This window comes from Acanthopagrus latus, chromosome 12 (assembly GCF_904848185.1).
Source record: "Acanthopagrus latus isolate v.2019 chromosome 12, fAcaLat1.1, whole genome shotgun sequence".
Classification (NCBI taxonomy): Eukaryota; Metazoa; Chordata; class Actinopteri; order Spariformes; family Sparidae; genus Acanthopagrus; species Acanthopagrus latus.
The window spans coordinates 7941296-8229653 of record NC_051050.1 but is presented as its reverse complement, the minus strand read 5'-3'; the positions used below and the strand labels follow the sequence as shown (position 1 = coordinate 8229653).

Sequence of the window (288358 nt, the reverse complement as noted above, 5' to 3'; positions counted from 1 at the left end):
TGATCCATCTGGTAGGTCTCAAAACATTTGAATAATAACTAAGAATCTTAAAGGTTGTGATAGAGGTCAGTCGTTCACTAAAGTCAATCAAATGCTCAAAGTATTTTCCTATCAAACTCTCTTTCCATGGCACAGTCCTGATATGAGGTGTCCTTGAGCGGGACAATGGATCCCTATCTGTTGACAGTTCTTGCCGCTCTGTAGCTGACCTCCAACCTCAATGCTGGAGAGACGGGCGAAGAGAAAAAGCATTACATTCTCCATCAATAAAGTATCAAGAAAGCTCATAACCCAGGTATTAACCCACTTATTGCTTTTCTATCTTTAGGTGTGTACTTTTCAAAGGATTTTTCAAAGTCTTAACTATGTCGTTATTTGTTAAGAGTTGGAGGAAAACGTAACAAACAAACCCTATAGATGCTCTTGCGGATCACAGAGAGTCGAATGGCCGCATCATAGCTTATATAACTTCTGCAGCCGGCAAATGCTTGAAAGGTACGTGTTGCAGTGATGACATTTGGAAATATTCAGCCCTTACAGGCAAATAGGAATGACATCATACTATCACCTTAAATGGGTAAAGATGAACAAACAATCGTCTCAGCTAAGCCCTATAAACAGTGACTTGACATACAGTTTGTGCTCGATGCATGGGCTCTCTACCCAACACCAGCGCTCTGTTCAGAGAATACTTTCCCTGCTGACGGGTGCATGTGTATCACCTGCAGACTGCTTCTTTCTTCCGAGGTCTGAGGTCTATTTCTGTCTCGAGAAAATTTCCGCCCTGCTCTTAAATTGCTCTGCCTCCTCATGAGTTGTGATAAGCTGGCACTGTGCATTTAAGTAGTCCATTTTGGGCATTTACTGTGGGAGGATAACTAGCAGAGTGTCTCATTTAAATTCACACTTTTGTAATATTTCATAACTCGACTCCTGACCCTTTGTCAACAGTTTCGCCGCTCTTGATTGCCGAGACTACAATTGCGGAGAGACTGCAAGCTTTTATGGATGCCGGGTATAAATACAAAATTAGTGATGCAGCTCAAGAACAGTTTGGGAAATAGGACTGACAAGGAGTGTTGACACATCATCAAACTGAGACTGATTGCTTGAATAATTGGTTTGTACCTAATTATATTAGAGTGCCCTCTTGGGTGTGCGCATGATGAGGTGTGCAGCGCCTTCTGTGTTCCTTTGCTGCCCGTTCACTGGGATAGGGGGGTTGCATGGGGGGGAGGCGAATTTGCTCCGAGGAAACGGGCGGATTTGCTATTTCTAGCGGGGGCTTCGATCAAATTCGCGGAGCCATTCTCCAGAACCACAATTACATTTTAAAAGTTTACAATCACGTTAGGGAGCTGTAGAGAAGGAGGGAAGCGCTGAAAGGGGCGACCTGGTGTTTTTGCTCTGAGCCTGTGATAAGAAGGCGGCCTCTAAGTGAGTTAAATGAGAAATAGCGTCGGCACAGCTGTTGTTCCATTAAACGCCCCCTGAGGAGGCTTTAGAGGGGGTCCGAGAGGACCCGGCACAGGCAGTGTGCCAGCAGGCCTCTGCTGCTGGCATCTGTTACTGATTCTTCCTTTGGTGACGGACTGACTCATTCGCTGTGTGACCGCGACCTACACATCCCGAGGTCATTCACGTTTATATGATCATTGTTGACTCCTGAATAAAAAAAAAGTGTTCATTCATTTGATTGACTGCCCTGGTTTCTCGTTTCGACACCTTTGTCAATGCCCCACCACACATAATACCTGCATAAGTAAGCAAGCAAAGCAGTGGAGCTTGTGGAGGAGGGAAAGTGAAGAAGTCTCTGTGAGATTTCTGTCTGGCATTTGATGCATTAGAGCGCAGGTGGATCCTAGCCTGCATGGAACTGTTGATCCTATATAAGAGGAGAAGATCCTGCAGGAAAATGGGGAGCCTCGCATTGCTTAGATGAGTGAGACTGAACTGCAGAATGTGACCTGAATGAAAGTCACGGCCATTTCTAATGTTGAATACTTAACTGGTGATAATCAATGTTATTTACAGCCCTGCATCAAATTACTATACGTACTGCGAAAGAAATTGCTCAGATTAGTCAAATGAAGATAATTATCACCATCACCTTTGCTCCCCTCAGTGCTACAGAGCAGTTTTCCCACTCATTTTTATGGCTTTTATTGCAAAAGCATACAACTGTTTTCAGGGGAAAGTGAATCAAATTTCGATCTCGTGTTAGTCATACAAATTTTCTCTGCTGGGCAGTTTGTGTTCACTCACCCCAGTTTTGGAACCCTGCTGGCTCTCGTGTGACGATGCTTAATGAGCAACAGCAGCCGGGTATATTGGTGAAACAGGTGTTCAGGCTTGGAGACCGAACTTGAGATGTAAGACTGGGAGTTTATAAGGATCAGAGGGTGGGAATCAAAGAGGAACTCACGATGCGATACAATCACAGTACGTCACCCACGATAGCTATATTGTATCAGGACACAGGGATTCTGCAACAATCCAAACACTACACAACAATTGTCAATTACACACATGTCTGTCTACCTGAAGAACACAAGATACCCATAAACAGGCAGAAAGTAGGAATTATATTCTAATTCACAGTGGTGTCTTACTTAAGCTAAATTGACATCAAACCACAAAAGTTTACCATTCTCAAACCCAGTCGTCAATACTACACAGATTACAAATTAACTTAAAACAGAGAGCAGAAACGCTTCCAATACACAAAATCTTGCCCCTTGAGTCCGCATTCATATACATCTGTTTGTATTGGTGACTTGACTGAGATCTTACCAGAAACTCTGGCTCTGTAGTTCCCTCCGGTCACTCTCTCTCTCTCCAGAGAGAATCCTATCTGTTTATTTATAAAACCGGTCCAGGAAGCCCCAGGATATGTGCAAATTTGTTGAATTTGTGTTTAACTTCCACACTGGTGATGCTGCGTCCGGGGAATTCAGATGTTATCACATCAGTCCACTGCCTCCGTTTGCTAGCACATCTGAAAAACGAAATTCTTTTCTTTTTGAGCATCCAGTGAGCTTACCTACCCAGCACCAATCAGTGGACCAATTACGATAGTGATCATTTAGCAGCTGAAGAGCCATGTACTCTCCTTGGAAGTTAGCAACACAGTAGAAACAGGGCTAAGTGGAGAGTTGTTATTTGACATTCATCAAGAGGCCATGAACATGGCTTAAAATAAATGATAATTTTGCTCGTCATCCAAATCGGGTGAGGCAGCTTTAAAATGGCAACTTTCACTATTCTAAAATCCCCCAACAGTGACTGCTATTTCGAAAATCAATTTCTCGAATTTCAAGCTCCAAATAAAGTCTGTGAGAGGGAACATGTCTTTAAAAATATAGGGTACTGAAGAGAAAAATGAACGCGATTTTGTTAATAATGAGCCCCGTGAATAGTCTGAAGCTTCTCGGTGCTGAACAGAGAGCAAATGTTTTTGAGAAGTTACTACGTCTACTTCAGTGCTGCGTTCAGGCACGGCATCCTCCCCTGGGGTCAACTGCACAGAGAAAAAGCCTTAAATCCAGCTCTTAGTCAGACTGCTAAAGATATCTATGTCAGAAGACACATTTATTTTTCCCATCTCGAGCCCCTGTGACCATAAAACTGTTCCGGCATGTAACAGGAGTCTCTCCATATGAGTAATATCTTCGTGGGCTACTTATCTTGATTTCCTCTCATGTCTGAATAAAACATGGAAGCCTAGTGTATCCTAATTGTAGAAATTACGTCTGACTCTTCTGCCTGAACTCCACTCCCTCTCTTTATCCCGGAGCCCATTTCTCAAAGTGATAAAAATAAAGTTCGGCTCTCTCACCCCCATTTGCGGTTCGCTTTCATTATTGCAATTGTTTTATTGGATCCAACAGCGTTGCCTCGTTGTGCCAAGCGAGACAGTTCGCAGCCTAAAACTGCAGTTTATTTGCCCATCTTGTTTTGCAATGGTAATTTGTTTATCCGCTTTGGCATTGCTTTTGACAACTCCATAGCATTCTTTGCAAAAAAAATAAATAAATCCATCCTTCCGTCTGCAGACTTGTTTTCAGCCTCAACAAGTCATTTCATTTGTGTGTTTTTGGTTACTTTAACGTCATGCATATTGTATTTCTTCCTTATTTTTCTATTACACCGAGGGAAGATCCAGTTGGACATATCTGGCAGAAATTAGCTTGGCCATCCCCAACGGTACTTTCTACCATCATTCACCCTTTTTTTTTCACTCAGCTGAAGACAGAATCACTTTCTCCGCCGCAAGAATATCATGTTCTCATTACAGTGTTTGTTCCCCGCCGCCGTCACTCCTGCTCAGAATAGCACATGGCGCCACGTGTAGCATCCTGCTGCTCCATAAAGCCCAGGAAAACAAGCAGAACAAGCTTGTCTGTGACGGGAACGGTAATTTGAGGCTACATGCGAGATCAAAAAAAAAAGAAGAAACGGAGAACGACGACAAAATGTGCGATTGGAAAATGTTTTGACACGAGGAATATTTGCATAGGTTCAGCGGAAATGAAATTACTCAGACTAACCATAATGCATCCCGGAGCGGAGACGGCGCGGAGTGTGCGTGGCTGGGGATTAGCGTCTGTAATGGGGTATTGAGGATAGTCGGGATTGCAGATCTGGAGCGATATGGTGCCAGGGGTAAACACCAGGCAGCAGACGAGAGGATTTAGCCGGCGAAGGCTTCCCCGTCCACGTGGACCGCGTATCACTGTGTTCTAAAGTACACCCATTTCCCACGGTCATTTACTCAAGCGTCTCCAGTGGGGATTTGGTTATCCTCTCTGAAAGGGCACTGTAGTCTTATAATACTGCCCCTGCACAGGCTGGGGAGAGAGGCAGGGAGATAGATAATGATTCATTGGGAGAGAGACATGAACTGAGAGTCAGCGAGAGAGAGCCAAATAGAAAGGGAAATAAAAAAAAAAAAAACAGAAAGAAAGAGATTGAGTCCTCACGTGGCTATCGTGTCGAGACCTTTTAAAACCAGAGGGTACGTCTACACGACTTCGATTTGAGGTAGTTGCTAATTTTATTCTAGTTTATCCTTGTGCTCCATTACAATTTGTGGGGCAGAGGGAAGTATTGTGCACGTTTTTTTTGTGATTTATTGTGGCACTTCCATAAACCTGAGAGCCTCACAAGAGACAGACTGTAAATTCAGCCAAAATCAATCGGGCAGAGGCCCAGATGTCTCGACTGTCCGGGTCAAGCTTCAAACACGCAGGACCCTACATTTCCAATGTGCCTCCTAAACGCCCACTTTTTGTTTAAAACTCAACAACTTTAGTGTGTGAAACAGGTCAAGTGTTAACATTTAGTCTAATGCTGCTCCTCAGATGGTGCAACATGGATGTTTTGCATTTTGTCACTCAGAGCTGTTGAATAACACATTGACAGCTGTTTATGGCATTTGAGTGACAAGGAAGAGCAGCGGAATCGGATCGTGTAATAACTACATTTCACAAAACGCAATGTTTTCCTCAAATTTTCTCAGATTTTCAGGGTTGTTGCTCTGACTTGAGGAGACATTCACATTCATTTAGGTAGGAAACACGTTCGCCCAATCAGTCCATGAACACACACTAAAGCCTGAGCCAAGATAACCTTGATGACATCACTTGGGCCTATAGAAACCTTACTGCAAAGCAACAGAGGACATTTGACTTGCTACTTTTTCTTTCACAGGCAGCTAAACTTCATCTTAGAAATCAGTGGAATGCTCCTTTACTTACCCTTCTTGCTGTTTTGCTTATAGGATGAATAGGATAGGATGCATTGCTACAGATTAAACAGTAATTTGACCAAGTGCAGCATCAAAATACACCTAATACTGTTGTTAATAAATGGATAACAACATTGTAGTGTCATCTACAATTTATAACACTGGCATACTTCATGTACAGCCTAATACTTCTGAATTTTTACTTGTAACTTGGATTTAATGTATAACTTTTACACCGGGGGCTACTACTTCAGATGCTCCTTAATATCTCCCACTATGATGCGCAACATTATTTCTGACTGCTGTTTCTTGGTAGTTTTTGTTATTTTACCAGTATTTGTTCATGCGATTGTGGCTTATGGTAATGCATAGCTGTGGGTGTGCATACATTTTGTCTATATATTCATGAACATACTCTTCCCACGTAGCAGCGGTGGTCCGGTCCAGTGATGGGTAACACAGCCGTGTACACTTGGCCCACATGCAGCAATGGTTCAGCAAACTGTACCACTGTAGCTGGCCCTATTGTGACCCACAACCAGGCCTTTGTCATGGGCTTAGCTGTATGTGGGCCGAGTGGATGGGGCTGGGTGGTCTGTCCTTGGAGACATTGTTATGTGCCCTATGCTATATAACATTTCAACAACATGCTTTATTTCATGTTCAATACCTGTTTACGACCTGTGGTATGGTGCAAAGTGCATTTATTCAACTACACTTACTAATGTTTAAGGCAGTTGCTAATTTCATTCTACTGTATTCTCTACTCCATTCCAATTCAGGGGGTTTCCCATGAGGCCTCCTAAATTGCCAACTTTCTTCAGACTCCACAACTGTAGTCTAATGCTGCATTCACATGCTCCTCGGATGGTACCACTTCCCAAGTTCGGAAGTCTTTCTTCCAGCTGAGGTGTGTTCACAATGTGGGATCAACATGGATGTTTTGCAGTTTTACCATTCATCCACACGGCACATTGGCAGCTCTTTCCTGCATTTGAGTAACAAGGAGGAGCAAAGGGATTGGATCATGTGAGCCATAGATGTGGACTTCCATATCAGCGTGATGGTAGAGGAGTCACATGCAAGAAGGCGGCCAGGCCAGCGAGCTAAGTTCGAGTCTACGTTTCAACATTTGTAAGAGTGACGCCACTGGGTATTTTCAACACAGCAACACAGCAACACAGCTATTTTCAGCCAGAACAAAATGTTTTCCTAACGCTAACCCAGTAGTTTCTGTGCCTGAACCTAACCAGAGCACAAACACAGTCATGTGATTATATAAAACTGAAGACTGAACAAAATGAAATGTGAAGTCTGAACATACAGTATATGTCTATCTATCTAACACGTAGTCACATCAATGCCTTTTTTATGGCTGATGGTCTATCTAAATTTTACAAACTAATATGAGACAGTTACATGGTCATACACACAGATTGTTTGACTCGACATATTTTTTATACTGTGTGACCATTTGTACACGAAATAAACTGAGTTTGTGTCTTCTTCTGATTTCGTCTTAGCTCAGCACATCCACTCCACTTCTTTCTAAGCCTGGAGTTGACTGCAAACCCTTCCACATTGTTTACTTTAACTTAAGAGCCCCGAGTACTTCCTCCACCGCTTGTTCAGCCCAACTCTTACAACACTGATCACTTTAGTTTCCTCAGCAGGGGGCACCCACCCACCACATGCCCCCCCCCCGGAGGTGCGCAGATTCTGCTGTGTTTTATCCTCTGATTGGCTCAAGCTCGCCAGGAAGCACTCGCTCCCGCACTACAGCGGCTCACCAAGCAGACATGTTTGGAGACAGATGGAGTCAGAGAGCGTGTCGGGAGCGCCTGAGATGAGCCGCACATCTGCCGCTCACAAGGAAATCGGGCCACAGACGGTCGGGAGATTACACGGTGGAAAAGAGGGAGTCAGTAAGAATCTGAGTTCAACTTTAACCCCGCCGACCCCGAGGTAAAAAACGAGAGCCGAGCGGCAGGCCAGAAAAGCCGGAGAGACAGGTCGGGGTTTGAAGCGAATGAACGTACCCATGCAAGAGGGGCGGGATGGAGCTTGTGCAGTCCGACCTAGATGCAGAGCGCGCGGTTTGGTTAACCCGAGCGCTGTAAATGACACATCTACTGTAATTACATTTAATGAACACACTTCACTTGATTAACCGGAGAGTGTGGGGGTTTCGTAAAGCATTGCTCACTGTTCATCAGCATAACAGAGGCAAAACAACACACTCTTTCAATGTCTCAGACTTTGAAGCAGCATAAATGTGTCACCCACACACGGCCGCGACACGTGGGACGAGTTCGGCGAGCAGCAGCTATTTTTGTCACTCATATCGATGGCGCAGTAAATAATACAGCTGATAAGCTGTCACTTCAAGTCAGACATCACCATAGACGGAGCACCTACATAATCAGAGCGTGAATATTCATATTCATTGATGTGATTCCGGAGGTTTTTTTTTAGGGACCAAAGTGTGTTTAAGCAGCAAACGGGAGCACTTGCCTCTTGAATGCGGGAGCCCAGGGGAGGAAGTCTGATGGCTGTTGAAGTTTCTTCAGTGGAGCAGAGACAAAGAGTGTCAGATGTCCTTTAGGTGATGTGGTTATGATCACTGCAGCTTTGCCTTTCTTTTTTCCCCCAGCTAAAGTAACAGCCACTCACTGTCTGGATGTTGCTTCTTATTGTTTACAGTATGGTACATAATGACTCTTTCGACTGAAGACCAGCAAAAACACGGCATTTTTCTTTTTTTTTCGTCGGTCAAAACAATCAGCGTGAAAACATTTTATTCTCTTTTTACAGAGGGGTAAAGAAAGCAAAGTGCGTGTACGTTGTGTTCATTTCATGATTTTTTTATTTGAAAAACTTTAAGTTTTACTCAAGTTTTAGTGGTCCTCAGCAGACACAGATGCAGACACAGTGAGGCATGGAAGAAAAGTGAGCTTTCTTTACAGAAAAGCACAGCACATAAATGGCGGCCGACAATAAGGCAGGGCGAAAAAGAGGCCAAGAAAAAAAGGTAAGAATGCAAAAACTAAGAACAAATCAGTAAACAATGCTAAACAAGAACCTGGAGCATTGAGGACGTGCAGCCACCAGGAGGGAAACAGAATGCCTGACTGACGGGGAGTGAAAGGGGTAAACAGGGGCTGATTAACAAATGAAACACAGGTAAACAGGAAAAAAGACGGGGAAAGGGACAAAGACAGGAAGAGTTGACCAAAACATGACACGTGAGGAGAGTACAATAAGACAGGAAACTAACTATAACAAGGAACCAAACCGTAACATGTACTGTGTTAAGAAGCAAAACAGTGCAATAAGAGGCAAGTTAGAAACAAACTAATTCTGGCGTTCCATTCTCAGAATCTTAATCTAAATTACGGAGGGCCGAATTCGATCCGCGGGCCCCACTTTAGGCTGCTCTGGTCCATTTACTCGATCTCGCAGCACATCTGTCGACTGCTGTTCAACAAATTGTGAGCAACGGTCGCGTCGCATACTTGTTTAGATGTCAGACGACAGAAAACAGATGGCAAAAGAAAACGTGAATCACACGGATGTTACCACATGACCACTGTCTTTGGTGAAAATAACATGCGATGGAATTTTTACTTTCCAAATGGTAGATTCACATGGGATCACAGATGTCTTCAGTAATTATTACAAATTACCAGAGGTCCCCAGGTAATAGGGCTTCAGACATATAACAGAGAAAGACAGATAGTATATAGTCAAAAATGTGTATTTATATTCACTTTCGACAAAGAGTTCATACGATCCTCTGTTTCACTGTGCAGTGCTGAAATGTTGGCGCATGAATGTAAAGCTGAGTTATGGAGTCATATTTGGGGCACCTGTGATCACAAAATGAAAAACAATGAATCTTTCTCCTCCGCTTTTGTGAAAGGCGCCGCTCTCCCGGCGTTCAGCAGAACACGACTCATTTCACTTTGAATTTGAAATTGTGCCACATGCAGAGCTTCTTCCTCAAAGCTATTTATGGTAAACAACTGAAGCGGGGTGGCAAAAGTAGTTGTTTGAAGAAGGAACACAACGCCACCCCGCAGACATCCATACAGAATCGCACACCTGGTCAGTCGCTGCTGAGGGAAGAAAGAAATGTTCAGACGCATCCAACCTCAGACGGCAGAAATTTGTGTTGCTTCCCAACGCGCAGCTGTTCGATCTATCGCTCTAATCTGATGAGCTAGTGGTCGGGGCTTGTGCGGCGGTGTGATGTGCTCCCACTGTGCATTTAAGTGATAGATGGTGACAGCATTGCATCGCAGGAGAAAAACGATGGCGACACAGAAACACAGATCGAGGAGACAAGACGGAGCAGTTTCAGGTCGAGCGTGGGCACCCAATGAAGACACCCACCCTGACATCAGGATGGTATGATCAGATCTCAGAAGTCAAATCGAAATGACACACCACTCCACGGTCCACTGTAGAGCTCAAGGCTGAAATGCAGCCTTCATGCTATAGTGAACGTTTGAATGGAAGCATGAATCTGAATTTGTTTTTTTATTTTTCATTCATCTCTCATGCTGTCCACCCACTCACTGTGGTTTGACTGTATGTTTGAATAATTAGATTCTTTTTTTTTTCACCTCTAATTCTTTAAATTTTAATGCTTCTAAGCTTTGGAACATCAATCCTTTTTCCTGGTAATATTATATGTGCAGAAGCCCTGAAAGGTCAAAATGAAAACAAAACAACACACACAAAAAAAATGAAAATGTGGTTTTAGGTTTGAAGGTTTTTTTTCTTTCTTTTTAATGTAATGACTACTCCGCACTGCGACGTGCTCCTAACCTTTTGGAAATGAATCAGATTTCCTTGTAATATTATATGTACTGAAGCCCTGAGAGGACTCAAAGGCAGGTTAAATAATAGTTGGAAATAAAAACAGGATCAACTTACTTTGTGTCATCCTTGAAAATAAGTCAAAATAGTCAGCAGCTGAATTTCTGTTCTTTGTCAAAATCATTTTTTTAAAAGATTTATTTTATTTTCAAACATTTTTTTCATCCATTAAGACATTAAGTATTTGCTCTTGAGTCATGAACACAGACAAGACACAGACAAACACAAACAATTTAGATAAAACTCAGAAACTGTTTTAAAGGATTTCTTTTTGCCTCCCGGGGCTTACACATACACTGAAATCAACCTCCTCCAGTTCAGTTTGTTGGTTTGCAGTGGTTGGCTATCACATCGAAACTCAAAGTCCAGGTGCTTACAGTACAACACATTAGAATTACCATGATCCAGATAACTGAGAACCTTCATCAGCGCCACCACATTCCTTTCAAAAGGACCTGGCACAGAAATGACTTTCATTCATCATATGTTTCATTTGTATATATTTTTCTTCCTGGCCACATTCACACAAAGTCAAAGGCAGTACATTTGCTCCAGCCTCCCTCAGGTTTCACATTTTGAGGAGCTAAACATTTTCTTGGTATCTTATTTTTTTTTTCAGTCTGTATGCTTGGAGTTGGAAAAAAAAAAAAAGGTAATTCAGACTGTGTATCTCTTGAGAAGACTGAACTCCATTAAGCCTTTAAACAGATCTTGGTCTGAAGGGAGTTTAATACATGGCCAAGCAGACTGAAGGTCACCTCTGAATATCCCACCAGTGGCAGAAATAAGCAGAATTAGCAGCCAGTGCAGCCAGCCGCGGAACACGTCCTAGCTCCCTATCCATATATCTTAACCCTTGGACAAACACCCTCATTACCGGATTTGAGAGATCCTGATGGTTCATTAACAACAGCATTAATAAGTAGTCTGTAGGTCAAGCGTTTGATGCACTTCATCCTCTTAGAACGGACCTTTGATTTGCCGCGTCACGCCCATGCTTTTTTGCGCCCGGCGCGACTCGTGTGGATTGGTTCGCCGCCAGAAGAGCAAGCTCGGGACAATGAGCTACACTGTGACCCCTCACCCCCCGAGCTCTCAGACCAGAGCTCCCTAATTGGCTGCTCCCTCCGCCCCCCCCAACTCAGACTGTGTTACCCATTCCAATTACAGCCCCAGTGTTTGCATGCTGCTGAGCACAGTGGAGAGCTGCAGACAAGATCAGGCAGAAAGGGGAAGGGGGGGCAGATCAGACACTGGAGCAAAGACATGAGTGCGGAGCGAATTTACTCAAGAGGTCTACTTAACTATCATACTTTTTTAATGCCGCCTCAAACTCCCACTGCATCGAGTGTTAACCCTTGATTGCCAACATGTTCTCACTTCAAACATGACAATTTAGGCAGCTTAGGATTCAGACTATGATGCTCTACCTGGCCCTCTGGAGTCAGCATTACTCAAGAAGGACTCCGCGGTCATATTAACACGAAAAACATTTTGTGCAGCGTCTGGTCGAGCTTTCAATATAAAGGCCTGGTGGTCAAGCTAGCAACAATATGTAATATGCAACATGTGGTTAGACTTCAACAGTTCACATGGTATGTTATAGTAAGACTTTAGGGCTGTTATTAACATTACAAGCTGTTGTTGGTTTGGTTAGGTTTAGGCAAACACACTGCTAGACTAAGGGCAGGCTAACTGAACTGTTCAGTTGCTTGTTCTCATTGCAGTTTGCACTGTGCGTGCACCGATTTAGTGTCTGCTACCTGTGAAAACAATAAGAATGTCAGACCATGTCAGTAGACTACTTTTGGTTAGCCTTGCTAGCTTGTCCTCTTGCTATTTTCTTTTAAACTGACTACGAGGAACTTTTAAGTGTTTATGAAACAGTCGTATGACTCTGCTTATGATTGTAAGTCTGTATGTTGTTCTGATCTGTGATGTGAATGCAAAAAAAATGTTAGAAAGTAAAACTAATTGTAGATGGAACTGATGCCACTCTTGCACCAACAATAACGGAAGTGGCTAAGGAGTGAGACATCAGGCTTGTTTTCCATCTCTGTTGGGAGTTTCAAATGCGCAGCACCAATCAGGCAGCCAGCAAGACTTAGTGCAGTGGAATCCACAAATTAGAGTTATTTTTTTAATGTCTTTTACTTTAGTCTCTCTTTGTTTGTTTCTATTATCTCCACATATAAGAGTGTGAAGCGGAATAGGCAAAAATCTCTCCAGGGGTTTGAAAAGTGGCTTCCTCCAGGCAGCGATTACAAGAAATACTTTAACAATAATATGTATCAATTAAGCTTAGAGCACGGTGAAAGACTTGACAACAGTTCTTCCCATAAGCACCTGCCACTCACACCAGCGTAATGAATCAGACGAGGTCACACTCGCAGACATCGATCTGTTAATGGAGTGCACACAAAAGCTATTGTCAACAGTCTAAGAACATACTGATGTGGTATGATTTGAAGATTACCTGATATAAGAAAGATAAAAGAGAGAAAAAAACACTCAAATCATTACACAAAAGGAAACAAACCATTTTCATAAATCTTTCAAACAACAGACTAAGAGATGTTTGAGTGCTTCGATGACTAAGTATGAACAATCCAGTGTCCTTAGCTTCAATGTCCGTAACTGCATCCCACCTGACAACCAGGTGTTTTTTTTTTTTTTGTTTTTTTTTTCCATCGCAGCTGGTCACAGCTGGAGCTGAAATACATACGGGACCACTGCAGAGTCATTTGATGCATGAGTGAGATTGTACCTATTCACACTGGGTTTAGTGGGTTTTTGTCTAGTGTGAAAGGGGTACAGCAAGGACAATACATCCTTCTACAAAATATATCCTCGTGAATGTTCGGGAAGAACAACTGAGCCTTTCAAGGAGGCCCCTTTCTCACGCAATCATGATACTATCACGCGTAAAAGAAACTTTTTCACCTGCGGAATGTTCCAAACAGGCGTTTTTTGTAAATATGCCACACATTTTCCAGTCTTTTGTTGCCCCTATCCAAACTGGTTTCAAGCACGTTTCTGCTAATGTTTATTTAACACAGCGTCCCAACCAGCATTGTCAAACCCACAGCAAAGTGAGCGGCTTTTCTTACTTACTTATTTAAGTTATTTTCATTTTGATTTACAGTTAACAAAAATAGTACCTTAATAGTTCTTAAAAATGTCAGATACAAGCACAGCTTGTGCAGCTCTTAAGGGGAGAAGGGGGCCATGGACCCCCCCGATCCCCCCTTGGGAGAGCGCCACTGCGAGATTAAACACACATTTACACCTTTTTAAACACTTAGCCATCATTTTTCTTTACATCTGATCTACGTGAAGTCGCTCAATATGTATGAGTTTTACTTTTGTCAGTACATCTTACTCATATACTTTATTTCTCTTTCCTTTTTAAGCAGGACTTGTGTTTTGCGATGCCGTGCATGTTTCTGTTTTTACTGTGGCAAAAGATCTGGTACCTCTCACACCGCTGGGAGAGGGAGATAGGCGACGCATGAGGGAATGAAATGAAACAGAGAAAAACCAGCGGGGTCCAAAAGCCATTCAGGAGCTGGGCAACATCTGTACCCCCCTAAAAAAAAAAATGTGAAAAAAAAAAATTGGACTAAGAGAGAAATGAAGGACAAAGGTGGTCAGGAGGGAAACAGACAGAGAGAGAGAGAGAGACAGAGAGACAGAGAGATGGGGGAGGGAGGGGGGAGAGCACAAATAAGAAATCTTAACACGGAAACTGGAAGATGGAAGTGGAAATGAATAAGTGCGGGCAGTCAGTGAGTCGTCTGATCAGCAGGACGGGCCCCTATCACACACATGCTGTCAGTGCGGTGAGCGGACAGGCCTGATGGATTTGTATGATAGATGTGTGGATGCATGGAGCCACGGCCCCAGCTGCTGGGCTTAATGAAATGTGTCCCACTACAAGATAGAGCGCCCTGATTTAAACACATCCTGCCACGCTATTCCTCTTCTCCCTAATACAGCCAGAAAAAAAAGGAGCCTGCGCCGCCATCAGGCCCCCGCGCTCTGTTTGTCCTCCGATTTGAAAGTCAGCTTTTTCATTTGGAAGCAGGTCTGCTGTCTCTCATCTCGGGTCCCCCGAAATGAATCATGCTTCTTATTCTGTGCACCTGTAGATCATTGGCGAGTCAAACTTAATCTGAAATGTGCTTTGTTTGTTTTTTTTTTTTTTTTGTTTGTTTAAAGGCTGAGGCTCATCTTCTGCTCCGGTGCACCCTCAGCATGTGTTACTCTAAATCAACGTTTAACATAAATGTGGGGGGAAAAAAACTGTATGAAATAGAATACTGCACTAGTGTTGGATTCATTTTGCAAAATGGAGTTGTTGAGAAAAAAAAAAAAAAAGAAAAGCCGAGAGGATTTTCTTCTACATTTATCTTTGGCTCTCATTTCTTTTCCCCTGTGGCATCCATCTTTTCCCCATTGCCTCCTCTCCCTCCCTGCTCATGTCCCTTTTTGTCACTTCGCCCTCAACTCCTCCTGCCTCTCTTTCTCTCAGTGTATCTTGTCCCCGGGGGCTGAGCAGTCCTGTTTTTCTGCAGGAGTTCAGGGCGCAAGGCCAAGGAGAGTCCTCGTCAGCCAAGTGTTTATAAAGCTTTCTGCCATGTCAACAAGGACAAACCGCTCCTCTCTCTTACCTCCCTCATCCCAAATTCCAGCGTCGCCGTGCACCCTGTTTCACTTGATGGCCGGCCCTGCGTCCCTGCGATCGCCTCATCTGTGTGCACACGTCTGCGTGCGTGCGAGTGTGCGTGTCTGCGTGGACCGGCTCGCCTGAAGCCCTGCTTCTTCCCCCGGAATAATTGATTTAACAAATTGCCGGCCATGTTTCATTCTGAGGAAGTGACAGGAGCAAAGCGGGGAGACGGAGCCAGGAGATTAATTAGGAAACAAAGTCATCTTTATGGAAATTAAATGCATCCTCTGATGATAGCCTTCCTTTTCCCATCAGTCCCTTGTGCATGATAAAGGACTGGGAGGCCTCCAAAACATCACAGAGATGACTGTCGGCGCCAGAGCCCAGCGCCTACACAGCACCCTTTAGCAATGCCAACTCCAGCTCCCACTTTCATGGGTGATGTGTTTCGGGCTACATCATTGGAAAGCAGTGAACCCAGAGAAAGCAGCTGCTCCTGAAAACGATGCAGTATCCTCTTCCGGGAGGAGAAAAAAAAAAAAAATAACAAACAAAACACAGAAGCGTGCATACAAAATCAAGCTCATATCTTGCAGAGCCAGTCCCCTGCATATGTGCCCGGCTCTCCACACAGCGTTTGATATAACAAGCTCCCGAGAGACGGCGCATCAACTGCATGAGCGCACATGGTAAAACTAGTATCCATTAAGTTTAGTGCATATTTTCATGTGACACGGTGCCCTTTTGATTGTAGGTGTGGGATTAGCTCCGCTCGGCTCTTCAACAACCAGTCCTCCCGCTCGCTGGCTCGCAGCTGCACATGTGCTCGGCTGAGAGGACCCCGACTGTGCATAACAATCCCGACGGCACCGGCTGATCACAGTGTCAGTTCTGGGGCACATTTAATTAATTCATCAGACTGATGCCACAACAGCACCAAGAGAGAGCCCCAGAGCAGCAGTATGGATCCATCTGAATTGATCCGCGGTATCTCCTGTTTTTTCCTTTTTCTTCAGTTTGATAACAGCAGTCATCCACCTCCTCTCAGATTTCAAAATAGATGACTCGCGGAAGGCCATTACCAGAGACAAAATCAATAGACAATAGGGTGCATTCAGGCTTGCCTGCAAGTGTGTCATCAAGCTATATTTGATAGGTGGACCAGTGGGCACCGTGGAGCGAATGCAAGGCACACAGCATCCCGAATTGAGCAGGAGATTACAGTTACAGGGACGCCTCATCCTGATACTCTGAGTCATAATCAGGGCTGACAAATCAAACATTATTTTAATTGGTTGGAAGCGTTTGTCAGAAGCTGCATGGAGCATTCAACAGCGTGTCCGTGGCAAAGAATTTGGCAAATCAAATGTTCTCTGAATGAATATCACTACAGTTGGGTAAGATGACTCTGGGAAACTGGTTGTGATTTTTTTCCAATTCATCTATTCATCCATCCATCCATCCATCATCTGTCACTGCTCACCCTTTTCGGGGTGGGGGGGGTGGCTGCCATTGGGTGACAGAGGGGTACACCATGGATAAGTCGCCAGTTCATCGCAGGGTTGACATGTATCCGATTAACCTGACTTTTTTGCATGTCTTTGGATTGTGAGAGTACTTCAGAGAGAACCCACACAGACACAGGGAGAGCTGCTGCTCCTTATCTATTCCATTTGATCGAGTTAAATTGGGATTCTGATGCAGTTAATGCAATATATATATAGGCTATGTACACAATATCGTAGCACAGTACTGTGCTGTACAGTACTGCAGCAGTCTTTACACCATGTCTTAAAATAAAACTGCAACATGTTTTGGGACAAAAATGTTAATAAGTAAATGTTAGACTAAAAAAAGGAGACAGATGAAACAATTTCTGCACAGTTTTCTCCATAAGTACAACCAGTTTTTAATAATCATGTTTTAAATGTATCACACCGGTGTTTAAAAGTTGACAAAACGGTTAACTGCTTCAGTTTTGTTGTCTCAGAAACTGAGAAAGCTGCACCTTCAGTAAATGCGTTTGAATAGTTGGAAAAACAAGAAAAAAACAACCTGTGAAACATTAAACCTTAAATTAATGTAATCACCAGCATAAAGGCGATAACACAAATTTGTTATGGTCTGCTCCCATAACGTATGCAAATTTGCAACATGGATATATCATCACATTAAGAATGGTACCTACCACAGGCCAGGCAGGACAGGGACTGGCAGAAAAATGGCGGCAGCTTGCAGAGCTCTGAGAGGCCCCCCGGGGGTCTCTGGGGTCGAACTGCAGCACTGACCGACTCGCTGACATGAAGAAGAGAGAGGTCGCGCTCACCGGGTTCATCTCAGCTGCCTGACTGGATCAATCTGTTAAGACACACTGAAAGACAGAAATTACAAAGAAACTAACTGATCAGTAAAATGTATGTTTTATCACTCATTTTCAGGTTCATTTATTTTGGGTTACAGTTCGTTACTATTAGTGAATTTTCTGGTTCTGTTTTAACTCCTGTCTCTTTGTGTATACCCAGTGTCCTCTGATTGGTCAGCTCACACATGCCTGAGCAAGCACAGCTAAAAACAACAGATTTGCTAAATTCTTACGCGCAAACTAGCCGCTAGCCATCACAATATTAAAGCAGGCATGACGAGGCAGTGAAAAAGCAACACAGGTCTTCTTTAATTAGAATAGATTTCAAGAGAGCACAGATGGATCTAACCGCTTCAGTTCCTGGTGAATGCCATAGATACTGTGTAGCAGTCTGTACAGAGAACAAGCAAGTTTACTCATCCCAAATTACCTTTGTCACATCTTCTTTATAATTTCTATGTCCTTTGTCATATAATACAAGGTGAGTAAACAATCCACAGGTCCACCATTGTCATGAACTGTGGCTTGACGTCCGGTTTGCACAAAACATTATCATTTAATGCCCTCATTCGTGGTGCTCACGACAAAAACTCACGACCAGAGCGACAGACATATCATCATATCATGAAATCGCACAACAACGTAAAAAAACAGAAACAAAAACGCATCATTTCCAAGCATGAAATGATGTTCATGGTGAGAAACTGATCTTTTCCTAACCCTGACCAAGTGTTGTGGCTAAACCTAGCCAGATCACAAGCACGGCACTGTCAGGGTTTGTAACTGAAAACCTGAACTCAAAGAAAAGTAAAGTTGAAAAAAGAAATGAAAGAGAAATACTTTGCCGACATTTATTCTGGTGAATGGCTTGAAAATGCTTTTTGGTCTGAAGCGCTTCAGACACATTTTCACAGTCAGGTAGTGATTTGGGATATTTTGCCTAGCTAGGAGGAGGAAAAAAAAATCTCCGGCATGATTGCTCTGACCTGGTAGAAGTTTTTTTTTGTAGGACAGAAAATAACTATAATACTTGCAATTACTAGAACTCCAAGCCATGTTGCTTATTAAAAGTTTTCTTAAAATGTTCCATGACCCTTGCTTCCTCTGAGTGGTTTTCACAGACGCTGAATCTTTTTTTTCTACTATTTCCAGCAAAGAAAAAATCCCAGATTGCCGCGACAAACATTTTCCTGTCAACGAATACAATATGTGACATCTTGACCTAGACGGAATATGTGTTTGCCTGAGGATTATTCTGGCAAAGCGCACTTTTGTGGGGTGCATGTGAACGTTCTTGGCGCCTCACGTGATCATGCGAAACAGGCGGAAGCAAAGGGCCAATTAGTATAACCATCATTACGCCCTAATCATCTGGGGTTGCACACCGAGAAATGAAAATTAGGATGGTGCCGAGTTTGCCCATCCCTTGGGGTCCTGGAGCATCTCCGCTGCACTGCCTCCCAAGCTGTTTTTGTGTCTCGCTGTGCCATTTCTACTCCTGCCTACTCCTCCTCCACCCCCCTCCTGCCCCTTCTCTCTCTCTTTATTCCATTTTTTCCTCCTCCTTTTCATTGTCCCCGGCCACCCATGAGCTCTTTCGTGGTTTAGTTTTTTTTTTTTGTTTTTTTTTAAAGATATCTTTCAGGTGCAATTTCTCCCTGGGAAGTAAGTGTTGTGACAGGAGACAGGTTGGAGAGACGCTGGAGCCCGATTATAGGAGAGAAACACCTTGGAATTCCTCCTGTAGCAGCGGCGGTGTCCCAAGGCTTCTATTCCTCTGTGCCTCAGTCCGTCTGCCTCTCTGTGTATATCACTGTGTGTGTGAGTGTGTGTGTGTGTGTGTGTGTGTGTGTGTGTGTGTGTGTGTGTGTGTGTGTGTTTCATTGTTTGTTTAACACACAAGTAGCAGAGTGCAGAAAATTAATTTAACGGGAAATAATTAAACAAATCTAATAGACAGCGGTTGTGGTTATAACTCTCACATTGTGAGATAGTGGCAGCAGGGAGCACAGGTCAGAGGAGGATTTTAAGCCCTCGCACAATGGACACAAGGACAAATCCATACATACAGAAATCGGTTTTAGGTACAATTGCTCTTGCTGCTCTTACGTCCACTTTCCACAGACACAAAGAACAGCTCAAATCATGGATTCATGTTTGTAGCAGTTCAGCTCAGACACAACCACAGACACACGTACTTCACATGGTCATAGCACATAGGACATATTGAATTGAATTTGACAAATACTGAATTTCACTTAAACGTAAATAAACTTGGTATGCTTCCACAAGCATGCTGTTTGTCGTCTGACATGCTTAATATATTCAGAATATAATTGAATTATGTAAAAACACTCAATTTCAAAAACAACAATTGTGGTCCGATTTTAAAACACATTTTAATTAAATATATTTAATTCAAACTCAGTGGTTAGAATAGCATAATCAAGTGCACTAAGTTAGTAGTGTACACTACCACTACCCACTTAAGTGCACTTGTAGTGGGTTAGTACTCTATCTTGCATTGTGTAGTTGAAATAATAGCACACACACAGCCACTGTCCAAGCTCGACCCACATTTAATGCTGTTGAGAAACACAGAAAATGACAGTTCTTCACAGCCAGCTCTCAGCAACACTGAAATAAAATGACATGAAATAAATTCATCTTGCTGCTCAAAACACCATCAGGATTAGCTACGACGACATTAAGCCAACAAAGTTATCAACAACGTCAAGCTAACAGAGTTACCAACATGCACAGCAACTTGAACTACATACATGTCACTCATCCAACATCATCACAAACACCAGGTGATGTCCTCGGGAACTTATCTCTACATGTATAGCTAATGAAACACACTTTTGTCTGTAAAATTAATAGTATTTTGGTGGTGGCTCTGTTCAACACAATCTACCACAGGGTCCGGTAACAGCAGACTGTTGACTAATTACCTCCTGTGAAGTGTGCAAGGGCCCGTCTGAGTTTGGCATTCAAATATTGTAGTAAATCTCAGTGGCAAGATACCAAATAATTAAAACAGTAATGGAGACAGCAAGACAGGTAGTAATGGCAAGAGAGATCATTAACTAGACTAACTCCATTACACACTTGATTAGTATCTTCTCGATTAATATATTCATCCAAGTCACCAGAATAAATGTTGGCAGTGTGTGTTTCTGCAGACACAGATATGTTGAAACCTGCATCTCTTTATGCAGCAACAATTCTTTAGGTTCAATTTTCTATTTGATGTTGAGACAGTGCTGTTGTTATGCTCTGGTTAGGTTTAGGCACATGACAACACTTGGTTAGGGTTAGGAAGACATCATGGTTTGGCTCAGAATATACATATACATACATATATATTCTTGAAATATCCAGCGGTTTCACACTTCACAAAATGTTGGAACTCTAGCTTGGGCCAGCGTTATATGTCAAAAGTACACTTAAAATACATTTGGCATAAACTAACACTAGATTTTAATTAAACACCTGAAAATGAGTTTTATAAACTTTATTTCCTGTTTATTTTATGTGCAACAAGGTTTATTCAAAAACACACAATAACAACTTGATTGTGTGTAGACCTAGAACAGCATTCCTTTGAATACACTGAAGATGTATACTGTGCCAGTCTGAAAATGTAACCTGTATGGATTTATGGTCAACTCAAGGCATTAACGTATATATAGTCACATAATGTTGCTCTTCTTGTCAAATAATAGAACCAAATTAAACTTTTTCATCAACAACAGATAGAAGTCAGAATGGATTATTTTACTATGTTCAAAATTTGTTTAAGGCAAAACCAGTGTGTGTTCTATAAAGAGTTGTGTTGTATAGTGGCGGAGTCTGCCAGTCCAGTGCTGGATTCAAACCCCCATGACACACATGAGGTCAAATTCAAACTTTATTATATTGTTATTTTTCAGCTTGACATTAAAAGTCTAAATGTGATACAGTGAAGTCAACCATGTACACTGATGTGAATTAAGACACAGACAAACTGACATTTGAATTTCCCTGAATCCATCTTTCACCTCATGACTGAAACGAGCTCTTCAGGTACCACCGCTTCATCAGTGGTGCTGCTGACCGAAGTCCTCGGTCAGCACCTCTCAGTCCCTTTCGCTGACAGTGAGTAAGCCAACACCCTCTCCAATAACAGCCTCTAAAACACGTGATAACGCTGCTTCTTTTTCTTCTTTTTTGTCTTTTGAGACCCAGTTACTGACCTAGATTCTCATGTTTCTGCCGTTGCAGGTACTGACCAACGGCTGATGGATGATCTGATACCATCACATCAATCTCTGTGTTGACTAAGTAGTCTGACATTTTCCGGCTCTGTTAAAAAGAAAAAAGAAAAAAAAAAGAAAAAAAAAAGGACACTGCTGCCAGCGTCTTCCATTGCAGGCTTAAATATTTTTTTTATATGTATTCTTTTTAATATATGACTCAAGCTCAGCCCTCTTTGCAAGTTAGGTTGAGAAATCCTCGCTGGAACGACCAAAACTTTGGAGTCAGACAGGAGGGTCTCGCCAGGGAGAGAGAGAGAGAGAGAGAGACGAGCATGTGAACAACAGTGAGTTTCCAGAACAAGACAGCCATAAAATCCAAAAATAAAAAAAAGGACACTAAATGAAAGAGTGAATAAAAACTGGCAGGCACACCCGAGGAGAGGGATGGAGAAGACGGGGGAGACGGGCAGATGCTGAACCAGAAACCAGCTCAATAGGTGATGAAATGGTCTGCTCTCAGAGAAGAGATGAAATGAAAATGTGTACAGCAGCATCAGTAGAGTCTGGACTACACACAGTGTACAAAAACAATGTCCCGGTCAATAATGTCCCTTTTCATCTACAGCCAAATGTCAATGCAAGCTAATGCAGTCCTCCGCTGGTTAGCATCTGCACACAGTGTGCATACTGTCTGTTACTCAATGGCCGACAAATGATCTTAATATCAGGTGTTTTTTCCTTTACGTCAAGAGTTACGATCACATGAACTTCAGCGCTCTTCGAAAACTCTGCAAAGATCAACACACGTTTTCAGCTCTAAGTGATTGAGTTGCTTGTGTTATTTAACGACGGCCACAAAGATGAAACGGCGGCTAAATGTCAGCCTTCTGTCAATGGAGAGCATCTTACACTAATGCCCCGTGAATTGTGTGTTTTTTTTTTTTTTGGCTCACGCTGACAGCAATTAGCCTGAAATGCCCCTCGCGGTATCAAACAGCATCAGTGGCGCCCGCTCGCTCACACGGCGAGTTGCGAAGACTCTCTCGGCGGCGTTACGCAGAAACACACGGCGTATGAAATGTCAATGCACTTGGTCAAATTGAAGAGAGCGGAGAAAATACTAACACTGGCTAAAGGTCACGATAATTACCGCACAGTACTTTTGAGCTTCATTCGTCAACCATGTTTGCCAGAGATTATGTTTAAATACCACTAATGTGCCAATTAAGTTTGTCGGTAAAGATAATTGCTGACTGGATAATGGTCTCTGATAACCTTTTCTCTCACGGGGGAAGCACCACGCTTATGTACCACATACAAGATATGGGTGTACAAAGCACACGACTTTGAGCCCTGTGTGCCGTTACATAAGGTCACACTGAGATTTGTGATATAAACTGTATGATATGAGCCACGTTATGCATATTTTATTTTGGGTTACTATGAGAATAGGTTTAAAATCGCCCCCCCCCCCCCCAATCTGTGCGAAACACTTCCGTCTCTTTAAGGACCCCCCTCCTGAAAACCTGTCCTTCTCTGATTGGTTAGCTCACACACGCCCGACTCAGCTCCACTCCACTAACAACAACAACAACAACAACAAGAACAAAGGATCAGCTGTCTGAAAGCTATTCTCACCTGCCAAAGTAGCTGCGAGGCATAAACTATGCAAAGGTGTGACTCTGTGACGCAGTGTGATGTCACATAAGCACAGAAATAAAAGGCAGGACAACTGAGGAGGCGTTTCAGGAGCAGTGTTTTCTGTGGGAAAGAGGAGCTTCTGTTGAGTTTGACCTTTGTAACTTTCAAGGTCTTTTACATGTACAAGAACTTCTATAAAAAACTGAAGGAAAGAAAAAAAAGATGAAAAAAAAAAAAAGCATCACAGGTCTCCTCGAACTTTTTCAATATTATAACCAAGACCACGATCTTTGCCAAACCTTAGAGTTCAAATCTTTTTTAGACTTTAATGAAATCAACCCACGTTTTGACATTTTGAATTAGTTTTTACTTTTCATTGGCGCAGTCTGTCAGTCCTGCACTGGATTCAAAACAGCCCTGAACAGCAACCTCACATCATCATTAACCACCTGGCGACCCCTGGAAATTAACTTGAGTGCCCCCTTTAGGGGCTCCCGACCCCCAAATCATTGCGAACCCATGACCTACACCTGTTGGTTTATTATAATTTACTAATAATGCAAACTGAATGTGTTCAGCAGTCTCAGGGAGCACATTTTGTTTGTCACAAAGGTTGGTGCTGACAGCTGCTGCACATCGAAAATGTGTCTGCTAAAAATAAGATAGCAGTCATTTTTCACATTTCTTTCATCCGCTGATTATTTAACAATTTCTGAAAGGGAGCAACGGAACAATGAGAAGCAGCCACAGTGAAATTTTAGATGAAGAGCTGCATGCAGAGGGGCCGCACGCCTCCAACTTCTCATCAAGGTAACCAGCTTCCCCGGGCCGTGCACTGCTGGTGCTGTGTGCAGCGTGAAAACAGATCGCTGGCTGCAATTACTGCCGGCTGACTTCTTTGTTAAAGTGCAAAGAGTTTGTTTGGCCTGTTGCTCCTCTCTGTGCTTTTGACAAAGAAGCTGCCTAAGGAGTTTGCTGTAGTTATATACAGTTACTGTGGTAACCATACGTGCCGCCAAGTCGGCCTGACTGAAAACTTGAGTGCACGCCATGAAATCAACAATGATACACTTGCTGTAAGAAGGTATTGAATTCTAGGCTGAAAACAAATTAAATCAAAACCGCGAGGGAAAACTTGAGGCCATGAGGTGTGAAAAAAAAACAATGTATTCGTGATTAAAAGAAGCCAACCTGAACTGGTGAATCCCTGTTACTTGTTCTCAGATCTTGACATCCTTCCATCCTTCAGCCTTTTCTGTTTAGATGTGATTCTTTCCTTTTTTTTTTTTGGCGATGGCAGCCTCAATGCTTAGCTAGAAATCTGTTCCACTCAGGTTTTTAATAAACTGAACGGCACAAATCCACAATCACCGAGTCACAAATGTAAGCTAGTCCTTAGAGTCCTAGACCTTAGATGACATGGCTCACTATCCCCTAACCATGTAAATATCATGCAACAGTGAGAGTCAGGTAAAGCAACTGCAAGATTCAGAAGAACATCCACAAAAAATAAACTAGAATGACTCCCATTACGGTGAAAAAACACCTTTTTTTTCCCTCACCCTGTCCTCTGCTAATGAAAACTCTCTCGGACGTATCTGGTAGAGAGAATCTCCTCTATTAATTTCATCCCGCTCCCTCTTTATTGGTCCACCCACGGAACCCCAGTGAAATAACCCTGTCAGATCTAATTCTAGGAAGACATTGCTCTCCGCGCTCAAAGGACACATGCACCTGTGTGTCACAGAGGTGCACCTCACCAAAAAAAAAGGAAAAAAAAAAACACACCCAGGATTTGTGCCAGAATCCATAACCTCTATGACCATAATCTCTTTGAAAAAAACATTCAATCTAAACATATAAGAGGTAGGTATTTCTGTATGTATGTATGTACGCCCAGAGAGTTCAGGCTGCCCTGTGATCTGTTTCTGAATGCATCCGCTGTAGGCCTCATGTGCACTTGTTATTCCGTTTACCGCATATACTTGTTTACCTCAGTCCATAAACGCAACATGTGGTATTATTGATGCTTGCTTTGCTGTGGTGTTTAGGGTTCCCGCGGGGGCCTGTATGTGAGCATCTGTAGAATTTGATTCAGTTGCTTTCAACAGGCTTTACCGGCCTGACGTTTCGTACGCGCTGCTGAAGCTCAGTTAGGTTATGTAAAAAAATAAGGAAGGAAATTACTTACGTAATGTTAACAATAGCATGGGTTTGCAGAATAAAATAGTCAAATCAACAGTGGTAAGAGACGATGATGATTCTCAGAGGACTCTCCTGTTCTACTCTGCATCCAGCCCAGCCGCCAGGATAAAATGTTGACAGCTCATGTTTTCTGCAGACCACCGACGTGTCAACATTCGTACGTGTCAATGGACGTGTCATATCATATTCACTTTACATGTTTATGGCCTGACTTTCGTATCATGATGATGGAGGTGTCACGCTTTGGGTTCTTGGTTTCATTATGTCCTGTTTTATCTTGTAGTTCTCTCCTCCATGTGTCGTGTTTTGCTTTTCCCCTCCCTGTCTCTGGCCTTTCCTGCCTTTTTTTCGTGTGCACCTGTATTTCATTTGTCAAAGGGGCAATGTGTAGTTTTGGAGAAGAAATTTAAATTTTTACATTACATACATTGATGAGGGAATGATACAAACCCAGATTTTTATTTTTATTTTCTACAACTGAATAAACAAGTTGTTCTCAGAGGAAAATAAGGTACCCAGAACACCGTTGGAAGCTGGAGAGGTGGCAGGGCATTAGCACGTGTCATAAACATAAAAACAGAAAATGAAACCTTAAACGTAACTTAAAGTCCTAATGTGATCAAATGTAAAGTTCCAACATGTCTGTGGTTTGCAGGAACACTGCCCAACTGGCGAATGGATTTCTACACCCGTCTGTTTCCTCGTGTGTGCAGACATGCAGTGATCCTCCGCTCTCACGTGGCGCTCCCTGTGCATCCATAGTGTGGAGGTGTGCAGGTGACTGGTGGGCTTCACTGTAGTACCGTGGTGCGATTAGCGTCACAATTACCAGATGATTGTAGCAGGCAATATCCTCTTCCATTTCGCCTCCTGAGTGTGGAGACTGGAATGAGGGCAATCCTTGTTATTGTGAGGAGAGGGGCCACCTCCTTTCGTTAAAGCCCAGGGGTGGGTGCAAATCTCCTTTAGGCAGCTCTCGTGTGCCAGTGTGGCAGGACAGGCAGGAAGGTAAGTAGTTAGAGAAACTGGGTCAGATTGCTGACAGGAAACGTTTCTCTTTCAGCGGGTTGGTATCAGTGGTAGGCCATTAGCGGCCTTCCTGAGTAAGGTTTTATGCTTCCGATTTTCTGTAAATAAGGAACCGATTTCCTTTATTTTTATATTTACAAATGTGTAAATTAAAAGAGTCACCCCCAGTGTGAACCCACAGGGAGTCAACACCCAGCTCTGCAGCTCTTTGCTGTTTTTAGCTCATTGTTTCGCTTCACCGGTCTGTGTTGACTGTGCGGCTGCCTCCCAGAGGCTCCAGCCTACCTCCTCATATAAACTCTCAACAGATGTCTTCTTTCCAAATCTCAAGTTCAGACAAACTGACACCGAGTGTCCCGCTGCACTACCTGCTCCCCATGAAATGGCAGAGAACATCCGTAAACACGCGGCTGGTGGAGTTAACCGCTTATGGCGAGGTGATGAGCTAGGAGAGCCAATAAAAGAGTGCTTGTTGGATAATCCTTTCTCAGATGAGTGGAGAGAGAGCGCCACTTGGATCTAACGTATTTATTTTGTCATTACAGATGCCAGTCACCTTTCTTGCCCAGTACTTTACACTGTGTTGAGGTATGGATGCAGTGTTTTCAGTGCTTCACTCCCTTATTTGTTGTGGTGATTTTCTTTTTTCTGGCATAAGGATGATGCAACAACACCATTTTATGCAAGTGAAAAGAGAAGAGAGAAAAAACACACACACACACACACACACACACACACACACACACACACACATATATATATATGAAATAAAAAGGGCTTTCCTGTTATAGTTTCAACACCTTTATTGATTTCAGGACAATGCATTTCTCTATGTTGTGGTGTGGATGCAATGTTTCCGGGCTTTTCAATGCTCCCCAGGCAGTTCAAGACAACAATTTAGGAAAGAGAAAAGGGAAGGAAAAAAATACAAAAGGGCAGTACAACAACCAAAAATACCTAAAAATAAGATAAACACACACGCTAAAAAGGGCTTTACACTGCTGTGCTGCCCTTTTTTTCTTATTATAATAGGTGGAAGGGATTTATCCAAGAGACAAGAGACAAAATACAAGGACAAAACAAAACAAAACAAAATAAAAAATGGCAAAACCAAAAAAACGACAAATTAAAAAAAAAAGTTTCTTAATTTTCAGACAATGCTTTACTTTGTGTTGTGGTACCGCTGCAATGTTTCTGGGCTTTTCAGTTCAGTAATCCTTAATTTGTACTGTTAATGTTTTTTAAGCACTTTAATCATTATTACATGAGGTGAAAGGGGCACATCCTGGTACATCTACAGACACCGAAGACATAACAAGACAACACATTTGGGAACAAGAGAAGAACAAAAACAGAGACAAAACAACCACAACGAAATACGAATAAAATAAGAATAAGATATACAAACACAGTAAAAAGAGTTTCTTCCTGTTGGGGTTTAGACACCTTTGTTGTGCAGAGTACAGAGGATCTTTGGACAATGCTTCACACTATGCTGTGGTATGGATGCAATGTTCCTGAGCCTCTCCATGCAGTACCCTTTCTTTTTTTCCCCCCTGGTGTTTGTCATTCTCCTCTTCTTTCACTGTCTGCTGGTCTTCTTTGCATGTTCAGACTCTCTGTTTGAGCTGGGAGCTCCCTGGAGGGAGTGGCTGTGTTTGCACAGCAGCCAGGAGCTGGCTGCCCTTGGAGTGCCTTCCCCAGAGTCTTGTGTTTCTGGGGGATTCAACTTGTGTTTTTTTTTTCCCGCATTGCATTACTTATGAACTCTGCTGCTTGCCGCTGTGAGATTGGGAGCTGCGACTTATGAGCACAGAGCACTCGAGTGGTTACTTTGTGGCCGCCCAAAGGAACAGTGAGGGCCGGCAGAAGCTGTTCCGGGCTCTAACACTTGCGAGTGGGGGTGAAATGACATGAAATATAACCTCTGACTTTCTTTTAAAGACGCTTAGTACAGACACCGTTAAATGGCAAAACCAGAGTCAACGCAAAAACGTCTCGATGTCCCAATTCGGCAGCTGGATCCTGCACACGCCCTCGAAGACCAAGCTAAAATCTGCACTTCCCCCCAAGCCTGGAAGCAGAGAGGTTGAACCAATGTTGCTGTAGGACACTCTGTGTCAACTCATGAAAGATTTACAAGTCGATGACCTCAAATGGCCTCGAACTGATTTTAGTCTGGAATGACAAGAGACATCCGCCAATCACTGTAACTGCAGTCGTGGAAACCCGACATGTTCCATATCGAGGTTATAAAAAAAGATAAGAAGTTTTATTTTGAAATGCCCTTTTCAAATGTACTTTTATTTTCTCCCAATGACCGGAATTTTATCGTATCATTTATAATGCCACTTTTTACAATGACACATTCTATTTTCATAATGTCACGTTTCACGACGGAAGTGTAGTCACTGCCCTCTCACTTTTCAGCCAATCGCATGCTCCCCTGCCTCTCTGATGCCCCAATCACACTGGACAGAAAAAAAAAAAAAAAAAAAACACCCTATCACATCTGGCTTTTGTCTTTAATGTGAATGGGTACACTCGGCATTCACTCCTACGTCAAATGACTCACAACACAACACACAAATTTCCCTTTTCAGACAACATGATATGTTGTGTATTTTTTAACTCAGCTGGTGAACCCGTGCATGACGTAGAGCAAGACCAAGTTTTTTTTTTTTTTTTTTGTTGCTGCTGTTTATTAATTAAGTGTACTTATTGTTACACTGCATATGTCATTCATCCATATAACTTGAAGATATCGAGCCTGTTAACACGGCACCTCCTCCATTAAACAGTTGATTGGCATCTAACGGATTACTATGGAATACTGTTGGCTCCAAAGAAAACACACCCGCGGTATCCTCCTGAACAAGAGAACTCCAACAACAGAAGGCTGGATTTCCCAGGCGCATGTGAAGTGGCCTTTGAAATGGGACAGACCACACTTTTTACGACACATTTGGTCTAGAAAAGCCGACTTCCGAGAAATCCAGCAAATGAATAGGGAGAGAGCGTCTCTCTGTGGTCTTGAAACATTCAGACACAGTCTGTCTATCTCTCTCTCTCCAGTGTGCTAAATTAGTCAAGCCAATGCTGTGTCCCATTTCCATACCGCACAAGAATCTTGTTAATTTACAGGAAATTAACATATGCAACTAACAGGAAATTACATAACATTTCGCCTTTGTTTGATTGCAACTTCATAGCTCCACTGTCGCTGAAACATTGAGCTTCAACAACATGTTTCTGCTCATTTAAATCGGTTAACAGTCGTTTTCACCGAGACCATTCGCCAAATCCGTTTGAATTAATGTGCATTGACAGCGCAGTGAAAAATAAAGAGCTTTTTAAAAACCTCAAACCCGGCTTTGAATCAGTGTGTATTATGGGTCCTCCCTTTATACCTCTCTCCATGGTGCTGAAACATTTAAGCTCAGCCCTGCTGTGTCGACCCAGCAGCTCGTTCTGTCTCTGTCCGTGGTGCTGAAATGATCAAAACCTGCCCCTTTCTGTCTCATTCTGTATCTTCCTTTGGCTGTTTGTCTCTGAGCGCTTAATATTTCAGCTGGAGAGACGTGCAGTAACACGCATGCTGTGCACATCAGATCACCATCGTTTCACTTTGGCAACTTTCTATGGTTTAAAAGGGCAACATGCAAGAATTGGACTCGAATTCATTCTCCAAATAAATACAGGGCAGCCTATCATCAGAGTTAGAACTAGCTGCTGCTAATGCAGCTACCGTTAGCTTGTAGTTAGCTGGTAGTGCAGCTAGCGGTCGTATTATTTGACGGGGAGTGTTGGTGTTGTTGTTTTTTATCAGTTTACTTTGGATCACCCTATAAAGAGGCTCGGCGCTAGCTGGTTAGCATGACACATCTCTTGATATCTCTGACTTAATGTCCAAACTATTATTTCTTCACTCTCTGTTGACAGTTTTAGTACATTTATTTCAATGTTGCACTTTTGATGAATCATAATACAACACGCATTGTAAAAAAAAAAAAAAAGAACACCTTTATCTGCTGCAAAACATCCAAACAAAACTTAAATCTCTAAAATAAAAACACCATGATGAAGTAAAATTCCTTCGTGAGCGTACCATTATAACTCATAAAGTCTTTCAGTTGTTGAATTTGCGTAAACTTTTAATGCCACAGCAGCTTGGCATGATTAACAACGTCTTACAGACTCTTTCCTTGTCTCCAACCCCCCGCGCCCCCGATGTTTCATTAGCCGGACCCGACGGAACCAGAATGCAAACCATCTAGCAAGACCACCTTTTCCACACACTTCTGAATAAATTCACCTTGAGTGGAGCTATTAAAATTGGTCCTGTGTTTGAAAGAGATAGCTTTTGAACTTCTTTGACTGAAAAAAAAAAAACAAAAAAAGGCCCGCAATGCTCGTCTCGCTTTTAAGATGCGCTTTTAGCTGAATGAAAATGCGGATAATTGTCTGATGACTGGGAGTTGTTTCAGTTGCTTGGTGTTGCTGTGCCGTGCCATTGCACAAGCAAGATGAAGTGTATCTTTTAATGAGGACAGCCACACGATTAGCCCTCTGGGGTTTCGCTGCTCTGTGAAATGCTCGCACTGGATACATTAAACGCTTTAAACATACCACTCGTCGCTGTGGTGAGCTCAGACGACAGGACTGTTGATGGTGGCAGACCTGTTGCCTTGTTAAATGCGCAGAGCATCAACTTCAAGAATATTTAAATTTGCACACTCAGTTGAGGTTTAGCTGGTTGCTAACATTAGCTGCTGTTCTGATTCATAACATTAGCTGCTGTTCTGAGTCATAGGGCAAAAGCAAGCTCAGTGAGGTTATTACTGATTGATGAATGAATACACATTTTTTTATGCATAATATGTTTTCTCAGAGAGTATTTTGCTACAAAGTGCACGGTTAACTTTGAAAAAATACTTAAATGTACAACCTTCAGGTTATGCTTTGTAAATCTGGAGATACACTTTTTTCCCCTTACTGTAAAGAAAGAGAAGAAATTGCCCATGGCACAAACACCAAATCTGCCTGTCATGTAGGCCTGATCTGTCACGCTGTAAATAGATTCCCCCCCACTGCGTATCGCCATCCTGGGTTGAAACCATCGGATGCCGTGAACCCGGAGGAGTCCCTTTCTCATTCCGCTCATGTGCGATGCCCCACTGAACTGCCACTCGCAACTTGATAAATCACTCAGCAGTCATTCAGCGCAGACGCCAGTGAAACTGCCCGGCCTGCTACTTTGAGCACCAGGCTGAAAATTACTTGCAGTGAGTCAGTTCTGCTAAAAAGCATCCTGGTATGGATTTGCTCCCCGGCCGGCCGCGAGTGATGCCACTTTTTTTCAATCTGAACTCTGCTTCAGCTTAAAACTTCTTCCAACAGCTTACTGGAATTTTCAGTCCGGTGGCTCGTCTTTCAGCCTCAGCACAATGGAGACAAATGCGCAACTTGATGTGTACCTGTGCTATTACCATCCTGGGGAAGTCATTTGAGACCCAAGCCAAACAATGTCATTTATCAGAGTTGACTCCATTCTGATGACCCCCCCCATAAAAAAAAAAAAAAAAAAAGTCCCAGTCTGACTGCTAGCTGCACGGCTAACGTGGCTGACTTGCTAAAAGCAGCTACACTTAGCAGGAGATAGCGGGTACTCTGGTAATATGCTGCAACCTCTGTCTGTCTCTCTTTTTTTTGTTTGTTTTGTTCTAATTTTGGAGCATGAATTCAACAGGTTGCTCATTGTTCCATATCCCTTCCCCTTTAACAAACAATGACATGCTTAATATTTACAACTTATTGAGCTATTGTAAAGATTTATAAACATCAGTTGCAACTATATACAGCAATGACCGTCCAAATGTTTATGGAGTTTAACTGACTATAAATTGTCCATTGGCCATTTATTATACAATACAATTGTTATAACATGAGAGCTTCATACGGGGGAGGTGGAGTATCATTTAGTATTCTCCACCAGATCCAAGGGTGATTTCATCCATTTCTACCACTGTTGTTTCAATTTGATAACAGAAGCCTGTTGAAACCTTTTCACTCACCCATTTTATAGCCACATACACACTTACCCTGGGTTTTGACAGATTGTGGCATGTGGTCGTTTTGCTTGAGAGGCCACTGTTTGAACAGCTGTTCTTATGTTTTATCGCGGATATTTCGCGTTTGTTATAAATGTTACACTGTGAGCTCGTATGGCAGTTACCTCCCTTTTTTCTTTTCTTTTTTTTTTTTACTTTCACTTTTCCCAGGCATCAGGCGAAGGGAGTTTGAGGTACGGGGGAGTCGGGAGAATGTTGATTAAGTTCCTCCACTGGAATAACTGAATTGAAGTTCTTTTAAGAAACACTGAAGAGTGTGTAATCGCGTGGAATTTGGGGTTTCAGGATAGAGTTTTTTCAGCTCAATACTCACATCTCTACTGTATGTATGTATTGATAATGTTACTGGTCCTGCTCCCCATACAGGGGCCCTGAAGACATTAATTCCTATCGTGACTCCAGTATAAGAGATGGGGTACATTGTTTTTCTCTGCAAAAATGTATCTCAAATGTTCATCTATAGCTCATGTGAGGCTACAGCAGGCTGAGTTAGACAAATAAAAGTGGTTATCTTCCCAAACCCAGGGCTTTTTTGATCATGAATTGACTTCTTCATGTCGCCTCGCGGGGCCACAGTGAAAGGATGGCAGCACAAAGAGTGAGCGTTGTGATGTGGGTTTTGTCCCCAATCTTTTCCGCTGGAGTTACACTGGGAATGTATTCTCGCTGTAGATCTGCTTCGTTCTACGAGCAAAGGACACTACATGTTCTGGCTTTTTTGCTTTTCTTACTGGCTTGAAGTGGGCGGACGGGGTGGAAGAAATGGAATGTGATGTATGCCAATGCGTTGTTGTTGCGTTAAACCAAGCTGTTTCGGAGTCCAGGGGTCATTCGCCAGTGCCGCCGTCGGTCAAATCGGACAAGGCCACACTTCCCTATCGAACAGAACAGCTGAGGCTTTAATTGTAAAAGAAAAAGAAAAAAAAAATCATTCTTAGAAATACAAAGGCTGTATCTTTGACTGGATTCATTTCAGTTTAGTCTTTGTCATGACAAGGACATAAGTTCATGAGTCAGGTTAAGAGGTGACTTGCTTCACGACATTGTAAAACTGAGGTTCCCGGTGCTTTCTGAACAAAACAAAACAAAACAGGCACGCGAGAGACTTCACCCAGGTTAAGAGTCTGAATATGGCCTTCTTTCACACACAGTGGCCCGCTGTTGTTTAGCAAGGAGAAATTGTGGTCAAACTCCTACACAGCCTATTTTCTCTGTTGTTAAATGCCATTTTGAAAGCTGAAAAATACTCAAAACTCAAAAGGAGAAAAGTCACAAGTTTCACAGTTTGCTGTGTATTGGCTTTGATTGGGAGCCGACGTGATGAATGTCCTGCATATTGTCATCTTGATAGCAGTAAAGTGGCATATTAATGCTAATGTGAAAACAGGTTGGAGCACTTAGGACTCAGAGGGATTACAAGAGCCATTTGAAGTGGATAATACAAGTGTTTTTTCTTTGCTTATAAATCGGCCTATAATGAGTGACACTTGGCAGCACGCAGGTCGACCGGCGCTCCCCCTGCCAACACAAGACGACACAGAAGACAAAAGAGTTTGTAATGGACTTAGCGGGAAAACGGACCTCTGTCGCCCTCGCTTACGTCAAATTCAATATTGACCCCAAAGTGGCAACTACATAAAAGATGACTGTGAAATATGAAAACAACTGAGGGCGAGACTTCGGATGAGGAGCTTTGTTTTATACTGAAATCGGAACGAGATGAAACAGACTCCAGCTGAGCTTCGTCTGGATTGTGAAAGTTGCAGTCTGTCTCCCGTTTTCTGCGATCCCCCTGTGAATAGCTTGAATCCTGACCCTGGCAGCCTTTGCAAATGCAGAGAAAAAAAAAAAAAAAAAGTTTGTTTCATGTTCAACTTGTTTTCCTGTCACAGTGTGAATTGCTCTCACTGTCAATAAAAACCCTGAGCTGAGACAATCAGATGCCCTTATGCAGGAAAAAAAAAGTGCACATCGATGTCTTTCGCGCACCCTATAGCTGCCGCAATGTATGCCGCGTGCTAATTAGCATCTGTCCTGATAAGTGTAATTCAATTCATTACCCTTTTGATTGTCTGATTAAGATCTTAATGACTACAAAGCCACATTTTGATGTAGTTAAGTGTTTTACTCTGTTGGCTCCAACGATCTTCGATAGTTTCAATACTAATTATCCGCTTCTAACGGTGACCTGAATTAAAGTTATGGCGGTTTTGAAATGTCGTTAAATACTTTATTATACTCTTTACTAACTGCACAGCGAAATGCACTTTTCACAAGTCACTTGTGTGCTTTATTTTCCCTTCTGAGAAAAAAAAAGAACTGGCTTGCAATGCTCTCTTTTGATTGCCCCCTCAGTTTTGGTCAAGAGGTTGTATTGAAATTATTCTACATGCATAGAAACACCACATCCAGTTCAGTGAGTTACCATGTTGAACTTTACTTATGCTGGAGAACTTTTGCTGAAGAAGAAGAAGAAGAAGAAGAAGAAGAAGAAGAAGAAGAAGAAGAGCCTTCAAAACACCAAACAAGCCCAAAGCAACAATCCTCGCATGCACATACAAATGTTTGATAATTGTAAATATAGATGCGTAAGTAAAACCATCAGATCCGTCAGATGGAGTTCACTCGACTCTATATTGTTGATTTAACTCTGTAAGTGGCCAATTTATGATTAAAGAATATTATAGACACGGCTTCTATATTGCAATAGCCCGCCATTAGATGATGGATTGTGATCGTTAAACACTTGACGCAAATTCGCCGAGCTCTGGCAGCATGCAAACTGCAGCTACAGTTAAAAGAAGCTGTGACAGGATTACTGTGAAGATGACAGCTTCCCCGCCATAAAACATTTAAAGTTTTGCTTTAGTGCGCCAACAAGGAAGATGGTTTGATTGCTTTTTTTTTTTTTTTTGACTTCTTTTCTTCTCGGTTGGGGAGATGTGTAGTGTTTATGTGAAGTCTTGCATGTAGAAAGAGAGAAATTTTGGTGTAAAAAATGGCCAGTGTTAAATATTTCTGTTTCTTGAAGCCCATGTGAGTTTAATTAAGAATACTGCTCATAAGGTCAAAATAACGATAATTTTATTTGTGCATTTATGTGGAAGGTTTACCTCCTGTTTGTTCATTTTGCCCATTAGCCGTCTGTTTTGTTGATTGGGCTGTTGGTTTGTGGTCATTTAAAAAAAACACTTTATAACAATCATCATCAGTAAACTAAATTATGTTTAATCAATCTCACAACTTTTACAATGTAGGAATCTAGAAACCATTTAACAAGCAATTGTTATTTTTAAAGCTGCCAATGAACTTTCAAGAGTTACCTCAAAATCCCTTCACCTAATGCCTCAAAAAAGTGAAAGTGAGAAAATATCTGTCAGCGACGCTGATGAATCAACAATTTAATTAAAATTATATTTTAGAGAGCACTCACAAGATTTCCCCCACAGGAGAGATCTGTCTTAACTTAATAACTGTGTAACATTTAAAATATGATCAGTACAAATAAACATAAGAACAGCTGTTCAAACACAGTAGCTTCTAAAGAAAAAAACAACTGCATGCCACGATCTGTCAAAAACCCCAGGTAAACATGTAAATAGGAGTGACATGGTTGATTTAAGAGTCTTCTGCAGCCTCCTGTTTCCCGTTGAGACAAGAGTGGTAGATACAGCTGAAGTTGATCAGTTTACATCGGTCAAACAATGAAATGCTTTACAAGCTATTTGAGGTAACTGTTTAGTTTAAAGTTGCAGCTGTTGTTGATTATACTTTGTAAATAAGGCTGTTAAGATCATCTATAAATAATATTTAGCCGGCCATTTTTGATGTTTACCAGTCTTTACAATTGCATTAAAATTGGTATTCCATTGTTTCTTTACAAACGTATGATAACTAAGGACTAAAGTTTAATTAACTATACATTTACCATTTAATGATGGTTAGTATTTACTCTCTATTTTATGAAAAAATAATGTATGTGAAAAAATACTACTACTAGTACTACTACTACTACTAATGATAATGATAATAGAAAATATATGACACAATTTTCCAATAAAGTCAATAAAGTCCTGCTTGCATAGGCACTTTTGGTTTGGTTGCCTGGTATGACACAGATGCTCCCTGGATGTGACCTCACTCAGCTGGAAATCATGAAAAACATTTTTGAATGACTTTTTGGATGGTTCACCCTCTCGCTGTAATAGCCTTTGCCAGCCCCGAGGTTATCACGAGAATAAGGAGACAGGTTGTGAAAGCGGTTCGCAGGCTATGAATGTGATAACATGAGGCGACAGGTCCCGGGGTTTATCTGCACACGTTAACGCTGTCAGCCTTGTTGGTGCAAGTGAGGGAAAAGAAAACATCCTCCACGGACCTCAGACTGTTTGGAATATCCCTGCACTGATCAGATTTACAGAAAATGTCTTCTCTTTGGAATGTTGTGGCGATTTCTTTTGTTTACACAGCGCGTCCACAGAATTCCCATCACTGCAATCATGTATAGGAAAATAACAGCTCCTAATCTGGAGGGTTAGAATGAATTAATTAAAGATAGAATAATTAGTCCGGGACTGCTCTGCAGAAACAGAAAAATCATTGATTAAAGTGGAGGGATTTTCTACTCTAATTGCTTTAAATGACAGGAGACATTGTTTGCCTTTCATTACCATAATGACACAAACAATTTTAATCTTTCAACATAGCATTCAAATCTCTGTCCGTGTGGCAGGGGCTTCAAAGTGTGCGTTTGTGTGTGGTGGGATTGTGTGTGTGTGTGTGTGTGTTTGTGTGTCTGTTGGTGGCGCATGGTGTGGGTGGTAAAATAGCATCAGTATACATAGCGGAACAGCCGTGCACTGTATTTACACGAAAACGCTGCAGATTATGAAAATCCTCGTGGCTTCGGATCTCAAATCACACACATGCTAAACATCAGTTCTGAGTTGTTAAATACCGTTAACATGCATCTCTTTCCATAATCTGGCTGATGTTTCAATGGATGTCTTTCTGACAAAAAAAAAAAAAAAAGAAAGAAAAACTTAAGCTCATCAGCAGAAGATTACTCGGTGTTACAAGGAAAAATGCAATTAACCAGCTTGAATGCCCCTGACGACTGAACTAAGTTTCAAAATGATGCATATGCACAGCTTCCCACTCTTTAGATCTCTGGTAGAAAGTCTGACAACGCAACTGGCAGGCGCCGGAAAGATGAGATTTTTTTTTTTTTAATGTTTCTGACGCACGTCTCAATTTTTAGAAGCAAACAGCGGCACATCTGGATGCGAGCGACTTCATCACGCAATCTTTCATCCCGGGGAAAAATGGCGTGAGCTATGTTTGCAAAAATCCTAAGCGCCAGGGATGAAAGAGACGCAGAGGAGTTTTCGGGGGGGAGTGTCGGTGCAAGTGAGAGGAAGTGAGAGCCTCCCCCATTCTGAGCTGTAGAGTGTCAGACACTAATGCCTCTGGATAGAAGCTCTACTCTAGGGTATTAACTCAAACATGGACGACTAATGCCACGGGATAAAGCGTTCAGCCTCACTTACAGGGGCACAGGCACTCCCGCAGGATCATAGGGCCTGGGCGGCAAGCATTAAATTACCGCAGACTTGCTTGTGCCTGTGCCAAGGGATAGACTGGAGGCAGAGGTGCACGGCTTGAACCGGTATCCACAGCCTGGAGACTTTTGATTTTCAGATATGTGATGTGGGCACGGTGCCAAAACAAATACATCACAGAAGGAGGGAGAATATATTGAGTGTGTGTGCTCTGCAGATCTGAGGAGTGAGCAAGAAAATCACAAACTTAACATTTGCACAAATAGCCATTGCTGGCCACAATGATCAGCGTCACTTTGAGCCTTCACAGCACAATCCTTGCGTGATTCACAAGATTTAGCCGATTTAATTAGAAAAGTCAAAACTCTGGGTGACCCAGCACACATTCACTGTCTAGGGAGGCGACTGGGGAAGCGATCATGGGCAATACTTCCTGTGCTCATTAGAATAAGCTTAAGAAACAAAACATCTTGATAACTGATGCACCGGCGGCACTTAAAGGCTTCATAAGGAATACCTAATGTGAACGAATGATACACTGTAGTTCTGCAAGGCATCGAGTGGGCTAGGAATAAGGTGGATATGGTATGAATTCAAAGACTGTTAAATCATCATTGCTTGATAATGCATTTCCAATTCCTGAAAAGATTATCCTAAAGCGCCTATCACAGTCCGCTCCAAAGCACACTCAAAGCTGCTGTTGAACATATTGGAGTACAGGCAAGATTTTGGGTTCTTTTGAAAGTCTGCAAGTGCTTCTGGAATTGACCCATAGCAGTTTGAACACACAAAAGATAAGCCTAACAATATCACTGAGAATGAACACTTAACTCATGTTAAGGGTGAAACACCCTGTACAAAAAGCAAAGTGCATAACAGCAATCTAAACTTAAGCACAATTTTAAAGTTTAAGCCTGAGAAAATCCAATAAATAAATGCTATATTGCTGGATTTGAAATTTGGTGATTGGCTACATGATGCATCAGTCATCTGGTGGCTGGAGTGTAAATAGCTCAGGAAAGAGGAAAAAAAAAAAAAGAGAGAGAGTGGGTCTCCTCTTTAAGGAATCACTCGTTAGCTGTTGTAGGCTCCAGGATGGGCATAGAAGCTTCAGTCTGGTCCAATGTGGTGTCAATCAAAAGGTTGCCATCTCAGAAACTAAATCAGTTTTTTGACAATTAAAAGCATGTAAAAGCAACTGTGATTGCAGTTTGCTGCTCCATTTATTCATGAAATCCTGTGTTTTGGATGAAATATTTTACTAAAAGTTCATTTTATACTTGCTGTCAGAACATTGCATCACAAAACCAACAATTTCTTCCTCCATCACCCAATACTTTGCAATATCTGTTACCAGTCTGGAGCACTCAGCAGATACACACATCACCGATACTGTACATGGTTTCATGGTTGATAAACGCCCAGCTATTTCCTACAACAGATGGAAAACTGAACCATTTTGACATAATGGTACTGAAAGTGGGGTGAAAAGGAAATTTGTTGGGGACTATGTTCAACAGCGAGTTAATACACATCTGGTGCACAACAGTGAGTCTAACTGGAAAAAAAACAAGCTACATGATGTCACTCAGAAGAATGATGTGGAGTTTTTGAACAACACTGGACGTAAATGCTTGGAAACCAGTGGCCGTCTGGAGCAGCAGGCAAGTACACAGCTTTAAAGGTCTGCAGTATGAAAAATGGTTGGCTTCAGAGTTAAGACATGTACACGATTTGAGACAGACGAGCCAGTGACTGCAGTCTGAGTTTGAACTTTTGAAGCATGAAAACGCTGGCTATTTTTGGGGAACACAGCATTAACATTTTCACATGTGAAACTGAGTTTGTGTGGAAGCTGAGACTAAAACTGGGTGTTTTTAACAAGTCCCTGGGAACACTTTAGCTGTATCGCAGAAAATCTGATATTTTTTGACAGAAATACGGGACATCAGTGTAATCTTTTCCTTACCCTAATTAAGTGTTTTTCCGTGCCTTGTGTAAACCTAACCAGACTATGAGCAAAACTGAAACATATACCCTAAAAATACTACAAATACAACAGAAGGTGACATAAAGTTTCTGCAGGACATTTCCAGAGTGTATTCTGTAGATTGGGTTGATCATGGAGGTCCAAACAGAGCTGGATTTGAACACACGATCACATAATTGCGACATTTTTTTTTCGTCACAGTATAAATCTTTTCCCTCTCAGTAAAACTGACTGATCAAACCCTCGACTTTAAACATTTGAAAATCATTTGCACCAACCACATTTTGCAACTTCATGGCAGTGGAGTAGCAGCCATCAGTGAGACTAATTTAAGACGTTTCCCCAAATATTTTCATAAGTACTCTTGATTCGAGTCACCGGGTGTCCTTATTAATGGGAAAATACATCTGCTGGGTATCTTAGTAGATAAACCCCCACTGATACATCATGAAATCATTCATGATTTGTCTGAACTTCTGGCTTTGATTACGCCAAAATCTGATAATATTTTAATAGTGGGGGAATTTAACATCAGTCCCTGCAGCCTGGCTAATGGTGGTGCCGCTGATTTCAAAACCTTATTGAGCGTCTTTATTTATCATTATCTGTAGTAAGTAATATTCACAAACGACTCAGCATTGTCTGCTTTTGCTCTCCCCTTCAGTCTATCTGTCTGCCACTTCTTTTACGTTGTCCAACAATTTCCTAATCTACTCAACTCCTTCCTCGTAGTGCCAAGGAGTTACTTGTTTATATAATGCTGATTGTTTCTGATCCTCCGCTTTGGAGTCTAAAACAATTATAATAAATCAGGAACTGTACCCTCTTCCAATAGCCAGATAATAACACTGGGGCTGTAAAGAGAGAATGTTGAAAAGCTTCACATAAATGCAACGCTGATAAACTCCAAGTGTCATCCAGCATTATGAATTACTTATTGCAGAAATGTCAGAAAGAGATTAAGGATGTGAGAGCGGCTTATTTCTCTGGCTTATTTCTAACAACCATCGTCTGCTGTCTTTCTATCTTTTTTTTTTTTTAAGTGCTCGTTGCACTTCAGCATCTTAAATGGGCACTTCAGAGTTTTCTTTTTTCTTTTTTGTTAAACTTACCTCGGTGTCTCAAATGCCGAGAGTCAGGCCGGCTGCCCTGGCGCTGCAGACGGCGTTTGACAGCAACCTTTCTCCACACTCTGGGACGATGCAGTCAAAGTTTGCTCGTTAACAACAAAGTAATGCTGCTGGTGAGGCTGTTTTTTTTATTATTATTATTTTTTCCATGCACCCATCAATCTGTCCTCTCCTGAAAAGTACACAATAAACTAAACCTGATAAAAAAAAAAAAAAAAAAAAAAGTGACGAGAAATGCTTCCAGGTGGCGTATTGTAAAAAAAGCACCCAGTCACAGCATTAATTTGGATTTGGGCCCAAACAATCGACTGAGCAAGCACATTGGCATCTAATTGAAAAAATAAAAGGTCTTTTGGGTAAAGGTCAGGCTGTGGAAGCAGTCTTCTCAGATTTACAAAGGCTTTTGATACCAAAATGTGCTGATGTACAAACTTGCTAAATTCCGGTTTTCTTATCACGCCTCACAATAGTTGGACTCGCACCTCGGGGGAAGAGTACGACATGAGAGGCAATAGGGAAAGGTCCACTCTCTGTGCCAATATCATGGGTATATCCCAGGGGTTGCTTCTAGGTCCATTGCTATTTAGCATGAATATCAATGCCCTCCCTGAGAGATGCCCGGAGGTTGGCTGCCAAGTGCATGACAATGACAGGATCACTATCTGCCAGATGTATAGTACAAGGCTGCTGACCAGTTTACTGAGTGACCCGTATCACCAGGGTAAATGTTAGAGCAGTGCGTCTCTGCAAACCACAGATAAGTAAAAGCTGAACGGTTGTTCAGGTTGAATTTTCGATTTATCTCCTGCCACTGGGCTGCGTTTGTGTTCCGATTAGGTTTAGGAACAAAAGCAGTCTAAAGTCTAAAACGGTTAACTGAGCTTATAATTCCAGTCAGTAGGAGGATCATTTTATCATAAGCTTACACACAATCAGACTTTGTTTTGAAACCAGTGGAGTCACCCATGCATGGCTTTTCGAAAGAATGCAGATTCAAAGCACTTCCACATCGGTTTCACCTGCAAAAGGTTACAAACATCAAGTACGGGGACTCATCAGACTCACATCTACGATTTGATAAACACGTGTAATTTTTCCAAAAAAAAGTGCAATCTCAACTGCTTCAGACTCCTGAGAACAGATCTGCCATTTAGGAGAGCCAAACCTTCCATTCATGCGACGGTAATCTCACACTCATCATACTGCATCGCTCAAGCCTCACAATCAACCATAAATCCCAGCACATCACCATATAACCAGGCAATAAAAATCATGAACGAAAAACCAATGAGGTGGCAACACCGCCACATTTTTGAGAAAAAGGCAACATGTTCAGCCTCATAAGCTATTCCAACCTAAGGCTTATTTTTAAATGCCTGCATGGTCATGCTCCCTCCCCGCTAAATGAATTTGTTGCGAGACACGAGCACTCTGGCATTGAGAGTCAGCACACGGGCCTCAATAAATGGTAACTGCATTGCAATGTGCAAAACCTCATTTGGACCATCAGTCTTCACAGTTAAAGGAGTGAAACTTTGGAACTCTCCACCTGCTGAGTTGAAAAGTGAAACACAGGTTTAATGTTTTCTACAGAGGCGTTAAATCATGGCTTGAAAAGAAGCGGCATTATTCTCTCAGCGACTCACCCCGCACTTTTTTTTTTTTGTATTGTGCATTCATTGCAAGCACTGAGGTGGTGGTCAAACTGCATTTTTTACAGCTTGGTGTCTTTCCTTCCGAATCAGAAGCAACCCACATTACATTGTTCACACTTGCTCTCCTTCAGATTTCCGTTTTTACCGGCAAAAAGATCAAATGAACTATTTCTGGATGAAAGATTTCTTCACCTTTCTTGGAGCCAGTTAGACGTGTTCCGAAGTTTGTTTTTAGGGAAACGGTGGCAAACACGGAGACCTTGGAGGAAGTGGTAATTAATACGCCCCGCACTGTTCTGTTTCCGCACACCCCATCTTCAAAGGGCTGCAAAAAACAAAGATAAAACACGGAAAAACCTGGTGCAACGTAGGTGTGATTGTTAGTTTTTCAGGTCATTGTTTTATTAACTCGGTAAGTCGTCTTTTGTCTACAAAGGAGAACTGCTATTAGTGAAGCCCTCATTTTTCTGATGAATCTCACGTCTTTTTCTTCCATTGTTTCCTACCAGGCTGTTTTTCTGTTTGCAGTTGCACTACAAAGCACTGACTGCTCCGATTTCAAAGTTGGGTTTTCATTGGTTTCTCAGTTTTATATCACCCCCCCAACAAAAAAAAATGCCTTGGTTCAGTCATTTCATATGACATTGCACTACATCTTGGGTCCTGAAAGGTTCAGTCTCTTATTCTTACTCTCATTGTACGTGGCTCCACTTGGACTTTCACCAACTTACGATAAATTTTCATTATTATGCTGACAACAGGGTTATGTGTGCCTATAAAACCTCAAGGCTCCAGCCGGCTCACGACTCTGGGAAAACTGCGCCTCAGATAAAAAAGTAATGGATGTCACAGAGTTTCCTGCAAAGACACGACTCCAAATCAAAAAATAGTTTCTTTTTGAAGCACCTCGGCTCCGTTTAATTGATTCAGCACAAGTGTCTGTCTGCCAAAGCTTAAGCCAGCAGCAATTAATGTAGGTGTAATTTTTGGACAGCGATTTGAGCTTTGATGTTTTGGTGTTTTGGGCCGCACCATGCTGTTTCTTTCAACTGCGGAATATTCTGGGACCGTTTTCCCCATCCAAAATAATCTGGCAAAGGTCACTGAGGCTTTGATTTCCTCTCTGTCACAGGTGATTACAACTCCTGCCTCTGACTCAATCAGAAGTCTCGCAGAATACGGCAGGAAGAGAACAAGACAGAGTGTTTTGTTTCATCTTTGTCATTTCAGAAAGTTTCCTTCGTTTCTGTTTTGGTCTTTTATAGGTGGGATTTTTCTTTTGTTTGACAGTTCAAAGTAGGGATGGACTGAAAAACCCTGGGTAAGAAGCAAGGAGAGTTACATGCAAATGAGTCCCCTATTACCAGAACGAACGGTTTTGCAAATCGTAATCACTAGCAAAACCCCAGAATCTCAGTGGAAATTATTTTCCTCAATCATTGTATATTCAAGGGAACGTCAATCAAGTTACTGTTGGTGGTTTATTGTAAGAATGACTTTCATCTCTGCAAATTAACGGTTTGCATCTAGGTTATAGGTACGGCCACAAGTTCATGGAGGGGTGTATTTTTAAGCCGCTATCAGTGTGATTTTAAAGGGGAACTCCACCAATTTCCACTTAGTGAACCCATAAAGATGACTTTTCTGGTCCTGGGTAGTCCAACTCAGCCTGCAAAAACTATAGGCCTAATTCAAAGCCGATCCCTACACTGGCAGGCTTTAGCACTCTCTCCAACAGCAACAGGAACTTAGACATATAATGCACATTTACTGCCAGATTTCTATGTATCTTTCTCTCTAAATCTGAAGATCAAGTGTAACATGACCCAATTTCTCTCAGTGGATCAATCAAGCAGCCTATTTCTCATTCTAACGTCATGCTGTAAATAATTTCCCAGTCTGGGATCAATAAAGTAATTCTATTCTGTTTCAGATGGAAATTATTAATAGAATGAATAAAAATTCACTCTTTCTTTGTGTTAGACATTTCTTTGTTCCATTTTTAATCTGATTATGTTCTTGTTTTTCTTTCCACAATCACTGAAATTCCACAGTCAATCAGATCAAATCAAAACGTGTAATGTTTTTTTTAAAAATTTTTTTTTTTACATTCATACAATGGTAACTTTAATACCATCATGTGCGCATGAAAATCCAGTTAATTGGATGTCTGTTTGAAGTAAGACGCCATATTAGTTATCCTTGGGAAATAACAGCACGGAACTCAGCATGTGGCGCTTCCACCTGAGCTGAGAGGAGTGTGGTGTACAAGCCTGCAGACGGCACTGATTTGGACTGACACTCGGTGTAGCAGTCCCTCTCCAAGAACGCGCAAACTGAATGAAAGTGGGTCGGGGGGTGTATAGGGGCTGGTATGAAATTGGGCCATAGTGCCTTCTGTGGTTCTGGAGGAGCTCTGTCAAAAGAAAATAACCCCTGACGATTTTTGTCAGAATTATCTTGGCCTGGGCTCAAAGACTTCTATGAAGTTCAAAAAAAAAAAACAAAAAAGAGTATTTACCAGGCATGGAGGATCTAAAGTAAGGTATTATTGAGTTGCTTTATGATAAATGCGGGAGCCAGCATTTTTGGAGCTTCCTATATGGAAGGAACTCTGCTGCTTCAATTTAACCAGAAACCTTTTAAAGGTCCCATAGTTTAGAAAGTGAGATCCCCCCCCCCCTTTTTTTTCTTCTTATGAAGCGGCTCTGAGTGCTATATGAATACGGTGAAAGTATGAAAACACTCAGCTCTCTGTGAAAGGCACACAGTCTGTGTTCAGAAACTGCACTCAAAGGAGCCACCAGGACTTCTGGAAGGCTGTGATGTCACAACCGTACATTCACCTCCCCGACGCCCTGCACATGGTCACTAAAACACCGGCAGAGTTGATTCGGAAACACGGTGGGCGTTGCCTGCTCAGGCCTGTGAGAGTGGACCAATCAGAGCAGACTAGGAATTGTCAGGAGGCTGGCCTCAAAGAGACAGCCACTAAAACAGAGTGTTCAGACAGAGGATTAATATCAAAGTAAAAGCATGAACCTGCAAGTAAGCATGAGCACGGGCCCTTTAAAAGTGCATTTTTCAAAACACCCTCACTAAATTTTTTCTGTTTAAGACCAAATAACTTAGGCGCTGCAGTGTAGTATGGGAGGCATCAGTGCTTCATGGAGAGCAATATGGTGCCTTCCATCATAAGTTCGGGTGGTTTTTCTCCGTATTTCCCTCCCTCAGTGATGACAGTAACAATAACAATTTCATGATTAATAATGAAACCCATTTCATTGCAAAACAAAACTTTTATAGCCACACAAACAAGAGGAGGCAGGCATCCCTCTCTCTCTCTCTCTACCCCTTCCTGTTCAAGAGGCCGAAATACAAAGAACACAGCAGCCGACAATCTGCTCTGTTAATGTAATTTGGAAGCAGATCCTGCGCAGCCGAGACGGGGTGAGGCAGGGTGATGTGATGTTGCAGCCGAGTGCTCTACATACCCCTTCAACTTTTGACAACCTCCTTTTGCCTCTGCGGCGCCATCGGATGACTAATAAAAGCTAAATAATACAATCACTGCGAAGCGGACTGAATAAATGAAACCACTCGAGGCAAAAAGTACTAGCGGGACTGTACATTTTGGGTGCACTGCTGGAGAGCAGTGATTTCGTCCATCTTTAAATACAGCCTGGTGTGTTCGGGTCGGCTGTTGCCACGCTACAAAGATGTTAATGAGAAGGGAACTCAGCCTAGATTTAAAGATGGCCTTTTTTCTCAATTCAAAATTCAAACTACAAGAGTCTGGCAGAGTTTTTTTTTTCTCCTGCTTTGCTGTCCGATTGTTGCATTTTTGATATTTGGTTAACAGGATCTTCAGAATTTGGATACCAAAGTAATCATACTCCAAGCTGTATTTGTAAAATTCATAGTTTCCATCACCAAACAGCATATCTGAATTTATTTAATCTCCTCTTGGAACTAAATCAGATGAAATTGCTTTCATTGACTCATTTTTACACCTAATCAAACGATATAAACAAACTCTGTTCAGTTTTGCGACTGAATAAACTGAATAAACAAACAGACCTTGAAGGACAACCTTTCTATCTCCACACAGTGTTCTGGGGACCTTCTTTTCCACTGAGACCAACGTATTTATTCAGTTATGGAATAATACAAAAAAAAAAATCAGTTTGTACCCCTAACTCATTAATACTGTAAATATAAAAAAATATGCATATGAATTGCTTCTCCAAACTACACAGAGCCCCTTTGAATTATTGAGTTATAATATTTTCTGTCACTGTTCCTGTTATATTTGTATTATCTTCAGAAAAAAACACGTTTTAATCAGTGCCACTACTGAAGGGCGAAATATGCCAATATTTTAGTAGGAAAATATCTGGATATGTGATAAAATTATCATCAGAATGAGGAAAACTGTGTCAGTTTTGACAGTGTGATGTATGTGTTTTATGCCTCAGTGACTCTACCGTTGCATGCCAGCTTGGCCCGTCTCGGCCTCACACTTTTGCGCTAGTTGAGTAAACTCTGATACTCTCCTGGTCCCCAATGTCCCAGTTCAAAACTGATAGCTGCACGGCTAACTGAGCTAACTGGTGAAAGGCAGCTACAGTTTACAGCAGTTAGCGCCCCCTGTTTGTTTCTCAGTATGACTTTTGAAGGAAGGATGTCATTGAGTGAGGTTCATTAGAGAAGACTTTAACTGCATCCTGGGCATATAGCACATGACAATCACGACCAAACTCATAGTGGCAGCTGTGGTGTTGAACCGTCCGGGCTGTAACCATCTTGACGTGTCCTCTTGAAGCCCCTCAGTGCCTTGATGATGACTGGCATCCTGGAAGGGACACTTGAGAAACATATTGTATGACACCCTCATCATTATCGTTCCACGTCGCTGCTGACTGATGTCTGCAGCAGCTCTCGTCGAGTTCACTTCGCACAAGAAATTGAACTGTTTCGTATCAGCAGGGGGGCATCTTCTGTTTTATTTGAAATTTCCTTTTTGATGAAGCGCCTTTGGTTGGACAGGATGGTTCGCTCCGACAAAATAACCTGTTTGCTGTTGGAATCTTGAGCCGAGGAGAGATTCAGTTAGCTTATTTTCCTGACATCGCGTCCATCGCGACCCCTTCAGTGATGTGGCCATTCACAGTCTGGAAGTGACACTTTAATGCCACTTGACAAGCCCTTCCATTTGCTGTCTCATTATTATTCAACCCCTCCGTCTCACCCCGTGGCTGAGATGGCCATCATCGCTGGCCCGAGGTGTCTACTGTTCCTGCAGAGTGTCACAAAGCACCTGTGCAGACTAATAACAGAGAGCTGTGAAGGGAGACACGTCCTGTAATAACACCAAGGTATTCCGGGAGGGTGGAGGATCATAAAACATCACTTAATCAAGCCTGGTATTTCAATGATCAGGAAGCAAGTGTAGGTGCTCTATGAATACTGTGAAAGTATGAAAACACTCATTTCATGACGAATGCATTCAGTCATATTCGGAAACTCTGCCTCTGAACAAGCTGTGAGGACTTCTGTAAGGTTGTGATGTCGAGACTTCATGAGCGATATCAGCTATATTCACCCATCTAAATGAGTCAGAGTAGCATTGAGAATTGAAAGTTCTACATTTCCCTCATGCTGCACAAACACTGAACATATATACAGTTATTTATATACACAAACAAGTAGGGAACGATTCTGTAAAGATGTTCTGAGCGTACACAATACTAACACTAACAGAAGTATCTACGGACGTTAAACAGTCACTTAAAAAAAGAAAACATTTATGTTTTAGAACAGCATACAGAAACTCCTCAACACAATGCATGATGGGAAAACTGAGCCATCTTTGTCTCCAGCACTCTCTCAGCCCCGTCTTAGACGTCACAATCAAGTGGTGTCTTCACAGTAAAGCCCCTAACTGGTTCGTGAAGTACATTGTTATGAAGTATTTTATGTAATGTGATGTCATGTAATTTACTGATTAGATTTTTCCTGTAATTTTACACTGGACATAGAAAATTCACTGTTTATAACTGTAATGATATTTTGTGTATTTCAAAATGACAGAAAACTGAAAAATTCCATAAAATATATCTACCTTTTTTTTTTTTTTTTTTTACAGTGTGTCCACTCGGGCACCAAGCATCAATGATGTAACACAGTGTCCACCTACCTTTGACACACTGCACTCCATCAGCTTAAAAAAAAAAAAAAAACTGTCCATGAAGTGCAGCAGCCTGATCCGGCATGCTGTGGTGGAGTCAGGTCCCTGTGAAGGTGCGGGCACGACAGCCCCCGATCCTTCATTCCAGCCTCAGTCCAATTCCATCCACTTCACCTTCGTGCGAACAGCTATTGGTCATGTTTCCAGAGATAAAACTGACAAAAATAAGCATTTTCCAAACACAAAAATATAGCAAAATGAAGACGCTACCAGCTGCTGCACGTGAATCTGCTGCTGTTGCCATGGGAGCAATGGGAATTGTTGACAAAAGCTGAACGTGTGGAAAATAGTCCCCCTTTGAGCAGGTTTGCATGGCAATGACAAGCCTAATATATCAGTACTCTTTGACATCGCTGATCTTATGTCTTCTGCATTAAAGTGTGATCACAGAGGGAAAACGGCAATAATGCGCCGTGTTCTCATTTTGCTCCAGTGTTGTTGGGGAAATGAGGAAGAAGGAGGTGATTGAATTTTGCGATGATTGTGTGCGATGTAACAAGCCCGTCTGCTTGTGTGGAGCTATTTACCACGGAGCTTCTCTCTCTCCAGATTTGCCTTTAATTTCTTTGTGTTTATACTTTCCCGCTGCTTCCTTTGTTACACAGATATTTCAAAATTATTAATTGTACACCAAAATCCTTTGTCTCTGAGCAAACGTTCCACATTACAACAAGTCATTAGCAACAAGCTTAAAAAACAACAGACAGCAACCTTTACACGCTTCACTTTATGGAGGATATTGAATGATACGATAATTGGCATAATGAATCCTGTGGTAATAATGAACATTCTGCACCCACTCAGCTCTCTTGACGTGATAAGGAGAAACCCATCTTTCTGGGAGGCAGTAGGGTCAAGGTGCAAATGCATATAGCTATCAGGTTGGACCTGCGGAAACATACAAATACAAGAAATGAGCCGCGGTGCCGGATCATTTTAGCTCAGCTGATAAAGCATACGTTTTTCCACACCAGAGGCCCCTCAGCTCTAATTCCGAGTGAGTCAATTTAACACCACGATTTTTCATGCTCGCTGGATTCCCCCTCAAAACATGTAGCCTCACGCTCCCTTAAACAGCTGCAGGCTAGCTCGGCAATGTGCACGGCAGCGGCGGAGCTGGACAGGAAACAGACACAACAGTTTGTAAATTAATCACCTACGGAAGGACACAATCATTATAGAAATTAATACATGTGAAGGAAGACTTAATAAACCGAATTTCGATCCGTCTGTTTCTCTGTCTGCCATGTCTACAAGCCTACAAACACTTGTCAGCTCATGGGTGCGCGCCCTTCAGGAAGAATATAATGTCCTTCAGCCATAACAAACCCTGGCCATAGCACAGTTACTGCTGGAGCTGCTGTTGTGCATGGCATTGTTAACTTGCTTGGTGGACATAAAAAAAAAAAAAAAAAAAAAAATACACCATTGTGCCTCTTTCTGTAGATCTTATAAAAGCCTTTCTCATTGTCGGTTACATCTTTTCGTTGAATGAGCTGCTTTCAATGGGGTATGGTGATTTTGTTTGCAGTTGTCTCAAATCATATATTCCTGTCAGAATTTGTGCTATTGTTGCCTTTTACAACACTTTCCCCCCAAAAATGATGTTTATTTATTTTTCACGGCGAAGCGGCCTGCATTAGGTTCGGTGTTCTTTTTTTTTTCTACATGGACCATGGTCAGGGTCGATAGTGGGACCTGACAATGGCTTACATCCTGAAATTTATTAAAATTTGGAAACAGTAAACTTTTGTCAAGAAGAAGAAGTAGATATTGTGGGTTTTAGTTAAGTGCTAATAAAGAAAACACGTGTCACCTGCTTCAAGTTATTGATGACTATTTCCCTATTAAACCAACCAAACCCATTTCCATTTTAAACCCCTAGTCGTTGTTTCAAGTAGAACAGTTCAGAACAGAGCTACAATGGCTCGTGACTGGAATCCCCCCATGTCATGGTGTATATTGTCAGGGTTTGGCAAAAAGTTAAGGGCTCAAGCGCAGGCATAAATAAAATATAAACAAAAGGTGAGCTTTATTTACAAAGCTGGAATCCCAAAAAGCTAACTCTAGTGTTAAAAAAGCAGGCAACAAAAAAGGCAAAGAAAAGAGAATCCAGGAGGAAAACAGATGAACTTACAGAGAGGGAAAAAGACAGATCTAAATACGTAAGTGCTTATGAACAAATCGGACCCATGACCCATTTACCTATCAATCTATCTGACATTATCTTTCCCACAGAAATATGTATTGACTAAAATGACAGGGGATGAAAATTACATTTCTGCCTCATTGTTTTGAGACATGGCGTTTACATTACAAACGTGTCCGCTGAGACATACCGTAGGCTCTGATCCTTTTTATAGAATGGTACGCTGAAGCGGAACTGTTCTAAACAGCCATGTTGGATATATAGCTCAACTGGTTTTGACATTAGAGATTGATCTTTTTTTTCCCTCTCGAGCCATCAGCGAGAGAGGGTCGTCTCTAACCGGATGACATAAGGGGGTGTGTGCGCACTGGAAACACCCAGTGGAGCGCAGTCCCGGGCAATCTGATACAAGGCGGCACCCCACCTTATCAGGCCGAGCGTAACCACACTGAGTCATGACACAGAGACAGGTTTTTCTCGCGGAAGTCCCGGGCCTTTCTTCTCTTCCTCGCACAGCCATTTGGGTTACTGCATAAATCACCTCTAAGTCGCCTTAAGTCCAAATCCTCATGAGCTTTGAATGGCGTCTAGCAGTAGGACTGTGGGATTGCTGAAAATTGAATTTTAGTTCTGCGGATTTACTTATTGTTGGGGGTAATCATTCATGGATTTGGGTTTGGTCTCAGTTGCTTTTTTATTTGCTGTAGAGATAGAGGGATTTCATATATGCATGCCATTAGAGAGTTATAATGGGCCACTGAAGGCAGGTCTCGCAAATTGGATGTGACTTGTATTGTGCTTCAGAAGCATTTAAATTCATGCTATAAACAGCGAGGATGATCGCCTGTGGTAGCGATTGGATTTGAATAATTCCAAGGGTCATTTGTTTGTTTCATAAATTAAAGGGCAAACCTTGAAGAATCACAGATATTAGCGGTAATATGTCCTGAAATGTGATCAAATATAGCATCGGAAAAGTGCTTAAAGTCACCTGATGATCTATTTATATGATAAAACGACAATTTCTTATATCATCGTGCACCTACACAGCAAAGCGGCCAACAATGGCATGCCTTTCTCTGCACTACAGCACACTGTCAGGGAAACAAATCGCTATTAGCATAATAATTCAGTGAACTGTCATACAGGAGACATGGGGTGTGTGTTGGCAGATCTTTGTCCACTGGCTGCTGTGTGCCCATTGGCGAGGCCTTTAAACTGACTGGGGCAGGGCGGCCATCAATAATTCAGTGGGCGTGCCAGCACAAAGGTAAACAATGGCTGTAATTAGGGGAGGTCTGCACTGTGGACAGGGAGATTAATGAAAGGGCAGTCATTTCCACTGGTGCCCAGAGACAGAGGTCTTTCACAGTGACGGAGGCACTGCCAAACTAAGCACATCTATACTGAGTGTGCGTGCGCGCTAGGTGTGTGTGTGTGTATGTGTATGTAAATATTTGCACCTGTGTGTGTGTGTGTGTGTGTGTGTGTGTATGCACGCGCATGTTTGCTTGGATACAGAAAAAAAGAGACAAAGAGAAACACAGAGTGTCAGACACTGAGACATGCTGTAGCTGGAACATGCAGATATGAAGCAACACTGATAAATATTTCCATCCGTGTTTTTGCGAGGCGTGCCCTCAAAGGTCAGGCATTGATTTCCATGAGTTCCAAGTAGAGAGACAGAAAATACCAAACTTTGATGGTAAATGTATTGTTAATCCAATTTAAAGCAACATTATGTAGAACCGGGCGTGTTGTGTGATCTCGCGCCCTCCGCAGTTTCCACTGTTTTTTAATACAAATCCCAGGTCTGTAACAGTTTGTCAGGCGTAATGTAGAACTCACAGAACTCATCATGTCATAATAATGTTACATGTTGAAGTAAGCATGTACGTAACGCTGTGATCCTACTCTCTCACTGCAGTGTGTGTGTGTGTATGTGGGGGGGGGACACCATTCATCACATGATGTTGCTTTAAGTTAACAGTTAAAAGTTATGTTAAACAAGTTATTCGACTGTTAATAAATGAAATGCCTCATGAGCCATTTATTAAGTAATTGTAAAGGTTTACGAACATTTGATGGCCGTTCAAATAATTATAGGTGAACTACACAGTATTTGTTAACCACTTAAAAATTATAAGGACTGTAAACAATTGCTTCAGAGATGGTTTATAACATGTCATTGTCTACTCCCTCAAGGGAGCAATCCATAGTTCTACATTTACGTATTAGCATAAGATGTAAATATCCCTCTGATACAATATAGAGATATGTATTTTGTTATAAGCACAGCATGATGTCTCATTCGTCTGATGTTTACGCTCTCTGTTTGTGAGACTCACTGCAACATGGGGCAAGACAAAGGACACTCTCACACTGAGAAGCCTCCACCTCAGTCTCTTTCAGCACAGTTAAACGAAGGCCTCCTCAATCTGGGTTATAATGTTTCCCTCGCGTTTTTCATAAACTATTCCCCTCCACGCCAAGATGTGTTGTGTGAAATCACAGACTGAGTTTTTAACATCCTTTACTGTTATGTTATTCAATCTTTCGGGGGCAAACTTTGCGACAAACACTTTCCAGAGAACAGATGTAAACACACGCTTTATTAGCAGAGCGTAATATACGTCTAAGGGGGGTATGTCATTAACTGGTGCCTTAGCGGCGCAGACGTTTTCGTACAGCACGTTACATAATTTAATGGGAGAACAACAGCTATGTAAGCCGAGGTAATGAGATTGTATCATTCTTGATTTGTTTATATCTTCATGTAATATGGGGAAAATCACAACGCTGCATAATTACTTCACTCCACATGTAAACACGCAGAACAGATGTGTTGGTCCCAAACAGAATACTGTCCTTGATTTTTGAGGCATGATGAGTAAGAGAATACATGTAACAGGGTGACGTGGTTAAGATTTAATTATTATTATTATTCTTTTTAAAAGATAACAGTTTTCCATTACAGTTACAAAAGACGTAATTAGATTACAGATACATTCAGTTAAAAGAGGATAGCGCACAGGAGTCAAATGAAGATCGATGTATTAGTCTGCTGCACGTTAAAAGGCAATTAACACAATTCAGTCGCACACGTTTGGTGTTCAGGTAATCTAAAAGTGGAGGAAATAAATCGAGTTAAAAATACTGAGGTAGAAGAGAAACGGTAGGTGGAACATAAGGTGCGAGAGTTTACCAAAACACCTGAAAAATAAAGGTAAGTATATAAAGATTGAATGAGATTAGTTTTACTTACTGCCATTGTTGCTTGTTTTGTGTTGCAAAGCTGACCGCAACAGGTTAGCAATTAAGTTTGTGTGCAATATGTTTGAGATGTGTTTGGTTTATTCGGGGAGGTTCTGTCTTGAGGGCTTTGAGCATCTCTGGTGTTCACATTTTACAGATTTTACGTATTGCGTGGGTGCATCTCAGATCAGCATTCAGTCTCGATTTCACTAAATCATGCAGTTTTTTTACATTTTTTTTTAACTTTTATTAAATCCCACATTCCCACGCTTAACCATTAAACGATCTTCAGCACCGAGAGACGGAGAAAAGATACACGGAATGAAGAGGTAATTCTACCTTTGTGGATCTGCAGACACCTCAGTATTAAGAGCACTTTGCCCCTCATTTTTTTTCCCCTTTTTTTTTCAGATGATGTTTAATTCAAACAGCAGCTCGTTCTTGTTTGCCCTGCTGATTCAGTTGGCAAGAACATCTTTCACATGACCTTGTCTTCTCTTCACTAAGACTTTCATCAAACTGAAAACATGGCTGACCAAGCAACCCGCTTCAAGCTCAGTTCACTCCAGCAGCAATGTGTGCCTGCTGGGAGATTAAGCGATAGAGCAGCAATGGGGGAGAAAAAATCCCTCAAAACATTTAACGATATCATTGATGAAAAATGGCGTTAATCATGCAGTCAACGGCCGCATTAAAGATATTTAGAGATGAGTACCTGCTAAGAAAATGTATTATAAGAGTACAGACTAAAATAATGTGGAAAGTGTGGGTCGCGTTTGGGAGCATCATGGTCCTCCATTGATCAGTATCTGTGAGTCCTGGTGCGGAAAAGCTTTATATCTCAGCGGGTTAGGAAGTAGGTTAGGCAGCCACGGAGAAGGTGACGAACCTCAACGCTGGCTTCCAACGAAAGTAAAACTCCTCCTTTGGTCATTTTGCAGCATTGTGTTTGCTGTAACGCAATGCTCCTCTCTGAAATAGCAGTTTGCATCTGTGTAGGCCCTGCTCGACACCATCCCGGGCCCCTAAAACACAGTCTTTTCTGCCTTAAATGATCAATAATCTCCTTTTTCTTCTTTAGCAAATGATTGTAGAAGTCAATCAAGTGGAAGTTTATGGTGAAGAAGTAGAGGCTAGCTAATAGTCACTTCACTGTGAACAAACAATGAAATGCTTCATCAACTATTTATTAAAGCATTTTTTTGAATTGCAGTGTTGCAGCTGATGTTATGCTATAAATGGTCAATAACACTGTGTAGTTCATCATAAACATTATTTGGTCAGCCATTATAAAGTAGCAGCTGATGTTCACAAGCATTTACAATTGCTTGATAAATGTGTGCTTTGGTTATGATAAACGTCACATCTGTAAACAAACATCAGCTAGCCAGTATCTCTGACCGTGAATGACTTTTGCACCATGATTGCTCTCTGTTGCATTTGCACTTCATAAATTTCACGTCATGGACAACAAACAGTTAAATCATCACCGCCTTAAATGCAAGCACATGCTCCGCAGTGTTTTAAGAAACAAATGACAAACGCTGAGAGCACTGGTACACATCCCGATCAGCCAGATGAGCCGTTCTGTTCTGTTGTCGATCAGGACGTGTTTACCAGAGCACAGCCAGTGAGCGTTCCACTTAAATCCCCACCTGGGCATTTCAGCATTGAGACGTGATGGACCCACTTTTTTAGCATGCAGCAGCAACGGAGGCTGCCTCTTGAATGAAAATTGTGACTGAGAAAAAAAACAAAACAAAACAAAACGTAATAGCATTATGTCGAGATTTGTTTCTCAGCCCAAACCCACTTGACTCAATGTTTTTTTGTACCAGTCTGGGTTCTAATTGCATTTTATTATTCTGCCATTTATGTATGCGTAACACAGCTGTGTATTCATAAGTGCACATCTAAGTGCTCATCTTCTGAGTGTGTGTGTGTGTGTGTGTGTGTTTGAACATGGGCACGTGCGCATTTGGATTTTCCCGCGTGCGGTCTGGGAATAAATTATTTTGCGAGACACACTGACCTTCACATGAGAGATTAGGGTTTCTCTCTCCGTGTGGTTTCTGCTAAAGTTTCACCAGAGTCGATGCTAATCCCGTCACACTCGGCTAAGTCACTGAGAGCCATGTGTTATACGGCTCTTTGTGCGCGCATGTGTCTAGAAAAGTCCAATGCCGCTGGTTTAAGCAGGGATTTAAAACGTCAAATCTTTCGCCTCGGAAAAAAAAAAAAAAAAAAAAAAACAATGCGCTGTGAGCCGCCACCTGTCAAACGTCACACTGGAGGGAGGCCCCTCAAATCTGCAGCTTTTTTTTTTTTTTTCCTCTCCCAGAGACCTTGTGTTTGAGCTCCGAGCCGCAGGGATGGAGGGACAAAAATGGAAAGAGACCAGTGCGCAAAGCCGGTGCATGTATATTCCACGGTTTGGCTCATGTCAGACCTGCCCTGGCTGCGTGTCCTCTGCTCCCCCCTCGGCGATCATTCATCATGCCGTCACACACACACACACACGGAGCGAGGGAAGAAGCGCAGCTCATGTATCTCTGCTGTGCGGCGAGCTTCTCGGGGAAAGAAGGCGACTGGGGCCACTGCATAATCAGCTGGTTCCTTTATGCCCAAAATACCTCATCTGCATTAACTTCATCGCCGCTTGCTTTATCTTATCTGCACTGAATTGATTCACTGTGAATCACCAGGATTGCACCGCCGATATAATCGGGTTCATGTTTACAAAATAAGCCACGGGACACAATGCCTGGAGTGAAGCGGTCGGCGGATTGCAGGAGTAATTCGGTGGATTGTTTTAATGGGAGGAGAGACGAGCCTGCCCACTGGAAGCAATTGTTTACCGAGTCTCGCTTTGCATATTTCATTATCTGATATTTAGGTCTCCTGCATCGAGAGCATTTGTGGATTTTTGTGCAACCGCTTACAATGCGCGGAGCAATGTAAATACACATAATCCCTTCTTCTTAATTGCGTAGGAGTATACATTTTACATTTAGATTTGAGTCTTGCAGCGGTATATGTAAATCCTCTTTCCAAAGAATAACTTTCGAATACCATTTTCTTTGAAACAGCACATCACACCAAGGCCGAGCTCGATATGTTTGTGGCGCCGGCTCGAGACGGTTTCATGTTGGACAGGGAGTGTTTGTATTGTTAGAAGCCATGTGGTTATTTCCAGCAGGACTGATCTTCCGTGCGCCCCCTGCGAGAAAAGATACACCGTTGACACCTCTTTGTATTTTTTTTCTCTCTTTTTTTTTTTTTTTTTTTTTATTGCTCCTCGGCTGCTGCATATTTTCGGTGCCATCACGCCCGTGTGCTGCTTTAAACGTAACTTTCAGATTCATCTGTATTATCAGTCTGATCCTGTGCCGCTTTGCTGTGGTATTTTTAAGCTGCATCCCCTGTCTCGAGCTGTAGCCGCTAAAGCGATGTGTCAGGACTTATTCCCACACCCGGCAGGTTGTTGTTCTTCTTGATAGCTCACCAACAGGCATATTACCGGCCCCGGTTGTTATTGTCACTGATGTGCAGCCCCAAGACATCGCCTTCCTCTGTTCACAGTTCCTCAGAGTGTTATGTGTCATGTAATAAGAGTGTACACCTTTTGTCCAAGCTGGGTCTGCAGGGACCCTGGAGGTAAGGAGGAGGAGGGGTGGGGGTGACGTGAGATTGAGGCGGCACGTCTGGTCCCTGTCCCTGGGAGACGAATGGGCTGTGGTCACCCCCTGACGTCCCCAGACATCCCCAGATGTTCCCGGACCTCATGCGGCCAGAGTAGTTGACAGGCCCGAGAGACGCGGAGTCACAGCGTGATTAATCACCACACACACGCTGTAGCATGCAGCTCTACTCCCGCTGGCCCCCTGCCGAATAACTGGCCACTGTAGCTGCTGCAAAATGTCCGCCTGTACAAAGGGAAATATCGACTAATGTGGAGATATTCACAAGGAGTGGGAACAAAAGAATGCGCCGGTGAGGAAGGCAAAGATTTAATGGAGCTTTAATCGGACCTTTAGACACTGGCGGTGTTAAAATAAGCCAATCTCAAAGCATAAAAATGGTGTTGAAAACTAGATATTGATCTTTAAAATTAGATAATTGTAGGAGTTGCAGTAAAACTTTGAATAATACATGATCTGTTCCTCTGAAAACATAATGGCCATGGGTTTTCGTCCCCAACGAATGCAGCTAGGAATTACACCCAGCCTTGTCGAGGTACATCAACCTGACACCCGACATTTACATATTCACATCTAAGGTCTAATATAAACATGATCCCTCCTGCATAAATGCAGGCATACTGTCTTTTGTATTCATTTATGGTCAGTGTTGGAAAAGACACTTTGAATGCAACTGTGCAAGTATAACTTAGAGGTTGAACTACAGCAAAGCTACCCTTGAGAGAAACATAGTTTGGTTGGTTTGTGAAAACAACAACCACAAAACAAGCAAACGAACAAATAAATAAAAAATAAATTAAAAACAAAGAAAGGAAAAAAAAGGATGAAATCATCAATGTTCATGTGAATAAAAAAAAAAAAAAAAAAAAAAAAAAAAAACAACGCAAAGAAGTCACAAGCCAGCAAAAATGCCTATTAATTGACTTTACTCCAAAAAGTACCCACTTGTTCACAGGTTCAAATCTAATAAAATGCCACACAGTAAAGTGCATACCTCTGCCAAGGCCAAAAAGTCTTTAACTTAGTCAAACCTAATCCAGTATCGAATTTCATATCCCTGTATCACGCTACATTTGAAACCATCCATGACTGCTCAGCCATCATTTCATCACACCTGATCTAGGATCTAAAACAAATGTTACTCACTCGTAGATACCAGCCATTTCAATAGGCACCAAGATTCACACATTATTCCCTGAAAAATTAACCCGAACCTCTTTAGATCCGCACCAAAAGTTAATGGGATATATTTTGAGCCAGGACCCACCTTCTGTTCAAGTTTCGCTGACATCCATTGGGTAGTTTTTGTGCAGTCTGCTGACAAACCAACAAACTAATAAATGGATACTGGTGAACACATACCCTCCTCTGTGACTGTAATGAAATATTAATCCCTGCAAATCACGGTAAGTGCAAGGAGTGTCAGCTTTGTACAACAGGAGAAATGAAATATAAATTAAACATCATTACTCTTCTTTAATTGCTCACAATTAGTTGTAGTTTTCTGTGAGCAAAAACACTTCATGTACCTTTAAAAATGTGCCGAAAATACATTAAATTGCACTAGTTACAAAAATGTTGGCACCCTTTCTTGACGGGGTCTTAACTCTCATCAAATCAAAACACGCAACACACACATTGCTTCAATCAATGAGAAATCTGAGGAGCATCACGTTAGGGACTGCTTCTAAAGGTCATGCAAATGGACCAACCAAGTCAATTTGTCAGATTTCTGTCAAAAGCTTTCCTCAGCTGACGATCAAATTAACTTCATATTCACCTGGACCTCCTCCCGCTGTACGCACATATCACATTTTAAAATATGCTTGTAATCAAGCCGCATTAGCTGTTATGGCTCAGTTTCCGTGATCAAAAATAGTGTTTGGCGGCTAAACTTAGAGAGATATGGAAGAGGAGTAAAACTGGCTGGTAGAAAACAATTTTAAGCATGGCATGTGACTGAGCAAATAATTCTGAACGACATCCAGTATAAACCTTGTCCAATTCTTGAATTAATCCAGATCAATATATTTTTATGACATAAACTCATACTACAGATGCACTGAATAAAAAAGTAGGAGCGGTGTGTTACATCCACATCGTTTAGAAAAATCAAGCAAGACCAGCGGGGCTGGGACTGTGTCTTGGGTCTGGCTATGTAAGCTTTACGTAATTATTCATTAGATAGATGAGAAAAAAAAAAAAAAAAGATGAATAATTCTAAATTAAGAACTGAATAATCCTTTTTATTTTGTGAAAGCAGACCACAGAGCGCGTGGAGAGGGACCATGAAAGATCACCACCCACTCTTTCTGATGGAAACACTGCACTGTTTCAATCTTTATGTTTTTGAACTGCACGGATGCAGCAGTCGTACACTCAGCCCCGTGCATTTGATGATGGATACCGACAGTGTCACACAGAGCTCTCCACAGTATGCATTTTTATGCTCACTCGATGCTGCTTGCTTTCATACATCCCCTTCAAACACGTGTGGGCGGTGTAAGCTGTCATTCCATTCCGAGGGGCAGTTTGGGGTCACGGGAAAGTGAGTGGAATGGTATAGAAGCTTCAGAAAGTGTGAGTGCTCATGGATGGCCTGATAGCACTCCCCTACACTGTTGGACAGTAATTAGAGCTTGGTAAGCTAATGAGTTTCTTCTGGCTTACTGAACCTTACCCATCAGGACTGCTGGCGTTTACCAGGGTCCACTTACGGAGAGCAGTCTCGGACAAAATCTCAACAGATGTGAAAGCAATGTTTTTATTTGATATGTGCAGACTGTTAAAGTTGCTCTCCGGGCTCTGATTTATAGTTTGCAGAGCAGACCGGGGAGAATTACTGTTATGTGTGCACTTCATTCAGTCTGTGACCTCAGTGAAGCGATGCAGCTTTTGAAAGAAGAGATAAAACACAATCTTCATCTGAAACGTTTATTCATGAGCAATTGCACCTTTTTTCAACGATCAGACTTACACGTTTTGCCAGTGTAGCCTTATGCAACACATCCGCACCTGAATGACCGAAGTTGGTCGATTGAAGATGACTCCCAACATGACACTGTTGTTGAAGCTGACCAGTGACACGAGTATCAGATCTTTGTCATGTGGTTGTAGCTTGGTTAGGTTTGGGTAAAAAACTAAAACAAAACAAAAAAAAAACTTGGTTAGATTAATTATGAACACTTTTTCGGTTAGGTCTAAATAAGGAAACAAATTGGTCGGGTTTATGAAAAATATCATGTGTTGGGTTTAGATATGTATCTGCTTTTAACTGACTTACACATTTATGTTATGTATGTTACAATCTAACCAATACAACCCGTACTCTGTCCTATGCTAACTCCACAGCCGTTTATAAAACATTTTTGTTGCCGTATTTATTATTATGGCCACTAGGGGTCACCATCATTAACCACCTATATGGGTGTAATTAGTTGCTTGCAAAGTCGGTGGCTAATGTCACCAAACTTTATTGCTGCGTAAGTGCTGAGCCACTTCTCACTGACTTTGTGATTTCATTTCTCCTGTTCCCAGCCATGTTTGTGTGCTGTTATATTAGCTCCGAGTCAGATAAATGATGACATCTTCATTAACTCAAGAGAATCCTTTGGAAATGAAGCAAAAAATTAAATGTGTAATTTTTCTGTGTTTGCCACTTCCACAGAGTTCTAAATTTTAGTGTCACTACTCCACTTATTCTTCCTTGGTCCAATTTACAGACATTGCGCTCTGCTCTTAATCTTGGGAATTTATGCAAAATGATCCTAAAACACATATACCAGTCCAGCCCAGAGTAAAAAATCAAAGCCACTGCGTCAGAAGGTCTGTGAGTGCTTCTGGCATTATCTATAGGAGTACGAGCACACTGACTTATTTATAACACAAAAATTAGCCTGCAGATGACCTGTAGCTGCTGGTGGTAGTCATGGAACTTGACCTCAAAACAGCACTGCCTCAGAGTGCTAGGGGCAAAAACTCATGGTTCTTTACTTCCATATTTCCACTGACTTTGTGCATATGAAACGGTCAAATCATGTGCTTAGGTTGAAAAACAGCCTATTGAAAGAGCATAAAAACTATATAAACAACATTTGATTAGTCATCGGGATGCGGCGTGCAAGTGGCTCAGGAGACAGAAGAAGGACGAGACAATGGATCACTCGCCATCATGATCGCTACTTGGCTGTTGAAAGCTCTTGATATACCCAAATGAGCTGTCAACAAAACAGCTGATGAACAATCATGAACAATATTCCATATTGCAAGGTTCTTTTTGTTTTTGCCATTTTGTCATTATTTAATCACGGGATACTGTGAGCTGGACTCAAAGTGGACATTTGGGAATAACGGAGGCAGGTTTCTGTTGCACGACTGAAACACCCAGACACTTTATCGGTGAGCTGGCAGAACTTTGTACGTGCTAGTTTGATAGCTTGTTTGTTTGTTCATCATGCCATGCTGGTGTGGTTCAACAACAGATCCGGGGGTTTTTGTGACTCCATTTTAGATGGAAATTACATTAAAAGAGAACTGCGTGGGAGCTCGAGTATGAAACCCTTGTTTTTCTTTGTGTCTGCTGTAAACTAAGCACCATGACAATATAAAGTACCACTTTTCACAGCACTCCCCACACTCGTAATGTGGAAGCGTTTCTCTTTGCTCCAGTGAGAAAAGCTCTATAGGCAGTCGGGATAATTCACTCTGCTCAGTCATTACTAGCATAATCCCTATTGTTATCAGCCGTCCTATACATGCAGTACTCTCTGGAGGACGTTGAATACCTAAAGTATTGCCAGATGATGGCACATCATCCGACAAAACAAACAAGCCCCAGAGAACATTACTGTACCTGTAATTGACAGTTCAGTGATGGCTCATTATCCCTTTATTGGGTTACATAAATGACACTGAGGAGAGCAGTTGTGCAGTTAACTCGGAGGATTTCCATGCCCATTTGTTCCGCCGACTCAAACCGGAATCATTCAAATGCAAATGTTTCCCTAACACAAGCCGGTGCTTTCACTCCGACGTTACACTTTTCATCTTCGCAGGGTCATTCTGTAGCCCTGCTTTTGTGGAAGAGAAACCCGGACGACCGATTTAAATGAAAAATAGAGTGCTTTGCTTTTTTTTTTTTTTTTTTCATTAGGCATATGTTTAGCGTTTTGAGCATTTTACAGCGTTATCAGTCCGGGAACAAGACAAGGGAAGCATCAGCTGTCACCCTGTTACTCTATTATATATTGAGGAGTGTGCTCTTTGTTGTCGAGGCTGAAGTCAACCTCCTCAAGTCTCTATATTTGCAAGCTTCAGATCTAGCATCAAAGCCGGGCCTGAAATGAAAGGATGATGATGCTCACATCCGCAGCGACGGTGGCTTTTAGTTTGACTCCTTTCAACTGTTGCAGACGGTAAAATGATGAACGCAGAGCAAACGAAATTTAGCCCGTTTCAGAAGAGGGAAGTGGCAGTTCGACACGGAGCGTATGCCGTGTCCTGTCAGGTCGCTTCAGTTACGTGTTCTGACAGATAAAAGGTCAACCTGACCCAGTTCCCCGGCTCGGGATGAGTGAATGGAAGCAGCGCAGGTCACAGCCGGTGAAAAAGTGAACGTGTGAGTAGAAGAGAGATAGAGGAGGAGACAAGGACGTGAAGGGAGTCCCAGTGTCGGCCTTCAAACAATCCCGGAGCGAGCCCAGGGCCCGGCTCAAATCCGATTAACTCCTTTTCAGATGGAGGTGGCAGATTGTCTGTAAATACCTTTTACTTTCAATTTGAGCGATTTAGGAGGAGAATATCTTTGAGGAAGCTGAGAGCAGCTCTGACATAGTGGCAGGATATACCTCCCCCCCCCAAATGTTTCAAAGCAACCCGAGGGAAAGATCGCTATCATTTCAACTTTCTCCTAAGACAGATGCTATCTGCAGCCGGGGCCGACATCACTTAAAGAAAACCTTCAAATGGAGGGGAGAAAAAAAAGAAAAAAGAGAAATCATCCCTCTGGATATCCATTTTCTAATCGCAGTGGTTTGTTTTTTTTTCCTTTCAGCATTTTGTCTCATGCTGTCTCCTGTCAATTTGACCCCAAGTGGGTCAGAGAAGAGAATCAGAATAATAGCAACATAACTTCCTTTTTGTTTTTTTTCTTTCGCTCCGATGCAGAAACAAACGCTGATTTTTTAGCTTTTTTTTCGCACAGTAGCTCATTTAATGTGTGTTCATCATGCAGAAGCACAGATGTCAAGACTGGAGTTTTCACACACGATTGTCTTCATTTCCCTCAGTAGTGCATCTAGTGGGTTTCATCCAAGGTTATCTTGTCTTCTGAAATGTTTTGACAGAGAAGCAAATAGAAAATCAAAAAGTGTGGGTTTTAATTTGCAGGCTGGGGTTATATATTTTGTCAGCTGATCAGAAGCAATTGTACAGAGCACCCTTAAAGGTCACACTGAATATTCTTTTCCTCAGCTACTTTTGCACACACACACACACACACACACACACACACACACACACACACATATATATATATATATATATATATATATATATATATATATATATATATATGTGCATATACTGTAGGCACTGGCAGGTCACAGCTGGTGAACTCAGATACAAGTCATTCTCTACACAGTGAAGTGAGCAGCAGCCCTATCTGTACAGCTGAGGCAGTTACTGTGATTATGATAATAGCACAGCATTAGCTTTAAGTGCTGCTGCTATATGGCTATGCATACAACCAGTCCTGTAATGATTATCAAGGCTGTAGCACATGAGCCCCTAATGGATGTAGCAACAAACGACATGGTGTGTGTGTGTGTATGAGTGCGTGTGTGCCTACGTGTTTGTGTGTGCAGTGAACCGAGGAGATTGTCCTTCCAAGAGCAACAACAGACTTTCAGCAACTGCCCCCAAAAATGACATATGTTTGTTTATGTTGAAGTGACACAGCCGCTCGGCAGCCAGAGGAATTATGACAGGACAAAAGGAGGAAGTAAGGTGACATTATTATAGAGCAGGAAGACAAATGATGCCGTCCTGCCGACAGGAGTTTCATCGGAGTCCATGTTTTGTTTTTTTTCTTTTCTTTTAAACCGATATTGAGTAGATGAACAATTTTAAAATGCAATATTGTTCTAAGGCAGCAGGCAATCTTCAAAGTAAGTAATAACTGATGTCATCAAATAAATGTAGTGGAGAGCACAACATTTGTTTCTGACATAGATTGGAATGGAAGTATAAAGTAGCAGGAGTTGGAAACAAGCGAGTACACTACTTGAGTAGCTCAAAAGTACCTGCGTAAATGTGCCCACAAAGATTACAACCCTGATAAAACATTAATAAAAATGCAATAATGAGCTAATCCATTCTGTAAAACACTTGATTGGAAACACACACGCAAATATGTAGATGTATAATAAATGAATATGTTTGATGCCAGCGACACGTTTCAAGCAAGTTGGAAGAGGGGCATCACCTGTTTGGAACATTCCAGCTAAGCAGGTACATTGGGAACAGGTGACGGTGCGATGACACCATCACCCCCGTCCTCGAAAGGTTCAGTCGCTCACAAGGAGGGATGGATCGAGGTTCAACACACGGCCCAACACATGGTTGTCCGGAGGATATCACTGCATGGGGCCTGAAACACTTTATGAAATGAAAAAGTTCATCACCAGATGGTGGCACTCCATTCTTACATATCATCCTAACTTTTTGGGAATGGAGCGTTTTCTTTCCTTTAGTTTTTTTTTTTTTTTTTTTTCCCTGCCTTATTTGTGTGCAGTGACAGAAAATGTCAACCTTGCTCTGCCAGTGTTATGAGTGATGATATCTAAAGTTGACGACAATAGACTCGTAGATGGGTTTGTGTTGAATTAAAGCACACTTAGTATTTAGGGTAATATTTATGGTAGTATTTGGACATGTATGTATAGAAGAAGTGTAAAATTCAAGCTCAGTTAACCAAACTGGCCAAAAATGGATCTTTGGAATCCGCTGGGTGACACAACAGACAGCAACGTGGAGGTGTCTTCATATAGCAGTTATCCTCATTTGGCTCCTCTGACATGCCGCTCACACATACTGCGACATCTTTTCGGGGAGCTTGATCAATTTCACGGTAGTCTGCAGAGTTCCCAGCAAGGAAGTGAGTTTGAGAGGCTGTGATAGCATCGGGCGTCCCCTTCCTCACCCACGCCTGGGTTGTCTAATCGGCCCTCCAGCTGCATCCAGCCAGATGAAGGGAACCCTGTTGACTCCTAATCTGTGTCGCCCGTGATCCGTTCCCCACCTCGGCAGCGCACGCGCTACTGGGCGCAGGAGCGAGAGGCGGGGAGTATCCGTTTGTTTTCTTCTTGTCATCGCGGAGGTTAATGGAAGCGGAGGCATGAGGCGCTTGAGGAAACAGAAGACATAATGTTTGGTTTCACTTTGTTCGAGCTCTCTCTTCCTCTGTCATCTCCTCCGCCTTCCTCTTCCTACGACCTTTTTCCTTTGTTTGTCTTTTGTCTGCCCCTGTTTAATTTCTGGATTTACATTTTTTATGTCTCTCCCCCTTGTTTCTTTTCCCACACTGACGGAAGAAAAACACAGGAAAGAAGTAAACGATGAATTTTTGATTGTACGTAGACATATTTTTTCATTGTACAAAATACATGTTGGGATGATTCAAGAGCTACTTTTTTACAGAAGCTAGACTTTGATAGCTCCGTGCAATGAGCTCGTACAGCTGCAGAACGGGTGCTCATGGCGGGGGCGACGACAGTTGTTTAAGCAAATCACAATTTGATGAATATGTCATAATCAGTTCCAGTTAGCTGCACTAATTGACAAAGCATGTTTCCAGTGTTCCGGAGCTTCCAAATTTCCCAGCCTCGCTCGGCAGATTAATCACTTAATCATGAATTAAGCATAAGTGTGAAACATACGAGACATTAAAACATTTTTAAACATGCTTCATTTGCTCGATTCTTTTTCCGTCTGCGCTCGGTTTAACTCACCGGCTCCGTGTTCCCCCGTTTATTTTCCTCATTATTTGAATCATTCCTATTCAACACCTAACACGACGCGAATTTTAATCCCCCGTGTCATCATTTTCCACACTGCAGAACACCTCACAGAACTAAAACACTTTTCCCGCTGCATGGTCATTGTATCATTTATTGGTTGATAAAGTGTTGTACTATGACATGAACTCATGTGTAGCTATTAAAAGTTTGCAGGAGGGGAACTTTGCAGAGGAAGCTTGGCAAAATCCTCCGTGCCAGTGGAACGCGGAATAGAAAAATATAAAAATGGCACCTTAGGGGTGCACTCTGTAGTTTTAGAGAAGAAATTCAAACTCATAATTTTAATATCTACAGTGTTAATGAGGTAATAAAAGAAACTCCACAAGTTAATGAACAAGCTGTTCACAGGGGAAAATATGGGCCCTAGAAGCTACAAAGGTGGCAGGGTCCGCCAAATATATACAAAGTAAAACGGTATGAAATTGTATTGTCCTTTAAGGTCAGTTTGTTTTATTCAGTTTAATCAGCCAAGAAAAGAAGTTTATATATATAATTATGATAATAATATAATCAGTCAGTAAAGATCTTCCTTGTCCGATTACAATTCCATCCCAAAATCTACATGGTGCACCTCTTTTGATCAAATCTCAGGACAGCCTTGAAAAATGTAAAGAAAAAAAACATGTTTTAGTTGCACCACATCTGTTTTGCATTCCAAGCTTACCTTCAGAATACCCCATTTAGGGATCTGAAACACTTGAAAAAAAGTCGACTTCCTGATCAAAGCTTCCAGAGACGCACCTCTGTTAATTAATCCCTTATTTCTTTATGTGAGCGGCTGCTAATTAAATCCCAAATAATACAAAGCTCCTGCAGCCAGGACTGCAAACTTCCCTTCGTGGAAGCCTGAAATTTCCACTGCAGACAAATGTATCCACATCTCGGCTCATTAAATGTTAGAAAGAACTCAACCTCTCCTCCTCCCCATCTCTCTCCTCTATTTATCTTGGTTTCACTTCGTCCCCAACCTACAATATTCTTCTCTTCTTCTGTGCTCTTTAAGTTAGAGCTGATGGTAAAATGTCCCATTATGTCATGTTTAAGTGACCAGGGGGACAGACCCCAGTTAAGTACATCTTCAAACAATCTGAGGATAGAAATTTTACGAGACCAAAAAAAGAAAACAAAAAAAAAACAAAAAGCGGGGGAAAGTCTGAACCCATGCAGCTACATGCGCCATCAGAGGAAGCAGCAGCCCAGCAGGGCGGCTGGGTCTTTGGATGACAGCGCAGCAGCCGGTGGCTCAAAGGCCTCCTCTTCGTGTATTTGCAGACAGATTTCTGGGAATCTAAAAGATGAAACAGCCTAAAGAGAAGCCAGACACTGCGAAATCTTCATGGATGCAGACAACACTTTTCGTTTGATCACAGTTTTCTACGAAGAAATGAGAAAGCTGTTTTGGGCTCTGACACTGACTGCATTTATTGAATTGCCACATAAAAACCCTCAAATCAGCAGTGCGGTCTGCAGACTTTTCAGTCCTTGTGGACCTTCAGTGAAGCATGAGTTCTTTGTATTAATCAAAAGAGTCAGACTACAATGCAGACAAAATTTCACAGGAAGGTAATGTCGCAGCAGAAGGAACTGATTTAATGTGATGTAATCATTATTATCATAATAGCACTAAAGCCAGTTAGAGCAGGAGTTTGATTCACAAATGTTCTCACATTTTCATATTCCAAATTCAATAAAATACAAACATCTAAAGGTACAATATGTAAAAATGTGCTATGTGTCTGAATTCATGCTCCTAACGAATTAGGGCAGCATATCACCAGAGTGACCGCTAACTGCTGCTAAATGTATTCTGCTTATACTGTCATGAGTGTAACTACTTTTAGCTTGTTAGCTCAGTTAGCCGTGCAGCTAGCCTGTTAACCAACTGCTCGCATTATTGTCATTAGCACAGGTGCTATATACTGCTGGGAGAAAGAGCTTTTCAGGCCAGCGCCCAACTTGGTAGAATGCCAACTTTAGCATATACCTCTGCAACACAATACAAAGACGTAGTGCTTAACTTGTAAATCAAAAAAAATCTGTGGGACACATACAGGGTACTGTTCTGGCAGGTCATAGGGAGTCAAAAAGTGAGGGGACACACCAAAAACGTGCCTGGAGCACAGTGGACAGTGCCTGGGAGTTAAAACTAAAACTGACAACACAGAGTTATTTATTAACACTTTTCAATCAGAGCATTCACTATGATTGCTCAAAATCTGCAGGGAGGGGTGGTGTAGTAACAGCTGTTAGACATCACTGTTTGCACACGCTCTCTCCTTCCTTTTCTCTCTCTCTACTCGACTGTCCCTTCAGCCCCCTGTCGACTCGTCTCTAGCAGTTTCACAAAATTGATTAAGTTTCTCCTCATGATGCAACGGCTCCTAAAATTACTCGATTTGCAAGGGAGCCTGGGATATTGCCGTGACACTCATCCCTTCATTATGTGGTCCATTTCTATGACTTTAACATGCACACACACACACTTCCTGCAAAAACTGTGTAAAGTAGATCACGCCAGCAATTATGAAATGGTATGATGGCGCGCACCGCAGAGAGAGAGAGAGAGAGAGAGAGAGAGAGAGAGAGAGAGAGAGAGAGAGTCATTGTCACTGTCAGTCAAATCAAAATCAAATCAAATCAACTTTATTTATATCGCACCTTTCATACAACACATGCAGCCCAAAGCGCTTCACAAAGCAAGATAAAAAAAACAACACAGACAAAGAGTAAAGACCGCAATAGATGGCAGTAAATAGAAGCTAACAAGACTTAAGATTGCAACAACAAAGCAATAAAGCAATAAAAACAAAAACAACAGTGAAGCAATAAAGCAATACAAGGGTTACACTACAATGCAGTCACGGTATATTGTTATGCAAGACATTTGAGGAATTTGCTGCATTTAGGCTTGTATGGGGTTATTGAGGAACTTCACCCGGAGCTAATTACACATATCACTTAATTTAGGTGTTCAATAAAATCTTAAAGTCTACTCTGAAAAATATATGCAAACAACTGGGATTTTATGCGCTCCTCAGTGGATCCTGTGACGCATCTCGCCAGAACATTCTGTTTGTTGAAGTGGTATCAGCACAGAGTATTGATCTGAGAATTGTTGGCGTAAAAATGAAACAGGGCCGAGGAGTGATCCCTGTGGTACTGCCTATGTGAACTGAGTGCTGGAGGACTTTTCAAGTTTTACTGCCACACCAGACGTCTTTTTAAAGAGAGAGGATTCAAATCAGTATCAAAACCGTATCAAACATCCCTTCCCACCAAACTTTCTTCTTCTTCTTAGTCTACACAGAAAAGTTTTTGTTGTGCTGGGAGGAATCTGCAGCTGGCTGAATCATAATCCGGTATGAGAGGTGCATACAATGAAAGTAAGCACCAGCTCAGTTTCCATGTTGTCATTTAATGTACGAAAGCACAAAGTGTGTGGGTGGGAAGCTCCATTAAATGTCACGATAACAGGTGGAATACAGAGCATAACAAACCCTAATTTTTAGGCGGACTAATGTAAATCTGCCTCAAGTGTCTATAGATGAAGTCCCTCTAAATGATTTGTTTTCATAACTCCATTTCGGCCTGATGAGATCATTCGCTACCATTACATTTAGAAAAAAACTACAGACTGATAATGCACTGACGAGCATCCTGTTCTTCCATTAGTCAGAATGGCTAAATCAACAAAATGAAACAAAGAAGTGGGGCCACTCCCCATCGCATCGAAATTCTCGGACAAGGTGGAATAGTTATACACAGGGTTACACTGTTGTCGTGCGATCGCTACGCTGACTTGACGTCTGCAGTCTACACGCATATTGTAAGGTAATGTCCAGACAGACTCCTTTCAAGTTACCGCTAATCCCGCCATTTCAAATGTCCGCCTTTAAATGACCAAATTCACACATTCTCCTAAATGGTTCTGCAGCAGGACACTGTCAGTGATTGACAGCACCATGGAATTGCTGTGCCAGATTTCTGGCATGGGAAATTTAGTAAAGGAAGATTCACAGCTCAACAACACCCAGTGAAAAAAAAAAAGAGAGAGAGAGAGAGAGAGAGAGAGAGAGAGAGAGAGAGAGAGAGAGAGCACCATCCCTGACTACCCCTCACATTCTTCGCCTCTTGCGAGAAGCCATCAAAGGAGCAGTTTGTTGCGCTTCAGCACTGAAGTGTTTTTTGTCAGTGTTCGGCTGGGGGTACAGCTTTCCGTCAGTTTCTTAACTGTGCTGCCATCTGAGCTCGATAAAGGTTCATGTTTGATGACTCAGAATGTTTTATCTACAGGATATGCAGTCAAACGAGCCGTGCCCCTTTCAACTGTCTGAATATAAAGGATGATTTGCAACCATTAAAGAACACTTTGAATTCATGGAAAAGGATGAATGGAAATTTGGTTTGGTTTAGTTTATTTAGTTTGCACATTAAAAGAAAAATAATAATAAAAATAAGAATAATATAAAGGTCATAAAGAATGCCAAATTAAAGAGAATTAAAGATTTAGAGAATTAGAGATTTAAAGAATTCAAGATTTCATAAATATTTTGTGAGCTGTATTTGGTTTACTCTCCACAATATAGCTTTTTTGTCAGATTTCTTCTCTTTTCTAAATTGTTTAAAGCTTGCTGCTCGTGTTACATCTTATGGCATCTTTACTTTTTGACTTTAGATAAGATAGACTAAAAAATTCACTTGTTACAACAGCTAAAGTTGCAACAAGTATGGCTAAAAGTCAGACAAATACACATAAATAGGAAAACATGAAATGGAAAAATACAATATGTACAAAAAACAAAGTGAGTGGAAAGTGATTGTTTACATCATTTGTGGTAAATAAGAAAATTGGAAAGTGATCTGAAATTTCTCGGTGTAGTAATCCTGGATTTGACATGTTGTTACTCGATGGAGCAGTGAAATTGAACAGACAATGAAGGGAGATGATTGTGTCATCTGACAGGATATACTAACCGGATGTCATTTTGTTGTTTCGGTGCGTGACTTCCTGTCTGCTTGGTGCTAAATGCGGTTGAAGTGCTGCGTCGTGCTCCAGCATTCGAAATAAAAGTCCTGCGTATGTGTGCCGGTGGGCTTCGGACTGCTGGAGCTGGGAGGGAGCAGATGCACAGCACGCCAGACTTGGTGAAAGTTAACACATAGACTAAAGTGAAACCTATCAGCTCCGCTGGCGTGGCGGAGATGTAACGCAGTGGACCCCTATCTGGTGGAATCTAGGGGTGAGTCTATCTCTTTTTTTTTCCCATCAGAAATCACATTAATGCTGTCCATTTTTAACACTGAAGGTTAAAAAACAGGGTAATTACACATTACCAAAGGTAATTTGGCTTTCATCAATATAACAGAAAATGACAAAACAGACTAATTTAGCAACACATCCTCAAACTTAATTGACTGAATAGGTCGTTTGTCAGCGTCTCATTGTCCCGGAAACAACAGTAATAGTAACAGACCTTTATTGTATGGTCAAAGTTTCTTTAGGTTTTGCCAAGAAAATTACTTTGGTTAAGTTTGGGAGCGCTAAATTCTTGGCTAGGTTTCTGAAGTAAAATACCTGGTTTGGTTTAGGCAAAAAAATAAATATTTGGTTGGATTTAGGCCCTGAAAACATCACGGTTTGTGTTTGAATCACAATATTACTTTAGTAACTTCCATTAGAAACATTCCTATGTTACCTTTTCAACTTATGATGGTCTTCCAGGCCTTACGTTACGTTATATATAGGATTTTAGTACACTACGGTCATAAGTTTAAAGAACTCACTATCCTGCGTTTCTTTAATCCATCCACAATCCCTGACCACCTCACTATACAGAGTTGTTTATTCTGTATACTTCTTCTCCTCACATGCTCCTCTACAGCTGTAATAACCATTACAGCCGCTAACAATAAACAAAAATCAATTTTCATTTTGGTGATGGTATGTAACATTGTTTGTGAAACAAACACTTAAATATCCATACTCTGTGAGCGTTTAGTTAGATCTACTCAAATATAAAGACATGATAGCATAACATATGGTGCAAATGTGTAGTCACAGACTTCTTCTTGCTCCTGGCCTTTTTCTTATATAACTTAGTGAACTGTTGCTCCTTTAAAGCTTGATTACCGATTAACTCGGTAGACCATTTCAAGTCAGACAAATCACTGTAAACATGTGTAATGCTACGTATTGTCAGCAGTCGTTACAATTTTATGTCTAGGGCCTATTTTGTACAGTATGCAAATGACTCAATACGAGGAGATATCTTTCTTTTTTTCCAGCCTTTGTGATCTAAAAGTAAGTGTAGTGTTACCACACTCAGCAGCGTGCTACTCTGATTTGATGTGAGCTGGTAAAGCCTGCGCTGTAAATTCTCAAAATTAATTGAGAGAAGAATGCAATGTGTCATTCCGTCTTGTGGGACATGAGTGGGGGAAAAAAAAAAAAAAAAAAAAAAAAAAAAGAAAAGAAAAGAAGTGTTGGATATAAATAGGGATTACGTGACACACATGATGTGTGTGCAGGGTTTACGAGGCACACGGTGCGATGAGACAGTCCTTGCATACACATTCAGCCATATGGGCTAATCTGCAGGCTTTAACATATTATTTTAATGTTAGCTCAATGTGTTTAGATACAATGAGGCACAATCCTTTTAAATTGATTCTTTTTTTTCTGCCTCTCAGTGTTGGTATATTTCCTGCCTATATACCAGTTTTATATTTAGCAGTGATATAAGCGACTACTTCGCTTTTGGCAAAATGGTGCAGGGGACGTAAATGTCCAGAGTCTGTGGTGAGTTTTAATACTTTTATACTTTATGGCCGTTTATGGACTGTCAAGTTAAATGCAAGTGTCTGCAGAGGCCATTTGGATTGGTGGGTTATAGAGATTCTTATTCAGCATAATACTCGGCCCGGAGTAATTAATCACGGAAATAAATGGAACGACGAGATGATGGTCCACCGGGCCTCAGGCTTGTTTTTTTGTCTGGATGACTGTAATCAACATTTGCAGAGAGACAGGTGGACAGAAAATCAAACCATTCCCTGTTCAATTTATTGTCGATTTATTGTCAACCCGGATGGATGCATGATTAAAGTGGATGATACTAATTCTAATATAAATAAAACCCCACAAAGGCTCAAATGAGCAGTAATACTTAAATCTGTTTTTTGTTGCATGAGTGTTAAGGCTGTGTTTTTGTTTTTTTGTTTTTTTTGGTTTTGTTTGAAGGGTAGAATCTGCTTCTGGGGTGAAAGCACATTGAGATGCAGCTAATGGAGTTAGTGTGACTACAACATGATTTAATTATCTGGCTCATAAATTTTTTGCCAGTTACTGTTAAGTGTTTTCTTTTTTCATTCGAAAACAGCCGTCTCTCCACCAAAGCCCAGAACCATTTTCACCTTTATCCCCGGTTAAACTTTCATTTTTAAACTTTTGACTTCTGTATGAATATATGAATACAAAACATCAAAAAAAAAAAAAAGTATTCGGATGAACAGTCACACAATGAGGAAACTGTGTTTTTTTCCAGCTAAAATGTGAAAGTTGGCAGCACAGTCAAGACTCACAGTTTTTAATTAAGATGTGAGTGAGTGTGCAGTGATTGCCTTTGTGATATGGGCGTGCAGAAACATCATTTCCTTTGAGGAGCTCCTCAAAGACTGTGGTTACTGATGACTTGGTTTTTTGGCAAGGCTCTTTTTCAATTCCTCCCCATTTTTCAGATGTAGAGGGGTGGAACTGCAGCGACAGTCGCTCCTGTAGGCAAACTACAGGGTGACTTTTGAAGTGGGCCACTCTCTAAAAATGGTTATATTTGGTTTTAATTTGTGCTGGAGTTTAGCCTTGGGGACGAGCTATATGGAGTATAAAAAGGAAAGAAGAGGTCCTGAAAGTCTGTGTTAGATATTCTATCAAATACAGAAGCATGAGAAAAGATGTTGGGTGGGGAGAAGGACAGCAGGGGGACAAAATCCATTTGTGGAAAGAGAGCAGAGCAGGATATCTGAGCAGGGAATCAATAGGATAAGAGGTTATTAGCTGAGAAATGTCACTTGAAACATCGATCATCATCTCCATCGACTGCAGGGACATGTAGACACACAGGGTCAAAGCAGCTTATCAGTAAGCACTGATGGGAAACTATACAGTGAGGAACAGATGAAGAGGAGGTTTCCATAAACTCAGAAACACGAGACACACGCAAATGGCCTCATGTGCTCGACTCACAAGTTCCAAGATCAAAGTGTTTCCCATCGAAATAAACGCAGCTGATCAAAGCTGCATTGATGTGCACAGGGTGGAGGAGGTACTTTCACCTTTCACTTGAAGAAAGACAGACATTCCACATTGTAAAATGGATGGATGGATGGATGGAGATGGAGAAGTCGAGGGGCTGAAATATGGAGACAAACAACCACTCACACTCACATTCCCACCTACAGGGAAGCCGGAGCACCCAGAGGAAATGCCTGCAGGCACGTAGGCCAAAAGTATAAGTAGAAATACATCATTGTATATAAGCATTAAAGATGAAGGTACTGCTTGTGACAAACAGCCCCTTTCAAAGTGTCATATTCCACCAACTGAGTATGCTGTTTCAGAGCTAATTCCAACAACTTAACATACCATTTGGCAGAATTCCATTATAATGCATTATATTTTATACAAATATGTGTTGGAAGTGAAATCGCTTGATTAAATGTAGTTGAGTAGAACAGATTTCTCCTTTAACATTTTCTTAAAAAGACACTGCAATATTGTAGAAAAACAATATTTTCTGAACACTTTACCCGTTAACGATACTCACATAAAAGTACTAGTAGTACTAGTACTAGTACTTTTTCCATGTTACTTGATTTACACTTCCTGTCTTTGTCTTTTTCCTCCACCTTTTCTCCAGGTCATCTGAGTGTCATTGATCCACATGTGTTCCTTCACTTCACTAGTCCTTCATTTTTCACAGTTTTTGTACTTCCTCATGTTTCTTCTCACTTCCAGTTTGGCTACTTTTTCAACATGATGTTGCGTACATGATGTAAGCTGATTACAAACATTGTGAAACCGTCATAGTTTGGTTAGGTTTAGGCAACAAAACCTTTTGATTGGATTCAGGATTTAGATTTTAATATCATGGTATGGGTTAAATTGTATACTTTACATTTATCATGCAACGCAACAAAGTATGTTAAGCGTGTTCCATAAGGTAACTAAAGTTACTCCTTTTGTGTCTCACATCGGTTGATTTTAATTCTGTCCTGAGACATAAAGATAACAAGAAATTTAAAAAAAAAACGAAATGTCAAGACAACCTTTTGACCGCCATGTTGCATGAGAAGAACAAATAATTTTGGAAGGTGAAAAAGCGCTCATTCTTTTTATTTGGAAAAATAACTTTCACCTGCCCTAATGTCCAAAAAACCTGTTAAAAAGGAAAGATTATTTCAAATTGTTGTTTGCTGACGCTGATTAGTTCACATGAGCAGCGATGGCGTGCACAAAATGTGTAAAAAAAAAAAAAAAATCGATGGTATATCAGCTATTAACCATCAAGCGCACACGCCCCCACTCTTCTTCTCTCCACAGTCAGTCAGTGCTGGAATCCGTCTGCTGCCAATGTGACAGAGCTGACAACCAACGCTTTCATTAAATATTCCTTGGCCAAGCTGCAAGTGGCAGCCTGTAATCAAATCCCCAACTTAGGTATGTTGTTAGCAGTTTTCTCACATTCCTGCCTCCGCATGTGGTGAGGGGAAATCTATAACTCATCCCATAAATGGAACTGGCATGTACAATACGGTCCTGTGTAGGAGTTTAGCACCGTCCCCCGGGTGTTCGGCTCATCCATTCAATCCCAAGTAGTGGGGGGGAAATCAAGAGGAGGAGCGGAGAAAAGAAGGAGAACACGATGGGAAGAAAATGTCGCGGGCACATTTCATTTATAAGTTACTTAAATCAAAGTGTGCATTAGATAAATGAAAGGAGCATGGGAGATGGTGATAAGAGGGAGACAAGAGGGGGAGCGTTTCCTGAGGATCATTAGCGAGGAGGAAAGCGTGCGGGGATTCATTAGCATGAGGCATGGTGGGAGAGTCCCCGGTCTTGATAAATGTTCCTGCGGCGTTAAGAACAATGGGCTTCGCGAGTGATGGAGGGAGATACAGCCAACATAAAAAAAAAACAAAAAAACTCGTGTTCTACGGACAATTAGAAGTTGTTTAGTCAACACACTCGCATGCACACCCACAGAGAGAGAGAGAGAGAGAGAGAGAGAGAGAAAAGACACAAGGGGTCCTTCGCCAAGGCCCAGTCAATCCATCAGAGGCAGAAGTGTGCCATGGGACGGGGCAGTGCCAGTCACCTTGGACACGGGGTGTAGGCCGGTTTCACGGCACACTGGACATTAATGCTCCTCCCTGGCTAGAGGTCAATAACTCAGCACACTCAATCACATGCACGGGCATGTGTCCACACACACACACACACACACACACACACACACACACACACACACACATTCACTCCGCCTTCACCTTTACATTCGGAGTATGGTGTGATATGGATGGTCGGGTCGGGAAAATCGCCTTTTAATGTGCAACGGCGAAGTTTCTGCACGCGCTCCGCACTTCCGTCGCGCGGCGCGTAGCCACACCTCCGCTGTCATCTTCTCCGCCAGCGTTGTTTCGCCGCGCACTGCAGCGGCGTCGCCTTCACCGCTTGCTAAATATTGTGACCCACATTACTGCAGTGTAATCCATTCTTAGATTATGATGTGCAAAGCCAGCCAAGCGGGGTGCTTTAATCAAAGCAAGTGATCCATTTCCAGCACTATCCATCTGACACGCCAGCAAATCACGCTTCATCAATCCCCCCCCCCACACCAAAAAACATGCCAAGAAATGGTAAATGCAAGGCTGAAAAGGAGTAAACCGAGCATTCAAAGAGGATTCAAGTAAAAAAAAAACAAAAAAAAAACAAGCCAGTCAGGTCATTGTTAGTGATTTACAACTGGGAGTAAAAAAAAAAAAAAAAAAGAAGTTTGGCTGAAAAACACTTCAGTTGGAGTTAAAACTTTGTTTTTACCAAGAATGAGTCAGTGAGAATGACTGAAAAAAACAAAGCGATTTTCTCCGCGGTAGAAAATGACCCTCTTGAAAAATGAATTAACAACATGAAAATCAATTATTGAAACAAGAACATTCTACAAAATACGCTTCAAAAGAATTGGTGCTTGAGATCGCATCAGAGGGAGCTGTGCTCAACATGCAGCATTAGTGTTTTTTTCACATGTTGGTATTACTTTCTGAGGTGCTTTAGGGAACAATGTAGATTGCACCTTTGACAAAATGCACTTCAGATGTTCTATCCGTACAGGCATCAATGAAACATATTTAATGTGTCCTGTCTACCTACTGCAGGATGACAGGGTCAGAAATGATCAAATCACAAAGCGACGCCTTCGTATCCACAGTAGGGATGTAATGGCTACCGGTGTCATGGTAAACCAAGGTAAAATTCCCTGACGGTGAAGTTTTAACTACCAAGGTAACCACCGTGGCCGATAACCACGGTGTGGAAAACTCGCGAGAAACTTCATCCAAATGTCACTACACAGGTGCAGCTTGTTATGTAGTGAAGAAGACATGGCGGAGGGAGGACAAGATAGTAGCGGCACTCACAGCATTTTTCTACCTTTAAAGAGACCAAATCTGAAGTCTGGGTGTATTCAGGTTATTATAAGAATGCTCCAGGACAACTGGTTGAGGATGGCAGCCGTATCTGCAGGAGCTGCAAGAAGAAAGTTGTTGCGAGGAGCGGCAACACATCCAATTTACGCGACCATCCCCCTCAACTGTTCGAATGCAAGGTAAGCTAACCTTAAGTTTGGGTGCATGATGTGTGTGTATTCTCTGTTGTCACTAATGTAAACTGACAAGATGGTGGTATAACTGAAGGAAGTCGATCCGTGATTTGGCACCTAATCTGAACCGCTTATTAATTAATTTCACTTCACAAATGGTGAATATAACAAGTGTCTATATAGAGATAAGAGACAAAATAGAGTATTCATAATTAATTTGACAATGATCCTTTTTGTTTTGATCCAAAAACTGGTCCAACCTATTTCTCACAAAAGTGATGTGATCTAAATTGTTTTGTGTTTTGTGATCTGTTGGTTGCACCCTTAGCATTAAGTAACAGTGACAGTAATAAATAATAATGACATTCTCTGTTCATTTTCTTCACAGAGAGGGTCTGCTGCCACTACATCTCATTCTACCTCTGTAACGCAGACATTAAAGGACATGTTTCAAAAACATGCTGCCCAATCACAAAAAGCCACTGACCTATTTTGCACAGTTTTGATGCATTCTTTTATACTTGTTTAATGTTGATTTTGCTGTGTTTTGTTAAGGTTTTGGATGTGGACTATTTCAATATATAATAAATCTATTTACACATTAATCTTGGTGAAATTATTTCAGTTTATCAGTGTATCAGTGTTTTTTATCAACATTTTGAAGACATTTTAAAAATACCGTTACATCCCTAATCCACAGTGCTGTCTAACTATGCACACACACGTTTTATATGTGCTTAGCTTATCTCTCTGAAGTACCACGCAAGCATGGCTAATCAAATTTTATTTTGCTGCTTAAATCACTCAAAAAAATTCAACATTGTGGCAGATGCTTTTTTTTTTTTTTTTTTTTCCCAGTCGAAAACCATTTAAATGAGTCTCCACAGCTCTGGGTTCTCCACACTGTCGAGGACATTGCTTCAGGAGAGACAAGTTGCCGCTGAGCTTCTCCAATTTCTTTTCTTTCAGTGATCTGAGCACCACAGACCTAATTTATGGTGCTGGAATGGCAGCAGAAGCTTGAAAGGCAAGCTATCGCCGCAGCACTTTACACGCGCAGCTGTGAATGAATCAGCAAACAACCTGATTGTTGTTCGGATCGCTAATAAGTAGCTCTTGAAGAAATCCGGGATGCTTTGCGTCAGCGTGATTGCTGTTAGCAGAAATACTAAATGGTTAATTTGGCCACACTTCAAGCACCAGATGTTGGTGCATCCTTATCGTTGAGTTAACGGGCCCGTGTGACGGGAGAGGTTTACGACCAGGGTGAAATGAGCAGCTAGTTCTGTTGGCCGTGAGTAAAGGACAGCTCACATTTAACAATGGACGTGTGTTACTGGTGTAACGTCTTGCATGATAGCAAGCTGTAAGTACTGGTAACAACTCTGTAACCATAACATTTTAAATTAGTTTGATAATACACAATCTCCTTTAGTCTCATTGGTGTAAAACTGTCAGTTTTTTTTTTGTTTTGTTTTGTTTTGTTTTTGCAGACAGGCAGAAGTAGTTGCAAGTTTCATCTCGCCGTGTTGCAGATCTTTGGTGGGGAAAGGGCTTTAACTGTGCTGGACTAGAGTCACGTTCATGCATAAAAAACAGACTGCCTGTCGATTTCAGGTCGGGCTCGGTTAGCACTCAGTCTCGGTCAGGTTTGAACAGAAAACTGTGGCCCAGACAGCAAGCTGTTAAACAGTGGCAGTGACCTCTTATTTTTGATCTCATTTTTATTTATTTTGGATGGGAAATATAATGTAACGATAACATTACTGTGTAATATGCCTGACTGAGCCAAGAGACTAGTCATGGTCCTATGTTTACGTTCCTGTTTTACGTTGAACGTTTTCTGTGTACACCTGTGTCTTATTTAGCCACTGTGGAGTCAAGTCTGTGTTCTTGTTTTATACTTCATTAGTTTGTCTGTGCCTCCTGCATCTCCTATTTATTTTCCTGTTGTTTGCATTTTGAATTTTGGACTTCATCATTAAAGGTCATATTTAACATTTTCATGTGGACAAATAATTTTAATGATACAGCCACTGAGTTTGTTGGAAGGCATCTGCAGAGCTTGTTGGAATTAATAATAAAACTCACCATTGGTTCCACCTTCTGACATGGGTTATGAGCAAATAGTATAACAGCCTTGGTATCATGTGGTATCTGTGTTTTGTCAGCGATCAAGAGTCTTGGTAGTTGCCAGCTTGTAAAAAAGCGTAAATTATCTCTCTTCTACAGCACACTCTTCTGCCCTAACTTTAGTTAGCATTAGCATTAACAGTGTTGGCTAACATTTGCTGGTGAGCGTTAGCTAACGTTTGCTTGATCATATTAGCAGCGTTACCAGTGTCGGAAGGCAAATGTTAGCTAACGATGCCAACAATAGCAAACATTAGCAGCAATAGCTCATGCACAAGCTGGGCCACCACTTGAGCGGGCAGATGGCTTGAACAACAGCCGTGTTGTGACATGAATGCATTCGTGGCGGAATGTTATTAATAACACCCTTTAAAAGTTTTTTGCTTTTTGTTGTTCAGTCTGCCTGCCGCTGTCATCGTTCTGACATGTCGTCCCTGGCCACAGGTAAAATTGGCAGCCTAAAAATCAAGAAACAGATTTCAAACAACAATCTTGCTCTTGTCTGATATAAGGCAGGTCAGTCACAGCGAAAACCAAAACAAAAGACATGGGCAGTAAAAACAAAAGCAAAGCAAATTACAGTGCAAGAAAGCAAGGACAAACAAGAAAACAACCAGCAAGCACAAACAAGCCATAGCCTTGACATGTAAGTGGCAGAATAACACAAAACAGACATGAGCAGGGACAGATTAATAACCAAAGAAGCAGGTGCAAAAAAAAGAGTCAGTTTGTCTGTTCACATTGCATCTGCGAACCAATCACACAGTGATTCATGAATATAGCTATAACTCAACGTCATGTCATACATGGTCCTCAGACGGGTCCCAATCATACAGTAATTCATCAACAATCAGGTCATTCCTGCTCCTTTCATCACTCGTTCCTTGGTAACTGCTCACGAGGGCCACAGTATTATAACATGTGGTTCTCTCTCATAATGTGGCCGATCTCACCCACATGCACCCGTGGACCCCTCTCTCCCTGCACCCTCTCCGAGCGGCTGCTGAGCACTGGCGTACTTAACATGAGAAGCATATCCTCGGCGCGATGCTTTAGCCTGTTGAGTGTATCATCTACGGCAGCGAGGCACGCTCCTTATGGTTTTCCAATAGCGAATAAAAGCCTGTCCTTGTTCTGTTGTTCTCTCCAATAAAAGGCGGTAATCTATAAGCCCGGTAGGCTCGCTCTAGGAAAGGTGCCATCCTGAGACAGATTATATGGTGCTAACAGGATCAGGATATAGGTGGATGAGACCAGGGAGGAAAATAATAAAGGAAAGGGACTTGCTATTGATTGTCTTCCTTTCTGACCGGCTGTGTTTGTCACTGGGCTTCGTCAGGGCTTGTTAGTGGCACATTATTGGTAGGGTTGTTTATGCCTCCTTTAAAAGTGACACATGGGTTTATCTAAGCATCACTGTCTTTGATTTGCACCTTATGATAATGCGGGAAGATACTTACTGCAACATTAAAAATTCCATAAAAAGCAGAAGCTCCCCAGAACCAAGTGTATTAACTCTTACTAATACATTAAGCTTAAAGCATCGCTGTATAATGTCTTCATGAAAGCTGAAACAGGCTGCTTTCTAATACCCATACTTCTATATGACTTAGCATACCAGAGAAAGGTTTAGCATCCCTCAATACGTAGCATGTCAGGTGCAGAGAGCCAAAAACACCAGAATGTCAGACTGCATTTAGTTGCGTTTTGCAGTATGCATGCCAGCATACATCTCTGGCTGTTCCGACCCACAATCCTCTGCACAGTAGAAGATAAGTCAAAGTCGAGCTCAAACTGCATACTTTTTCAATGTAATTGATATTTTTTTTTATTTTTGGAGTTAAAGGTGCATCGTAGTAGTATGTCCTAAATGTATGCAAACTATTACAGCAATTTAAAAAAAAATAAAAAACTTTGTGATTTTGTTGAAGCTTTTTGCCTCACATTGAAAGTCACATTGAAACACACAAATCCTGGATTCAGTAGATTTAGTACCTTAAAAAAAAATGCATTTTTGTTAAAGTTCATGCTGGGAATTAGCTGCCCCCTTTTTATTTTCAATTTCTATGCTCCTCTATCTTGGAAAAAATCATTTGGCCTGCTGTCACGTCAGTACAACTTAAGATACTCAGTGCGGTCTCCAGCTTTATCTATTAAACATAGAGTTCCAAAAGGTCCTACAGAAATACAGCCAGTGTGAAACTACTCCATCCGATCTATGCACGATGGTGATCTCTTCAACCACAAACGAGCGAGTTTTTCTGTGCAGATCCACCTACCGCAGCTGGCATCCGGCCAGGGTTCACCGTGCCGCTTGTGCTGGACACTCAGCTCGCTTTCTAAGTCCACCCAGCAGGCAGGCAGGGTTTCAACTGAGATCAAAAGGCCACCCGGGGTGCCAATGGAAGTGCAATCCCACCTCTTTCGCTTTCCATCCATTGCAACATTTGAAGCTGATACTAGCGAAAGGTTTCACAAATTTCTGCTGTACGTCTGAAGCCCAGGGCACAGAAACTCATCAGCACTTGAGGGGAGGGAAGTGGATTTTGTTGATGAAGTCGGAGCATCTCATGATAGCTGTGGCCATCGCGCAGATACATACACATTTAGAAAAGAAAAGAAGTAATTTACTAGGTTGGATAATCTTCAAGCTTCCACATTTTCCTTATGGATTTTGTTCCTTTAGGCTCCCTTCAAGACCAAATGGAAATTTAGTTTTTTGATTATGCCAATCGATGTTGATTAAGTACTCTGGCAAACTCCTTTATTTGGATAATTTCATAAGCAATCAAGTTTGCTTTGACCACTAAGCCACTAAGAACAGGGACTTTGTTTCGTCCCCTCGGTTTTTGGCAAACATCACTCTCTTATTGACGCATTGCGTAAACAAGTTGTCACTCAAGTCAGCAGTCATTGCTAATTAGATTCCTCGCTGGCTTAATTTAATGTGTGGGACGCTTTATGGCCAGTTACATTTAAAGTCTCATCAGAGCCCTCTGAGGTGTTAAACCCAGAGAGGAGCACATTCCAGACTGTCAGTGTTTGAAGAGGTTTGTACTTTTTACTGATTGATTTAGCAAGATCTTGGATCTGAGGGGATTACTGCACACTCAGAGGATGACAATCAAGAGAATAAAAATGAGTCCCGGTTACAAAAGCTCCTTTTTTCATCTCTCTCAAAGCAGTCATACTGAGCTACTGTATGTCTGTGAGGGTTTTTCCGCAATGTGGAAAGATAAAAGTCAGCCTTCGAAATTTGCAGGAATTGCCAGCCAAAAAGATGAGCTGGATAATTGCTATGGAAACCAGGAGTGGATTTTAAAAACTGAAACCTTTTTTTTTTTTTTTTAACTTTCTTTTGCAGAGATGCTCCACCCCTCTCGTTTGAACTTCAAACTCCTCCACTTGTACCTGTAGGTCACGCAACAAGCTGCTTCTCCACCCACCTGGAACTAAGCTAAAGTGAGGATTCAGGCACGCTTTGTTGCTGCTGTTCACCTTTAGTGCAAGCTGCCGGACCGTCTCGGAAAACACATGTTAGAAAAAAAATAAAATGCATTAAGGAAGTATTCGGCGGGTAGAAATATCTGTAAACAGTAAATCACTCTAAGTATCCTCTGTCTCTACAGGGAACAGACGACAGAGCTCCTGTGTTTATTCCACTGAGCAACTCTTGGGAAAAAAAAAAAAAAAAAAAAAAAAAAAAGTACCCGTCAAGCAATTCAGTAAAAGCGATGTTTGATATGTTCAATTTTCCTCAGGCATCACCTAAGTTGGGGGGCCCCATTTTTACCAACAACTTTTTTATTTATTTTTGGCAGGGAGGGAAGTCAGGTCAAGGTGTTCCATTAAATGGTAGCAATTTAGAAAAGTGGATTGAGCCTGGCTTTTCTGATGGCCCGTGTGGCAGAAAGAGCTACAGGGAAAGTGGTTCAGCCCGAGATACTTGCTCCGCAGGGGTCACCTTCGCCTCCACCTCATTGTAAGGAAAGAATGCTGCCAAAAAATGTTTCTCTCAAGAGGACAGAGCTCCTTTATGCTATGGGCTGAGAATGCTACAGAGTAAACTATGATACAGAATGGCAAGCACGCAGTAGAAATGGGGGGGGATAGTAACGACTTAAAGATATATAAATATATATATCTTTTAAAGAAATAACCATCTTTGATTTTTTTTTCATTAAACTTTAGTATATTTTAATTAATCTATATTAAACCTTTGTTACAATTAGTCTGCTGGGGCAGCGGGCACAAGGATGTAAAGTGCCAACTGCCTCATTGAAAAACAAAAGCACCACCTGTCTTTTAACAGCGCTGTGATGATGGTGCAGAAAACCGAAAACACAAGAGACCACATCCAGCAACAATCTCTGGCCGCGTGTCAGTCGGTGGCCTCGATGCCTCGACAGTGCGTTATGACGCCGTCGGTACCCTCACAGGGTCACTGCCTGAAGCGTTCCGTGATTGCAGAAGTGCACACAGCAAGTAAAGTCTGAGTCGGGTAGTGGGTGGCATGGTTGGGTGTGTAATACCCTGGACTCGACCATAGTTTGCATCCTGTTGGTTCAAGCCATGTAACATCAGTAAGTTAACATACGTAGCTAAAGGACGTAACTTACATAACTTAGGTAACGTCACATCACGTGACCTGAGTTACTTGTGTTGTGTAAGTAAACTGACTGTAACTGAACATACTTATTTTAACTTAACATAGTAACAGTCCAAAGTCATTAGAAGTCCTGCTATGTGACTGTTTGTCGGCATGTTTTATCAAGATAGTGCAACCAAGGCGTAGCGTATTCCACATTACTGCTAACTTCCCCGAGGAGCCCTGCATGTGCAAAAGTGATGCTGGAAGGGATAGGTGGAGCATCAGCGTTTGAAGCTCAAGGCCTCAGGCCACTGACCATGCTGCCACATTTTGATGAGCTGGGAGAGAGAAAATGTTGGCGAGCACAGTGAAGTAGGTTGCAAGTGCTGTGGGTCAGCTGCAGTATAATCCACTCGCTCCAGTTAGCTTACTTCATTTTCTACGTTTTGTATTCACCTTTGATGTTGTAATGATCATCTTTGAGTCAGTTTTAATGGGAGTCATTGTGCTTTCGGTATAGATTTTCAGTACTCTACCCACCACTGCATTGAAGTTTTGCTTTTTATACCGACATTAATTAGGGATTCCCTCAGTACAGCACTGGTTTATCAGTCTCTGTCTAATCAGTTCACCTTGTGATAGACAAAGCAGCATCCACTCTGTTAGAGAATGAAAGAAATGCAACTCCTCAGGTTTATTTTACCGTATCAGACTTATTTCAGGTACAGAAGAATCCTTGAACTGAAGTGCCAAACTTCTGCTCCCTAGTCTTCAAGAACTGGAGCGGGGAGAAGGATTATCAGAGATCACACTCTTGACTTTTTGACGTGTTGACTTGTTTTGAACTATTCCTCCTTTCTCCACATAGTTGCCCCCTTTGAAGCACTCTTCATCGATTTTGTTTTTTATTTTATTCCTGCTTTTGCCTCTTCCTCCTGTCCCCCTTTTTCTTTCTTTTTTTTCAGTTTTTTTTTTTTTTTACACATGATTTTGCAAAATTCACCCGAGGGAAAAGAAAATACACTTTAATAGTTTATAACACGAAGACAGCAAAGACATCAAGGATGGAGGGCGTGGGGTGCTTTTGAAATGCGAATATGCTGTCGCTTTCCATTTTGTAAGAGTGGTATAAGCATGGAGAAAAAAAATAAAAAATAAAAAAAAAAATAAAACAGCAGAGAGTGATAAGCAACTTTAAAGCAGCACCTGTCTTGGGAGGGTCAAAAACCCTGTGATCCCAATGAAACAGAAGCGATTCGAGACTGAACCTTAACCTTAATGCAGGCGAACACCTATATTGTGCAGTGGCCATAATATTACTAGACCTGTGCTCCCCAGACAATTGTCTCAGCAAAATATAATTAGAGCTCTTGGTGTTGTCCAGGCTGACCTTTGAGAGCTTGTGAGGACAGAGCCGTTTTATATAGAACACACACACAGACGCTTTGAAAATGAAAAGAGAAAGGCACGGTTTGGAAATGTCATGGTAGTCTCGGCCAGATGGTTTACTGTTGTAATCCTAAAAGGCCAGACTTCCAGTTATCCATCAGTGTAACGTCCTTGATATAGAGTAGGCTATTAATGAGTTTTATACAGTTCAAATCCAGCGCTCTGTCTGTTTAACTGAGACCTGTCAATAGAGGCTCAATTAATCAGTGGCGTTCTGCCCCATTGGAGGACTGAAGATAAATCTAATTGTGTAAGTGGGATTATGGAAATGCAGGTAATATTAAAATCAATAAAAGCAGGAGGGGAAAAAAAAAAAAAAAAAAAAAAAAAACACCAACAAAGCAAAACAGTCTGATGTCCTGCTTCTACGGGCTCACATTGCTCCTAAGAAAATCCATTTGGGGACCTTGGGACACATAATAATTCAAAACTGTGGGGATTATTTCCTTTCGCGCTGCTCTGGCTGAGATATACAGTCCTGAGGCCGCGCATAGGTCAACATCGTTTTTTTAACTACCATCTTGGGAGGGGGCTGGGGCCGGTGCTAAGCTTACAAGGCAGTCATTTTCACCCTGCAGAGAAAAAAAAAAAAAAAAAAGGTTGGTGCCATTTACTGATAGTGGCTGCCAGTTTGAGGATACGGGGAGGAAAATATGCCTGAAAACACAGCGGGCCAGATAGAAAATCATATTCAGCGCGGATACATCTAGTCTCACGCTGGAAATGCCCGCGGTAAATGAATGCAGAATAATCACAGATTGGCCGCTTGAGTAATATCTCCATCGCTCTATGGGCAGTGGATGAAGTTGGGCAGTTTATTGCCAGACTTTATATGCTCACCAACGACCGGCATGTGAAGTTAATCACACGGTGGAATTAATGCAGAGGCAGGGGTTTATGATAAATAGGATAACCACAAGGCCCGCATGTATAAATGCTGTTTAAGTATGTCCTGGGTCCTGAGTTACGGCACAGTAAATTGGGAGAGGTTGCTGCGTCATGCTGAGAGGTTGCAGGCGTACAGCAGCAGTGAATCCTCCTTCACAGAGGCAACACACCTGCAATCTATCCGATTTCACAGTGGCTGACGGAAAGGGGGGGGCTGTATTCGGACGGAGCGAAAGGGGGAGAGGTGGCGGATAGGCAGAGAGATAAAGGGAGACTGAGTGAAAAAAGTGAAAGAGAGCCCGCTTGGAAGATGGCCGACAGCTTTCTTGTACAGGAGGGAGGAAGTCACTGAAGCGAAGGAGACACCGTCCCCTTCCCTGCTCCTCCTGGAGCTGACACCTCTCGTCTCAGAAAGGTCATCCTCCTTTTCCCACTTTCCCAACTAACTGCCTGTCACTCACCGATATCTTCTTTAACACCGTCTGTCTCTGGTGGACTGTATCCATTCCGTACTTTTGTGGGCATTGACAGAGACAAGCCCTCTTACCCCGTCACTTTGAGCACTAATGTGACGCACAATTATTCAGATCTTAAATCTCTCAACGTTTCCTTGCATCCTTGATTCCGAAAACAAAAAAAAAAAAAGCTGGGATGAGATGAGACGGATTAGATTCATCTTTACTGTCATTATATCCAGGTACAACCAAACTTCTCTGTTACTTAAATAAGAAAACAAGACATGTAACTGAAACTGAGTTTAGAAGCAAAGTTTCTAGATAACTGCTTAGAAAGAAGTCTCTTGTTGCTCCCCCTCCCAACTTGTTTGAAACGCGTAGCTGGCATCAAACTCGATGTGTTCGTCCAGTCTTCAATTGAGTGTACATCGACAAAGATGAGCAAATGATCCCATCTTATTTTATGAATGCGTTACACGGTGTCCCAGATTCTTTGGGAATTGAGCTTGTGGGAGCTATTTGTTTTGCTCCGGTGTGCCACTGTGCCATATTCCGTGTAAGTCTATTGATGTTGTCAGATTAGTAACTTTGCATCTGGGAGAAAGCCTTTTAGAGGCATGCATATTTTACTTTGTCTTAAAGAAAGAAATAACAAATTCGTGGCCTTGATCTCACCGGTTCAAGGTAGTTTCAGTAGATTCCAGCCTGAAAGACACGGGTACAAGGTTTTCAACTCAATTCTCTTTGCATTTTGTACAAATGTTTCTTTGGATTGTCAAGTTATGCTTAAAGGTTCCATATTATGCTGATTTTCAAATTCGTACTGGCCATTGCATCTCTACTCACACTCTATCTGAATGCTCTGTTTTAGTTCCTCTCCTATTTCAGCATATCTGCTGAGAAATAGATTTCCCAGTTTGGTCAAAGAACCTGACATGACTTGCAGAGAGCCTTGACCTCGGCCTCACTGTGAGCCTGACTTCATCACCCGACATCGATGGTGGATCTCTCGAGTGCATGAGTATTGTATCAATGGTTCAATCTTTGCTGCAGCATTTCAAAGATCACACCGTTTTTCTTGACCAAAAAACCTTGGGACTTTTCTTCTCCTCACGCCTGAATATCAGGACCCAGATAGGATCTGCTCTTGCATGAGTAAAAAGTCTCCATCCTTTTTACAGCTCATTGGAAATTTGGCTGCCAGCTAAGAAACAAGTTCACATTCCACTGATGTTAGCATCCCTGCACTTGCTACCTGATGATCCTTAATTGATTAGCTAATAAATGTCACTCATCACTATCATAGCCCAAGGCTGCCTTGCCTCAGGTTACATTCTGATGCTATGTCACCCTACGTTTACCCTCGCTTCCTAATTTGTCACATCACTGTTACCTCTTTTTGATCATTTATAAACCCCCGATTTTTTAGTGACTAAAATCTGTGAAGATGTTAGATGCTGCTACAATGATTGTATTGTTTCAACCGCAGACATTACATGCAGTAATATCAGAGAACTAATGGCTATTACAAATATAATGAGCCATATACTGCCAGGTCTGACAGATTCTGTGCTAAGAACAGGTAAAATAACCACTGAGTCGTGTGTTCACTCACAATGTGCTGTACATTATGTATGATGTTTGCAGGTGAAGAACTAATGAGAGAACATTCAGAGTCAGCCTGGGTCAATGCATCCTGAGATGAGGCTACAATGATTCACTTATTGACCAAAAGCTATATTATATTACTCACTGTCCTTGCTGGTTAAACATGAAGAAAACTTCTGGTGGTATCCCATGTCAATGTTAGCATATTTTTGTAGCAAAACAACTGTTTTGACCTCCACTGGCCCTCCAAGGCACTAACAAATATAATGTAATGTTTGCTTAACTATGCAAAGTTTAACAGAATTTATATGGACATGATTTAAAAGCAGATATCGTCAATATGGCCAATTAGAGATTGCTTCTTAACTTTTAAGATTAATAAGTTGATTTAAATTCACTCCTGTTTATCGACCTGACTGCAGCAGCGATCTGCAGAAGTGACTTCCATTGTCGGGTGTTTATGTACTGTAACGCTGACTGCTGACGAGAGTTGGAGGGCAAATGTGTTAAACCTCATGTAGACACTACAGCGAGGAGAGGGGGAAACAAACAGACAAACAAAACATATAGAGAAAAGTCTTGTCGTTTTCAGAGATTTTAATGCAGAATTCACACATATTGGACCATCTCACAACACAATCTCACAATCCATCCATGATTGTGATATTTAAATTTCAGCCAGAGTGGTGGACTATCCGTCTTGCCACCCCTGGTGCCATGCTCCTACCGTGTCTTATAACCGAAGAAAAACACAGTGTGACATCAATAAAGTGTGCCAAAGAGAACCAATTGCTCACCGCATAATGTGTGATTGTTTTGGAAGCTTGTTTTCAAGTGTTGTTGGCTAAAAGCAAGGAGCATTTCATTAAAACTGTCACGCCACACTACATTTAAATTACATTTTGCTTTGGGTTGAAACTGTTGTGCGCCTCAGAGTGTAGGTAAGTTAGTCAGTAATTACACTGACCAAAGCAGAATACCTGAGGCTTGTAATAAGTCACTCCGTCATGCTTTCTGCTCTATTCCTTCATGTTTGGCTTATGACGCATATTAAGATACTAAGAAGTACTTTGATGTGTACATGTGTGTATATTTGTGTGTGGCGAAGGTGGGTGGCAGGAGGTTATTTAATTGCATCTAATTGCATTTGTTTTACTTACCATACAACTTCTTGCTGGGACAATTTGTCATCATGTCTACATCGCTGTGCCAAATTCACCCACCAGCCCAGGCGGTGCACATGCTGGAACAGGCATGGGCAATCTGTTCATTCAGTGACAGAATGCTTGTCCTTGCATTCAAATTTACCTCTGACATTCTGACATTAAATCTGTGAAATCTTGTATTTTGTTAATGGCTATTACAAAATGACAAACGACAAGATTGAAAATCATTGTAGATTGTAATTTAGTAAAGATTTGTTAGCTGTAATTATCACACTTTCGCTAATTCAAAAAACGAAAAAAAAACAAAAAAAACAAACAGCTGATCAATAGGAAGAACAGATGCAAGTGCTCGGAAATCTTAACAACCAGATTAAATAAAGTTGAATGAAAGGATTATCCCTCAAAGAAATGGCGGTGACTCAGTTTGATTGTCAGTATGAGACAGTACAGAGTCGTTTCCCCACTTGAGGGTAGCTAACCAACTGACTCACTAACATTACACTGTAAGTGCCTATGTGTACATGACAGTCCTGTGTCTTGATGTATTTAAATTTTGCATTCCTCCTTTGGGACATTTGAAGGCTGTCCAGCAGCAAAGTTGCTGCCACTGCTGACCGGCAGGGTAAGAGCACGGGTTGCACAGCTAAAGATAGTCACCTGTAAAGCAGAGTTATTTTGATGTGATGACTTAATTGATAGCATTAACTTGTGGAGCTTCCATACTTTTTTGTCTGGATCAGTTAAATGACACTGTAATAGCACAATGATTGCCACAGTAACACAAGAGAAATCACAGCAGAGGACGCCATATTGGAAAGTCTGTTTGTTTAATGTCAACTGATGCCGTATAAAGGTCGTCCCATTACATAGGGGGGATTTTCACCCACTACCTCAAATTCTGTTCTGATGGGCAATGAGTTCACTCCAAAAATAGGCAAAATTTGGAAATGGGATCGGGCCTTAAAAAATGTGAACAAAACATGTAGCTGAGGAGCATGGGAGCATGGATCATGTAAAGACTAGTGTCAGAGTGAAAGTGACTCAGGGGGCAACCCACAGTCAAGAAAATAAGCCAACTAAATTAGTGACATTAAGTATTTTAATTACATGCAAATATTCATTCTAATTTTCGTCTATCTTTTCATCTGTCATGTTGTGTCAATGTGAATAAATTAAATACGCTACAAGGTAATTTACTCATTATCATGCACCACAGGGTGCATAATGAATTAGAAGTTTATAAACTCCATGCTACATAAATTACAGACCATATATCCAGTTATTTGTATAGAAAGTGCACATAAACTTCTAGGGCATCTTTTCAATCTGTATGGACATGTACGTAAACAGCAGCAACAAGATGGTGATGATGGAATGGTTGGCATAGTCACATCAAAAGTTTGACATCAGGGAAATCCTGTCTTACAACTTTGACTGAGTGTCAAAGCATCAATGCTACAAACACAGAGTCCCCTCTCAGCTGTAGTCCTGCGCTCTGTCTGGTGAGGACAGGTGAGGTGAGACAGGTCTCTGACAAAAATGATTTGTGATTTCTTGTCGGCCCATTTGTCCATGTCCTTTTCTCGCAAATTGGGCATTAGGCCAGGAGCAGCCTCAAACCAAGCTGTGTTAGCATGGCTCTTATTACAACCGTCTTCCTCCCTGGGGCGTTCCAGCTGGTCAGGATGGTCGAAAGACACTGCAGGCCGTAAAAGCCTCAAAGTCTGCTGCTCGTAATTGAAAATCCCCACTTTCTCATGGCTGGTGACAGTATGTTTACCATTGGAAGTACATGCATCAGCACTTCAGCCAAAAAAAAAAAAAAAAAAAAAGTTGAATAATTTGGAGGAGCTGCCGGCTGCTGCAACTTCAGGCGCTGCTGTTTCTTACAAGGTCACTTACGATCAAATTAAATCAATGCGGACTCTCAAGTTCCTTTTGTGGTAATTGGATTAAACATTTAACATCAAACACTTGAAATACACATCATGTTTTTCAAGCGTTTATTTTTCAAGTATTATCCATAAAAGTAATACATTTCAAATTGGTTATCCTGTAATCCTGTAATAAATCTCACATCCTTTACATGTATCTTATGGAATAGAATTGTATGGAAAAATTACAAAATCAAATACTTAAAAGTCACTGTTTTAGGCTTTTTTTTTTTTTCATTTGAGCGCACAAAAATCATTCACTGATGGTTTTGCCATTGAAGGTCATTGAATCCTTTCCACAAAATACACATTGGTAATTGTAATTCCTACATTCCAGACAGATATCAGTGCCAATTCATTACACTATATATACAAATCAGAGCCTTGAACCCTGCTTCAGATGAGTATTCATCGCAGTGAATCGTTTGTTCAGCTTTATTTCATTTTGTTTGTCAAAGATAACTGTTTGCAACGTGGATCAGTCACAGACGGGTTGTTTTGAAGTCTTTTTTTGCTGCGTACTCATGGATGATCTTGCTACTTTAGGGTCAGCTGGTGTTAACCCATGTTTCAGAATTTATATTTATGTGTCTCTTATTCCTTTTGTCACATTTGTTCCCCGACATTTGTAGTATAACTGCATGGAAACAGAAAGCATACAAAGAGGTTCAGGTGTTAAGAATTAGGCTACAGAAGCACCTTGGTCAAGGTAAATTCAATAGATATAGTGGATATATATTGAAAAAGCAGATTTTGGGAGTTAAATGTTTTTTGAACACTTTTGAACAGCGCAAACTTCTTCCATTTAATCATTTTGCATCTTTGCAAATATGTTCAGTGAATATATTTCCTTAATTTGTTGATGCAACAATAAAACCCGGGAGGCATTTAATTTCCTTAAAATGTATGTGGTGCTGCTAATTAATTGCTTTTAGATGTCATTTCTCTGGGAGAACAACAGCTGGGGGAAGGCGCTGCATTCAGAGATTCTGTGTCTAGCCATCACAACCAAATGGAATGTACTAAACTCCTTCGTGGATGTTGCAGATGATGATGTATGTTTCAATATTTGCTTGTTTTAGACATCAAACACAAGCTGCTGGCTTTTGGAACCAAAAGTTCCTGGCGTCTTTGGGGGGTGTTCCGGGATAAACATCGCTGTCACTTCAGATACTGTTTCATAATCAACAACTGTTTGGTTTTTTTTATCCCTTAAGTATCAGAGGTAATCGTGGTGATTGTACTATCTGCTGTTCACCAGTTGCAAACGCGAGCTGCTAATGATCCTTGACTTTTCATGGCACAGATTCCCCCCAAATATAAATAATCAAAGGCTAAAAACATGGCGAGGCGTGTGTTGCGCATCGCTTTCACGCTACATGATTCTATTTTTTGGTTTGCCTTTTGGCTATTGGGATTGCCTGAAAAGGACATTTTCTTTTGTAAGCGTTTATGTCATATTTTTAAGCTGATTGGTGTTCTGGATATTTGATTTATTCATTTACAATATGTGTTTGATTCAGATTGATTAAAAATTGGTACACGACCGTGTTGAAAAAAAAAAAAAGAAAAGAAAAAAAACCATGGGCAATCTGCTACAATGACTACCTGCAGTAAACATTTACATAACGTGCTAGTAAGTGTAATGTAAAATTAAAGACAAACATCAAAAATGGGAGTGACAGCATTAAATAAATGCACAAAAAATTCACATGTTTTTATCAGGACCATCAAACTATGTGAACAAGGCTGTTATATAGTGGTTAGATCTCTGGTGCGTTGACATTTTCATCCTCCTAAAATCCAAAAATGTGTGAAACCGTGGTTCTCAAAGCCCTGGGAGGGCATAGAGCAATTGTAGGGGTGGGAGGAGATGCTATCAAACTGACCTTTATTTCATAAAAATTAATCTTGGATCCTTTTTTTTTTATTAGAGGCTGATAAAAATAGTGGGGTTGTGGGCGCTACCCTTTTCAACTTCTAAAGGGGGGTGTGCTGGAAAAAAAGTTTGAAATCACCCCTGTGTTAAGTGTCTTTTTGACATAAAAAGTGGGCTAGAACAAACTTCTGTTTGCATGTCAAATAAAGGCATCCTGTATAGCTTCATCTGCGGGAAAACAGAAATATCGAATCATATCATTATAGAAAGCTAATTAATGGTATTCTGTACATTTCATTGGTCATTGAAGTGCACGTGCCAAGCAGCTGAATTAAGGTGGATCAAATTCTGTCACCACAAAAGTCCTTTGAACAAGGAGAGTAAACTAGGCAGGAAGAGGGGAAACATGGCAAGAAAGAGGAAAGGAAGATGGAAAAAGTACCTAAAACAGAGGGAGAGGAAGAAGGGGTTGAAATGAAGAGGCAGAGAAAAAACAGGTGAAGTGAACAAAATGGATGAAGGGTATTGAGCTCCAGCAGTAAAGTTTTATTTTTCATTACTGTCATTAAATCTTTTAACTGTTACTTAAAACTATTACCTTTAGGGATACAACTGGGCACTTTGCAATAGTGTGATCTGAGGAAATACAAAATAGAATACAACAAAAGTCACTGATCAGTGATTAATTGTATCAAATTACTTCTGTATCTATACTTGTATCTAATTAATTTTATTTGAAACATTAGCAAATATATATTTTAGTCAAAAGAGCCTGTGCCGCAAAATTATCAGAAATATTTTGCTTGTTACTATGCGTCCTCTGGATGAAATGGCAAAATGCGGGTTACCCACAGCCACATCTTAAACGCTTCCTACTCTAATATGCAAGAATATAAATAAGTAGCATGTATAGGTCCATCACTGCATGCACATTAATTGTTGTTTGGTTAGTGGTTATGAGTGGTTTGTCAGATAATTGTACAGAAGTGAGTATTTAGTGAGTTATCAACAAGGTCATCAACAAGGCGACCCCATGACTCACACCGACCCCCACATTACTAATTAATGTAAGTTTTAGCCACTGATACTTTTATTTTGCACATTGAAATATCAGTATCTACTGTGATCTCACACAATCTAGGTCAAACTTTTTGCACTACTGTGCTTCCCCCACTTTAAATTCAGTTACACTCTCTTCACAGTCTATTCATATTGTTTTGCACCTACAGACCACAGCAAATTCCTGTGTGCGTAGTGTGAAAACTGTAAATGTACTTGGGCAATAAAGTGATTCTGATTCTGATTCTGATCGGAGGAACTGTTTCAGAGTGCGTTATAGTTTACAGGTGTTGTCGTTATCATGTCCGGCCCCTATTTGTGGGCCCAATTGCGCCGCATGCATGTGCATTTGTGAAAACTGTGTCTGTGCGTTCGCGTGAATGCAAAAGCAGTTTTTTGGCCCCCTGTCAACCTACACCTTCTCCTTCTCCCTGTCATCTCTTCAGGCGTGCAGGCGCTGGAGCGTGAAGGCGAGCACCGCTTCCCATCCTCATTGAGGATGCCAGTCGTCTCCTCTGGTGTCCTGCAGGCACAGCGGCATCCGGCAGACGCCAAAGAGAGGGGACAGAGGAAGACACCGAACTTATAGCAACAACAGCAGTAACAAATTCGAGGAGTGGGGGAACACGTCGGCCCATCGGAATCACTACATCGCTTACTCTAGCAATGTTAAGGAGGGGAGGCGGCGTGTGTCTCTGTCTGCACGGGGAGAGGGAAGAAAGATAGAGACGGACAAAAAAAAAAACATCTCACAAAGAGGAAAGAGAAGGCGAGGACGGGGGAGTCTGGAGTCGGTGCCAGTACCCACAGAGGGAAAACGACTCCAGTATTTTTTATCGTGCTTCTCCCCCCTTAGAGAGCTGGAATGACTAATAGAATAAGGCATGAATCTCAGGCTGATCTGTTTGGTATGATGAACCAGAAAACGAGAATCACAGCCGCAGTATGCACTTTGATAAGGAATCCAAAAGGAATAATGAAGTGACAAAAATCACCCTGCTGCATGTAGGATACTTGGCGTGTCCAGGAGGCAGCGCTGGCTCCATTTAACATGCTAATACCGGCTTCTAACACACAATAAAACATGCATGGACTCTCCTTTTTTTTTTTTTTCTTTTTTTCTCATCCTGTGATTCATAGTTGATATTACTCTGAAAAATACATTAAAACATGCGCGGGTTGTGAAGGGGGAAAGACTGCCGAGTAGAAGGCAATTTATTTCTGTGTTCTTGCGGGATGCACATTAAGATGGAGGGGCCCAAGTCTCTAAGCTGAGTCAGGATATGGCCTGACCCCGTCTCGACACCAAAAGCCCCCGCGGGTTGTCAGCTGAATTGATAGATTTGGACGACGGTGCTCTAATATGCCCCAGACAGCTGAATTGATTTCGTCTTATTGAAGGCATGCGTGTTTTTGAAAATCAGCATGAAGGAGACGAGCGTTAAAAAAAAAACTAAAAAAAAAACTAAAAAAAAAAAATCATAAAACGATGGATCCTCTCCTTGTCACTTCGCCACTCTTCTGCCTTGTTCTTTTCATGTCTTCGCCATCATTGCACACAGAAGCTGGAGATAATGCCACTTCTGTCCACCAACAACAGCCAAAGGCTAATCAGATGCATGCATTATTTGGAGAGAGTAGGCCTTTTATTCCACCCCTTCTGTCCGACATTATCTCAAGTGCGCACGGGCCCAGGCGAAGATAATAACAAGGAGGGATTACATTTATTTCCCTACTGCCAGATATACGAGAGATATTTCCCAGTAGTTCTACTTCACATCCCACTTCTTCTCTGTCAGCTCTTGATGGGATCAGTGTAACATGCCAAAACAACGTTTCTGCAGTGTCTTTGTTTTCTCGCTTCATGCTCTCAAGTCTCATTCCAAGAAGTGAAAGCTTAGCACCGTGGAGGAGCTGGGGAGTGTACCTGGCGCGGCACTTTAATCGCAACAAAACAGATTTGGCTGAGTCCATTTGTTTGAATCCGACGCCGTCAGCCTACCAAAGTCAGAGATGACAAGGAAAGAGTTTTGCTGCCACTCGACGTTTTTGGTAATTGAGATAAACCCATGAAACGCGAGCTTAAGGCTAGGCTGCACCAACAGACGGATTGAATGTAAAATAAATGTTTAAAAAAAAGGTGTAACTACCAAACACTGGTGCAAATTTGAAACCTGATTATATGTTCAGCACCAAACACAGCAGTTTTGGTAGGTAAGCCCCTAAACTGTAGGTACCCCTCTAGAATCACTTCTGAAACAAAGTGTTGATTTTGTCAAAGACGTCTAAGTTCTGTGTTGCAGAGATGTCTGCCCGCCCTGTCTATAACAGTGCACAAAAGTCTTACTTCTATTTCTCTTGCTAAACAGAAAAATACAACCGTACACGTCCTGAATTCACTCTCTTTTACCAAACTAAGAAAAGCTTAATGGCTTGTAAACTCATGTCAAAACACACTTAATTCAAACTAAATTGAACTAATCATCACAGTCCGACTCCCCTCTCCTCCCCCTGCTCTCTGTGTCTCTCATCGTCCTCCCCATTGTCCTCATCCCTGTCTTCAATCTGACCTCCATAGGTCCTGGTTCATTCCCATTTCAGTGTCCACTCGCTCTTCAATCTCAGGCTACTATATCCAGTTGAACTGATCCCCATGGCCGTGGTGACTCACCCTGTGATCAAAGGTACCAGTCTGGGCAAAGTCTAGGGGCACTGGCTCCATGGTTAACCGAACCGTGAGCTAATTAGCTCATGATGTTCTTGCTTTTTATGCTACCACCCTCCAGGAGTTGACGCTCCAGGCCTACCTACAGGAATCTTAGAATAAAGCATTCGACCTCTGACCGAGCTGCAATATTTGACACTTTGGGAGTGAGAATGGGCGGCCAAAGATGGATTCATTAGATTGTGCTTAAATGACTTGAGTTCTACCATAAAACTGTGTGATGTATAGTTTTTTTTTTTTTTGTTTTTGTTTTTTTTTTTTTCATTTTTTAACACCATTTGCTGAAATTAGACTCCTAAAACTGACTTTTTAACTGGATTTGTATTCGAGACAGCTTCTTTGAAGAATTAATTAAGTTTGCGTGTGTTTGTGTGTGTATGTGTGTGTGTGTGTGTGTAACTACAGACACCAAGCTACAGATATTGGATCATATTTTACCCCCCTAATTTGGCAGCAAACACATAATTTATGGATTAAATACACTGGATGAGTTCGAAACGAACGCATCCAACTCAATCAGGATGCCGAAGAATATTATGTTATTGTTGAAACCCTGATGAATGTATGCCTGTGTTGCTAAACCCTGCAAAGTATAATTAAAATCATAATCCATCACGCTGTAACCCGCTGCTGATGGTGGTGTGCACATGTCATGCTATATGAGGTGCAACTGGACATTGATTGTCAGAAAATGATTGCCGTTTTGTTTCTAATCATCTTGCCTTTATAGTTGTTGGTGACACTTTTCAAAAAGAATTGACAGAGAGGACAAAAAATAAAAAATAAAAATCCTTTTGTGCTGATTAATGTTGCTCTCAGTCAACGCGACCATTTACATATTCAATACCCATCATCCCTCTCCTTCTGTTGTTTAGATACTTGCAATATTTACAGCCATACATCAGACGCACTGGATGGAAGCAATCCAACAAAAAGCACCAAACCATCTCCAATGTTCTCCCTCATTTGACGGATGAGATTTGGTTATACTGTACAGTCGTGAGGCTGTGGGGCTTTTGTGTTGATTTTATCAAGAGTGATGAAATCCATCAGTAGCAGCACCGTGTTTTCTGCTTCAAACTTTATGTTCTTCATTGAGAAGTAGTCCTCCTAATGATGTTTTTTGGAAGCAATTAAAAATAATTACACATAAAGCAGTAGTTTGACACTCTCTGAGGTTCTGACCCGAGTGCTGATGTGTAGTTTCTTGGCGTGAATCTACTTTTTTTTCCCCCCTCTCTTTTAATTTGTCACGTCATTAACCAAATGCTACTGAGCAATCCGCTTGCACACCTTTTATATATCAGTTGTTTCCCCTAATCTCCTTATCATGGTGATTTTAAAGGGAACACAAAGCTTGAGACAGCAAAAATGCCCGGGCTGTTACCGTATATATTGTTACAATATAGCTTATGACTGTCATCAAAGTCTGAGGCCTATGCTTGAATGCAATTACTTAACATTTGTAGAGTTCAGTACTAAACTGATTTGTAAAACTAGTTTTAATCACCCCAAACCTAACCTGCAGCTAAATGCTGATGTTCTGGCATATCTGTCGCTGGTACATATATTATGTCATATATAACATATAACATATAATATATAATTTATGTTATATATATGCAATCAGCCAGTTTAGTAGTTTAGTCATGAGGATGTGTTGTGGATATAATATCGGGGATCAGGTCACATGCAACCCCTTTGCAGATTAGTCCTTTAAATGACCTTTCCTCAGTGAGAGTGTATGTTGGCCAGGGCACAAGTCTGTGGGTGTGTACCTCTGCGTGTTTGTCTTTCTATAAATGTATGTTTAGCATTTTTTTTTTTTTTTTTTTGGTTTTGTTTTGTTTTGTTGTCATTGTTGAGTTTTGCTCACAGAATTGCTCCCTGGGTGATTAATATTAATATTGACACTGGTGATAAAAAAAAGGATTGTTTTTCCAAGTCATTTCCATCTGCCCTTCAGCAGGCGAGACAGCAAGCAGCCAACACGCTGGCTAATCCCCCCCATCTCTCCGCTGAGTCCTGCTTGTTCAGGTGATGGCATTATTTAGGCCAGCTGACATGGCTTAAACAAGTCTGCTTCCAAATCGTACATAATAACCAGGTCGTTCCAAGGTGAGCGGGCGGCCGGCGGGTGGTGTCAAAGGGCTCCGAGGGGAGGATACCACTGACCCCGTGGCCCCATGTTGTCAGAGTTAGATGAAGCAGTGGGGGGGCGTGCTCTCGCTTGTAGTCAATTCAGCTGTGTAGTCGATTCAAGTCATTTGTTCATGCAGCGCGTCCTCAAGAATGACTTTCTCGGACAATGAGCCGCTACCGCAATTGAACTGATCGATAATCAATCACAGGATATGCACCCAGGCAAGACAGCATCGGAGATATTACACGTCCGCCACACAGGTCCTTACTGTAAAAGGGGAAAAAATATTAATTGGAAGAAACCTCGGGTTAGCTAAGGTCATTCCTCATCTTGTCAAGTTGGTTCAGTGTGCAGTAGGTCCGAGTATTGCTCCCGTTGTTAAGCCTAATTGTGATTTTTGGCGAATGAGGACGTTCTACTTCAGCTGGTTTCATATTGTCTTTTGACCAAGGCAAAATCTCAAGGCAATTATTTATTTATTTATTTATTTTTTTAATTGATTAGCCTGTGGGAAAAAAAAAAAAAAAAAAAAAAAACCCTGTCAAATGTTGGACTGATGACTGAAGCAACTTAGTATTTGTTAGTGTTTCATTTGTACCATTAGCTAAAAAAAAGGCCAAAAAGCTCCCTACTTAAGTCAGTTTAAATAAAAACTTTTAGGTTTGAGTTTAAAAATGAAAATAACTCTTTTGGTCAAGTATTGTCTTAGCTCCAAGGATGTCAGCCATTCAGTCCAGACTGAACAATCTCAACAACCACTGCATAAATTGGAACAGCATTCAGTGCAGGCATTTGAAGGCCCCAGAGGATTAAACCCAGACTTTGGCTGAACTTTCCTCTGGCGCCATCAGTATGTCTAACTTTTAAAAATGTATTCTGCCTAATCATCTACTTGGATGGATATGCACAAAATCTGGTACTAACAGCCCACCCCAGTCTCATGCCAAAGTGTATAATAGCCCCACCAATCCACTAGGCATGAAAGTACACGTGTATACGAAGGTGCAGTACCAGCAGGGGACGATAATGATGCAATTCACAGAGCCATTAAAGGTGCCACATGTAAGAAAAGTAGATTTTTGAGTCTCATTCCCAACTCGTCAGAAACTGACTGGTTTATGATATAGGACCGGTCGGCTACCATGCCAAGGCGTCAGTTTTTGATGAGTTGGGAATGAGACTTAAAGCTCAACTTTTCTTACAAATAGGACCTTTAAGTCCATATGAGGAGGTGGTCGGCAGCCAGGGTTAGAGTCACGCCAGAGCCAGTGAGGACTGCTTTTAGGAAGTTATTTCGACCAAAACCATGATCTGTTCCTAAACCTAAGCGTGTTGTTTTGGTGTCTAACCAGACATAAAAGTGACCAGATCCATGACCATAGAAGAGACGGTGTTGTTTAACCAGATAATGTGGAGGAACGATGGGTTTGGTCATATTATGCCTCGATCCTTGCACATTTTTCTGCAGTAGCCAAATACCTGAAAATCTATCGACACCCCCATCAACCTGAGCTGTACTTACTGTTTTGTGCAACACCGAATGTTAGCATGCTAACACGGCCCACTTACTAATCTAAAATTCAACCATCCAAGTTGCCAACTTGGTGAACATCGCAAACATTACACCTGCTGAATATCAACAAGTTGTCATTATGAGCATGTTAGCATATGCATGCTAACATTCACCTCAACACAGTGCTTTGTCTAGGTGAAGCCTCGCAGAGCATGAGTGCAAAGTCTTTATCTCGTTAAATGTTACCAAACCAATATGACACACTGAAATGTTTTATTTTAGGACCGAGTATATTTCTGTGCAAATACAAAAGTGGTTCTCACGAGATCAAGTTCTATAAGTGCTGGAATAAAACGGCATAATAAACAGTAACAGATGAGACACGGGGAACCAAAAAACAAATGATAAAATAACACGATGCAGCAGTGAGATGGGACTTCCAGGCCAACACTGCACCTGCACCCACCGCCAGGTACAAACATTGCATTGGACCAGCATCTGACAGAGAGGAAAGACGAGTCACACACACACACACACACCCAAACACACTGCCAGCCATGCCAACCCACACATAGAGTCGCACGCGCACACATGCACAGACAGCAAACACAGAATAGATTCAGCACCAGTGAACAGGAGGCTGCTTTTCACAGGGTCCCAAACTGCGGGGTATTTTTATTTTTTTTTTCACATTTTATTTCCCTTATTCTTACTCTTTCCTGGTCCACAGTTCTCACCTCACTCTAATTTTAGACATTTCTGTAAAAACAAGCTATTTTTGTTGTTAATTTCAGTCCTCTCCCCATTTATTTTCCCTCCGTGAACGCTTCTACATGGTCATGTGGGCGTCGGGGCGTTCGACGCGCTCTGCTGACTGCTCAGATTATTGCTATCCATCATTTGTTTATATGCTCATTTAGGAAAAGGAGGGCACTTCCATTATTGCATTATAATTTCCTGCAGAGGTTACAGAAGGCCGGATCCGACTTGAGTCGTGCTCAGCCTGCTCCTTCGCACCCTTCCACTTCACATGGCATGAAATAATACCCACACGGTTCCCACAATGAGAAGCTGCTTCCTGTCAGAGCTACGAGCAGTTCCTCTTTTCACTGCTCTGAAATGTCAATACCGCAAAAAGCCTTGCCACGGAGGCGGACAATGAGAGGAGGCCCGGCGCCACGCATGGAGACCGCTGTTGAGATATTCGCATGATGCTGCAGGAGGTGAAGCTTCTCCGAACGCCACCTGTCTTGGGCCGTCACTCCTTTGGAGCTCAGTGAAAAGGGCAGTCAGACAAACACTAATGGAAATATTCTCATATGTGCCTGTCGTTTTTACCACCCTATGTGCTACTTTCATGCCGTTTTCCCTTTTCTCACAGTCAGAGCTGTTCTGTTAATTAATGCAAATGTGTGCATTTTTCATTAGATAAAGCAGGATTTGCATATTTCAGCAGCAACATTTCAGAAAACTTGTGTAAAAACCGTCTTATTTACCGGGGAAGTGTCATGCTGATATCTACTAAGAGAATATTGTGCCCTTTTTTCTTCACCATTTTACATCTAACAATGTATAGAATTTCACAATACATATATTTCCAGGCCATTTTCTCAAAATGAGTTTTTCCCTCTACTCTGAGTCTGTAATCTCCACTTCAGTGGCATGCACATACATCAAACTTTCTCGTTTTAATCCTATTCATATACCAAAGGTTTTTACAGATGGTTCTACTCACATATCCTTCATAGTCTGATTGATGTAACATTTTAATCCTAGAACAAGGCGAAAATGGATCTTACATCTAGAGAGCAGTTTCTGGTTGGTGGTGTGATGAAGAGAAACCCTTTTTGCTCTAACCTGAACGATGTGAAAAAAAGAATGAAGGAATGACCCTGCCTTTTTTCCAATGATCAGATGAAAATGCCCTGACGATGTAAAAAAAAAAAAAAAGCATATTTACTTAGTTGTAATTTTTCAGGCAGGCTTGATGATGAGCTGATCATTTGAATCAGGCGTGTTGGATTAAGGAAACATGAGAAACATGCAGGCAGGTGCCCTGGGACCAGGACTCAAAACTACTGTCTACCCTGCGGTTCCACCAGATACGTGTCCTCTGCGTTACGGCTCTGATCCAGTTCCGATTTTCATGTTTTCAACTGAAATTCTTACATACAGCCCCTTTAATGTAGGCAATCAACTGGGCAAGCTCAACGCTGATATCTGTCATTTTTGACCTTATTCACCCTTATTTTTCATTTCTCATGCCATCGGTGATGAGTTCCACGAGCTCCATGAAATGCAGGTTAAACTACACATACGAGTCTTGCAGTTATCCAGTAAGCTCTCAACTCAGAGCAGCTCCTGTCCTGCCAGGGAGGCTACTATTTCACCAACCCAAGGCCCTGAGGGATGCTGTTCCACGCTCAGAATGCTCTGTGTACCCCTGATACTAAGCAATAACATCATACACCTGTCATGGTGTATTCCAGAGGTGGCTATATGTCCTGTCACGTTAACAACACTATAAATGGGACGCTAAGAGGCCAGCATCTTCTCACATGAAGGGTGCGTCCTCGGGAATTCTCCCTTAGCTGCCGAGTCATCTCGTGTTAAGTCACCCTAACTGTGGCCACGGGGGCTAACGTGCTGGATAAACGACGGTGCCGCCTGGTGAGGGGGTGGGGGTGGGGGGTTATTATCTGGAGAGGCCCTGTGGCGATGTCAACACATTCACTGCAGGCGTTCGTGCTGTGCTCCAAAAACAGCTGGCTTTCAGGTGCTTCGATTTCCAACTCCCTGTTCTATGTCCTCTCATTAAGCTACCTCCGGGGACAAGCTTCTGGGCAGCTCCTCTCTGGCCCGCAATGATAATGTTGATCCTCCAGGCTTACAGCCAAACAGAGAGAACTTTCTATACTTAGCACGGCCATCATAAGCATATCTGCAATAACATTATCAAACGCAGAGATGAAAAAAAAAAGAAAGAAGAAGCTGGGCAAAGATTTTAGGGGGTTATTCAAGCTTAGTGGAGTAGTTAGCCTCTACTGTCTGATCTGTCTCAGGGCAATATCATATCAGAATAATGAGGACAGATATACTCCAGCTTTGGAGACTCCGCGAAGCAATCTTTGAATACATTTGCCTTTACATATAATTTATTCAGCAGCGAGCTGGAGACAATTTCATATCTCCATATCGTATGTCTGAGAAGAATTACTCATGTACAGTTTATGCAGGATTGTTACGTAATAACCAACAACTTGAAAGCCTTTAAATTAAGTTTTGCAGATTAGTTTCAAACGCCGCATCTGGTGGGAATTGACAGCAACAATTGTGTAGAGAGAGGAGATAAGCTGTACTTGAACAGGAAAAAAAGAAGCTCAAAACAGGCAAGAATTTGAAGAGATTAGAGAAGAAAGCACCGCCAATCGTCTCTTTAATCAAAGGGAACTCTGTATGTCCTTTATAAAGTATATGTTTCTTCGTAAAGGGGCTATGTATTGCATTTTGGTCGACGGCACGTTTGTCTCTTTCAGACAAAATGGAGTGTACAGTTTCAATTCGATTACAAGATGACCTGGAAACCCTACAATCATCCAAACGATTTTTCTTGGATTACACTGCTGTATTTTGCCATTGTAAAACAAAAAAAAAAAAACAAAAAAAAAAAGAAGAAGACAGAATAAATAAAATCGTTTGATGTTGAATCCTAATATTCAGAAACAGAACAGTACATTTATTTTTGTCTCCTCTGAGGTTGCAGTTTTGTCACAATTTTCCCCCAAAATAAGTGTGAGAATGCCTCTAATTGGCGAAATGGGTTGAGATGATTTTATTAATATATGCTGGTATTTCACTGAATTGCATTTTTCTAACACTGCTGTCTGACAAAATCACATCCAGGAGATGGGTATAAGCACTACTGCGGGATTTAACATGCTAATGTTGTGGAATACCCGCAGAATTGCCAGCATCTGACAGAGATTAACAGGTAGTTAACAGATATCTCAATGAAAAGACTTAAAAATAGCATAGCGACAGACACGTTAGATGAGTGTGGCTGCCTCGGTGCTGTTTCACACCAAATGCACAAGCGCAGCATTGTGTTGCTGGGGGAAGGCCATTGTTTCCAAAGGAGAATGGGCTGAAGGCTCCTTACCAGTTTAACGACTGAGAGCTGTGATTATCCACCACATTTTCGCATACAAGGTTTAAAGGATACATTCACAGTTTTTCCAATCACGTGCCTGTACGGTTTGCGTATCTCAAAAAAAGTTATCGGTCACTGTAATTGTTCCCCTCCTCCAGATTGGCAGGAAAGAAAATCCCTTTGCTCATGGGATTCCAGTGGAAAGGAACGGATGAATCCACAGCGTTTGCTCTGTGCAACAATGCACTCCAAAGTTCAACTAAGGTTTGAGTGTTCAGCAGTGTTAGTTGGACAAAACAAGTCGGTGTCTTACAAAGTTGCAGTCATTCTGGTGGAAAATTCCCTCTTAATTTTGCTATCCCTCTTCCACCGCTCGGCAAGGAGATCAGTCAAGAGACCGACAAAGAGGGAGTTACATACTCAAACGACTGTAATAATGGATCAGTTTCCAATGAATCCTCATTAAAAACTCTCCCCCTCCCCAAATATATGCTGCTTTATGAGGCACAGCCAAATCTGGAACTGTAAAGGAATGGAGATTTAGATGTTGTACTTTGTAACCATCATCTCTTTCTCCAGATTACATGTTGGCAACCATCACAATGACACTAACATTTCTTTATGTTCCAACCTTATGTTCAGTCTTTTATAACATATATTGACAATGCCGTGAAGAAATAAGAAATTTGCTTTGGTTGACACAAAGTCAGCAAGAGATGTCCGGTGGTCTCGTCAGAAATATCCCTCTTTATGTTCAAGTCTGTATTAAATCTTATGACAGTGCTTTGATTTGGTCTCGTTACGTTCAGGCACCAAAAAAAGCCCCAAACACTTGGTTAGGGTGCGAATAACATAATTTTTTGGCATAAGATACTTTGGTCGGCAGAAACATTTGTTTTGATAACACTGTGCACTGATCTGTTTAGGTTTAGGCAAAAACAATCAAACACTTGCTTAGTTAGGGTTAGGAACAGATCATTTTTTAACTTACCTAGTTCTTTTCTCATGAACACCACTGAAAAATGTCCTGACAACTCTCAAAAATAACTTTCTTTTTCTTTTTTTTTTCTTTTTCTTTTTTCTTTTTTTTTTGCTGTTTTTGCTTTTTTTAGCCACAAACAAGCAAAAATGTCACATCAGGTATGATGCATACATATTCTACATTGTTTGTTATACACTTCATTTCATGTTCGGATTCATATTAAGTTTAGAAAGCAACCTGTAGCTGAAAAGAATGTTGCTACTCTCCATGCTATGCTAAATCCTAAAAGCCCTGGGGGGGTCTTAAAAATAGACTTCCTGCTCATAATGCACTCCCACTTACACTCTCCCCTAAGTATGTACTTATTACCTGAGTGATTCTTTACAGAGCTCTTTCACTGGCCATAACAGGCTATAGAAATGCACCAAAATTAGGACACCGGAAGTAAATATAATAATGATAGCTAAATAGATAACAGACATTACAACCGTTCTATTCAGTTTCAGCTGGATGTGGATGTCAGCAGCTTCAGAGGACATGTGGGCAGACGTGTACTGTATAAGCTCAGCAACCATCACTGAGGGACCCTTTAGGCGAATTCCCAGCTGCACCACCAGAGCTGCTCACTGTCCAAGAGTAAAGACTGTATCAGTGCACGGCAGCTCCCAGCGAATGCGCGTGACTGTATGAATGTTAAGCAAGGCGTTGTTGAAAGCGAGCCTTGCGTGCTCAGCAAACCTCCCCTGAATAAATAAGGCTTAAAATAGAGAGACGAAGACGTGTGACGAAGGTCATGCGACAGACTCCATGATCTTGCAAGTTCACATTATGCACCCGCTCCTGCTGAGACACCAAGGCAGGCCCATTAAATAGAATTTAATATAAAGAAAGAAACAGTATTTCAGGGGCATAAGCCAAGGCTTTGGCAGGAAGGGACCGCATTTCACAGAGTGCTGTGCAACTTTGTCAGGTAAACGTGACTGTTAGGGACAGGCGAAGATTGATGGAATCTTTTTTCCCCTTGGCTCAGCAGTCTTTGATTTCCACAGTGCTGGGGAGGAAGAAGGGGAGAGGGAACGGAGGAGGAATGATAGATAGGAATTCATGTCATTTATATCCCCAGGTCAGTCTATCACACAACTGACTGAGAGAGAAAGAGAGCCAGGGAGGAAGAAAGATGGTCGGACATGGAAACAGGCTTGAAATATGGAAAATGTCTGCGTTTATAGCAACCTCCTGTGAGAGTTGTGGGGTAACTAGCGCGTGGGGTTCAGAGCTTCTGTGTGCGGGAGTGCGGTAATTCATGCTGTGTCAATTAGCATCTGGGTCGCTTTTTTTCCTGATTGAATGAAACAACTCTTCTCCAGTCCTTGAAGCATAACTGTGTAGTGCTTTTCAATTTCCACCTATTGCAGCCTTGCCATCTAACATTTACTGGGAGGCAATGCATGAAGATGATTTGGGTGTACAGCAGAAGTGCTTCTTCTTATAATTGCTTCTGCAGAGACATTGATTGATAAAAGCCTTCGGGGCCTCCAGCCCAGATTGAATGACAGGCTTTACAAAAAACAGGGCCATGGCGGCCATTGGAAAACATCAGTGCTTATTGCATTACACTTTATTTTTTGTTGGCTGTCACAATGAGCCCTTTACTGGCAGTGCCGTCTTTTTTTCTGTCCATATGTCTCCACAGCGCAACATCTAATGGCTGGTTGAATTAGAGCATTCGTTGTCAAGTGCTGAGCTCTTCGTGGGGTCATGACCTCCCTAGGCCTTATGACGACAGCGAGATCTCATTGCCTGTTATTTTCTCACATCCAGCATGAAAATCACTGATCAGACATCAATCAGAGAAATGGAAATGCAGTCTGTGAGAGACAGGTTTTCATCTGTTGCCATTCAAGCAAATGTGAATATTTTTTCTTTTCTTTGGGAGAGGTTTCTTGCAGCTTATCGTTGCATGTCCTTATTCTGTGGGGACAGATGTTGACAATGCTCAATTTGTTTGTATAACCTCTTCAGGATCTCCTTTCTGCGGCAATGAAGCAATAGTATTTGACAACATCCCAATTGCCAGGATAAAAAGCTGCCATTGTAAGTTCCTGTAAACCATGGATACTTAACATTTGAATGTTTTGTAACATATCAAAATTTCTGCCACTCTGATCACTGTTTGAGCAACCCAGTCTCATGGCAAAATGTATAATAGACCCACCGACCCACTAGAGGCCAGCATGAGGGTGATAGTGTAGCTCGCCTAGGCATGTACAGTAGATGTATGAATGAACACACTGTAGCAACAGCGGGCAATAATGAGGAAAAAACAAAACAAAACAAACAAAAAAAAAACCATCTAGGTAACCAGAGAATGTGTGAGGCAAACTGCCAGTGGTGACTGCTTTGAGGGGTAGTTATTCCAAAGATGTCATATTATGCAAATTTTTTAGGGTTCATACTTTTATTTTAGGATCCTAGCAGAATAGGAACACTGCATCTTGAACACTCTGTTTGAGCTACAGTGTGAGACATCTCTGGTCAGTCTGGCAGGCAGGATGTATAGATTCAGATGCAGAGTTGGGCAGGTCATGCCAAGCAAGGTAGTGTGATCCAAAATAACGCTGCTGCAGTTGGCAACCCAGTTTTAACGCATGTTACATCGTGACACACATAAACTTTGGGAGTAAAGGCTTGACTCCAAACCAGGTGTTTCAGGCAGTGCAGGAGCAGTGTTTCCTGTGGGAGAGAGTAACTCCCTGTGGTGTGGCTGTTTCACTTTGCAGACCTTTCACATTAAGGAAGGAAAACGGTGGTTACTTTGGCAGCAGGTACAGTTATTTGTCCATCGGGACACTCTGTAAATCACAGTTGAGGCAAATATTTTCTCTATAAAACATGATTCAGTTTCACTGACTGATAGGGACATAGCGCCATTAATCACACACACTTCTTCCAGGAGATCAGCCACCCACCCAGGTAAAAAATACAATTGATCGGGCACAGAGTGGAGCTCACAGAGACACCGTTCACCCACAAGTAACTGAAGTGTAATTTTGAAGCCGTTATTATAAGGCAAAATAGTGACATAATGTTACTGAAACTTTAGTCTTCTCCTAAACCTAACCAAGTAGTTTTGGTTCTCTTATTTTGAAAACCAGAAATAGTGTGTTTGTTAATGTAAGGTTGATCAGGGAAGAGCCTGTTGGTTTCACAGATAGGCAAAGCCAAACATGTCAGTGACACACTGGACTAGCAGGTCTATTACACAGTTCTGCTTGACACTGGGTTAGTTTGAGACAGGATTTTCACACCCGTTAGCGCTAAGCCACCTTGTGTTTTTCGCGAGATGTGACAGAACCAGGTCAAGATCTTTTCCTAACCCTAACCAAGAGGTGACCCAGGCCATTTAACACATGGTTGTCAGAAAATGAAGTTGTAATTAAACGTAGATAAACTTGAAGTTGCAACATATCGTTTTCACATATCAAACATAAAGTTTCAACCTATGTGTAGTTTGCAGAAACATTTATTCGGGCAACGTGGATGAATGCAAATGCTTTAATTCTAAAATCTGTGCCAAAAATCATTAAAATGCCAGCATATGTTTTTTTTTTTTTTTTGATACAGAATGGTTTGTAAGAAAAAAAGTCATTCACAATCGTAATTCATGCAGCACTCAGTCGACAGGAGACTAACTCAGTGAACAGTTAGTGAACCAGTGCCATAATCATTTATTTATTTTAATGTCGTTGCTATTTCTTCCTCCTTTTATTCTCCTGATGCTGATGCTGTGCTGTAGTCTTGGCAACCACTCTCAGAGTCTTCCTCCCCTTCGCCCTCCCACTCCCTCCCCCTCGACTTCTCTGTTTTCTCAGTTTTTTTGACGTTCTCGATTTTGAACATTTTCCTTCAAAACGACATTCCCCATGCCACCCCACTGAAGCTCCCTTACTCCAAAATCGAGTTCAGAGCAGTATCGCTCAATTCTGTGTGTGGATTTTTTCTCTCTTTTTCGGTCTCCCATCTAGCAGTGTTCTCACACTCCCTCCTTCTCTCCTGCTCTCTTTCTCTATCCTCCCTTAGTGCCCCTCGTCGTCCTCTCTGTGTATAAACCTGTTTGACTTTCTCTGACGAGTGAAATGCCTTTCAATCTCTGATGGATTTTCTTTGCCTTCTGTCCCTTTTTTTTTTTCCTCTCTTTTTTTTTTTCTTCCTGCGTCCTCTCTACTCCCACACACGCAGATTTTGTGTCCTGAAAGCTGCAGTTGCACATCTTACTGCAGCCAGAAAATTCCCTGCTCTCACTTGTTACCCATCCATCCTTTTCACCATTGCAAACACGGGACATGTGTGCGCGCGCCCACCCGTCCAATTAATCGCCCGTTTCCGCCGAGGTTTGTTCGCGCAGGTTTGCAGTTCAAATTGAGACCGCTCAGGTTCATATTTACAACAGGCAAACAATTACCACATTACACCACAACGTTACAGCAGCAGCATGTTAAATGACCCGTCGCCCGTCGCAGCCAAATCCTATAGTTCTCCAGCCAGGCTAATTCTATGTAAGCCATTCAATTGGATCCTGTTGAGGAGAGAACCCATGAGCTATCCCTGCACGTGCTCATCCACAAGACACATTAGTCATCCGAGTGTTCAGCCACGGACTTTAGGCATCTACCGTTCCCCGTAAGTGAACCGCTTTTTTTTTTCTTCTCTTTCTCACATATGCAAATCTGCCTCTTCTAATCCTCTATTATTCTGTATTTGCATGCTGTTCTGAAAATGCCTCAACCCCCACCCCCCAACTTGCCTTTCATCGCACAAAACAAAGGTGTTTACACGAGTCAGCGCTGCAACTGCTGCACGATATTTGAGGCACTGCAGAGATGCAAATTAGACACCAGTAGAATTCTGTGGCCACTAATCCATTTTCTATGCATATTCACACTGTGCCATCTCTTTAATAAGTCACAATAACATGTCAGGACATGATAAGGCCTTGGCGAGCCCGTGTCATCGCCTTAAGCAGGACAAATGTCCGCGGGGAAGACATCAGGCCATTAAATTAGCAAGTTTGGCATCAATGATGGGACGTGACGTAACCGAACACATCACTTATATTTAGACTCACATTGTGTTGCAAAATATTTACCCATCCGGGAGCTGCAGACTTGGGAATACCCAGAAATGACTTTCATGTGTGTGCACAGCAAAACATCTGGAACCTGTTTACATATTGAAGGCACCCTGTTGAGCTTTTGATTAAGGCTGGCGCTACGGAGCAATGATTTGATAAAGACTGTCTGTGCTTTTTTTCTTTTTTCACTTTTGGTGTTTACAAGATTACCGCTTGAATATCAGAAGAAAAAAAATCGTACATAACTTTTTCAACACACTAAATAAACAACCAATCTTCATTTTCATTAATGAAAAATATATATTATATTTGGCTCCAAACAGTTGTTTATTCAGTTATGAAAAAAAAATCCTATTTCTGAGTCTGTATTATTACCTCATTAATGGTGGAATATTAAACTTCTGAGTTTCAAACTTCATAGTACAAAGATTAAGAGAAAATGTTCATCTGACACTGTTTCTGTCACTGTTTTATACCAGAGTAGCACAACAGCTGAGCCGCCCTGAGCCGACATTTCATTAAGCTCAAATATATGTTCGAGTAAACATTTAGAGAATTCAGACTTCCTTGTTGCTGGTTTCACATTGCTTCATGTATAGTTACAGTTTTTTTTTTTTTTTTCAACAGAAGAGTACTATCACTGGTTTTCTCTAGATGATGTATTAATATTGATGTTATCCTTTTAACTTGGATATAACAGACATAGAAGTAGAAGTCATGTAGAAGTCAAACAATGCATAGTAGTGTAAACAATTCAAAGCTGTCTGTTAGTAAGAGAGCTTGTTCCGTACCCGGTCAGCCACAACCAATTCTTGCCCATTTAGGTTAGGGTTAGGGTTAGTCGCAATTAAGGCGCACGCTCAATGATTTGAGACTTGTACTTGAGACTAGCCCTCAAAAGACTTGAGACTTGACTCAGACCCAAGATTTGGGACTCGTGAACAATCTTTATGTTTTATTTTTTGCCACATCAACAGTTAGAAAAGACGCGCTGAACGTCATTCCTTCATGCATAAATGTACGCATCTGGTGCGGGCTGCACAACGACTGCTGCTGTTCTCCCGTTTGTCATAAGCTTCGCCTGTAGGAACAAAAGAATTGTCAAATATAATGTTTGCAGATTGGATGTAAAGGATGCTGGCTTGACCACGTCACACTTTATCAGATACCTGAAAACACAACCGGATGGGTCGGTCACTTGGTAATGTGAAAGTTGACCTTAGTGTCTCTTACACATGTTTAGTGTGCAACTTAGTAACTTAGAAATGATGGCAAGCAAAACATATTGGAGAAAAGCATGGTTTTGATGAGGTTCATTCCAAAACACAAACATTTCTTTTACAAATAAAAGTCAGCTGATGTTTACTGTTGAACAGCACACACAACCGAATCCACAAACAAGTTCTGTTCTCTAAGAAAAGGTCATAAGATAGCCAATAACTCCAATGATAATCCATCATGAGTTTTATGTTCATGCAAGGAATCATTTTTGTCACAGAAAGAGCGGCGCCAATTTACTCAAATGGTAGATAACTCATTTTGTTTATGGACTTGCAGTATATTTCAGATGATTTGGCAGCAATAGTGTTTTGCATTTAGCCACTGTAACTGTGTATTTATGTTGCAAAGCAAGATACAGCTATTAAATTTAAAGGGAAGCTTTCATTGTGTTGTTTTTTTATATTACATTGCAGCATGTCAAGCAGACTGGATGGCATGTCGCAGATGATACAATGTTCATTACAACCAAATTTGACTTGAGACTTGACTTGGACTTGCAAAAAAGGATTTGCTTAGCTCCTTTACTTACTCTTCTGCATTAAACTGGTCTGTCTGTGTAGTAGAAAGATGCAAATAGTTTTGAAATTGGTGCTACGTGACCAGAGAGAAGAGGAAAGGGCACCCAGCGGTGTTCCCTTTTGCTAAAATGGTAGAAAGACTACAACAAGAATGCGCTGCACTGAACCAACGAACACCAAGGCTTCATTTACACAAAGTGTGGTGAAACCCTGCATGTTTATGCAGCCGTGTGGAAGTGTCACTCCATGGTCCATGTGTGTGACGTGTTGGGGACCCCCATTAAACAGTTGCTGGAAGACGAAGCCGCTATGTTGTTCTCCTACTGGCATGCTGGTGCTACTAGTGATTGTTTGTCCTCATCGATTAAAAATAAGAGTAAACAACCAGGACGAGGCAGATCATTAGTGGGTATTTTAAACTGGGGGACAAGAACAAACGGAATTGAGAGTGAGATTGAACACTACACAGAGAAATGTTTGTTGTGATTCCTATGTAGTATTCATCCATGCTAAACAACAGTAACATAACAGTAGCCCTGCTACTGAACCGTTCTGCTTTGCTTATGATCTGCTGTCATGCCTCTGCCACAGTAGGTTAAACATGCCGGTCCAACAGAGATCCACATTTATGTTTTAAACTGATGCACAGACCAAATTGAGTGAATACACACGACACACTACGTTATACCCCACTGTGACCTCAGTCACAGTCTGATCATTTATGCGCCAGCTTATGTGATTGTTCACTGGATCATGACGTTGGGCCGTGTTTCTCCAAAAGTTGAGTCGGCTGCGTTTTTTTGCTGAACCCCCTCTGGCACGCACCGCTGCAGCCAAAATCAGACTACCATCATCAGAATGAATGGGAAAACAAAGTTTCTGCCGCGACACCAGATCCAATGTGAATCCAATTTGACCAAAATGCTGAGACTCTGTTTCATTTAAATATTTCTCCCCTATGTGAAGGTTCTGCAGCTGTGTGCATACGCTAATAAGACCCAATATTTTATTTTATTATTTATTTTTTTTCCGTGGAAATCTTCAGACAAAAATCTTAATTGGTGCGAAAAGGCTTTAAATCTGAGAGGTTCTGAGAAGACAAAGATGTAATGGGGTAAAAAGTGTGATGTTTCCTGATGCAGTGGACTAGAATGTTAAAGTCGTTAAAACGGAAATATTGTCAAGTAAAACATAAGTGCCTCAACATTTCTGTAAATTAATTCAGTTACTTCCCACCGCAGGTTTCTGAGGTACTGAGGTGCTGTGTCACCCACACCATGAGTCCCACACACAGTTGGCTGTACACTCTGTATTTCATCTCTGGTGCAGTGTGTGCACACACTGTATGTTATCGCCTCTTAGGGCCGTGCCAACAAACACACTCCTAATTAACATACTATGGTGATTGATTGGCCTAAATTACTCCTCAGTTCTACTCGTGACACATTCAGATTTGATGATCCATTTAATGGCCCCTAACAACTTGTGTATTTATTGTGTAAGTAGAACATTCAGCCTGAGTGTTCAGGGACAATTTACTACTGAATTGTCTTTCCTCTAATCAGCGAAATAATAACTGCGATAGATAGGCGACGGTTTCATTCAGTTTTATCGAAAGCGACAGAAAACTGTTGCCGTGTTGATATTCTCCCCGTGTCCTCCTCAGCGGGTGTTGCTCTGCGCTCGCTGCTCCAGCTTCCTGTCACACAGCTGAGAGGAGCACACTTGACAGAAAGAAAATATTCACTCCGCTGATTTGTCATCCTTCTTGTTCTGCTCATCTGACTGGGATGAGGAAAGGGGTAACAAGGGGGGGGGGGGGTATCTTTGGAATATCTGTTTAACATCCTAATTGGAAATGACAAGCACAGTGGCGCGTTCAGCCCTGCAGGGGAGATCAAAGAGTCGGAGCTCCGTGAGACACAGCAGTATGGATCGGAACCAAGCCCGTCCCGGCTCGCCTTTGCTAATTAACACCTGGCTCCTGCTAATTAGCTGAATCCAACGGCATTCCAGAAACAGCACAAGAAAAGGGAGAAAAAAAAACAACAACGCTGTGTAAGATTTACAACCTGATGTTGGACCTCAGTTATGTCTCCAGAGTCTCTACCTGTCTGTAGGAGCAAATATAGGAACAGGTGTTCTCCTCCCTCTGCTGTACCACACAGAGCGGCAAATAAAAATTGAAGTGAGGTGTTTGGCATTTTCAGCCAAGCGTTTTGTATTGCTAATTCTGCCTTCTAAGTGGTCCCATTGGTGTTTTACTCGGCACATGATGTATATGAAAGTTCCAGTCAAAAATAATTGCTCCAGGCGCAGCATCAGCTCACTTTAGCATCATCAAAACCTGTTGTGCGTTTTCCACTCCCAGTCTTGACAAGTTCCAAGCTCTTCTCGTTTCACCTTAAAGAAAAAAAACAAAACGAATAAAGTCTCGGTAACAAGTCTGTGGTCAGCCCGGTGGCCGGGATGAAATGCTGACAGTTAACGTTAACCTCAAATGGCTGATACATTCACACTTGTACAGCCCAATATACCACATCGACTTTTTACAAACATGTCACAATACATGTTCATGATCTGAAGCCAGTGATGGCAGGTCAAGACTGGAACAACATATCTTGGAACAATTTCGTGTTTTTTGTTACTTATTTTTCGTCTTCTTTCTCGTCCTTACACTGTGCTTACGGTCTAGTTATGTTTACCATGGATGGAGACGTCCAACTTCCCGTGAAAATCTGTTATGGTTTTGGTCTCCACAAAAATATATGGAGATATCACAGGGTTTCCTTAAAAATGGTGCAACTCAAACTGCAGTCAGGTGTTTTGCAGCCTTGTTTGCTTGTATTAACAAGCAACAAGTGTAATCACACTCTGTTGACAGTGTCAGATATTTTTTTTTCCCTAAATTTCTTATATATTGCCCCATTAAGAAATGGAACATGGGAGCTTCTTTTCACAAATTGCACTCACTTTAAATTTACCTTCCAGTGATAATCCAACACCGCCGAGCAAAAGGCCACATATCTGTACAGTAGACTGAGTAACTGCTGCAGTAGAAAAGCATCTTAGTCTGGCTGCCTTGGCAACAAGAAAAACGTAATTATATTAAATGATATGTCCTAGCGGGGTGCTCCCTGCTGACACTGATAAACTGTAAGGTTGATCACCTCTCAGAAGTTGTTATTCAGCCAGCAGGCTCTGGAATACAAGAAGAAACCGTTTTTTTTTTTTTCAGCATACAAAGAAAGTAATTATATTAGAGACCACAACACGTGATCTAATAATGACGTACACTCTGACCCACTTAAAGAAACAACACAAGAACCAGGAAACGCTCATATCCCATCAGGCAAGCAGAGGCTTCTGAAGAAGCAGCAACATTCAGAACGATGAACCAAGGTCTTGACTCAGTGGTACTCGTCAGCCTTCCATCTCCTCGCTCTGTTTTTCCTCACAGATGCTGGTTAAAGTTAGAGCCCATGTGTTCCCATGTGATGGAAATATACTCACCTTTCATTTGGCACGTGCGCAGAGGAAGACACTGTGAAAAAGTCCACTGTGACAACGATGCCTCAGCTAATGAGCGAAAGGACATTCATTCTGTTGGCTGATTACAGACAGTAATTAAGTCACTGATCCTCTCATTAAGCAGTGGCAGGTAACTTGTGCTCAGAATACATCATCTTTTTCTTGCCAGCAGTCCATTTTCCCCCCTTTTTTTTCATTCCTCATAAGGGAGATACTTATATCAATATTGGATTGTGGCACTTAGTACAGGTTATCAACTTTGAAAACAACTCTGCTTCCCCTGTGCTGTGGCAAGATTATGAATTTTGGCTGAGTCACTCTTTCAGTCTGTAGCTTTCATCTGTCCCTCCATCCCCGGTCAATCTGTTGAGCTGTTTGTTTGTCTGTCTCAGTCTTGTCAGCCTCCATCTCTCACTAATCCCTCTTTCTCTGCCTCTCTCTCTCTCTCTCTCTCTCTCTCTCTCTCTCTCTCTCTCTCTCTCTCTCTCTCTCTCTCTCTCTCTCTCTGTTCTTCCTACTCGTTTTCTCTCCTGTCTGCAGTGTCCAAGACAACCTGGCCTGATTCCAGGGGCTGTACTTGCAGGAGGCTCCTCTTCGAGCTCAGCTCTGTATTTTAGTGCAGAACTAATTTTCATCCTGTCAGATATTTCAAATAATTTCCCCACCACCACTGCAGGGCCAGGACTTCATGCATCATGTCTCAGCTTAGTGGGAGCATATAATATGATGTGGTTAGACAATGTGTCACTCTCAACATGGCCAGCTGACAGTGGCTCTCTGAGCTCTGGAGCAGAACAAAAAAAAAAAAAAACACCCGACAATAGATAGTTAATAGAATGTTGGAGCTTTAGCTTAAGAGACAGCTAATCATAAATGCTTGGCCTGGTTTGTGATTTCCCTTATATTGTGTATTATTAAGCACACTGATTACTCTTAATATGTTTTTATTATCTGTTTTAAAAGAAAAAATATCATGCTATTAAAGAGTAACTATACATGACACCCATTTGCATTATTAGAACTGCATACTATACTGTATACCTAAAACTCTTCTCCACATTTAATTGAGGCATCAGTCCATTCTCATAGTTTGACTATGACAGCAGCATATTACAACCCATATTTTTCATTCTTGTTATGCGCTGACTTCTAGTGGTTGTAGTAATTGTTGTGGCAGCAGAAGAGGAGGATGGGCGAAGTAATATATAGATAAGATAAAGGCCGTATATTGAGGGAGTCGAGGATGTGAGCGACATGACTGTCACCCAGGAAACCACAGTCTGGGTCCACCAAAAGTCAGTCGTGAGTCATTTTAACTTACTAATAGTGAAACTGAACTAGTGAAGTTATGTAAGTTAGGCAGGTACGTTCATAACCTAAGGCACATAAATAGTAATGTCATAATTTAAACCTAAATCGCATGTTTTCCTGAACCTAGCCAATTAGTTTTAGCGCCTCAACCTAACCAAACTGCGACCGTATGACGAAGGTCAGTTTTACCTGCTGCTTGTTGTTTTGGGAGCAGTGATAAATGCCATCTATGGTAATCAACCTCAGTCATGTCAGTATAAAGATGAGTTACAACACATTGTCTTCACAAAGGCATGTTTCAAATCATAGAATTAGTGTGTTTCATGCATCACGAAACTGGAAGTTGTTGTAACTCCACTGTACGCGGTCGAAACCACAGCAAACTTCACACATTTCAGAGTGTGAAGAGTCCTGGCGACATCTACAAGCCTAAAGGGAGTCATAGACACTGCACCAAATATTGGCAACACAAAGTAATACTTACATGGAGTTGTCATGGTGAGGCCTTCCCTTGACAGACTTGAGCCTAACATGTAACTTGTGACTGTTCTCTAGCATTTGAAACGCACTGAACCAGCTTTCAGCACTTTGACTATGCGTTTTCCACAGACCGCTTTCCTGTATCTATTGGAAGCTGTTACGATCACACTTGAACACATGGTATGTTCTTGGATGTTTAAACATGAACTCTGCATAAATAAATGGATTCATACAACAGTAGCTACACTCATAAATGCCTTTGTTTTTAATCAATAATTTCTCCGGACCTCTTTAATGATAGGGAGTCTGACGTAACACAGTATTATGTAAAATCAAAAAAAAAAAAAAAAAAAAATGGGGGATTTCAATATTTCATTAAAACATAGTAATGTAGAATTGAAAAACTGCCTTGAGGAAAATTTGCCCCATGGCAGTTCGAGTGTTACACATGCAACAGAGAGACAGAAATTCATGTAAGTAGGGTAATAATAAAAGAGAGAGGGAAAGAAGAGAGAGACAGCTGCTCCTGAGATATTCATATCCTCACCAGAACTGCAACGAGGGGGCCGCGCCAATACCCAACTTACCCAACTTGTATGGCGTATTTTCAGAAGCTGTTGACAGTGCCTATGTGCCCATTAAGACTAAAAGGGTGTGGAATCATCAGATCAAACTGGGACTTGCTTGGTTGATCGTCTTTTCCCCTCTGTGCATACAGTCTATGCCTCAATGAACACTGCTGCATTGTTATTTTTAGTTAATTTCCATATAACGAACACATACAAAGGATAATCAGATGACAGTAAAGAGCAAAGGCACATTCAGCAGCTAAGAGAAGCCGACAAGTAACAGATAAATTGATAAAGCAGTTAAATCAGTTTTTCTGAGGGCAAGGGTCCCCTGAACATTAATTTACATAATATGAATGGTTAATAAGTTTGACATTTTTTATGACAGGAACATGTTTCTCATTATTATTGATTAAAGAATATGATCTCTCATATTCATGCTATGGTAGTGTTAGATATGCATCAGTCTGACTGATATTCTTATCATGAACAAATGACCAACTGAGGTTTGAAAGTGAATGCAAACGTGAATGCCTCTTTTTTTTTTTTCTAAACTTGAAGTGAAGTTGAGTTGGAAATAGTCAATTCTTTGTTTCAACTTGTTAGGAAGTACATCTTGATTGCGCAGTGTCATGGCTGCATCAGAACAGACCGATTTATGTCACAAAGTCTGCCATAGCGTGACTAAGCCTGGAAGAGCACTTGTTTCCCCGATAGCTATCGGTTGCCTTCCCCAGGTAATAGTGGAAAAACCAAAGCCATTTTAGAAACTGTCCCCCCGTAAAACACAAAGAACGTGGTAGACAGAGGAGGCACAGAAGGCAGTGACAGTGATAGAAACTGAGGCAAGACAATGAATAATGAAAGTATAAACTTTTTTATTCATACGGCATCTTTCAAACTGCAGTTACAAAGTGCTTTACAAAACTGAATAAAACACAAAGCGAATAAAACAAGCCGAAAACAATAAAAAACAACACAAGAAAACATGCAATAAGAAAGCAGATCAAATCAATGGAAGGCAATTTTAAACAAATGGGTTTTCAAAAGTGATTTACAAGACGGGACTGAGTTTGAGCTCTAACTGCAGAGGCTGTATCATCTGTGTGAAGTCATCTAGACCCGGAGAACAACAAGAAAAGATGCATCTGAGGATCTCAGCGTATGAGAGGGAACACGGGCCACAGCATGAGGAACACCGTTAAATAACTTGGATAAGGGGCCGTCAGGGATTTGTAAGTGATCTATAAAATCACAAACAAGATGGAACAGACAGGCAGTCACCCAACTGAGAGTCCCATGCTGTGTGAAAGTCATTACCATCAGGAACTGAGCGGTTAGAAAACAACATTCAGCTGGCCACGCAAGTAACAACAACTGTGCTATCAAAAATTGAGATTGTTACAGTGGTTCCTTGCTTTGGATAGCAGCCACGCCGCTAGCAGTGGCCGTGCTGCTAATGCTACCACAAGCTAATTATAGAAGCAATGAAAATGAACAAGGAGCTGCAAGGAAGTCGGGAACAAAAGAAACACAAGTCTATGTCTGACATCATCAGGGAAGCGCTTCAGAAGATAAATGCAGTAAACCCCAAATTGTGTGCTGTGGCCTCCCGGTGGGCTGTGAAGGTACTGCAGGTGGGTCGTGACAGGTCATTTATAATGAAAAATATATATATTTTTAAGCTTCTAATGTTCAGTTTTTCATGTTTGAAATTGCCTTCAAATATCTATGACAAAATATTGACATGAAACCAGAAATCACAACATAATAACAAGGGAGTTAATTTACCTGTTATTCCTCATTTATCTGACCTTTTTATCCCTAGTGTGTTTAATTCTGTTTCCCATTGATATGTGGGCCATCCATGGCCAACCTGCACCCAAAGGTGAACATTAATGTCAGTAGGTGGAATTGCAGGAAACACAACATGAGGGCAACACCTATTTGACTGGAGGTCAGACATATATCTTATTGCGTCAGTGATTTGGGAATGGCTGCTATGGACAATTTTGGCCTGTTTTCATCAGCTTAACGTAATAATACTCTTTTCGTGACGGGTAAACTGAACTTGATGTGTTTAATTGGTGCTCTGCCCCTAAACGTGAACAACGTGAAAACAGTAAGCCTGTCGAACCAACCAATACACTCATTAATTTTCCGTTCCTGTAAACTGATTCTCTTGCACTTATTTATTTGATAGAATAAAGTAAAAGCTTGATGTGTGACCAGCATAGCATTATGATATTAATGAGTGGGTAACTCCAAACTAACTAATAAATCAGGCAGCAGGGGACTGTTTAATAAAACAAATCACAAGGATTACAGAACAGTGGGTTAGGCCACCAGCAGAGCATCCAGTAAAGGGAGCTTTTTATATTGCTGCTGTGGCACGCAGCAGAGGGTGTTATGGATTTGTACCATTGTACCGCTTGGTTGAAGTGTTGCTCATCGAGCAGCATTATTGCCTCAGTAAATGTAGCGCTGCACGAATGGTTCAGAAAGCACATCTACACAGAGAACAAGGTGTAGTGTCTGCTTTCTCAATGAACTCCGTACACTGTGCAGTTACAGTAATTGGAAAATCTGAAACATTTGCAATCTGTGCACTTCACAGCAACCACAGCAGGCGCTTATTAATCAATTGAGTCTCTCCGGGGAGTGTGATATATTAAGATATTATTTGCTTTGACTTCTGAAAACTTGCGTGCCAAACTTGCAGGCATTTTTTAAATACATCACAGAACCAGAGCTCTTTGCAAGTCAGGCTGTCCAAAAAAGAGTCCCCCTCTCTCTCTCTCCCTCTCTCTTTCTGTTTGATAACCGTGTTCAGTTTGAGCTTTTGCAACTGCTTAAATGCTGAAGTGATGAGAGCGGAATTCTACTTGTTACTCTCCGGAGGCGTGATTCAGTTCTTTAGAAGTGAGAGGCCTTGATGCAAACAAGGGCTTTACCAAAAATAACATGCCACAAACTTTCAAAGACAAAGTTTTTCTGTGCGTGAGTGTGTGTTTTTTTTTTTTTTCCCAATTGAAGTTACGATCTATTTCCTGCGTGGAGCTCATGCATTTTCAGAGAACTGAGTTTTTTGATGGCTCGAGAGATGAGAGGAGAGCGCTCCCGAGCTTTGTTGGCAAAGACAGATTTAGGACGATAGGGGATTTGAATAGTTCTGTGCCCTTGAAGATGACCACAAATGAGTTAGAGGCTGCCGTCGGGAGCCTGAAAACAGAGACGCAATGCACCCTATTGCTTTGACTTAAAGGGGTTTTCATTACATTTTTTGAACCGCACGTCCATGGAAAGGTTTTCGCCACAAAGGACGCTGATCATGTAGGATTCACACATCAATGACATCTGATCTATTTCACTTTCGGCTGAGGCCTGAATACTACAGGGTGAAAGCGGGACCAAAGGCCTTCAAAAACAGCCGGTGACATCCTTTCTATCATCTACGAACGGGAAAGAGGAAACATTAAGGACACATTGTAATGCACCGCTTCCTTCCTCTCTAGAGAGCAATTCTAAATACAACTAAGGTAAGCATTAATTTGACTACTCTGCCTGAGCTCTGCAGGAGTCGAGAGGTCAAGGGCTCTGCAGCTTCCACATGGTCGTTTTTTGACAATTTCCTCCCGTCAGGCCATTAGACCGCCACCAGCACAGTCCCTGCCCCGCAGAGACCAATGTGCCTTGATAAATCTTGTCCATTATGCAGGTAAATTAGTGGCCTGTTGCCGCTCTGCACTGCACTATTTGGCTGGAGGCTGAGAGCAAGATGTCTGTCATTACCCTGCCTAAATGCCATTTTATAAGTCCAACTCCAATTCGCACAGAAAAAAAAAAGAAAAAAAAAAAAAAGAAAGAAACAAGTGATGGTGGAAATGAAAAAGCTGAGAGCGAATCAGATTGACCCTCAGGATCGCTTGCAGTAGAAACCAGATATCAGATTTGACTGCATGCACAGGGGTAAACGAGTCTGAATTTCTGCACTGTTCATTATCAGACCTGTTCGCCGGGGCTCAGTGTTTCAGCTTGATTACTATTCAAGACTGCCGTGCAGTTTGCGAAATTCATTCATTCATCTTCATGCTTGGCTTTTACCCAGCACGTCTATCTTTATTGGCCCCTTGAGAGGAATAAGATTGCGTGATAGTGTCTGCGATAGAAATGAAACGTACAGTAAATAGAGCATAAATAAGGATTTCCTTTTTTATTTTTTTATTTTTTTTTTAGTGGGGTGTTTTGCTGCTATTCAATATTTGCTATTTATCCCATTATGCTTCTGGATTGCTCACATTGGGCTACACTACATAATATTCTCACAGATATTATTCCTTCAGGAAATAAACCATCAACAAATAAACTGTGTTTGGCTCCCACAGATGCATTTTTGTTAGTCACAACACCATTGTTTTGCACTCCTTCATATTTGTTATTTTTCTTTAGGCTGCAAATGGATCTGCTCCTGTGCTGCCAGGCAGAGTGGGACAACTCAGGTAGTCTTTATGTAGGTCAGTGGAGATTCGGTACCAGTTCCAGCATGAAACTGCAAACACGAGAGCAGAGCAGGTTTCCTTGCTGACCCTAACCCCTGGTTATGCAATATGTCTATATTAAATCATGACAATGGAGAATCCTTAATCTTAACAAGTACTCGTTTAACCCAAACCATGAACAGAAACTTTGCATGGTCAAATCATTAAACCAGTCCATTTTTTAACACTGATTTGTGTTTATTTGTAATCACTCTTGGCATCATATATTGTGTTAGCTCCAGCTACTGTCTCTAATCTATGGTACAAGGGTGTGCATTTCTATATATGTATGTCAAAGATGTCTTTGTAATATGTTGCAGAGAGGTCTACTGAGGCTAATCATTCTGACTAGCTTGCACAGGCCCGTCCTGTCTCATAATGTCACGCTGTACTGCAAGAGATGAGTTTGCAACTTATTCTAATAAGTAAACAAATTAAACTCACAAGATGTAAAGAAAGGAGATCTCTTTTGTTTTTACATATTTACAGAACAAATAAATGGACACCTTCTGAGTTCAAGTTTCTCAATTTAAACCATACCAAGACTAGCTTAACGGCCTGGTTCTTTTGAACTCATCAGAACAGGCTTGGTTATTTTTTCCTACAATCCCCCCTGGTTTGATCAAAATAAATCTTCCTCAGTGCTAAAGTCACAGAGTAAGGTGTGAAAATAATTCCAGCACCACATACCATGACTGCCCTCTGCCGCCGCACCGCTCTCCTGTCCCCATCTGCAATGTCCTCTCATTCCTGAAGTTATATCCTGGTCAGAGCTGCTGTAAATCACCTCCATACCACAGAGCCCATCATCAAATGTACACTTGGAAGTGGCTGAGCCTGGTTGAGCTGAGCCCTGCTGCTCACAGTGACTCCCCCCATAATCTGTGGTCCTGTCAGACTTCCTTCAGCTCATAAGACTAATGGTGCTACCATGGTCACTACAGCCAAGCATAGCAAAAGTGTATAGTGAGCAGCAGTTAGGGGTAATGTTTGCCGTAAACATCTGAAGCTATCTTCAAATTCCGGCCATTTCTTACTCATGTGTTTCGTCTGAGGCAAGACAAAAAGATTTGAAGTAGAAAGAGAAAGGCAGGATGTTTTGCTTTGTAGCACACTCATTTCAGAGCTAGATTTTAATTTTCCTGCCATGCTTTGTCACTGATTAGATGATTGGAAGCGACTTTTTCTGACAGTTTTGTTATTCACCTTTGCTGATCAAATGGGATCAAGTCTGATTAATCATGGAGCAGTTCAACTCTCATTCACTCAAAATCCCTTGTAGGCCCAATAAAAGCCATAATTTCACTTTGCAAAACATGAAAAGACTCAGGTACATCTCTGGACAGTGTTGTTAAGGGAGAATCTAACCTACACATGTTGTTGCACAAGGGGCACTTAAAGCCAAGGTTAAAACTGAATTTTGAGTACAAACCCTCAGTGGGTGTCTCATTAAATTCCCATGCCGGGAACCCAACTGAACTCTGAATTGTATTTTTTAAAATATTCACCCCTCTCTTGGAGCCTCAAAGGATTTAGTTTGATACCAAGGTCAAACATTTATCAAAAAGCCACATGGAAGTCTATCAAGTTCGGTTAACGTCCACTCTTCTTTCCTCTCCTCTCCTGTGCCTTTAACCTTTATATCTAATGCAAGTCAAGTACCCTAAAGACAAACCCTGACAAATAGATTGATTTCAAAGTGCTTTACAGAAGACAAAAGATAAACAGCAACACACACACACTCGCACAGTTATGTTCTGGGCACGCCACCAATTCAAATGACTCTGACCGCTCTTTTCATTTGTGCTCTCATCCCTCATCACTTCCTTCTTCTTTTTAGCTATGCCGCCTGTCCTCTTCCCTGACCTCTAACCAGCACAGTCTGTCTGAACACTCTGAACTGTGGAAGATTATAAAGATATGCGATACGGATCCAAAGCAAGAAACTTAACTTTATTTTACAGATAATTAAATTCAGTAGTAAAGATTGGACACACCATTTCCATCATCTCAGAAGGGTGAGTTGAGGCAGGTTGGAAATGTGCCACTAAAAAGAGCTAGATGGATTATTATTGTTGAACAGCGTGGCTCCAAAAGGCCATAAATGAAGAGTTAATCCTTCTGCTGTTTCTGTAATGTACTTTTAATGTTCTGGACCCAGTATTGACAGTTGTGTGCCTCTTAGAGTTCAGCTGTTGTGCTCTTGACACCATATTTGATAGTGCTTCTATTAAAAGAGTACTCCGCAGATTTAGCTTTGCATATCGTAGGAATCAGAATGAACAACAGACCGTTTTGAAAGAAAACATTAAAATTGAGGCTGCAGAGCCAGAGATATTATCTTTTTTTTAATCCACACATTTTTCTTTCCTGTCAAAACTCAGTGCCCGTAATTCAACTCCCTCTGCGGCAGTTTGGCTGGAGATTTTGGGTTGTTATGTTAGTAGCGGCTAATGTAGCTTTGAGCTGCTAGCCTGCAGCAGAGATTTGGACGGGCAACAGAGGTCTGGACAGCTCACTCCTCTCTCTCTAACTCCACAACCGCGGGTTATTTTCATTTTCAAACGTCTTTAACCTCAACCGAGGCAATCAGATTTCTAGGAGCTCTCTCTGAAGCCTCAAAAGGTTTTATACAACTTTTTTTTAGTCGTAATGCAAAAGTACTCTCCAAGACTCGTAAACAAACTTTGATGTGTGGAATAAGTGGAGTTCCCTTTTTAACAAGAAGGTCAACTTGGATTTCATTTATGATTAGGTCGACAATACTGTAACTGCGTTCACGTGGACAATATTTTTTTCAGTCAAAATCATTCTGATTATCATTTCCAAACTGACTGTTTTGCACCATCGGTCATTATACTTCTAACATCCATGTTAAATGAGCTAATGTTGTGAGGTTTGCATTAGCTGTCCAGATTGAACTTACCAGCAATGCTCTTGAAACTCGTACGAGTTATCCTCAAACCCCACATCCACACCGTAACGAGTCATGTTCACCAGTCAACCCAATGTGGTGCAGGGATGAATTCCCTGGCTGGAAGCCGCCTAGCTTTTCGCAATCTGGACTAACTGTGCTATGAAGAATGCAGGAAGGCCGTGGTAATGTTGCACAAACAGGGACTTCATATTTATTTTCTGTGGCAGCAGACGCCACACACAACCTTTCAGAAACCACATACTAAAAACTGTGGTTATCTACACAATTAATGGCTGCCTCAAGAAATAATAGCAGACACTCACCGGGAGGGACACACTTCATCCAACAAATATGCCAGTACACAACTCTATACCCTCGAATATCATCAACAAAACACTACGGCCGTAATACCTCGCTGTAGATTGGACCTGACTATCAAGAAAATGGTACCAACTGGACAGGAAATTCAAGGTAAAAGAAAACAGAACATACACCATGCACAGCAGTACAGCAGTGCAGACAAGTTGCCCATTGCTGCTTTCCATGTAACTGTAATTAAATTGTGCAAATTGTATCCTGGTCCAATGAAATTCAAGTTGATTTGACACGGAGGAGTAAATTACTTTGTGTAAGACTCAACTACATATGAAAAAGTTTGGTTGCCTGTTTCTGAAAAATGTGTTGCAAAACCAACACCACTTACAGAAGAGAACAGCTTTGTGTTATTACACTTACATTACAGTTTAATGGACCCATCCATCTGAGCTCTAATACCCATTTGCCCCACATCCAAAGGGTCTGATACCATGATTCATTTTGGAAGATGTACAGTTCATATCTGCACGTTCATTGCAAATGTACAATTCCCTGATGTTTCTGAGCTTCACTCTCCTCCAGCTCCGCTTTGCTTTGTTTTGCAGTAAATGAAGTCCATTCCTCCCTTTCGATACTATTGGCCCTGCCCAATGGTGGGTTTTAGTGCAGGCCTGCCTCAGTAAATTTTCAAATAATGCACAAGTAGAGTGTGTGTGTGCATGTGTGTCTGTGTGTGCATTCTGCCTTGGGAGGCTCTGCATCAGGATGAAGCACCAATTTAGACAGAAGTGCTCTGAGTCAGGTAAGAGAAGTCTAGTTCTGGAGAGTGATTGCACCCCATGAGAGAGACTAAAACCTCCGCACGAGGGAGTTAAAGATGGTTTGGAGTGAAAAAAGCAGGTTGAAAACCCAGGAGAGCCACTGAAACCTCAGGCGATATGTCCAACTTGTCCACCCGAGCTTGTGAAATGCTTGGATCTCACTGGATTTCTGGCAAGGTTTAGGTTGAAATCCATCTCATGTGATTTGCAAATGTGATTTGTCCAGTAATGATGCCATTAAATGAGGGGGATTTGATTAAAGAATAATAATAAAAAAAAAAAAAAAAACACCACTGCTTTGAGAATTTTTTGGAATCACTGTAAAACTGGAGTGCTAAAAGAAATAACATTGCCAAGGAAAGACGATCAAAAGGTTTTTATGGTGAGACAAATTTTTCAAACGATGTGAGTGCAGTAGATGTACCTGTTTAAAACTAGGAAAAACTTCAACTTCAATAACTTCAACAAATCAAGCTAGCCTCTTGCTTCAACCTTGATGAGTCCTGGTAACTTTGAATCTGTGACTCACTACAAAGCAGAAAAGTTCTGTTACACTTGTTAGGTAAACCAATTGTCTCAACTTTTTCCCCTTTATCCTTTTGCACAGTAAAATTTCATTTCTGTCCTGTCATATTTTCTTGTATATTTTCATATAAAAATGAGTGAGAAGTTTTAATTTGACTAAATTTCCAAGTAGACCATTTATTTAAACACTGCAATATTGTCAGCATGCAATTGCAATCATACATATCACTCACATTCTCCCGAAATTAATCTTTTTCTTTTCTGAAATGAAAAAAGTTACACAATGGAGTTCAAACTAGGTGAATTATTAAGATAAAGTCAGAGAAGAAGTTTGTTTTCCTGGCTATTTTGGCCAGCACATTCTGATACTTAAATGACTGAATAGGTCGACTGCCCAGGACTCCAAAAACAACATATATCATGACCCTTGCAGTGTACCGGCGACGTGTGTTAGCCGCACTCTTGAAGGTTGGTTAGTTATACATACATATGATGTTACCGGCCAGAGACAGAATCATCGATGCACTCACAGACCCTTGGCAATGAGCAAGTTGGAAGTTTCCGAGCTTGGAATTTATAGCTCACCTGTTCTGTGAGTTGGATAACGCCCCAGCTCCATCCTTTGTACTCCGTGGATCCAACATTAAGCCGTCCGGGTCCCTGGTCGGAGTCAATGAGCTTGTCTATTAAATGCCAGAGGCGTCACTTAGGTTGATTTTTATTGGCCAACTGTTGGTATCGGGGCTCAACGTATTTTTGTTTGCTTCCTGGAACTTCGGCTTTTGTATCGAGCACCGACTGCCTCCTTGGCTGAGGTCTGGCAGCATTCAGTATCTAGTTATCATTATGGATTTTCCTGTGTTTTTTTTAGGAGGCTGTTCACACTGATACAGGCTGATAAAACATTTATTTTGCAAGGGAGTGAACATATCAAACAATCTCAAGCTAATTAGACTAAAATTAATATAGCGTATCTGTTATTTAATTGACAGTCTAGCACTCAGGGGACGACCCCTCGGATACACATTTGACCTACTCTTATCGAGGGGAATATTAAGAGAGGTAAGTAGTTATTATACAAACTTAATGATAAACAATAAATGGGCTAAATCTTGTATACTGTGAAACAATGTCGCTCTTGTGGGAGAAAAATAAGACGAGTCATTCCTCCCGAGCCTTCTCCAGTTTCAGGCTATCCACAGCTCAGAAAGCATCCCAGCCAACAAGGAAGGGAAGTTACTGCATGAGCTTCTCCCCTGTGGCCAAGTGAGGAATAGACAGAAAATGGGTAGCAAACATTAAGTCTGCTACCATAGATAGATCGAAGGCCATCTTACGAGTTTACGCAAAGCTTAGGCTTGTTTTGGTTTGTCTGGCATCTGTTCTGCAGACACACATACAGCAGCTTCGAATCGCTAAGTCTTAAAGACCATAAGTGATATAACCTCATAGAGCAGAGAGCTATACAGACCTTAACATTTATACAGGGTACGTCTGACATTGACATCCTATAGTATGACGAAAAAATGTCCCAGGAGAGTCATATTTTCCTACCACAGCCCTAACAACTGTATACATTTGAAATCAAAGCCTAACCTTTAAACTTTTCATCCTCCAAAACGTGTTTGGGGTGTGAAACCTCCTCCTGTCATACAGAGACACGAGGCCATGGAGATCCAGTGGTTTGAGCCACATGGATGCCAATCAGTCGCGACCGCATCGCAATCTTAGCTTAAGCGAGGGAGAGCTGTTTTCTAACTTTTTTTTTTTTTTTTTTTTTTTTTTTTTTTTTAAGCACAGAGCACTATTTGAAGTTCAATTCATTGCAATCTCTTGAAGCCGGGCCGTCAAGCTCACCGCTAATCCGGAGTTCGTGAACTCTAGCCACCCGAAAGCTTCACTCATGTGCAACGTGTGTACAGCCTCCGCACCGTCTTCGGAGGAGCCCTCTAGGCTTCCGCATCCTCGAATGTCTTCCCTCTCATTATGTGACACTGCAGCGCTCTGTGTGTGGCGCTGTGGCTGCTGATTAAGCTTAAGCCCGTTGCCCTCCCTTCAGGGGGCTGCGTGGCGTCCCTGCTTTCCCTCTGTTACACTCCGCTGCTCCAGCTTTCTAGTGGAAATAAACATCTGTCCGCTAAAAGCTCTAAGAGTTTGTCCAGTAAACCCTTGTGACCTTGAATGTGCATCCTCAAATCTGTCTGTGTCTGAGGCCCAGCAGCCAGGCTTTGCTCTCTGCTGTCACCGGAGGGGGTGGACTCTCGCTCTCTTACTGCCTCTTGTAACAGTGGGTTGTTTTGGTGGAAAACCCCCGCTTAAAGCTCCCTGCTGGCATCTAACAGGCCGCCGTTGCCCTCTTCTCTGCGTGAAAAGAAAACCTAGAGTTACGACAACACAAAAACTAAACTTTTCTTCACACACTTCAGTGACTTTAAACAGACTATCCTTCATGATTAAAGGCCAATGCCACCAATTGTACACATTAAAATGCATTTATTGGTCTTGGGGGGAGTTACTGTATGTGAAAAAAAAGTAGTATAATGCCTTTTGGGGGTCCGGAAGAAGCCGCAAGTAATCTGATAAATTGCCTGCAGTGATGCCATTCATTGACAGCGTTGCATTGTGAGTAATGCAGGCGCCCAGCTTTGAAAAGTAGTCCCGTAACATTGTTGGATATGTTATCCGCAGTTTAAAGACGACTAATAAAAATCAGTACATCAGAACCAGAGGTATTGCTTTTGTCATTCCTTGCGTTCGTCTTTCTTTTCAAAACCTGGCGTCTACATTACCAGCGATGCAACTTTGAATGGCATCAATGGAGGCAATTTATCAGATTTCATGCAGCTTCCTCTGGAGCCACAAAAGGCTTTATTATGCTTTTTTCACTTCCACGGCAAGTTTTACTTTTTATTATTGTATTTTATTCTATTCTGTCATTTGTTATTGTACTTGCCATTATGTGTTTGTACTCAAAATTGGAGGGGACAGGTGTCTCCGTCTGTGACGCTCCTTACAAATACAGGCTGTCAACAAAATTCAATTTGATTCAAAACGTTGTATTTTCTTTTCTTTTTTTTCTTTTTTTTGCTGAATTCCATTTCATCTCGCTCATATTTATTTTCCTGTCTGGTTGTTGATGTTGTCTAGTTAATTTGTCAGAGCAGTCATCAACAAAATCTTCTTTACGAAGCAATGGCTTGCTTAAAGCTTCTAAAAGCAAATACATGTATACTGGGAAACACGCAAAGAAAGCACAAAAAAAGAAATGAAAGCAGACAACCAAAAGCAGGCATATGGGGCGAAATGTAAACTCTATTTTTAAATGTTGACTGCTCATTTCAGGTCAAGGGGAAGACACGGCACAGTGTGTAAAAGGAAAAGCGCCAAAGGGAACGGGGGAAAAGGCTCTCTGGCTTTCCATAGAGGGCAACAATTGTGAGATGAAATTTACTTAGGGTGGATCCAGACTGTGGCAGGACACCGCTGAAAGCCAGTGTAGGTTGTATGAGGACAAGACATTTTACATCCCCGAGGAGCTCCATTACTTACTGTGGAAGTAGGCATAACAGTTCCATAAAGAGGGAGAGAGCGAGAGAGAGAGAGAGAGACAGAGAGAGAGGGAGAGAGAAAGAGAGAGGGGAAACAGAGAGAGTTGCGGTTGTGAAACACGCAGACACAGTCTGAGAGTGTCTCAAACCCATGAATCTTCCACTCCCTTCCAGTCGAGAATTTCAGCCCCACACCGCCATCACGCTGCTTTAAAGGTCACTGAGAATCAGACACTGCCTACTTACCGAGCCACCTGACCTGGCCAATCAACCACCAGCCACGGGCTTTTTCACACAGACCGAGATGAGGTTGGCTGTGTGCAATCAGCTGAAAGAGGCTGACCCCTCAGCCATGTCAGACCTTTTTTTTTTTTTTTTTTTAACCTTTCGGATAAGGTGTGTCTTTTGCAAAAAGCTGGTTCCCTTCCAGAGGGCTGCAGTTCGGTGTATTCTGATATGATGCTGCTCCCAGCATGTCGGCGAACCGTGTACGGTGTATTTTAATACCTCTGACAAATAAACACACAGCTTGCGTTTTTCTATTGTGCCAAAATCAACCAGTGTGTGAGTCCTGCCTACGATAACAATCACTAGTGTCCTACAGCTAAAATTAGCCACTTCATTAGAAGTATCCGTAAGCAGTTACAGAACGGGTCACGACCGGCGTGTAAGCAAAGTGCACCTAGCAACAGGTTTAAAACACTGAACGGCGAATAAACACTGGGTAATTTCCTGACGTCTGTGTTGACGTTACTCCAGAGGGGTGTGTGATCACTGGAGGGGAAGAGTAAAAGATAGCAAGACCTCATGTCCTGGAAACCGCTGTGAGCCGGACTGCGAGCGGGCCTGTCATGTTCCTCCAAGGCGGTGATGGCATGATTTGTGCATCTGAAGTGACAGCGGGCTGGAGCGAACAGATCTCCTGTCTTTGTGACACTGGCGGTGCTCCTCCGCCGAGGGTATTTTGTTCACTCGGAGCGAGTCAGCTGCGTTCATCAGCTTTACTTCCTGAGCATTTGCATGACAGCGCAGCCTCCCCAAAAACTTTAAGAAATAAACACAAACTCTCGAATGTAGGTTATGTCGCCGCCGTTTTTTTTGGGGTTTTTTTCTTTGCATTTTCTTCAGGATTTTCTCCCACTCGCCTGTGCCTGTTCGATATTTTGGTGACTCACTGTCACTGACTCACTGTCACTGACTCACTGTCGCAGAAACGTCAATGGCAATGCAGTGGTGTAATGCCAAGTCAAGACTGACTGCAGTTTTGCTCCATCTATCACCTATATCTTTGGTAGAGGGTCTCACTTGCCACAAAAAACAATAACAAAAAACAAAAAAAAAATGTCTTAAATGGCAGCTCTGCAGATTCGTACACATCAAAATCAATTTATAGGTCTTGGGGAGTACTACTGTATATATGCAAGTTCAATCTAACCAAGTAGTTTTGGTGCCTAAACCCAACCAAATAGATTTTGTGTGCCAAGTGCTGAGGGGGGCACCAAAAAATGCCTAATGAAAACTCATCATAGTCATAATAATCATAATGCCGATATTATTACAGTATAGAAATATTAGGCAATATTGAGGCACGTATATCACAAAACTGGCAGAACAAGTGATATATTTAATTGCTCATGAAAGTAACGATGATGCCCCTCACTATCTCAGTGGTCTGTTGGATTGGGCCTGATGAAGTTTGACAGCAGGCTGTCAACTTTTTTGGAAATGGCCTCGAAGAGACAGCAGGAGCCAAGAGCAGAGAAAAGAAAAAAAAGAAAGAAGAAGAAATGGCGAGATGATGCCCATCACTTGCAGGTAAGTCCATGTTTAATCATTCTTAAATAGAGGAAATGTGCTGCTAACATGATGGTTAGCCTATGCATACACCACAAACTATCTGATGTTATTGCATGGCATCGCATAGTGTCATTTGAGAACACATAGTTTGCTATGCATAACAAACCCACGACCATCTTGAATTTTGTCATTTTGTCATTCAGTAGAATCCAGCAGAATGTAGGCCACAGTCTCTCACACAAATTAGGTGATGTGTCAGATGTGCAGAGGGACATAAAATGGCTCTTGATAATGTGAAGTCTGAAGAACTCAGACTTTTAGTTTATCTGCAAAGTTTTGGTGCCTAACACACAATAGGTATTACTACTAACTCGACCGCAGAGCCCATCATTTGCAAAACTGACACTAGTGGTGTAGGTAGAGCTTAACAGTCTGAAGCTTAAGGCCACAGACCAAAACTGTTCTATTTGACAAGTTGGGAGGGACGGACATGTTGATTGGAGCTAAAGACTACAAGTTTGGAAATCTGCTACACGTCGGTAGCCTCTGCTACATCTCCACCTCTAGGAAACACACCCAAATTTCTCGAAACATTCAACAGTCAAGTTGCATCATGGGTTATTTAGGCCCATTGCGCTGAAAAAGGAGAAGATTGCATGGAATAATCAAAAAAAAAAAAAAAAAAATCAACATTAAAATCAATATTTATGTGACTGTTTTTATGATCAAAAAGTTTTTTCAAAGACAGGCACCCTTGAGCCATAATGCATTGAAGAGTATCTTGGCCTCAGAGAGTGACTTTACAGCAGGTTAAAAATCACTGTTTCTTTGCCCTCTCTGGTTGGCCATTTTAAGTCTGTTGCACCTCTGTCCACACCCCTGCTGGTGCTCAGTAGGACTATTGTCAGCAAGTGTGAAGCTGCTCTTTCAGGTGCTTCTAGGAAGCACTTTCACTCATATTTTCTTCTCTGTGAGACATTTTATCTCTGTGTGTCTGAAGAAATTCAGAAACCTCAATGTTGCAATTTGTTCCTGAAGCTGGCATTGGGTGGGGGGTGGGGTCACATCAGCCATGGGTTGCAGCCATGGAAACACAACGGTGCACTTTACTGTGCTTCACTTCCTGGGCTGTGGATGAAATCAACGTGATTGTCACATGTGGTTACAAGTCATTCTAGCTCGATGAAACAAAATCCTCAGCACTTAAACTGAGGGGTATGAAATGTTTCGTTCCACAGAGTTCAGCCACATTGTGGTGTCAAATAAAGCCACGTTCGTCCAAGGTCTTCTCTCAGTAAAAAGCTTTGTTGCTGGGTTCTTATGTACGCTCCTCACTGCACTTAACAGCGCGGACGCTGCAGCTCACATGAGGGTTTTGTCACATGGAGCATTGATGAACCTGAAGCACTGTTTCAGCATGCTGGCAGGTTTGAAAATTTAAAAAAAACAAAAAAACAATATGTCGTGTGGAACCTCTCAGAATCTCCAGCTACTAGGAAGACAATCTCCTCGCACATTGTGAGGGAACCGTCACAGTGTGATCACAGATCACAATGTGTCTCATACTGTGGTCTGTACTTCTTGTTATTATGGTGTTCTTTGTGGACTGTGTTGCTATTTTGAGGAAGCACCAGTGAGGCTAACCACAGGCTGTCAAAGACTGCATAGGGTGATTTTGTTCCCTCTCTTTGGGACTCAGTGATTGCAGTCCTGCAGGTGGTGAAATGTCTAGATTACACTCATTACTGTGAATTTGTTTGGATGATTGGATGAGTGTTGACATGTCTTAACGGTCCAGTCCAGAAGAATTTACATGCATCTATATTTGGACATCTTACTGTTACTAAAACAAATCTTGCCTGACACCCCTGAATTAGTGCAAACAGTCAAGAAGCTGACAGAATAAAGAAACCAGATCGGTCTAGAACGATCTCAAACAGAGCCTTATCCCGAACAGCCAGAGCTGGATTCACTGCAAAAACCTCAAAGCTGGTAAAATCCTGCAAAGGGCACAGAAACAACAGCAGGATGATCGTTTTTTTTTTTGTTTTTTTTTTTTACCGTCAGGTTTTTCGGGTTAAGTCGTCAACAGCAAGCACAATTGGCAGGAATTGTAAATAGCTGCAAACATGCTGGCAGACAGTTCAAAGGATAACAAAAAAAATCTTTCGATATGTTGGTGGATGTTCCTTGCATTTCCCTGGATACTTTCTCTTCTTATCCACTTCTGTTCGGCGACATACTGCAATTTTAAGAATGGCCATCATTGTCCACGTCCTCACTGGGAGACAGCTGTTCTGTCTTCTCCATGAGTTACCTTACACTGTAAACTCAACATTCATCCCCAAAGGTCATCTTCATGAAATATCAAATGCTGCTGAATGAAGCTAAATGAAGCAGTCAATTATTATTTTTGCCTGGCTGCTTGTATAAGGTTGTCTTGCCCACGCAGTCCTTGTGGTGATGGACCGTTCATCACTTTTCAAGCATGATTCTATGAACTGCGGGCTATCAGCTGATTTTTACAGAAAAACAGTGACGGCAGAGTCGTGGATGGTTGCATCAGGCACTGTAGGCCCGCAAAAATCTCCCAGTGGTAATGTGGGACTGTTGGGATTCTTGTTGTGTTTGATGCATTAGATTCATGTTCCAGTACTTCAATAAGGTTTTGGTACACGGGGGTTTAGGTAAGTAAAGCCTAAATAATTTTTTATTGCTGGCAAACGCAGGCTTTCATTGTATTTTGGATGAGATTTAATTACTACAAAGCTTTGTAATAACTGAATCTGTTAGACCAGACAACACAACATTGTGCCAGTACTACCTGTGCTTACAATTTCATGAATACTTCTTAAGAGAAAAAGAGGGATTTATTGATCATTGTGCTTTCATGTCAGAAAGAATTATTAAAACCGATCCTTCGATGCTGCGAAGGATGAGATATACCTCGATAGAAAACATCAGCCTTGCAGATGTTGGCACAAGTTACATTGGGAAGAAGTAGCATGGGGAGCATTTGCTAATTACGAAGATGTTGGGGAGACACTACAATTCGGTTGACGTCTCACCGACATCTTCCCAATAAGCTACAAACGCTCCCACACTACGTCTTTCTAACGTAACTTCGATTTGTCAGGCCAACATCTGCGAGACTTATGTGTGCTATCTGGGTACAACTTTTAGCCAGAGTTTTGCCAAAATAAAGCTTACATGTATGATATAGGATTTCCTTTAACACATGTAGCATCCAAGTCCGACCTGGAACGGCTGTGGTGACACCATTATAGTTTCTTCCTCGACGAAAGCTCCTTCATAAGCACTCAAAATGTCATCCTGTTATATTGACTCTGTAAAATCCACCTTCAACACAATGTACATTCCTCAGGTAAACAAGACACCACAGCTCCCATCTTTAGATGTTTATTTCTGATATCATCATCAAAATTTTTACAAAACATTTTTCTGACAATAATATACTCAAAGAAGAGCCATATTTTTGCGCTTGGACCAGGTCTCCACAAAAATGCTTTAGGTCTGAATACAGTAAAAAGAACAAAAAATCCAAATAAGAAAAACAAATAAAAATAAAAAATAAATCAACAACAAACCAACTACCAAAGAAAACAATGCAGCGCATATTTACACCCTACAGAAATCGATGCTCTCTGCAGGAAATGGATGAGAAGGAGACAGCGGGGATCCCCTGGTTCCTATGGATAGCGTTTAAGAGGCAGCAATTTGATTTGAGCCTGCGAGGAAACAAAGGCCAATACTGATATTGCTTTCTATCAGTTCCTCACTGCTTTCTCTCTCACCGCTCGCTCAAGTCGACCGCAGGAGTAGAATGCAGGCCATTTAAATAAAAACCTTCCTTTCTTCAGTGCTCACATTAAATCCAATTAGGGGCGTAAACGGGGCTTTGTCAGACAAACGAAAAAGTGTGTTTCCCTGACAGAGGTTAATGATCATGCCTTCGCTTCCTGTGTCCCCTCTGACATGAGCAATGGCAGAAAAACAGAGTCAGGACAATGCCGGTCAGAGGTTAAAGACTTCCTGCTAATGTGAAACAGCATGGAACAATAACAATCAATGGGGACCGGGCTGGCCTGAACATCAGTAATGGTGACGTTGGTTCAGAGGAGGTAGAGGAGTAGGTGCTGCTATAGATACACACACATACACACACAGGCCATCTGGGTACATGCGGGGTAGCTAACTCACTAGCAATGCTTCCAGTCTGTCTTTACGCCTTGCATGACAAAGTTATTAATTCTTACCACTTTGCAGTCTGCACACACACTAATGACACTAACAAAAATAGAAACTTGGAATCTGGAAGTGGCAGATGGGGAGTATTAGCGTGATTTTTTATTATTATTTTTTTTTTTTCCTACTCAGGCCCCCTATCCATGTGTATACGTGCTGACTGTCTGGAGTCAGGACTGTGTTCTGTATGGGTATGCCCCAGCGCTGCCTGCGGGTAAGACACAGATGTATGGCGGGGGAAGAAAAGCTGCCGCTCCACGTCTGGCTTGGAATTCATTTCTCAAATCTATTTATCAGGTAATGGATTAGAACCTACTGAACCGTCGCGGATGGCCTTGGGTGAACTGGGATGGATGGCAGCGTCGGAGGCTCAAGTACTTTATTATCATTTATCACGGCACGTGCGTCGCCTGTGTTTTTTAATTATTTTTTATATGTATTTATGCGTAATTGCTCTGCAGTTAAAGACTGAGAAATTAGAATTTAGAGTCTTACTGTGAATTATAATTAAAAGGAGACCTTTTATGCTTTTTATTATTTCATACAGGTTCACCTCTCTCTCTCTCTCTCTCTCTCTGTCTCTCTGTCTCTCTCTCGGTCTCTATCTCTAGACCACAGAAAACAGCAGTCGGCAGCCCCTCCTTTAATTCTGTGACTTTGTGACATCACTACATCACAGAGTCAGACATTTGCATAATGGAATGGGTCATGGCTAGTTTGTCATGTAAGAATTTATTTAGCAAAGCTGCTTTGTTGTTGTTGGCTGTACTGGCTCAGGCGTGTGCGAGCTGACCTATCAGAGCAGACTGGTGATTCAGCAGTGGGGTAGCCTTAAAGAGACAGAAGCTAAAATAGCATTTCAGACAGAGGGAGAGTACAGTGGTTCTACACAGGAACAGTAAGAAAATGTGTATTTTAGCATTTAAGCAATTTAAACCTACTTTAGTAGTAACACAAAATAAAATGATGAACCTGAAAAATGAATGAATGAATGAAAAACCTGAACGTGAGCATAATGTCTCCTTTAAATTTGAATAAAGTGAAACGTGTGTGTCGGTTTATCTTTGCATGTGAGCATGCATAATACATTCAGTTTAGAGGGTGCAAGTTGATTGCCTTTTGTCTGGGTACCATCTGTAACGCTAATGAATACTTGTGTGTGTGACCAGCATGTGTCTGAGCTTAGCCAAACTAGTTTGTGTCGTTTCTTACAGTGGGAATAAAGCTGACTGGGGCATCCAGGAACATCACACAGCTTTCATTTCAACAGAATAAAATGTCCTTGCACTTACCAATTTGTCCCCTTTACATCCTCCCTATTGTACATCTCCTCTGGCTCCCTCCCTCCTCCCCCTCGTCGTCTCTGCATCTCTTCCCCGCTTTCCCTTGTAGATTCGCATTTAGCTCTTCCTCTGCACATTAACGCCGAAATATGAAAGTTTTCTCTGCAATTCTTCAGACCTTTATTCACCCTACCCGAAGCAAGAAAGGAAAAAAAAATAATATAGAGAGAAATGTTCTCAGTGGGGACTTGAGCCCAAACTCAAAGAGTGAAGGGGGTTGGGGGAGCTCGGGGTATACAAAACCATAAACAAACAAAGCAGAAGAGAAAATAAAGCCTGTTGGCATTGCGGGGCTAGCGCAGACGGTCCTAGAGTTCAGCTCAAACATGCATCATTAGCATGCGGCGCCTGTGCTTCCAGCTCTCTGATGGCAAAATAAACGGACAAAAGACTAAATAATTACTGGCAGCAGGATTCGAACATTCCGCTGAACATATCAGATTTTATCAGGGCGCCAGTCGTGATGAATCAATTACTTATTAGTAGTTGATTTAATTGCGAACATACAAAGACTTTACTAGCACTTCCTAATTACACATGAAGGGCAGAGTAGCTTTGATCAGTGTGTTTAGACTGAATTGAACCATTATCACTGTCTGAAAAGTGAAGTAATTACTACACGGGGGGTACTGGGGCTTTAGCAGGAGGCTATTAAAGGGAAGGTTTGTCCCTGGAGTGAGTGCCCAGCAGAAAGCCTCGCTCTCCTTTTAACAGCCAGTATAGTGCCAGGGAATTCTACCTTAGGCGAGACAAGGGGCAGGAATGGGTCAGCAAACAAGGTGCTGTAAAAAACAGTGAAGTTGTCCATGACACGTGCTGCTGGTTCTAGGGCACTCCAGACAGGAAATATCTCCCACACCGTTTGTCTCCGGTTCAGCGCTCCTCCCTAACTGGGCATACTTTTTCCCAAAATATCGGCATGCGGACAGAAATAGAACATCATTAAACAGGTTCACCCGAGTCACCAAGAGGCAGACATGAAATTCAGGCCAAGGAGTTAGCAGGGGTGATATAGAGCAAGGCAAGACAATACATGGATAGAATTGAGAGAGCTCCCATTATAAAGACATTGGCACAGCTGCTATTACAAAGTAAACTCCACCAGCACTATTTAAGCAACCGCACTGAGCGAATCAACTGCTTCTTATGCATTGTCCTGTACACGAAGGGGACTTGAACCCTTCTTAGTCATGAAACCATGAAAACGACTCTTGGGTCACTTGTTGTTTTGGGGCTGGTTTTTGGTAAAACATTTAACAAAATAATGGCACATCGAAAAGAAAAAGAAAAAAGAAAAAAGAACATCCCTTCACAAGTTAAACTCTTGGTGTAAAGAAATAGCACACTTCTTCTCCCCGAGTAGACCTTGAAATGGCAGATAGTGTCGGAATTCTCAAACAAGAGGAGCGGATTGAGATGTGACTAAACAACACGTTGCACGGTCACCTCCTGCAAAGATGAAACATGTCTGAAGTCAGAACAGAACACATGGATCTCTATGAGGTTTTTTTTCGGACGCTCGGAGTGCATCACAGCAACGGGGGGGGTGGGGGTTGGGGCTCCCAATCTTCCCTTCTTCGCGTAAAATGATTGGATTTGAGAAAGAACCTCAGAAACGTAATTGGTGTTTAATGGTGGAGTAGTGACGGGAGCAAATAGAAAAATATTTATCATTGAAACAACAGGAGCAGTTTCAGTAGGAACCTCTTCACCGAGTCATCTTGGTAACAGATTCCCACTGGAAAGTGAATAAGGCTCCTCTTCTGTTCACAAGCAGTTTGTGTGTCAGAAGAAGTCAAGTTCATACGCTTTTTTTTTTCTTCATCTTTAAAGATTCACTATTTACACGATAAATAAGTTCTATTCGATTTTTTGTCCTTTGATTAGTCTTATAGAATTTCTTGACATCATCTTTGAACACCTCAAAAAAAATCGTCTCTTATATCCTCCGAGCCATAACGACAAAGGAATCAAACAAAACAGAATAAAAGAATCCTTATTGTTTCCCTTATCTTGAGGATATACCCACATTCGTGGGACATTTTGGCCCCTCGCAGTTTCATCTCTTAATCGATCAGTTGCTCTGTGGGAGGACCAAGTACAATGTCTGCAACTCCTGTGAGTATGACCACTGACATGTTAAAAAAAAAACAACCCCGGTGCACTGCTTGGATTCAGCCGGAGATGATATTTGAAAGGCCATCACAGCCGTATCTGAAGTCCTCATCAGCTCGGTAAGTCAGTGAGAAGCAGTGTTTGACACGGTGGCCAAAGGGTTACCGAGCGCAATAAAGTCCCGCACTGGATGGGCGCTTTCCGTAAAAAAAAAAAAAAAAAGGAGATGTCAGGCAATATTTCCCAGTACAGCCCATGGGTTCATACGCAGGTCAAAGAGAAGTCAACGTGCTGGTTCAACATGCCCCCACTCGGCACTGTTGTTCTCTGAGGTGGGGGGGGGGAGCACGTGGCCGGGGCTTTGCCAACCCAGCAGGACGGTGCTCTCCAAATTGTCCAGTGTGATGAAAGTCAAACATTGACTCAACATTGTCTCGAATGACTGTCCGGGGGCAGTGAGAGTGGTTCGACCTTCAGTAACGCGGACCTTTTTTAAGAATATGTACAATACTTTGCATTCAAATGTATTTATTTTAACCACCAAAGAAAAAAAAAAAAAATCATAAAAATAAAATCCCCATGATTACCTCTTTAAAGCATAGTGAATCATTCAGCTGGGATATGATCATATACAAAGACCTGCCACTCTGCTGTGAAATGGGCCCCGGTAAGAAGACATCTATGGAACGTCCCATAATATCTCCCCGAAAGTGATTCTGTTAGGTAATGCTGAATTGGCGTCGGTAGGTAAAATACAAAATTCTGATGAATATCTTTCAAATTTCAGGGTTCACTTCTGCACTGATAGCGTGATTAATTTGTTGAAGACGGGCCCGGGTTCATCTGAAACTGCCAGGGGATTTGGTTTGTAATTGTGAATGTGAGTCAGCAGGGGCTAGTTTAGCAGACCAACTGGCATTTTAAGAATGCCCCTCATGCTAAAGCAGCTCGTGTGCATTAAAAGAGAGAAAAAAACAAAACAAAAAACAAGGTAACTCTTTGGTTTGACATGCACATCGATGGAATCCAGCCAGAGATCCCACGTCTAAAGAAAGGAAAAGTAAAAAGAAGAGAAGAGAAAATTCAGTATGGTTACTTGTCTTGAGAAAACGACTCCTGTTCGTGAACCAATGATATGCTTTTGCTTTTGTTAACTACTACGGACTAGATATTTCAATAATAATCACAGTATGAAGCCCCTTGTTCTTCACATGATGTCCAGCTCCACCTATCCTTGTCTGCTCTCACTCTGTGTGATCCAGAACTGGTGTTTATTGCACTTTCCCTTTTCACTCCTGACTCAAGTGGACTGCTGTTATGCTTCGAACAGGTGCCCCATCGTGTTATCATGAGATTTTGGAAAAAAAAACAAGGTGATGCTTTTTTTTTGTCGTATGCTGGATTCCCCTCCCACGATTGAGCGGTACGGAGATTTCTGCGGAGCGCTTTGGAAAAAAGAAGTCGAAAATGATCTGCAAAAGATGTCTCCCGCTCTGCTGTAAATTGGTGTGTCTGTGTGTTTCAGATGTCAAATCCCTCCGGGCAGAATTAGAAAAATTTTAGTCCTCGAGTTCACATACTCATGTTCTGAAAACATAGGCCCCACTGAACAACCAGCTCGCCTGCCCCTTCATTTCAAAGTCACGGTGAATCGGAGGCCTTTGCTCTGCTTCTGACGATCTGGCTCGTCCCACTAGCGTCCAAATTTGAGTGTGCCGGTGCGCTCGACGGTGGGATAGGGAACGCTGACGGGACCTTCGCTCTGTGGTCTGAGGGGTGGCGGAGGAGAGCGAGGCCCTGGCACAGGGGCACCCATTGTGGCAGCTGAGGGCACGGCAGGCAGCGCCACTGTCTGTATAGTGCCCCTATCACATGGCCCCAGGTCCTCCAGCCCCTCCAGGCCCTGTGGGGGTCCCTCGTAACCCATGTTGAGCCGCAGGGGCTGATGGGCCTGGCAGTAGTCTACGATGGGCTGTTCATAGCGGTAGAAGGTCAGCGCACCCAACTGGTGGGGGACCTGTTTAGCAAGAGAGGATAGAGGAAAAGACAGGAGGAGGATGTGATGGAGAGGATGAAGTCGGGGTAAGCGCCCCATGGGCAGGATGGTACAAGAGTGAGGGAAATGCAGAGAGGAGGAGAGGGAACAAAAGGGGACAGAGAGAAAAAAAAGCATTAGTCATACGGATTCTCGGCCAAGTGTGTCCTTCAGATAAACCCAAAAGAGATGTTCAGAGAGATCTATTTATGTCCCCGCACTGCCTGAAGTTGTTGTTTCCATCCACAAGAGGCTACTGATCAATACTATACAGTCAACAGTTTTCCCTCGCAGTGAGTGTTGCTCAGAAAATCGGTGACTGATGACTGCGACAATCATGCACTACAGATCAGAGGTCGTTTAAAAGTGAAGTCAACGGTTTAAATTCAGGATGCCTTAATTCCCCAGAGCCGATTGTTTTGTTTTTAACCTGACATTCTATCAATTTTGACATTCAAAGCAACATCATCACCTTAAAATGACTGCCTCCAAATCACGTTGATGGTACAGTGTCTTGTAGTAGAGTGAATGATGTTTCAACTGCAACACTGTTATGATGTCGTGAGTTCTCTTTGCGGGTGGCACCTGGGTTACCTCTGTCAAGCTGTGACATACCTGGGATTTTGTTATTTAAAATGCCAGTTTCTACATAGCGTTGCTTTAAAGCACAGGGGGGCCACTCACTGTGGCCTTTTCAAAATCAGATCTTCACCCTAACTTCCGCAGAGCCGATTGTTCCTTCGCTGATTTTTGACATTTAAAGGCTACTTTCCCGCCGAGTTGCGAGGAAGGCTTTTGCTGTTTTTCAGCCCAAAAAAAGGTGAGACGAATGAAGTCGTTGTGTTCAAAGCGACTGCAAATTGTGTTTGAGAAGCTAAACTCCGGAATGCCCCCAGTGATTATCTGGAAACACGAGAAACACGCGCTCCCGATTGCAACTTTTTAATTGTGATTGTATCTGTGGTAGCGTGTAGTCCTGGCTGCTTGTGTTTATGATGTGATCTAGGCGGACCGACCTTTTGAACAAACTGAAAAAATAACAAGCCCAACATTCAGTAGACTGCAGCTGCAGCAGCCACAGCTGTTTACTTTTCCCATACATTTTTTTTTTTTTTATTCATATATTTTTCATATATCTCTGTGTTATTTTTCCAATGCACTTCATTTGTTACACAACATTTCATTGTGCCTGTGGTGACTGCGGGCTTACAGCAGACAGTTCAGTCTGGCAGCTCACGGCTCGGCCCCTCTGCAATCATCCTCACATGGTGACCACCTGAGCCTCCAGCTTCCCCAAAACTCATTTTGCTGCAGAGACACTCCAAAAAAAAAAAAAAAAAAAAAAAAAAATGTGTGCTGCGAAGCGTCCGCCACAACTGCCTCCCCACAGATGCACAGAGCATGTCATGTCGTCTAGGTAGGCTTTCCCTGCACCACAACTCGCGCCGCAATGCTCACTGCGGCTGTCAGAAGAATGCGAACACGCGTCGCGGACGTATGAATGACGCACAGGCCAAGATGCACTTAACGAAAACCACTTCTGTGCTCAACCTCTGGTGCGAGAGCCGGCGCAAACAGGCGTCTCTCCGGTGCCATGTCACGTACTGTTGTCTGCTGTGTCACAGCCAGGAGCGCCCGTCACATCTGGCTGTGTGTCTAGTCTTGCGCTCCCTCCTCCTGAACCTTAAAAAAAAAAAACGGGCGCCAAACAAACAGATGAGACTCTCCTGACACCTTGTCTCTCCGACTTTAAGTCACACACTTATTCCCCTTAAAAAAAAAAAAAAAAGAAGAAAAAAAAAAAGTAGGCCAATTAAGAGGTTTCTAACAGGCCGTGAAAGCAGCAGGGTGAGATGGCAGCTGACCTGGATTAAACACCGCAGCCTGGCAGAGCGACAGATCAACAGATCAGTACACACAGGCGACAAGAAAACACACAACAACAGCAGGAGCTCGAGATATGACACCGACACCGAAGACATGAATAATACAACCCCTGACTCTTGAGGAGGCGTTGGAAGCAGAGCAAGTGTCACAACCGCGCCGTCTTCCGGGAGCATCCTTGACATTTTATTTTTAACCTTAACCAGCGATGGTAACCCGGTCCTGAGCACGACATCTCAGGTGGTTTATAACACAAAATAGATATCCACTTCTTTAAAGGCAAACCATACAGGAATTTTCATAAAAGGTGTATAGAACTAAACATTGATCATAGATCACTAGAAATGTGTGGAGTCTGTATCTGCAGAGACCCTCTCTGACTCTGTTTTCTTGGATTTGCTCAGGACATTTCTGGGTCCCAGGTTGATAAACCAAACCAAACCATCGTTATCTAACGTTATCTGAATAGAAACAATCTGCCAGTGACTACAGTGGTGTTTTCGATTATTGTGACAGAATCTTCAAGCACACAGAGAAATCTGTGCAACCTAAACTAAAAAGGTTATTCATGTCAATAAACAACAAAAAAATGAGAAAAGTATTGAAATGTTCTCATAAATTTAAAAAAATAATAATAAAAAAATCAGAAAATTTGATATTTTTGAGCAAATTTTACAAAATAAAACCCATCAACCTGCCTCTCTGCTCCCCCTCCCTCCTCTCACTGGTGTCACAGCAAGTTTGCACTGCATGTCACGTGGTAGCGTCATCTTGCATATTCAATGGGATTAGGTGGGAGATGAAAGTCTAAGCTTACCACTGCAAAAAAAAAAAAAAGAAAAAGGAATGAGTCCTCCAGCCATTCTGTTCTCTTATTTTCCATTGATTCAAACAGGATCATGCAAACAACAATAATCCGTTTTCATGGGGCTACGGACCTGGGAACGAGACTCGACAGTTAACTATCTTTCTGCTTATTGCACTTTTGAGCGGCACGTTAACAAACAGCAGCCAAGAAATCCTGCATACTATGCATTTAAGAAATCAGTACATCCAGTTTATAAAGGACATCTTTTTTTCTAGACATCGCTGTCGGTGTCAAGCCGCGCAGAGATTTTGAGATATCTCCCTTTGTCTTCTGTTCTGCAGTCACTTCCACACATATTTACATGGATTTCATTTCACTTGCGCCTCGCCAGAGCACTGGAAAGTGACAGTCAAAGAGCTCCAAAGCAACAGTTTCTATTTAACCAGGATGAGAGACAGAAATAGGTTTTTCTTTGAACAACTTCTTCTGAAGAAAACTGTCTCTGAGAAGATGGTCGGCGAAGACATCAGACGCAGCGCTCTTTAAACCGAAACCCACATAAAACAAAACCAGCTGTGTGGCTAGATGCCACAGATTAAAAAAAAAATAAAAAATGTTCTTTTTTTTTAATTTGGTGGACTGATCCTTTAAACAGAAAGACGAAAAAAAGGGAAGGGACAAAAAAAAAAAAAAAAAAAAAGGTGCAAACAAGATAAGAAATGACTGTTCCCGAGTGAGGTCTCAGTTATGTCCCGGAGAAGCAGAGCGGGAGCAGACACATCAATAAAGTGGATTTAGAAATGAGAGAGTCTTCGGTACGAGTAACCCCAAAAAAAACCGTGTCCCTGATATCCTCGCACATTTATTAAACTTATCGCAGAAAGTCGCTCTGATTGGACGAATCGCACTGGGGGGGGAACATAAGTGAATTCAGGACAGGATTTTTTATTTTATTTTATTTTATTTTTAAAAAGGACCATCTGTGTCAATGAAATGTAGATATATGCTGGTTGGGAAGGAAGGGGAATAGCATGTGTGTGTGTGTGTGTGTGTGTGTGTGTGTGTGTGTGACAGCACAGATTTCAAAGTCAAATGGAAACAGCCCGGGCTAACGCGGCTCGGCAGTTCAGGAATTATCCCGGACCACGGGGGCTGAGATAAAGCTACTCTGGAAGCATTAACACCAGTTCTGTTTTAGATAAAAATAGTGTTGCGTGTAGCCCCGAGCTTTACTGTAACAGGCCCTCATGATTCAGTGCAACATATATAATATAGCATTTGCCACAAAGTCGTGGTCATGAAAAAAATAAATAAATAAAAAAATAGCATCTGCTCAGAGGATGCTTGTGTGGCCTGGTGTTAATACAGGTAGCAGGACATTTAGAAAATCACCCTTTAGTCCTCCAACCCAGCCTTTTTTAAAAAAAAAAAAATCAGTTCCATCTAGCTCAGGAACCACCACCTTTTCCTTCTCTCCGTACCTCCTTCCTCCTCAAATGGAGTCCATTAAGCGAGGCTGACTCATTACATTATGGGCACTCAGTGGATTACTCCCCTCATTCCCCTTTTCAGTTTAAACCCTTCACCAACGCACTCCACCACCGCCACCTCCACCACCACCTCATCTCCCGTCACACACCCCAGTCCACCTCAGCTCTGCTCACAGCTCCCCCCCACCCCCGCTCAGGTCCAACAAATTAATTAACCGATATTAAGTCCTAGCGTTTCAGTGGATTCTGTCAAATTGTCAGGGCATAAATCTGGCCTCGCGGAGAGTGTGCACGTGTCTCGTATCCGTGCACGGATAGAGAGAGGGAGAAGGAACGTAAAAAGCTGAGCATTTTTACAGTCTTCCTATCATTTTCAGGATTCTAGGCAGCTTTAAAAAAAAAAAAAAAAAAAAAAATCACACATGTTGAAGGATGCATAAGTCAAGCCAGACACGCCGACTCGGCTCATTGGAGAAAGTCACTGACCCAAAAAACACTCTCCGTGAACGAAAGGTGCGATTGATATTCACCATCCATGTAGTTGTGAGGTGTCGCTAGCTCATTAGCAATACTCGCAGCCTCCCTTTGTGCTCCTCGGCATTAGGAAGTTATTAATTCCTCACACTGAATCGTCTGTTGATGGAGGAGACAGCCAAATATGTAAATGATAACATCTGGCCAGACCAGCAAAAAGACAAGTTTATTTTCCAAATGGTCCAAAAGATACATGATTTGTTTGAGAATGAAAAATGTTGAGTTGGGACTTATCGGAACATTCATCTAAAACGCCGCGCAGAAATATCAGAGGGGGAAGTTTTCATTCCAATTCGGTTCCTTCCATTACTCATCAAAGAAAAAAAACCAAAAAAAAAAAAACAAACAAACTTAATGCTGCTGTGAGTGATACATTCTTGTTCAAGTAAGTGTTTAATGACTCTGTGTTCCAACAGTAATCACTGTTATAGAGTGTTTGGTCAGTAACCCATGTCTCTCCTCCCCCTGCTAGTGCAGTAACAAAGAGAATTTCCTGGTATCCCTGCACACTTTATCCAATCAGGACAGAGAATTCTATAAAAGAGGCGGTCCTATCTGCCTGTTAATGGAGACAAAGCAGGGTCCTCCTGTTTACTGCTATGCCTGGTGAGCACCACCCCGTGTTCATGTGGGGACATAGAGAGGAGGGAAGGAATTGCTAACTGCAAAACAGACAAGAAGTTAGCCAAAATCGCTTTGAGTTGGGGCTCATCTAAATGTCTTGTGCAAGACTATATTTGAACATGATCAAAAATTAATTACATTATCAACAGAATGTGAATAAATGGCCTCATGCTATATACATATGGTGTTGTGGAAATATCTTCTGAAGTCAGCATGCTAACCAGCTAGCAGCAACCTGCCCTATAGACCACCAGCTGCATAGCTAACTTGGTTGATTAGCTAAAGGCAGCTACAGTCAGACTCTGTTGATATCCTGCCTATATTTGTTTTGAGTATGGATTTGACAGGCGGCCAGTTCTTGCATATTGCGCCTTGAACATTGTGAAAGCATCACAAGGCCAATTATTCTGTCAGTCTGTGTTCTCTCCATTACTAATCAAACACAATACTTTAATACCAATAAAAGCCCTTCTGGTGCTTTACCCACCAATTAAATCCTCTTCCTGCTTGCAGGTCTAGTGCCAAAAGTCTATCTTAATTGCACGATTTCATACGTGAAAATAGTCACCTGTCATTCAGTTTTATGTTTGAACTGGAAAAATGTGGTGTCAAGTTGAGGTTGGATTCTTGCATATTTGAGGAGAGGTTATACTTTTGAGGAGTGACGTGTCATACATAGCTGCAAGGCATCTCAAAAGAGAGCTGCTATGTCATTTAAATTCAGATTTAAGCATCTTCAGAACTGATTTGAATATTTTGGTGATTAGCATTCGTATGCACACATTTTTATTTATTTTTTATTTTTTTTCCACTTTTCTACTGATGAGCCCCTGTGAGTGCAACCTGAGAGGCAGGCAGGAACATCCTGGGTGTTTCCGAGGTCTAGTCTGAAGCCGCTTCCTCAATTCAGACATAAAGATACAAAGACGTCGGCTGTCTCGCTCATTAAGTCTGTCGCTTTCCCGGCTTGTTTACCTTTGAGAGCCCAATTTACATATTCAGCTCTGAATGGGTGCCCGATGAAGCTGCCACTATGTGGAAAACAGGTCTAACACAGCATTTACTGGCACTTGACAGGTTTTACTTTTGCAAACTTTAACAGTCTCAGATCTGTGCTGGAGACGGTGGGAGCGGCGATAACCACCTAAGGACACAGAGTACAGTACAGGGGAGAAAGGGTGGCACAGGGTCATGTCACCATGCACCAGTTAGCAGGACAGGACAGGGACATTTGAAAGGCAAAACAAGGATCCCAGCCCTTATGAATTATGCATTTCAGTTTGAGACGGAAGAAGGTACTGGCAATTATCCCCCTCCTGAGAAGAAGGCTAAAAGAATCCAGGGATGAATGAAATGATGCATGACAAAAAACTTTTTTTCAGGTACACTCAGGTCACGCCATGGACAGCTGTCTTTGTGAGGGAGCAGTGAAAGGTCGCCAACAAACACGGTTTGAGTTGAAATCGAGGGAACCTGCAATCAGAGCAGGGCACAATGCTCAACATAGCGCTACCCTGAGCAATTCTGTTCCTTACTATGTGTATCATGTGAATCAAGCTTGAGATGGATCAGATGAGATGTAGTGTATTATATAAATATTTATCTTTACTGTACACTGCAGCCTCTACCTGTCAGGATACATTTGCATAAAGACAATAAAAACCTCTCTCAACTCCCCGAGCTGCACCGCTGCGTGTTTTTTTTTTTTTTTTTCTTCTTTGGATCTCTGCCACAGGTACCTGCGTGTGCCTCAACTGACAATGACTGGCATCCTGCCTCCTCCCTGGATCTTTATCTTCATACACCCGAGCACGCAGGGGTGACCAAAGCTTTGGAACAACTTGCCCAAGGACGTTAAGCCAATCAGGCCTGTGTCACCTTTTAAATCTTTTCTTAAAAAGGCTTTTATCCGAGGGACGTTTGCTTGCAAGCGAGATTTTACAAAGTGCTCTTCAAAGAAAGTTGTTATTCTATTGGAAGCACATTTTTTTTGTTTGGTGGCACCTCCACTTGTACCGCTTATTTCGCCTAATAACCAGACATTATAAAAACCTGATCAGAGTACTGCAAAAACAGTTCCCCCCTCCATCTGTGGTTTTCTCCGCTACCTCCTCACAGCAGCTCTAATTCTTTAGAGGAGTCCCCTTAAAAAGCCTCCCATCCCAATAAATTCAGTTTTTACAGTATTCCGGCGCCCCTCACAAGTTGTGTTTCTTTTTTTGCATTCACGCTTTTATGAGCAGCTAAGGAGGCAGTAACTGTGCCACGGGCAGACAATGCTAATGCCTCCCCGGGCTTTTGGAGCATTACGGTTCAAAAGTCTGCCGCTCTCCCCTCCAAACATTTTGATCCTCTCGAGTCATCGCACTGTCGCACGCAGAAGCGTAACGGCGCGAGGAAGAAGGTGCAACGGACTCCCTCCAAAAGGTGTCTTGGGCTGTTGCTCGTCCTATATTTTCCTAAATGCTCTGTTTGTATGTCTCTAAACCGATGAACTGTGTTGGGAATCGTTAGTAATTGCATCATTTTGAGTGGAAAGTTCTCTTTCACCCCCCTCTGTGGATATCACACAGTATTCCCAAAATATAACAAATCTCCTCTCCTTTTCATACATTATTAAATAAAGCTGTTGTTGCTTACTGCGTTTCCTCTGTAACAGCATGTTTATTATCAACTATATTGCCTTATTAATAGGCTCATTATTCACTTGGAGGAATTATTGAAGCTAACTATGATGGACTCGTTGGAAATAACTGTTTAATTACTCTGTTCTTTGTTAAGTTCCTGCCTCTCTCTCGTGTCTCCTTTGTAGAGGTCTGGAGATACATTACCATAATTAATTTCAGTCCATCTATATTTAAAGTGGGCTGTGATACATATTTAAAGGTCCAATGTTTATGTTTTCCAGGCTCTCTCAGCGTGCCGCTGTTCCGTGTTGCTGTACAAAGCCCTTGCTGCCACTGAGAATAAATCTGGGCTTCCAGAGAGCATTGTGTTCCGTGTTTTTCATACTTTCGCCACCCACAGCAACATCATTTCCTTCCCCATTATCATCCCGTCTTCACTTATCCTTGCATATTGCTTGATGAAAAAGTGTGTAATTACAACTGGTGGTACCATGCCCCTATAATAACTGTGAACTGAATGTATGATCAGAAAGTACTGGTACAGATTGTTAATATTATGCTAACAGGAATTATGACTTCTACTAAGGTCCTCTGATATAGTTAAGATGACAAAACTTCTTAATCTAGGAGTAGAAGTAACAGTAAGAGTACTAATGGTAGGATAAATTGTAGTAGTTGTCGGAATAGTAGTACTAGTGGCATTGTGATGTTGGCGGCGCTGGTAGTAGTGGTGATAACATTGAAGGTAGTGGGGGTGATTCTGCATAGGTTACCAGTAGTTGTACAAGTGGTAGGTGTACTAGTGGGGGTTGCAGTAATAGTAGTGGCAGTGGTGGTAGTAATGATAATGGTGAAAGTGGTACTGGTAGTTGTAGTGGTCATAGTGGTGGCATAAGTAATGATGGTGGTCGTGGCGATGGTACTGGGGTGATTGTGGTAGTCATACAAGTTGTCGTCCTATTGGTAGGTGTACCGGTGGTGGTGGCAGTACTAGTAGGATGGATGCAGTGGTAGTGGCAATAGTAGCAATGCAGGTGGCGGTGGTGTAGCAGTAATGGTAGCACTTGAACAGGTAAAGAAGAAGGGGCATGGTGGTAATAGTAGCATTAGTGGTAGTGGTGGTGATGGTGGTAATGGCAGTAGTGGGAGTGGTAGTAGTCATCCTGCGAAAAGCAGTAGTACTTGTGGTTATCGTATATGACAGTATAACCGATTGGGCCACACAAACTCAGCTGGCAAGCTCTGCATCACGTCATTCCTCAAGACCTCTGTCAGCAGGCTACACTTCAGCGAAACAGATGATCAAACACTGCAAGCAGCCACAGCTTACAGAAAAGTGTTCTCAGCACATACTGTATGCAAAGTGTGCAAATATGTACCTGGAGCACAATACCAGGTATCAACAGGTCCAGAGGGGTGCCATGTATATACAGCCATCTCGTGCTCGGCAACAGTTTTATTTCTGTGTGTGTTTAACCATACAGACGTGTGAGAAAATAAACCTACAAATTAGCTCTCGAAACCCTCCATTAATTGAAACGGCTAAACCATAACCATGTGCCCTCTGCAAACTGTGACTCCATGTGTGCGTACCTGCGCAAAGACGCGTGCTTGCGTGGCCGCGCGTCTCCACGTGGGAGTGAGTGTTGCCTTTCAATTGTACGCCGCTCTCGCACGCGGGGGTAGTCGGCACAGATGTTGCCAGGCGGGTGTCACTGACACGGAGCCCACCAGTCAGGTTTTTTTTTTTTTTATTTTCAGCAGAGCAGTGTGCATTGACGTGTCTGAGAGGGTGTGAAGCTAAACACCATCAGTTTGTTTCCAGACAGCTCATCCCGAGAGGAGGACTTCCCAGCTGCACGGGTAAGTGTGTGTAATGGACTTTTTCGCACGTGTGTGTGTGTGTGTTTGTGTGCAGTAATACACATCTGTCTGTGTGTTAACATTTGTGGTATTTAACATAATCGAAGGCTGCGTGAACGGATGGCATTCACTGAGCACCCTCCTTCACGACAAAGTGAAGAAATACCTAGGATGTGCTGTGGTGCTCATTAAAATGGCCTTTTTTTTTTTTTTTTTTTTTTTCTTGCAGCGGTCAAATCACTACGCCATCCGATCGAGTCTTTTCCCGCCATTTCCATTCACAACTGGAAATCTGTCAAATTGCAGAGGCCAGATATGCTCTTACGTTTGTTTTACTGTGTCTTGAAGTCCAAGTTCCATTGACTGGGATTAAAGGGGCCTCCCAGGACTGTACCGGTGCGAGAGTCATAAAGAGTTGGTTAACATCAGAGGCAGAATGTACAGCCTTGACATTCCCTGTTAGTGCTGTGTGCGAAAATGAGCCCACATGTCCACATTTTAAACTAATTGATTCACTAAACAAGCCGTTAGCCTCCCACTAATTCCTTAATGACTGGAGGTCCCTTTATGTGCAGTGACTCTTGATTACAGGTCTCTGGCTCAACACACACACACACACACACACACACACAGATAGATACGCACTAACAAAAACATGCAAAAAATCTAAGCAAAAAGCTGGTTTAAAGCCAGAGAAAGTCAGAGAGAAAACTGGGGAAGGACAATAGACCAGCATCGAGGCCCCCTTCACGCACCGATGCATGCCCACCGACGGCTCATCACAACCTCCTCCCACTCTACGGTACGTACAGTAAAGGAGCTTCTGCAGACCAAAGCAAATGGGCCGTGAAATGTTACTCAATGCTCAACACGTTCCTAAGCCCGGTTTGCTTTCACACACACACACACACACACACACACACACACACACACACACACACACACACACAGCACTAACATGCAATTACCACAACTAATGAAGGCGGGGGCTGAGAATCTGTGGAACAATGGAAATGAGACAGAAAGCCTGCAGTGTACAGTATGTGCCCACTGTTGTTCAGTTTGTTTCAGAGTCACACTTCTGCCTGTGCGGATGAGGCTGCGGCTCGTGATTATCACCACCGCTTTCCTCATTATTTTTTCTTTTTTTTTTCAATCACTCTCAAAAGTGAGAAAAAGGCCATCGGAGTTTGTGATGCCTTCAAACAGCTTGTTTTGTGTGATCAACAATTCAAATCCAAGGATATTCAATTCACAACGATGGAAAACAAAAACAAATCCACACATTCTCACAAGTAAGAAGCTGGAAAATGTTTGGTCTTATTATTATTATTATTATTATTATTATTATTATTATTTTGTTGCATTGTGATCTGACAGATTTACTAAAAAAGTACTCGACTCATTTTAGCTTGAAGATATGGGACTTTCATTGCCCTGGGTAGCTTTCAAGCTTACATACAGGTGATATCTGCAGGCAGTACTTAAAGGTGCAGTGTGTAAGAACTGACCACCTGTCAAATTCAAAACAAATAACAACCGCAATAATAACTGCTAACTGCTGCTAGCTGTAGTTGCAGCTAACTAGTTAGCGGGGCAGCAGGCATTCCAGACTGGGGAATGCTGGTATTTACACAACTGGCACAGGAGCTTTAGACCGGAACAGATAAGAGCTAGCTGATTAGCATATTCACTTCAGTAGATATTCTCACATATTGCACCTGTAAAGTTGTGAGCGATATGCTGCCCCTATTAGTCTCAAATATGGTGGCCGATTCTTAACTATTGCACATTTATGGATAAATAGTGCCCATCTTCACTGCATGACTTGGAAATACATGGCAGTATAACACAGTGCAAATTGTATAACAGATGAAACCAAACCTGGCTTAGCTATATCACAAACAGGGTCTGATAATCAGAAGAGATTAAACATCAATATGACTAAATTAATTTTTTTTATAATTATGATTTTATTTTCCATTTATTAGTTGCAATCACCAAAGCGACACATCATTTAATTCAAACTAAATCTGAACTCTAAACCCATCGGTGACACTCAACCTGTGTGGTGTGATGTAACGCAGCCCTATAGCAGCGACACGTGTCTTTTTATTTTTATGTTATCTATATACATGCAAATGATCAGAGTCGGGGCACACTGATGTTATTTCATGGCTTAACAAACAAATTCAAATTGGCCCCAGCTTCACTTATAAAGTAAATCACTTCGACCCATTGCCGACTGCCTAAATGTATATTAAGAAGGCCGAGTGACAGGTTGTGTCAAAGGAGAACAATTTGTAGTTTCATTTCTGCTGTCCTATATTGCATTCAGAGTTCCAGGATCTCTTGGCTGCTAGTGTCTTGCATTATGTGCTGCCTGCTTCCAGTCGCGGCGGCACTGGCAGTGTGTCTGAGTAATGAGCATGACCCAACATAAACGCTGTGTGGCCAACTTGGCTCCACAGTGGGAGCGTCAGTCGCACTTTAATCAGGGATATTGGGGAGGAGTGTGCCTGGGAAGGCAGGCTGAGGCTTTTAAAGACCCGACTAATAAGACATGTCAAAGAGAGCTGGGCAACAGCCAGAACTGATATGCAGGCCTTCTCCCCTATCTGCTTCCCATCCTGACTCACCACGCGCCGCCTCAACAGTGTTCGGACACAGATGGCCTTTTAACAAAGCTAGATATTCACTGATGCAAGCACACAACGCCAGGCATCTCATAGCAGCGTGTGGCCTTCATGGTTAATCATTTTCTCCCTCTCTTTCTCTCTTGGCTCCCCTCAGATTTTTTATCCTTGTATGGGTATTTTAAAAAAAAAGTTTAGATAAGGTCAGGGACATATTTTTTATTTTTTTTTCCCTCTAACTTTTTTTTAGTAGTTCATCAGTTTCGGCTTTTCAAATCAACACATTCTGTTTCCTCAAGAAATGTGTGAAATGCCAGTTTATTTTAATTATAGCTTGGCAAAATTCTGCTTCTCCCTTGCTCCTGGGTCCCTATAGGATTGCATTACAGAGAAGGAACACAGGCAGAGGCAATGCATGTTTACTTCTGATCACTGTTAGACTCGGGGGGGAATCGTTCTCCTAGGTGCCCCCACGTTTGAAAAAAATCATAGAAAGTGCCCTCCCAGATGCCCTTATGGTTGCTAAAACAGGACAAAGTGCCCACTAGGGTGCCCCACTTCATACAGCTGGTGCTCCTCAAACATCCAGAGTCTGCTACTGATTGTTATTGTCCTATAATATACAACCCCTCAATTCTAAGGATAAAAAACTGACATTAAATAAATTCTCACACTTTGAGCAGATGATTGCTAGCACTGTAAAGTGGCATATGATACTTGTAAAGTGATTGACAGGCTGCTGACTGAAGCATCAGATACAGTAGCAACTGTATACTATCAGTGGAGGGGTGTAATTTACTGTTACGTTTATTTCTATGTGACTTACATTGAGAGTCTACTGGGTGGTGTTATAAAAAATCCTGCTTGGCTGACAAGAAGAATATTTAGAAATGATACTGAAAAAACACATATGCATCCTTTGAAAATACAATATCAACTAGTTCTATGTTACAAATACTAATTTATTTCACTTGGCTATGCGCGCACAGCACATAAAAAAATATTTTGAGGTAGAATCACAGCCACTAATTTAAATTAAAGCGATAACAACAACTTACTTGGCAGTAATTATGATAGATTGCGGAGTGTTGAATTAATGAGGAGGCGTATGTTTTCATCTGAAAAGGTAATTAGCCATAGGGCTTAAGTAATCGCAGGAAAATCCAGGTCGTTACAGGCAGTCCCTGAGGGGACAGTTTTGCATACGCTCGCGGCAGAGCAAATCCCCCAAAGAGAGAACCTATTCACTGAGAAACCTTGACCAGACAGTTCCTCCGAGGCTAGAACATCTCTCATCTGAATTTCAATAAGAAGCGATGCAAATGGAACCGAACTCGACGGCGCTCGGGAAATGTAGACATCTGGAATACAGAGGGTTTGCGGCAAATCACCTCTTTGATCACCTCACCGCTGTTTGACAAGAGGTGTACGCTGGAGCCCGTTTCACCCCGCTTCATTTACTTTGATACTTCCCTACCAAGGACTATAAATTCACCCTTTGTCTTTGTTCCTATCTTTATATACATACGATTTATCAAGTGGTATTCAATTTACTGCATTGCAGCACCGCCTAAATAATCTTAGAATAGAAACACCTAGTCGTGATTGTGGCCCATCAATCATTCACTCCCACACTTTACATCTTACCATCCCCTTCAGTTCTGATCTCTGACATGACCCGCAATAATTGGTTTCGTTTCACAGTGTTATGCTATCTAGCAGTTTGTGGCTGTGTATTGAATTTCTCATTCTGTATGTTGAGAGCCTTGTTGCATTCCTAACTCTCTATGTTCCTGGTTGCAGATTGTAAGTATGTATGTCTCTCTAATCTAACCGCTGCTGCTTCTGCCCACTCTCTACACAGGAGACCTGCTGCATGGCTGGGAGAGTTTACTTAAATCAAGGGTCTAAGCATAAATGGTGTCAGTGGATGAGTTTGCCTTTCTGTGATTTTTATTGGTGTCTTGTTCAACATCACAAATGCACCAGAAATACAGGGAACAGTACAAAGCATATGCCTCATCGGATTGCATCCACAAGATGTTGAATTAGACAAATTGTGCTTTACGGAGCTGATGGTGGAAGGAGCGTGATAGTGAGACATCTTGCTTCTTTCTCACCTCTGTTTAGAGTTGCACATGGGCAGCTGGCAAAGGGGGTGGCCTAATCCTAACCTGTCTACTAGTAAATAGATTGTGGATGCCGCTGTTCTCTCGGCTGATATAGTGGCACAGCGTAAAAGGCTGAAATGGGTGGACCACCCAGCTAAAATATATGTGTGGGAAACACCAAGCCAGTGTCCCTATCTTTCATAAACATAAACATTTGTCAGAGCATTTCGTCAGGAAAGGCGGCGACGATTAGCATCAGGGTGTTGTGTTTTCGTCACGGCCTATCCAGCCACATCTGATAAATATGTATGACCACCGCTGAGTCATTTGCCCCGGCAGTGAATGCCGATTGCGCTAGTGCTGGTAGGCGTTAGTCGTTTTTCTGTCCCGTGTAAAAGTAAATTTTCACAAAAATAGACAATGCCTTCTTTTGACTTTCCAGAAAGAGCAGCAACCTGTTGGAAAAATGCAACAATATATTTAAACATTTCAGCCACAGAAACTCTCCTGATCCTGACTGATGAATTAGGAGAAGTGATGAGCCCTGCCGCATTAAGAAGCTACAGCTCCTTGGCTCTGGTACAGGCCGGCATATGCTAATGGAGATTTCACTGTATTTTTGAATTGTATTACTGTCTCTGAATCTGCTGAAAGCTCATGGCAAAATGTCCAATAACTGTTCTTTTTTTCTAAAGGGCAGTGTATTGTTTTGTAGCTGGTAGAGTGGAAGGGGATACTTTTCTGGTATTTGTTGTGGGTACTTGATCACGATTGAAGGGCCTCTTCTCCACACTAAGCCTTATGCTTGTGTGTTTTGTGTTTAGTCCTGTTATCTAGATTAGATTTTCTCAATTTTGCCATTTTATGTAGCTGAGTCGGTTATGTCCTGACTGTGGTAGTCCTTCCTTCTCAGTGATGTAGAAAAAACACAGAGGAGTGTGAGCGGCTGAACAGTTTGACATGTTTTAAATGTTTTTTAATGTCAATGTAACCAGAATTCAAAGTAAATTAGTCCTACTTAAGATAGTCAAGAAAAAGCCAGCCATGTGCAAATGAATTTGGACATCTCTCTGAAAATTGAGCGTAATTTGATCACAGGGGCGCTCAGTCTCTTAACCAACCAGCTTTCACCAGGCTCATCTATCAGCCAATCCCATCTTTGCTGTCAAAATATAATTCTGCTTTCCCTCTACTGCTGTCAGTTGTCATTTCGGTGCAAACTGTCGCGACCATCTTCCACCCTTTACACCTCCATTTCATCACTGTAGCACTAGTTCACCAAAAGCCTGCTCCAGCTCTCAGCCTCAGCTTCAATAATCCCCACCACCTTCACCACCACCGCTGAACCAGTGTTCAGCTCCACTGACCCCCTTTGAAATAGGGTGACGTTACTAAGGGATCTAGCTGTCAATAAATAATTCTTCACTCAAATGAAGTGTCTTTATGATTTAACCAAAGCCTGAATGTTAGTTTGATCAAAGCCTTAGTCCGACTTACGACGCACCGCGTGCTACTAAGAAAGCCGAGCTGTCGGCTGAGAAGTCAGATCGATGGTTGGGTGTGATGTTACGTGAGTTTACTGTATTTCTTTCCTTGTGCCGCACACAGAGAAGAGCGAAAAACATGTCACCGTAAACAGAGACAAGCAAACAGTGTGAATGGCAGGGCCAACGGCACCACGGCAAACCTTGCGAGATGCCTGTTTTGCAAATGGTAATTAAAACTGCCTGAATCCTCAAATCCCTGATAAATATTTCATCGGGTGGTTCTTGGTGATTGCTGCTGAAATGGAGCAACAGTATTCAAATTGCCTTCAGTGAAATCACTGCAGCACCCCAAGATCCGCCCACCTGCCCTTCCTTACACACTTGAACACAAAGATGGCAGCATCAGCGAAGTCAAACCTGCAGACACGTCGACAAACTGTGCTAAAAAACATTCCCATACACACATGATACACACAAAATGATCACAATTGTACCATTTTTAGTATATTTTTCCAAAAATTTGAGCATCGCCTAGCATTGTTTTTAAAGTTATGAAATAAACAACCCGTGGACTAATGATGTGTTTCTATTCAACCACAGAATACATTTCTTTATGCAAATTAATGCCAAAAAAACAGATTTTGTTTGTACTCAGTTTGTAAGTTTGTGTTTTTTTTAATCCGTACATCAGTGATTCATTCCCTGAATTTCACCCAGTGCATGCTGGGACAAGCACCTACTTCTTCATGACTAAGTAATACGAAAAGCGTGCATGAAAAATGAATGAATGGACGGATGTGACAGCAATATACAATATGAACAAAGTGTCGATGGAGATAAAAAATGCACTCGTCTGTCCGTCTGAATGAAATATCTTCTATCTAAAACTCTGTCTGAGTGATCGCCCTGTCACATCCGCATCACTTTTTAATATTTCAGATACACGCTCAGTTCCAAACCATAAAATGACTCTTGCGCCACCTGAGGAGTTTAAGGTAGGGGCACCGCAGGATTCCAGAGCACTTTTCTGTTAACAGATGAGGTAAGGCTATACAATCAGAATAGGGCGGTCCGTGGGGGATCCGACCCTGACAGAATTTTTTAACAGCAAAATACCCCAGTCTGGTGCACTTTGACCAGCAGTCTGTCCAAGTCTGCAGCAATATGTTTCCATGCACTGTCAGGCTCCCTGTCACCGTCTCCTGCCTCCCTCCTGTGCTCCTGAGTTGTTCTCCTACCCCCCCCCCCCCCCATCTTTTTTCTCTCTTTCCCTCATCTGTAACCCGCCTCTGCCATCTTGTCTCCTTTCTTGTGTTGTTCAGTTTGTACAAATGAGATGTCTCGGAATATATGCAAAGCTTGACAGGCTAAGTATGTGGTCATCGTTTCAGCTCCATCGATCTCTTTTCTTTGAAGGCACACTGCAGCCCAGCCGGCCCGGATAAAATGTTGGCACTGAATGACAAAAACACAGATGCGATAACATTTGTTGCGCGTCACAGTCTATGTACCATCATGACATCTCGATAACAAACCACTATATTATATTCACATTACATGTTCATGACCTGACTCTCATATTAGACTCTTATATGAAATGGAGGGGATGTTGGTAGACTTACAGGCAAGCCAGTGACCACAGTTCAAAACTGTGTTTTAACATTTCAAAGTGTCAAACCACTGTTCATTTATAAGGATTTCCAGTTGTGTTTGCTTTTATTGAGTAAAATCAGCTTTTAAAATGTATAGTGTATGCTCTGATTTTATCTGTGGAAATTCAGTTTTAACATGTAAAAGTATGTCAATTGTGTGACAGTTAATTTGCTCTTGTCTACCTCTCTAACTTTCCGATGAAGAGAATAGTTATAAAGAATAGTTACTGTGAGGCAGCCAAAGGACAACAGCACCTACTTAAATCTTAAATTGTTACTTAGTTTTTTACATTAATAGTTTGTTTTCAGGTTGTGCAGCTGCAGCAGCTTATTTAACGTGGTCCTCAAATAACCCACAAACACATTTCTCAAAACTTTTAAGTTAGACAAAGTTTCAAATTGACAAATTGTAGATGTTTTATCTGAGGTAAATCGTTGTCATGATTTAATTTTCTCGGCTCGGTGAAACGCCGGGACAGACTTGACAAGCCTGTCCTCCAGTGACTAGCTGACTAATGAGCTGGCAGACTGCAGACGACACAAGACATGTTGTTAAGAGGCGTCAGATATAAAAGTGACTCGAGTGAGCGCACTTTGCTGGATGTCATGTCTCTATAAAGTATCTTTTTGTGCTTCGGAAACAATAAATAGTTGAGCTGCAGCTCGGAGGCATTTTACCACAACGCTCCCAGCCAAGTCAAGTGTCAGCCCAAACTAGCTTTCCAGAGTCCATCTGGCTCTTAGCAGCAGTCAGCTTGCCAGTGCACAACTGACTGGTTTTTGCTGTCTTCGCAACTTTGACGATCAATCGCTCATTCAGCCCAGTGGATAAACATATTCAGCCATTTTGTCAACAGTCCTGAACTAATTCTCTATATTCATGTATTGCTCCTTTTTCCTTTTTGAGCCTTTACATTCCCTTTGTGGACTGAGACGCATAACATTTCCGTTTAGCTCGACTCAAAATTACACTTGGATGACTGGCAGAACTCCCAGCTAAACACGCAAACAAACCGAGCGCATAAAGGAAAAGCTCCACTTGTATCCGGGTAAGTACTTCAGCAAAATTTAAAGCTGACAGATGTAAAATAACTGGCCTGGTCTCGCCCTGACTGCAAAATCAAACATCCCCCACATTCCTGTGCTGTGCCAATCTGTGGGAACCAGCCCCCATAATGGACCGTGGATGGCGATAGGTGACAGAAATTGGGAGTGAAGTAATGAAGACCTCAGGGATCCCCCCTGTTCTCAGCGGAGTCGGTTATCTCTCGGCAATGGCATCACAGACAAATTCTTATGTTTATGGATATTAGAGAAATGTAGAAAGCCATTAATACGCCCAGAACTGTCTTAGGGCATGATCACACTGTACTGGAATATGAATGCCTAACTTCAGACTCTATTGAGACTCTGTGAGACTTTTTTAAGTAGACTGTATTTGGACATCCTTGTCAGTAACAGTTCGTTATCTCTCACAATGAAAAAATAAAAAAAAAAGATAAAAAATAAAACATCTTCCAGTTTTTTTTTTCCTTTTTTTTCCGTGTGGTTGCAGCTGTATGAGATGATTCGAGGCTAATTTGGATTTTTACTTTCATGCCCATTGCTCGTGTCTGTCCCAGTTTCAATTCTCACGCAAGTTAACGCAGTAAAACTCTTTGTCTGTTGAGTAATTACACAACAGCTTGTGTCTGTGCAGTTATTTGTGGAAATGTGACTCAAATGCTGGATTTTTTTATCGTCGTCATTGTCGCTCTCTTTTCTTTTTCCTCTGTCCCTCTGCTTCTGAGCTTTAGGCACTGTCACAACAGAGTTAAGCGGGGTAAGGCTTTGTCAGGGAGAGTCAGGCTACTCAGAAGTGCTATCATCTCATATGTGAGTAGCGCGGTGCATATTCTGTGACTGTTTACGTTAAAACAAACAAACAAAAATGCTGATTTAGAATTATTCTGATATTGTTGCGGTAGTTATTGATCTTACTTGCGTAAAGGGCTACTACATTTTACTTATTAAAGTGAGTTTACAGGTCTTGAGGAGTACTAGTGCATACGTGAAAAAAAGTAGCATAAAGGGTTTTGACAATCCAGAGGTAGCCCATTGTAATCTGATTAAGGAATTCCAGTGATGTCACTCAGTGGCTAAGTTGCATTGTGGGAAACGTATGCATCGGTATTCAAAAGGAAGAAGAAGATGTGGCATAACAAGACATTATCTCTGGTTCTGCTGTAACCATTTTGATCATTTTTCAAACTGTCCATAATGAGTTTAACAGTGTTTCACAAGTGGAATGGTAAAGCAGTGGACTGTTTTTCAAAAACGTTCTGCCCACAGTACCCACAATGCAACTTAGCCACCGAGTGACAATACTGGAGGTGATTTATCACATTACATGCGCTTTCATTGTGAGCCAGAAATAACTTATTTAACTTACACAAGAGTAATCCGCAAGAGCTGTAGACTCAAAAGTGACATCACAAAATAAAAGAAAAATACCACTTTGACATTTAAACAGACTTTTGAAAACGGGAAACTCTAAACAAAAATGAAAAGGAACGGAACAGAACTTTGTGACATCACATTATGCCATCATTCCACACATTTGCACAATTTATGCCTAGCGGCTAGTTTGGCATGTAGGAGTTGATTGAGCTCAGCTGCTCTGTTGTTGTCGGCAATGCTGGGTCAGGCGTGTGTGAACTGACCAATCAGAGGAGACTGGGTATTCTGGGAGAAGGGCCTTAAAGAGACAGGTGCTAAAACAGAGCGTTTCAGTCAGAGGGGGAGTACAGGGCCATGCCACTGCATTGTATGAGAAATCTGATGTGTTTTTAGAGCATTAAAGCTGTTCTTGCAGTAACTTCTCAACCTGATAATGAGCGTAATATGTTTCCTTTAAAGTCACGCTGCATTAACCACCAACAGTTCCAGTAGGTACTGTAACCATGGATGCACAGACAAGAAGGGAAGAATGATTACTTTTGATACTGAAGACAGTTTGACTGCTATGAAGCAAGATGTGGAGTAATAAGACGCGTCTTTTAATATGTGATTTTTAAGCTGATAAACAGCATTTTGTCCTCATCAGACATCAAAGTCATCTGGCACTGTTAATAGTAAGTCCTGCAGATTTTCACAGGATATGTTTGATGTTTGTATGTTCCAGTTTCACTCGGTACTGACACAGATACATGTGTGTTTTTTTTTTTTTTTTTGTCACAAGACGCGCTAATTGGGTGCTAGAAGCGAGCACCAGAAGGCGCGGTAGTAGCCTGCCACTATGGATTAAACATTGATATAAATAAAATACAGATTGAAGTGAAACACAGATGCACAGTGCAGAGTTTCAAAAGTCCAGTCTGTGATGTGAGAGCTCAAAAGACAAATCTGCTTCAAAAAAATATCATCAACTTGACAGAATGTGTCAGATTTACGCCTTCGGGCAGACATATCTCTGTATTTGAATCATCTCCTTATCAAATGCCAGATACTGGCTGTTTTTGATGCGCGGCACACCGATGTACATGACATGCGGTGTACTGATGATGCTACACGAGTCTTATCACATCTAAAAGCCTCACACTACAGCGCGCCGTGCTATACGGAGAACAAAGAAAGGAAAAAAAAAACTGAATCAAAAGATCGAGGACACTTTCTTCAGCCTCACTGATGTGTAACATGGAGCCATTCCTTCACTTCCTGTGTGTGAGCCCCGAACATGAAAGCGGCCTGATGAGTCTCGCCTTTTTACCACATTTCTCCCGGGGTAATTGCTGTTCCTTCCTTACTTTTAAAGCGCTGTCAGTCTGCCTGAACTAAATGACAGCCTAGTGGTAACTGAATTACAGGGAGAGGAGGGAGCCAAGAATCACACCTTCCTCTGACTTGCGTGCTAAGTGGTCTGGTTTGCGTGGTCATGTCCTGGGCATTAAGACTACTGTTTCTATGGCGATTTTTCCTACAGACGCGTCTCAAAAAGTCCTCACAAGTGCCTGATGCAGAGTCAATTCAATTAATGCTCTGTGTTGCAGTTCCCTGCAGTCACAGGAACAATGGCTCATATTAGAACGCACGCACTTCAGAACGTCAACTACAGCTTATTACCTTTTCTATATTAAAGAACTAGTTTAACGGCAGCGGGGACTGGAAAAAAAAACAAACAAAAAAAAAACCAGCTCATTCTTGCACAACAGATAACAAAGACAATATGTCCGCGTTGAGTGTATTGAAAGGGAAATGTGCAAACTTGTTGAAAGGGTTTCGCTGCCATCTCACTGTGATGATTTGCCTCATTTGTGGCTGTGAAATGCTGTTTGAAATCACGGAGTGTGGCACCCCGGAGTAGCTGTCATTATTACACTGTTTACGCATAGCAAGTCGTGTAAATGTTCAGATGTTCTCCGTGGCACGCTCGTACAGCTCGGGTTTTGCTGAATTTAATACGACACATCGGGACTTCATTTGGCGTGATGATTTGGGCATTGTGTTTTGCTCAGAGAGGCATCAGAGGGCTGTAAAGCCACATGTTGCAGCTGCGTGATCAGGATGAGAAAGTGTTCCTTGTGACTTGTGACTAACTTGGAAGGACAGGAATAACCATACTCTATAAATACTACAGTATTAGCACTAAATGTATACAGCTATTTGTTCATTATTATTATTATTATTATTATTATTATGATTATTATTATTTTTTCTTTTTTTTTTATGTTGTGAAGTGTCGAAGCAGAATCACTCCCACACTTTTAACATGAAGAACATGCATCGGTCCACTCGCTTGGAGCTCTTTTCAGAGCGCTCCATCAGTTTTTATCAAACCCATTCCAGCTTTCTTATCAGGAAAGCTTCTGAATCAATGAAATTCCATACCGTGCTTTCACTGCTAATTTTCACCCAGTCAGATTGGCGCACAAGCGTGCCGCTCACACTAACTTGCCTTTGATGCCCAAATGCCAGGGAAGCTGAGTTAAAGGTGGGTCAAACACTGTCACCACAAAAAAAAAAAAAAAAAAAAAAAAACATTGATCAAAGAGAGTGAATGAGGTAGGGGAAGGAGGGAAACATGACAGAAAAGAGGAAAAGTAAGAGGAAAGTAAGGTAAGTGTGACATGCGGAAAGGGGGAGAAAGGAAGGGATGAAATGAGCTACACAAAAAAGGATGACGGATTACAATATCTCAGTCTTTTAGCTGTAACTGCAGTGCTGCCATTAGATCAGTGGATACAACTGGCACCTGATCATTGTGTCAGGTCAGTAAAAGTATTCAATAAAGAACAGCAACAAGCATTAACCTACTTAAGTCATTGTTGGTGAGTAACACTGTCACTCAGACATTAAACTAGATTTTTTTTTGTTCTATGTTGGATTTTAAGTTATTTGCGAGGCTACTTGAAATGTCAGCAATTATATCTTTAGTCAAAAAATGGAGTCTTGATGGAAATGTACTCATTTTTTTCCCTGCGCTAGTCAATCCACCTGTTAAACAGAACCAGAAAACAGGAAAAGACATCTACTCTATTAAAAATGTCCTAGGGTAGAACCCCCCCCAGACGCTTGTTAGACTGGCCCATCCACATCTGAAATGCTTCCTCGGCCCATGACCAAAACCAAACTTCCTCTGACACAACAAGACAGAACTTTAAGAATACTAATCACTGCAAACTACAGAGACACTTCCGAAGGTAGAACACGTAGATGAAGTGCATAAATCAACAAGCGTTACTGCAGAGCTTTACACATTGGTCTAGTTGTAATCGTCTCCACCATATTGACAGTGGACCACTCGACCGCCCACTTTCCAACATTCAGTGAAAGAAAGCAAACATCAGTGAAATGCACTGGCAGCCTCACTATGGTCCGACTCACCAGATGTTTGACTCTAGATAATATCATCATTGGTTCCAGTGGGTTTTGGCTGGCTACCCCTCCTTCAGCTCAGCACTGTTTGTCAGCCCTTTCAAAGCCCGCCCCCCCACCCCACCCCCAGCCATTGCAATCTGCAACGACAACAAAGCTAGCAGCACAGCTAGCAGCAGAATACTAGCAAGTTATGACAGAAAACTACAACCAACAGTTTGATCCAGCACTAACCGCCTGCGCCTGTTTAAACAGCTGTTAGCTTAATCAAAGCAGAATGGCAGCTTGCAGGCCGGCATGTTAGGTCTTTAAATCTTCTTTTCAACAATGCTGTATTTGGAAGGAGTGATTACTCTTTCTTAGTTTAGCAAAAACTCACACACAGAAAAGAAAAACAGGTTCTGCCAGGTCATTACTCAGTGCTGGTATAACTAAAACCAAAGTGGCGATAATGGACTGACTAGCTCTAATCAGAATTGGTTTTAATGAATGAAGTGCTCTTAAAAAACACAGTTACAAAGTGCCTCAGTGAGTTTTATTAAGGTTAAAACATTTGGAGATTGGGAGAGAATGCAAAACAGCCAAAACTCAATGAAAGAGGAATGAATGCCAGCGGAGCCTAACCTGCACACGGAGCTGGAGGCAAAGTCAAGGGGACACTTGTAACGCCGTGGGTGCGGCCACACCTGGCGATCCAAGGCACACTGAATGAGAATCAAATAATCAAAAATCAAATATCCTACAAACTGGACCTTTTGCATGTCATTACCTGCCGGTGTGTTAAATCTCAGTGAAATGACATGAGGATGCATTAAAAATACAACAATGTTCCCTTTGATTCTGCGTTGCATCCTACAGGAAAGTCGAATACGCCAGTCGGCACACATACGCGGGTGTTTCACTTAAAAATCACGTTTGAGCTCTGCTAATTACAGTGATCTAAATGGTTCTCTGGCTGTGCGGTAATCTGCATTAAAATTCCTGTCTGAAGTGAGGGGAGGCTCCCCGCCGCTGATTGGTACATAGTGGTAGATCTGACTGTTACCGTGTTAAGGCTTCGTGTGCCAAAGTTCACGTTTAATCACAGGGTTTTACGCTGAAAGGTTACACAGGGATGATTTATTATTTATTTTTTTTCCAGAGGAGGATTATCGGATGGAACTGTAACAGCAATATGTTGTTGATGTGAACCGTTTTTTTTTGTTCACTGATGAGTAACTAAGTGTGACGCTCCTTTACGAGGCAAAAAATAATCAAACGAACAAGGTCGTATGTCACAGAAATCTGTTTTGTTTTTTTTGTTTTGTTTTTTTTCCCTATTAAAATCACTGTGCTGGTTTCCTGCATTGTGTTCCAGCTCAGCGAAAGGCAGCCGCCGTGTCAAAGTGACTGAGCTCTGATGTGTCTCCATGAAACCCTGAACTCCATTTAAGTGTCTCACTGTCACGTCGCCCATTGCTCCCTGATGCCCTGTCATTTCCAGTCATTTCCATAGCCTGTGTTTATACAAAGCTTGGAGAGCAGAGCCCCGTCGTTGTCTGTTACACGGCCTCTTAAAAAGGGATGCTGGTTTTTATCGCTGCTATATTATGCGGCACATATTTTACAAGGCTGCAGAAAATCAGGCAAATTATTTCTGAAAACCAAGAAAATTGCGGGTTAGATGAGCATGCCAAAAGCAACAAAATTTACATTCCAGCAAACGCGGATCATTTTGTTTACAGCTTTCAGGTATCCGCCGGTATAAGTAATCCCCACTCTGGTTGTGTTTTCCCCTTAAGTGACAGCTAAAGAGGCTCTGTTTGGCTGTGTGTAAACATAGGTCATATCATTTGTGCATTAATGGGAGTGTCACTGTACATGTCGTGGAATATCACAATATTTACTGAAAACTGCAACCAGGCTGTCGCGGAAAAAAAAAAAAAAAACTGTCTAATGACGGAACCGTGTTCCGTGATACAGTGATCCTCACTCGCTTTTGTGCTTCATTTAGCATGTAAGGGCATCTGGAAAAAAAAAAAAAAATGAATGAAAACAAAAACATTTGTGTAGGAGGAAAAGACTGATATGAGGAGTAACACATATAAATGAGAATGGAGATGGTGAGAAAAAGAAACAACAGGGCGAAGGAGATAAAAATCAAGATAAATTGGGAGAGGAAGAACGAGTGAGAGGAGGGAGGAAATGTAAGGAGAAGGAGAAGGGGGAGACTGGGGGGGGGCGACGGACGAGAGGACACATGAGAATACAGTCATGCGCCCACTGAGCCGTGGCGCTCATGGCTGGGCTGTGGCGCTCATTATTGATGTAGTAGAAAATCTGTGCCGACAGGAAACGAAGCTGCCAGCTGTCCCCCCCCATTATGACATTATCTCCGAAGGATGGCCGACAGCAGCAGTGTATCCTATCACCCACCAAGCAGACAGGGCACTTTGACTCGGAACAAACTGCACTGTAATGTGGGAGCCGAGAGGAATGATAGAGAAAACAACAACAGCAACAACAAAAAACAAAAGATGATCCATTTTCTAACTCTGACGTTAACTATTTTTTTTATAACTTAAGGAAAAAAAGTTTGTTTTTTTTATGTGTTAAACATGTGGGAGTTTCCCTGGTGGAGGAAAAAAAAAAAAAAAAGACTGACAATCTTTTTTTTCTAACTGATCTCTCCTGTGTTTATGACATACAGGGGGGAAAAAAGAAAAAGATTGTTTTTCTAAGTACTTTATCATGTTTTTCATCTGTTAGACAGGTTGGAAAAAAAAAAAAAGTTTTCATGAGTGGAGAGGAGAAATGTATTTATTTATTTATTTTTCCTTTGCATAATCACAGGAGAAAACCGTTTAGATCAGACTTTGAAAGTCATCTCCAGTTGTTTTTGTTTCCCACTTACCTCTCACGGCTTCCGCAGCAATGTGACGCGGATCAGTGCGTAATACCCTCATGCAAACTGTGAGCTGAAGGAAGCAGAACTGAACATACGGCACGCAGCAAATTTGCCACGCCTGATGTGCTTACTCTATAATGTGTGCAGCAGATATTGACTGTGATTATATGGTTGCAGCTATGTGCAAACGCAGGAGAGAAAAAAAAAACAAAACAAAACATCCCATTGTCAAAGGTTATCTCACCCTGATGAGAAAATGCAGCACTACATTGCCATAAGTATGTGGACATAGTGCTTTTGTGCACTTTTTTCTTGGTTAGTCCCAATTAAGGGAAATCCTAAATGCTTCAGCACATGATGGCCATTGTGCTGTGATGTCGCAGTGGCAAAAGTTTGGGACTAAGTCACCAGTTACTAAACCTTAACAATGCCGGCTGGGTCATTTGGAAGACGACAACAAAGAACCCCATTTTGTCATTTGGGTGTTGAAAAAATGCTGAACTCGGCATGCGGCGGGCAGCAAAATGCGCTCGCCTTCGACCAGTGTTCTAGGTCGATAGTGTTCCTGCAGGGTTCCATAGATAATGACACTGAATTCCATGGTCGCAGCGCTGTGGATATGTGAAAGAGAAAAGGGCAGAGTATGAGAGAATAAGCCTGTCATCGAGGCAGCGTGAGCCGTATTGAGGCATCCAAACAAACCCCCGGCCCTCGCTGTAAACATGTCGCCATGACGTTGAGCAGATAAAGCAAGAGCCCCATAACCAGCCCGACACGGAAAGTCTCATAAGATGAGAGGGACTTAAGTCAAGTTCGGCTCAGATACATTTGAATATTATACATCGGATATATCTGCCGAGGAATGATATGCACATAATAACACCACCTTGGACGGAAGGACGGCATACCATTTGTACATCTCCCTGCCACCTTATGTTTAATGCACATAGTAATAAGCTTCCTACCGCCGAGACAGAGCAGGTGATGTGTCTTGTTTACGGGCCGGGCTCATTAAAACAGGATGGACTTTTCCTGGTAGTGGCATGGCAGCTTCTCTCACACACACCGCCGCGCGCCCTTATAGGAATGGCTGACATCCTGCCGAGGAGGAGCCACCCCCCCAAAAAAAAGAAAAAAAAAAAAAAATGCGCCGCAACAGACAGAAATAGATCCGAACTCTGCCCGGCAACCAGCCGGAACTGCAGATCCTTGCACCGAGCTTGTGTGCCACGCTCGCGGGCAGACCCCCTCGGGGCCGGGAGACTCCACCAAGCAGGACAGATGGAAGTGGATGGATGTGAATAAGACCTCCTCCGCACCAGCTTTCCACTTGAACTCTGCAAGTGTCACAAAGATTAATGATTTTTCCGGATTATTCTTTACTTTTCTCCTGTGCAGCAAGGCCGAGAAGGCTCACATTGACTTTAATTGAAATCATGAGGAACAAAAGAAAAAAAAAAAAAAAGTCCTCCTGTAAGGCAAGCGGGCACATCTGTTTTTTTTTTTTTCACCCCACAGCCTTCTTTCTGTGGCATTGACTGCCACTGAGTCATCATCACCGAGGGAGATGGAGAAGCATTTTCTTCTGATTATGATTTCTTGCTACTTCTACACAGTCATGTCATATCTTTAGTGCGGCGCCCGAGTGAGACCGGAGAGTTATGCTCTTAAGTGCAAAATCTCGTCGTTACTGTAGTCGCTGACCTCTGCAGTGCGAACCCCTTTTGTACAACCCAAGGCTGTCAGCTCGGTTTGCAACACGTGAAACACAGGGACACACACTATAATACCGACACACACACACACACAGACACACTTGTGTGTGAGTTATTGTCCCATTCATAAAGAATGCTCAGGATGTTAGAGAATAGACTGCACAATTTGAGGATTTTTTTCACCCTTTTACAAACCTCAGCTTCTCCAGGCATTGCCAAACTCCATCTTTTACAGCATGTTTCACCTTTGTGAAGAGCTTGGCATTAAATAGGTTGCTTAATAGCTGAGCTCCCTGTCTAGTCCTGTCCCAAAATCTGAAATAATAAACAGTCAAGAAACTGAGGACATGCTGGCAACATGGCTCTATGATGGCAATGTCAGTAGGTTGTCCTCTTTGGTCCAAATTGCAATTTTGCAACAACTATCATATTGGTAGGATACACAAGGGGTGTCGCGATACACCAGTAATGACGATAACCAGAAAAGGATGAAATATTGCTAGCTGCTGATATTGCCCTGAAATGGAAAAATGACAAAAAAAGAAGAAGAAGAAGAAGAGGAAGAAGAAGAAGAAGCGGTACCTAGCCTAGCAAGCTGCAAGCCAGCTAAAGTGTGTGGCTCCTACTGCCATGTAAAATCATGTTGGAGGAGCTGAGTGAAACACAATTGTGCACTAGGAATCTGATTTCTGGACAGCCCCACCATAAAGACATTCACGGTCCCCAGATGATTAAGCCTAATGACTTCCCTTACATTCCTCTGACTCCACAGTGGCGATGACAACTGTTGGATGGACTGGCATGACACTTGTCATTCATGTCCCTCTCAGGGTGAATAATAATTGCAACTGAATTAACAGGAAATGCATATCTTAACTTCAGTGCTACCATCAGCTCAAATTTAAATTCATCCAATACTTGAGTCTATGAGCAAATTCCTCCAAAACTAATAACATTTCCACTGGACTTTGCTGCAAACTTGTATCATTATGTTCTCAGTCTCACGTCAAAGTGTGTAACAGACCCACCAGTCAAATAGATGTCAACATACAGGCGCAGTAGCAATAGCAGTAGTAGAGATTTTAAGCACAACTGTGATCTTTTCCTAAACCCCAACCAAGTAGCCTCAGTGCAGTTATTTTGAAAAGGTAACCTGACATAGCACGTTTGTCATCACTAACTTGAGCACAGAAGAGACTGCACTGTAGACGACAGTGACGGGGTGGACGGGCAGGTCAGTTCGGCTAGAAATGTCAGCGTGCTAACATGCTAAACTAGGATGCTGAACGTGGCCAAACATTACAGCTGCTAAACATGAGCATTCTAGCATGAGCAGGCCTCGCAGAGCTGCAGAGTTTAGACCATTTTTCCAGTGTATTCATAACTAGTTGACTAACTTTCCACCGTGTGCCATCTCTGTGGTGGCGCTGTCATGTAAATGAACACTGCATGTCTGTAGCCTTTTGTACACCTCTTTCATTCTGTAAATGACATGTGCAGGCCTTCTTGGTTCTCTCCTCACTTCTTTTCAGGGGTATTAACTGCTTTGTTTGGCATGAAATGATACATCAATATGCAGCACGTGCTGTGAATCCTGAGCACTTTACACTTGTGTGAGAGCGTGTGTGTGTCTTTTATCTTTCTTCTTTTTTTTTTTTTTAAAGAGCGCATGAATACGACAGCCACACCTGCAGAGACCAAATGTCTGTTTTACTGCAGGGAACCGACTGGCTTCATGTTAATAATAATCCCTGGTTTTTTTTGTTTTTTTTGGGGGGGGGGATCACATGGGGTTTAGATCGCGGCCCCCCGTACTCTAGGATAAAGGCGACAGAAAGTGCACCCTAAGTGCTAATTTTATGGGCTTGCAGATTTTTTCCTGTTACCTTGCTTGCTAAATGCCACATCACGCGTGCTGCAGATGTGTGTAATGGAGAAAAAGGTGCGCTGCGGGGTTCACATGTTTGTTCAGCAAATAGGTAATGTAATGTGCTCTTTCAGCCGCTCACCAGGGTATTTACAGCTCGCCTCTAATGGGATCTCGCCGCGCGAAAAGGAGCCGAGCGATCAGCGGCGCTTCAAGCTCTCTCATACAGAAGAGAAAAGAGACATTTTTTTTTTACTTTTTTTTTTTCCAACTTTTTACCGTTGTGCTGTCTGGGGAGTTTCACATGGACTGTTTTTGACTCTCTTTCACCCCCGCGTTGCACAAGAGTGCATTCTGGAGGTCCAATGAATAAAAATGCCATGTCAACGAGGAGAGAAGAAAGAAAATCTCCACTCAGAGCTGTCACTGATTTCCCTTCCCCGCCTTTTACCACGGAGCGCTAGTAAAAAGTTCACCTTCCTCACATAAATTGGCTGGGAGATTTATTTCTCGCCTGACATTCTCTCCGGAGACGCCACTGGGAAACCTGGGCATCTGCTCTTTGGAGGGAGATGACAGGGCTATTGTTAGGGGGCGGCGGCGGCAGAAAGCTATTCTCTTGCTTCATCCCCTCTGTCCCTTTTTCCATTTCTCTCCCTTTCTCTCACTCTCTTTCTTCACCTCTCCTTCTGAAGCCTTTCAGAAAAGTGATGACAGCCACTTAAAAGGCAAAAGGCCAAGGCTCACGTCTGTCTATTTCACCTTATTAATTTCAATACCGCTCCACTTTATCATACTCAAAAGTCCCGCGAGACAATCCCGGCCAAATCGGAAGGTGTCGGGTAAGAATGTGCGCTATGACAGCTGGAAAATTGTGACAATCCCTTGGGTTCAGAGATATTCTGAATAGTAATTATCTGGCTCCACCTATCATTTTCTGACCTCGAAGGAAGGAAAAGTGAAACACGGATCAAGTATGAGAAGAAGAAAAAGGAGAATATTCAACAATCGCTCTATTATGGCTTTGGTTTAGGAATGCCGAGAGATAACTGCCAGGCATTCACTCGCTATAAACCGCTCACGCGACACCATTGTGTTCGGGAATCTGGCTGACCGGGTCAAACCGCGACTACTGCTCCTGCAAGGCAGCAGCGGCTCCTCTGGGGGGGAAAGAAGGTGCCGTTGGGTGTCAAGGCGACTGGGACGCATACGTCACCGAGGCCAGATTAGGGGAGTATGACAGGGCAGACCCCTAATCCATCATCTGGGAGATTACAGGAACATGACACAGCGCAACCGCCAAATCCCTGTAATCATCCAAATGTTCCATTCTCAGCCAATGGTGCTGCTGGAAGGAACAATAAGGGCTCAGGGGAGAGGAAGCTGTCGCGGAATATTTCCTCCCCGGGCCTTTCGCTGGCTTGCCTCATGACACTCACAAGCAGCTTAGGTTTCAGTAATATGGAAGAGCTACTCTAGATGGGGGCCAAGTCAATTAAGCCCGGCCAGTGTTTTTATAAGACGGGATGTTAAAGAGACAGGGGATACGGGGGATGAGCAGACGATGCTTGTCTTTGATGTCCCGCGGGTTACACACAAATCCCTCGGCATCCACGGCTCGCGAGAAAGGGCAATTAGTCTGATGAAGCGGGTGTGTCATCTGAGTCAATCTTATTACACCCTGAGAAAACAGACTGTCCTGATCATTTTCCCTCAAAAAAACAAAAAAAGAAACAGATAAGATTTGTGTGTCACTTCAAAGCGGAGGGGGAGGCATTCCACATGACGTTAGGTGAAACAAAGGGAAGAGGAGAGACGGAGAGAGCGAGGGCCTGAAACAAGTTTTCAAACACAGGCGATAAAACACTTGACGGCGGTTTGTCAGCGCATTCCAAACATGACTCACGCGGTGAGAGAGTGTTGCTGCCTGACTCTCAGAGCTAAGCCAAGGCCGGATTTCGGCAAACTACCACTTCAACAAAATGTTTTTTTTTTTTTTTTTTTTTTTCTCATCAGGAATTATTCATTATTAAGTTTTACACTCAATGCTTTAAACACCAAAGGCCTTGGAAGGAACCATTGTGCCGTCACTTGAATGGTGCCAGAGCACGAGTGGAAAGAAAAACCGGAGGGTTTACAACCCTGCCTCCTACAAACTCCACTTATATGTTCCTAATTGTATGTGTATTCAGTTGATTTCTATGTTCTTTTGAGAGTTCGTATGGAGCGGGTCACACTGAAAAGAACTTCAGCTCTTAGCACAATTACCCAAAACTGCCATTCATAAACTTTTAATCATAACTCTGGTCAACACACAGCACTAAGATGAAGCATTGTAAATATTTGAGATGTAATATACCTGTTTTTCTTTTGAGGGACGTCTGTCTGACGTCTCGCTGACTGGGCCACGCGAGCCCACAACCCCACTTCAGGCAGCCGCCCCCACTGTCTAGTAAAATAACCTGATGAAGGTCTAAATACTGAAACGTTGTTGTCAGTAAGCTTAAATGCAAGTGAGGGGACAGAGCGCGGGAGTCTTTTTTTCCCCAATTGCGCCAGCCTTCAGTCTCCTCCTGCGCACCTGTCGACCCTAAGCTGTGCAAAACCTGCACTCAGGAAAACATTTATAAAACACATAGACAATGAACTATCCCCAGGTTCATTCAGTATTAACATGTTACAATTCATTGAACATAACAGAGTAATGTGGGCAGAGTCACACGTCCTTCACGATGTATTTCCTCTTGCAAACTAACAGCATAAAAATGTAATGTCTTGGAGACAGGGGCTGGAAGCGCGTCTCCTCCCACTCCCCATTCAGGAGATATCTAATTTAAGAACTTGATTCCTTTTTACATTTTTTTTTTTTTTTTTTTAAATTTCTACCAAGCACAAATTAAAATGAACAGGGTCCCAATAACCTTGCTGGAGGGGAGCCTGGATTAGCACCAGACCGTGACCATACACCCACTGGCCTCACCCCTACATCCGAGACTTCCTGCATCGCTTCATTCTTATTCTTGATGCTTGTGAGAAAATGATGGATCTTTTAAATATCTTTGTTTGGGCAACAAGCTTAAAAAAACAAACAAACAAACAAAAAAAAGATCACGATCATTAAACGGTTGCCCCAGAGAAGCCCTCCAACTATGAGCTTTTTTCTTTAACACTATCAACGCTCAGTGGAAAAAAATATGACTTAATGCCCCGCAGCTACACCGAGAAAATGGTAATAAATACTGAATGAAGTTTAATCCTCATAACCTTCACGGAGACATCACAGACTGTGTAATGTTTATATTCTGTTCCAGTTTTGAATTCTTTTTAGGTTAGGTTTAGGCGCAAGAGATACTTGGGAAAAGGTCATGTCCTAGCTAAATGGGTCATTATCAAGCTTGACGAAGAGCTCTACAGTCAAGTGTGTTGGAGCAGGGAAATAACGCAACCTGCACTTTCAGGATTTACAGCCCGCCTCAGAGAAAAATTAGTTATTGAGCCGTCCTTTCAATTGCACTTCACTTTTGAATGTTATCCTTCCTGCAAATAATAATAACAAAAAGTTATCACAAAGTTGCCGGGTTTTATTCATGCTTTAGTGCCATCGGTGAACTCGCACAAGAATGAAATGCACACCCGGTATTTCATATTTTTATACTTTCTCTCTACTTTTCCTCCCACAATCCACTCAACTTTGCTACAAAATGATGTGAATCACGCATCTCTGACGCTGCGGGGTTGTGAACATGTCAGAAGGTTAGCCAAATTAACAGCGAATGTTTGAATGCATTTACTCCCATCGAAGGGATGTGGGTGTCAAGTCCGTCACTGACTTCGCTTGGGAAAAAAAAAAAAAAAAAAACGTATTCTACCTCTGCCTAAAAAAAGAAAGAATCAATAACTGCATTGTCTGTTCTTCTTAATGGGAACAACACAATAATGAGTGCTGGAACTACATTCAGCACACATTAAAATGATGAAAAAATGTTGAAAATGTGTTTGTCTTCAAACCACAGATAGGCTTAACATGTCTTGACTTCCCAACTTTATGTTTCTTTAGGTTCAGTTTTTATAAATTATGTCATACTAACACTTAGCTTATGCTCTGGTAAGGTTAAGGCAGAAAAAAAAAAGAAAAAAAAAAAAGTTGGTTCGGGGTTAGGAAAATATCTTGTTTTTGCCTAAAATACTTGGTTTTGTATTACTGTAAATTGTGTCGAGATCTGGTTCAAAACAAAACAAAACAAAACAAAACAAAACAAAACAAAACAAAACAAAACAAAACAAAACAAAACACAAAAAACACCCAGTGGTGTCATGCTTACAAAGTTTGGAACACAGTCCTGAACTCGGTCACTGGCTTGGCAGCCTTCTCATCTGTAACTCCACTGCCGTCCCTTTGACCTGCCAATGTGACAGTCAAGTCATAAACATGTAATTTTGGTTTTGATATGACAGATTTTGGAAGAATCTCCATTTGTGCAACATTCAGCAGATTGCAAAAACAAAAAAGTAACTACCAATTAACCTGGTGACTGGCTGGACGTTCTAATATAGTGAAATTGAAGAACATCGTACGAGTTAACCAGTGATCTCCTGATGAAATAATTAACACAAGATTCATTAAACCACAAACGCTTCATAAATGGTCTAATGTCTGTGGGGAAGGATGTTTTATGCAAATTGCATATTCTGCTCCTCTGGCCCCTGTTTTCTTTTTGTTTTTTGTTTTTTTTAAGTGCATCCATATTGAACTCAATTTAAAAAACATGTTATTAGATTAAGTATATGATTATGCAAATGTGTGTACTTTACTCCTCATAAAGGGATGGAACAATGCTTTAACTCCAAATAACATCACAGCATCACAACACTAAGGATTCAGCAGCAGCCAGTGGGATCCTCGCTCACACACACACACACACACAAACACACACATGTATAGGAAAGATAACAGTAATAAAATCAAAAACAAACACACAGAGAAGGAAATGAGTCAGCTCCTTGTGTTCACTTAAGCGTGTTTGGACAAGCTTAAAGCAGAGGTCCGCTCGTGGATGGCAGTTCTTTGTAGCTACGCGGCGGGAAAATGGCATGTTTACCGTTACTGCCTTGCCTGAGTGATGGGAGAAAACTGTGTGAAGTGACAGTGAAGAGGACACGCCGACACACTGCGAGCTAGGTTCCGCGTTGTGTTGTGGAAAACGACGGCGTTCATCACCTGCGAAAATTAATGTTCGGGCCGAAAGGTCAGCTGCGCTTAAAATCTGAAATAAAAGAATCACCTTTATCACTTAATTTCATTGATTTCAGCGCGCCTTGTGTGACACTACAGCAGCTATTTGGGTGACAAATCACGTTCCTGTTCAGGATTTTCTTTACAACTCCTCAACCTTAAAATAAATGTTTGCAGGAACTGTGCGTCCGCTGCTTTGAATGTAATTCGGCTCCTTGGCTGAGTCCCTGCTCATTATGGGGGCAACATTTTCTGCTTAGGAAATCATCTTGACACCGCTAATGACTTCAAACACGCGCTTAAAATTCAATAGCGCTGCATAAATCTTTACCCGGGACGATAAGAGAAAAATCAAAGAGGGAAATTAAGCATTTGTGCTCCTGGTTAATATGTAATAGCTGACCTTTGGCTCCTCATCACGCAGGCATTTGTGTTGACACGATATGGTTTTCGAGCATCACAATATTGCCTCAAGCTGCCCTTTTCCACTGTTTCGTTGTAGTGAGGTGCACCTACAAACCGCCGCGTATGGCTTTAAACGCATCTACTCGTAATCTATAAGTGATTATCATGCTCTGCAAAGCAGATAACTGCGTTACACCCGCTAAAGTCAATTACCAATGGTTTTCAATGTCAGTGTGACAATCTTCTTAGTCTGATCCATAAAGTCCTAACTTTGCATCTATAGAAAGATGTGTTGTTTTCTTTTTTGGGATGTGAAAGCCAGAGGCTCACTGTTAGAGTCAGTTTTTTTGCTCTCAAATGCAGTTGAGGGTTTTCAGTGTCCAGCAGCGAGTCAAACTGCCTCAATGTGTTTTTTTCTTCAAACTGTCAGCTGAGACCAAGGCGCTGTAGCTGCCTCCAGGAGCTGCAGTGCAGAAAGACAAACTAAGAAAAAAAACAACAAAAAAAAAAAAAAACTATACAGTGCTGCTTACAATCCTGGGAGGATGACACTGTCTCCGCTCTATAATTTCCCACATGACACATCCACGCTGTGACGCAGAGTTTGTTCATTTTTTGAAAATATTTTTAGTCATGTGTCAGAGGGCGTAATTGGCTTATACCGGCTAGTCAGATCAGCTCGTTGAGGGGTTTTAGAATTCACAGCACGCGAAAAGATTACACCCTCGAGATGATATCGCAGAGCAGTGTGCGCCCGTGTCTTGTCGCTTTAAATCCGTGTCTCACACCTGCAGCGTGCCACAGCTGTGTCAAATGAGGTGTGTTAAAGGATAATTCTAGTTTATTAAAAACTTACAGCTCATTATTGAAAAAAAAAAAAAAAAAGATTTGGCGGACTGCTTTACAGTTACGGTAACAGTGTACCCAGCAAAGTAGCAGCTGAGATCTGGGAACATTGTGTTTATCATGGTGTGAAAGAGAAAAAGAAAAAGGCAAAGAACTACTAAAATAAAACTCAAGCTGTGATGGAGCTGCAGGATATGGTACAAAAACCATGTTATGATCATTTTGACAGATATCATGGTGGCAATTCTCAGTAAGATGTGATTCTCAGTTGTGGGAACTACTGTTGTGCATCACAGTTTTCATTTTGAATGGAAAAAAAAAAAACAAATTCATCATGATAGGAGACTTTTCAGTGTCCGCATCAAACTGCTAACATTTTCCTACACCTTGAGAAAAAAATGTGTTATCTGTGAGCGAAAAATAGTTTATATCTATCTATCTATCTATCTATCTACCTATCTATCTATCTATCTATCTATCTATCTATCTATCTATCTATCTATCTTTCTATCTATCTATCTCTGTCTCTCTCTCTCTCTCTCTCTCTCTATATATATATATATATATATATATATATATATATATATATATATATATATATATATATATATATATATATATATATAAGTGAAAAAAAAAAAGTTTTGGCAGGTGAGGTTTTTTGGGGGGGAAATTTACTTGGTTTTCACAGGAATTTTAACTGAATTTTATTCATTTTGTTTACATTTCTGTAGAATTTTTCTTTTCAATGTGTGAAACCGAGTAAAGAAAAAAAAAAAGTTTGGAGGATAATTTTTTGGGGGAAATTCACTTGATTCCCCACACTGAAAAAAAACAAAATGTCTTTAATTTTCAGTTTCACACATGAAGATTCCGATCACACTTGAATAACCAGAAAACAAAAATTATAAAAAATCCTCACTCGCCCCCTAGAGTCTTCATAGAGACATCTCTGCAGCAAAACAGTGCTTAATCTTAATGTTGTTTGGTCACACATTTTACCTCGAAAAGAGCTACTGGCGATTCGAAAACTGCGCACAGCCGTGCTGCAATTTAATTTTTTTCATTTCGTTTAATTTTCCAGCCCTGTAACAGTCTGATATCGTCGTTTCAGTCCTGCATAAAACAAACGCGTCCGTGTTCTTATTTTCGAGTTGCGCACTGTGATTTCTTGCTTTCATTCGCAGCCAACCTCCAAAAAACTGCAACAAAAATGTTGTTGACTTGTGTTTCAGGATGAGTAACTCACAACCGAGCCGGAGTGAAATGAGATTTAGAAATTGGCCTGCTCTTATGGCACAAAAAGCCGCTACAGTTTGCGAGGACTAGGCGGAGTGCAGCCGGTGAACACCCTGACCTGTTGACAGAGCGGTGCACTGCGCCCCCCCCCCCACCCTCCCTGATAGCAGCTGGGTCTGTCTGCCATGTTCGGGGGGCAGCTGGGGTTGCCTTTTTTTTTTTTTTTTTTTTTCGGATGAGATTCGAAGCCAAGGCACATTCCCATCACTAGTCATCGCCATTCCCCCTTCTCCTCTCCTCCCCCCTCCGCCGTGTTTGTGCGAGACAATGTGGTTATGTAGGCACATGTGAGAGTGTGGGTGTGTTGGAGAAAGAGACAGATGGAGGGAGTGTGAAAGCAGGCAAGAGAGGAGGATAAAGGAAGGTACAGAAATGTGCACGCCTTCCTCCTGATGGTCGGATCGTGTCACATGTTTCTGCACATTAGAGGGAACATTCCGCACACGCCTTTTTTATGAAAGACAGCCAGTGAAGGCTATTGTTGGTAAAGGAATGACGGAGAAGCATCACATACATCACATGTGGCACATATATGTAATGCTAGCGTCAGTAATGGCCCGGCGGTGGGTTAACTAATGGAGAATGGCGTGTGTGGGCCCCGCAGTGCCATGTGACAGGGGACAATCTGCACACCTGTGCTCTCATCTGCTCCGCCGTGGGAGGACTGATATTAAGTCATTACTGCAGGCGCTGCCAGCACACTCCGATTGCGCACATGGCTGCCAGGGTGAGTGTGCTGCCATCGGATCACGCGGGCTGCGTTTTCCATCAGCCCGGCCTCCTGAGCGAACAATGAAGAAAAACAAAACTGCTGTTGCGGGCACTCGCGGAAAATGCATGGGCCCGCTGGAAGCAGAACGGCCGAAAAAGAAGTACAGGAAGCTATATTACTGCTATCTTGAACGATTGAGGAAACAGTAGGGATCCAGGAAAATAGGAAGCGGGTGAAGTTTAAGATGGAGGAATAGTCTAAAAGGTATCCAAGCAACGTCCCTATAAACGGGCAAACAGCAGGTTATTGCAATCAATGCATGTAGACGGACTGACTCACCTTTCAAGCGGATCTAATTTGGGTCCAACGGGATTCTGAGATTGCAAAAGGGCGCTCAGAAAAGCGGAATCATTATGTATGACGTGGAAGAAGTACTCAGAAGTGAAAGCTAAATTACCACAGTGTGGAAAGACCTCCACTGAAAGTTTTCAGTGCAAGAAGTTGAAAGTACAAGTGTTCATCGTGCATATTGTTCTATTTCAGAATCACATATATTGAAGTTTTTTTTTTTCTTTTAAATCATGGATGCACTAAGATGACTAATGCACACATCGCCCTCATGTTAAAGCCGCTGACTGTGTAAAATATACACAGAGCCTCCAGGCCTGAAAATGTGACCATGTGCCTCAAACCTGGTTTCAAAAAGAAGTTTAACTGCATGTAAGCTTATGAGAGAATGACTCTTGCTTCGCTTTTGAGGTTGTGTTGATAGGTCGTTCTTCAATACAGGAAATCATATGATGAAGCAGGCTACTGTATATTTTAGAGGCACTAATAGCTTCCGATTGATGAGTTGCTATTTTAACGTGTTCTCATTCATATCCAATCAGGATATGCGCGTCAGACACACACAGAAGCCGGCTGCTGCGGTATTTCATTTACTTTTGTGTATGCAAATACTCAGACGACTATAAAGTGAGTCTGTATCTGAATATCCTCCCTACCTCCACCCTCTCGTCCTAATATGGTAACTTCTGGCTCCAAAGAACCAATATGGATACGGTCCTAGTTCCACACTCGAGGCTTTTCAACAGTTATCTCTAAAAAACATCACAGTGAAGCTCATAAGAATTATATTACATTCAGGTTTACTACTTTTGGGTTGCTTGTGAATGTTCACACCAGGAGCAACAGTTTTACCTCGAAGGTGCAATATCACTCACTCACTCAATCAATCAATCAATCAATCAATCAATCAATCAATCAATCAATCAATCAATCAATCAATCCAAAAAGAAGCTTAACTACATGTAAGCTTATGAGAGAATGACTCTATTTTGCACTTGTGTTACTCCCACATTCAATATGTAAGAATCTCAGTTTAAAACATTCAAGGCTTGACTCAAAATACCAACAGAATGCGAAGAAATAACATTTTGATGTAACAATGTGGTGTGTTGTAGAGACATCTACGGATGTTAGCATGCTAACGGACTGCTAGCAGCACTGCTAACTGAGCTGAACTAGCCGACTGCAGCTACAGTTAGCAGCAGTTTTAAGTACGAGGACAACAGGTGGCCAATTCTTACATATTGCACCTTTAACTGATAATAATACATCATCATTCAGTTGCTGTTCAGTATTCTGACTCTGAAAAGCAACCTGTGACTAAAAATAGTTAAAAATGAATGAAGTGGCAGAAATCTCAATTATCAAGTAAAGCACCTAAAATCGCACTCAATGCTCTAATGCACTCAGTTACTTTCCACCACTGACGTCCAACATAGCGGCACAGGCAACACCACCCACTTGGCGCTCTAAAGCAATGTGTTGTATATTAACTGCACCGGAAAGGTAGCGCCCCCCTCCCCCTTCTCCTCCTTCTCTCCTCTACAAAAACAATGTAACACTGCAGGAACCATGTGCTGCCCTCTGGCTAAAGATTTCAAGGATCATGATGACACCGTGATGCCATCCCTCTCTGCTGGAGAGAGTGTTTTACCGTGAGTGATGAAAAAAGCAAACATATCTCAACATAAAAAAAAAAAAAAGCTGAGTGGAAAGAGATAAGTCAGACACGTTGGGTTTGTTAAAAAAACAAAAACAAACTCCTGAACAGTGAAAGATTCTGGAACGTTTAAATGTTTGTTTTTTTTTGTTTTTTTTTTTGGTCCCATGTGACACGCAGATGCACGTCTATACGCGCACGTGATGAAATGCTGCTGATATTGGCCCCCACCCCACGATCCTCCCTTCAGAGAGGTGTACGAAGAGTTTACAATAATTGTGTTTCCTGTTTCCAAGAATCAACCTGCGGCCATTCTGTTGGTTTATTCATGAGACGGATGGGGAATTGGGGGAGGGATGAAAGAGAGAACATGAGACATGAGACGTAGGAAGAATTCCTAACTAGATAGAATGAAAAAGTAAACACAATCTCCTGCAATTTGACTATCAATCAGGCCAGCATGTCTCTGGCAGAGGGGGCCTAATTACGGCTCAAATGAACATTGACTGTTTTCTAATGGAATTATTCAGACAGCCTGTGTTTGTATATGCCAGTCCCTCATTTGCTATTCCCATTCATTAAGGCTGCACATTACACTTTGGTGGTCTTTGGCACATGGCATTTTTTATTTTTTTTTTGGTTTCTTCAGCGAGTTAGGAAGCCAGCTCATCCTCAAAGAGAATCCGCTCCCCCACCTCGTTGTCTCCTCCTCCCCAGACCCGAACCCGTCACTGCCCTCGTTTGCTCCTTTTTTTCTCTTCGGGTGGCTTGTCAGGACAGACTACTGTTTATAAGCAGCCTGACGAGTCGGGGAGAGGATTATGTCTCTGTGGCCGGCCGGTAACCATGCGTAAAAAAAGGGAAACATTCGTAGATGAGTGGGTTTTTCCCGATGCCGCACGTAGTGGTGCCGGGGTAACTGAGGGTAATGTCAGACAGTGGGACATGCCAGTCCTACGGTGAAGGATTTAGGTGCGGGAAATGGGGTTGAAAATAGGTGCTGAGCAAGAGTCAGGGACGTGTTGGTGGCGGTGGCGGGGGGGTGGTGGTGAGAGGAGCCGGAGCTGGAACAGGAACTGCGCTGTCTGAACGTTAACGAGCTGAGCGATGCGAGTAGGAGTTGCAATTTGTGGACTTCTGCCACCATCACTGCGAATTATTCTGAGAGGCAAAACCTGGAAGAGAGGAAGAGGAATGCAGAGAGATGGCATACTGTGTGTGTGTGTGTGTGTGTGTGTGTGTGTGTGTGTGTGTGCACTAATGACGGAGGGAGGGGGAAGAGGGAGAGATTGAAATATAATGCAGCAGGCCTCGATTATGGTCTCGGACTCCTCGGGCCATCGCTGCACACTGAGTACCTCCATTGTGCTTACAGTAACTCCACTCTGCAGGATGACCTCCATTCGAGTTATTTGAGGAGCGGTGGTATAGTTCAAGGTGGCTCGAGGCCACGCTCCAGTAGGCCTTTTGGGAGCGATGCTCTTCTAGCTGCAGCTCACGCTCCCGGGATGGTGAATCCGGGCTGCACGGCGAGCGGCGGAGCATCCCTGGTTCGGAGTCGGCGGGCCTTTGTGAAGCTTGATGAAAGTCGTCATTAAAGTTGCATAATGCCTCTTGGCTGCCAGCGACAATAACTTATGACATCTGTCTCGGCGTTTCGTGTTGGCTGTCACAAGCAGTTAAGAGCCAGTTCTTGCGGTAATCACTAAGAAGATGGATTACCGGGGATTTCGGAAGCCACTCCTACATTGTTTGCTGTCATATGGCAGGAAGATTTAAATGTTATGAATAGAAAGGTAACACTGTCGGCTTAGTCGGACGCTAACGATGGCGGAGTGTGCTAATGCATTTTTAAACAGGCTATTTTCGCACCTCTCCATTTGATGCATGCTTAAGTTCGGTATCTGCACATATTTTCGGCCTGTTTGTTTTGCTTTCTAATGAAAAAGCGGGGGAAATGCACAATCGACTAGACGCATGTGAAACAATGTGTCAGGCCTCAGCGGTTAATGGCGTGGAAATATAAATGGAACCAAGCCCTAATGGCGACACTGAGATGCCAGAGGGGGACCATTATTACGGCGACACCTTGAATCAATCTGCTCCTTCAGTTTAGTCCATAGTTACGAAGAAAGAATCAGATGTTCGGGGATGAAAAGGCCCAATCGGGGAGGGATAAACATATGCAGAAAAGACTTTGCTATGGGGAAAGGTAAATCTATTTACAGTGCCACTGTCTTGGGAAATGGGAGGGGGGAAAGAGCGAGGGGGGGGGGCTTCGGGAAAGATTTTCACCAATGTACAAGGCAAACAAACAAAAGAAAAGAACACGAAATGGAGCGTGGAGCGGATCTTCAAAGCGCGCTGGTTGATTTTCAAAAAGAAATTCCCTTAGCATACTGTCGACTGAAGGACACCTCTTCAAAAAGAAAAAATAGAAAACAGCGGAGCCATCAGAACACATGATAAAGCCAATTAAGGCACTAGCAAAGCTAGCAATACAATTACCGCATACTCTAACGATAATGATAATTAAACAGGAGCCAGAGAGAATCATATAGCTATCAGAGAGAATATGCCAGGCTTCAAAAACATGGTTAACAGAATTCATATGCAGATAAAGCACATGAGAGGCACTTCGTTAAATCATTAACAGTGGATGAAGAACAGGTCCGTGGCTCATCGACTGAAATACAAATCACTCAGCCCTCCCCTGGAAATAATTAAGGACTGTCATATCCATGAAGACAAATGGTACATGGTGATGCTGTCGGGGGTTACGGCCTGAGACGGCAGCGTCTCTGTATTTTTCTCAGCAGCTTCTCGGCTCCCGTGCTCTCCGTGTCTGGGTTTTTACAAGCCCTTATGTCTCATTTTAGCACCTGTCAGACGTGTCGGTGCAAGTGTTGTGGATATGTGGCGGAGTTGTCCTCCTCTGTTGCTTACACTTCTTCTTAACCCACATGGCTGGGTAAATTAGGGCGGGCGGGGTCGGGGACGAGCGTGGCCGCGTGCAATTTCGCTATGTTGCGGCGATAAGCAGCGGAACAATTGCGATTTCTAGCATTTTCCAATCTCGGAATCAAATGGCGTCCGCTCTCCCCGCAAAAAAAGCACCTATGCGAGGAAGTGACTCTCTGGGCGTTTTGGCAGATGTCTTATTCCAAATCTATCAGCGAGTAATATCCCAGAGCAACTACTGTATATCTGATAACCGACGGTGCACAACCCCTCACTTCCTCCTCCATTTCCTGAGAGGAAGCCTTCAGAGGGGGAGCACTGCGGCGCTGATAAAAACTCGCACAGCCCTTTATTTGCCGGCTAAAAGATTACCAGAGCAAAGAAGCATTGTATAAGCTGATGGCTTCTCCGCCACCGTAGCGGATGTGAGAGTTCTTTCGCTCACCTGAGAGCCATCTGGACCCTCCTTTTTTTTTTTCCTTTTAGTTGTTTTTTTTTTTTTTTTTTTTTTAACAATCCAATCCGTCCCGCCGCTTCAGTTTAACGGGCAGAAACTCGCTTTTTACATCCTCTCAAAAAAAAAACAAAACAAAACAAAAAAACACCGCGGGATAGACACGGGAGCGTGTTTTGTATTCCATGCTTTTAAGTTGTCGAGGCGGTGTGAACATTAGCAGATTTAATATGCATCCACTTGAATCGCTTGCCGCTGCCTGCTGCTGTTAACCATTCTTTGAGAGCGAGAGAGAGGGAGAGAGAGGGAGAGAGAGAGAGAAAGGGGAAGGTCTCTTGCAGAATGGATGGCAGCCGTCCGAGTGCACAGTGCACAGGAACCAATTTTAGAAGAAAACCCACACAGGGCAAGGAGTTTTCTTTTTCCGTGCGCTACATTTCCCTTTGACATCTTAAAAGCCATTAGTTCAGCAATGCACACCAATGCTTTACACAATAGGACTTGGAATGCTGCCTTTTAGACATTATATGGAGGACAAGCGACTGAGCACTTGCATAGAGGGATGCACGGATGTGAAAACAGAAGATACAGTAACTCAGAGCGGAGCGGTTCGGGGTAGGGCTGGTGCAGGAGAGAGAGCACGTAAGGCTGAGTTAAAAATGAGAATCTTTAGAAACACAAAAGCCGTGGAGATAGCAGCCAGCCAAATCCATTACGTTTTAATAAAGGGAGCATCGTGAGGGCAATAAAGTCTGTAAACCTTGACATGACTCACTTTGTTTTTTTTCATGGTTTAACAAAATGTGATTGCGCTGCCCGCCAGATCATCTTTAAACTTTCAGATTGGACTTTCGCATAAAAGAAAAGCTCACCTGAAAAATACATGACAACTGCAAACCTCTATTTTTCAGAGCAGCCTTTGTCTCGCCAACTATTTTTTGCTCCACAACAGGCTTTACAATTTGTAACAATGCTGACCATTTTTTCTGCCATTTTCGCGTAGATTCTGTATGCAAGTGTCGCAGAAAACACACGTTAATTACTCAGTGAGACAATGTCAGTGCATTTAGTACGAGGAAACCTGAATTTTTCTCTCTATAGAAAAGTGAACTCTCAGCCGCAAAACAGGTGTTTGTGGAATGTTAGCTTTAGCTTTTTAGCTTCATCTGGTTCATTAACCACACATTCACTTCGAGAAGCACATTCCACTGAGGGGCAGCAGTCCACATTATTTGCGGCTGGCTGCAGAGAGCTGAAAATGGTGAGGTGCAGTTGGTACACCCAAATGCTCCCTCTAGTGGCTAAAATGTGTACTGCAGAAATAAATACATCTGCTTTTTCCCTCAGTGTTTTAAATATTGTATGAGCTTGTGCATGTAAAAGATATTGAAAGTTAAAAAAGGTCGAAGTTCACACCAACAGAAGCTCCTTTCTCCCAAAAAAACACTGCTCCTTAAACTACTCGTCAGTAGTCCCGCCTTTAATTCCCTGACTTCATGACATCACACCAACCATGTCACCATGTTCAAATAATTTCTGCCTTGCGGCTAGTTTAGCATGGAAAAGTCGATTTAGCACAGCTGCACTACTGTTGTTATTGGTTTTGGGTCAGGCGTGTGTGAGCCGACCAATCAGAACAGACCGGATATTCAGTAGGGGAGAACTTAAAGAGACAGGAGCTATAACAGTGCTGCGTCACTGGACGGTATGAGTAAACAGATGTGTTTTTTGAGCACTAAAGCATGTAATCCTGTTCAAATAGCAACCCAAAATAAAATGATGATCCTGAAAACAAGCATGATATGTCTCCTTTAAAATTCTGCGGAAGAAATTCTGCAAAGAATCTAAACCCAGTCTCTAAAACGACTACTCAGTTCCTCGTGTATTCCTCGTGTCAAGTTGGTTAAAAAAGGTAGGGAAGGCTGAGGTGGATAATAGCCAGTATTGGATATCTGCCACTATATACTGTTAAAAGCAGCGAAACCATCAGCTGCATTATCTCACCGTGTCCACCATTGAGGTCAGTCAGATGTCATGGGTTCCTCTGTCTGACCTAGTTAGGAAACACATCATGAGTCTCTCTGAAATCTACAGCACCACACTTTAAAATCCCCTTCCCTTTCTGAGGTTTTCATCTCTCTGCTCTCTGACTTTTTAAATGCGTAATCTTTGGTTGTCTTTCCACCGTCTCTCTGTGTCTTGTCTGAATGTAAATGGATGCCCCAGATAGAGAAGCATTTGTTGTTGCTCTTACAAACAGTAAGTCAACACAACGCAGTGGGAACCCAGCAAGAAGCTCCATGTTTAAGGTTTAATTTGGTTAGCAGTGATAAAATCAAAACACCTGCGATCAAGTGCCAGCATGAATCCGACCATACAGCTACTGCTAAAATAAATATTCCCATGTCCGTGTGAAGGCTTTTTAAAGGTCCCATATTGTTGAAAGTGATATTTCCATGTCATGTTTGATCATAGAGCAGGTCTAGGTGTTACATAAGTAGTGTGACAGTATCAAAATGCTCAATCAACATAGAAATGCACACAGCTCACATTGAAAAAGTATGCCTTTAAACGAGCAGTGAGGATTTTTGGAAAGTTGTGATGTCGCAACTAAACAGTCAGCTCCCTCTGCCACGCCCAGCATTGGCAGAGCTGATGCAGAAATATGGTGGTCGATCCTTAAAGGGACAGGCACTGAAATGGAGTGTTCAGAGAGAGGGTGAATAGAGGTGCTGCAGCAATGGACAGTATGATAAAAGTCATGTGTTTTTTTTTCAACATTGGAACATGTAAATGCAAAATAAAAGTATGAGCCTGAAAGTGAGCATTATATGGGACCTTTAAATCACTACAGGCATTTTTTTTTTTTTTTTTTCCTGGCAAATTGCTGGAAGTAATAAGGAGTCCAGAAGAAGATAGACGGAAGATGGAACGCATGCACATGAGCAAGATATACCGTGGATATAAGGGGGTGTGGGATGTGTTTGAATTCAGGGCATGCACAACTCAACATTCAGCAACGTTTACCACCGCTGACCGGGAAGCATCGTTTGATCAGCACTTAATGACACTTAGCGCAATCGCTTGAAGACAGCCCTGCTTATTAAGGGCGGAACAGATGTTTTACCAAAGCGATCTTGCAGTTTTAATTAGTCATTGATGCTAAATGCATTAGCACCGGCAAACAGCGCGGTGTGAAATATAGCCACGTGCCACGGGAGCCGAACCCCGCTGCAAAATGTGACGAAGAGCTGCAGAATCGAGGGGCGGGGATGAGTAAATGGAAAACCATCAATGGCGGTTGTTAAGGGAGCAGAAATTGTGGGCCGCTGTCACAAACAGTGATTTGACCGTATACCCGCTCTGTCATCCGAGGGGGGGGGGGTGAGCCGCCGTTAAGGAGATTCATAGGCGAATCTACAGCACTGAAACATCTGGCGGTTTATCTATGGAGTGGGGCCCCCATGCTGCGGCTGCCGAGAACATCTCTGGGAAGGAAACAATCATCATTTCTTTCCCCATATGACGCTCCTTAACAGCACAATATTGCGCCGGCCATTATTCATTCAAACAGGTGCACTCATGAGCCCCCCGTTCGAAACTCAGGAGTACAGATGGCCGCCGTTTGGAAGAATAAAACACAAGTATTGTGAACGGCGAGATTGGAAACCCATAGCTCAACGAAAAAAACAATTCCAGGGGCCCCCATGACACTATGAGGTGCAATACACTCAAAACTATCAATTTACAGTGGAGAATTATTGAACGGCCCTATGCTTGACACCGGGACTTTATTCTAACCACAACGAATTCTGAGGGGATTTTCCAGTAGATGTCTGCTGGGGCTATAATACCAGTCCATCTACGGCAGCACACTCCAGCTCCCCTGAAAGCAATTCTCAATGCCATACACAATTCCATTCTCTGACTGATCCCCGTCTCACTTGTACAGGAGCCTGTGCATCATACACACAAACACACACACACACACACACACAAACAAAGGGTTCACAGTGCTGATTGCCTTTTGTCCACCCCTGAAAGGCCGGCCACCTGGCTCCTGCTCACCTTCAATAGGGTTCATTATGGCGGCGGCGCACCCGTCCAGCTGCTGCTTTACGCTAAAGACGCGGATCTGTCTTTTCTCGCCTTCCGCCGACGGCTCTCCTTTTGCCCCTACAGCCCTACCACCCTTCACCACGTGTTGGCCTGTCACGCCACAAAGGGCCCTCCCGACGTTGTTTTTTTTTTCCGAGGCACTAACCAGCCGGCCTCTTGTCTCTATCGCTGCCCCCGAGGCCACATCTTCAAGAGGCATCACAACAATAGCCATCTCTAAAGATCTCGCTGTCTGTAAATTATATACGGCTGATGTGAACAGTTTCTCCCTTTAACGGCGGCGGGAAAATGAATCCCCTGTTAGAGATTGCCGTGGCATGTAACAGCCCTTGAGCGGTGCGCCTCGGAGGGTTTAACAAGGTTAAATGAGCGCGCTGGGATGGTTGGGGACCAGGGGGATGAGGCGGGTGGGGTTTGGGAGGGGTTGGTGGGGGTTCATGATGGGGCGCAAGAGGGAAAGGGCGCGTGGGCTGAGTTTCTCATGTCTGCATTTACAAAAAGCACGATGATGCGTCATGAGCCTTTATAAAGTCATAAACACCCCCGCTCACACCACAGGCAGTAAAGGCAGAGCGACAGGGGAATGGCAGTAAATGCAGCACAAACAGACTGCGGGCCCAGTGGCTGCCTCCATGTAAAAGCAGACATAATAGAAAGCTTTTACCAGGAAATGTCCCCACTTAGACTTTAATCTGCCCGAGCACTACTATTAACCAGACCTGTTAATGACCGTGGAGGAGCGACGCATCGGGTGAAATCACAGCGCGGACTGGACAAAGCTCCTCCTGTGGGTTCAATCAGAGGTTTAGAGCTTCGGTCATTCCCCCCCCGTCGCCGCTCACAAGGATTATATTACTTAGACTTGACTGACAGAAGAGGAATCTGCGGATTTAAATTTGCATTTTTCTCACGAGGCGTCAACAGGAAAACACACCTCAGCTCTGCTGCACGGCCTCGCTCGCTATTTTTTACCCTGCGCTTCTTGTTCTCTGGCACACACTCGCAGACACACACACGCACACACACGCACACACGCACACACACACACACACACACACACGTACACATATACGCAACAAGCGACAGAGAGACTTTTCTGTCTTTTTCACAGTTTCTTTAAACAAATCCCTGGGACGACCTTAAATATTAAGGGTGTTTTCACAGTCCTTTCGAAGAAAAAACCGCACTTGCTCACACACGCGCAGCTCAAAATCCCCTTGCTGGAGGATGGATGCGGATGAAATAAAATAGCCTCCCCTCGTTTTCACATTGTCACTTCCTCTAGACTATCTAAGCTGAGGCCCCCAGACGTCTCTAAGCAGAATAAAGTATCGGCTCAATTTATAAAACATAATGGACTGAATTCTTGAGGTTTCTTTTGTTTTATTTCATTTCAACCATTGTTCCTCTGGAGTGACTTATACTGAAGGGCTTTTTCAATTACAAATTCAATTGGGACGGATTTTGAAATGCAGATGGGTGAGACAGCCTGAAGGAAGGAAGTTTAACGAGTTTCAACCACTTCACTTGGAGCAGTGCGGACAGCCCGTCTGACACTTCATCAGAGCTCAACTCTGATGACACATGGTGTCAAAATGTTAGTCCTTTAATGAAGTGTGCTGCCTCAATCTGTGTGAGGCCAATTTCACTTCTGACTTTTCTCCTGACACTAGATCTCCTGACGCCTATTTAAAACCTATTTTGAACTTTTGGTGAAGGCAAAAGTTAAAGCAACATTATTTCTCATTTTTCCACCATAACCATACTATTTATTTTAACCATAAATAGATTAAAAATCATTTTGATGGTACAGTGTCTTGTAACAGGGTGAATGATGTGTCTGTCTCGGCCACTCAGCCCCACATCATGGGTTGGCAAATCACACTAAATGTCAATTATACATGAAACTGCTCTAAACAAATGCACATACATGTAATAAAAAAGTAAATCTTATTGTAGATTACTTTGCAAAGCAGCCTTCTTTCCTTTCCAGATTGAACAATATATATGATATATCATTATCGTGATATACAGACTATATACTTCCTTGGAATTTGGATATCATTATATCATGAAATGGCATAAGTGTTGTCTTTGCCTGATTTAAAAGCTGCATTTCAGTGAAGTGATGTCATTTACCAAACCTACCACCGTTCCACTTGTTCATTTACTTGCCTTTATCCACTTAGCCACTATATCCACATTACAAATACTGCTGCATAAAATATTTGTTAAAGTGCAAATACTCATCCCTGCAACACTGTCACAATATCAACATCAAAGTTGGGACGTTTTGGTCAAAAACGCTGTGAGATTTGATTCTGTCGCTCAGTCCTGGTGTATATGAAGATCTGTAAGGAAGATTTCCAAATATCATAAATCGTGGTGAGACCTGAAGACAGTGTCAATTTGATGTTCCAGGGTTCACAGACACATATTTTCAGTAGAGCTCTTGCCTAAATGGTAACTGTCAGTATCCGTACGCTTTGAAAAGCTACTACTGGAACAGCATCCCATGAGAAAATACTGTGAAAGTGCCTGACCCGTACATCCTGCCTGATCGCTACTGCTTATGTGCATCTGGGGAGGTATATGATATGCATATATGATAACTTACATGTACATCACGTCTATAAGCAAATATGTGTGAGACGTACTCGAGCATATACCACACCATATATGTACTTTACATATTTTGTCACAAACAGATTGATGTTGTCTGGGCCCACTCAGAGTATTGATTCCGGTTCCAGATGTGGCCCGTGGGCCGCCGCTTGAATGGGCTGACTTGTGAATAGCAATAAACTACCATGATCCAATGAGTAACAAGCAGCTTCTGACTCATTTTCACTGCCTAAACAGCTGGCTGGATGTCATATCAAGCTAAAGCAGGCAGTATAATAGTAGGTAGAAACATTGCTGGTGTGTATGTGTGTGTGTGTGTGTGCACATACTGTATGTGTGTTTTTTTTTTCTCTACCACAGTGATTCTAAAAGGAGAATGCATTGTGTGTGTGTGTGTATGTGTGTTTGTGTGTGTGTTTGATGGAGACTGTGATTGTATTTTCCTTTCTCCTGTCCCCTGAGGAGGTGACATGGTTGGTATTGTAATTCCACTCTCATTTCCCACGTTGCGGCGGCGACTGCGGACTTGTCACTCAGGAGGAGCAGAGAATAGGCCTGTCAATCAGTCGAGGACCCATTACCGGAGCAACGCCTGAAAAGGCTGCGTCTGCCCTGCTCCTTGTTAGCATAACTAAATCTTACCACTTTGTCCATCCGTGCACACCATGATTAGGGCTACTGCAAGGGAATAATTGGGAGCAAAAAAAAAGATGGTAGAACAGAGAGCCTAATGGAAAAAATGTGTAAAAAAAAAAAAAAAAATAGAAAGCTTGCTATTAGATTAAATTGTCTTTGTTGAAAGACAATAGTGCAGAGTGCTGAACCGCAGAGAAGTAATAGGAAATGTAAGAAAAAAAAAGAAAAAAAAAACGCTGTGACGAAACAGCTGACAGCTAACCTGTTTACTGGAGGAGACAGTGTTATTAAGCGATATCACCTCATGCCAAAATGATGGCAAAATGCAAATGTGGAGGGGAATCACAGCGCAAAGTATAAGACAATGATTGACTGTCTGCGGCAGCCAGATTCACAGCAGGAAGACGAATGGTGCCAGGCGAGAGTGAACAGCCAACAAATGGATGGAGAGCCTCTGCAAGGTTGCGTTGAAAAGGTGAAGCGGTGGGAGAAAATCCTAAGTAATGCAGGGTGACGTGAGCAGGGTGCGGTGCATGACAGGTAGAGTGGGAGGTGGTGGCGGCGAGGGCTGCTGCTGTCCCGCTGTGTGCCTTAAACAGAGCAGAGCTCTAACCAGAATACCATCCATCACGCAGTCAGTCACAAGCGTGACATGACAGGCGAAACCGTTCCCTGTCAAGGCAGAAAAATACAAAAAGAGAGCACGGGGCGGGGGTAGGCTAAAACAAAAATAATAGAATGTGAGAAAAGAGACGCTGTGATTGAAAGGAGTGGAGATTCTCAGGAAAGGCAAAGACAGAGGCAATCATTTCAGACCGGACAGAAATGTGGAAGGTGAAAAATCACTTTGGATGGATTTCACCGGCTGCAAATGCATCTTCTTACACCTGGATGTCCCAACAAGTCCTCATACACAACTACATACTAGGGGGTGTCACGATTATTTAAATCCACAATTTGATTTGTTTTGCTTCGCTTTAATTTGGTTTGACTTTAATACATTAAAAAAAAAAAAAAAAAGTTCGGCACTGACTGCTATGTTAACGTTAGACTTCTTTGGGGGCAACGGCTTGACTTCGTCCTGGATGCTATTTACAGACAAGTTCGAATGATATTCACCAAAAATAAAGATTCCAGAGTTCAACAAAACAATACCGGCCCTCAGTGATCCAACAAAACAAGAAAACATCAGATATAAATTCAGTTTGTTACAAAGTTTGGAGTCTCAAGCCTCTCCAGAGTAAACGCTCCTCTCGAGTAAACGAATAAAGGATCTACGGCAATGTTACAGTGTCAGTTTAGTTCAGCTCAGTCGTTAATCTCCGAGTGAACCCACTTCTCATCAATAAAGGATCTCTGTTACATTATTTGTCGTCTAATTTTCTAACTTTCTACGGTTTGATGTAACCAATATAGCCGCACGTGCACGTGAATACATGCGAGTCATCCCGTCTTCCTCACGTCTGCCTGGTTGGAAACTTTCTCATAATACACCTGAACACGAGAACTGAAACTGAAGTACGTTTCTGAAACCATTTGAAGTGAGAGGTGTGCCACACAGCAGGAAGTGATTCATGTTTGATCAGCACTGCCTAATTTTACAGTTTGATCTCAGTTTAGTGAGCTTGGCTTAGAAGCAAAAAAAAAAAAAAAAAAAGGTGGTCATCTGGTGTCCAACTTTCTCTTTTCATATCAGTCCACTAAAAATGTCTCTGAAACCCTTTAAAGTGAGAGATAGGCCGTGCAGTAGCAAGCTAATTTTGATTCATATTTGATCAGCAGATTTATCTGAGATCAGTGAGCGTCCAGATGCTGTTTTCCTCTTTTACATTTCTTTTACTACAAACTTTATTGAGTGAAGATGCATGCATTTGTTTTGGGCTGAGCTGCTGGTGCTCCGGTGCTATATTAAGATGATAATTCACCGTTTCAAGGTGCGATATGTAAGAGTATCAGTCTCAAATATTAATTGAGCTGCAGAGATCTCTTCATAAGTCAGCACGCTAACCAGCAAACTCCTGCCAAAAGCTCTTGTGCTAGCGATGTAAAGTGGGCTTCTGGATGGCGATCTGCATGGCTAAATAAGCTAACTAGCTACCATTCTGCGCCCCATTTATCTGGGTGTCGATTTTTTACATAGTTCACCTTTAAAGCTCATCTAATGAATATCTCCTTTTATTTTCTGTGGGTCAACTGTGCAGCCCCTCTGAGGGTTTGAGCCTCTTTTACATATTGTTTTGGTTTAATGGCACATCAACTGTATAATTCCGTCTTATTGCACTGGTCAACCTCTTTTCAAGCAGCAAACAAACACGGTTAGGATGGAGAACACAATCAGAGCTACGAGCAGAGTTAACATTAGCCTCACGTTCAGCGTGGGCATGAGTCATGACCCCAAATAAATATTTAAAAGTGCTTCATGTCTGCTGGTCGTGTTCGCTACACACTCGAGCCATACCAATGTTTTTTTTATGAGGAGACAATATGTCAGAGGTGTGTGTTTTCATTTTGTTCAGGTGCACGGTTGTGCTGTATCTTAAATTTGTTTTTTTTTACTTTGGCTCCATTTCCCTTTAAGGCACCACAAAACGTCTCTCCTTATTAGGTATTAAGCCGAAACACAGTTTGCTTCAAGTGGTGTGAGCCAATGACCAATGCTGTCATTTCTTTCAAGAGCGGGCCCTGCTGGATATCATGTAGCATCTTCCCCAGACATCAGCTGATGTGGACCCCAGAGAGAGAGAGGGAGAGAGATCACTCAGCCTTTTCCGAGATGGTTACACTTTGCATTTTATCTTATGTAATTCTTCTCGAGGCCGGCAGTTTATTTATTTATTTTTTTTTTATTTCATTTAATCCCTTTCTTATGCAAAACACAACAGAACTCACTTTTTCTCGCCGCCGTCGAAACAAAGCCTGGCGAGCGGTGTTTATTGCTCGAAAGGCCATGACGATTATGATTTCAGCGCCACGACGAGGAGCAAGACAAATGTTGTCTCTGCGAGCGCTGGACTGAATGAGGCCACATGTGCTATAAAGTCCCAGTTTGTTTGTGCTGTAAAGAACAAACAAGCTGCTGTTGGGGCAGGGGAAAAAAAAAAAAAAAAAAAAAAAAGGCAGGAATCGAGTGGGTATCTTGCAGGATCTTCGGGGGGGATATAGTACAAACTAGCCCTCTTGAGGAGAAAACCACGGGATCCATTAGGGGTGAGGAACTGCAAAACACTTAACCCTTTCATCAGCCGGCCCTCATTCATCGCCTCCGTTCATTTTTGCATTCAGCGCCACCCTCCTCAGCATCATCCCTCTCTCGGGTTAGTCCCTCCTCTCTTTCCCCTTTGTATGCTCTTTTCTGCTCCCACTCTTTTCTTTTTCTTTTTTTTTTTTTCTTTTTTTTTCCCCCATCTCTTCTTGTCACTCCATCTCTGTCTTTCCATCTCCCCCCCTTCTCTGCTGCTCCTGGCGCACGGAGCAGAGGGCTCCACAGGGGACCGGTTATCGATTGAACTGAGTCAGCTATGTCCACTTTAATTCATTAAACCCCCACTGTCAATGCCCATTGGGCAATTCCAATAATGTAAAGGGACGAGCGGGAGCCTATACACGCTGGGGTTATGCATAGGTGTATGTGTACGGACCACGCGCAAGCAATAACTGCGCGCATGTTTAAGGGGAAGGCATGGACACCGCCGCTGTCTCGGGCTCTCGGTGGGAAAATGAAAATGAATAAATCAAGGCGCAGAGGGGGGAATCCAATAATATTTTCTTCTAACTTAAGGGGATACCAATAATTGAATTGAAGTAACACATATGGTAATTCACAACATTTCACGCATGCACGGATGGCAATTCACACACCTATTTTGCGAGCTGAGAACAAAATTATTGCTTGGCGCAAGGCAAAGACGGCTCCGGATGTCTAGAAACCAGCTAACTCTAACCCTAACCCCTATCAGCATCTCCAGAGCGAATAATTACGCAAGTGTGTCAGTGTTTTAATGTCGGTCTTTGGACATCCGTGGGAACGGCGACTGGGATAAAAAAGCAAGAGGATGAGAAAGTCGGGAGTGGAAACAACAACAACATAGGAAGCACAGCAAAGCGAATCAGGGCTGGATTTATCTCCAATCAGGACGCTGCTCTGCTTCATCTTCCTCCTTTGCCTAAAAGGCCGAGCAGTATCGCAACCACTCTGATCCCCCCCTCACAAGCTGCTCTCCCCGCTGCTTGGCAAGGAAGTCTCGAGAAAATAGAAACGGAGTGGCGCGCATGCGATCACATTACACACTTGTCAGCTTAAAAGGTCAACATATTAGTTCGGTTTTCCGACTGCGTTCGCGAGTCGCTCCAGTCGTCACACAAAGTCAGCACTCGCTATTCACAAATTCTATAGAAGTGTTCTGCACTTTCTATACGCAGCGGATGACACATGCAGCGCCCCAGTTTTGATCAAAGCCGGCCAAATGAGATGCATTATATACATCATGACACTGGGGAGCTGCGAAGAGCGCGCGTTGCAGCGATCGCAGGCAGCTTCGAGATCGATCGCCGGAGCGGGCGCAGTGTGTGTGTGTGTGTGTGTGTGTGTGTAAACAGTCTGCTTGCATTCGCAATCGGTCATTACGGGGCAGCGGATGTAGCACCTCTTGGACGTGACACATCATGCTACGGCTGGTGGCTGGTGGGCGGGGGAAATTAAGCCCCACGTGGCGTTCGGGTTCCCATGCCCTCCTCCTAACCACTCAGCGCCAGTGACGTGTGAGAATGTCAAGGCCCTCTTGTGTTCACACGGCCCACCCCGCGCTGCTCCTGTGCGGACTGTAATGGCATTACAATAGAATGTGGGCAAGAGTTTCCCTGGTGGCTATCTCTGCCAGCCATTTAATTTACCATTTATGGATTTTACTTTTGAAGTAATTTAATATCTAGAAACACACTCGCCGGCTAGCGTGCCTGTATATCTGCGTAATTCATGGGCAGGTTTTTTTCATACACCCGCCACCATCCTATGTACACTACACCTACGCATGATTTGTGCCTCCACCTCCCTTTGTATACTTTGCGCGCATGTGGCCGAAGAAGTGTGAGTGAGTGAGTGTGTTTGTGTGTGTGTGTGTGTTTCTGCTTCCCCGGGGGATGAAGCAGTGGTATTCAGCAGGCCTTATTAAAATGCCAGTCTGGCCTAACAGAGTTAGGGAAGGCACAGGCGGCTGTCCTTGATTTTTCTCATCACCCTCCAACCTCCCTCTCTCTCTCTCACACACACACACACACACACACACACACACACACACTCGTCTCCCACCCCCCACACGCTCACTTCACAGTAGGCCAAGACCTGATGAACTCGGTTGTTTTCTCTGTCCGTCCCTCTCCTCCTCTCTCTTTGCTCTCTTTGTCATTGTCTCTCCTTCAGGCAACAAAAAAAAAAAAAAAACAAGAAGGTGAAAAGCTTCCAGAGAGAATGAATGGCCCTGCTTAGATGCATTATATATGTGATAGTCCACGGGGACTTTCTATATACTTAATTTGCGTCATAAATATTAGATTTGATATCAATCCATCCGGGTGTTGTTATCTCTGAGCACTTACGCCACTTATCCATCTAAACACGGGGTTCTTTTCATACATTTGCATTGACGTGTTTACGCTCACAGATGCGCAGACAGTAGAACGCAGGATTAACATACATCTCCCCAACCAGCGACTGCTTAACTGAAAGCAGACCTGTCGGAATGAAACTGGAAATCAGAAACGGCGTTTATATGTTTCCTGGGCGTCGGGGCTAAGCATGATGACATTTTCTACCAATTTTAGGAGTAATGACTATGCACAGACATGACCTTATTGCCGGCTGCGACGATTCAAAAGGCATTATTGTTATCATCCAGTCACCGCGCAGCTATCTTGGCTGCGTACGGGTCTCACAGCGTCAAGTTAAAAATGAACTTTCTAACCTTTAGTTACTCTGAACGTCTGCGGGCACGAGCGATAACGTGCTTCAGTGGACGTGAAAGTGATATACTGCTATCTGAGCACATGGCTCAGAAATTCAATCACTTAGACAAAATGAAAAAAAATGTAGGCTTCATCTGGGGGATCTGGAGAACGAGCAGACGCCAGCATTTAATTAAAGTCAGAGGTAAACTAAGTCATAAATTAGGATTAAACTCATTGTCCTGTACTGACCTGAAAAAAAACATATGGAATCAGTTGAACTTAATTCAGCTGTGCAGTATATTAAGAAATGCCCCTAATTCTCATCTGCAAACACTTCGTATACCTGCTCGGTATGAGGCTAGAAAGACAAGGCGCTGGCTAGTTATGGTGTGTAATAGCATGGAACTCCTACCTACAGTCAACACTTACACATCAGTGAATAATCATGCCATCAACAGACCTGTAATTTAATCAAAACCCTATTTTTTTTCGAGCATGTTTGACATGTTCAAGATTGTAAAAGAGACATTTTCTTCTTTGAAAATGCATTTAATTATTCAATATTCTGTGTATTGACTTAACAGCTTTTGATTACCACAAATCATTTTAAAGTGTTACTTTATGTTTAAATTCTACACACAGGGGGCCAAAAATGATCCGCATCTGCATGGCTGGTGCTGCTTTCACCCTTGAAAATAATTAAGGCCCAGGTTGAAGATGGGTGAAGAAGGAAATGCGGAATAAGAGTAATGATTCGTGCTCGTCGCAAACAAGATATTGAATTAATACTTGGAATAGCGAATGATGTATCAATTTGACTTTCACAGATAGGGCAAAGAAACAGTCATGCATACATAATAAATGAATCCGGGTCATATCTGACCCGTGTTGCATTTTACAAAGGGTTCTCATAGCCCGTGCATCAAAGGGTTAAAATGACTGTTCAGCCATCAGAGTAACAAGCAGCAGTGAACTAGAAGGACCACCAGACTGACATGTAACCACATATGGAGGACTGAGGCGAGTGACATTAGACGGGACTGCTATGGACATTGCACACAGACTGCACACGTTTTCCTATGGAAAGGGGTTCTCACAGTCGGGTATGTCGTTATCCCAGCGGACCCTGGGACTATTTGCTCGCGCGCCGTCTCTCCTTGAAGGAGTCATGCTTACTGACCCATTGTTTGCTCTGCACATGAATCCTCAACAGCTGTCGGGGACCATTTTTATTTTTATCAGCATGACTGCAACTAAATTGGCCGTTGTCATCGAAGTGACTGGACTCTCGTGCCGCGTGAGAACATTATAAATGGATCCGAGCGCCGCCCGTCCCTCGCCTATCAGCAAACGCATAGTTTAGAGCACTACAGTGTAAATGTACATTAAGTGAAAATCCTTCAGCCAATATGGAGCCTCCAACAGCTCCTTCACATTCGTTCTGCATTCACGTCTGACACTCCATCTCTATTTGTCATTCACTTATGCTGAGGAAGACAAGTGCCTCTAAATCACCACATCCTCTCACAGGGAGCTCACCTTCAGAGCCTAATGAACACGTTGAAATTCAATGAATTTTAATTTGCTGTTATATTAGGGCAAGGGATAAAAGAAGGGGAATTTATTAGGAGGGAAATTGAAAAGAAAGGGGCCACACTACTTGATTTCCTGCACATTCTCCATGAAAAGAATAAGAAGGAGAGGGGGAGAAGGGAAAGGAAAGGAAAAAAAAAAAACAATAAGCTTTGAAACTTTAATCTCCATCTTAATGGATGGAGAGGTACTTAAAGGGGAGTCTTAGCTTATCTTCTCTTACTCAGTTCTTCTCATGCCCTCTAATAAGTCTCAGTTTGCCACAGAGTATGGTGCACACAGAACAAGAAAAAAAAAAAAGAAAAGAAAAAAAAAAGGAGCAGAACAATAGAGAAGAAGCCAACAAGGTGTTGACGTTTCATTTTCTCCCCTGCAGGTTTGCTCCTCTTGAAAGGATGCTTTCGGAGGGAAAATAAGGTCACGAAATGAATCTACAAAAGGCAAGAATTGACAGGAAACTGTTTGCCTCTCTTCTTATATTCCCTATATGAAATATGTATTTAACCTGCTGTGCTTGTGACTCTTTATGCATCTCCTGCGGCAAGCAGTGTCTCACATACTGGCGCTAAGGGTAATGCTACGTTCCGAGTAAAAGCAGAAGAAAAGTCAAAGCACAAACATAAACTGCACATGCACAAAATATCTCCCTATATACACAAACACACACGAACACACCCCCCCACACACACGCAGAGGTGCCCGAACGTTCGCTTGTGCAATGCAGCGTAGTTATAATTAACAACTGGCCTAGTAAAATTCCTCCCTGTAAGACTGCCCACGAGGCTCACTACTCCTCCAACACAGAGGGAATCAAACTACGGCCTGACCCCGGCTGGGTGTGAGACATTTTTAGAAACCGCCCCGGCTTTACCTCCACTTGCACTCCCCGGCAACGTCGTCAGTAGCGTGGCCCAAGTGATTTTTACACCGCGGAGGACATCGAGTCGCATCGGCGGAGAGGCCGGGCTGCAGGTAGCAGTCCGTCAGCTGCTATAAAGCATGGCTTTGTCATGGGGAGGGGTGGGGGTTGTCGGCATGAATTGTCACCAGCGAGCCACATCCATCATGTGGAACTATCAGCCAGAGTCAGTGTCTCATCTCCCCTTGTAGCCTACTTCCTGTGCTACCTTACTGCTTTCCTGAGGATGAAGAGGACCAAGTGCAGGCAGAATGTATGAATCTAAGGCAAGTGTTCTCACAGTTACATTTCTCTATATATAGTTACAAAAAATACATAAAATCAAGCAAATGACGAAGTGCAATGTGTAAAGGGAGCCCACAGTGAGAATTAAAGGGAATTATCCCCCAACTCTGCAGCTCGACAAATCTTTTTAACTCTGATAAACCCGCTGTAGGCTAACTTCCCGGCTCCAAACATGAGACAAAGTTAGCTAAAGAAGAAAGTGGAACATAGCAGCTAAGATTCATATACTGAGATTAAAAATACAGCTCAAAGGAGAGCAAAAGTTGGACTCACATCCATCAATTCAGATGAATACAATTACATTGCTTTGTGTTTGTTGAGTGTGTAAATTGGCAACTGTTTGCAGACATACACCTTTATATGGTGGTCAAAAGTCTGGGTTATGTGACTGGAAGCTTGATGTTGAGCCCTTCTGCCCCTAGAGGCCACCCAACAATTACTGCAGCTTTGATTATCCTTGCGTAAGCAACAGTACTGACAGTTTATTGTAGTGATCCGGTCAGTGAGCACACTCAGATGCATCCTGTGTTTAGAACGCATCTTATAGCATCTGCAAAACACTGCGACAGAGAACAAGCAAAATGATAACACGCATCCGATTGCTGCCTATCCCTTTCCTGCTGTGTACTTTGTAGCACAGGACCTTTTTTATATACATTTTTTGCTAGTAGTGCAGCAGCAGTTAAGTTCCCCGCAGCCACCATATTGTCAAAGTTGAAACGCCTGGAAAAGCTAAAAGCACAGACACTCTGGGGCTCACGCAGGTGCATGTGCAGTTATTTTGCTGCAAGAGCAATAAATTAAACCACTGACTGTGTACCTACAGCTACATCTGCACAGGGTTTTTTTAACACTATTCTTACTTTGCATTTAGAAAAAAAAAAAGTGAATGGGCTTTTTTAAAAATGCACTTTACATGAGGCAGCCTGGTGGGTGGCCCCGCAATTCTAAGTCTGACGATGTAGGTATTCTTCTAGCATCACTTCTTGGAACACCTCTCTAGTACAGTGTAATGTGTAAAACTATTACTAGTGGGGTAAGTAGAGCATCACATTTTAAAGACTGAGGCCAATGAGCAAGTTGCATTACTCGACAAGTTGGGAGCGAGGATGGGTTGTTCATTTGAACAGTATGTTATTTGTACATCAACATCGTTTCCACTTAAAAAAACGAAACAAAAACCCCCAAAAAACACCCCTTTTTTTTCTCCACACTTGTTGAAAATGAGCAGAGGTATCTGTATTTACAGCAGCAACCTACACCGAAAATAGCTCCCTGCATCTGTAATGCTGTTTAATAATATTCTCGCGGCTGTCATTTTGTCGCACTAGATACTGTACAGTGTCACTTTGTGCTATGCTACGCACACCAGGGGATTGCAGTGGCAACCAACACAAAAAGACAAATGAACTCTTTAATCTCTCTGCGTAGCGACTCCAGTAATGCATCACATTGAACTATTAAAAGCTCCTGTGGTAGAATAAACAAAGTCAAAAAACGCGTAATGCATCATGACATTCAATACGAGTTAATCCTCAGCTTATTTATCACTTGATAAATATCACAATTAGGGAAAAAACAAGAGGTCAGCGATGGAATCTTGATAGTAGAGGAGGTATTTAAGAAATATGTGAAGAAAAAAAACACACTCGAAGTAGAATGTGAAATAAGTAGAAAAAACTACGTCTTACGTATTTGGAAAAGTTTGAAAGCAGAGAGTATAATTCACATAAAGCTGTTTCATCACATGTGTATTCAAGGCTGACATGTCATATCCCGCTGAAGAAATTAATTGCAGATAACTACTTACAATTAGCGAGCGAGAAATTAATCATAATACTCAGAACAATGAATAGCTCCTTGTGCATTAAACAATTATTTCTCCAAGCTGTCATCCTTTTTCTCTTTTTTTTCTTTTTTTTTTTTTTTCTCCTCCAGCAGTAAGAAATCTAGCACTGTTTCTGTGGCAACTCGATTTCAAAGCATGAGTGCTGAATGCCAGACATCACTGGGTAAATGAAGGTTATATAAGTCTGATTCCCGGAAATGACTGCAAATTGAAGACTGGTGGGCAGAGGAGAGAAACATGGAAAGCAGGAGAAAAACGGCAAACCAGTCCAGTGACATGGCAGAAAAAAAACAAAACAAAACAAAAACGTCGAATCACGGCCGCACGCGGAGAGAGACATGGCGTTCTAACCAACTTCGCACACAAATTTGATTTATCTCATTGGGGGTTGAGCCTGGATGACATCAAACTCCACCTATATCTCATCCTCCACCTCCTCCTCCTCACTCCCCATCCCTCCTGTGGTCGGAGTGAGCCAATCCTCCCACACATCATCCCCCCCCTCCTCGGCCTGTTTGCTCCTCTCCCACTGGTAAACATTTCATCACTCCTCAAGGAGAGCCATAAAACACAGTCACTGCTGAGCAGATGATGCGCCCAGGAATTCGCCGGCGTACAGTTTCAGCGTTTCAGGGGGAGAAGTCTGAAGGGATCGGCACAAATTTAAGGCCAAATAAATAAATATATATATATATATCTATATATATATATATCTATATATATATATATAAACATATGTATGCGCTCTACATGAGTCGTTAATTTAAAAGTAAGACGGGATGTTCCCTGGAGCGAGAGAGAGAAAGAGTTAGAGACAGAGCAGGAAAGAGAGAGAATGTTATGTGGTGTTCTTGTTGCCTAGATACAGGGAAAACGGTGGTCATCTCATCTTATCGCCAGGCATCTAATGCTTAAATTGAAATGCACATGATTTTCATAGCACAGGCAGTAGAGGCATCTGCTCGAGTCGTGTCGTTTTCCACATGCGCGGTGCAAAGATTTCTGTAAAAGCCCGGCATTACGTTTTTTTTTTTTTTTTTTTCCGTCTGTGCAGCGCGGCGCGAGTCAACAGGATGTAAAACATCTATTTGTTCAGATTTCTTTGCCATTGATCAGAATGGAGTGTGAAAGTTCACATACGGATTAACATGACTTCCCCGACCAAACAAACCAATCTTCCCCCAAGTCTCTCCATAGTACACATTTGGAGTGGGAGTCTGCTCGCACGCCGCTCTCACTCGTGTGTGAAGTGCTGATTTCTTGCCGCTGAGCCCAGAGGAGAAAGGAGCTCATTACGAACTCTGAAAGATTTACGAGCTATTACAGAACAACCCCAACTGTTCATTTACTTAGATGTGCTTTTATTTGTTTACTTCTGTATTAAAGCACGGATTAAGTGATTAAAACCAAACATAATGAAGGTTGTTGTTCCTCTCAGTGGGGGAAGAGGACTGCTGCGTACCTCTGTACCGCCGCTTGTAAGGAAGCGGGATGCGACGGCGGTGCGACAGCTTTATGGTGGAAGTAAAGCTTTACTGAGAAAGGGAAATCATGTGCTAAGCCGTTAAATTAGCATCTAAAGTGGCCGGCCTTAATTTCTCGCTGTCAGATGGAAATGTCAACAGTGATGAGGCACGTGGAAGCTCTCTGGAATTGACTCCTTACCTTGTCCACTTTCAGCACTATAGGATTTGTTTGAATTCTGTTTAAGCTGATCACAGGGATCTGTTTAAGCGGGGGACAAAACAACATTGTAATTTGCTGGAAGAAAATTAGAGTTTTGATAAACCGCTTTTTGAGCATCCAAGGGGACGTCCATTTTCATTTAGTGTAATTGTTTCGCAGTCATGTGTAGAGAAAACCGACTTCTAACGGGTCTTGCGGGACACCTGATCAAGGACAAGCTGATTGGAAGCATATGCTTTTTTAAGGAAGGCTGAACCCACAGAGGATGGATTTAGTTGTGAGGAAAATGGGAAAAGCTCACACAATTACTAACCTCTGCAGTATCCCCTGAAAAGTGGAAGGAACAGAAAACGCTCCGTTCCACTCAACTCGCTGAAATTTGATACAGCACCATCTGTCTAATATCATGTCAAGATGATGCAAGACCATTGGAGAAAATCCAAAACTCAATTCAAAATTCCATTAAACATACATAAAAAGACACAGAGAAACATTCATTTCTTTTTTCAAGAGCATACTACACAGCCAGCTGTTGCTGGGGCCAAAGAAGAGTGGGTTACAATCATCTGTTGTAGCAACAGAGGTCAGGTGTGACTTGTAAATGTGATAGTGGGAATGAGCTGAGTAATAGAAGGGGTAGGATGTGCTGAGAAGAGGAAGAAACACAAACTGGAAGATATTTAGCATTTAATTGAACTGAATGTTGAAGAAAATGGAGTGCGGACGATAAAGAAAGGCTAATTCTGGATAACTATTTTTTTTTTCCCATTCCCATCACTTGTATTCACCAAAGTAGTTCCTGAGCAGGGTTAGGGGTAAAAGTAAGGGTAAGGGTTTGGTGTTGAGGGTTGGGGTGAGGGTAAGCTTTAGGGTTAGGGGTAAGGGTCAGAGTTAAAGGTAAGAGTACAGGTTAGGGTTTGACTTATGACACAAGCAGTTCAGCCAGATGATCCAGGTCCCTTTAAACTGGAGGTAAAACTGGAAGTCAACCTAAATCCGTTATTATCCTCTAAACTTTAACCAATTGCATGAGATTGCTTGTTAGATGAAGCCATCTGGAAAGGTGTTGCTAAAAACTTTTTGGACAAAGACAGGAACATTCAAAAAATATCTGCAGGTGATTTGACGAACCGTCTGACTGTACTGCAGACTAAATTCAACCACTAAGATCAACAGTAGAGTTCTACCACCAGTGGATCAACATTCTTATGGAGGTCAGTCAAGAGAACGGCGGAGTTAGCTCTTTCATTGAGAAAGAAAAAACTTTCACTGCAAATCTTTTCGCATCTGTCAGTGAAGAGTTTTGACACTGTGGCAGCTCCTCCTGAGTAGCAGCCATTGTTTTTTTTTTAAATGAGCAGTCACTTTTTTTAGCTGGTTGTCACATCTACATCCGAAGCTGCCAGCAGTTCTTCATAGCACACTGATTGGTACATCTCCTGTGCCCAGTCACAAGCACACAGCTCGGAGTCTGGCAAGATGGATTTGCATGATCACATGATCCTTGCGAGTTAAACACGGGTAGGTCAAAGTTGTCAGAGCTGTGTGTGACCACAAGTGCCTCTCACGCAGCTGGACTTCTTTTAGCAAATTGCTGAGCACGCCCAGCAAGACGGAAAGCTATAACTATGACAGATCTGAGCTGCAAGAACCCCAAATTGTCCTTTGCTGAACTGTATGACGACGGGTAAAAAGCATCACAGCGGGGAAAAAAAAGATGGAGAGGAGTGGAGGGTGGGTGGAGGGGGGAAGCCAGTGAGCGGGGAGGAAGGGTGGGTTGAGAGAAATGTTATAACTCAGACTCGCTCTCTGGGGTAAGGTCTCTAAATTACAGTGAGATGTGGACAGCTTGTCAATGCCGAGGCCTGAGCCAGAGCTGTGGAGCAACACCACACACACTACAGTCTTTTTATAAGCCCACTGCCTTCCATACAGTCTATCTATCTATCTATCTATCTATCTATCTATCTATCTATCTATCTATCTATCTATCTATCTATCTATCTATTAGTTATTTATCTATACATATCTTTTTTTTTGCCTGACTCTGGACTGAAGTCTCCATGTGTTACCACCAAAGCATGGTCGTCCATACGTGCAGCCACACACCCACAGACATCTACTGGAGCAGAAAATTGGATGGCCCATCCGAATACTGCACCAGCTACTTTCCCTTTTTGCAAAGAAGCATTCTCGGTGCATTAGCAAAGGTCCGGCTGCCTCTCAGCTCCGTCGTCGCGATGACAAGTGGCTTGCATGAGAGTTGACGAGGACATTTTTATGGTTCATCAAGCCTTCGCCTTAATGATTAGCCTTCCACAGCCTTAGTTAAATCAGACACATTCATTTGTCTTAAAGATTCTATAGTTGGGAGTGTACTAGAAACGTTGCGGCGACTGTGTCTCCTCGCAAAATCAATTTCAACCCCGCGTGCAGGGGGCTCAGCAAATGCCATTTTTCCCATTGAAGTGGCTTCCGGTAAATCAATAGGGTGACCTCAGTGCAGACATTGTGTATCTACTGCAAATTAAAATGGATATTAGCTCTGGATCAGATATTGTTTATCAGCGTTACTCGAGAGGATATTTAAAAATGTATTGAAATGGCGTTGTTGTTGCAACAGTATCATCCCCTGGCTCGGAAAGTTTGCTTTAGAGTGCTGCACTGTGAATAAAGAAAAGGAGAGGGTCCTGAAGCGAGATGAGAAAATAAATTACTTCTTACAGACGCGAATGCTGTTACCTCCCAACTTCAATCTGATTAAGAAAAAAAACAAATTTACTCATACTAACTGGTGGGGAGGATGGCAGCAAAAGAGAGCATATGTTGTTCGGTTCATGTTGCTTGTGAATGAGGCCAGAGTGGACTATTGCATTTGGTGATCCAATTTGAACAATGTGTAATAAATCACACGTGCTGCAAAGTACAATATTCCATCCAAACTTAGTGTGTTTTATTACCCCATTGTAGCCAGCTATCCCACACTTTGTAACAGCTGCCTCCTTTATCTTGTTGGGCTCTCCGAGGCTTTTGTCCTCACTTCCAGCGCAAGTCTATGTTCTATGTGCAATATCAATAATTTACTAATCATGGTCTTGTTAAAAAAAAATCTCCTAGTCCAATGTTGCAGGCTGCAGCAAATAATTGGAACACGTAATTTAACTCATGACTGATTCTGCTGCTGTGCTCTGGCAAGACCATCAGGCCTTGCTGTCTTGCTGCAGGTATACATCTCTATTTGTTCAATAATTCAACCACCAAAATGCTTTATTTAGTAGACCCCTTTCGGCTCCATCTAATTCTAATTTCTTCCCTTTGGAGTGTGGAGATAGTATTTATAACGCGAGGAAAACTCTGCACACCCAGGGTGATAGTGGCGGTGACTCAACATCCACATGTTTATGGGGAAGACAAAGTGAGAACTGACTAGCCGGGGTTCAGGCATCTCTGCCAAAACATTCCGACAGCCTTCATCATTTCCTGTCTATCGGCGGGGAGAAACGGTGGCGGGCCGCGGGCCTGCCGTTTCTTCCGTAGCCAGCCATCAAGCAGCTGGAACACAGTCAATTAGCCTGGCGCCCCCCCTCTCAGCGGGCTGCTAGTTCCCTCAGTGTCAATCAATGTAGATAGCTGTCAGTCACAGAACGACTCAATGAGAGAAAAAAAAATAAAAAATCCTGACGAATCCCATAATACCCCCGCTGTGGCTCAAGGCAGTGTGAATGATTGGATATGTTGAATCGGGGCGTCTGGTCTGAGGCCTGTTGGCTCCTCGTCTCGCCCAGCCGCCATTCTGTGCCCGCCCCGCTCCCCGCTGTCTGACTCCCATGCTCATTTACAGTCAGCTTGTGTTGTTTTTTTTATGTGATCCATTTTCTCCAGCCCTGCCACGGGCTCCTTTCTGCCTGGTGTCCAGCTCTCCTCTGAGAGGAGGAGTCGAAGACGGATACCTGCTGAGTCGAGCAAAGCCGCTCCATCACTGGCCTGATGCACCATAAAGGACCACGAAGGACGCCCAGAATCTATTAACAGTCTCCCGGGGATCAGACTCTTGTTTTGACTAACAAGAAAGGACGGGACGGGAAGAAACAAAAAAAAAAAAAAAAATCAAAGTGCGAGGAGTTGGAAACAGTCTTGCTTTGCGATGCATTTCTTTGAAGAAGTTTTGAGCTTTAGGAAAAAGGATGCAGCGGATGAGAAGTGTTTGATCCTGTACAGGGGGGCAACCAGGTGATAGTTAGACACTAATGCAGTGTTTCCTCTGACGTGTATATGCATCTTACAGCGGCGCACTTCCACTGCTGAAATGAGGAGGAGGAAAGAGAAGAAGAAAGGTGAGGAGGAGTGGAGACGGCTGCGTTTCATCCTGCAGTTGGCTTACATTATTTTGCGATATCGGCGCTTCATATAGCTACAGGTCAATGAACACACCTGCGAGTAAAAGCATATAAGCCGAGAAGAGAGGAAGCATTTTTATTACTTCAGAAAAAAAAAAAAAACGTTAAAGTTTTGGGCTGTGACATGTTTGTCAGTAAAGCAGAGACACGGAGAGGATCTCCGTCATATTACTTACACACACGAGAAAAATAATTCCTGCATATAAACAGGGAACTTTACGCCTACCTGATTGTGTCAGCTCGTGTCAGTGGTAAATGTCAACACTAAAGCAAGCGATGCTGAAAACAGATTCATGATTAGCATTCTCGCAGACTAGAAAACCTGTCCTGCAACTTCACGCAGTCATAAATTGGGAAAGTGCGACTAAAAACTACTGAAACAAACAACATTTGGTTGATCCACGTCTATACAAAGACAGCAGGTATCTGCTGAGAACTACATTTGGTGTCCCCTTCAGGAAATGCTCTTGAGAATATGTCATGTAATTGTCCCCTCCAAAGGTTTTTTTTTTTTTGCCCCTGCCTGTATGAATTTCAGTTGAGTTTAGAAAACTGGCTCTTCACACCTCACATGTATTTACAGCCCTTATGCTGCCACACTAGTAGAAACCTTTCCAGACATCACACTTTACATACAAAAGAAAATAATTGACATGTTTGTGACTGCTCCACTGCTACAACACCATAGGGAAAACACATTAATGGGGAAAAAAAAAAAAAAAGGTATGGAGCAGCCTTTTAACCATACCGGTAATATAAGAACTATCTGTGCCTATGGAAGCGCTTTGGTATGAACAGGAATTAGAAAAAAGACATTTGAATGGACAGGCTTGTTCTGCTCCCAGCAGGACGGCTTTAGTTATAAAGTACATTGTTGAACCCTCCGGTACATGAGTGCTGCCTGGTTTAACCATTGTCTTCTATTTCTGAGAACTGAATGGCTCTAAAAGCAGCAATACTCAAGAGCAGTGTAGCTGCCTAGCATAGCAAAACTGTTTTTTTTTTTTTCATTCACTTTCACTCCCACATGTCCCCAGAAACAGAATGTGTTTAATTATATCATGGTGTGGAGCAAAACGCCCCCGAAATGATCTCAAACCTGGCATCCGAACAATGCTAATGTATGGTTATAGTCGAAGTCATTCACGTGTGTCTTCTTTTCTTCAATTCTGGCTATTTTAACACACATCAAAACAGTATAATTGAGACACCAAATGCATTTTTTTTTTTTTTTTTTTTTTACATTTGCAAAAGTTTTAGCCCCAAAAGAAGAACAATTAAATGATTAAAACTTCCTTTTAGTCATCGTCCCCACAGTGTCGCATTGCACGGGAGAATGCTGCTGCTGCCGCCATTTGTTCCCCTCGACTTTGAATTTGTTTTTTTCACTCCATAAAAGCATAAGTGATATTATTAAACCCCAGTGGTGCTCGTAGCCGGGCTCTAAGTATTTTGGGAGCCTGTTTTTCTTTGGGCTGTCTGCGGTCTACTCAGTGGTTAGACTGAATAGGTCTGAACTGTGATTTGTTGGGCCCATTGCTGATAGTCCGTGATCCAATTTCAGTAGCGCCTACCCTAGACTTATCTTCCATTTGAAGTTTTAAGAATAGCTTTGCTAAAGTGACACGCCCGCTAATTCTGGTTGTTGTTTTTGGCATTATGATGCACTTGACACTGAAACAGGAACCTCTTCCTATTCAAATCTGCTCAGTTTTTTTTTTTTTTTTTCTTCCCAATGTCTTTCTCTGGTGACTGGTGATGTCCTTATTAAGCTGTTGCCCAGAGGTATCTTGGTCTCTCTCTGCCTTTTGAGCTGTCAGTCAGGTTGAGCCATTGTGCAGCATTTTGTTCTCCATGTACAAAAACATCACTTTTTGTTCTTTTTGCAAACCCTTCACAGAGAATAACATCTACTTAGTGAGAGGATTCACTGGAAACCAAAAAGCCAGAAAGACTGTATTGACTGTATCACAGTTCTTGTTGCAGGTGGATCCAAACTATTTATATCAGGGCAACATTATGTAACTATTTCAGCTTAAAATAAGAATAACAATAACAATCATGTTTGACAGTACAAGGACTTGCATCACAGCAAATGGTGTCTCTGGCAGAACTGGGCCCAGCAGCCTCTTCAGGCATCATGAGGTGAAGAGACCAACGAGGACGTTAATGGAGGAAGCTAAGAAGAGTCTTGCAAATGACAAACGCCGAGATGGACTTGTTGCATTTGAATAGATAGTAATATTAGCTAACTTGCTAAGTCATACATCTTGCGTTGTTGCACTTGTTTGATGCGTGTCTGTATCAGCAAAGCTCTCAACTCCATAGTTTTTGATTCTAAGCCCATTTTAACAGAGGTTTAGCTGGTGGTGTGTTACAGCCAGGTGTCATTGTCTCTGATTCATGCAGGCTACATTGGCTTGCTGTGTTGTCACAGCTTTGAGTTTTTTTGTGTTTGACTACCACAAGACAAATGAAGCCTGAGCACGCATGTTTATCTCCAGACATACTGTGTAGCATCGCTATGACATGCTGAGTTTTTGCTTTCAGGCAGCACCTGATGTTGTGATCGTTTGGCAAATTGTTACAGAAACCATCAGATCTGTATTTGCCACAGTGTTGTTGCACTCTGAAACAGTAAAGGGCGACAAAAAGGGATAGAAAGTTATACATAATGTTGCTTAATGCATGTGTACATAAATTGCACCTAATATTTATATTAAGTTTAATTCCTCAGGAAATAACAGACATGCTTTGTGTCTATACTTAGTCCTCACCCTAACCCTACTCGCATAAATATAAATTACCATCATTACTGTGTTAGTAACCGCTCCATTTGCTTAACTGGAGCGACTTTCCGAGACAAATCCACCGCATGTGAATCCTGTACACTACTTCGCTGCAAAGATCCCGATTAAGTTTTTCAAGTTGAATATGGTGCACAATGCATGAATAGGTTGGTGGTTTACGCCTCTTCAAAGCAACAAGCGGAACACAATAAGGTGAGCTGAAAGTAGTGCAACACAAAACGAAGGTCTGTGCCACCGTGTAACAGCAGATAATGACCATGTGTGTAACCGAGTTTCAATCCAAGTCATCTCCAGTGCAACCAGAAAATGTGACAAACTCCACCTGACAAGGGCCAAAAAAAAAAAGATAAGAATGTGGGACTGTAATGTCCTCGGTGTGGACTTGTAGCATTTCACTTTCTGGCGTAGCCCTGGCTGTCCCGGACACAGCACAATGTACCCTATTAATAATACATGGCTTCACCCAGTATGTGGCAGGGCAGAGGATTGGTGTTCACAGCGTTAGGCTGCATCCCAATTTGTGTGAGTAATGCGCACCTTGAGGCCACACGAAGTGCCAGTGGTAGATTCATAATTTAGTTATTTTTGGTTTACCTGTTGTTGTAGCAGACAACAAGTAGACGGATACTTAGAAAAGAAATGCAGAATAAAGGACTTAAAACACAAACGCTCCTTTAAGTGAGAGTGAGTCCATAAAAGAGAATGCATAGCATGCCAATACTCCTTCAGATCCATATATAAATCTCTTTCTCTCTCCACCCTCAACAACTTTTTTTTTTAAAGGAAGCGAAACCCAAATTTCCCGGCCCCCCTTCCATCAGGCAATTTTCAGGAAAATATGCAGGGATTTGTTCAGCTTAGCCACAACGGAACGTGGCAGGAATTCTTAACAAGCTTAGAGAGACAGAGGGAGACAAGGAGAGAGGAGGGACGTGGGATGAACTGCAGACGACAGAGGAAGCGTCAAGCTCGCCCCAAAAGTCCTCGAAGCATCTGAGCACCCACCCAAGGAGAGGGACTCAGCACCTCCCATACAGTTACACAGAGTGCACCTGGAGAATTAGAGTGCCACTGAGCCCGTGAGTGAGCCGAGGCACGCTGAGACTCTCCTTGCACAGCAGATGATATGAGGGAGGAGGAAAAGCATCCAAGGAGAGGGAGGCTTGAGAAGAACATTCATTAAAAAATATGCCAAATTCAAACACGGGGAGGAAGGAAGAACGGAAAGGGAAGTTGTTTGCTGTTCTGAAAGTTCCCTGAGTCCTAATTTACTCTTGTTATCAATGGAGAGGGATCTTTTTTTTTTTTTTTTTTTTTTTTACAGTTCACAGTATTTGAGAGTAACTGCTGTTTGTGAAACCAAGTACACTTCACATAATAACATGGCAATAACACAAACAATGGATTTAAAGGATGCGTTTACTCAGGAATGCCAATAGAAAGTCGAGTTAAGATTTGCAGTCCAAGAAACATGTCTGGAACTACAGGACGAAACAACATTGCAGCATTCTCTGACACAACTCTGGGGCCTTAAGATATGAAAAAAAACAACAACAAAAGAAAGAGAAAGGCTCCACAAGCTCATACAGCAATGTTATTTACATCATCAGTGTGTGGTCAAGTTTAGCACCCGCTGCGTAAGGTGGGAGCTAGCCCTTGTAGCCTACTACTGCAGTGATTTTGTCTTAAAATATGGTGTAAACAACATCTTTTCAAATCACAAGTTTTTTTTTTTTTTTTGTTTTGTTTTTTTTTTTCCTGTAGTTGTTTTGGAGAATGCTGCAGCGCTGTTTTGCTGTGAAGCTCCAGGAATGTATTATGGACTACAAAACTTCACCCGCCTTTCCATCCGCCTTATCTTCCTACACCCTCTACTCGCTGCCAAGCTTGGCGGCCACATCACAGGGCCGCATGCTAACTCCTTTAGATTAGCACCTGCCTTTTTGTTTTTTTGTATTTTTCCGTTTCAGGTTTTCAGGAGAATTCTGCAACGCTGCTTTACTGTGCCGCTCCAGGAATGTTTTGCGAACCATTGGCATCAGGGTGAGTATATGATGACTGAATTTTCATTTTTAGGTGAACTTACCCTTTATATTAATTCAAGTACGCTCAAAACTCGGGGAATTTCACAGTGATTTGTGAGTGAAGGATTACTTTGAACCCTGTAGAAGCGCTAAAACCCACTCAATCCCACTCTGAAAACACATATTTTGATTGAGACGCTCGAGTATGTGACAAACTCGAATTGTAATTGGTCGGCAGCCAAGGGGGGATCAGTGTGGAAATGTATAGTCCAGACGAGCTCAGGTTAGTAAATGATCCCCGCCATATGGAAACTGCCTCTCGGAAACATTGTTGGTAGCATTTTTCTCCGGCAGGTGAAGAGGGGAGACGTTCTGTACACAAGCACGATTTACCAGGGGGCTCGTTAGACAGGCGTCAAGTTTGAGCCTGTCATAAGCAAGCAATGCACACCTCTGAGGCGCTAGGGGCCCGGGGCCTACGCTGTTCACCTTACACCTCGCTAATGGCCATCTGTGGTCATTATAGCCCACCAATGAGTCATAACCACGCTCCTGAATGCAGCCTCTGCTCCTGCAGGCCCGCCGCTGTGGGTTTCTCGAGAACACTACCGCTGCTGCCGCTGCTGCTGTTGTTGTTGTTGCTTACTGTGGCTGTTGTTATTGAAGTTTATTCTCTCATTCTAACCCACTCAAACAAACCATACTGACCCACCAGTGTGCCTGCAGCCATGCGCCGAGTTGTTTATCTGCCAGCAAGATGGCTGAGATACACACACTTGCACATACACATGCCAAATATGGACTCTCTAATGGAGGATCCTCTCACGCTGATTCTCCTCGCAGAGTATATCCTTTTCATTCTGGTTCAATCCCCTGCTCTTACTCCACATCTCCTCTGTGCAGCTCCTTCAATCTCTCTCTGTCTCTCCGCACTAGTATATCAGCCGGTGTCTGGGCCCAGCTGTGGATTAGATCACTAGGGGTAAACCCATAGTGGTGTTCCATCAGGCCTGAGAATAGTGGGCCGTTTCATCAAAAAACTCATTCCTCATGTGAGAACTAATGCACTGTAGGCGAAGTCCTGGCTGTGCCAGGGCCCAGGATATGCGGATTCAGCTACTGCTGCCCCCAGATAAAACCCCAGCAGCAAAATAAAAAAGCACAGCCCATAAAGGGATGTGGGGGGAAATTTATCGGCCTGCAGCCCGGGCCAGTGGCGACTTTATCTGTTTGTGTGCCGGGGTGGACAGCTACATTTCCACAATGTGTGACTACATGCCCTGCTGTGTGAGCATGCATTTATATGAGTGCTTTTCAGTGTGTTTTGTGTGCATGGACAATAGTGGCCAATCACGTCTCAACATCAGCGCGTGAACGTGCATTTTTTTTTTTTTCATTAAATTTTCTGTCTTACTGCCTGTTGCCCACTGGTTGATGAGGTTACGGATGGATGTCAGGTGTTTCTCTTCCTGCCCACTAGTGGGCATCTCCCAGCAGGCTTCCCACAAACTATAAAATACGGCCGCCTCCCTGTTGCTTCTGTAATTACACCGCCCATCAGGACAAAGAGTGAAGAGGAATACCAATGAAGTGAGGAGAGGTAGGACAACAGCGCGGCCATAACAGCGTGGACTCTCATTTATATGTGCCCGGACAAAGCCTCAGCCAATTCAGGAGGATGAAACCACTCATGGCCGATGCAATATAACAGCTATTCCATACAAATAAAATTACACACAATTCAGCCGTGGGAGGTGGGCAAGGCAAAAGACCCCTGCCAGGAGAAAACTGGCTGTCAAATTAAATTTGACGGATAGAACAATTTTTTAACTCATTTTCTCCGTGCGGATTTCTCATTTCCAGCTCCCAAATTGACAACTGTGGCATGTGGCCAATTTTTGGCCGTTGGAGATACGGAGCGACGTTTGCATGCGGGCTGACTGCGAGGATGCATCCTGTCACTCACATCGGTTCAAAGGGGAACCAGCTTCCGTTTCAGGGGTTAGGAGCAGAGGAAGCCAGTGGAGAACGATGAGGCAGCAATCATACAAAACGTCCGCCTGGCTTGCCAACTTCCAAGCGCCAAGGCCTTTTGGGAGAGTGAAAGACTCAGCTGAAGTCCTCTTAGACAGGCCATTATCTGGACCAGTTTCCCTAACCTTCAGGGCAGCGCAGTGATAGCTCCACCCCATGGGGAGATAAGAAGATAGACAGAAAGCGAGACATTCAAGACTGAGACAGAAATGAGAAATCTGCATCCCTCTCTGGCAATGGCTGTGTGGAGAACGAGTCCTGTGTTTTCATTGATAAATGGCTGCGGAGAGAGTGAGTGGGCATTGTGCCTCGCTCTATCATCCAAACAACAGTATCTCTCTCAGGGAGTCCTTCCGCTTCCAAACCACCCCTACTGGCTTTGGCTTTGGACAGATCTGCCAAGCCTTCTCGCCTGTAGCCGCCAAACACAGAATTATCCACCGCTTTCTTGCTCTCCCGCTCATTTCCTCCCCTACTTCCCCTTTTCCTATCTCGGTCCTTCAGTGGAATGAAGCCACTGACAGGCAGATGGGCAGATGGGGATCGACAGTGTTCCCCAGGCCGAAAGCTAATTGGGAGAGACTGGGAAAGGATTTGGCGTTGCTGAGTAGTCCTGACATGATGGGAAAATCAATGCACACTCCCAGTGCATTTGCATCACGGTGAAGTGAGAGACCACCGCCTAATGTTGTCTCTGCAGGGAGTCATTAAGAGTTTTGTTTCAGCTCTGACCCCGCGCTCTGACAGCCCAGCCCAGGACCGACTGAATCGAGCGTGTCTGATCTTGTGAGCGTCGGGGAGGCGGTGCACCCACACGGTTCATGCATTTCTCATGACCGCCAAGTGCTACACTTACTGTAAATTAAGCGCTCGCACATCTCTTCATGCTGAGGACGTGATGTGGGTTTTTTTCAGCTGATACGATGACGCAAACACATTCAATAAAATAATTTTCGGGGCAAATTTCCTCACTGGTTCAGGCAATGTCATGTCAAAACCATTCCTCCACTACCATCAGGGGACTTGAGGAAATTATCTCTTAAGTCTTTGGTTGGTGGAACCAAAGCTCTAGTTCACAGGTTGGCTCTACCCAGATGCAGCAGTTTGACGACAGTGCGCTGCTTGTTAAGTCGATGATAGCAGTTTCAGGGTCGTAATTACTGCTGTATTTCCGTATGGATAAATTGGCAAAAATATAAATATTCCAGTATAGGCCAAATAATTCATAGGCCTGATATACATCGTGCAAATGAACATGGCCAGAACTATAATTAATCAGTCTGATGACCTGTACATGAACCTGGAATCAGACTTCTGACACATGTGCTGTCCAGATATCTGTATGCTGGAGCTGACCTGCTGGTAGTCCTTCAAAGCCTTGCATGTTTACATGGGATTCAAGGCTGTTAAACTGTTCCCATATCTAAGAGTTTCAATATTTCACTAACATCTTGGGCAGCCTCAGCAGACCTCTGCATGAACTGAACCTCTGTTGTTTTCATCACATTTAATACTGAAAACATGAGGTGATTCTGATGTGGGATTGAAAACAGTGTGGGAGGTTCAGCAGAAGCTGCTTTAAACACATCAGTCTCCTTCTGCATTATCCATACAGTTAATGGTCATTCTGTCATCCTACATCAAACCTGATCCTTACACAGGCTGACAAGCAGTTTCACACTGTTTTACATTAATGTCAGTGCTGACATTGGCAAGTGGAGTCCTTAAAGGTGCAGTGTGTAGGACTTATGGGCATCTAGCGGTGAGGGTGCAGATCACTAACGATGAAACACCCCTCGACCACCCAGCAACGCCCTGATCACATTCACACAGCTACACATTCACACCTGAAGGTCATATCGGGGGTGGTACTGAGGGTGGAGCAAGCAAGCACCGCCTTTCACATTCCCCACCCACTTTTCAGGGATTTGAACCAGTAACCATCCAGTCACAAGCTTGCTTGTTTCACCTTAATCCCGACGCTGCCCCTGACGAAAACATAATTATAAATATTAAATTCCATTGACGCCGATAGATTCTCCAAAATCCTACTAACTGGACCTTCAATGCTAAAAATTGTGCTTAATTCTAGCAACTTTATATTTTAGGAAGATGTGTATATACACAGCATCCACAGATTATCAGTGCATGCAACAAAGGTGGTAAAATAAACAGACTGGCATCTACTGTACGTTTGAGTACCACACAATCCATTCTTTCCAATGAAAATCCATCCAAGGATTGATTAACAGTGAAACTGACTGATGAGTAATTGGGATGAGTAATGCGCTGGCCTTGTTTCAGTCTGGACGTGGTTGCTGGAGAAAAACTCTGAAATCTAAAGTTTCTTGGCAAAGAGAGACGTCTGCCTTTAATTGAAAACGGTTCCATCAGCAGGAGTCTCGCAATGTACAACAGTCTCCCTCGCTTTGCGTATTGTCACAGACCAACACGTTGATGGCCCGAATTAGCATCATCATTATTGAATAAATGATTAATCAAATAGATTTTAGGAGCAATTTAAAAGAAGCCAGAGATTTGAATACTGGAAGCGAAAAAAATGTCCCAGAGGAGGTGGAACCATAAGACGTCATCCATCAGTGGGTTCATAGCATTAAATTCAACATTATTCTATCGCCTCGCTTTCTTGGTGGTATCATTCACTGTGGCAGATAAATGTGTGTGATACCCAAGAAATGATTCTCAAATCAAAACACAATATTTTCTTAGTGCACATAATAATCTGCCTCACTGGAGGTGAAATGGACCTCGAGTATAACCGTTGCCCAAAGTAAATACATCTTGAAAACAACGCACGCTACCGTGGATCTGACAGTGCCTTGAGAAGAGACTGAGGGGAATCTGTTCCCCCGGAAATAAAAAAAAAAAAAAAAAAAAAAAAAAAGCCAACCTGCAGCTCCCAAAATGAGAGATGGTGGAACATAACATGAACGTACTGCCTTAAAATCAGTAAGCCTACGGGGGGACTGTTTCTCGCCACACGCTGCAGATTAGCGTCATCATTTTCCAACTGTGTGACAATGGAAAAGTGGCCACTGATTCTGCCAGGACTCCTCTTTCTTTTCCTGCATCAGGTCTGATTGTGCTCACACCAACAATGTCCCGACGACACAAAAACACTTTGTACTGTGTTTTATGGGAGATCTTATCTGAACCGGCGCCTTCTCTTGCAGCTTCCGCCTAATAGAAAAAAGCCCCGCACAAACGCTGACTCCACTTAAAGTGTTGATTCAACCAAATTACAAAAGAAAACATATTATCCTCGCCTACCTCTAGAGGCACGTCGAGAGTTTTTGGATTTTTTTTTTTTTTTTGAGCTGGGCTTTGTCTCCTTTCAGTCTTTTTCTTTCTCAGTGCACAAACATTTCAGTAGAAAAAAAAATCACCGCTAATGTGTCTTTTCATAAGGTTCCCCAGGATAACCTTGGAGTTTCCGTTTTACTTAAAAAAAAAACAGTCCGTTGACAACTTGTTTTATGGAGTATCCAGTACATATTATGTTGGCTGTTGTGGTTGTGTGTACATTTTGAGCATCACAAACAAAATGTCATCTTCATTGTGTTGGGTAGTGGCATTGACCTGGCTGAATAAAGAGAACACTATGTGCATAGCCATGGCCTCTGCACACATATTCATTATCTCTCTCATGTTTGTGCTCTTGCCAGGCCAGTACATACCTGTGCTTATGACAAAGACAGGTATACAGCGTAGGTGGGCTATCGTACATATTTGAAAAGTAAAGCTTTATTGAGAAAAAAAGACGATGAATCAATGGACTTCAACTGGAATGTATCAATAGTGAATATGTAAAACAGTTTCTATGCTCATTTTGTGCATTAACGACACACACACACACACACACACACACATTCATCTTCGCGGCATAGTCAAAAGAGAAAAAAGGCTACTATTTACGCTCAACCAAGAAAAGTTGTGTTTCTATTCTCATGTTAATAAAAGATGTCATGCGGTCAATGTCACTTTTTCCAGCAGTAGCAAGTGGCATGGCCTCTAAGTAATACTGCAACATTGTGTAAGGCTGTATCACCCGGGGTATATGGCAAGATATTTCAAAATGTCCTCAGAGGAACTTCATGAAAGTAAGTACTGGGCCAGCAAAATTACTAAAAACTTTTCACATGTAATGCAGCCTTTAAAAACAGGAAGAGACAACACTCATGTCCCAATTACGACAACGGTATGCATCATATATACTGCCCTCGAGCATGATGATACTGAAAATAACACAGAAGATCGACGTACTCAAAGTCTTGAACTTGGAATTTTTTTTTCGTGTTTGCTCGTGACAGTGCTAAAAATTTCAAAAAGATAATGCCTCAAGCGTTATTTTCAGCATTATGACTTATAACACAAAATATATAGGCACATATAGGACAACATACACACAGATAGGCCAATACTGACTGATAATAACAGCTGACAGATATATCTAATACACATGCATGTCCATCTAGACCTATTTATTGACTGACTGTATGCATGCACACATTTATTGATTATACTGTATATATGTTCACTTTCGCACTCATGAAATCCGCTGCAGATATAAGTGCACCGACTGCTCGGTTCTTACTTGATTTATCTTTAGTTTTACCTTCCATATGTATTTTTATTCTTACTATCTTGGTTCCCTTTCCTGATTCATTCGTATTGCTTTTTTTTTCAGCTGTGACAGTTGAATTTCCTTTCAGATTTATAAAGGTTTATCTTATCTCATCTCATACACTGCACGAGGTGAGTGAAGAAAAAACACTTTTTTTTTTTTTTCCCCCCGTCTGTGATCTGAGTGAACCAACCGTTTACACATACAGTCGCAGTAATGATAACCACGAGCAGAGGTTTGGGATGTTCCCTACTTTTTTTTTTCTTTTCTTTTCCCTCTGCAACACTTAATAAACCAGTCGGATGAATGGAATCACTGCTGTGTGTCAGTATGCAGCGCCGCCTTATCATGGATCACAGCGCTGATACATTTCATCCTGGGGATTTCATGGATAGCACGGGAAACATCCTAAACCCGACCGGTCCTTATCATCTTCATAGGCGGCCTTGGAGGTCTCAACCTGTGAGCTCTGCTCTTTCAGCTCTATCGGGCAAAGGAGAATCTCCAGTGCCTTTCTTTTTCTTTTTCTTTTTTCTTTTCCCTAACTTTGACTGACGAGAATATGCGAATGACAACTTGATTGTTTTGACTTTCGCCGAGATGTTAAACACAGATGTGAGACATTAGTGGCGCACACGACGCAGCGGACTATAATTTTTCTCACACTGACAGCGTTTGATTTAGAACAAGCAGAGTGACGATCAAAAGGCACAGCTTGATATGAGCGGAATAAAACATCAGCGTGGAGGAGAAAGATCTGACGAGCGGTGCGACGACGACAGGAGAGGGAAGGCACAACACCGCTCCCCCCCGGCGTGGACGGAGCAAGCGCTCCTCTCATTTGCGTTCTGTGCAGGGGCAGCACCTCCACCGCTTAAAGACCTTATCCCAATGCAACAGCTCAACACCAATCAGGAAAAGACAAGGGGGGGTGGGGGGGGGGGTTCCTGGTTGTCATGGAAACATTGTCTGTCCTGGTGACATTGCCCTCATTGTGACAGGCGCTTCCTTTGCAACGACAGGTGAAATGAAAAACAGCCAATTCTCATTCTCCACCAGTCAGCCATTATATATGAACCCGGCGCCCCTCCATCGCCTCTCATACCTCTCATCCGTTTCCCCATCTTTTTTTACTTTGCCGCTACCATCTTAGGAAGACAAACCTCCGCGTCAGTCTCCCGTTCTCTCAAAGAAAAACCCCAACACAAACTCTGAGAAGTTGTTTATAGTGAGCAGGCAGCTCCCTCCTGGGGTTCTGGTGTCCCAGAAAGCCTTGCAAATGCAGTGGGAGATTAGCTTTCTGAGATCTTTCATTTATTTATTTATTTTTCATCTCTCTCTCTCTCTCTCTCTCTCTCTCTCTCTCTCTCTCTCTCTCTGCCCCCCCTCTTCCAAAATACTGAAGGAACGCATGCAAATGAGTGAAAGACGCTCATCATTTGCTATGAAGTTGTGCGTTTGACTCTTCCATGTGGATATTTTTTTCTTTCCCATCTCTGCGGGGAAGGTGTTAAGGGGAAATGCTGAAGTACCCTGGAGGTATGTGACACTCAGGCTGACAGGTGAACACTATAATAGACGTGAGTTGTTTTTTTTGTTTTTTTCCTAGTTACATTAACTACAATCATGGTGCACGCGCGTACGGTGCATGAACCTTCTGTGTGCGCAGGTGACGGCACAAAGAGGGCAATATGAAGCCGGAGCAAATGATGGCAAATCATCTCGATATTTCGAACCTCTTTTGAGGAACTTCAGAAATAAGCGCAGCGGAAAAACAAATCACAGCTACGCGAGCAGGAGCACAGATCCCTCTCAAGTGAAAGAGGCACAGCTGTCTGTTCTCGACTAGACTCAGCTGTCGCACATCTGAAACTCCAATTTGAAAGCGGCTGTGACAGGTGAAAGGGATCGCGCCTCGCCGTTTTTTTTTCCCCCAAGATTGCCGTTCTACAGGGGCGGGGAGGGGGTGCTGGACGTCCAATTTGAGTGCGCCGTCAATAACCTTAATTAGCAGCGGACACCTCAGAGGGTTTTGTTTCTCCTTTTTTTCCCCATGCAGAGCATTTTGAAAAAAAAATAAAAAAAATAATAATTAATTAAAAATTTAAAAAATACAAAAAACTTGTGCTCTGTCAGTCATCTCGTGCTGACCTGGGTTCACTCCCTATCTCGGGGAAATTCTCCACAAAAGGCAGGTTCTCATTTATTCTCTGATAAGCAGACTCATATTCCACGCAGGACTCTGTGTTTTTCTTCCCTCTATCTCTGTGCTGGCAAGAGTGAAACACTAAAATTAGCGGCATTAGCCGTCAGATTGGAGTAGCAGGTTGGTAATTATAGAGTACAGATTATATATTACCGCTGAGGAGGACTGATTTGATGTAATTATTGTATTAAGTGTCTCTCTCTCAGGTTTGACCCCGCGGAGGTGTGTGATTGCTCCGTCAAGATGCTGAAGGGGGAAGCCTTGTCCTGGACAGCATAACAGGCATTACAGAGATCGAGCCTTAAGTGGATCAGTGCGTTCATGGAAAGCCCACTGGTAGTCACGCCATGGAAACTGTTTACTCCTCAAGTGTCTACTTGTGGGTATTAACCAAAACCCCGTGCAGAAAAAAAGTAGGCCATGCAAATGATGCCGAGGAGGCCCTGGGATAGAGCGAGAGAGAGCTATAGAAACGGAAAAAAAAGGCACAAAGAGACCGAAGATCCCACACAGAAGAAAATGGGCCACAGTGAACAGGCCAAAAAGAGAAGAAAAAAAATGTGCCAAGAAAAAAAAAAAAAAAAAAAAAAAAGAGAGAGAGAAATATTCTGATATTCACAAAGAAGAGATGCAGAGCTGGTGAATCACAGCGTGAAGGACACAAGAAATGGTAGAGAAGAAAACGTTAAACTGGAGCAGACGAAACAGATTTACGCTGGGTGCCCAGGGACTGTGATGGTTAAGTCTGCACACTGCAGTGTAGTGGTGAGTCACTGTATACACCGGTTAGAGTGCAGAACCTTGAAAGCTCCCTGATCTCAGACCCACACAGCCTGGGAGTAACCCGGGATTACAGGCAGGGTTAGAGACAAACACGGCAAGCTGTTACGCCGCAGCCACAGTAACAACTCCGGCTTGTGCCTCACTCCATCCGCGGGTATTTCTCTCCCGGAGCCAAGCCGTATGACACGCTCTAACTTACAGCAAACTGAAAAAGAAAAAAGAAGAAAAAAGGGGGGGGGCTTCAATCTTGTAAAAAAAAAAGAAAAAAAACTTGAAACCTAAAGAAATGCCACCTGAAATAATCGGAAAAGGATTCTGATCTCATCTGAAACCGAGTTCCCCACGAAATGCCACCCCTGAGCCTCATCTAATATGGCGAAGGCAATCACGGCTGAGGTTTGACATTTGAGGCATTATTACGGGGGGAGCCCGGAGGAGAGGAAGGGATTTTTGAGCTTCTGGAGTGTAAAAGACAACTTCACCTCGACCCTTTTCGTGGTCTCTATTTCAGACCGTGTCCTACCCCCATGGAAATGAGAGGTCAGAAGTGAAAGGAAAAAAAAAAAAAAAAAGAGTGATACAGTGTGGCGACGAAAGTAAAAAAAAAGAGAGAGAGAGAGAGAGAGAGAGAGAGAGAGAGGGAGGGAAAGATAGAAATTGGCAACTCTACTGCAAAAAAGCAGCAGGGATGCGAGATGACCTTGATACACAAATGGCCCATCTTTACATCTTAAGAAAAAAAAGATGTGATATTATCCCTGAAGATATTTATCAAATTATGGCCCACTGGCAGATCTGTTTCAGGTAATTATCACCTTCTAATCTATCATGTTTTTCATCAGACTTGTTTTGACGGAGTGAAGGTGCAGGAGCCGGCTATTAGATCACACATAACCCAACTCCATTTATACTTATCTTATTCTTCTCTGTCTTGATTGGATAAATTTGTGACTCAGCTGGTTTCTTTCGGCGATAAGTCTGGCGACGCTTTGAAAAACGATCAGGATGGAGATGTGCGAGATGAGCCTTCAGCCAGGGGCAGTGCATTCATTAGGTTAAAGTGTGCCTCTGCTCAGCTTTGCTCTGAGTAAAACCCCACGACATTTTATTTTATTTATTTATTCATTTGCTGACGGAGGAATTACACCAGTTAGCTTAGCTTAGCATTAAGAGTGGGAACAACAGGTAAAAAGGCTTTGTGGAGCTGCAGCGTTCACGGTCACTGCCGTTCAGTCCAATGGTAATATAAATAAAATAAATACACACATTAAAGCAGCTTTAAGAATGTGGGAACTTAAAATAACCAACAACCCAACTGAGGATAAGCAGTTAATATAAAAAAATATATATATATTTTTTTTTTCTGCTGATTCTGGCTGCCCATGTGGACAAAAACTGTTTGCGCACAAACACTCTTTTTGGTCATCAAGATCTTGATCTTGGGTAGCGTGCGCTTTTGTTTTGAAAGTGAGGGAAACACCTTTAACCCTTTTCCCTTTTAAACACAACTATTTGCAGGATGCATGGTGATGAGGTAATCTAAGTAAGATAAGTAACTGTGCTGTGACGACGGTGAAACAAAGACAACTGTGTTTGGGTGCCGTAGCAGCAGACTACAGAGCTGTGAGACATTAACATCCTTAGCACTCTGCATTCTAATTTTAGGACTTATCCTACCGAGGCAGGTCTCAATCCAAACCAGTGACAGGTATTAATAATAACTATTCTAACTGCACAGGCATAGCCACACTTCTTGCCGATGATCTTGTTTGATTATGTAGGTCATATTAGACGTACAGTATTACACTGAGACTGATTCATAACCAGGTAAAAGTTCCTGGTAGGAGGGTGCCCGTTTGAGAACATGGGTAGAAAATAAACATTTCCACCCCAAATAAAAGATTTCAGGTACCTTTCGCCTCACGTTTTTCTTTAACTTAACCAGTCATAAGTTGCCCATTTCTGCTTGGTTACATTACTGATCCCTGCGTCTGAAGAGGACTACATTACATTTCCCGCAAGAAAGACAAGCGAGCCCTGATGAGTTCATCATGCGGCTCATTATAAAGCCAGCGTGGTGCATGTGAATGTCAACATTTAGTCTCGATCAGTATTCACAGCGCAGTCACTCTGAATGGTCATGGCCACTAGTGGAATAACTGCCTCATTATTCTGGGCACAGAGCGAGTGGGCCGGGCCTCGGCATTGCGCAGCGTCATTAATGTCTGCATCTTTGAGCATAGCAGCCTTGGCCCCGGTTACACTTACTGCCATGGCCTGCTGTCCCGCCATGCTGGGGGGGGCTTTGCAGATTACAGTCGTGGTCCGCGTGCGTGAGGTGCGGCGCCCGGGGCACCGTGCCATCCAGCCGCACGGTGGCCACCTGCACTGTGAGGTGCACCGTGTATCTCCAAAGACAATGTGGTGCAGGCAATCTCGGCCGCCTACAGCTGGGCTTTTGTCTCGTCCTCTAGTGGCAACGCAGGCAACGGCACAGACAACCGCGGCTTCGCCTAAGCTGCCCTCTGCAGCAGTGCACGCTTGTTTATCACCCCGGAACATATTGTCACCACTCGGTCAAGCCTGGAACGATGGCAAAACCAGACAGGAGGGGAAGGGAGGGAGAGGCGGAGGAAATATAGGTGAGCGTTGGGAAAGGGAGAGAGAGAGAGAGAGAGAGAGAGAGAGAAGACGGGAAGAGTAGAGGAGGGAAAGGGAGCATCAGAAGATTGGCGAGTGCGTCACGGACGGGAGAGAGACTAATTAAGGAAGGCTGGATTAATTAGGCTTCCAGTCTGCCTGCCTTTCATACTCCCACTGAGCTTCATGCCAGTGCAGGCCCCAGACAAACTCCCAAAAGCCAGCCCATCTATTGTTCCACAGATTTTCCACTCGTTCAGCGGAATGTGTGTTTCTCCGCTGTGCACGCGGGGCCACCACAGGGTTTAAAGCTACGCTGTAAATTTGTCAAATTACAGCAAACATCTTAAAGAGGGACAGACGTAACCTTGCAAGGATAGATTGTGCTTGCCTGTGCGCATGAAATTTACTGTCAGCCACATTTGCTTAATGATGCTTAAATTTGCAATAGGGCGAAGTATGCTCGAGTCGAGGGACGTGGCATTTACTTTGTATTACAAAGCTCAGCTCATAATGTGGACCGCGACGATGTGTGATTTTTTTTGTTTTTTTTCTCTCTTTTAAAAGAAAAACTTTTTTTAAAAAAGTTAATATGCGACCAAAATGGTCCAAATCCAAATAAGTTAACACTTGGTATTTACTTCACCTCTCGACACAGCGGGAAAGGCTGAAGCTCGTGGTCTTAACACACAGCCTCCTGCAGTTACATCATCTGCACACTCACCCAGTTCTTGTCCTGAGTGAATTAATTCAACGCCGGTCCATCATGACACAGAGCCTAAAGCAGGTGAAGAGGGTTCTTAGTCTCAGACCGACACAATGAAGCTTCAACGCCATATTCAAGACGAGGCTTTCAATGTCTCTTTCCATCGCCTGTGTGACAGAAATGGCATGAAAAGGCTTGGCAGATGAGAAGCCTTCACTTCAGCCTTGACAAAAACAGACAAAAAAGGTAAGTTTCCCCTCTTTATTATATTACAACAATAATGTGCAATAATACTAAAAATGATTCTAATCATGTAAAATGTAGCTGTAGTAATCCAAACTACTTCAAAGGAGACCCAATGTGTTTTTTTTTTCTTTTTTTTTTCTTGTTTTATAAACGTTATTGTGCATGTTAAATAGTACAGTGACAGAAGCTCCTCTCTCCCACAGAAAACACTGTTCCTAAAACGCCTCGTCAGTAGTCTCGCCTTTAATTCCACGACATTGCGACATCACACCATGTCGCCGTGTGACACATTAGCATCATATGTGTCTAGCAGCTAGTAACACACATAAGAATTACAATAACTTTGTTGGTGTTAGCGGTTCTGGCCCAGGCGTGTGTGAGTTGACCAATCAGAGGTAGGACTGTGCTGCAGTAAGTATTGTGGACCTCTTCTAGAAGCAAACCAAAGTAAATTCATGAACCTGAAAATGTCTCCTTTAAAAAAAATCATATTCCTCCAGTGAGTTTGCATGTGCATTTTTTATATATCCATATAATGAATCCAAACGCCCCCCGCTGCTGATGACAGAGACGCTCCCCGCCGGTCCAGAATGCAATTTAAACCTGCCTTCAGCTCTCCTTCATATCCTTGGCCCCCCTATCGAGGGTGGAATATTTTGGGATGAATATTTATCGCGAGCCTCGGCTTTGATGGGCTGCGCGAAAAAGGTTGGAGAGTAAAAACAAAACAAAAAAAAAAAAAAAGCTGGTGTCACCGTTTTCTGGCCTGATTGACACTCCAGCTCGCGGCACGTAATTCACTCTGAGAGGGAGGCACAAGTGCCCCTGCTCCTTCTCCCCGCGCAAGTTTATGATAATCCTAATAAATTATGATGCGCCGCACAGACATTAAAAACTCTGATTGGCACTAAATCAAACAGGCCGTGCCTCTCAGGTCAGAGAGTGCTGAGAGAGTGGCTGTGTGTGCGCTCGTCCCCACTCCCCTCCCGTCCAACTATCAATTTCTTTCTGTCCTTAAATCCCACACCACTCCAGGTGGCCATTTCTCTCTCCTCTCTCAGTTTGTCTACTCCTATCGTTCGGCCCAACTTGTGATTTTCCATTGCTTTTTCGGTGCCCTTTACTCCAAACGCGCTCTCCTTCGCAGCTGACTTAATAAATATAGGTGACAGTCCCCCCCCCACCGAAAAAAAAGGACATATTGGAGTATTGTTTTTGTATCTTTCCCGTGTTTGTCACCATTCCCCCGTGTGTATTTTTATCCTTTTTGCAGGTGATTTAACTCACGCTTGAGAGGATAACCAGATTGACACCCACCACTTTAATCTAGCCTGAGCACCCACGCGCGCACTGTGCAGATTATTCTGCCATCATCATCATCATCATCAGCCATAGCAGTCACAGGTCCAAAACAACAATTTGTTAACCCCGAATCTGGTTAGCCTGATGTTGATTACCAGCCCGCACCGGCCGCTTAATGTGGGGAAATAAAATAGAAAGGCCCACCTGCGTTGATTAAAAAGAGTCGAGAAACAAAAGAGCTTTAGTGTTTAATTTGTGGGCAGCTCGTCCGTTTAGAAAAAAATATGAGAACGCAGACTTTCAATTATCAGCGTCCAGGTACACGGCTACTTCGGACTTGGCTCTCTGCTCTGAAAATAGCACTCTGCTAAAGGTTGGAATCTTTCTTTGGACGCGTGAGGGCTCGGTTATGTCACAGCACAGGGGCTGCATTGTCAAATCGGGCGTGCATTAGCTGCAGAGGCGAGCAATCCCATGGATCAGAATGGAGTTGAAGGAGAACGGCCGAGGTGATTAAAAATGTCTATTTGCATTGATTGTGATGCACTTTGGAATGCGTCCCATTTTTAAAAAAGAAAAAAAACGCCCGCGTTACAAAGAGCACATCCTCTCACTCGGTGCGAGCGCCCCCGTAAATCACATTCACTGATGAATGTTTTAATGCTGAGGGTAGTGACCCCATTCATTCACAGGCAGACTGCTTGTTAATGGTTATAATCAGTGGCAGAATAGCAGTGGGGATCATATCTCAAAGGCTGCATATCATATAAGGTGAATGAAGGAAATATCAGACACACTGCAGATGAAAAAGGCCCGACGCCTCCCGCTGGTTTCAGCCACTGAATAATCCACTTTACACATCAGATGACAGAGGGAGAGGTTGAGGACGAACAGCTGAGACATGGAAAATGCTAAATTGAGTGCAATTAGGTCGCAAACCAGCATTATTTTCAGCGCTGATTAATCCGATTTTTTTCCCATCCGACAGTCCACAACCCCGAAACGTGACATTCGCAGTAACACAAGACAGGGTTTCGTGGTAGACCCTCACATCCGATGATCTGAAACAGTTGTGGAGAGGATGGGACAGATGTGCAACACTCACAAAGCCTGGGAGACGCTTGTTCTGAATGATTTTTAGTTTCCTTTTCAAATTCATTAACAATAAACAGTACTTAAAACGCCCTTTTCCAGCCCTTAGGGCATACTAGTCTTTAACAGCATGAGTCATTATGAGAGTAACAGGAGGCATTTGGAGTTCGGTCCTTAAATAAAACAGTTTTTTTCTGCTTTTCCAAACTGACTAAACAGCTCAGATGGTGCATGATTCATGGCTAACTACTGCGCAAAATACAGGATCGCATAAAAGATGTTCGCTTTTAAGGAAAATGCACTGCAGTGTTGCTAAATATCTGATCTCCTCCAGGCTGTGTCACAAACCAGGCAAAAAAAAGAAAAAAAAAAAAAGGTGGGGCAGCAAGCAATGGACCCTCGTCAAAATGTGGCGCCTGAATTACCCATAATGCATTGCTACTGTCAGAGATCCAGTGATTGTCATTAGCAGATACTGTAGCCTCACACCGCTAGCCTCGAGCAGACATCGATACAGATGGGCGACATGACAGCTCCTGAAGGGGTTTTAAGGAATATGTACTGCAGTATTACGAAACACGATGAACCTCTGGCTGTTTTACAAACCTGGCACCCCCTGCCCAGGGTACCATAACCCTTTAGGACAGACACTGCGGAAGGAAAAGAAAACACATTTAATGCAAAATCAATGAACCCTTGCCAAAACCAACATTGCCCATGATGCATCTCGTGTATCGAGCATTCGAACGGAGAATTGGGGTTTGTGATGTTATTAGCTGCTAAAGCAGCCTCAAGCAGGGACCATTGGCATATAGAAAGATGGACGATGGCAGTGAATCCAAAACGCCTCGCTGTTGATTTTCCCAAAAAAAACAAAAAACAAAGAAACATTTAAGTTTGCCAAAATATGTTCAAGTGTAATTTTTTCTTGTAAGTGTTTTTTAGTTAGTTATCTAATGCTCCTTTGCCATTGCTCACTACTGCACAGACTCTAGCTCCTAAAGACATCATTAGACAATATGGCAGGGCTTGTAACCAGTGTATCTGGCTTTATTTTTTGTAAAGTGGGAGGAGTTGGAGACAAGTCTTCCATATTTATATATGTCAGTGGCAGACATGAGGAGATTGTGAGCTGAGTCCGCTTAGCAGCCCACTTCATCCTAACTTCGCCCCCACAAAGAGTGTCTTCTTTTTCAAACTTCTACATTTCAGCTTGAACCGGCTGACCTCAAGAATCGTCCCCTTGAGCCAATTAATGAGAGTTTACATGGCATCCTGGAGCCACAAAAAGCAATGTACCTTTTCACACATTTTCATTCCTGGTACTTTGTCTCCATGGAACATATTCTGAAATAGTCTTTAGTCAAATCATTACAGACGTAAGCCAAACAGCAGACTGGGAGCAGGCAGAACTTAAGAGGAAAATACAAATCTGCTATATGCAATGTTCTTTATAGGCTGCACATACACACAGACACACACCTCAAATGTATTTTGAGCTGCTAACACATTCTGTGTAAAAGCCTATCAATATTACAGGAGTTGGCACCTGGAGGCAATTAAAGGCTAAAAACTGAAGTCAGACACGCTGTTCTGGTGTAGATATTCAGCCAGCGTTCCAGTTTTGGATGATGTAATAATGGAAATTTTGAGGAAGCCTGATGTAAGTGGGTAAAAAAAAAAAAAAAAAAAAAAAAAAAAAAAAAAAAAAGTTTAAGCTCCAAGCTGGTGGGGGGGCTACTTTGACTCTCCGTGTCTCCTTGGTGTGAGCGAGTCAAACAGTTATAATGCATATTACTATATATAGAGCAAATGAGCTGGCCTTGAACATAAACATGTACACTGGTATCCTGGAAAAAAACAATCAAATCTTGAGCTTGACAGAAATGTGATTATTATTACTTGCAATGATGTGACTTGATCCTTTTTAAATTAGTATCATATATATATATATATATATATATATATATATATATATATATATATATATATATATATATATATATATATATGTAATTCTTAAAGATGCCCGAGTGTTTGAAATGCAATGCAACAAATCTCACGATTTACAACAGACACGGGGCTCAGGTGGGTTTCGCTCTCTTCCTCATTTAATCTTTTTACGATCATCGTTATCTGTGATCTTTTTCAACATTTCCAGACGCGGTCGATCAATGCGGAGAGGGGTCCTGGTCCCTAAGTAGCCTCGCTAGCTTCATGGCACGATCAATCCCCAACCTACCCATTGTCACTTTTGTCAATACAGAGCTTTTATCACCTTGCTAATTCAATCGATAAGAGGGGCCATTATATTTTACTGTGAAAGATGGCCTCTAAATATGTGACATTTTGTTACGCCATAGGCCAGATATCGCTTGAGTGCGTGCATCGTGGAGCCATGACACCGCACTCGCCCTCCCCTTCAGCTTCTCCCTCCACAGACGTCCTGGGATGTCAAAAAAAAAAAAAAAAAAAAAAGTTGACCACGAGTCAGAACTTGTGCTTAGAGCACGTGTTCATATTATGTTCTTCGCAGCTAGGACATGACTGCGAGGCTGAGACTACCAAAGTGAATCCGTGGGCGAATAGAAGTCATCAATCATGAGAGGTGTACATTTTCCTGCAGTGGAAGACAACCTGCATCCCGGCTGATGCGGCGAGGCCACAGAGTGGGACGCTGGAGGTTGACAGAGACAGGTAATTAACTAAAAATAATATGTGCTTGACACGGCAGAGGGAAAAAAAAAAAAAAAAAAGGGCTTTAAGAGGAACGGGAGACACGACGGAGCGAAACCCTCCAAGAATATCCTACCCGGGGAGAGGACAGGTTACATTTTTTAAATTTTTTTCTCTATGCAGGCATGAGTGGATGCAGCACATGCAGCCAGCCCGCTCCGACACCTACGCACCGGAGAAGGATCAAACTTGAAAGGCATGGGAAATTTCATTAGATTTTCAGCATCAATATATTTCACTCACCCACACCCCTTCATGTGAGTTCTTTATATATATCCAGCATAAAAGACTGGCAGCACATCACAGCAGCAATGGAAACTTCATGTCTGATTGCCTTCGCTGCCGCGTTGCGATTCTTGTCGGACTGGCGTAACTCGCGGAAAATGTCGAGGATGGCACGCTCACATGATGGCCTTTGATTTAAACCGTGTGCATGTAACGCGATTTTCTTTGAATTGCGATACGAAGCTGAGGGAGGTTAATCGCGCGTGTCAATTTGAATTTCTCCAACTCCCACCGAAAAAGCTCACGAGAAAGAAAGATGCTCAGAGCAGACCTGTAGTTCTGTCGTTGCCGACAAAACAGGCAATAAGTGGAGATACACTGGTTACATTTCCAAGTGTCAGAAATAAGAATGACATGTTTATCTGTAATTGCAGCTGAAACGTCCTCTTTTTAAGTAGAGATGAATCTTTTTTTTTTTTTTTTTTTTTTTTTGTAGACAGAATACTCGTGTGGTCATCATGCTGCCCTCATAACACTACTTTTTAAAAAAGATCTCTTAATTGCCATCAACACAGCGTCTTCTAAGTGTTGTAATGATGGTACGGTGACCAGTGCTGCAAATGATTTCTGCCTCTATTAAGTAATCAGTAATTGTTTTTAGAACTAATTGGCAAATAATTGAATCCATGTCAAAAACAGAGTTAAAATTGCAATTCCAAGGTAATGGCTTTGGTGAAATTAGAACGGTTGAGCCCAGCTGATTCCCACCCTATGGTTTGGATTTTTTGGTTGTGATTTCCTGTTCTACGTTGAAAGTTTATCCTCGTGTGTCATGTTTTACTTTGGACTTCTTCGCACTGTTTGCTTTCCCACCCTCGTTCTCTGTGTGCGCCTGCGTCTCATTAGTCGACCACTGCCTGTGTTTTCAGGCTTGCGCTGTTCCCTCACTCTTTGTTGGTCCATCTGTTTCCCCACGATGGTCCTGATGTCCTCCCGCGTCTGTTCCCCCGGTCCTCGTTTGTTCCCTGTCTTCCCGAGTTGCTGCGCATGGTTTTTCCTCTGTTTTCGTGTAACGCTAATAGTTTCACTTGGATTCTCCTTGTCTCCTTTTTTTTGTTGTCTTTGTTGCCTGGACTTTGGTTACCACTGGGATACCCATGCAAATAATTGCCTGAATAATAGCAAAACTTCCAGTGTCCTCTCTCCTCTTTCTTAAGCTCTTCATTAGGGATCCTTGGATGAACTGCTCAGCCACAACATTTAACAACAGTCCCCCCCCCCCAGCAGGACAACTAAAACTGCTCAGGAACGGCTGGAGGAACACGACAAAAAGCCTAAAGGTGTTGACCCGGCCTGCAAGTTCCCCAGATCCCAATCTGATTGAGCATCTGTCTGATGGAGGAGATCGCCCCCCCTCGCCCCCTCGACATACAGGACCCAAACAATCCACTACAAAGGGCCCAGTGACAGACACCACAGGACACCCCCAGAAATCGAATGACCATGTCTTTACAGGTCAGAGCTCTCTGGCTGCAGAAATCTCCATCCATGAATATTAACCTACATCAGCATTTAGTTTAGTCCTCTTAGGCTATGCCTGTAAAGCCTTGAAAGTGCTGCCAGTGTTTCAGTTAATAATCCTTTCACCCGGGGAACTCGTGGATATCCGTTTGCTGATGTTATCGCCAATACTGGCCTACAACAAATTATGTATATAAAAGAGATATACAATACCACTATTAGAGTAAAAATCCAGTATTGGTTGCACTCTAGTTCTGTGGTCTGGTCAACAGTCGGAAACCCAAAGGTGATCATTAATTTAATGAAAAAGAACACTGTGTCTATCTGGTGATTCCTTTCTTCAGTCTTCATCACACAGTCTAGCAGTAAACCCATTTGCAACCCTTGTGTTTTCATCTCGGCTGTAATTTTCAATCCAAGTCACACAATGAGCCAAACCGGTTCGACACAATTTTGATCACAAGCGCCCTTTAACTCTGACAACACACACACACACACACACACACACACACACACACACACACACACACACACACACACACAGACCATCCTCGGCGCATAGCAGTTTTGATCTGACCACTGAGGAAAACATGCCACTCTGCTGGGCCCTGCCTCGTCGACTTATTATCTTACTTCAAAAAAGCTTTGAGCCATCACCGATCAGAGGATGGACAGCTGTCCGTGGACAAAGCCCTGTGTGTCTTTGTGGACGGACGCCTGCCAATCTAGCTGTCGGGCCTGGATGAATGCCTGATTTCTGTGGCTTTCTAACCGCTTCTCCTGTCCGCCTGTCGGCTGTTTCGTCCTGTCGAGCCGCACTTCTCTGCCAGGTTCACTTGCCTACCTGTCTTACTCGACTTCAGCCCCCCATCCCCCCCCCCCGAGTGTAGCTCTGTCTCTTCTGCCTGTTGAATCTGCTGAACAGGACAGCATTGTCAGTGCCAATAAGAGTACAAACATCTCAGGAGCTCTGGGAAAGAGGAAGCCTTTCCTCATAGTTATTGGAAATGCATAATATATTCAGAATGAGAACACATTAAAACAATGTATGGATTCAGTTTTTAAGAATGCTGCATGCTGTATGCTGTGCAGTATCATCAGTGGACTCATCCTTATTGATGTGTCACCTTCGTTCAAGGTGATTTCTGACTGAATTTTTACAGTTGGCCATTAGAGACATCGATGTCATTATTCCGGCAACGCGCCACCACCATTTTTCGTATAACGCGGCCGGACTACAAACTGCACCATTGCTGTCACACGTCGCTTAATATCTGTCTATTACCTGCATCTGACCGTTGACATTACATCCCTGTCTTGGGGCAGTTTCATTGTATGGGCAGGCTGGTGACCTAATGCATATGGGAACGGTCGCATTAAAGTCTGTGAATAGAAATGATAAAGAGGTACATTTTCACATCATAGCAGGCGCAAGCACTCCAGCAGGAGATTCAGGGAGATGTCAATCATGCACAGTATGTGCTCGCCCACGGAGAAGAGATGTAATGGCTTAGGTGAAAACACCAGACGGGGTGTGCCAAGGACAGAATGCAGCAGCGATCCCTTACAAGAAGGTCCAGACAGGACTTCTGGACCAAATCCTGCCATACAGACACCATGTTTTTTTTTTTCTATGTTCCTCTCTATTTGCTCTATTCCTTACCTTGTAGAATGACTGACTTTTTTCATTAATGGATGTGAGAGCACCGCTCCAAGAAATATAGATGTCAGCAGAAAGATCATGTACTTTATTCTTTAGTTAAGAGGAGATAAAGAAAAACAGGCCAGATAACCGAAAATCCCTCTGGAGACGCAGATCTGCGGTCTTGTTGACTCCTAATACTCTGTCCACCCACAGAGAAGTGCAGAGACAAGGCCTCTACCCTTTCTTTTTGGAGAGAGCTCCACTTAATTACAGTAGTTAGTTAATTAGGAACGGGCTATAGAATCAGATAGCAACTCTTCCTAGCGGTAATGAATGGAGAGTTTAAGTTCCTTGAAAGATGCGGTCTTCCCTTCACAAGTAAGTTTCTTGACACTAGGCCCCATGAAACCTATTAAACAGAAATATAAAATTGACTTTGGAGGGCTAAAATATTTTCATCTGACAGCGGCGCTATGCAAGGATGACAGGCTAATTATACTAGACTCATTGTCAATTCATTAAACGGCACATCGTTTTCGGGTAAGAGTGAACAAGCCTGCACAACTTCAGCAGAAGTGCTTCATTCAACAGTGAACGCTCCTTGGATAGAGAGAAAAAAAAAAAGTGATTAAAAACGCCCATCACGGGGATGGCTCACTCGCTTTTTTACTTCTTCATTTTATTGCACTTTAGATGTGAACAGATGTACTGCCACAGCCACTTAGCGGCGCATTCAGATGCAGATCCGTGAATGACTCACACTCTTCCCTCATACCTACTGATTTACACTTATTTGAATTTAGTGACTAATGGGAAAGGTGATAGTGAGGCTGTCCAACCTAAATGCAAACGATCGCGTAAGTTAATGAGAAAGAAGGGGGTGCTTCAGCGGGCTAGATCCACTCTCACTTCCTCCAACCTTCTGTCTAGTCCACACAATATTACATTCAATATTACACACATGACACCTTCAACCAACGATGAGAAATAGAAGAAGTTCTCCACAAAAGGAAGAGCTGGCATTCAATATACTATACTTCATTTGTTGGAACTGCTGAATGACCAAATAAGTAAAGGTAGCATACACACAAAACTGATAAACTGATAAACTTCTCATAGTCTCACAGGAAATGTTTACTGTAATGGAATGACACATCTTATCTCTTCTTGTTTCACAACACAGAAGGAAGGAACAAATAGGGCTGGGCGATATGGCCTATGACTGTCTACATGGCAATACACAATGTATATCTTGACATTTTGACATGTCTCCTAATACGTACTTGAACTTTTAAGAGCCAACACCAACTTATGTTAGCTGCTAGTAGAGATGACACTTCATTAATGTTTCACGCATTTAAAAAAAAAAAAAAAAAAAAAAAAAAAATCTGGTTAAAGGTGCACTATGAAGTTTGAGGGAAGACATTTTAATCAGAAGAGAAAAATCTTCTTTATTTCAAAATCAAACAAGCTCTCTTTGTTTTCATGACTGAAGGGTGACCCTGCCACCTTCACAGCTTCAAACAGTGTATTGGGGACCTTATTTTTCCTCTGAGAACAGCTTGTATATTTAGCTGAGTATGAACTATTTGTCCAAAACTACATAGTGCCCCTTTAAAATCAACTAAAAATCTGTCTGAGAGCTTTAGAATTTAAAAGAAAAGTTCAGTGGAGACATAAGACTAATAAATGGTATATTCATACGTCATTAAACTTGCGTTAATAGTTATTTAACCTTTCACTGACAAGTAAATGCTTTATAAACCATATATTGAGTAACTGTTTAATAAAATTGCAACTTAAAAGTAAAGTTTTACAATTGCTTAAAACACAGCTTATATGGCATAACACTGTTTGTTAACAGAAAAAAAAAAAAAAAACTATTAACTAAGGCGTTGTTATTAACTGATAATGGTTATTATGAAGTCAGTGCTTGATTTAACCATTTTTTTTTACATTCAACGGATCTCAGTCAGATTTTTTAGCCCACAATTGCTTTTAGATTAGTTTGATTTTCAATTGCATGGAACAGTCATAAAAGGCTTTTACAATATACGTAAAATGTCCTTTTGTACCCATGCGCGATGGAGCCTTTTCACGTCAGACGTTTTGACTTGTAAAAGCAGTAAAAGTGGAATGTTAAAACACTAATGACGGCTGCATTCTGCTCAGGTGAGCCAGCTCCTGGGCTCTGCTATTGTGAACGCTCACTCGCTGACATGACTTCCTGGGAAGCTTAATGGAATGTAGCCATCGTTAACGCTATTAGTTGCACCTAGTACTTTCCCTGCATCGACAAGTGAAACTGCCTGCTGGGAAAAGGGTCCATAATAGGGGCTGGGCTAAATGGACAAAATTCAATATCCCAGTAATTTTGACCAAATACTTCGATGTCAGTATTGCAGCCATGTTGTAGAACAGACTGGCGAGCTCAAAAAGTGACATCACTTCACTGTAACGCAGCTTTATAAGCCAGGAAGAGACAAAACTTATGAAACACCCTGATGTAACAGTATCATAAGTCAATACAAGTCTCATATTAATACCCGTACAAGAGCATTTCCCAGCCCTCCTATAGAACATTCATCAAAAGGGAGGATTCGTGGTGGGAAAACCTCCTGCAGTACGTGCAGGTTATTCCAAAAAGTGAAGCGTATAGAGAGAGCAGACTTGACAGGATGAAGGTGTTCGCTATGTGCTCGGTGCACCGCTCCCTCGCACTTTCTCTAACAGGGAGAGTTTTAAATGTAGTGGAAGGCCGGCTGCTGGTTGAGGCCCAATTTTCGATGCCGCTGCCATAACTCAATGAGAAAAAAAAAAAAAAATGGGATGACAGCCCGACACGGATCACTCCTGGGTAAGAGGGTCGTGTGCGGCTCCAGCGTTATACAACCGTCTCAGCAGTTGTTCTGCATCAGTAATCTGGGCTTACCTAAACTTTAAAGAAACAGCAGTAGTTTTTTTTTTTTTTTTTTTTGTCCATTCACACACAGTTACAATATGTCTTTCTCATCCATATGGGTGGGCTGGATTGAATAAGATGTGTAAAAGCAGCTGCACTTGAATCAGTCAGTAGGGAAGCACCTAAGAGGTAGTAAAAAAAAAAAAAAGGGCAAGAGAAAAAGTGCTTTGAAGGTGGACAGACCATGGCAGAGGGGGAATAATGATAATTTCGTAGTACGTGCGAACCGCATCAGATGTAAATTTCGGAAGGATCTTAAGACGAGAATCGCCGACCTGGAGAGACGATAACAGGCGAGGCAGTGCATCAGGAAGCTTAGCATTAACACTGCTCTGGGGCCGCATTGTGAAAAACAGGGAGGAGAAGAGAGTGGAGTTCGTTGCCTCTTTTTCCAGGTAATGCTATTGCTATATTGGTGATCTAACACCCTCATTAAGCATGGATCAAACGGCAGTACAGGAAAGCGGCGGCACGGAACCAGAGTGTGAAACAGACAGGATTAGCGGATGAGAGAGATGTTCTCTCGCGCGCGGTACGTGTTTTGAAGTCTCCCACATGGCTAATTGTCGACTGAAGACACTAGCATCGAGAAGTTCAGCCTCCCCACTGAATTACAGATAGCTTACTTGCCCTTGGCTAGCCTCCCAGTGTTTGTGTTGATTTTTTCTGAGCAATTAACAATCTGACACCGTGACCTTGGACTGTAGAGAGAAAGGATGAGGGGGGGAGAAACAGGGAGAGAAGGGAAGCTGCCTCACACCTTCAGAGACAGCTGGTACAACAGTGCAAGGAAACACTGCAACTTTATTCTCACCTCCAATTATTGGCATCTTAAAGAAAAAAAAGACAAAAAAAAACCTTTGAGTAATATAAATGTATGAAATCTAACCTCAAAGCATACAAATAAAGCCATCCAACCAACTCTAGACAAAACTGAGAAAATCAACACTGTACACGCTGAAAAAAAACAAAAAAAAAAAAAAAAAACACCATTGGTTGTGCTCAACTACTTAAAATCACTTCCTGATAATTGGCCTTGTGTGCTTTTAAAATATCATCTCAATGTACGAGAGGAGAAAAAAAAAAAGAATAGTACGACGTTTAAAGCCGCCACGTCGGGCCAGAAACCTCCCACGGGTCTGGGCAGCCGAGGCGCCAAGAACAAAGTGTTGCCAATTAACATTTCTGAAAACCACTGATATGTTCACATTTGTACATGCCGTACACACCATATCGACATTTCTAAGATAGCGTGTCATGGCACGCTCACATTGCTTGTTTACGACCTGACTATCGTATCGGGAGGTGGAGGGGGCGGACAAGGCCTCCAAGCTGGTGACCACAGTTCAAGACTGTGTTTCAACATCTGTACATTTTTTTCAAGTATTTTCAAGGAGACCTTGGGACAATGTCCAGCTGTGTTCAGATCTTCTAAGCTAAGACACGACCTTTCATAACCAAGTGTTTTTTGTTTTTTTTGTTTGTTTGTGTGTTTGTTTTTTTCATGCCTGAACCTAACTGGACTATAAGTAAAGCACTGACATAAAAAAAAAAAAAGAAACAGAAAACATAGGCAAATTAAAAGTTGCATAAAATATCTGTCGTTTGCAGAAACGTTCATTGCCAACATTTATTCCAGTCACTGGGTTGGTCTGAATAAATAAAAGGGGGAAAACAAACAAATCAAAACACAATAAACGAAAGCAGACACAAGGACAAAAGAAAGGGAGAATGAAACAGACATATATGAATGCCCGGGCCAGCTGTCCTGACATCTCCTGTTTCTGCCTCTCTTCGCCCCCCCTCACTTCAGAGTTCCCCCTTCCTTCCCTCCCTCTCTCCATACACACAGTTTCCATACACGCATATCTACTGTACCTACTCACATGTGGAACATGTGAGAAAATGTATTCATGTTCACTCATGCACCTCCTATTGTTCTATTTTAATGACTGTTGTCTGTGTTTTAGTGAGGATCGGCTCATTTCTGATTCTGCCACAGTGCAAGATAAAAGTGGAGCTGAGCGTCAGCTGAAGCATCGGGGCTACGACTAACTGTTGTTTGCATCGCGGATCAATATCCAGAAAATCTATAAATGGCAAAGAAAATAAACTAAAATTCAAGGCAGGGGACATGTGAGCCGCAGGTAAGAAGAGGAATCCGCCATTTGTTTAGCGTTTACTGGCTTCGCTTGATGAATGACTGGATCAATTGTTAATATTCTTGTTGATTAATTTTCTGCTGACCAGCTAACTGATTAATCAATACATTAATTTGTTTGAACACAGCAGATAGCCACTTGGCAGTTTCCTTTTTTTTTTTTTTTTCCTCTTTTGAGTGATATTCTTGTCGGAGTGAAAACGAGCTAATGCAAGGCCACGGGTCAGCAGTTTGAATGATTAATGTATTAAAGTCGGTGGGCAGGTGGATTTTTCTCAAACACTGCTCTGCAAGACTAATCCTGAAGAGAAAAAAAAAAAAAAGAGTGAAAGGGAAGTACATTTAGGAGAAGTCGGAGCCACATAACCTGTCTAGTTTTTGAGCATCAGATGAGTGGGGTTTCTTAAAAATAGGAACATCATTAATTACTTAAAAGGCAGCCGTATGCAGTGCGATATTATGCTAAAGTGGACGACTCCAGTTTGAGAAAAGGTCAGCGGCGCTATGAAAAGAGGGGATGTGGATGTAGAGTCAAGAGGGCGAGGCGATTATAAGGCTGTCCGAGTTGGGCGCGACGAGGTGGCGGTGAGTGATTTAAGGGTTTAGCACTGCTGGGCGGTTTGGCAGGGCAGGCCTGGAATATGATCAAAATGTGCATCAAAGGACAACATTTCAGCCACTCTGTGTCTGAAGCAAAAGGCAAAAGTCTGCTTAATAGTCGTTTCCTGAGCGGCGAGGGGCAGGGTACGACAGACGAGCGGAATCAGATAGGAGGTGGTAGAGGTCGGGGGGGTGATTATAGAGCTGCTGGACACGCGGACATTGTATAAAGTGAAAGGGGATGAGAGGAAACGCCTGATATGATCCCGTGAGGTGTGCTTACCAAAATAGATCAGATAGATCAAGGTGCCAAGTGATGTTCTGATGCATGAAAAGACCATAAGTGTCTCAGACAGAGAGGGAAAACATGAAAGGAATGATGGAAATGAAATGATAGGAAAGAGGGTGCGGTCCTCCTTCCTCCAGCCCTCCCTCAAATAAAGGTTGGAAGAACGAGGACCGCCACCATCTCCAGGCAATTCTCCAAAGTGGCCGCCCAACTCGCATTCATGTCAGGTGGGTCTGGGTGGGGCTGATAAAAGGAACAATCATGTGAAGAGGTCCGGTGTGAGTTATAGTGATGGCATGAGATCTGAATGAAAAAAAAAAAAAATGTCCAGAATAAGCAAATCTCACTCAGGGGAGAAGAAACAGGCGAGGCGGGCGAGGGCTTGCGAGGTGGAGGAGAGTGCAGCATGTGCTGCTGCGCGCTGCCGGGTGATTTATGTCGGCGCGGGAGCAACAAAATGTAGAAACTAGATCGGAGCGCGTTCCGAGATGAACTCAGGAATTTGTGGACTTCTGACTGATAGTTCCTGTCCCCCCCTCGACAATGTTTTAAGATGAGACGGGGGGGACTGATAAGGCTGGAGAGAGAGCATTTTCAAGGATATCTGAAGGAACAAAATGGAGGAGGAGGAGGAGGAGGAGGGGAGTGCAGGGATGCAAAGGAAGGACGTGGAAACAGAACTGCGAAGTAGCAGAGCGCTGGGCATCCGCTCACTCCATATGTTTGCATGACATTGATGCAATATGGCTTTATAAACATGGCTATGGCTATAGGAACCTGGGGCCTGCATGTAATGCTGATGACATTAACAATCCCCCACAGGTGCGCTGAGTTGATGAGCAGATAGCTGCCAGGCAGGGATGGAACAGACATGTCTGTTTCGACCTCAGTATAGCTTAGTTTTGAACATTAAACACATTAGTGCAAAGGCTTTTAAAACAGCACAACCGCGCTCCGTTACAGTACATTAAACATGTCAGCATCACTGTGGAGTCACCTGTCAAAATGCACATTACTTCCTCTTTTGAGGATATACTCTTTGATTCGCTTCCTCAGATATACTCTAATTTAGATTTACAGCCTGTTAGGAACACAGCTCGGTAAGGGTGGGAGGAAAAAACTGCAGGATTTGAGTTTTGCTGTAATGACATATATCTCCAAATCCTTCCAAAGTGATTGGGGTGATTTTGTAGAGGAGAGGCATTTTACCAAAACACCCACAGGAGGCCCTGCCTTTTTTTTTTTTTTGGGGGGGGGGGGGGGATAGAATGATCGAGAATGACTGTGATTGGTGGTTCGTTTTGTTTTGCACTGAGAGCCTGCATGTCACTCACAAGAAACACAGACTCCAGTGTTTCCAAGAAGCTCTTAAGAGTGGACAAAATTAGACAGACTTCTCTTATGGACTAATCACAGAAAAAAAGAGAGCTGTCTCGCTTTTTTATAAAGAGGCGAGAAGTTGCAGTCTTGGAGTTAATTTGCCTTACTTGACAAAGTGCATGTAGTTACGTGACTAATGCACACTTGTACATTTTGATGTCAAGGCTCCACATCTCACCTGTTTAAGGATAAAAATGTGTTAATGGCCTGATTTGTAGAGCTGCATGTGCTGGCAACTTGCAATCAATCACTTGTTTGATTAGTTGTCAGCTGTAACACTAAGGACTCACTTGAAAACAAGATGATTCATCTTAAGGGACTATCCTTCAAATAATTAAAGGTGCAATACGTAAAAACTGACAACCTGTCACATTTATACTCAAAACAAACAGGGGGTGGCATATCACTAAAATAACTGCATCATTGTGTAGCTGTCGTTGGCTACTTAGCTCAGTTAGCTGTGCGGCTAGCATTCTGGACTGGGAGCTGTGAGAAGCTGGGGGACGCTGGTGTTTCTGCTGCAAGCATGTGCACAAGACAAGCTGGGGCTAGCAGGTGAGCATGCTAACTACCTTTGCGACACAACACATGAATGTCAGGACTGTTATTCACTCTCTGTCATTCGCTGTAGTCAAGTTTGGAATGTTTTCTTCTGAACTTCTTGATTCTTGCACCTTTAACCACCAACTGCTTTGATGCTTGATTGACTGGTTTAAGTAACAGCTTCTTAAATGTGAATACTTTCTGGTTTCTTCACTCCTCTAAGACAGTAAACTGAATAGCTTTGGGTCTTGGATAAAACAAGATGTTTGAGGACGTCTCCTTGGACTGCGAGAAACACTGATTGGCATTTTTTCTCCATGCTGTGACATTATATAGGCCAAGAAAACAACTGACATAATGATGATTAGTCGCAGCCCTAATGATTTATATTTGTTTACAGCCAACTACCCTCCCATTGTCCAATCTTATAAAAGAAGGTGGAGAATATCAGAATCGGTGCTCAAATTGCTATGCACGAGAACCACAGCTGTATAATTTGAAACTTTATATTAGGAGCTGCACAGTGCTGTGAAGATCTTTTATTTGTCTTTTCCTCTGTACCGTTAGCCTTTATTAGATGCTCACTTACCCTCTTTTTATCACCTCTCTTCAATCACTAGATCTATTCTTGTTTTGCCCTCAATTATAAAAGAAAGCTGCTCTTCTTCTTGCTTCTCTGTTGACACTCTCCCTAATACCAGTGCTTGTTGAATAATCACAAATATTTCAAGCCCCTTCATTTGTTTTCCGATTTGTTACACCCCGCTGCCTCTGTAATGTTGATTTGGCCCTTGGCCCCCCTAAGCAAGGGTTAATTCCTGCTCTATTTGGCTCACAGGATGAAAGAGTCAGCTAAATTGCCAAGTTCAATCAAGTCAAGATAAAAAGGCTAATGATAGATGCAGTGAATTCATTGGTAAATGGTGGGCTTGTTTGGAGCTCACACTGATGGAGATGCTGTGGGCTATGTTGCGTGAGGTCCCTTGGAGTGGAAGTGGATGATACCTTTCATAGATAAGGTCTCAGAAAAGGGCCTCCCTGGACCATGCAGTACAAATCTGACAATAGTCTGATCCTTCTGGCGAGAGGCATCGGGACTGAAAATGAGTGTTGGGAATGACAATCAGCCATTTTATCCCTTGTAATGTAACATACTGGAAGGCAAGCAAAGGATTTTTTTTTTTCTTTTTTTGTTAGCCCTCAGTGTGACAGTATCCCGTCTTCTCTAGAGCTGTTAATTCCTCCTGATCCTCAGTGCAGTGCAGCCATCCATTGTTAGTTAGAGAATTCGTAATGTCAACAGTTAACAATTTAGATATCAAAATATCAGCCAATATAAACCATTTTTTTCTTTTAAAAAAGATCTCTCAAATGTTGTTTATTGCACTAACAAAGGTGGGTATTTCATATTTCAACAATAAAGTTAAATGAAATGTGTATACTGAAAGGTATTTAGGTAGGTATTTTCACTTCACTGAGAATTTGATTGAACATAAATTACTCCAAGCATATTTTTCTTTTGCATTTACGTTGGGGCATACGAGACAAAATGTACACCAATAACTGTATACCACCATATAATATCTGTGAAAGTCCAGTATCTGCCAATAAAATCCACAAATCAATATATGTGGGCCAACTAATATATTGGCTATTCTCTAGTTGTAATACATTTTAGATTCATTAAACAAAAGAAGAACTCCGACAATTTGGATATTTCACATGGCCTTAATGCAATATTGCTAACCACAACTTTAGATTAATTGCTCTACAATTAATCAAAAGGTTTCTGACAGGAAATGTTAATGTATAGGTCCAACACGCAGGTGTGAGATAATTTGGGACTATATAAAAATAACAGAGCCTAATGACAACTCAAAGAATACAAAATGATCACATTAATTATCCAGCTGTCCATACGAGACAAAACTGCAATTTTCAAAAAATCTTATTTTCAGAGGACACTTAAAAAGGCCAGAGACTAGATTTGAATATGTATAACATAATAATTATGTCACAAATTGCCTATAATTAGAACCAGCCCTGCTATCAAACAATATAATAGTTCGATCAATATCTATCTAACATCTTTTCTTTTTTGATTGAGGATACCATTTCCTGGCTTCACAACCTATTCGTAAATTTCGCCTCTAATGCAATTATTATCATGCCTTGTCTATACTGGTGTGATTCCTGTGAGCAGCTGTCTCCTATTACATATTTAGCAAATTTACATGCCAATTAGATTCACTAATCACTTAAATCATAAGGGGCCAGACACAATAACATGAACTCCTGTATGATGTCCAAGACAGCTTTACAACAACTACTACCTCTGTGAAGATGATATTTTTGTTAGCACTTCACAAAGAGTCTGTGCATTTCTTTAAGTCTTGGGGCATAGTCATGTCATCATACTGGATTTTGGACTGTTATCATACAGTATCTTGCCTCTGTGTATTCTGTGCACATTGCTGGCTTGACATCATACTGTGCATCACGTTTTGATCTACAAAAATAAGAATATTTTGTTGGCTTGCCGACAGCCTGGTGTGCTGGGCTGAAGGCACAAAAGACTTGTCAAAACGAGGTCATGTGAAAACCAAATAATTCAAATTGACGGCGTTCTATAGAATGAAGTACAGCCTCTGGAAATAATTCACTACGTCAGCCTCTATTTCTTCCCCATCTTTCCGTCCAGCGACACTTTCAATAGAACTTTACATTTAAAGATGCACACTAAGCGTAAAGCAGCATCCTAGGTTGAAAAGGAGGCACTCAAAGCCTGTGTGGGGGAGGGCGAGCAACAACAAAATGGCAGCTGTGATTTGCTGTCCCTCTTTACAGTCGAACCACTGTGAGCAACCCGCAAGTATTACATATTAACAGGTGACCTGCCTTCAGGAAAGCCAGACGACCAGTAACAGAAATGGAAAAGAATGTGGAGGATCGTGCACTCCTCCTCCTCCTCCTCCTCCTCCTCACTGTTTAAACCTCTGCATACAGTCATTCCTCCAGAGATGGCCTGCCAGAAATTCATGCCATGAAAATGCAGAGAAAATCTAGGAACTAGACCAAGCATGAGTGGGTTGGTAATGTGAAAATATAGAGAGAGCTTAACCAAAATATGTCTTATGCCTTTTGGGTTACAGATTCACTGGGTGGGCTACCTGATCATTCAGGAGGGCTAAGCCCATCCTTTGCCCCCTGTTGTAACAGGGCCAGTGAATCAATGATGAGAAACACATTCAGACAGAGGCCTTGCTCGGCTGTAGCTTGAAAAACTCAGCAGCGGAATAAAAGATTTACCGAAGAATGGTACAGTATGTCAGGTACACAAAACTGCAGAAGCTGAAAGCGAGAGGAAAAAAAGTGCTATTCCCACATTGCTCTAGTCTGTAAATACTGTTTTGAAGAAATTCACTTGCCTGTGTACGAAACATTTCAAAGGATTCCCACTTCTTTCGGGACTATCAAACAAGACTTCCTTTGTGTGTGTGTGTGTGTTAGTGTGTGTGTGGTTGCATCATACAATGCATATTGTAGTCTTTCTTTGTGTGAGTTAAATTGCGGCTGGCCAGTGAAAGTATACATTTCGGTGTGACAAATCAATTAAGCCGGTGAGTAAACAAGTGAGTAACTTCGGCAAGTCAATGTGCAAAGGAAGGAAAACAAATAGAATGGGTGTGCTGTTCGGGGACTATGAGCATCAAATATTTTCCTACTATCTTGACTCATACCTATGTCAAGAAAAGTATGAATTCATCAGCTCAGGGGACGCTCTTTTCCGTGACAGGAGTCTCTATTAGCATTCACATCCAGTGTCCGGAAGTAAATCTTCCCACTATTCAGCTATTCTTCCCACACAGTGCTGCTCATCAAAAACTGAATAGCAGTCGAGCAAACACACAAAGCACAAAAGCCTGTGATATGCGAGCAAAAAGAAAAAAAAAAAAAAAAAAAGCAAACCTAAACAATCACAAACGTCTGATCGCAAACAGCATAGCTTAAGCTTGAGATTATGCAGAATAGGAAATGTAATCAGTCTCATTTATCTGTATTTCCGTACTTTTCTGAGGCAAAACAAACATTTGCATCTCAACAGAGATTTGGATTTAAGCGAACATACAAACACCCTTTCCCAAAACAAGAGATATCTTGTTATACACAAATTGATGCTAAAACACCTCTGCTTAAACCAATAATAGTCCGTGGAAACACATTATTTACCTAACCTGCTTTGTAAGGCTATGTGATTAAGTAGCAGACTTATCATCTTTCAAAGCAGCGTAAATAATTACCTCTGGTCGTCTCGCTGTGGACAGAGTTTTGTTTAGGACGAGTGGCGGTGGTGTGGGTCATACCTCGCATTCTCGGGAGCCTGAGATCGTATAGGTGCAGGGTCCGGTCCCATTGACAAGCACATCCATGGCCTCAGAATTGGTGGGCTTGTAGTCCACATAGTACTCCTGCAGCGGAGAGCTCAGGGTGCGCTCCGTCTCTCTAGCTTTCTTGCGACGCTTGCGGGCTGCAGCCGAGTGCTCCTGCAGCTGCTTCACGCTGCTAGGATAGCGCTTCCAAGACACGTAGATTACCAACAGGATCATCGCAACGGATAGAAAAAGGGCAACACTTCCAGCCACAATCTTATGGAAGGACACCGGCTCCAAGTCTTGCTCTGGAGGAAGTGCCACGGGTGGTGTAACGACTGACAATGTGGGGCCTCTAATAGATCCTTCTCCTCTCTTCCCAGAACCAGTAGGTGAAGCCAGAATGGCTGGGCGACGGTCAGTCTGCACAGGGACACTGGACGGGGTCGGAGGGATACTCACAGTGAGAGTCGTGGATGGGTTTGATTGGCAAACACCAAAAGCTTCAACTGCATCCATCACTTTCTCCCCCTGGGCTTTCTTGGGGGAGGCGCAGATCATGGTGGTCTCCTTTGCCCCTCTGAAATTTCTCAGCCAGCCCACCAGAGGACAGATGGCAGGGCCACAGTCCCATACATTTCCAGCTAAGCTAATCGTCGTCAAGGAGATCCAGGCATCAACAACTTCCTGGGAGACATTGGTCAACTTGTTGGAGTCCAGATTGAGGGTCTGAAGATTGGGTAAGCACTGGTAAACTACAGCATCCACTTCCATCAGATCATTCCCAGACAGATCCAGTTTCTGAATGGAGGCCCAAGTCCAGGTCAGGCCCTGGTTCATTGAACGAATGCGATTCCACTGCAGGTAGAGTGCCCGCAGATTGTAGAGACGAGGAAAGTGAGAGAAATTGATTTTTGAGAACTGGTTATGCTCCAGATGCAGCTCAGTGAGCTTCACTAGGCCTGAAAATGCATTCCGAGTGATACTGCGCAGACGGTTATAACCCAGATCCAGGAATTCAAGATTTCTGCAATCTTGGAACAGGCGCATTGGGACAATTTTTAGAGAGTTTGAGCGTATGTGGAGGCTGAGAAGCTTCCGTAGGCCCTGGAACTGCCCCGGCTGCAAGGCTTGCAGTTTGTTGTACGACAGGTCCAGATTGCGCAAATTAGGGACAGGGTGGAATGTGGTGTTGTGGAGCGACGTAATCTTGTTGGAACTCAGGATCAGCTCTTTGAGCCTGCGTACCCCCTGGAAGGCCATTGCATCCACAGAGGCAATGTAATTGTGGTCCAAGTAGAGCCAAATGAGGTGGTTGAGGCCTACAAACTGGCCTGCACGAAGACTCGCGAGGCTGTTGTACCGCAAAGACAGGCCTTCACAGCCTCCTGAGAGGTTCTTGGGGACATCGCGAAAGGCGCTTGACTCACAGTAGACAATTTTTCCATCACAGCGACAGCTCTTGGGGCATGGGCGCTCACTCAAAGATGGATTTGCCGCCAACCACACCTGCATCAGGAGTTGGACCACTAGCCAGCGACGCCGCAGAGCAGAGCCTACAGGAATGGGAAGAGAAGGTGGAGAGGAACACAAGAAAGGGAAAAGGAAGTTAAGCAAATGAGTTTATTGCAAACTCTGAAAACAATTATCAATAGTTTCCTTTCATAAACCATGCATGCAAGATACAAACGAGATACAATTTCAGGATACATTTATGCACACAAACACACACACATACACACACTCATGTGAATTACTGCCCACAAAAAAGATGAGACCCAGTGGTCTTGGCAGTTTTCTGCAACTTCTGGACAGGTATCTCAAGGCAAGCGTCAAGTACCCACAGTTCTACATGTGGATGGATTTAATCAAATCACAGTCCTCCTGAAAATCAAACTTTTGTCTTTTTTAGATCCTATTCAATCGAAAGATTGATTTGTGTGCATCAGGATGGGAAGGACACCTTTGCCAAAAAGACATTAACAGATGAAAAGAAAACCAACCAACCAATATAACACTGAGCTTTGGAAGTCAAACAAAGTATACAAAACTGTTGCTATATCTTGGAGGAATGAAGACTTTTTAAAAATGTACATTCAGCTTGATACAGAGAGGCCAGAACTTGAAAAAAGAGGGTCACTCTACAGGGCTGGTTTTAGCTTTCAGAATGGTTAGGCTTCCTTTCAGAAATCATTCTTACCACTGCACTACATCATAAGTCCCTTAGATTCAGACTCATATTTCTCATACTGCAATTTCCACATCTTCCTTTGTTCACCTCACATACCAAGTCCCTTCCCTTTGTCAGTATTCACATTTGTCAGATTTATCCACATATACTATGCCCTTTCTTCTTGCAGACTTTCAGGTTTCATATCTGTTTCGTATATTCAAAGCTCCCTGCCTACAGTCAAATCCTAAAGCAATGTTGTAATGCATCCCTTTCATTTCAGTCCCCAAGGTGGTCACATACATTAATGACACTTTCCCTCTCATGAGCTTAGCTTTTGTTTTTGTTATTTCCAAAACAGACATAATGTATCCCCAGTCCTCTTATGTTGTCTACTTTTGTGCTGAATCTCATGGTCAGATCTCTAGTGGGTGTTCCAAAGGGACAGCAGCTTGTCTGACACCAATTTGTTCCCCATGACAGTGACAATAATGTTATCAGGCGTACAGCATGACTTGTTTTGAGCTCGAAGTACGTTCATGACTTGTGTGTGGCTCAACATGACTTCACCAGTGAAAGCATTTTTGGTTCAAACAGCGCAGAAGTGGTCAGGATAATACATTTTCATCTTTTGCTATGGTTTCACTTGAGACAGGAGTGGTGGTGTGACATCTGAAAGTGTTGTAATAAGTGCATAGTTGTCCTTAATGTTAAAATGTATGTAAGCAGTGCTGTCAACATACTATTTAGTCTGGAGTGAGATCTGGTATTGGTGAAGTAATTTGCATTTATGGAATAAGTCTGGCTAAACATCATACTTGCAAAACTCAATACATCAAAGCTTAAATCAGGAGACCAGCCTAACCAGGGTACCTGGGGATTTTATTATTTTTTTGTTTTTTCCTATTATCTTAATTACCTCTTACTGAGAATTGTTAAAAAAAAAAAAAAAAAAAAAAAAAAAAAAAGTTTCAGAGAGCGAGAGATAGCATCCCCAGTGAAAACAGTCCACTGGCATATCACCGCATGCATTCTTCCTCTATTTCAAACTTTGGGCCTACATTAGCCACAATTAGAGTTCAAACTATATGGCTTTTTCTGGGCTGATACCGACACCTATTGTTAGAAGTCAAGGTGACTGAAAATAAATATTGGGACCAGTATTCATGTGCAGTGCAAATTAAACTCTTAAACTCTGTGTCAAAACTTTGATCAACCTGTGACGGAATAAACATTCAAAGTTCAATTCACTCAAGTAGTGTTCTTAAGTCCAATTTTCTGGTACTTCAGCTGAGACCTCTGATTTATTATACTATTATATTATTATACTTCCTCTGCACTACATTTATTTAATACAATTACTTTGCAGATTCTGATTGTTGAGTGTTCATGGGCTATTTATTGTGGCATGTTACCAATCAGATCATGTTGTGGATGGGATATTATGTGAGAGGCTGCTGCATCAGAGCCAAAAAGCAGTGATACCGATACTTGGAAAAATGCTGAATATCAGTCCTTTAATCAGCCATGGCCAATAATCAGTCTACCCCTACCCATACTGCAACTTATCCACTGAGTCTTATAACAAGAGGCAATTCATCAGATTACATGCAGCTTCATCTGGAGCTACAAATGGCTTTATACTTATCTTTTTTTTTTCCAAATATGCACTGCCAAAGACCTGTAAACCCACTTGAATGTGTAGTATTGGTGGAGTTAACCTTTAAGTGGTGTAATTCAGTTCTATTTTAACCACAAAAAAACATGTTCTATTCTGATGTAAAGGAAGTTCACACTGTGTGGACTCATTACCCCATTACATGGTCTTAGCTGTTTGGATTAATGTAATTTGCACTGTATGTTTACAATGAATACACACTGCCGTCCAGCACTGAAGCGAAAACCAACTTGCCGTTTACTCAATCGTATCTCTATCTGTATTTATATTCAGTCATCCCATAAGCCATCATTGCACCCAATGGCAGAGGCAGATAAGTGGTGAAAGGCAGCCTGTACAGAGCAAATTAGCATTCAAGAGCCGATGGTTGTGTGTACAATCCCGGAGGCATTTCAATTTAGACTCCAGTATTTTACCCGAACCAAAGCGGAGCAGGGTTCAGCCTGAATCATCGCTCCTGCTTCCAACAGGTTCAAATAAAAAAAATCACTATGAACCCTATGGAATTACACAACTCATCTCTGCTACAGTAAACAACCACCCGAGTGCCAAATTTAGCACGTCCTGTCTGTGGAGAACGACTGCGTGGCGTGGTGGATGCTCTGTTTCAAACGCGATCGGAAAGCACGGAAAAAAGGCGGCCAGCAGCTGCCCGTGATATCACTCCTCGTTCTGAGGTGAGACAGAGTTGTTTCCATTAAAATCGTTCCCCTTTACAGAGCCACTAATGATGTGTCATTAAGATACATTGATTTCCCCTTGAGGAGGTGGTATGGCAGTTGTGTGTGTGTGTGTTGGGGTGGGGGGGGGTTCACTACTTATGTGTGTTTCTCAAGGCAGTATAATCAAGTATGGACTTTATTACCATTATCAGAGCGAGATGAGATTAATGTGTCAGGAGAGAAGTAGCCCATGCTTTAATTCGCTCCCAAAATGTATGAAGCGCTTCAGCGAATTCACCGACTTTTTCAAAATTACACGCAGACGCGTTGCACTCGCTGGTGAACTCGAGCTAAAACACGGAGTCTCGGGGCATTTTGGAAAACTTAGTGCGCTGCAGTCGAGGCGACGGCCACGATTTCAGATTTCGAGCCTTTTTCCGTAATCTTCGCAGGATTTGTCAGAAATAATTCCCTGACATAGAGTGGCTGAGAGGCATCGCATGGCATATGCTATCCAACATAGCCATTTCGCTCCTTGCCAAGCATCTGCTGATCCCATATGGGTATTGTATGAGTGTGTGTCTAAGAGTGTGACTGAGAGAGCGAGCGGGCGCACACTTACTGTTTGTTTTCAGAGGAATCTTTCATCATTCCCTTACAGATGGAGGGAGCCGTGGAACTGTACAGATAATTTGTGCTGGCTATTGATTACACCCGCGGATACATCAATCACATTTCTGCATCTTGGATCGCGCGACTGCGACGCTTTCACATAAATATTGCAGGCAGAGAGAGAGAGAGAGAGAGGGGGAGCGAGGTGGTGATCACAGGGTGCAGTATATATCCGGGTGCAGCCAATTTGTTTTTCTCAGGTTGCTGAATGTAACTTTAACTAATTTGCGAACAACGGCGTGCCTCAGAGGCTTACGGTGAGAAGAGGAGAAGAAGAAGAAAAAAAAAAAAAAAAAACAAGACACAGACCGCAGAAGTCTGCTGATATAGAACAATACCCATGTGTAATGTTCCATGTGCATTTAAGGGAATTTTAATAGACAACACTTTTGACAGCGGAACAGATTGTGTGGGCTGTTAAAACACCAATGTTTTCCACAGTTCCTGTTTGACTCGTATCCCAGGAGGATGTCGAAACGGCCCCCTATTGCTTTTATTCCCCGTGTGCATAATAGGCTTGCTTTATTAGAACTGACTCTGCCATCTCTTTCAGATTGAGCCCGCCTCACACGCCACCTCTCTCCCCTCTCCCGACACTGTATGTGGTTTAATGAGCGCTCTGTGCGCTAATGCCTCTGTAAGCCATCTCCTTCCCCACTACTCGTCTAATCTTATGCACAAAGGAGCACGAGTCACCCTCCGAGGTGTCACTCATGGGGTTTTGTGTCTCTATTACCTGTTACCTGATGTACCTCTCACCATAACTGCTCTCACGCCAGGTCTTCTTAGATGAACAATTTCTCCTCCGCTTCGTTCTCTCATCCTTTTGAAAAATAATGCTGGTCATGCACGTCCTTGAACCCCTCGAGCCGCCGGGATAATTGTGAAGCCTGTTTCAATGCACGTGGTCAGAAGATCTACTCGGCCCCGTCCGCTTTCATTCTCGCTCCCCCGGCTTTCTTTCTTCCTTTCTCGCTGGCTTTCAAGTCTGACTATCCAGATGATTTTCTTGCTTTCATTTCAGTGTCGGGGTTTGACAATGGAAGTGCGTCTCATTTTTCTTTGTCACCCTCTGCAGGTATCTGTCTGAATCTAATATGGCTGGATAAGTCAAAGCTGAAGTTCGTCCAAAGGCATGTGCGTAATGCTGAGTTATGCAGCAGACAGCCCTGCTGTCCTCAGCACGAGAAGATAGCTACTATTTCTGCCTCTCAACCCCAACACATAGAGCGAGTAAGTGCACTTTACTGCTGACCTAAAATAAAACCAAATGTAGCTTAATAACTTGGCAAATGGACTCACTAACTGGTGCACTTTGAGTGCACACAAGTGGCTCATTGCTATTTGCTGCTTGTCATTGACAAAATGCTACCAGCCCCAGCCTTGACTGCACACAGAGACTGGACAGCAGCCGAACGCGCGGGGAAGGACGTCCCCGGACCAGCCCGAGTCATCCTATTAGTCTCCAATTATATTTGAGATGATAGCAAGGCCTGCCAAGTTAGACCCATTTCAACAGTGGTTGGAAAACATTGCGTCCTGGTGCCTGTCTTGTGTTTACGGCACTGATTAGGTGTGGAGAGGCACTGCAGGGAGTGTTGTCGTGACTCAAACACACACATATATATTCACGTTACAGAATATATAAACATATATTTCAACCGTTCTGTTTTTGAAGCTCGTCTGATTCCTGATTTCCCTCGGCGGCGACAGCTCCGTGCAGGTGGAGTGATGGAGAATAAGCAATGAGCCCTCACGCCTCACTGTACCGCAGCGGAACGGGTTCACTACAGTGCTTTACGTTATCGTCACTGTGGCAACATTCAGCATGTTGATACATCTGTTCATAAGCTTGCCGTAATGAAATTATTGCGGATGGATTGCTGCACGGAAAACAAAGGGTGAATGTGCAAGTGAATAAACAGTAGCCAGGAGACAGCTCCTCCTTGTGTTCATCATTATTTCTAAGTGGCACGGTGCTAATAGAAATTCAGTTCCAGGTACTTGAGTTCCATACACACCGAGTTGGTCGCCCCGCATGTTGCTGTCAAGGTTGAGCTTTGATTCGTCTGCCACGGCACCCGAGATACCACGCAAAAGACCAACATCCTACTCAGGGTGACTCAATGAAACCACAGTAATGTTAATGTGTTTGTGAGCGGACAACACAGTCCTGACAAAAAAACGACCACAGCAACAGTTCTGAAAGTTGGAAGAAATAATACCGTGTGCGTCGGGGGATCTATTTTTCTTTTATGTCCAAACAAACTAAATAAACTCTCTTTGTTTCCATGACTGAATAAACAAAGCACAACACAACTTCGTACTGATGTACTTTGTTTATGTTTGGCGGACCCTGCCACCTTACTAGCTTCTAACAATGCTCCGGGACCTTATTCTACTCTGAGAACAGCTTGTTTATTCAGGTATGGCCAAAATAAATATTTCTGAGTTTGCCTGAGTTTATTAATGTTGTTTTGAGTTCAAATTTCTTTTCGAAAGCTACATAGTGCACCTTTAAGAGAAAAGACCTGGCTTTTAGAATGAGGCTTCAGTCAGAGTTTAAGGAAAAGGGTCAAGGTTATTTTGTTTGTGATAGTTAAAGATGAATAAAAGTTGATTAAAAGTGGTCATTAAAGGGTAACTCCACAAATTTTACACAGGTCTTGGGGAGGACCACTGCACAGACCCACATGGAAAATAGTAGTATAAAGCCTTTGTGGCTCCTGAGGATGTTGCATGAAACCTTACAAATTGCCTCCTGTAATAGCAATCCGTGGATAGATATGTTGCATTGTGGGTAATGTAGGCCCAAATTTTGAAACAGAAGACAAATGCATTTACATTACATTTAGGAGATGCTTTTGTCCTAAGCGACTTACAGTAATTCATCCCCACATTCATACACTGATGGTGGAGTCTGCCATGCAAGGTGCCGACCAGCACATCAGAAGCAGTTTGGGGTTCAGCGTCTTGCTCAAGGACACTTCAACATGCAGACCAGGGGATTCGTACCAACGACCTTCCAATAACAAGACGCAGGCTTTACCACTGAGCCTTAGCCACCGGAATGCATGTACATTGTTACAGCAATGCATGTCACTCCGTGTCTAAGTTGAATTCTGGGTAATATTTTGAACTACTACAACACCGTTGAGCCCCTCACACAACGACACTGTGACTCTGGGTTTACCTGGAGGAACTCTATGTGTGAACACAAATGTCTGCAAATGCACAGTGAAGCGAGTGGGCGCGTCGACGGCATGTAATCCTCTGTGTCGGTGCTGGTTTAATCAGCTGTACCACATACTGAAGTGTACACCGGGACACAGTGTCTCAACTGCTTGTCTAAGTTTCTGCAAAACGTCTGCCCAGCTCGGTCTCTGGAGCTTCCATATGGCCCGTTCACGCTGGTGCTGGACACGGATCCACAACACTGCAGATGTCTTCCTGCGCTGTGTGTAGCAACTTCATACTCTTATCTGCTTTCCCACATATTGCTCTTCCACACGTTTGTTGCTGTTGCGGATATGTCCAAATACATGTAGCATTGACGTCATCATGACAGAGCAGCCTGCAGCCTCCCACCACACCATACGGAGCATTCCAAACACGTGTGAACGCGACAGCCTCCTGCTGCGTGCTGCATGTGTGAACAAGATAAATGTGGACAACTTCCTGATCCGATTCTCTGGACATTGTCTGGAGTTGTGTGTGCCAACAAGGGGCTTTGGCCTCATTACAGACCTTTTTCAAAACAAACGATTGATATGAATACAGTAGGGCCCGAGACATGCCTTTTTTTTTTTTTTTAATTCCATGCATTCTTTTTGTTTTTAAAAACCTGAAGCCTGCATTACCCACAATGCAACTTGGCCACTGAGTGACACCTCTGGAGGCAATTTATCAGATTACACTCTGCTTCCTCTGGATTCACAAAAAGCCTAATGCTGCTGGTTGTTACACATATGCAGTAGTCCTCCACAAGACCTGTAGAAAGACTTTAATGTGAAACAAATTGGTGGAGCTGCCCTTTAAGCTAAGGTTAATGGGTAAGAAACACTTTGTGCTAGTAACTGTTCTCACAAATATAGAGGTATAAACATATTCCAGAGTGGCACCAAATCATCAATGATTGATTTTTGGCCGTTGTACACGAGCTGAGCTTATCGCCATCCTCCTCACCAACCACTCTGACCATAAAAGCTCACTTGCAGTCTGAGATTATCTACATATTCCACACCTTTTGCTATGCATCGTATGTCTAGTGCTATTTGACTGGAGTGCCACTGGCACCCCTTCCCACTATGTACTGTGTCGGTGCATCCAACCCCTGCGACCCTGAACAGGATCTGCACGTACTGTAGATAACGGCTGCCGGGATCCCGAGTGCCTCACGTGCTATTGATTTTTGCGTTCAAAATAAGCAGATGTAAATAACAAATGCCAAGATTTAGCCCTCCGCGGACCCGTTGATCCCCCGAGCCCTTCACCTGCTTCACCTGACATTTCAACAATGCTGCCTGTTGGATGCTGTAGGGCCAACAGAAGGTCACCAGCTTCCTGCGCTGAGCCACTGTGAACTAGCGGATGAGCCAATAGAACCAGTGGCATCACGCTGATTTTCATTTCAACAAGGAGACAATGCATCTTTGGACGAGAGCTTATATGTGTATATATAGATATCTATATATCTATATATATATATATATATATATATATATATATATATGTGTATGTATTCTTTTTTCACAGCAGAAAACATTCTTTAGCTGCAGGGAAGGTGTTTTCAAATACCAGCGTGTTCTCTCAATCTATCTTAAAGCTGCATCCCGGGCAGAGGCTCTCTCCAATACCCCCTACCCTACCCTTCTCCTGCTGCAAAGCCCGTTCTCTAATGATATGGTCCACGAAACATAAGTGCGTTGCATGCTGTTAATGAAGAGCATCGCAGGGAGCTGCACCGGTGGATTACCGAGACGCCGGCGCCGTGTAATCTTCGAATAAATGAGGAGCTGTGTGGTCGGCAAGAAGTTGGGACTCCGCAGCTGATTCGAGCACCCGGGCGAGAGGATGAATCCGTGGGCCCACCTTCACACGCGCCCGGTGCATGAGCCAGGCATGCGGGGCTTCAGATGTCAAAATTAAGCAGCAGGCCCGTGGAGGAGACTTTCTTGACGAGACCATGCGTGGCTGCTTTGCGGTGCACATAAATTTGCGTCCGAGCTCCCACGGCCCACCGTACTGTACGGCTTTCTGTGCCGTTGTAGCTTATATTGATGCGGTGCAGCAACCCACCGTGGGTCAATACATCATGCGGCCTCGCAATTAATGGCACAGCACCACCAGTGAACTTGGCCATCTGTATACCAGTTAGGGAATGGTTGAGGAGATTAGGCTACCTCAGTGAATGATATCAGACTGGGAAGGAGAGGATGTGAGTGATGGTGCAAACTGTTTGACATTTTGTGTGTGTGTGTGTGTGTGTGTGTGTATGTTTGTGTGTGTTTGGGGGGGCAATCATGCAGAACTGTTGAATTCCATGATGGGGGGGGTCTGATTGTATCTAGAGCTGGGAATAAGATGGAGAGAACACAACCATGAGGCACAGAGGTATGAAGAAGGACGAAGATGGGGGGGGGGGGGGAGTGATCGATGGACGCACAGTTGCATGCTGGATTTTGGAGAGTCCCTCTTGGCGCCAGGTGCAGAACATGACAGCTTTTCTTGAATGAGGATCAATCTGCTAAGCAAAAAAAAAAAAAAAAAAACAAAGAAAAGAACAACCCTGCACGAACTGGTGGTGAGGTTTTTTTTTTTTGGTTTTTTTTTTTCGTGGGGGGGCGTCAGCAGCACCTAGCTCACACTGGACACTTGGGCTCCGTGCGCGCACATTAAGGACAATCTATGATTATGCAGGGCCACGCTTTATAAAGTTGACCGCCTTCCAACATTTACCCGTGATTAGCATTTGGGTCCATGTCAATGAAGCAGCCAGTCTAACTAGTCGGGGGTGGGGGGGCAGTCCTCACTGAGACGTGAAAGGTTTGTTCGCCCACGTCGGTGATTTTTGAGGCAAATCCGTGAGCGCACAGCGATCAAAAAAAAAAAAAAAACACGAGAGGGAGAAACAAGTTACACCGTCGGGAAATGGAGGAAGAAAACACACACACACACACACACACACACACACACACACACACACATCGCAGCTCAGCTCTGCAGCACAGGCTCCTTCCACATTCCTCAAGCCCCCCCCAACCGAACCACTTAGCCAAAGACGCCAAAAAAAAAAAAAAAGAAAGAAAAAGAAACCCCTCATCAGCTTGTTCCAGCAGCGCATTTGAGAAAAAGACGAGCATTTTTTCTTATTATTTTCCCTTGATCTGACTCGAGCCAGGCTCTGCTCGGAAGAGGCGAGACATTTTTTTTTTTTTTTTTCTTGTGCCGTGCTGTGAGAGAAAAACGAGGACAACTGTATTTCGAAACAACCCACGCTTCGCCTAACAAAAAAGAAAGGAAAAGAAAAAAGATGGTAACATAAACATCAACTTACCCATATCCGCTTATCTGTCAGCTCCAGCCCACAGGTTTTAATGGCTTCTTGTGCGCGACGTCCGAGTCCGCATGACGCGCTCTCCACAGACAGGTACCGTCCTAATCCACTAGCCCGGTCTCTCCGCGCAGCCGCCGACTCCAAAGCGCACCTGCCCTTTTACTCTCCCGGACCTGGATGAGCTATCCGGTTTACTTCTGCATCTATAACCGTCCAGCTGAACCAGGGGCGAATGTCATTTACCTCCAACTCCAGATTTTATTTTTTTTTCTTGGAAACAAAAAAAAAAAAAAAAAAAAGGTGACACACACAAACACAAAGAGAAGAATCCGCTCAGAACAACCTATCCATGTCTTCGCAGGGGATGGTAAGAAGAAGAAGAAAAAAAGGATCGTTCTCTCTCTCGCTCGCTCTCTTTTTTCGTCAAGTTACAGCCAAAAAGAGTACCGCAGTAGGCGCAGACGGTAACGAAGCCACGTCCAAGTAATTCATGTCAGTCTCACATGCGCATATGGAGATTTCCGCGAAAAAATCCGGTCACGAAACTTCACGAACGCGTCGGCATGATGCACAGAACACCACAACCGAAGAGAAAAGCACAGGATGCAATTTTTAGATTCCAATTTTTTTTTTCTCCCAAGTGCAACCCCGGCGTCTCTTGTTTTCTCGAGGATGCTCAGTCAGATCCGCGCATGGCGCACAGAGAGAGAGAGAGAGAGAGGGGGGGAAAAAGTAACGCTCGTTTATCCACAAGTCCGCGAGAAACGCCGGCGACGCGTCTTCGCGGAGCAGCCGAATATCCAAATATCTCCCCGATTTGTTTTTCGCCCTCGTTGTCCAAATGTTCCTTTTCCTCCTCGCCGTGGCTCGGTTTGAAATACAGCATGACGCTGTCGCTAATCACGTCTGCATGTCGGGGCAACTTTGTCAGGCAGAATCGGAATGCCCTCTTCTGGCGAGAGTGCGACCCGCGAGCTCGTCCGAAAAAAAAAAAAAAGAAAAAAAAAGAAAAAAAAAGGGTGCAGCGTGAGTTAGTGAGTTAAATGTTACTGTGGCACTATGCTTTAAAAAAAAACATCATCAACAACAACAAGAACACAAACACAAAAAACAAGAAATCCTGTCATCAGAGCGGGGATAAAGCGCCCTCTGTCCATTTTAACAGCTTCATTAGGTGCTTGAGATGAAGCGAAACGTATGTGTGTGCGTGTGTGTGTGTGTGTAAAAGAATTATGATATCACACATTCAAGCAGGGTGTTTGTGAATGTAACATGCGCACTTGGAGATGATGAGGAAGGCATTAGTTATCGTTTCCTGCACAAGAAATCGCCTTTGCTGTAGTGTGTGTGTGTGTGTGTGTGTGTGTGTGTGTGTGTGTGTGTGTGTGTGTGTGTGTGTGACCATTTTAAGCACGAGCCTTTCGTGGTGAAAAGTGATATTATGACAGATCTTGATGAAAACTGAGTCGGAAGTAGGTTTGGATGGAGGCCGGGGAGGGTTCTGCTGACACGTAGTGTGCGCAAATGTGCCGTTAGGAGCTATGGCGAGTACATTATGTCGTTACAGTGAGCCTATACACACGTACAGAGGCCCCACTGTGTGCGAGAATGAGCTCCGCTGTAGAAAGAAAAAAAACAAAAAAAAAAGAAGGAAAGGAAAGGAAAGGAAGCAACAGCCTCACACTGTGCGCCAGTACAAACGCTGTCCGCGGTGCTGAAATGGTTGCGTTTGAGTGACTGAATGCAAGCGGCCCTGATTGCCCCGGAACAGCCCAGGGACTGATTCTTAGTCTCTGTGTAAACAAGTTAGGAGAAAAACGACCGAAGCAGAAGTCATAAACGGAATTATACTTAACATTCCGCCACCAACCCGCAAAGGAAATGCAACGGTAGTTAATCGACGGCGGCCTCCCCCTGCGTCGCCCCAGCTGCCTCTTTTTAAAGGCTTGGGTGTATTTAAGGAGGAAATAGGCAACTGAATTTTTAATGCGCATTGCATCTGCACTTGGTTACTAATCTGTGTTGCCCCTTTAATTCACGCTCACACCCGCAGCAGCTGTAAGTAGTGTTTCAGCCCTAAGAAAAACCGCTTGAAAAAATGAGTTGTTTACTAAATACCTGAGGCGCTGGTGCTTTACTGTGGGGGGGTTTCCCATTCGCCCATTTGTATTCTTTAACTCCACTACATTTCAGTGGTGGAATGCTTATTCTCCACTATCTTTACAGATCATGATTTTCCATCCAGTGCATATGAGCTCAAGAACTGTGGGCGAATATTCGTAGCTGTACAGAAGTTTAAATGACATGTTTATTTGTTGTTGTTGTTGTTGTTGTTTTTGTTTTTGTTTTTTAATACTTAAAGGATCACTTCACCAAAAATGGAAATTTGGTCCCCATCTGCTCATCCTCATTCCGATTGGAAAGCCGTGTAAAGTTTGATAGTCCACATAACACTTGTGGAGCTTCACAGCAAAACTCTTAAGAATGGAGATGGATAGGGAGTTGTTTAAGAATGTTTAAAACAAACAAATAAAATATATTAAACTCAAATGTAACTATAATGGCACTCAGTACTGCACTTAACTCCAACGCCAAGGCCCAACAGTCTCCTTTACTCCTATCATGTCTAATCCAGTGTAGAATAAATACATACTTAAGTCCGCTAGATCCGCACCAAACTGTACTTACTTAGAAATACCAGCCACCTATATATATGCCAGATTTTTTTTAACATCAAGATCCACAAATCATGACCTGAGAAATTAAATAAAGTGTCTCAACATGCCCTCAAAACATCTCACAATAATAAAGACAATAAGAAAAAAAATCCCAGATGTGTCCGTATATCTGGATCTGCACCAAAAGTTAGTGAGGTCTATTCTAGACTGAAACGGGTGTAGGGTGTAAAAAAAAACCTCTCTCCTAATCAGTTTGGGATTGCAGGGCTTCCATAGATTCAGATTATGCCAGACAAGCTACTACAGAGCCATTTGATGTTTTTTGTTTGGCTCATGTACCTAAGTAACTGTAAAGGCCATTGCTCTGTTGTTTCTGTACGTTTTAAAACAAGTCCCCATCTACCATCTACTACAACTGGTTACTAATTGTTTCCGCTTGTTGTTCATTTTCAACATTTTAAAACAAGTCCTCATCGACTTTAGTTTTTTTCTGAAGAAAGCTGCCACACTGTTTTGCTGTGAAGCCCTGGAAATGTTTTATGAACTCCAAAACTTCCCCTGATGTCCCAGTGGCACAGAGGTGAGTAGATTACGACGGCATATTCATTCGCAGGCGAACTTGTCCTTTAAGTATGTTTTCGCGGCTGTGCTTTGGCGCTTTTACCGGTGAACATCTCTGAATGCAGGTCTTTCACCAGCGCTGGGGCACTTTTTTCATTGCAGTACTCTTAAGTCTTACTTCAGTGAAGGATCTGAGCACCACTTTCACCACAATTCTTTGGTTATATTCAACCAAATGGCCTCGAAACTCTGTTGAAGCTAAATAGAACATCACTCTAAGTAGGTTGTCTTTCACTGTAAAGTAGCACTACTGGAAAATGAAAGCCTCTCTCTTATTCCCCGCAGCACCTCTTGCACTTATTCTCAGCTAATCACTGGGAGATGATTGGCACCAAAATGCCCCTCTTCACTTGATCTAATGGTATGAGGTAGTCACAACCGCTAAGCATTGTCGTAAATCGGTGCTGGTTAAAGTGTGTCACATGAATGGAGATGACAGCTTCGACAATCCCATCACATATTTTTAACAGTAATCCCGATAGATTAACAACTTTCTTCCACGAGCATGTACCGTACCTGTTCTGCTCAGTGTTGGTTACCTGTTTTTTTCTTTCTTTTTTTTTTTTTTTCTAACTGCACCTCTCAAAATGGAGCCCGACATTCTCCAGCACCATCTTTAAAATTCAGCATCTTGCCCCGTGGCTCAGCCTCGGTATCTGCTCCCATGCAATTTGGCTGATGACTTTACTTCTGGCTTTGGTTCAACAAGCAGAGGCCATTCTGCTGACGGTGCTGAAACAATTAATACCCTGTGAAGTTATGGAGATACAGACGGTGCCAGCCCACAGGCTAGGGCAGTGATTTCTCTCCCTGAGAAATATAACTGTATCGTTTACCCTCACCTTCTTTTCCTCCACCGATGAATTGCTTCCGCTTGTTGGTTTAAGTGTCTGTCAGGTGGGCAGCATCCAGTATTTGTAAGAGACAGAAAGAGGAGGGGTCTCTTTTTTTCCCCTCACGTAAAATGTATTTTCTTTGATTTGGCAACACGGCCGACGGCATACGGTCACTTCGATGAATAATTGCATCCCCCCAAGACAAAATACAGCTTTATAGGTAATATTTACCAAAACACTTCCCCGTTTGCAGCCGTGTTTGTTGCTCAGCAACATTCACATGTTGAATAATCTTTCAGGTTGAGAATGTTGAGGCCTTCGGTGATTTCAATAGCACTCCTTTTTGTTTTTTTTGTTTTTGTTTTTTTTTTTAAAAGCGCTCTGCTAGGCTATTGATAGAATCAAATGGAACAAACATTCAGCCCTTGCTTTCAAATTCCCCGTGTTCCATGGCCAGTGTGGTTAAAAAAAAAAAAAAAAAAAAAAAAAGGTACAAAGAAAGGGAAATAATTTAGTAATGGCAATATGCAGTATTCACACAATGTGCATTTTTCTTGTGAGAGTTAAACAGGAACAAGCTTGAATCACAAATTTAATGAATGTCTGAATTCGCTACTAAGTGACTAAAATAGAGGTAATCTTTATCGCCTGAAAGCAATTCTTCGGCTTATGAGTAAAGCCGTGAGGATCCGAACAGAAAAGTGAGTGCGGTCCTGTCTGTCATGCTTACTGTTTATAGCAAAGCACCATTTTGATATATAAAAATGCAAATTAAATGTACATATATATTTAAGTCTTTGGATGTTTGGCAAATAATGGGGACATAAACAGACAGACACATGGGGGATTTACAGGCTGTCGATGGTTCCATGACCGACCCGTATGGGTAAATGTATGGCCTTCACAGACGCGTGTGTTCTGTCTAAGTGATTCTGACAACAGAAGATATTTTCAGGCTATCTCCAGGGTGAGAGACAGCTCCGTTCTGTCCTCCCCGTGTTCACATTAGACTGGGACTTGTTCTCTCTAGTGTTCTTTTCTTTTCCCATTTCCTCTGATCTTAAGCCTGGCAGAATCATCTTAACCTGCCTCAAGGCAATTTTCAACCTGACACTGAGTTTCTCGAGTTCACCTATGAATGTGAATCATCGAGCGAATATCCAGGGACAGCTTATACAGCCAACACCGCGCCGCACAGAAAGAAAGAAAAAACATTTTCTTGTTCCACTTTGCTTTTTTTTTTTTTCCTTCCTCATTCCCTCTTAAAAAAAAGTTGTTTTTTGGTACAAAGAATGTTACGATGCCAAGGTTGCCACAGCAGATGCGGTAGCTGTAAATCTCTGTTTCGCAGGTCGCTTCCATTAACCTTTACCACAAGCTGGGTTCCAATCTGGAGAGCTGTGTTCCTCACGCTCCCGCTCAGGTTGTGGCTGAGGTGTTTGGAGCTCGGATGTACACGGAAGCAGACATATGTAAAGTGATTGAGACATGTTAAACAAGCAAGATGAAGCACACTCTTTGTATCAATCGTAGAGGGCAGGAGGAGAATTCCAATGTCGCGTGAAGGGACTACACCGGTAGATGTTTCAGCTCTGTGACCAGCCATCCCAGCAGTAAATCAAGGGGAACCATTTTGCCAACCGCGGTGCTGTGTTTTTAGATGTTTGAGTGTTTTTGTCCACCACTTCAGGTATCCACTAGTTTGTATTCCTTTATGTAGAAATGGATAACATACTGTATCAGCAGGCCAAGCTGGGTTGTACCAGAATATATGTGATTGGGAGTTGTTTTTTTAATCAGATTACAAAAAGTTTAATACAGTCAGCCTACATTATTAATTAGATTACAGTTACATTTCCAAGGATTACTTCATTACATTTAAGTGCAATTTGATTTCATCAAATATATGATATATAAATTGTGAGAGTAATTTGAATTTTGCTCTTGCAATCATAGATAATTGACAGTGTTTTCCTGATGAACCTTTGATGTCAAGTTGCCAACCGTATAATCGCCGCCATCTTATTACTGCTGTCTACCTTACCTACACACAAATAAACACACACATCATCATGTCTGTCAATAATAGTATTCTATGTGTAGCGTGATGACAGATACATAACCCTGAACACACACTGATCCTTTTCCATTTCAATTAAGTAAGTGAAAATATTTAACAGATGATGAGAGAACCCTCTTAGCTGACGTTGGAGACGTGCTTATGCGATGCCTGAGCTTAGCCTGCTCGCTAACGTTAGCGCTTTGTAACCATCATTCATGAGTGACCTGATTCTGTTTGGAGTTCAACATGATTTACCTCTGATGATGGGATATTGGCGCGCTGTATGTGGTGACCTATTGGCCTGGTTAGTGTTAAGATAGTTGTTGACAGTGTGTGAAAAACTTCCAAACCAAAGGCTGACTCAATAAGGTATGCAATTTCTCAATGGGTATTCAGAATCAAGCAATGAATGTGTCATCTTACTTCGAAATGTAGTCATCTCCTGAAAACAAATGACATCACAACTTCGCATAATTGTGACTACTTTTTGATTACTTCATAATCAAACATTAGAAATAATGCAGAGACTTTTTAATTCAATTACAAAACGAAAAACTGGGGATTTATTTGGGTTTCGCAAATTTACAGTCGCATTTTGGGCACCTGCTCGATTGAGTGTGTGAAGCAGATTGAGCAAAGACAATAAAACATACAAACTCTCTCTGCTAAACGTGCTTTTTTTAAGAAGTTAAGGGACTATATAATCTCCTTTAAGTTTTCAAAAGGCAACATCATTGCCTTCTCTACTGTTTCCCTCTCAGATGGTACACTCCAGTGTACATATTGTAGATGTGACTGACTACAGTGAAGCATTTAGAATATACTTTTATATAATGCAACCCGTACATCAGCTCCCTGTGACTTAATTAACTGTTCAGCCAGTATGTACCTTCCTCACCAAAAGAATATTGTGTTATATAATGATTTTCTGACGATACTGTAGAACTATTAGAGACAATCATCATGTTGTCTATGCAGTTCTCTTCCACCCACTGCAATATTGCTCATAATTCAGTGGCATATACTGATAATTACCCTCTCTTGCACTAATCTCTGTATAAGAATATCTGCTCAGAGTTCGCTTTGTGGCTCGGCAACACAAAGGTGCTCCAGCAAAGGTTATGGTAATGAGGGATGGTACTTCTCTAATCATATTCATGCAAAACACACATTGAATACATGACTTGTAATAAATGAGCTAAAACTTTGAAAACACTGCGCTATTTTTTTTTTATTTATTTATTTTTTTCATCACATCATGTCATATGTCAACATGTTAACAAAATTCAAAGCATGAATTATCTCTAGCAGCAAATCTCTCTGCATAAACACATTCCCGAACAAAACATAATCATCCTTGTGTGCCTGCCCCACACGTGACGCTGAAGATAGGATTTTCTGCTGATCAGACATTCTCCTCTTCATCATCTAATCTTTGCGTATATCTCGCTTTGCCGTCTTCTCCCTGGATTTTTTTTTTTTGCTCCCCCAACTGCTCGATTCCAATGCCCGCTTCATGTGTTTTGTCTTGGCAGAGATGCGCGAGATAAGAGGTGGGCATCTGTGTATGGCAGTGCCTTGCCATCTGTCAACTGCCCATGGGGTCTCTGTGGACATAAGCTCACATGGGTAAGAACATGGGTAGGCAGATAGTCTCCAGTTTAGTTTGGGGGATAGTCCGCAAAAATGATCAGGATTTTATTCTAAGGGCAGGGAAATGAATATAGATTGAGTTATAAATTTGAGTTCCCTTTAATTTCGTGTTACTTTATGTTGCCACTACTAGACGGAAAGAACCCAGAGAACCTCTAGGGAACCTTTTTTTACAACCGTGCGGGGTCAAACGTAGAGACACAAGGGATGTCTGCTAATGCTCTTGCGAGACGGAAGAATTTACATAATGTAAGATGATAAGGATCTATATACCCAGCAGATCAATGAGGTCCAATTACAAGCCACTGGAGTTTCTTATCTGCTTCAGTTTAACTTTGTGCTGCCTGTGGTCCTCCACTTTCATTAAATCCCCAATGTGATTAGGCTGGCTGATTGGCACGAGTTGAAGATTATCACCGAGCGCAATCACTGTTCTCCTGCTTACTTTTGTGTTCAAAGACACAAGAAAAGCATCCTCAAGGACACGTTTCATGCACTTGGTGAAAAATAGCATTGAGGTGGAGGCAATATCATCTAGCTGTTATCCTATTGCATCTCATTATTTACTATAATTCCAGCAATGTTAATGACTGTCTTACTCTCGACCTTTGCTAAGTGAACACGCCACGCAGCCATGAAAAACAGGGTCGTTGTTGCGTTCTTTGGGTTTTTTTTTTTCCCCCATCTTGCAGTTTTTGGGGCCCATTGGGAGGGCTGTGAGCTGTGGGGCTGCACCTTTGTTAAAGTGCATTCACCTGAGAGATTCAGAGCCATCCAAGGTTATTGCCAGGAGGCGTTTGGGGAGGAAACAGACGTTATTATTTCTATTATTATTATTTTATTTTTTTGCAAACATGCACACACATACAAATGCGCACGGCCACAGATTTCCTCAAAAGTCCAAAACACATATATATTTTTTTCTATACCTCTCTTTCATCTACATTTGTTATTCCGAGGGCTTATGTGTGAGAGCTTCATTTGTTTGTTTGATGTTCTCCCATTTTTGACTTTCACCCGAGCCGGATGAACAGTATTTGACAGATGAAGGAAAATCATCCTTCCCTGATGTTTTATTGTTGACATGTGGATCATAGACTCAGTGCGAGCATCCCTTTCTAGTGCTTAGGAGGACGGGAAAAGAGATTCCTCCACATAGTGTTTATAGTGTCATGGTGACACACTGGAGGCGCGCAGATTAGTCCCGGCTCTGAAGAGCACTTCCATGTGACTCAGCATGTTTGGCCAATTACTCAGCATGCTACCCACTCCCTTTTTTTCCTCGACACACCCACTTTGTGCCACGTCCCCACAATAGTGGTAAGCTCGTCTGACTCTGTCCCCCCTCATCCTGCTTGCTCCCCTCGTTCACTCTATTTTTGGCATCAGACATTCTGGGCACGTAGACCTCAGCACAATGTAAATTATTCAGCCTGGCTTGCCAGAGGCTGGGAGCGAATCATAAATCGCAGATGGTCTCAGGCTATTTCATACGGGTGACCGTGGTTAAACACCAATGCACAGAATCATTTTCAAACCCACACAAATATAAGGTTTCATTACTTGCAGCACGGCGAGTGAGTATTTGATTTGGAGCTCGCGTGCTGTGGCCTTTTTGTTGTATTCAAATGTGCACTGTGCGCTTGCACCGTGTGACATGTACAGCACCTCTGATATCTGGCGCGGCATCAAAGAAGTTTCCAGCAGAGGTTAATTATCCCTCGATGAATACAGGTTGTTCTTAATGGCTTTGATATTGTCTTCACTTCAAGTGATAAAGCACCTCAAGGTTGTTTAGCAAAATGTAAACCTACCCACCTACTTACCCTTACTACATTACCACCTGCCCATCCATCCATCCATCTTTATCTATCTATCCAGTGTTATGTTACAATATCCAGTGGTGGTAGAGCGTGCAATGGGGGGTTGAGTCCTCTTCTTTGCTACATGTCATCCCTTGTCTCTCTCCCCATGTCATGTCATCTTTCTAAGCTGTTCTATTACAACAAAGGCCAAAAGCTCCAGAAAATTTTTTTTTTTTCAAATATCCAGTGATTTCATGGTTAGAAATGTTGAAACACCAACTCAGTGGTCTCACAATATGCAGCCATCTTATCAAGCTGTCACTCCACCACCATCTCCATACCTCATGACAGTGAGCTCATACACATGCAATGTGTAATGGTCACAAATGGGATTTGTGGATCTGTGGTTTGCAGTAACATAAAAAGACACCATTTTAACCGTCCAATATGCTGCTACCAACCGACCAACCGACCAACCGACCAACCGACCAACCAACCCTAACTAACCAAGCAACCAACAAATCAAACATAACTAACAAACCAACCAATCGACTATGTTACAACCAACCAACAAACCAACCAAATTATTAATTGAAATTATTCAAATAATCAGTGTTTCCACTTACAAATCTATCTATCTAAACAATACCATGTCACTGTCTGTAAACAAAAAATGATGTCAGTAAAAACACGGTAAAAGTAGTTAAGACGATGCTCATAAGCACTGGGAAGAGGATACAAATGCTTTGATGCCAGCTGATAATAATAACATAACTCTGCAGGATCGCACATTTTCTCTGCAGGAGCTCTAATAAATGGCACAAAGTATATATTTCTATTCACAGTTTAATTAGTGGTGTAAATGAATATTAAACAAGTGTATTTCTTTCCATATGGCTCAATATCAGCTAGAAGTTGGCATTTACGTCGGACTCTATAAGGTAAAGGAGCTGAGAGACCTTCCCCTTTCAATGCTATTGTCTCTGACATTTCATGACATTTTTCCGAGGGAATACATAAAGCTCATCTTCAAAGTGTACTCTTTGCTGCTATCTGGTAAATGGCACCTCAGTGTTGTGGGATATACAGTATAATGAGGCACTCGGAGATGTGTTACTTCAGGTGAAACAAACTTTTCTTTGTGCTTTCCAAAGCTCATGACTCGTAACCCTTGAGGTTGATGGCACGCTGCAGCTCTTTTCCCCCCGTGCTTTGCTTGTTGACTTCTTTTACAGCGTGAAGAGTGCCATGAAAAATGGGCGAAGGAAGGCTGTCTGGTGTCGGGCACAGATGCCAGAGCAAGGAGGCGCTCAGTAGGGCAGCGTCCATGTTTAGTGAGGCAGTTTGCTGTTTAATTACACACTGTGGGAGTCACCTTCCACAGACCTCAGGGTTCACACGCTTAGGCCAAGGGCACAACATACTGGCTTGTGTGACCTAGATTCGGACGGTATGGGAATACACAACACAGATGTGCTCTACCACACACACGCACACACACACACACACACACACACACACACACACACACACACACACACACACACACACACACAAATCTCACTTTCTGGGTATTGACATAGACTTACCTTCATATCCCGGAACTTAACCCTAGCCCTCACCATAACCATAACAACCGGTTGACTAACCCTAACCCTAAACTTGTCCTTACCATAAACACAACCTTAAACCAGTGTCCCACAAATCAAACACTTTACCAGACTGGGGAAACATATTTTGTCCCCATTTGCACCCGGTACCCACATTAACTGAGTCTGGTGTGTGTCTCCTAAAGTGGCACAAGTAGGCACACACACACACACACACACAGAACGAGAGAGGGAGAGAGAGAGAGTGTTTAGGAGATTTTATTGATTGATTAATTTATTATTTCCCTTGACGCTACTTTAACCTTTACAGTTGCCTAAATCTAACATTTACTTCAAGACTGCACTGACTGGTTTGGGGCCAGCTGAAACATTGTACTCTCTGTACTACCACCTGTCTTTGAAGTGTCTTTGAATGAGAAATTTATACCCAACATTTTCTTATTTACACATGGAGAAACATTATCATTCATTGTGTGTGTGTGTGTGTGTGTGTGTGTGTGTGTGTGTGTGTGTGTGTGTGTGTGTGCTCATCTAGTGAATAAGTCCACTATTCACTTGTGTCTTACCTATGTTTTGGTCTTCAACAACTCCTGAGGGAAAAATCTGTCTCTTTAGCTGCTAAATACATTCTTATTTTTTTTCCAAAATTGGCGATGTTCACAGTGAAACATCATGATTGATGATGACATCAAGGCAGTGACTCAAAATCATAACCACTGTGGTTTCCCACTGTCACTCTGATGGCAACCTCCAACTGTCTCATCCAGCAGTAAAAATGTATCCTGTTATCACCAACATACAACCCCTTGTTGGGTTTATAAACGTCTTATTCTCAGCACCATATGTCCATGACTTAACTGAGCACATTGGTTTAATACGAATATAATAACCTGGGCATGGAGACATAACAATATTGCACTGAGCAGCAACACACTTCTTTTCATTGTCTTTCAACTCTTGCCTGATGGCAACTCTGAGGAGACACACCACTCTATTGTGCTACAATAGAGTGGTGTGCATAATGGCATTCATTCATAATGGCATTCATTGGCCCAACCCTTCTTTGTTCGCAAGTCACTAGCCTCATCTGCCATTTACTGCCATGGCTTCCTCAGAGCTTCTTAGCCTGAAACAGCTGCACGCTGTCTTGGACTGACATTGATGAGAGCATTGATACTAAATCAGTGTGAGTTTAAAGATGCTGAAAGTCAGGTCACAATTATAGATTCATCACTACAAGCAACCCCTTTTACATAACACAGCCACGAGCCATTGTTAATAAAAATAACATTGGCTGCTTCATGGTGTGCACATTCTAATGAGAAATGGCACATTCTCCTTAAAAATGAAAGTAATGATAAATAATGAAGATAATTTTATAAATAATGTGCCGCCATTTTACATTATTTACCCTCTGGGATTTTGTTGTTAGAGTTGGCTTTTTTAGCTGATGAATTTTGGGTGAATATTTCTGTATTACTGAAGCATTTTGCATTTCAAAGATGCAATATGTTATTTTACCTGAAAACCATACAAAATTGACTCAAATAACCAATACATTTTGAACCAATACCATTGCTGACGTAATGGCATCTACATATTGTGTTCCAGAGACATATATTGAAACTGTCCCCCAGTCCTCTGAGCTTCAACTCTTTCTTCTTCTAGCTGCAGGGCTAACTGAGCTAACTTGCTTATGGCAGCTAGTTAACAAAGTTTGCAGCAGTTAGTCTGGTGTAATACTGTTTGTTCTGACTTTGAATTCAACAGCCCACAAAATATTGCAAATTGCAGCTCTGATGCATGACACATGATTAGAACAAGTAGAATAAGAATAGCTCACCAGACAATTGTGATATACTGGTTGGGCTTTCATTTGATTTCGCCAATGTAATGACGTGACATAACAACAACAGGAAGTGACTCGAAATTTGTCATTTGGCTGGGGCTACAAGGGACAGCTCTGCAGCAATTTTTGGCCACAGTCTGTATGAGAAAGTCCAGTGGCCTCAGAAGTCTTTTGCCCATACAATGAACCAATTAATTAGTACAAATGACAAAGTCTCAAAAAAGCTTCATCAGTAAATGATTTCCAGGCCATGAATGTGTGCAAGCTCAGCCAGTAAAGGATTGTAAAGCCTGTGATATATGGGTCCAAAACTGCAGAGGCCTTTTTGTGGCGTCTTTGCCCAGTGAGCAATTCAAAAAAACATTTTGACAGCATTCAGAGCCCGTTACACAATCATGCACATCAGTGTCGGACAAACAACTTGATGCTCACAAAGATTCTTAAGGTTTGTTCAAGCCCATCTGTTCTGCCAACCACTGATATGATCATTACGTCACTCATGTAACATACATTACATCAGTTCATACATGTAAACATATCCCTCTAAACTCCAATCCCTGAATCCCAACCAAGTGGTTTTTCGACATAAACCTGACAGGATCATTAAGCACATTGTTGTGGAAAGATGATATTGAAAATTGAAACCAGGAAACGAGAAGTTGCACAGTCACATTTTAGCATTTGTTTTTTTTGTCTGAAAATATCTTGCCAACATTTATCCTGTACATTTTCCCCAGATGTGGCCACAGATGGATAAAAACAAACACATGCATACACACACACACAGAGGCAGAGATGACAGAAAGATTCACACTAGGCGCGCATAATGAAAATCGTTTTCAAATTTCCGCTAATGACTTTGTCTACTCAGCGTTAGTGAAATGTTTCCCTCTGCACTCGACGGTGCTGCCTTGACCTTGGCCCGTCGTGGTCATACGTGGCTCATTTGTTATGGACGGCGACCATCCACTTCCACTGACCATCCACCATCCAGTGAAAGTGCCTTTCACTTTTAACATTTTCCTCTCGCACAGCACCCACTCTCACTCCACCCCTGTTCACGCTAATTTCCACTAATGATTAGTCAAGGATAAAGAAGCGATGGGGGCTTCTCGCACGTTGCTAACAAGTCGAAGTCTCTCACCCCGCAAAGATTAAAGGCAGGCTCTTTTGTGCACTGCGGAGCGGAGACCAATAAATCCTCATTGATGCACTCGCAGGGTAATTATCACAGGCCTCGGAGGCAGAGATCAAATCACAGCGCGCTATTGACAGTATGGCTTGATACAAACAGGTATGTTAGATCAGGCCACCGGAGGAACCACTATGGGGTTTATCAGTTTGACTTATCAGTCCTTGATAGCTTTAAAACCTAACTGCCCTCTTTCATCTATCTCTGTGGGGTTGTGGCTTATCCAGTGTGGCCAATTGAAATATATGAAAGAGCAGATCCGATGTGTACACTAATCCCTGGGGACGGGGTTAGCTGAGATTCAAAGAACAGTCTCCAAAAAAAAAAAGCAAAAGTGCATCACAAATTGTGACACGGCAGATGAAAACTTTAACTTGGAAAAAAAAAAAAAAATGCGTCAAACCTGTCGAGTATATTGAATGCTCCTGATGCGAGAAAGTCAAAACTCTACACTCCCTCTCACACGCCGCCATCGCTGAATAAGATCCCCTCTCTTCCTCAAAACCGCCATCCAAGCATGCACCCACTAATCTCAGCTATTTCCCTTTAATGCTATAGATTATTTGCAAACACACGGTTTTTGAATGGCAGCTTTCCACACGCACCCCGGCTTGATGGGGTTTCGCGCGCTGTGGAAGAGGAGGAAAACAAGATAATCTCTGAATGGCGTCAAGTATTGAGGGGTGGGAGAGGCCGGGGAAAGATAAACAGCCAGAGGAAAAAAAAAAGAAAAAAAAAAAAAAAGAGGATGATAGGCCGAGAGAAATAGACAGAGCGAGGGAGAGATTCAATTCTCCCTCGCCACCTCCTCCCCGCCCTGCCGTTCTCAGAGTGTGTGGTGCGTCTGCTCTGTATGCGTTTCCGTGCCTGGAGAAGGGGGCCGGTGTTTGTGTGCACACGCTGATGATTTTGACAGCCGGGCTGTATCAGCAGAAACAAGGCCCATAAATTGCAATGGTTTCAGATGCTTCATGCAAGTATTGACTGCTAATATCTCGGCCGGGCCTCTGTGGAATAGCTCGAGAGCAAACCAGACGCACAGAAATATCTGTTACCTCAGAGAGACAGCGTGACTCTACAGGGAGACATGTGTGAACACGTCGGAAAACAATATCCAAACATACATTTTAATGCACCAGTGTGCTCATTTTTACATGTTACACACAGTGCAGCTACGCCGTCTCTGTACAGTATGTGTTCATGCAAATGTTCTGTACACCCTGATGTACTGTGTGTGGAGAAAGGTGTTTGTCTTGCTGAATATGACACCTTTTTTTTCTTTTTTTCTTTTTCTTTTCCTGCACTTGTGCTAAATATTCACCAATTCTGCACATTCACCAAGGTTTCTCTGACTCTGCGAAACAGGAACGCCCTGAGAGTGCTTCACAACAAGCATGTTATTAAAGCACTTATGCGGTATTTTAAAATGCACAACGCACAAAATCGATCACAATTAAAAGGAGCGACACGCCGGCTGTTTATGTAAAAGCGTGCTGGCAGTGAAGTTCACTGCTGACAGAGCGGAGATCACCTTCAATAAAGAGTATATTCTCACAGGGAACCAAGTAACGATAAACATGTTGTTTGCCCCTCAGCTAATATGTTAAGGGTTTGTTTTGGCGTGTAAACACCCCCCCCCCCCCTCCTCTGAGTATTCTTTGAACCTGCTGGAACATGTTGGTGGGATGAATCCTTTCTCCGCGAGTCATCCACGTCTGATTAGAGGGTGTATAAAAGAGAAACGTGTGAACAAGCCAACAATGTTGTGGCTCCTTTTTGGGAAAATAATTGCCGACCTTGCTGAAAAGAGAAATAGCTGGATCACATCTCGTAATGTTGTCGAGGTCTGATGGATGATACCTGCAGAGACACAAACCACAAAAACAACACACACTTTATATATATATATATATATAAAAATACCATACACAAGCTTCGATCTGTGTTCAAATAAAGCAACTTTAGACCACCAAACCACCAAAGTCCAATTTTGTGTGCAGATGGTACACCAATCTTTCCCATTGACTTCTATGGAAAGCAGACTGCTTCACACACCATGCAGAAAAACTAACCTAGTACAACCTAGTACTAGAGCGAGAATGTCCAGAGTCAGAGGCTGAGTAGGGCTCCTCACTTTCCTCACTCTAACAATATGTTTGCGAGTTAGGTTTGTACAAAACATGAAAATAGAAAAGAATACCAGAAGCACAATCTGAAACAGGAGACTCACAACAGCACAAATACAGGACAGTTGTATTTAATAAGGATGTTTGATGATAAATATGCCAATATTTTGCTCATCCACTAATTCTGGCTGACTGCCAAAGTTGATATATGGACAGATTCTTTTTCCACCTATTTGCAAAAAACCATCAAGTTTCTCTTGTAGCGGAATTAACATGTTATTCTGACTCCTTCCATATTGATGGCTCTCTGGCATATGCAGATGTACAATGTTTTCAAACTGTACACATTCAGTCAATAGTTTTCACGTCATTTCATCGGCCTGCCGCGTAGGCAGAAATGTTGCCCTCAGGCCATTTCCTATATTTCATTTTCAACAATTTATCAGCTGATGCAGATGAAGTGTTGATATTGTGTATCCCTAATATATTGTGCAAGTGCCAAATCCCAAAGCCCTCATCGAAAAATAAAATCAGAACACTGCAGACGCCGAGACTGAACCACAGGTTGACATTGTGTTACTAGGCAACCATCCAAAATCAGCAAGAACATGAATTCTCACCTAAGACACAGAAAAATCAGACACAGACACCGATCCAGTTAACCTTGGTAATGTAGTTGGCAAAATGGTGGGTAAAAAAAGCAAATTTGGATGAGATGATGGAACTCTGCAGAAATGGTTGGAGATGTAGAACCTTTCAGAGCAAGGTGAATCTGGATGAACTCATGGTAAACTGCTACTGTTTTTTTTTTTTTAATCAATGTCATAAGACAAACATCTTTATCATTAAACACCACACACTGAAGGACAAGTATCTACTGACTTCCACACTGTCCAACAAACGGACAGACTTGGACCAACTCAGTGTAATCATCTGTGTGCCTGTGTACACTGACTGCAAACAAGCCTCAAAGGCAGTAAGTAAAATGTATCTACCTGTAAATCCAGTAAGGCCTAATCTTTGCGACTGAGTCAGGTTAAGAGGCTGTAGATCCCATCCATGTTGAGGGGATCACGGCATTCCAAGACAGCCATTAATGCTCATTAATGGGATTCTCACAGGCTTAAGGCTGACGCTGATCTCTCCAAGCCGGTGTTGCTTTCTCTCCGCAGCCAGCTGGGCCGACCAATGAGTAGATGATGAAGCAAGAATAGTGCCAAGGTAGTTCATCAGAGGCTTGGCCGGGATCTGAAATTTGTTATTATTAGACAGAAATACATCTTGGAGTTCATTTCATCAAGTAAATTTGGGGTATTACCGCGGGGCGCATTTGATTTATTTTTGAACGTTTATTCTGCCGAGGGACACATTGGCACGGTCTCCGAACACGTTGATACGATTTTGTAAACCCATAGCACCTAATCCATCTATATTTCTCAACGCATCTATCTATCTATCTAAATCCACTGTGGTTGGCTTATGAATATGGGATCTTAAAGCAAAATACAGTTGCTGCCCTATTTGTGTGCAGGCATCCTAAAGCTAGGTCATTAATTTTCATTAAGTGCTGTCAGCAAGGACCATTAGCCAGGCTAGAGAATAATCACCTCCCCAGAGTGGTGACCCGTTTATGGCGCAGGTAAGGGTTAACAGAAACAGCCCACCTTAGATGTAGCAACACAACACCGACAGCACACAACACAGTAAGCATTCTGTAATGAAGCATTTTGTATCAATAACACCACAGGGTAAAAACCCTTCTCTGAGACGGGTAAAAAAAAAACAAAAAAACAATAAGCCTATAGTTTTTCTTCGATGCCTTTAACATATGTTGAGGTTCAGAGGAGACTTCTCCTTATCAGACAAATGAAAAGATTATATACTTAAGTCTGATTTATCATAGACTATAATATTTTGAGTTATGATTCCCAGTATCAATATTTGGATAAATGTGTCTCTCGTGGAATATCCACATTAGCATGTTGGCACATGTTTACGCCTATATTCTGACCTTAATCTACTAGATAAGAGCATTATCGCCTGTGCTTCACACTACAGCTGTGATCACTGGGATTACAGTGAGCATTTTTTATCAGACACATCTTTCGAGATTAAACGTGTGTGTCAGTGATGGTTTAGAGGGCCGATGGTGCCATGTTGTATCAGCATCATGTTGTTGTATTGGCATCAAGTCGGTTAAATCCTCTTGAATAATAGAACAGCACCAACCATGTTTTGTTTAGTATTTTTTTTGGGGGGGATAGGGGGCATTGTTATCACTCTTTTGTCCCTTGAATAAGTGATGGAAGGGTTCAGCACTGGCTAGTTTAGAAGCCAAAGTGACCAGTGTGCAGCTGGTAGCATATCAAGCTAAGGATTAGCATTAGCATACTAAGTAAATGTTAAGCTTAGTACAGCTGATGACGGAAGCCAGCTGAGGTTGACCAAGTACAACCCCAATTCCCAAGAAGTTTGGTAAAACATAAAAGCATCAAGTGGACATTGATGTGTTAGCCTAGCCTTGCCTGGAAATGAAGCCTAGTCTTCTTAGCAGGCTTGCTAACATTAGCGACTGGCAAGCTTAAGGAATCCCCTGATTTAGATGGAGGGCAAATGTTGAGCTAGTTTTTAACGCTTCCTGAAAACAGGCCAACTGCTTGTGAATTGTATGCATGTTTTAAGTACAACCCCAATTTGAAAAAAAAAAAAAAAAAAAAAAAAACTGGAACAGAATATGACCGTTTCTCCATACCTGTTTAATATGTACACAGTTGGAAAGCGGACCAAGCCACTGGTAAACCTACATTCAGGTATCACCTGGTTTGGTTAGAGGGCGCTCAATGTTAAGATAGCTTTGAACAGTCAGGAAAAGCTTCAAAAGAAGAACTGCTTGTTAAATCTGTTTGTTAAACATGTAACATATAGTAACGTACAACCCAGTTCCAACAAAGGGATGGGATGCTGTGTGATCATTTATTGATGATTTTTTAATTATACTGTATTAACACATTGCCAAACTGCTGTGGATTAACAATTTGCGAACAACTGCATTCTGTTTTTATTTACATTTTACACAGTGTCCCAGCTTTTGTTTTTTCTTTTTTTTTTCTTTCTTTTAAATCATAGTTTGTGCCCTCCAGAAACCTGACAAATGACAGTCGAAAATAATTTCAGGATTTGACACAGCTATGGTTTCATAAGGTTTAGAGGCAAAAGCTATCAAACACCAATGTTTTGTTGACCCATCTATCTGCTCAGCCCAGTCGCTTCAATCCATTCGAAAGTCATGTTATTTGTACGCAGATTGATGAGCCTGTGTTGATCCACCCCGACCAGCTGAAGAAGTCTTGCTGAAGGTAATGAAATGCTGTTGAGGCTGATGAAGTGCAGCTGACACTGAGGAATAAGAGGTGAGGCTGACAGAGTACAGCCGAGGCTGATGAAGTATAGCTGAAGAGGATGACGGGCAGATGAAGCTGACAAATGATCGCCGAAGATGACAATGGTCATCTGAGTCTGACTCTGATGAATGGAGAGTTATGGGAGAGAAAATCAGAAGCTCAGAGTGATGAAAGTTGAGTCAAGTGTGACGGTTTGATGTGATGTCCTGAGGTAACCTGTGTACAGCCTGTGCATGAGGAAGTTTTGAGTAATTGAAATACAAACAATGTATTTGGCATTGCTAATGTAAACCTGCTTGTCATACAAATCTGTGTCTGCATCAATATCGTCAGCTGTAGTGGTTCTGTGTTAAAGCTTCAATATGCAAGACTTTAACTTTGAAAGTTAAACACATGAGCTTCAGGCGGCTGTAGCTCAGTGGGTAGAGCAGGTCGACTAGTGATCGGAAGGTCACTGGTTCAAATCCCAGCTCCGGGCAGGTTAACACCCTAACCAGCTAGCCTGTAAGCCCAAAGCTCTGTTGCTGCTGGCTGCACAGCTAACTGAGCTAACAAGCTAACAGCAGCTACAGTCATGGATGTATAAAGACAATACAGGTTAGCAGTTAGTCTGGTGGTGAAAGAAAACCATTTCCATCTTTGTTATTACAGAAGTGTCAGGCAACAGTGATAATGTTGAAAAATGAGCATTGTTTATTTTCATGTATTTTTTATTTATTTATTTTTTTTTTTGTGAAAGCCACAGGGAGCCAATACAGAGGGGTAAAAGAGCTGCATGCGGCTCCATGCGCTGTGTGAGAATACATCTGCTTGATGCCATTTTGGACGACATCAGATCATTTCCTGACCATGTTACTGAGCACAAAACCAGGTATTTTTACCAGACATCAAGGGCATTTCCAGCTGTGTTAGTGGTTTCATGAACCTCTTAAGTCAAATTATGTTTTTTTTGTCACTAACATAACCAGTCCATAACATGGAAAATTAGACATAAAGGATCGGAAAGTTGCGACATACAGAAAAGTTTCAGCAAATCAATTAGGAAGTTTGCTGTTCGCAGAAACATACATAGCCGACGTTGATTTTTAACAGCTGGGGTTGTGGGCATGAACCTGTCATACGAGCCTGGCCGCCAGCCCTCTGTGTGGCATGGCTGTGATAACTGAGGGAACATTTTATTGTGCGGGGTTTGAAACCTTGCAATCTCCAGCTGAGCTAATGGAAAACTCTGGCTGGGAGGAGAAAAAAGGTCAGTTCTCAGTGAGAAAGAGAGTGGCATTTTCTAAGTCACAACTGAAAACTTCCACCTTTCCGCACGTCGGGGGTGTTACCTGGTCTGAGACTTCACGGTCGCCATCATGACTTTAAAAGGCAATCAGCTGCATCTTTGAGAATACTGCAGCACACATGATAGCAAAGGCAGCAAACATGTTTTTCAGTTCTCTTCTTCACATATTTTTTCTTCTGCTGTTTGATATTGTGGCCCTCATGCCCTTTAAAGCTGTCACCGTGGCTTCAAAAATATCGTCTTCAATGATATGTTTCTGGATGAAGACACACTAAATGATATATACTGTCCCGTTACATTCCAATTAGCTTTAGCTAACACAAATAACACAAGTCTTTCTATGTTGGTGTAGATTAGTGGACATTAAAACTATCTACACATCATAATGTATAATATAAACATAAGCAGCTGCCTTTCAGTTGTTAGCATGGAATCCCCCGGAGTGAGTCGGTAATTTTAGGCTTCGTAAAATCACTCCGAATCTGACTGCCCCAAGACCAGCGACTTTAATAAGAGTGAAAACAAACACTGTGAGAGCGAGACACAGACAGACATTCTTATATCGTTTATTGGACGTTCATAAATACAACTTGTATTTCCAAGTGTTCAAGTGTCTCAAATAAAATACTTCTCCAGATGGTGGGAATTTTTATAGACTGTAAAGGCTTTTTTTTGGGGGGGGGCCCCAGAGAGAAGTCTTCCTCAACAGCTCTGATGAGCATAATAGACACACTATGGAATCGCAGAATTCAAGGGAAAGACTGCAGCCCAAAATATACTGCAGTTTGAATTAACAATAGACTGTGGAAATGCAGGAAATGAATACACCACACCCGCCCTTTCTTGAAGGCACATTATGAGCAATCGACCATTTCCACAGCGGGCCTGAACTGCGACAAGCCTCTTTATAAAGTCTTAGGGAAAAAAAAAAAAAAAAAAAAAAGGAGCCAGAGAAAGAGAGAGAGAGAGAGAGCAAGGAAAGCTCAAGCAGCCAGTGGGAGCGAGCAGCAGATGTTTCACACCCAAGAGGGTAAACAGCATTTGTAGGGCATGAAATTGATTCAGAGCTTTTTGATGGGTGGGGGGGGGGGTGGGAGGAAAGGAGGAGGAAAGAAACATTTAGGTAAAAGAAGAAAACCCACTGTAACTTCATTTCAGGCTAATTGAAAAGAAAATTGCGAGATTTAGAAGACACTGACGCGTTGTTTTACACCAGAAAGGCTTTTTACTCCGAGGATTCACCTCATTGAGGACAGCGAGTGTAGTGATGTAAGGTGCTGCCAGCAGGCATCTCACCTCTCAGTCTAAGGACCTGAGGCAAGCTGTATGACACACATATTGTGCAATTTTTGGTATAACACCTTTGGTATGAGGGGAGGTGACATCTTGCTAAAGTACAGTGAGTTGTTGAGCCCGAGGCTGTTTGAGAAAGGGTGCCTCATCTGTTTCAATGCTTTTCCCCCCTGAATCCTTTAAATGGAACTGAAATACAGAACCATCTAGGGGTAACATCACTTTTTTTTTTTTTAATTTATTTATTTATTTTTTTGTGTTTCATTACAAATTCAATACATATTTGAAGTAAATGATCATAATGGTCCTTAAAGGTGTAGTTAGTAAGAAACAGACTGAACTATGGTGAGCAGCATAAACGCAGTCTGCTGCTAACTCTCCTGGACTTGCTATACTTTGCAACTAGCTACTAAAGCAATTAGCTTTGTAAGTTGTGGAGCTAAGTGGCCCTTTCAGCTAGCTGGAGTCTGCCTGCCTAAGATGATGATTTGAAGACAGGGCATACAGTATGGAGGTGATTTACAGGGTCTCTGATCGGGAACTATCAGTCATGGATGAAAACAGCGTAGAGACGAAACATTTTCACACCTTACTCTGTGATTTGAGGATTCATTTAGACCAAACACAGGCGATTGGTGAACGATTCAATTTAAGGCGATTAAAAGAGAAAACTCAGAATTTTGAAGGTGTGTAGGTGTATTTTCCTGATTAGTAAGAAAACCAGGTGTAAAACCAGGGATATAATATAACATAATAACATATAATATTATAAATGATTGTGTGCTTGCTTAAGATAATCTCAGCACTATTGGTTCTTAATATGCTGTTGATTATGAACTAATCGTCTTGCCACGTCTTACAAGTTGCTCCTTTTAATTGAAATAGACAAAAACAAAAATGGAAAATTGCAAAACAGTACAGTGGTGGGAAGAATTAATTCCCTGCTGCATATAATATTTATTTTTGTTTTTATAACATAACAATAGTACTTTTCTGACTGAATAAAAAAAAAGGAAAGGAAAACCTGCGTTGCTGCAAATATGAGAGCAACTATTGTGTAAATAGATTAATTCACAGATTTCAAGTACTTGCAATGGTGATTGATGATTATGATGATTTGAACCGGTTCAAATTAGGCCTGCAGCATACTTTTTTTTTTTTTTGAATATTCAGTACATTAAAGTTCAACCTTTCCGAATGGTCTCAGTAGGTTCTCTGCAGCAACAGTATTGACTTCAGAGGCCTTGACCACCTCAGGCGGCACGATGAGCTCTCCCAGGCCAAACACTTGGTTCTCTCCACAGCCGCCCCTGTGTAATCCAAGATCAAAGGTCTCAAAAAGTCAGGACAGATTCTCTTGGGTAACAGCTACATGAGTGATATGAAAACATCTATCTATCTATCTATCTATCTATCTATCTATCTATCTATCTATCTATCTATCTATCTATCTATCTATCTATCTAATCTGGCACCTGCAGGTTACTGTCTGGTAGGTTGGATAATTGTTATTGTAGTTGTATTTTTGATTTTCGGTGTGTAGCCAAATCAAAATTACAGTACATTTAACTATGTGCTGTAATTTTGATCATAAAGTAAATAAAAGAAAGACATATGTAAGCACCCATACGTTGGAGTAAGGCTACGTAATAAAAACAGGTATTAAGCTGCCCCTTAAGGTTAAATTATTAAAGACTATAATATCAACTTGCACCTACGTTATTGGCACTGCTCTTGGCGCTGGAGAAATTAAGATATTGTTGGTACAGACATTGTCTGTGATGCATTTTTGCTATCCCCAAACTACAGCGATTTCTCTATTGGAGTCTGTCGTGTGCTGGACGAGCTCTCTCTCCCCCTGTCTCTCACATATGCAGACCCTGCCTTTGTGACAATACCACAGAGAAATAAATGCTCAAAAGTGTGGTTACGCTTCTCAGGAGTCGATGCCGACAATTCTCATTGTCAGTGCCAAGTATTTTGCATTCGAGGGTGGAAAATAGAGGAAAC

General features: G+C 42.4%; 1 protein-coding gene across 2 annotated transcripts; it reads right to left on the bottom strand.

Moving 5' to 3' along the window:
• Positions 1-142275: 142275 nt before the first annotated feature.
• Positions 142276-264942, bottom strand: LOC119030540 (leucine-rich repeat transmembrane neuronal protein 4). 2 transcript variants are annotated; one of them, XM_037118232.1, is made up of 3 exons: positions 263935-264942; positions 252191-253752; positions 142276-145253 (listed from the first exon to the last, which is right to left on the bottom strand). In XM_037118232.1, exons 1-3 carry the CDS (start codon positions 263936-263938, stop codon positions 144930-144932), a joined length of 1890 nt encoding a protein of 629 aa, XP_036974127.1. In that variant the 5' UTR covers positions 263939-264942; the 3' UTR covers positions 142276-144929. The 2 variants fall into 2 exon arrangements, 1 of the variants encoding a protein (XP_036974127.1); XR_005078319.1 differs by having other exon boundaries at positions 145159-145253; positions 252128-253752.
• Between the last annotated feature and the right edge of the window lie 23416 nt (positions 264943-288358).

Excerpts from the sequence above, each read along its gene's own strand:
- LOC119030540 (XM_037118232.1), bottom strand. Across the intron at positions 145,254-252,190 it reads CAGGCTCCCGAGAATGCGAG|GTCCCCCACCAGTTGGGTGC; the intron begins GTATGACCCACA and ends CTTGCTAAACAG.